At 40.1% G+C, this 288,358-nt stretch overlaps 4 protein-coding genes across 8 annotated transcripts; 2 read left to right on the top strand and 2 right to left on the bottom strand.

Annotated features, from left to right (window-relative positions):
- Window positions 1–26,280: 26,280 nt before the first annotated feature.
- SLC12A2 (solute carrier family 12 member 2) lies at window positions 26,281–79,763 on the top strand. Of its 2 annotated transcripts, XM_058864981.1 has the most exons (27): window positions 26,281–26,918; window positions 42,515–42,634; window positions 43,660–43,735; window positions 44,286–44,381; window positions 45,996–46,135; window positions 46,928–47,038; window positions 49,933–50,041; window positions 50,425–50,552; window positions 50,640–50,724; window positions 54,831–54,991; window positions 59,859–59,966; window positions 60,574–60,697; window positions 61,896–61,997; window positions 63,196–63,351; window positions 64,100–64,199; window positions 64,997–65,108; window positions 67,334–67,474; window positions 67,677–67,783; window positions 69,559–69,638; window positions 70,941–71,078; window positions 71,748–71,795; window positions 73,295–73,411; window positions 73,638–73,749; window positions 74,211–74,297; window positions 76,211–76,346; window positions 76,599–76,666; window positions 77,404–79,763. In XM_058864981.1, the coding sequence occupies exons 1-27, from the start codon at window positions 26,418–26,420 to the stop codon at window positions 77,537–77,539; spliced, it is 3,399 nt and encodes a 1,132-aa protein (XP_058720964.1). In that variant the 5' UTR covers window positions 26,281–26,417; the 3' UTR covers window positions 77,540–79,763. The 2 variants fall into 2 exon arrangements, with proteins under 2 accessions (XP_058720964.1, XP_058720965.1); XM_058864982.1 differs by lacking the exon at window positions 71,748–71,795.
- Window positions 79,764–92,093: 12,330 nt separating this feature from the next.
- FBN2 (fibrillin 2) lies at window positions 92,094–212,037 on the bottom strand. Its single transcript, XM_058825784.1, has 65 exons — window positions 211,787–212,037; window positions 210,909–210,991; window positions 207,454–207,552; window positions 206,794–206,889; window positions 204,358–204,453; window positions 189,193–189,390; window positions 184,318–184,443; window positions 177,967–178,092; window positions 175,470–175,622; window positions 174,444–174,677; window positions 173,485–173,622; window positions 167,959–168,078; window positions 167,275–167,400; window positions 166,512–166,634; window positions 165,385–165,507; window positions 159,951–160,103; window positions 159,152–159,205; window positions 155,548–155,673; window positions 153,074–153,199; window positions 147,959–148,078; window positions 144,410–144,547; window positions 143,046–143,096; window positions 142,752–142,877; window positions 140,265–140,492; window positions 137,862–137,987; window positions 135,926–136,054; window positions 134,652–134,777; window positions 133,888–134,013; window positions 132,962–133,084; window positions 132,717–132,842; window positions 132,026–132,151; window positions 130,935–131,057; window positions 129,673–129,795; window positions 127,970–128,095; window positions 125,718–125,840; window positions 125,368–125,490; window positions 124,927–125,088; window positions 123,962–124,030; window positions 123,216–123,341; window positions 122,372–122,497; window positions 121,649–121,801; window positions 117,376–117,444; window positions 116,706–116,831; window positions 115,800–115,925; window positions 115,289–115,414; window positions 113,860–113,976; window positions 112,224–112,352; window positions 111,809–111,928; window positions 108,615–108,740; window positions 108,268–108,420; window positions 107,896–107,961; window positions 107,510–107,635; window positions 107,300–107,419; window positions 106,586–106,708; window positions 106,045–106,176; window positions 104,481–104,606; window positions 102,053–102,259; window positions 101,227–101,352; window positions 100,499–100,621; window positions 100,247–100,363; window positions 99,467–99,595; window positions 97,503–97,622; window positions 95,820–96,051; window positions 95,009–95,165; window positions 92,094–92,952 (listed from the first exon to the last, which is right to left on the bottom strand). Exons 1-65 carry the CDS (start codon window positions 212,035–212,037, stop codon window positions 92,596–92,598), a joined length of 8,703 nt encoding a protein of 2,900 aa, XP_058681767.1. The 3' UTR covers window positions 92,094–92,595.
- A 22,632-nt stretch (window positions 212,038–234,669) lies between these two features.
- On the bottom strand, window positions 234,670–245,232 carry LOC131573387 (ketosamine-3-kinase-like). 2 transcript variants are annotated; one of them, XM_058827313.1, is made up of 7 exons: window positions 245,080–245,232; window positions 242,165–242,316; window positions 240,597–240,688; window positions 240,042–240,124; window positions 239,528–239,650; window positions 238,722–238,858; window positions 234,670–237,003 (listed from the first exon to the last, which is right to left on the bottom strand). In XM_058827313.1, exons 1-7 carry the CDS (start codon window positions 245,218–245,220, stop codon window positions 236,967–236,969), a joined length of 765 nt encoding a protein of 254 aa, XP_058683296.1. In that variant the 5' UTR covers window positions 245,221–245,232; the 3' UTR covers window positions 234,670–236,966. The 2 variants fall into 2 exon arrangements, with proteins under 2 accessions (XP_058683296.1, XP_058683295.1); XM_058827312.1 differs by lacking the exon at window positions 234,670–237,003 and having other exon boundaries at window positions 238,190–238,858.
- Window positions 245,233–251,405: 6,173 nt separating this feature from the next.
- LOC131572877 (uncharacterized) lies at window positions 251,406–260,248 on the top strand. Of its 3 annotated transcripts, none has more exons than XM_058826298.1 (7): window positions 251,406–251,579; window positions 251,714–251,882; window positions 252,953–253,079; window positions 253,745–253,865; window positions 254,953–255,255; window positions 255,644–255,685; window positions 259,707–260,248. In XM_058826298.1, the coding sequence occupies exons 3-7, from the start codon at window positions 253,062–253,064 to the stop codon at window positions 259,781–259,783; spliced, it is 561 nt and encodes a 186-aa protein (XP_058682281.1). In that variant the 5' UTR covers window positions 251,406–251,579; window positions 251,714–251,882; window positions 252,953–253,061; the 3' UTR covers window positions 259,784–260,248. The 3 variants fall into 3 exon arrangements, with proteins under 3 accessions (XP_058682281.1, XP_058682280.1, XP_058682279.1); XM_058826297.1 differs by lacking the exon at window positions 259,707–260,248 and adding an exon at window positions 259,289–259,675 and having other exon boundaries at window positions 251,753–251,882; XM_058826296.1 differs by lacking the exon at window positions 259,707–260,248 and adding an exon at window positions 259,289–259,675.
- Window positions 260,249–288,358: the final 28,110 nt, after the last annotated feature.

Below are 288,358 nucleotides of genomic sequence, written 5' to 3'. Positions count from 1 at the left end.
TCAGGTACTCACCACGCCTGCCACATCCTCACCTCACTCTCAGGATGTTTGGCTTTTGCCAGTGATGAGTCGGGTTGATCCCAGCCTTTTTTCAACACTAAAAACACCAAGACAGCCTTTTCTCCATTCACCACTGATTGTCAGAGTTGTTTTGCCCCCAGTTCCAAGCAGAGCATCCTGCTAAAATTACTCCTCACACTTTTTTTTTCCTCTGGAACATCTTAAGTGCTGGGTTTGGGTTGGAATACTTCTTCAGATTTTTTTTTCCCCTCTCATTCTGATTAATATTCTCTGAGAAGCATTTGCAGAAGACTTGTTTCTTTTGTTGTTTGGGATTTTTTTTTTCCAAAAAAATCTGTCCTCATGAGCTGAGAGCAACATTTCCACCTTCAGAAAGCTCAACCAACTGAAGTGGTTGTATTCTGGGACAAGAAATAGTGCTGATTTAATTACTTACAATGCTGTTGTCAATGTGCAAACAAGCTTTCTAACTGAAGACTGTCATACCAGGGAGCTGCCTGGCAGAATAAGAAATGGTATCTTAAGGACACTTGTGCTGCTTAAGGTAAAGCAAGAAAGGCACAATAGAGACTTTTGAAAAGCAGCATTGGCTTGTTGTGATTATAATTTGTATTTATGTCACTTCAGTTGTCACAGACTCAGAAAAGCCTTACAAACTTTAGTCATCCTGGATGACATCCAAGCCTCCTACAGACAACCTGTAAAAAACGGTCCTTTATAAATATATATCTTAAATATCCTGCCCACTTTCTGGTGTGACTGTTTGATATCCTGTTGTCTTTGTGTTGTAAGAGTCTTATGCATGGCAAATAATATATAATTTCTTGCTGTTTTCCTAGTAAAACGTTAAAATCTTTGAAACAGGTAGGAGTCAGCTTCCTAATAGCATACACACTACTGAGAAAACTAAGAAATTGTTAGGAAGTCACTGCTATTCTGGTACATGGTACATTACTCAGATGTTCCTGTAGACTGAAATTCAACTTTTTACATAAGCAGTGAGTGAATGTGAATGAAATATTCTCAAAGTACTTAAAACATCCCAGATCTGCCATCGAGCACTGGACCTCCTGGGCAATTTCCCATCAGTGACTCCACATGAAAAGTGGGAACCAGAAGCAAATCAAACTCTCAGACCCGTAACAGTGCGCAGTATTGACATTTTAACAGCTATAGCAGATGTTGAACAACACTAAAAAGGCAGAATTTAGTTTTTGGATCAAAGCTGGAGGAATCTATGTTTTGGTACATCTCTACAGTTCTTGGGAACATTGCTTTACTAGGTGTTTTTTAAAATCAGAAATAGATGCTTTTCCCTGGTGCATAAACTTGTCACTTGAAATCATTTGAGATCTGACCTGTACAGGACCTAACAGGGTGAGCTTTTTATCCTGTTCTGCTCACCGGGTACCACTCACTGCCAGCCCAGCTTGCCACTAAAGGAATTTGGGTTGTTTAAACATCCTGAAGTTTGTGTTTGTTTTGCTGACATTCAGAGGGTGTTGTGTCTTCAGATGAAATATGGGACCTTGGTAAAGCTCTAACATCCAGCCTTATCAGCAGCATACCAATTTTCTCACGTTGTTTCTGGGTCTTCAAACTCTGAATAAAATGTGCTTTCATAGTATCTAACACACAACTGATCCTCACAGCAGCTTATGAACTGTTGGATTCTTCAAAAAATTATGCTGGCAAATATTTAAGGGGGCAAAGTGTCCTTTTTAGAAACTTGCTTGCTCGCCTACTACATTGTCATAATCTCCTTCTTAATTGCTGTATATTTATTGGATTCTGACAAAGAGTTGCAAAACATGGCTCTGATGATTGCATACATTCAAACACATTTAGATAGCACTTGCCTTAAGCAATCCTTATGTAAAAGGGGTGAAAAATCCCTGTAAACTGAAGAGGAGACAATGTTCTGTCATCTTCAGAAACACACAGTCTGTCAAACAATAGCACCAACCATGCTAAAACAGTGGAAAAACCCCAAGCATTGTACGTCAGCATTCCAGTATCTTTCACAAATGGTTCTTGCAGCTTTGTGACAAGACACAAGACATCAATCTTCTCCCTATCTGCAGCAATAAAATCACATGTAATTTATTTTTTCTGTCTCACCTGCAGGAAATGTTTTCTCATGCACCAAAATGCTCTGAAATACACACCCTATGAGTGAAAAACCTCATTGGTATAGCATCATAATGGTAGTAAGTGAGGAGTAAGGTATGCCAGGGCAGATTTCTCTGCTGTATTTAGACATCTGGAAAAACGATTTGCACAGAGTCATCTAAACAGTTGACTTGGTTGCCTTAATGGGTCATCATTCTTTTCTTCCTACGAGGAGGTCCCCAGCATTCACAGATCACCCTGACAGTAACCATTACTATTGGCACCTGGCTGCCTCTGACAGCAGAAGGCATGAGGAGGTGCCAGCTCTGCCAGGAGAGAAAGAATGAGGAGAAAGTGCAACGCAAAATGCAACTCAGGGAAAAGTCACTAACGTGATTAAACCAAAGAATTCCTCAACAAAAGGACGTTCAGGGACCTGTTTCTATCACAAGCGTTTGTTAGGACACTGGTGTGTCTCAAAAACTGATCACTTCCAGTGCATGGTGGGTTCTGCCTGAAAACCCCATGAAATAACAATATTAGAGAGTGTGTGATTGGCTGCCCAGCAATTGAAATATGCGTCCTCCTCTCTGTGTGCCCGCACTGCCTCTTGCTTGAATTTAGAAATGAAGAAGATTAAAGCTGTCAGTTACATACAAGGGTTAAGAACTCCAAAAGGATTTATGATCTCTGTGCAGTCTCCAGGGAGAATAAGCAGACTGCTCCCTGCCAAAACACTCCTAAGCTGCCCTGCAGTGAGGAGCATTGCAGGAAAAATACCAGTTAGACAGGGGGAAGGGGGAAGAGCTAAGGAATAGGGAAATGCAGCTGTCAGCATCTTACCTGCTGTGTCTATTCCCCTTTCTTACTTCACTCTACTTCCTCTTTTCTTTCGAGAAATGTATTTAAATTGACTCAGTTTTAATGCAAAGTTTAATTAAATCAAGTTATGGAGTACTAGTACATCCCCTGCTGCAAAAAAGAAACTTCCTTAGAATAATGAACTTAAGGAAACTCAGAACTAATGAATTGCTAAGAATAGTGAACTGCTAATGAACATGGCTTCTTTCTCAATTTGCTTATTCATTGCTTGAGCCAATATTAATAGTTTACAACTGATGGATGAGACAATTATTATTGTTTTAGAACTCTCCTGGAGAATAGTGTTTATCAAACTGTAATGAAAGGTTATGGTATTTTAGTATCTAAAAATCTGGAAATATAATTTGCTTTCAGCTTCTCTCCTCTAGGTGCTAATAAAAGAAAACCTTCTGGAACTATCAGAGGCCAGTCTCTTGTCAAAACATACTCATATCATCTCCCCCTGTCTTTTGCACAAACCCACCAATCAGCAGAGGCCTTTCAATCACTGATTTCTCAAAGTCATCGTGGTGAAGGGGTTTTTGAGAGGACAGAAACCCCAGATGAGGAAAAAAAAAAAAAAAATCTGTGATTTGACTGCAGATCTGCAGCTGAGGCCAACTGCTTATGAGCCGCAGCTGTGTGAAGCCTCCAGCTGGAAGAACACGCATCTCTGTAAATATCAAAGCCATCCCTCAACCGGAGTTCACCTCGCTGAGCAGTCCACGTTTCCCCAGCTGCATCAGACTGTGGCAAAGGTGATGATAAAGGTTTACAAGAGCTTAAGCTCACCCACACGCTTTATCACGCGATCCGCGTAATTTGGGGTTGGCATTTTTAAAAACTGCCCTGTTGGCACTGGACCTGCTGCACGGGAGCACGGTCAGTAGGGGTCAAGCCAACCTTGAAGGTGGGGCTGGGGGGGCTTGTTTTTCACTGCACAGCTTTTTCCCCAATAGTGATGAAGCAGCAGGGTTTTGTCAGCCCCCAAAAAGAGAGGAAAACAAGCCAAAGGGAGAGTTTCACTCTCTGGCACAGGGAAGGGCCATGACGACTGCAGCTGAGTAGCCTTTTCAAGCATAATGTTGCATGTCCTCACTTGTGTAGCAATTTATATCTTGTTTGCATAAGGTGTGTGAATGAGATGCATCTTTCCTGTGAAATGGGAGCATTTCTGAACAGTTATGTAATAAAGGTATTAGCGTGTCTGTCTGCATGCATAATGCCAAAGGAAAGGGAAAATTGTGGCTGAAAGTGGAGGAGGAAAAATAAAAAGACTTGAAGCTTTTCTATAACTCCAAGTCAAATTTCTGTACATCTTTTGATCATCTTTTGGACCTTTCCACATCATAAAACACTGGCAATAGGGAATGCAGTGGGGTGTTTGTGAAATTGTGCACAAACAGCCTAACTGTGGCTCTGAGCCCCAAGTACTGGCAAAACTGGGTAAGGAGGGCAAGAATTTGATACCTGTGTATATTAGATTGACTCAAAACCATGTTTTCTTAGTGTAACCTCAGTGTGAAGCAATTTTCTTGCAATTTCATTAGAGGTTTTAATCAAATGAGCATCCATGTGTAACAAGTCATGTGAGAAAAAACCCCAGCAGATCACTTAAGGATGCAGTTCTACCCAAACTTTGCACTTCAGCACAGTTTGGGTTAAATTGGCTGCCAGAATGACTCATTGAACCTGGATCATTACATTGGAAAAGAGCTCTTTTGGAAGGAAATTAATGAGCTGAAGGTACAATCTAGCAAGACCCAGGATACCGGTACCAGTTCCAAGCAAATAGGCGGTTTCTTTATGGAACACGTGTATTTTTGGATAGCACTAAGACAGTGCCATAAGGAACTGTAGGAGGAGAGCAGATTACAAGCCAGGATCTCAGAAAAAGTCAGAGGCAGGAAACAAGCAGAAGAAGCTGTGGGGAGCCTGTCTAGATCCAAAAGTCTCTTTGGAAAGACTGAAGTTAAAAACTGAGAAGATACAGAAAGACAAGTTAATATATCTTCAAATTATATAATGCTTCTATTGTTATCCCCATCCCTGCCATGCCAGAGCTAACAACTTGATAGATCTTACAGCCCTTTTTTGGTCAGGAAATTAACTGAAGCAGTACTTCAGCACCCCCTTTTTTCCTATTAGCTCCAGTGCTGAGCTCCTTTGTCAATCTTGTCATTTCAACACCTGACTTGTTCCTTTTCCAGGCAACACAGGACATTTTGGCCTTGTGTGAATCCCTTTCCAGCATGGTTCCTCCCCCATGTGGCCCAGAAGTCTCAGGCAGATGGCTGACAGCAGTTCACTGCATTGTGTCTGTAGCCACTCTCTGAATATGTAAAAAATTCAAAGCAAGAAAGTAAAGTGACAACAAAATTATCAGGGATCCAGTTCCTTCCAGCACTCCACTGTTACTAAAATCAGTGTAAAACAAGGAAAAAAAAATCCTAATATTTCTTGTTTCCTCAAGGCTCAGGATTTGTTTTTTTGCTTAAGTTTAGCAGTAGTCTCACAGTCAGGTGACAATAATTCCTTGTAATCCCTGACAAATTCTTCTGAAGTTCTCCTCTTCTGGAGTATGTAGTTTTCTGGGATTCCTCTCAACTAATTTTACCTGTTTGAAAGTTAGATGTCTTCCATAAAATCTAGGTGGCTTCTCTAATGGAAAGACAAGCATTTCCCACCTATCTTACATTTTTATCTTCAGGTGTCTGAATCATCCACTGGAGATACTTATCTCTCTCCATTAGTGCACTGTGAGAATAGACAGATAATTTAAAATTGTTGTTTAAATTTAGATGGTTAAAATTCAAATAAATCAGCTTGTTAGTGAATAGATAAAAATAACCATTGTGGACAAACCCTCTTTATTGAAGGTATTTATCCTTAACTACATTAATGTCCAGAATACGTTTAGAGTGCTCTGACTAGACCATTTTCCTTTTTCTGGTCAATACTAAGAAAATTCTGCCTATGTTGGCAAGAGCTAGAAAGGGGAATATAATATTTTTTTTTTTAATCAAAGCCCTGTTTATTGGCAGTGCTCCATTTCAGATGAATGAGGTTAATTTTCCTATGTTGAGTTCTGATACTACATTCCCATGTCCCTATGTTTCTATCCTAGGATGCTGTGTTGAATTATGCTGAATTCTGAACACTGGTGAAATGTACAGGAGCCTTGACTTCCACAGGAATAACAGTTCCTAGATATCTTTATCTGGCTTTTCAGGATCAGGGGATGCTTTTGAAATCCCTGGTATGAATGATAATTCAAGGTGACCCCCAAAGTCAAACCAGCAAACCTAGGAACAAAGCCTACTTATTCTCATCTGCTGTTTAAAATATGGGGGGTTCTGTTTTCTAGGATTAGCTTCATACCACAAAATTCAAGAATTATAATAACAGAATACCAACATCTTGTACAGCATGTATTCAAGGGAGCCTTGCATGCATGGATGAAATTCCCAGAGGCATTCACACATCAGTGTAATACAGGGTTAACTCCCATACTTCACACATTTTCTCTTTTTTTTTCTCTCTCTCTTTTTTGGTTTTTTTTTCCCCCTTTGAATCATTAACTGAAAGCATCATTTTCTTACCAATAACAAAAAAAAAAAAAGCAAACATTATTTGATCATACCCTTGACTCGCCATCTTGTCCAGGCAGCAAAGCAAAATCTTGGGGCTGCATAACTAAAACTGTAGTCTCAAGGGACAGAAAACTTCCATGGCTTGATCCCTGCCCAGAGAGCAGCACTGCAGCTTTCAGGAAACTCCTGTCTTTCCCAGTTTTGCTTGTGTTATTCAGAGCTATCTGCCATCTTGGTACAAAGTGACTTCATCCCAGAAACTTGCCCCCTCACAGCCAAGAGTCAAAGAATGCAAACAGTAAGGCAGAGAGTGTGGAAGTTTAATGTTTACTTAGAGTTTTAAAACAGTACATCTATTCCAACATATGTAGGGGCTTAGATGCTGTGGCAAAAAGCAGAGCTCTCATCTGAGGAGCTGTGCACCAGCTATTCTTATCCTGTAGCTTTTCCCTCTTCTGCTTTTCAGTTTTAATGAGATTTCACAAGCAATTCTGCTTCCACGTCAATTTACACATTGCCATATCCTTGTCAGAGTAATTTTCTGTAATTTTTTTTTTTTTTTTTGTCTGGAACATTACTGAGAGAAGAGATAATTGGAGGATGTGTGTAACTTCAAACACTTGCAGATTTGTATAAAGTTTGATAGTTTCTTGTTTATGTTTCCCATGACTTACAGAATTGGGAAACAGGCCCAAATCAATAAGTAAAGTATATGCACTGTGTAAATACAGCCACATCCCAAAGAGAAGCATTAAGTGGGAGGGGACTGGACACTAGGTGGTTTTTTGTTGATATTTTGCACATCGATACATCCTGTAAGAAGGATGATTATGTATGTGTCACTCTCATGGCCTGTTTTTCAGAAACTAGAATGCTAATGTTTAGTAGGTTTTTAGTTGCAGTCAATCTGCTTAAGTACAGGTTTAGTCTTTGATTATTCAAGATCCTGGCAAACAGATATTCAGACACTACTTTCTAAATCCATCCCTTTATGTTCCAGGTTGTAGTTCAGAATAACCCAAGCCCAAAGCACCATCTCAGGCACTGGCATTTTGATATTTCTCTTGGAGCTGAGGCTCCTACACAGTGCTTGTAGGAATTTCTTTCCTACAAGTTTCTCAAAGGAATGGCCTTTCAGAAGATAAAGTGAGCACAAGCTTGAAAGAAAAGCTTAGAAGAGGAGCTTATGACTAATCTGATTCAGCCAGCTGATAGGCATGTCTCTTTCTCAAGATAATCAGCCTTCAATCCTTTCCTGGTGGTAATAATAATTCAAGAAGCTTAGCATGGACCTGCTAAACCCCTGTACTTGTCATTCACTAGCACTGGCTTCCTCTTGTGTATTCCTTGAATTCCAAGTGTTTTCTGCACCAGTCCTCTGCTGTCTCTCACTATTATGGATCTGCCCTGCCTGATGACTGTTAAGTAATAGTTATCAGGCATGTTGTAAGAGAGCCAGCGATAAGGAAAGGCTGCCTGGGGCTCGTGTTGTGAATATTTCAGCTGTGGCACCTACAAGAGTCTACCTCACGTGTGGCTAGACTGAAAACTCGAGAGCAGCCCTAATCCTAACCTCGGTAACAAGGTTATCCTGAGAGCCAGCTCCACAGTCAGCAACATCCAGTCCAGCCAAAATCCAGGCTAAATCCACTGGAAGCTGGTGTCATCTGCCTCTGACCCCACAGAACTCTTTTATTTTGGCCTCTCCATATGTCCTCTGGGGTCCAGCCTCTGTGAATTCTTTGAGAGATGATTCGTAACATCTGGAAGGTTAGTTTAATGAATTCTGCCTTTTCAGCCTAACTAAACAATCCACTTTTGAGGCCTTGGGACATTTGAAATTGGTTTTCCCATAATGCTTTAGTCCTGGGGAGGCACAATGTGGTTTGTAAATACAAAAATGTAGAAAGAAGAATGGTATAGGAAAGCCATCTAAGTAGTTCTGAGGTTTTGTGCTGGACCAAGATGGGAAAAAACCCCATGAAATTGCTATCATAACTTGCATGTCAGCCTCTCTTCATCTATTTATTAATTTTTTGCTCCAGTAATGACAATAAAGTCACCAGGAACAGGTCCTTGCTTATCGCTGTATAAAATCAAATATGTAGAAATATATATTGTTGCTTCTTTTAGTGCTTTATATCTCAATTATATTTGGAGCCTCTCTGAGGTACATGATGTCCTGCTTGCAGCCAGACAGCCAGGAAGATCAAGCATTCTGTGCTGTGCAAAACTGACATTCTGAGAACATTGCACCTCCTAAACATTAGCCTGAAAGCAATTTCCCAGAGCACAAACCTGCATGTCATCAAATAAGAAAGATCTTACTTGTTAATGGGGAAGTAAAGTGATAGGAAGATTAGGACAAACTCTGAATGACCAGAATAATTCTGTTTAACAGAGATCGGCTTAATCCAAATAAACTTCAAGCTTAAAAATGCTCTGCAGCACCTTGTGAGACATGATGCTTCAGATCCACCTCATTCAGATCACCACTTGAATGATCATCCTGAGAAGGGTCCCTGTAACATGATTAAAAAAACCTTCTCACTGCTGCTTAGGAAAATTTTCAGAATATTTGCTTCTGCCTCTGTTTCACCTATCATTTTGCAGGGCTGAGGGAGGCATTGGGGGTGAGAATGGGCATGTGGTGCTTGCAAAGCAAAGACAGTGGCACAGGCACAGAAAAGCTGATCCTGGCAAAAGTCTTCCAGGGAATCACCTGACCAAGGGGGCAAAGCTCTAAGAATATTTTATTGTCATTATTGCTGTGAAAATAGGAGTGTTGTTTCCAACTCCCTGACTACTGGGTATCTCCAGGATCGTTTAGTACCCTCAATATTGCTACACACACAACTCTGTGAGCTCTCAGCCTAAGGGACATTTTTTTGTCTCCCTCTGTAAATATTTAATTACTGGCTACAAGCATAACATCCAGTTGACATAAGCATGCATATATCCTGGTGTCTACATTTCCATTACCCTACAGTCACACAATATTTGTGTGTATCATGCTGTGTTAGAAGGAATATAAACATTATGCCTCATGTAAAAATCACCGTGCATCATATTAGGTACTTTCACAAATATATGCCAAAATCCACACAGTCATAAACTGATAATGTTTAGTAATTAAAATTCCATTTAATAATACTGTAAATGCATTGATAGGCATAAGAAAACTATTTCTTTAAAAACCCTCTTAAAATTCAGAGATCCATTTTATAGAAATTGGACTTAAAGATTTTCCTGCCTTTCGAAATATAACAATCCATGAAAATAATTACACTGCATTGTTACTCTAAGCCCTGCTGTAGTATGTAAGATTTTATGAAGACATGTCAGGTAAATTGTTCATATCTGGATCACAGCAATACAGCAAATCTAACCCAGGATTTAAAACACAACAGAATGTACATAAAATCTCAACAATTCTGCCTGAGAGATATTTGTAAAGAAGTGATTTGCTTGGATGTGGGATAATTTTTTCCATTTTCCGTAGAAAACAAGTAAACTCAGTGCTCAAAAATAAATGTGAAAGCACTTATCATTTCATGACAGCATGGAAAAGGTGGCACCATCTTTGGCTTTGTTGTTATTAAAATCACTGTTTTTGCAGGGAGCCACTTGGCCTCCTGTGCAACAAACTCCTTCAGTAAATGCCAGCATTTCAGCACCAACAAATTCTGTTGCTGATCAACAAAGCAGCTAATCAATTTTGACAGAGTTTAAATAAAAATTGCAGGTTTAAGTGTGTGGCTCAAACAAGGTGTTCTTCTGACAAAGAATTTTATATCACATGAATGTAAATAGCATAAATTAAACTGAAGTCTTTCACTTTTAATTTTAACCTTACTCATGCAGCACTTAGTTTGAGGTTATCCTCCTGAAATTAAGTTATGCTATCATGAGGGTTAGAATTAAATTTTAACTTTAAAAAAGCCCCAGCCAACAATGTATTTCAATCCACTTCATAGGGAATGGTAATTTTATCTAAAGCAGATTCCTAGCTTTTAACAATATAGAGGATACTGTTTAAATCTAAATTCCACCAAAATTTAGTAAGCAGCACACTGCAAACAAAGGAAAATGTTGTATTCCTCAAAGTACAAGTTGTCAAAGTACTTCATGGTTCTAATAATAGCTTTCTGGCATTAACAACCTAGAGCACAAATGACATCCGCTGAATATTTGTTAATTGTGTTTTTGAATTGCTTATGGCTACACCAGAGGATATATTCCAGGCTCTGATTTCTATTAATAGATGCCTGCTTTGGAAAGCATAAACCTCCCTCCGTCCTACCCAACCTCTCCATGGCTAAGACAGCAAACCCTCATCTTTTAGACCACCTACTCTCAATAAAATACAATAAGCTGCTGCTCTCCCATAATATACAGGGAATATCCATGTGGATGCACAATGTGCAGGTTCTGTGAAACCTTCAGTGAGCCCTTAAGAAATGCAGAAGTTTAATTAATCTGAGCCAGGAGTTGTATTTAATGCTTTCGCGGACTCCAGCACTCTGTAATCCTTCAGGAATAGGTGAGGTTCAGTTCAAAGGGATGTTTATCAGAGTTATCTAAATGTATTGAGATTAGACTCGACTGTAAAGAGAATAAAGTGAACTTTCTTACTAGGCATCTATTAATTTCTCTTTTGATCACTCGGAAACAATTCAAGTGCAATCCGAGCCCAAGCCAAAACCTGGAGCTGTGGAGCTGTGAAGTTTACACAATGTTTTGATAACAACTGTTGAATTTCAGAAGGTTCTGACAAAAACTCCTGTCTGCATTTTAGCTCTTCAGCTTTACTGGACTGACTGAACCTAAAGAAGGGCCATAGGTTTTCTCTCCAGTTTTGGGACCCTACAAATCTAACTGCTAGTCCTTATTACAGGAGCACAAATAATCTGTCCCACCGTCACTGTTAAGTCCCCCTCTGTTTCTACACCCATGAGGCAGAAAATACACAGTGAAGTACCTGCTTCCACATGAGTGCTTCCAACAGAAAACACAAGATTCTTTTTTAAAAGAAGTTGCAAAGAGGGAAACATGATTTAATCCTGAAAATGCTGCAGAACGACCTCCTCAGGAGATGTAATACTGCAGCAACAAAACCAGACACTCCAAAATTTTCGGTATTTGTTAATAAAATATTATAATTATTGTACCAGTAACACTATTAAATTAATTGCTCTTTTTGTGTAACAAAGGGATAGTCTTTTAAGAAGTACTACCCTGTTTTTCCAAAAATGTCCCTGAAAAGTACATACTGCAGACACAAACATTTACATGTTGCAGCTTGTGGTACAGATAAAAAAAAAAAAATTCCATGAAAACATATTACGTAGGTATTGACAAGCTGGATAAGAATGCAAAGACTGATCCAGGAACATGTATCTGCTACTTTTGGCATGGAATAAGCCTGATACACCTGCCCTGGCTAGGTGAAAGATTGCCTAGATATGAAAAGGCAGAACAAACACCAACAATGACGCTTTCATGTGAGAGGCTGGAGAACTTTGTGGTGTGAGGGTAGGGCAGATAGAAATGTCTGCTGAAAAGCTCTCCAAGGGCAGAGAATCCAAGCTGCTTAAACACCAGATGAGAAGATGAGAAAGAGGCAGTGGGAAATCTACTGATGTGGGTCTAATTGGACAAACATATATCCTGAATCTCTTTGGGGCTGTTGGTTTGTTTTATCCCAAAGCTATAGTTACACACCTTCTGAAAAATCTGTTTTCCTTCCTCCTCACCCTGCCCATTATTGTTCTCTCATGATCTGAGACCATTGCACATTTTTCTCGGTCAAACCTGCCTCTCTACATCACCATGGGCTGTAATAACCCTACTGCTTCTTTTCAAGAGGGGGGGAAAATAAATCAAGATAAACATGCACACACTGAATCCAGAAGCAAAGGTTTTACTGCCCAGTGGCAGAATCCTGTGTGAAACAGCTCTCTTCTCACAGAATGGATGACAAAAACCTGCCCTCTCTTCTCCTTGCCTGACAGCGTCGTCAGTCCTGAGTTTCAATGCAAGCACTGACGTAACCTCTTGGGTTGTGCACCAGCTGCCTAATTTTGCAAAGTTTAAGAACTTAGCTGGCCTCTCTGCTCCCCACAGCCAGCAGAAAGAGTTAGGACCCTCTGGAGGGAGGGTTGGAACAGCCAGTTTAGGCAGACTGCTTCTAGAAGTTCTGCCCCATACCAGTTCCAGGTTGACTCTGGGAAGATGAGGTACCTCAGCTGAACAGAAGAACTCATTTCATGTGAACTGAGGCTTCCGTGCGGTAAAATAAATTATTTTCCACAGAGAATAGGATTGCAAAACTGGAGGGCTCTGAGAGTTAACCTTTAACTGGAATGGCTAACCCACTGCTTTGTTCTACTGAGGGCAGGCAAGCTCCTAGTGTTCCCATCAGAAGGGAAGGACAAGGTGCTTTGACACAGCCAGATTTGTAGGATGCTGGCACTGGGGGACAGTTCTCAAGGGAGCTCTGGAAGATGGTGTTCTATTGCTGTCTTTGGGCCAGTCCTTCAGAAGAGAAATGAGTAGTAAAAGCAGCAAATTTATTCACAGAGAGTGGACTTTTGCTGTCTAAAAGTCATGTTTATGGTGGTGGCTTTGTAAGGTGGGGAGCAAAAGAAAGGCCTGGCTCTAAGTGACTGTGGGCAGGGAGAGAGTGAAAGCAGAAGAAGAAAAAGAACAGCCTTATCCTGGCAGGAAAAGAAGGGTGAGAAGGAAGGGAAAGAACTTTCCCTGCATACTTTCCCAAGTAGGAACACCACTGAGGAAACATCTGATCTAGTTGTCTGAAGGTTGTTTGCATCCTTGAATCTTTAGCAATAATTTGACATACAAAGCAGTTACTCCTGTATTTACCAGCCAAGAAAAAAAACGAAGTACAGGACGTCTTTTGCAAAATTAAGAAGATAAAAAATTATTAGACCAAATTATTAGCTTATAATATTTTTGGCAAATATATATGCATACTTATGTAATTTTTTTTTAATATTATACTACCTATATCAGACTGTCATCATTAATTTATATTTAACTAAAGAACCCCTGCTTTCCTGTGTAATATAATATAAATAAATAAATAAATAAATAAATAAATAGGGTTTTGAGTTTTAATTTCCAACAAAACAAAGTTTTAATGCAAGAGTGGTGATGTTTTATCTTCCTAATGTATTCATAGTTCCTGTGAATTACTGGGATACATTTCAGCTGTGACCATACTGGTGATGAACCTTAGAGCTTTTTCTGAAAGTTCGCTGTTTTGAAGAAAAGCCACTTCACATTTAGAAAATAAATGTTAGGAAAATACAACTGGCAGAAGGATATCAACTTACAGACCCACTGCCCAGACTCAGAACAAGGTAAAGGGCTATCAGGTATTACCAAACCCAAAAAGAATTTGAATAGAGGTTACAATATTTCACAGACAGGTCAGGACTAAAGCAAACAGCAAACAGATTGATAATGTATTTTTATCTGAGGGTTGGTTTGGGTTTTCTCTAATAATAAGAGTTCATTAGCAAAGCAGTTAATTTAATTTACTCAATTTTTATCAATTAGATTTTAAAAAGCAGCACAACATAAGTTAAAGACAATCTCACTGCAGAACAATGGAAAAATATCCAGCAGAACCTAAGTTTTTTCTTAGTACTGTGTTGATCCCTGATATCTGCAAAAAAATATCTGGAAATAAGTCTTGAATTTGACCCATGTCCAAGTCAGAATGGAGGTGAAGAACTCAAGAATTACTTCAGCTATGTGTGTGAAATGTTTAGTGTTCAATCTGACATTAACCAGATTAAAAACAAGAATTTTGCTACATCTGGATAGCACAGAAGGAGGGACAGCAACAGCTGCACAAATTTAAAACATACTATGTATTATAACTTTTTGTCCTGGATTTCTAAACTTTCTGCCTTTACCACTGACCTTTCCTTCCTGTACATACTAGATAAACAGAAAACAAAATTTTTACTGTGGACTCTCAGTGAATCATATTTATATTTATGAGTCAGTTATCTTAAAGGAATAGTCATTCATCCACTAAAATACTATTTATCACAAGAGTAATTCTCTTCCAGAACTGTGAGGACTACATAATGTAAACTATTCATAGCTAACAAAGTAGTTTAAATGTAAATTTATTTTCAAGTTTAATTTCCTACATGGTAAAATGATTACATTACATCATGCTTTAAAGTCACCCTGGTTTCTTTGAGAAAAGTAATTCCCTCTCTTTAAGAATAAATTGCTATATTGTAGTTTTTTAATGGAAAAATAAGTTAAAGAAATATCAGAAATCTGACTGAAGAGATGATGCAAACACATGAAAAATTATTAGATTATGAAGTCAAAGTTCCAGCTTTCACAGAGCACTGTTAAGTATAAGTTTTCAGGTCATCTTATTAGGGAAGGCCTTTCTGGTGTCTTAAATTATATCTCTATATCTACTAAACTATAATCTCTAGCATGAAGATAAGATAGTAATATTTTGCAAATTGACAAGGCAATTTATTTGTATCTACTTGCCAAATGCTTGAGATGTCAACATTTCATCAATCTGTTGACAGAGAATTAAGGAATGAGTGGAGCTGCAAGCCTTCCAAAATGCCAGTTTCAGCATTTACCTATTTCGCTCTTTAAAAGAGCACCTGTTCTGCTATTGGAACATGAAAACAAATATGTCAATATTCTACCTAAATAGACATAATTGTCAGCTTAGCAAAGTAAAGGTGCCATCCATATTGTAATAGAAGTTGGAACTTAGAAAAAATACCCACATTTTTCTGTCTAATATTACATTTCTGAAGTGTATACTTCACTTCCCATTAAATATGCTGTGTGTTACTTCCTGCAAGAGTTTCCCCCAAACAGTATGCAGAATTCTTCCTTTTATTTAATACAAGAACATGTTACAATGCTATGGATGGATGACAGTGTATGCTTACCCAAGGAGCAGGAGTTGTAGGTCAAATGGAAAAACACAATATGAACCATAAGAGAATCTTTTGTGGAGGTCACTGTCTGTGCCTCTCAACCAGGCTCAGCTGCTACAAAACTAAATCTAGAGAAATTCAATGTAAATGTCATTGCTCAGTTCTATTTCCAATTTTTATTAAATACACTTCCTTAAAAAAAAAAAAGAAAAAAAAAACAACCAAATTACAACTTCAGCGACAATATTTAAATATGTCTGATGAGAAGGGAAGTGTTTCAATCTGGAACTCCAATCTCCTTGTTAGTGTCTATATTTTTTACCTCTTGTTTTTTTCCCCCTGTGCTCCAGACTGCAAAATGAGGGATTTCTTTCAGCAATCCACCTCTGTTTGGCATGTCTCTCAAACAAACTGCTTGATCTTAGTGGGCCTCACCAAGTTCAATGCTAAATTCATTCTTCATTGCCTTCCTGAGTAGCACAGCAGACAAACACAGGCTGACATAATTTGCTAAGTTGGGTGTCTAGCTATGTATATTAAACAGCTATTCAACTGTATTTGTTTCAGTACAGTATAAGTAATTTAAAATTCAGTGGCCTGGAGTACTGAAAACTTTAATCTAGGATCAGATTCCTTTCAACCTGCTAAAGCTCAAGATCTGCTGCTGAAAAAGGCCAAGAGAAAAGACAGAACAGAACAAGACAAGGAATATAAAACAGAATACTAGCAATAGCTTTAGGAGAAGCAAGCATATAGGGATTCAAAATTTCACAAATAAATGAGACAAGACAGTGGCAGAACAGGGGCAAATCCTTGTCTAAGGTGTATCTTTGGTGTGGAAGGTAGCTGGTCACACAAGGAACAAGGTTTGTCTTTACAGGGCAAATAGAAGCACAATGGAATGGAACCATTTCCATTATGAAACAGAACAAAAATATTCTTTGAAGAGATCATACCATAAAGGCATAGGAGGAAAAACTGCTGCTTGCTGACAGAGTAAAGATATGAGAAGGAGCAATGCCAAAAGACAAAATAAGTTATTTTTGCATTTTGATGTTCTATTTGAGAAGGATAACCAGATTTCAAAATTAGAGGATTTTGAAAAGTAGAGGATGTGCAGAGACAGCTGCAGGACAGTATTTCTACTGCATTTTATTCCAGTCCATCCTGAAGATTAAGGAGTGCCTAGGATATTAATTCCCTTTGACATAAATGGGTGATGACAATAGAATGCAAAGTGTGGGGGTGATGTTTGCCATATGTTTTTTGATACAGTTGAAGGAGTTATTTTTGAAACTGGATAAAACAGATCTTGCAATATGACATGTGGGACGGGAGTGAGCTATAGTTACAGCACAAGTTCTCCCTCTTGGTCTGAATGAGCTGCCTACAGGATGTTTTGAAAATATGAACCAGTTAATCGATCAAAGCAGCCGCAAGTCAAGTGTCTCCTTCAATGGTGATTTGGGTACCTTTCATCAAGGGAAAAGCAAATGATAAAAGAAGATTCTCTTTTGAACATTTCTACCAGAATTTGCATCAGATTTTGTGCTGCCAACTCAGTTTTCCAGCAGTTATAAAGGTACCTGACGTCCACTTTCTCCACCAGATGCCTCTGAATAGGGGTGGTTTCCTAGGAGCAGAAGCACTACTTGAGGTAAGTTAATGCAAACATCATCTGGAAATCCAGTCCCTAAAGGGAACAGTGCCAGATGCAAGCGTGAGGAAATTCAGATAGCAATTTATACACTGATTTTGAGGAGGAATTCTGTCTAATCCTTGCTAAGAGTTCACATGTACTTCGACAGAAAAAGATTAAGAGCTTTAATATTTTCCTCTGCCTGAAAACTGATAATGTTTTATTGGTCATTTAAATGGCTAGTCCTTTCTTCCCACCTAACTAAGTCTATGGTATCTGCATCAGCAAGCTTTTTATGCTGCATGTCATAATTTTTTAACTTAATTGATAGTTCTATTATCAATTATAATCTATAATCTAATAGCTGTAGTTGAAAGATTGACTGTAGGTCCCTATTTTCCCTCTTCCAGTGCCTTGCAGCATTTTGCACAGATGTACTAAGCTCCTTCCTATTTGACCCCTCGTAAGAGCCACAGCCCTTTTCAGTCTCTCATTTTTCTACTTCTAAGCACTTTTATTTCTATTTTCTAGAAAACTGGAAATTTTTGTCTACTGTGCTTTTTTTTTTTTTTTTTTAGTGCAGACAAATCAAACTGTATGATTTCAAATGGAGATGAGTGGCTGACTGAATAATATTATAACAATTTCATAGAATCATAAAATAATAGAATCATAGAGTGGCATCAGTTGAAAGGAACCTTTAGGATCATCTCATTCCAACACCTGCCATGGACTGGGACACCTTCTGCTCTCCCAGGTTGCTCCAAGCTCTGTCCAGCCTGGCCTTCCATGGATGGGGCAGCCACAGCTTCTCTGGGAAACCTGTGCCAGGGCCTCACCACCCTCACAGGTCTCATCCCTTTTTCACCTTTTTGCACTGTGTTGGAGTTTTCTTTATATTTTTTTTTCCCCTTCAAAACAATCATGTTTACTTGGAAGTGCCATAGACATGTTAGCTACATCCTTTTTCAATGAATTTTCATAAACATTAAATTTCCTTAGCACTCCCAGGGACCATTCATTCAGGTCACCCTGAACTTATCCTAGGGAAAGAGTTCAAAAACATTTTTTCATGATAAGAAGAAAAAGTTTGGATTCTAGCCCTATACAAAGACATGAGGCTACATTGTGGGGTTTTTTTCTTAAATAAAACCTTGGTGTAATGATTTTCAGAGATTAGTGATAAACTTTTTGAAAGGATGCAGGTGAGTCACTATCTGAGCATTTAAAGACTTCAATAGCACATACAAAAATACCCCGAGAAAAAAGAACTCTTGACCAAAATACTTAGCATTGTTCAGGAATACAATATGCAGCAATTTATCCTGCCAACATATCTATAAAAGTTACACAAAGGACCTACAACTAGTATCTGTAATGCAATCTGTATTTCTTAGCCTGAAAGCAAGGGGAAAACAAGTGCATTGCTACAAAACTGCTTTTTCAGCTTCCACTACTTATAAGATTAGAATGGATTTGACTGCCTTCAGTATTAGCAATTTCCCCAATGAATCTGTGGGTGGAACAAAAATGTGGAAATGAAAACTGAGAGGGTATTGTGTGTTCAAAATAATCCACCTCCACTCTCACACAGTAGATTCGATTTGGGCTGTCATCTTTCTATGCCTCAGTTTTCCCATCTGTGAAATGGTTCAAGACAGAATATGTTCTTTTACCACTCTGTCTTCTCGCACCTTAGCTCCTTTGTGCTACCACACTAATTTCCTGTTCTGGAGACGAAAGGAGAAAATAGTTATTAAAACTGCTGATGAACGAGTTTCCTTGATTTGCTCCCAGTGCCTGCACTCCAAAGTCTGGGAGCATGCTGGGGCACAAGTGCCCTGTGCAGATATCCTCAGGGATGTGGTGAAGGTTCATCTTCCCTCCCTGGTCTCCAAGGATCCCATCCTCTGATGCCAAATATATTCCATATACCACATCATATACCAACCATATACCATACTTCCCCAAATATTAGAATATGAATTAAAATTAAGGAGTAAGAGACTACATTGATGACATATGATAGTAGTAAAATCCTCCTTTCCCTTAACTTCCTTAATGTGTAAACTCTACAAACTCATATATTAACGTGAAAAAAATCTATAACAACTGAATTAACAACACTTGGTGCTGATGGTATATGGGACACATCTTGTTCATCATATCAGAGGAGGGTATCAGGATTTTCATTCAAATAATTGGACTTTCCACCCTGAACTACTCAGTCTTAAGCTGTTATGAGGCAAGACAAAAACCAGGAGTTTTCTAAACACTGAGTTAAGTAGGCAAGGTGAAAAAAAACCCCAAAATAAAAGGATGACTGTAGCATAAATTATTGGTAATTTCTACTCAGTTTTGATAATGAGTGTTTATAGAACATAAAAAAAATAAAAATAAAAAATACTAATGGACTGACTGTCATAGTACAAGAAAAATTAAAAGGACTGAAAATTAATTGCATGAGTAGAATGTGGTTGGCTGGCTTGAGCTTCTGGAAATATAGATATCTGTGGACACTGGTGGGCTGCTGGCCAACCTGCCTTTTTTGGCTTCTTTACAAAATGGGTATTTGCTCCAAAGGACATGAATTTCAGAAGATACTGAATGGAATACAAAGATGTAGAAGTTCTTTTATCTTCCAGAAACATAATTAAGTAACCAACCAAAAAAAAAAAAAATCCCAAACCCAACCAAACCTCCAATCAAAAAAAAAAAAAAAACAAAAAACAAAAAAACCCACAAAAAACAACAAAAAACAAAAAACAAAAAAAACCCCAAAAAACCAAAAAAACCCCCAGCTACCACAATGAAAAACTTTAAAAAGGAAAAATAACAGAAATCTTTCAGCTATACCCCTGAAGGGAAACACAGTTTCTTATCCCTTGGCTACCTCATGACTATAGGCTACAATCTCCAGAAATTTTATGTCTGAGACAACTTCCTGTCTGTAGTTCTAGAGAGCAAAGAGATGAACTGATAAAGGAACTGAAATATGCAAAATGGACTGTTCACACAGAGGTGTCAGAAAGAAATTATTGGAAAAGGTTCCTAGCTCACAGAGAAATGAAACAGGAGGAGCTCTGCTGAAATAGACTTTATGAGCTCTGTCCTGAGCAGCTCAGCTGCTTGGTTTGGAATCAAAATCAGTCCTCTGTAGTCTGAAGTGAAGTTTCTGAGTGTTCAGGCTGCCCACTTTACATTTCAGCAGAACTTCAGTGATAGCCTACAGCTTCTTCTACGATAAAATTCCTTAGAGACTAAGACACAAAAATTACTAAAACTTAACAGCAAAAGAAACATAACAAAATATAAAATCACAAAGAGTATAATTTTGTTTGGAGATTATATTGCACAAAAGGTGTTTGTTGTCTTATTTCCAGAATTGTTGCAGTAAGTTCATCCATAGTATCAAAATTATTCTTGATGTATTTGCCTATAGCCACAGTACTTTAAAATAAGGAATTCCATCTCCCTTTGAATAATTTCTTCTTCCTAATGCATGTACGTACACACTGCAATTTTCAAATGCTGGGCAAAAAGAGGAGTGAGTCAGACAGTAAGTGCTCTGAAAGATATGTGATAATTGAAGTTCGTAATTATAAGGTCTGTCTTTGCATTTAATCTCACCATGTCACATGCACACCTTGGCAGTGGTTTCTAGAGCCTGTAGGGCTTTGCTGATCTCAACTGGACTGTTACGGGCACAGGATGAAAGGCAGTTTCGAGGGTACCAAGACAACCAGAACTTTAAAGATAGACCAGTATCCTAAAACTAGACAAGACAACACACACTCGGGGCATGGAGCAGGTGCTGAATATCTTTCCTCCAGCTACCAAAACCACACAGCACCTTGCAAAAACTTACATTTCTGGATGGACGTGAGATGTACCCTGCACCTCACTCCTAAGCAAATGCATTGGTGACAGACTATTAAAACTGGGGCCCTTTGAAGAAGCTATCTTGCATGTCAGTCTTCAGAGAATGCTAGAAACACTAAAATTTTAGGAGTATCATAACTGTGGAGGTGGTCTCACTATCCACCAGGTCCACAAAAACAAGGACAGTGAAATACTGAAGACACACAGGGACACATCTAAGGCACGATCAGAACAAGAAAGGCCCCCTGGAAGAGATTTTCCAGCACCACATCCGGCTGCCAGCAAACGGATTTCATTTCTAAGTGTCTTAATCATAGGATTTATCTGGCAGCCTTTCAAAAGTGTTGCTGCAATTACCCTTTTTTCTTGTAAGCTAGGATTAGTGTAATACAAATACAGGTAAGTTACCACATGACAATACCGTATTTGTTAAGACTTCATCCAGATTTCTTGGAGAAGAAGGTATTACTTAAACACTGATTTGGATGAACACCTGTAATAATTATAAAGGACACAATAAACAGCACAGTAGGAGAATACAAATGTTAACTCTGCCTCTATTTTCTAAGGAGCAGGAAGGAAAAATAGAAGGAAAGAAATAATATAAAGGAAGTGAAGAAAGAAAAAAGCAGAACAAAGAATCAGGCTGTGTGTGAGCTGGGAAAATGGGGGACAAGATTCACAAACATTTTTAAATCTTAATGATGATTGCAGAAAGGAGCAACTTGGTAGATGACAATCCAAGAGGGCAAATATCCCTCATTATGGTTCAAGTAGTACTTGAATAGAACTTGCTCTAAAATTTTAGCACTGAAGAACTGCATTGAAACAGTGACCACAGCCTAGTCCACAGGGACTGAAAAGCACACAAAATCCCCCAAATCCACCTATGCTCACCAAACAAACAAACAAACAAATCCCCCCAAAAAACCCCAAATCACCAACCATAAAAAACCAACAAAATGAGGAAACTGACCAAAGACAAAGCTTGTGAGGAGACTAAAAGGACTCAGATTCTTACAGGTGCCAATTGCTGAAAAAAATAATTATGGGGAGATGACAAGTTTGTATCACCAATCAAGAATGTCTTGAGAAAGTCTGAGAGGAAATTGGCACAAACAGCAGGAATAAGGCAAGTTACTAGAGAAAACCTTTCCCTTGTAAAACTGAGGTGTCAAAAATATATTAAAACCAAACCAAAACAGATCATGAGAATGAGATGAATCCCCCAATACAGAAAAATAAACAGGAAAAAAAAATAAAATTAGCACATAGATCTGGAACATCAAGCCCATCAAGAGCCTGAGGCCAGTGGATGATGATGATGATGATGATGATGATGATGATGATGATGATGATGATGATGATGATGATGATATAAAGAGCCCTCAGAGAAGAAAAGGCCCTGTCAGGTAGGCAAAATGAGTTGTTGTAATTTGCTTGCACTTTGTAAGAGAAAGACTTAAAATTACAGCTCTTCTGCTTGGCAAAGAGGCATAGAGGAGTGAGTTCTAGTCTAAATGACCAGAACATTCATAATGGCATAATGCATTTTCCAGTGTTTCACATTAATTATCACTATTATCATTATTATTATGAGCCCTATGAAGTATCTGGTGAAGCTAGCAAATGGCAAGTTCAAAGCAGAAAAAGGAGACAGTTTGTCAAAGGAAACTGAAATCTTCCACAGCTCCTCCCTCCTCCATTTCTAAAGAAAAAAACCCAGTTACTAATGTTCTGTGGTAAACAATCTTGGCCAGAATAGGAGTAATTTATTGCTTGTTTTTATTTAATGTGTTATGCTGTTTTCTTTACTAATTATACCCAAACTCTAGTGCAGTGCTGTGTTAAGCAGTGGTATGTCAGAAACCATTTAATTATGAGCTTAAAGTGAATAATCTTTTCTTTTTCCCCCTCAAAGTGTATTTCTTACTATAGATCAAATTTTAATCGGCAGTTAATAGGAATTTGTGTGCCCTTTATTCTCCCTTACAGTTACAGAATCTCTCACCCTTCTCATGGGTTACATGAAGTCTCAGAACCCTGATGAAGACTTGGTTCATTTTCCTCTTGCTGTTGTTGCCAGGTCCCCATACAGTGGTAATTCCTTATCTTTTTGATCCTTTTAAATCTGAGAGGTTTGCATTTTCTTCATCCATCTTTTCCTCATGTCCTCCATTCTCTTATCTTCCTTGAGGGCTGTAGTAGCATCCTCAACTTTTTGTTTTCTTCCAAAGCCAAGAGTTTAGTGTTATCTCACATTTATACAACCACAGAACCACAGAATGTTAAGAACTGACGCCAGGCAGTGCCATGGGCCTTGCAGACGTAGCCAACACACATCCACTCATCCATGAAGAGTGTCCTCTAAAATATCTAAATACTGCAATATGATCCCACCATTATCAAGTGTATGACATTCATGAGATTTCACAAGCTGCTTCCCTCCTCTGTTTTCACTAATTTATACAGGGAACTGACAGAAGTTGCCACTTCCAAGTCTAAACTGTTTCCAAACACTTTATCAAATGACATTCTATGCAGATGTTGATCAAGAACTGTTTATGTCTGCTTATGAAAAAGGTACAGTGGATTTTCTTTGCATATCATCTGTAGTTTAGGTGCTGTTTACTTTCAGTTCTGAACAAAAATCTTTTATTTTGACTCGATCCCTTTATCATCCACTGTTTTTCAAGTCCTTGCACCTAGACAAAAGTAAAAACTTCACCATGGCCTAATATTTTATTTTCCAGTTTCAACACAGATTTTATTTGCTTTACACTCTGAAAATTGGCCAAATGTTTCAAATATTTTATCTTTTTTTTCTTTTTTAATTTGTGCATCTACCAAAGAATGTCTCCAACTATTTTGAAGTATATGATTTCTACTGTTTTTGTAGAACACTGTTTAAACAAGGAAGGATCAGTGTACCCACCTTTTTAATCTACTGAGGAATCCTCAGTTTTTTTAGGCATGTACACATCCCTAGAATTGAAATACTTCTTCCTCTAATTGTTATGGAAAAGCAAGCTTTGTTTTATAGTTCCAGTCATTTTCTGTTGGATGACGTCACCAGGTTTGTTGTTAATTGAAATAAAACAGTAGAGATGTGGTGAGCAAGAAGATGGATGTTGGCACTCAGAGTTTGCTAGGCAGAGGGGGAAAATATACAAAACTGCACATCAGGGGAAAAAAAAAAAGATTTGGAACCCAGCAGTACCAACTAAAATGTCACTGAAATAAAGAGGTGGCATTGCTCAGGAGGCCTGACTGAAGTGAATGTTTGCTTGATGAATTTTAGCACCCTAAAATATGGAGACATAGCCCACCTCTCCTGATATTCCATGAGCTGCTACCTTAAAGTATAAAGACAACAAAAATACATAAGGAAAAATCACTGGTGAGTCCCTGTTTAAGTTTTGACTATGGAGGCTGAAGTATTTTCCTTCCATCTGAGGTTTCTTTTCACAACCTCAGAGACAAATTCATATGCTTTAATGGATTATCCAGGCACTTGTTCCAGTAAGAGTGAGGAGGCAGAACGGCTTCACTTTTCAAATTAAAGAACCATGTATGCTTCTGGAGAAAGAATAAACTTTAAGAGAACAGGGACAAAAAGCTGCAGCAGAGGAGACAGAGAGAGGCATTACTGACATTAGATCAATTATGCAAGTGGTTTTTACAGTGCACTTGGCAGAGATCCAGAGGCTGGAAGGTAAAAAAGGGGGATCTGGGGAGGGGAATGTGAAGGAGCCAGGGGTGTGAGGTGTGCAGGGAATGTGTGAGGAAGCGGGGAATGTGCGAGCAGATCCAAGGGCAGTGAGGATGATGGGGACACTGGAGCATCTCTCATGTGGACTGGTGAGGGAGCTGGGCCTGTTCAACCTCGAGAAGAGGCAGCTGAGAAGGAGCCCCATCCTTGTTTATAAATATGGAGACAGGAGTGCCAGGAAGGTGGACTTTGGCTCAGTTTGGTGATGGTCAATCACCAGGGCGAGAGAAATGGCAGGAACTGATGAAAAGGAACATTCCACCTGAGCATGAAGAACTTCTTCCCTGCATAGTGACCGAGCATGGGAACAGATTGTCCAGGGAGGGTGTGGAGTCTGTCTCTGGAGAAATTCCAGAGCCGTCTGGACACAATCCGGTGCCATGTGCTTTGGAATGACCCTGCCTGAGCAGGGAGATCGGACCAGATGACCCAGTGTGGTCCCTTCCAGCCTGATCCAGTTTTGTGGGGTGGCTGAGGAACTGGGGGGTGTGAGGGAGTTCGTGGGTTGTGTGAAGAACGGGGGGTTTGTTAGGGAATCTGGGCGGGGGTGTGTGAGAGCTCTGGGGCTGTGTGTGAAGAACAGGAAGAATGTGAGGGGACCTAGGGGAGTATGAGGGGTCCGAGTGGACGTGTGAGGTACCAAAGCATTCAAGAGCTCTGGGTGTGTGTACGAGGGAAACTGGGAGCGTTTATGAGGGTCCCAGGAGGCGTGTGAGAGGTCCGGGGATATGTGCGTGCGAAGAATCAGGAGGTGTCTGAAGAGATCTGGGGGTATGTATGAGGAGTCCGGCGGTGTATATGAGAGATTGGGGGTGAACTGAAAGGATCTGGGGGTGTGTATGGGAGGTCCGGGGTACATGAGGGTTCCGAGGCTGTCTGAGAGAATCACGGGGTGTCTATGGGAGGTCCGGGGGTCTGTGAAGGTTCCCGGGCTGTCTGAGAGGATCAGGGGGTGTCTATGGGAGGTCCGGGGGTCTGTGAAAGTTCCGGGGGTGTCTGAGAGGATCAGGGGGTGTCTATGGGAGGTCCGCGGGTCTGTGAGGGACCGGGAGGTGCCTGAAGGGTCTCGGGGGCTCCCGAGGGGTCCGGGCTCTGTGAGGCACCGCGCGGTTCCGAGCGCCCCCGCGCTCCTCTCGCGAGACGTGGCGGCGGCCGGCGGGGCTGTGCCGGGCGGGATCGCGGCGCGGCCCCCCCGCCCCTCCCAGCGCCGCCGCGGGGCGGATGCGGCGGGGCCGCCATAGTGCGGGCGGGAGGAGCCGCCGCCGCCCGGCCGGGACGCGCTCCCGCCGCCCCCCTCCGCCGCAACCGGGAGCGGGCGGAGCCTGCGCGGCGCCGCCGGTTTTTCCCCCCTCGCATCCCTCCTGCCGCGCCAGCCGGGGAAGCGACCGCGCTCCTGCCTGGGCAGAGCGGGATCGGGCGGAGGGACCGGAGGCACCGTCACCTGGCGCTGCGGCGGGGGCGGGGCGCGGCGCTGTGTCTGCGGCAGCCCCGGGGCGCTGCTCGGCCGCTTAAAGCAGCGGAGCCGCCGGCCGGGAGGGGTGTTCGGAGCAGTGGCGGCCGCAGAGCAAGGGGAAGGCATGGAGGGCAAGGAGCTGGCGGCGGGGTCCGCGGGGGATGAGGGCTCCAAGGATGCGCTGGGCAAGCCGCTCGGTCCCACGCCGAGCCAGAGCCGCTTCCAGGTGGACCTGGTGGCCGAGGGGCCCCGCAAGTCGAGCGGGGACGTCGGCGTGGCGGATAAGGGAGTCGAGGAAGCCAAGGGCAGGTTTCGGGTGAACTTCGTGGACCCGTCGGCCGGCGCCGAGAGCCCCGGCGAGCCCGGGGGAGGCGGCTCGGAGGGCGGCAATGTGAGCGGCGTCCAGAACGGCGGCGATACGGTGATGAGTGAGGGCAGCCTGCACTCGGGCGGGCACCACCACTACTACTATGATACCCATACCAACACCTACTACCTGCGCACCTTCGGCCACAACACCATGGACGCCGTGCCCCGCATCGACCACTACCGGCACACGGCCGCCGACCTGGGCGAGAAGCTGCTCCGGCCCAGCCTGGCCGAGCTGCACGATGAGCTGGACAAGGTGAGAGGCGGCCCCCGGGCTCCCCCGGCTCCGGGGGTGCAGCGGCTCCTCGGAGCGTGTCGGCAGAAAAGCTAAAAAAAAAAAAAATTAAAAAAAAAAATAGTCGAAAGCTCGCCGAGCCTCGAGGAGGCGCAAATAGCGCGGGTGCATAGCTTGCGTCTCAGTTATGTTATTTTTTTTTTTTTGTCTTTTCGTGACGCAGTGGTATACATCCTCCCCCCCCGACACACACACGTGCTTTTGGGAGATGGTCCCCCAGTGCGAGAGGTGGTTTAGATCTGTAGGTCTGTTCTCCCCGTCACCGAGCGGGATCTCTTACAGGTTTTCCACTTCCAAATCTCCGCCAGCAGATAGGGTATTAATTCGGGGGCTCGCCATGGGAACTAGTCTGGGAAGGGGAGTGAAAACATTTGGAAGAGACGCTGAAAAAAATAAATAAAAAAAGAGTAAATAAATAAGGATGGGCTAGCTTTGGTAGCAGCCGGAGGTTTTGTCTCTGCGGCGCCGAGGCAGAGCCCGCTGGATCCGATGGGATCAGGGTCGGATGCTGCTGGATCTGCACAGGCACCGATCCTGAACGAGCCTTCCCAGGGCTGCTCGGTGGCCCCTGCGCCGCGGTCAAGGCTTGAAAAATTTCGGAGCTGTGCGTCTCAAGCTTTTTTTTTTCTATTTTGGACTACGAGTCTGCGTGTTACTTGAGACGAGTTGACAGTGAGAGCCTTCTTTGCATTGCCCGCTGTCTTGGCTAGACGACGGGTTTTAGCTGAACGCAGAATTAATTTCCCAGACTGTTTTTTTTTTCTTTTTAAACTATCATCACTAAACTAACGCTAGATAAAGATGAAGCTCTTGCAGTGCTGTTTTCTCAAAGTTTGAAAATTGGTGTATGGCTGTTCCCAGAAGCCTGTGTTTTAAGTGGGGTCTTTCTGCTGAGTATAGGGAAATGAAATGCATGGGCCACATTCCGAGGAAGTGAAGAGTATTTTGTTTTCAGAACTTTTTTTTTTCATCCCACCTTGCACTCCTTGTAGGTGCAGTTCCATGAAGACGTGGGTTCTTAACAGATTTACCTGTTTCCCGCCATTATTAGGCTGCTTAGTGCATCAGCACTGATATGTGGCTTTTGGGGATTTTTGGGGTGGGGGGGGTCGTGGTGATTGTTCAGGTGTATTTTTTGACACTGACTGTGGAATTGTTCCAATATAACTGGTAGATGTATTATAAAGATACTTGTTTATGACATCTGAGGTGTCAAATTTTAATTACTAACACTAACTGCAAATTACTCCTGCCTTCCAGGTCCCCTTTTGATGGAGCTAAATGATGATCTGTGGTCTGATTCTCAGTTAGTATGAAATCGAAATTGGCAATTACTGCCATGTGTTTGGACTTGGGTAAACTATAAAACACACATATATGTGAAACCACATTGGTTTTCTGTCCTCCTGCTCCCCCAAATTTCTGACCCCTTGTCCATGATGGGATGACCAGGTGTTGGATACTCAGCTTTGTAAGCAGAACATTTCTTGAATTTATAAGGTTGGCAGATAGGTTTTTCAGTGTGCTCATGTTGCAGCACTCTGAAAAGCTCTTTGACAGCGTTAAGATATTTCACAATATAATATATTCTGGAACTGTAATTTCTAAAATTGTAATTTCTTTATTACAAAGAAGTTCATGGCGAGGAATTTTCTATGTAGTCTGTGGCATAGAGGAGTGGTAGACAATCTAATTACAGGGTCATTATTAAACTAGTTTCATAGTGAGCATCAGTTAAGTCAAATTACTAATTTCTTAAATGTCATTATTTGTTCTGCAGTGTGGATAGATGTACATGTGAAAGTTCTTCTTTTAAAGTCATGTCCTGTCTCCTTGGCCCCCTCCTCCCATAAAATAAATATTGGGGATGGAATATGGAATTTTGGTTGCATTTGATATTGCTAAGTATTAGCTTTTAAAAACGTCGTGTTATAAACTTCAGAATTTTAAGTTGAAGTTCAATGGTGGAGTATCTTATTTTGTCACAGGATGTTTAACATCCAAAGCAATTAAAGTGTTAGCAGCTACTTAAGTTTATATGAAGAAGGGAAGCCATTATTTTTGCTTCCAACTTAGCAAAACACTTTCCAAGATAAAGCTGTGAACACAAAAGCTTTTAATAAGGGTGTGTTGTGCATGCTAATAGCATTGGATACCTACATTCCTGACAATCTCAGGAGTATGAAATACATCTCATCTCCCACATTATGTACTTGGTCTGTGAACACAGAGCCCTGATGACTTTTGAATCAAGATGGTGCTGTACTTTTACGAGGAAGATGTTCCCAAAGCTATTATGCTTGTTTTTACTGTTTCCAGGGGGCTTATTGTCTCCATTCTCAAAGTGACTTCACTTCCTGCTGACTAGCCGGTCTCTACTGTTGAATAACACTTGGAAAAGTATCTTACCAACTTTCAGTAATGTGAAGAATTAACCTTACTCTTTAGCTGTGGATTTTGTACCAATTTATCAGGTACAGCATGTCCGTGTAAGGCAGTTGGTACAAGCATCCTAGTACCCTTACATAAAATTTGCACTTTGTGAATACCTATTGTTGTGCCTCTGCTCTTGACCCAGTGCATCAAGAGTGGCAGGAACTTTGTGTACAGAATGATCCAAAACTGTGTACCAGCAGTATGGTTCACTGCTTTGAATGCAGCTATTTTATCCAGCAGTTAGAGTCCGTGCTATTCTGTTTGCTTTTAATAGGTAGATAAATGTGAGGCAGTGTTGGAGCATTGTTGATGCCAGTGCCAATTATAGAACAGATTTTTCTTTTTTTCCCTTTAGCTTTGTTTAGAAGCTTCATCTGTCTAACACTTCTACTGATACTGTTCTCACAGAAAAGCAGTGTTGGAAGAAGAGTGTTTGAGGAAGACACACACACACATGTACTGGAGAGGTCCCATTTCACAAGGGTTTGTCCTGCAGTCCTGGTGGGATAGGTGTTTGTTGGTCATTCCAGCAGCAGCTTTTCTCACAAGAAAGGGATTGTTTTTGAAACTGCCTGTGGAAACACAGCTGAATGATGCTGCGGTACCCTGAGGTGGATGAATTGCATAACACTGGTCTTGGTTGATCATATTAAACTCCAGGTGAGGGGTCTTGTCTTAGTATATCATTGCCTACAGATAACTAAGGTGATCAGTTTGTTCCTTACCCACTTGGTATGTATTGATGTCTGCATTAGAGAGATGAGAGAGAGAATTTGGTGATGCTGTTGCAGTTGCTATCTTGTAGATAAAAAGAATGTGTTGCAGGAGCTCTGGTCTCCAGAGATGTTGAGGTGAGAGGATGTTTATTAGCGAAAAAGTCGGGGGGAGACGTCAGCATGTCATGCATGACATGCAGGTTTTTCTTGCAGTGGTGTCCCCTTCCTTCTTGAGGGGGATCTTCTTCAGACAATGGGAAGACTGAAAGCGTTCTTGCTTTTCTTAACTTTTTTTACTGTCTTCAGCTTTTTGTGGGTCAGTTACATCTGTACATAAAGGTACAGCCTGTAGAAATACCGCACATGCTTTTGTGTTCCTCAGTTTATCAATACCCTGTCAAAATATCACAGACCTTATTGTTCTGACAAGTGTATACCCTTAGAGTATTGAGACCTGTACACTGTGGTCCACTGAAATAATTTAGGATTTTTCTGTACAGCATTGAGTTAATTGGGGAGCTTATGTTTTTTCCTTAGGACTAGATCTCGCTGTATAGAGCGTTTCTGATTTGATCTTTGTGCAGTCCCTCGCAGCTGTGGTGAGTGGATGTGGTGTGAACCAAGCCCTCTGCTGGCAGCTCTGTTCTGCTGTCTGTTAAATACTCACCGGGAGCCCTGACAGGGTAAGGCACTGATCTCAGAGGAAGATCCTTACACCACCTCCACACCCCCCCTTCCCCCGATCAAATTATAAATCAAAACAAAAAGAAATCCCAAAGTATTTAAAAACACAAGTGTGCTTTGCTTCCTCCCACGCAAAAATCTGTGCACCTGTCATCTGCATTTAGAGACAGGTGTAAGGAAAAAAGGCAATTGCTGGTAGTCCTGATACAAATTGAGGTTTTTTTTGTTTGCTTTTACTCAAGTTGGATGACTGTAATTGTTTTCAGTTATCTTTCTGGCTTTGTAAAGTATTTTCTCAAGCACTGCAGTTTTTCCTCTGACCTGATGACTTCAAATGTTTAACATAAGCACAATGAAAAGGTCTGTGTATGGCACTGCTTTCTAATGAAAATGTATTCTGTCTTGAGAATGTTAAACAGCTGCTGCACCTCTAATATTTGTTTTTATTTTCTTTCAGTTTGTGGTTTATGTTTGCTTAGCCTGTAACGAAGGCAGAACTCAGCTAAAGATACACTTGAGGCTAAAAGATGATTGTAGGGTATCAAGTTAGCTGACCCTGTTACATAAGGTGTCTCTTTAAAAGCTCCTTCATTTCACTCTCATGGAAGATTGAGACCCTCTTGCTGATAGTTTTTATTGCACTACCTTGATGAATCTTGTTTATAGTTTGTTTCTTGAGTTCCTGTTACTTTAAATTACGTTTCCTTCTTGCTGTCCTTCATATATGCATGCAGAATTTGAATCTTCTTTCTGAAGTTCACTGTACCAAAATAAAACAAGAGAAGCTCTCTTAGTCTTGCTCTCAGTGCTGTTGTGTGTCCCAGAAGCCTATAATTGGTCCATGTTCTTTCATCACTTTTAAACAGCAGTGACCTTAATGCACCTGTACTCTGTGAGGCTTTACTTGCATCATGCAGGGGGATGTTTTTATGCTTTTTCGGCCTGTGTTGAGAATACTCACCTTGCTTATCCTGATACCCCACTTAAGCAGAACCATTTTTATCAGGGAAAAAAATGAGTGTACTGCTATGTTTGGGGTAGTAAATTATATTAGTGTTCAAGGGTTTGTATTTTGTAAAGACTTGGTATAATTTGTATTTTTATGTTGCTTGATGCTTGTATCTCTTGCGTCTTTGGTAACTCTTTAGCCAGAACACCTGTGGAATGTTAATAAACATCATTCTTACTACTTTTTTTTTTTTTTTTTTTTAAATGTCCCAGGGAAGCTGGAAATAACTGAACCTTTAACAGCTTATATAGCTCACAGCACAAGTGTGGACTGCTGCTGAAAGGGGTGAACTTTTTGCTGTCACAGATCTTAGTTGGATCTGATACAGATCTGATCTGGTTTACAGAAAGCAAACAGCCCCTCAACTGCAAACTTGAACTGCATGTGGTGATTCAGTTCCTTGTTCCAATACTTAAGAGATATCCACAGTCTTTTTACTGCACACCAGGCATTAATAAAAACGTTTGAGTGTGCGCTCCTAATACACATATATTCATTTACTTAAAAATTTTATATACGTGTGCTACTGTACAAATACTGTGTATAGTACAAAGTAGAACTTCAACAGTGATACCAAGATGAAATTAACACTTCCTTTTTTTCCCTTTATTAACAGTACCAAAAAAATTGTCACACTCCCAGTGGACTATTCCAGAGCTGGTTAAAGAGGAAGGTGCTGCAGAATTAATCTTCAGATTAACTTTTTTCCCTTTTGGTACTGCACTTGATTAGACCTCAGATGATTTTCATTCTTGAAGAACATTCTTGCAGGGGAGGAGCTTGGCAAGATCAGTATCTTGGAGTAATTTAAACCAGAGTACTACACCTTCTGTTGAATTCTTCAGATTTTTTTTCCTTAAGTCTCATGTAATACTCATTCATGAGCAACCACAAACCCATTTTCCCCACTTCTTGGTACAGGTAATAGCAGTCACACTATGGTCATTGGTTGCTACTAAGAATTTTTTTAAATAGTTGACTTCAAATTATTTGCCTTTCAGAGTTTTGAAAGCTATTCAGTTTTTGCAGTTTTAAGTGCACAAACGTTCTGCACTTCAGCATACTGATTATACCTGACAAACAAATTTATTTATGCATAAAAATAACTTTGGATGTATTATCTGTGCCTTGTAAACTTGATTGATTTAAGGATAAGGTGATAAAAAGAGTAAAGAAATTCTGAAAAATTAAAGTTCCATTTTAATAAGAAGGCTTATCTCCTGCATCTTCATTTTGTTAGTTAACTTCCCTTCTTTGAATCCACTTTGAATCCTACTTCAGATGATTCAGTTGTTTGGGTTTTTTTAAATTCAAAGAAAATAGCTGTTTCAGCTGTGAAGGAACTGTGATGCTAGATTAATGTTTCAACTTGGTCTGTCAGTCTACGTGGCAGAAAATCCTAAGACTATTCTGAGTAATACTGCTGTTGAACTGTAAGCAGTTTGGCAACTTTGGCTGAAATGTGGTGCTGTGCCAGTGCAAGTGAGTGCTTTTCTGTGTGAGCATACCAGCCCTGCTCAGTGCTGGCTCAGGGGCTGTGCTGTAGCTGCATTCACCACATCAGAGCATGACATTAAAAATTCAGGTGGCACTTAAATGATTTTTCAGGATTACTTCAATGGGCTTTTTAGTCTGTTGCAAGCCAGCAGGTAAAATGTAATTTTTCAGGAACTTACTATATTGGGGCTAGACTTCGCATCAAAATGGGATGTTTCATTAGGGTTTTACTATTGCTTCATAGATAGGGTCATTTGCTCCTGTCTCCTACTTCTTGAATAGAAACTGCACCATATTTTGCAGAAGTAGATGAAAACCAAAAGCTGTTAAGAGCAAGAATGCCTCAAATTAACCTTCATTTTGGGGTGGAGAATAGATGATTTGTGTGCTGGGTTTGGCTGTGGTAGAGTTAATTTCCTTCCCAGTAACTGGTGCTGGGTTCTGTTTTGTATCTGTGCTGGACACAGGGTTGGTAATTTAGAAACATTTTTGTTCTTGCTGAGCAGGACTTGTCAAGAGCCAAGACCTTTCCTGCTCCTCCTGTGAGGAGGCTGGGGGTGCATGGGAGTGTGGGAGGGGACACAACCAGGACAGGTGACCCAAATTGACCCAAGGGATATTCCAGGCCCTGTGCCATCAGTCTCAGTATAAAAAATGGGAGGAGAAAAGGAGTAAGGGGGCATTGGGAGTGATAGTATTTGTCTTCCCAAGTCATCATTATGTGATGGGACCCTGCTGTCCTGGAGGTGGCTGAACACCCCTGCCCAACCCCTGCCAATGGGAAACAGGGCATTAATTCTTTGTTTTGGTTGGCTTATGTGTGTGGATTTTGCTTTCCCTGTTGAACTGTCTTCACCTCAACCTGTGAGTTTTTACCCTTCAATTCTCTCCTCAGTCTCACTCATGGAGGAATGAGCAAGTAGCTGCTTGGGGATGGGCTGCTGGGCTTGAACTATGATGAGTTGGAAATCTGATGTGTCCAAAACAATATTGACAAGACTGAAATGGATTCTCTTTTGTACTTAATAGCAGAACATTGTATTTCTTGGACTGCACTTGAGTATGCCAAGCTTCTCTGCAGGAGGCTTGCTAATTGGATTTACTTCAGCTCTTATGCAATCAAGTGCTGCATCTGTTTTATTCTGGAGAGTTTCAGGCTTGTGTGTTTCATGAGAAAACTACCTGTGTTCAGAGCCTGGATCCACTTCCCTGTGAAGTGTGGTTTCTCCTTCCAGGACAGTGGATACCCAAAGGAATACTGCATTCAATGCACAGTAAGGAATAATTACTTCAGTAGATCGTTCCGGGTGCAGTGGTGGTTCTGGACAGGGTCATGATGCATCAATGCAGAAATGAAGGTGCATTCTTGAGGTGTGAAGCAGAACACATGCATTTCTTTCCCTTAGACCTAAGGGTTTGGTTGCCCCTACACTTGTGCAGGAAGTCATGCCTCCTGCAACTTTCTGTTAACCAGAACTGCAGAGACTGGAAGAGGAAGTCTGGGCTTTTTTGGGGGATGATTGGTTTTTTGGGGGTTTATTATGTTTTGTTTTTACAGTAGAAGACCATGATGACTTACTCCTTGAGAGGAAGGCCTTATTTTAGCTACAACATTTCTGGGAGTGCAGACCATAAGCACTGTGGGTCTTCCACACTGCAAAGCTACTGAACAGAGGCCTTTTCTCATTTGTTTCTAAATTTCATGGTCAGCTTGCCCATTTTTTTATACTATTTTGTGCTTATGGAGGGATGTATGAATCAAGATTTAAAGATGAGGGGATGTTTTCTTTATTTTGGAATGTGTTTTCGTTCTTTAATTAATGTTTTCACTTGGGGAAAAAAAAAGCAAATATTTTTGTTTCTGATAGGATACTGGTCTTGCATACCTGTAGATGTCAACAAAACTTTAATGCTTTATCACATGTCAGAACTGCTTCAGACAAATGTAGCCTTCAGGTAGTAAGCCTAGAGATTTGTCAAGAAAACTGTGTTCATGTAAGACATTAAAGTAGTGCTAATCTTCATAAACAAATCTCCTATTTATCCTTTTTAAGTATACCACCTTGGAAGAAAGGATTTACTCCTAAGCTGAAATCAATTGCCTGACTAAGTTTCTCGATTAAGTCGTGCTTAGTTAATACATTATACTGCATGTAAGAATTGGGAGGATGAATGGATGATTGTCCCTTTAAAAGAATTAAAGTAAAAATGGCTTTTTAAATCATTATGTATATGATACATATATGCACTCATATAAAAAACATAGTTTAATGTTTCTGTATTAAAAGCAGTGTGCAAGACAGAAATACAAGCTGATGGCGAAGACATATAGCTAATCCTTGAGTTGACATGTTAATTGCAACTATAAATTTCTTCTGTTTAAAATTGCTCTGCTGCAATCATGGTACAACACTCTTTAATTTCAGCTTAAGATAACATTAATGTTCAGTGTTTGATGCAATCTCATTTAAAATCTCTGGAAGTGGATGCCAAAGGCATTTGCTACTATATTTTAAATGTATAATTGTAGACAAGGTAATTCAGTCAAAGCATTTAAGTTTTGGTCTCTTGGCTACAAACCTGCAAAGGATTTCCTTTGATTGAGGTGAGTAACCAATAGTTGTAGCTGTTCATGTTTTATTCCAAGGAATCCCAAGTTTTAAGAACTGACTGTGTTTAATCTGGGCAATTTATCTTCTGCTGTTCTAGGTGCATTCTGGATGCCATTTAATGGCTTAGTAGGTTTTTTTTAAGTTATGACTGTAAAGACACTGGAGGAGTGGAGATGATGGCAAATTTGCTAATAGAATTTAGAATTCATTGCTGTTTTATAACCAACAAGTAAAATACCTAATATGACTGCCAAAATTTCTGAAGTGCTGTCAACAGCTATGACTGTCATTGTTGCCTGACAGTATTTGTTTTTTGAGTTAGTTCTTTAAAGAAGATGTATTCTTTAAAGAAAGTGTTAGGCAGACTGAGGTGTCTTGAACATGTCTTTGTGCCATGTTTTGTTTCCTGTGTGCTACCTGACTGGGTATTTTTTCCCCACTGGGAACAATGCTGATCAGCCAAGCTTCCCATCTAACTCCTGAATGAACACCTGAATCTGTTTTGTTAGCTTGGTAAAGTGTTTTCAACTGATAAATAATCAGGAATCTGTCAATTTCTCCAGGTGTTCTGTGGAAGACACTGGCTTTCTGAGTAGCAATTTCTGAGTGAGTGATAACTCTTGTCTGAAGTACCAAAGATTCAGACTGTTACATCTGTTCTAGGTTTTATGCTTTCATTGCTCTTTCATCACAGTGAGGCCAGTTACAAAGCGTAAGTTGAGAGTTGTGCATGCTTGTTCTTAGTTTCCATACCTGTCACCATCCTTATTCTGGCAGAGCATGACTAGTTAACAAAATACTGTCCACTCAGGCTGTTTTTTAAGAGCATGTTACCTAGAGTAAGATACTTTAAAAGTCATTACCTGTGATATTTCCTCCCTTTGGAGTTATTTCCCTTACAGGAAAAAAACCACTTGAAAACTGTCAGACTTGGCAGAGGTGTCTTCCAAGTTTAGTATTAAAAACTCACTTGTGATTTGTAGTTTATGAGCGAAGTTAGAAATAGTATCCCAGCCTCTCTTGAGTAGTGGGTTTCTGAAAATAAATGGTTACAGCAATCAATAGCCAGTGTCAGCTTGAGTCAAAGACTGGTGAAAACTTACATTTTCATCCTGTCTATATAAGTATTGAAACACTTCAGAATCTCAGGCAACCAAATCCAAGGCTTTTCTTGATAAAGGGTTTAACATAAGACTGTCTGGTGTCCCTGGACAACAATATGCTTAAAACCATTCAGTGGAGATTTAGGTGTTTTGGAAAGGAAGCTCAGTCTTCTTGATCTCTTTCACAACTGTGTAGATAAAAGCATTAAAAGATAAAAACAGCTTACCAAACTGACGATAGACAAAACCTGGGAATTTTATGATTGCAAACATCAGCATGCTCAAAAGCAATGTTTAAAGAACAGATAGATATGATACTGCTTGGTGTCCTTCAGACATTTAATACCTAGCTTATTATTTATTCTTTATCAGCATCACACTTGTACCAGTATAGACTGTTTTTAAAAGCTCTGTTGTATCAGAGGTAAACACCATAGCAGCAGGATTATTTTGTGCAGTTATTCTATGCATGAAATACATCCAGCATTTCTAAAATCTTTTATTCAGCTCCTTGGAAGTGTCACAGGTGGTGGGAGCTAGAGTCCAAAAGTTCATTTGCTCTTTCAAGGAAAAGATCTTCAGTAGTGTTTAAAAACCCTTTGAAGTGTTGCCATCATTTGAGGCAAAATGTCTAGTAATTCTTATGTAACTTGATAGCTTTATTCTGTCATTTTTATTATATCTATGCTTTGGCTGAAGTATCCTTTAATTAGAAAAGCAAAGAAGCAAAACAAATATTTATAAGCTCTTTTTTCATGTATGTTTTGAACTGTGTTAATTCTGAAAAGAGCAGGTTTTGTAACCCTGGTGTTAATAGTGTGCAGGTCTGGAGTTGGGATATTTGAGAGTATAATCTCTCCAAGTAGTGATTTTTCCTTTTTTGAGACAGATGGCATCCTGCATCTGCATCAATATATTTTACTGCTTGTTTCCCCTCCACAAAATAAGGAACATCTTAAAATGGCAATGACTACAAAGTTTACCTTTGAGAGATGGAAACAATAAATTGTGATTTTAAGGGCTAGTGAACAGGTTGGCAGTAGTGAAGGACTGCAGAAGATGTATGAAAACCTCTCACTCTTGTCAAGAAGGGTTCCTGCAAACATCCCCAACTGCAGAGCTCCTGAGATGTTGACTGGTCAGGGCACAGAATTGTTCTGTCAGTACTCCTTGGGTAAAGATGGTTCTCAAGTAGCTTCCTCTATTTTATTTTTTTTCATGTTCTCAGTAAGCATGAGAGAACTATGCTCATTATCAGAATATAGGCATGTAATCAGAATATGTATCACAATATAGGATTAGAATTCAGAATGTAAGTACAAAGCAGTTTTAAGTGTAAACAGCTTGATTAAATGTAGTGGAAGGCCATTTTTATATTTCTTTGCAGAAGCTGTAGCTTGAAAATATTAGAATCTTGATTTTTAGCATTATGATAAAATGAACTATTGAAACCAGCTTCAATACTGTATCCTGTCAAAATGAGAAGAAGCTGCTCTTGTGAAAACTTTCTAGGGAGTTTGTGTGAGAAGAACCTCATATTGCATAGCACATTTAGCATGTGCTAAACCTGTGACTGGCCAAACTTGAGGAATGGGAAAAGCAGCTAAATGCTGTAGTCTGAGGTGCTTCTCCGGCCTTCTGTTTTTGCACAGGACTAACAGCAGTGGGAGGGATTAGCTAAAGTCAACTGACTACCAGGAGCACACCAAATCAGGCAGTTCACAGTGGCAGCCTGGAGATTTAGCAAATTGTCTTACATACAAACTTGCTGGTGGTCCTGCCCTTTACTTGCGGTTTCCAAGTTGTGTTTCTTGAAAAGAAACAAGACTTCATGTGTGTTTATTCTGGTATTGCCTCATACAGTTCAACATAGCCCAAGTATATTGCCATTAAGATGGGATTTAGATAAGTTCACCACAAAAAAAAATTATGCTGCATGACATACACCGCTCTCAAGAATTGTTAAGTAAAGCAATTTTTGCTGAACTTCTTGGTGCACCAGTGTATTACAGGCTGTGTGAAAAATCTTAGATATCCTCTACCAAAATACCAAGTATTTTCTCATTACTAATCTACTTCAAATAGATGTGGAGGCTATTCACAGCTGTCACAAATAACTTATTGTTATGATCCAACACTGGAGATGCAATAGTAGATTATCTGTGTAGGAGTAGAAATTAACTGTTTCTTGTCTGAAGTTCTCTCACTGTACAATAGAATTGTCGACATATGTTATTTTTCCTTTAACAGTGCAAATGAACACCATGACTGAGTATTTTTTGATTGTTTTAAGAATTGTGTTAATAAGACTGTTTCTAATCTGAAATGCTAAACCCCCTTTTGTTTCCCCTTTTGTTACACCCCCTCCAAGTTTACAGTGTGTTAGTGTTTTTTACTGTTTATGAAGATCTTATCATACATGTATTGGCTGTTCTAAAATAGTGCTAGGGCAGTTTTTTCCATTCAGTGTCTGACTTGAGTAGAAGCATTGTTTCCTCATGAGCATGAGCATGAAAAATACTACGCCTGCTTGATTTACAGCTGAGACCACAGTGGTGCTTTCTTAATACTCCCTTAGAGGGCTGAGCTTGGAGCCTTCTGGAGTGAAATTCTTATGTGCCCACACTCTGTCATATCTGTTCTCAGTGCTGCTTTATTGGGCACCCACCAGCACCGATAACCAGGAATAACCTTTCAGTTATTACATTTTGCTTGTGCCTCAAAATATTTTCCTAAGAAATATTGCACAGTGTGGAGAGACGAGACCTACACAACAAAACTTCCCTGTGTTCACGGTGTGCAGTATCTCGGAGCTGATCTGGTAACTGATAACTCAGAATACCAGTTGTGAGCCACTGTCTCCACAACAGGCTGAGCTAGGGGCTTGTTTGAGCTCTGCAGTAAAATGTGTAGCTGCCACACGGTGGCTGAGGTTTCAAAGTGACCTTTGGGGGTCACCTTGGCGATGTGTGTGGGTTTTACTAGTACTTGGCCAGCCATGCTCACATGATGAAGTATGTGATCCTTTCTTAGACTGGATACAAGGGTATTTCTCCACCTTCTTACCAAACCTGAACTTGCAGCAAACAAACTCCAAGCTTGGTTAAAAAAAAAAATAAAATGGGGGCATTAATCACTTAGTCATATTTCACTATTTTAAGATATGAAAATACAGATTCTTCCTACCATTCCTTGATTCTCCCTGACCAGTCTTAGAGAACAGTTTTGTTATTTCTTATTACAGAATGATGCGTGTTGTTGTAATAGCAGAAGATGTTACCTAATGTTGGCAAGGTTTTTTTGGCCTAAGCTTAAAAATTGTTTAGATAATTTGAATGTGACTCCCTTTATGTAATAGTTTAAAATAGAGTTTGTTCTAAGTATAATGTGATGGCTTTCTGTGAGGAGTAAGAGTGGGTTTTAGATGAAAAAGCAGTAAGTGGTTATTCTGTCTCATGCTTGATTGGAGGTTTTGGCAGTTGTGAACATGTTTATAATCTGTGTCCTTTTTTAATGCATCTCTTTTCTCTTTGTTTCCTCCTGAAAGAAGTCATAAAGGGAGACATGCTTAGAAGGATTTTTGCATTTCATTCTGCTCTTCTAGCCTATGGTCAGCTTATCCTCTTCTGGCACAAGGCTCAGGCTTGAATAGGAGATGTTTTCTTAGTTCTGGTTCAGGCAGGTCAGCATTTCTGAAATGTAGCAGCACTGTAATTCTCTTTTTGGCCCTCACTGTTCTTCTTACCACTCTAAATGATTACAAGCCACTACTTGATTTGACTTGAGTGCCTAAATAAAAAAAATCAGCAATCAGTAGATTCATTGGCTGGTCAAAGGCTGTGCAAATCTCCCAAGAATTATAGCCATTAGTTCTTCAGGAAGGTTGCAATTCAGCAAACTGGGTAACTCCAGGTTATGTTTCTATTTTTCCTCTGTTTAGTGTATATAACGTAATATGTAATATATAATATATATAGACACATACATGAAAGAATATATGCCATTTTTTATATTTTTTTCCCCTCTTGTAATCTATTCTGGAAACAATATAATGTACTCCTTAAGAGAGTAAGCTGTTAAAGGTAATGATCTGGAAACTGATCATGATTCTGCCTAACAGTGGAAAGCTTGTGCCTTACAGTTCACCAGATGTGTTGCAGGTGTATCAGTTTCTATGAGAATTACATAATTCTGCATCAGTTGAGAGAAACACTGACATGAATCTGTGCTACTGACCTTTGGATAAGGTTGACATAATCTGTTTTTTTAAAAATCTGATTTGTATGTTTACTGCTGATTAAAAGAACATAGGGATGACAGTCTTCATGATCAACAGGTTTAGAAATATTTCCTCTGGACTCTGTGCTGAGACTGTATCTGGTACTAATGTATCAAGAGTAGAAAGAACGTGGTAAAATACCTCACCCTAACCTTTATTAGTCCTTCCCTGCATACACTTAAAGCCTTATTTTGTCTACTCTATTTTGTGTCTTAGCAAATGCAAGTTTTCCCTTTACCTTAGTGGGATGGAACCTCTAATTGTTTAAATGTTTTCTAAGACAGGGATGCAGGCTGCTTCACATTATGCTGCTTGAACTGCTTTGTTGGATGTTGTTCAGGGTCTTTCTAGTATGTCCATTCTAAATTTTTGCTGCTTTGGATAAATTAACAGCTAGGAGTGCTTCTTGCTTTCTTACAGCATGTGTAGGAAATGTTTGAGTTCAAATGTTCTGGTGTTTGCCTGGCTTGGCAAAACAAAACTGCCTTTGAAGCAAACATATATGTGTGTATACAAATATATTTTCAATTTATATTTGAAATTGAGATTTTGTGCTTTTTTTGAAGTTGAGAATTGAATTGTAAATAGAAGGCATAAGTTAGCCTTTGTCTATTGGGCTGATGTTTTCTCCCATCTGTCATCCTTCCCATTTAAATGGGGAGCAGTGTTTGGGAATAGACCTCTCTTCCCTCCTTTTCACTGAAATGCCAATCTCTCATCCTTCTTTCTGGCAGCATCACCTTACAAAGAATAGTAGAATAGTTTACAGGGAAATGAATAATTTATTTCCTGAAAAATTGATCAAATGACAGCTGCATCTGAACAACAGGAAATGCTACAGCAGAGACCTGTAACTTTTGGTAGAACAGTCTGTGCTTTCAGATTAAAAAGTAAGATTTCTTGTGCAGTTGAAATCTTCAGCTCTTTTTCTACAGATAAGGTGTTTCACTTTTTTAGGGATCTACATTTAATTCTTGAATATACTTACCACACTGGCTGTTAACAGTTTGCACTTGTAAGTTTGTTTTACATTCCCTGAAATCCAAGATGTGGGTCATGCAAGGGGCGTAAAGGAGCTGCTTAAAACTTCTGCCATGTCATTCTTCTAATTTTTCTATTTACCCAAGTAAGATTTTTTTTTTTTTTTGAAACATTAGTTTCACATGCCCACTCTGCTCTGTCAGTCACAAAAAAATACAAAATTTTTTTATGTTTTCCAAGGAGCCCTTTGAGGATGGCTACGCAAATGGTGAGGAAGGCGCACCGGCTGGAGATGCAGCTGCTGCTTACACACCTGACAGCAAAGGAGTAGTCAAGTTTGGCTGGATAAAAGGTGTGCTGGTAAGTTTGATATGTGGTTCTTCAGTTTCTTACAGGTGCTCATCCATTCTTATGGATCTTTCCAGCTACCCTCTTTTTTTGGCAGGCATTGTGATAGTGTAATATAAAGATTATATGTATGAGAAGTGTGATAAATGCCATCATTTTAGGAAGGGTTGCTCCTGTTTCAGCTGAATTTTAAGGCAGTAAATACTTCAGGGCTATAAGTTCTTAAGCGTGTATGGTTTCTTAGCACAGGTTTTAAGAGTTTTTACATTGCATAGTTTCCAAGAAGGAAAAAGATACTGTAGTAGAAAAATATATACTGGACTTCTGTGGTTTGGAGAGGTCCTTATCTCCTTTTTTTGTAGGCTTGATATCTTACTCTTTAGATAAGAGAGACCCCCAAGATCTGGTTTTAGTCTCCTGTCTAAATTCTGTACAATGTAAACTCCATTTTTATTGAGATCTAAGAGTTGTAAATACAAGGATTAAAAAAAAAAAATGCACACCTCTCCATCCTGTTATTTTGCAGCGGTAAGATACAAAAGTTATAGAAATGGAAAGTTGCAGCAGAGTTTTTGTTATTTTAAAAAGAGTAAGTTATTTAGTAGGGTATTACTTTACTGCATGTTTTTTTTGAGATAGAGATTTGTGAGTAATACAGACTGGAATTGTAGACCTCACAGTCATCATAGACTTCTGTTTTATTTTAAATCATGTATTTTGTAATGTGAATTTTGGATCTTAAAGGTTAGGGTCTAAATCTAAATTATTATTATTGTTTGCTTAAGAGATACTGCAAGTATCAGACATTGAAATACTCTTAACTCTGTATTTAAGGTAGTAACTTTTTAATCATATTTAAGTCTCCTTTTTAAAATTAAATTTAAACTTGTATAATAGCATCATATTCTTGTGAAATAATTTGAAAAGTGAGGAAATAGAACAAGATCATTTCAAGAACATTAAAAATTGTAATGAATAATTAGTGAAAATGACTGCTGATGCAAGAACTAATCTATGTTAAATTTGTTTTATCCTAGGTACGATGTATGTTAAATATTTGGGGTGTGATGCTCTTCATCAGACTGTCATGGATTGTAGGACAAGCTGGGATAGGTATGGGTACTAATGCTTTAATTTTATTTCAATGACTTTCAGATGTGATCCACAAGAGGTGTTGATCCTGAGCTTTTACTTCAAACTGGAATAGGAAATTAACCTTAATATTGCCAATTTTTATGATAATTTATCCTTACCCAGAACTTCAGTTACTTAGACTTTCATTTAGGTACAAGACAAGTATTTTATAATTGACATTTGTAAGTCTTCAGTGGAACTGTAAAGATAAACTTTTGATCTCTGGTTATTAAAACCTGCATATAGACTGTGTAGTGAAAAAAGGAATTATTTTCAGAGGCTTAACTTTGGGCTGATCTGCAAAAAGCCTGTGTTTCCTTTAATCTTTAGACTACAGCTCTTACCTTGCTGATTTAAGAGGCTTGGCCCAGTTTTATTTGTATCCTGAGAGGGGAAGAGGAAGCCTCTTGCTTGAAAGTAAATTTGTGTTGTATTTGCAAGACTGAGTATTTAACTGAAATTAAGTTGAAGGTTTGTACTCTTTAATACTGCTGGGCTTACAGTGTTTTTTCACTTCTTTTCCCAAAAGGTCTGTCTGTCTTGGTTATTGGAATGGCCACTGTTGTGACAACTATTACAGGACTGTCTACTTCAGCAATAGCCACAAATGGGTTTGTAAGAGGAGGTAATGATATTTTCATCAAGTTTTTAAAACTTTCCTCACTCTGGAGTGCACTCTTTAATGTTGCCGAGGAACAAAGTCTTCCTTGTGTTCTGTATAAGATGAAACAGTCATGTAACCAACAAAAAGTCAATAGGTAGCCTACTAATTAGGTTTGAACTAGTATGTTGCATTTCTGCTGTAAAAGAAAATTTATTGGTGTAAATTTTCATAATACAAACATTTTTAAGGATACATATTCAGGAATGAGTAGAGCCTTAATATTCTCCTGAGCTGCACTGGTTGGTTAAGAGTGTGCTTTTATGATGTGTTCATGTCCTGAAATAAACCTTCACACAGGTAATTCTCCAAACTCTCTGTTAGCTCCAGCTTTCCTGAGGGTGGTGATTTTCATTCTCTTCCATGGTTTATGTGGTGTTGTCAGCTATTTTTGGAAATGGTTGGTGTCTCTGACACAATCAAAGTGCTTCATGTCATTACAAGACTGCTGCTAGGAAAAAATATGGTGGAATTAATGTAGGAACTTAGAAAACTATCTTCATTAAGATTAAGAATGAAAAGCCTCACTATCACAAAGTAAACAGACCTAATGGGAAAGATCAGCTGTGAGAGTGTTAGCATTATGTCAAGCTTAGTTTCTAAATGCCCTTTCTGTTTTTTAATTCCATTATGTATACCAGGTATTCCCATTCATATAGGAACTTTATTTTTTGTTGTTGTTTTTAAGCCACTCTTGAAAAATAGTACTTCACTAGAAAATTTGAAGTGCTGAATTGAAAGAACTGTAGAATTAGATAGAAACAATTGTTCCTAGGAAAATATTATAGTACAGTAAGATCTTTTTTTTTACATAAGAAATATAGAGTATGGCCAAGCTGAGTCCATATGTAGGATTTGCACAAGAAGTCTAATGCAGTGAAATTAAGCATTTTCTGTTGCAGACTTTTAACATGGACTCAGTTACTTCAGACTGGAGCTGGAGGATTTTCTTGCTTCTAGAAAGCTTAGACTCAAGTTTGAGAAATATGCCTTTGCTACATTTTCTAAACTTTACTTTGCTGTAATACTACAGATACTCAGATTTTCATTTGTTATGTGGGATTTGAGATGTTGTTTTTGTCCAGCTCAGAAGTGCGAAGAGCAGGCTCTCGAGAGTCCCATTGGAGGACAGAAAATTCCTTCAACAGCAGAGCTTTTAGAAACATGTCTGGGAAGTTTGGAACTTCAGTGGGTTTATTACAGTCTGCTTTGCCAGTTTCTTGACCTTGACTCCACAAGTGCTTTGAGCAGTTTGAAGTTAAAATCCCAGTTATGCTGCAGTGTGTGTTTTACAGCTTTTTAACCATAGAAATGGTTGCATACCTGAATAATATGATGTGGTGCATGAGTCATGGTTATTTCCAACTGATCTCTTTTCCTAAGAACTTGAAATACATTCCTGAGTCCTCAGCACATCTGTCCCTAAAATACTGAGTTAAGGGTTATTTTCTAATATATCAGGGAATAAAGAGTGAGTAGATTCTGGCCCATGTAAATGTTAAATTGCTGATAACTGTCTGTTTTGGGCTCTGTCATATAGAGGACTTCTTTGTCAATTGTATTTTTTTTTTCTTTCAGGAGGAGCATATTACTTAATTTCCAGAAGTCTGGGGCCAGAGTTTGGTGGTGCCATAGGTCTGATTTTTGCATTTGCCAATGCTGTGGCAGTGGCAATGTATGTTGTTGGCTTTGCAGAGACAGTTGTTGAGCTACTCAAGGTACAGTGGATGACAATGCTTATATTGATTTTACTTCACATATAAAGTTCTATACTTCATATAGAACGTTTGAGTATATAAAGTACATACTTAATATGTCAAGTTAAAAGATTATCCTTGGTTTTTGATTCATCTAATCATAAAATGGTGTGGTTTGGAAGAGACATTTCAAGGTCACCTAGTCCATCTCTCATCCAGGTAGAATCACAAAATGGTTTGGGTTGGAAGGGACCCTAAAGACCACCCAGTGCCAGTCCCTGCCATGGGCAGGGACACCTTCCACTATCCCAGGCTGCTCCAAGCCCCATCCAACCTGGCCCAGGACACTTTCAGGGATCCAGGGCCAGCCCCAGCTTCTCTGGGCACCCTGTGCCACCACCCTCGCTGTAAAATGTTTCTTTCTTACATCTAGTCCAAATCTGCCATCTTTTAGTTTAAAATCATTATTCCTTGTTCTGTCACCACAAGCTCTATCCAGAAGTCTGTTCTCTTCTTTCTTGTAAGCTCCCTTTAAATATTAAGTGATTGCAGTAAGGTCTCCCTGGAGCTCTCTTTTCTGCAGGCTGAACAGCCCTTAGCGTTTCCATTTGGAAGATTCATAGATTTAAAAACAAGGCAAAACCCAAATTACTTGTGTCCTTAAAGGGAATTTACAATCAGTAAATTCATGGTTAACTACTTATTCGCAGCTTAACTACTGATAAGTTATAGTGAATAGAATGCTGTTCTTTAGTAGGGAAGGTGGTTATCTGATGATGTATATGACTCTGTGTTTTTTGTTTGTTTTGCTAGGAAAATGGAACATTGATGATCGATGAAATGAATGATATCAGAATCATAGGGGCTATCACAGTGGTTATACTGCTGGGCATTTCCATTGCAGGAATGGAGTGGGAAGCAAAAGTAAGGAACTCCCATCTTTTTTTTTTTTTTTATATTCTCCATAATTTTGACTCTGTTTTTGTACCTTAGCTGTCTGACTTATTTTTAGTATATTCAGTATTGCTTGATGGTATGTTAGAAGTCACTTTTATGCAGTAGCTCTTGGTCTGGCACTAGCATGTGCAGCTCTGAGCAGCATTTCAGATCTTAAACCACTTCACTGGAAGCTTAAGCATCTATGAGAACCTAAACTCCAGCATAATCCACTCTTAATGACATTGTCAAGTAGATTAATGGTATTTCCATCTTCTGGGCAATTACACCACAAGAGAAGGTAAGAAATTCAGCTCTGGAATTTTCCCTTACTGTGAACTTGAGGATGAAAAACACAGTGCTGGTACCAAAGCCAATCTAGAACTGTGCTCAAATGCAGTACCCTTCCTTTCTCTTCCATTCTCTTCTGGTTTGCTTTTCAGCTGGAAGCAGCCAAACAGTGGGATGCATTCACTAGACCCAGCATGGAGAAGGGGTTTGAATGTTGGTGGTGATGAATGGTGTAGGAGGGAAAACCTCCTTCCCTCATCTTGTGGCTGCACAGTCTCAAGTCAGCTCTGACTGAAGAGATCTTAAAGTACCTTTAAATGAGAAGTTGCTTTACCAGTTTTCTACTTGGCATTATGAGACAGTTTAGCTTGCTCTCTCTTTCCTGCACCTTGTAGTCTTTTTCTGAGTATCTGTCCATTAAAAAAAAAAATAAATTGAGAAGCAAGCCTATCACTGGGGCTTCCTTCCCAGCTTATATTTGTATCACAATAGCACCTGTTTTCTGCACTGAGAGGCAATGTTGTTGCAGCTGAAGGAACCTTTTCATGAAGTATTGTAAGTTTCTTATGCTCCTGCATCAAGATGATGGTATTGAAAATTGAGAGAGGGTTTTTGATCGTTGCTTCCAAGAAATAGGTATCCTAGAAGAAGTGAGTGAAGATCAAGTGCATTGCTTTGGTCTGCTGGGGAGAAAAGAAACTTACAGAAACTGATTTTGGCATGAACTTCTAAATGGAACTTCTGCAAAACTGTTTACCTTTCTCAAGTAGGCCTTGACTGTCTATAACTTGAATTTGTGCAGTCTTTATGCACCCAACTGCAAACAATGCTGATCTCTTTATTCTGAACTGTTTTGAAAGAATTATTTGTTACTAATCCTCTGGCCTCTGACACTTGAAATCACAAGGAGTATCATGGTTTTGCTGTGTAGCATGAGCAGTTATATAACAATAATTTGCATGAAAAATAATGCTTCTACATCAAACCTGAATTGTGGTATTACTGCAGTGGTATCCTTATTTTAGGGGTAGCTTTCAAAAGTCCTATCCTCAGTGTAAAAGTCAAGACCTGGGTTCTCTGTCATGGAAGGAGGCAAGTGGGAGCAATGAGAGGCAACTGAACCTGTCAAACAAGTATTTCATGTGTGCTAACATACAGCTCAGCAGAGCTAAACAGTAATGTCTCTTATTCTTGATCTGTGGTGTTCTCCTATGCCTTAGCCATGTCTTAGAGAATGGCTTGGAAAATGGAGCAGGGGAATCTATAATAATGCCTTAGAAATAGATCTAAAAGTGAGAGGAGACTGGGATTCTGGGGAAGTTTGCTTTAAAAAATGGCGTTTCAGAGTTTGTGGTGTCTACTGCTCAGCTTCTTGTGTTGAAGTTTTAGAAGCCCATTCTTTCAGACTTTGGAATTTAAGTAAGTTATGCAGCAAACATCTCTAGCTTCAGGAAGAAGCCTAGGTGAATTACTGGAGAAATCCACTTGTGGCAATTGCTGTGTGATAACTTCATCTTTATGTTTGTCTTACTGAAGACTTCTGTAAGCACCCAGCTGTATCCTTACACCTTTCACCTATCCTTGAGGCTTTACAAAGATTTAAATTCAGGGCACAAACTGTTTTCTTCAGGTGGACTTCTAAATCTGCTCCAGGCAGTTTTGCTCTGTTTATCACTGTTCACCCTGTTTTCTTGAGAGGCTGTGTGAACTGAAAACTTTGTTTTATAGGCATCAGCAATGCCACAATGAGCTGAATTTTAACTCATGATTCTAGGCCTAAAAGAGGTCTGTGAATAGCTTCCTCCAAGCTATTGGCATTCCTTTCTAAGGAATCAAATGTTAACCCAAAAGACAACAGCTGTGTCATTGCTTATTTAAATGGAACTATCCCTACAGTGCCTAGATTTATCTTTGTTCACCCTTTTCAGGTGTTGGATGGTTTAAAGTACTTCTTGTTCAACTTGTGGGTCTTATAATAATTCTGTGGAAAAGTGACTAAAAATCTACATCATAATAAAAGAAGTCTCCAAACTAGGAATTAACAAGTAGTTGTAGTTTGCAGTTTAATTTCCTAAGGGTTGAGAACACAAGAATGTAGCAAAATAACCTTGTTCCTTGCAAAAAAATAGGAAACAAAAGCTGTTTGATTCTGGATGCAATAAAATTTTTAGAAAGTATTACAATCTAAAGTATAAGACAAACTATGACCATGGCTAATAACACAATAATAGCATTTTTGTTGCATTTGGCTATTTTCATGTGACTTTCTTGAATCTCCTCAAATGCATTCCTTCTGGAATGCTCATATATAGAGAAAATAGTCCTTCTAAGTATTTTTTCTTTAGAAGTATAATTTTGAGGCATTTGGTAATAATAAACCTTTTTGATTAGGCATAAAACATGGAAATTATTCTTCTTAATTTTAAATCCTTGTACACGTTCTCTCCAGCTTTCCTCATTTTTTTGCAGAGTACATTCTGAGAAGGTGAAGCTGAATTTGGAATCAAGTAAACATTTACATTTTATAGCACAGCACCTGATAGTGTGAAAAGAACAAGTCCTCCTTTCTGACAGCAGTCATTGTGTTTCAGGCACAGATAGTCCTGCTGGTGATCCTCATAATTGCTATTGGAGACTTTGTCATTGGAACATTTATTCCTCTGGACAGCAAGAAGCCCAAAGGTTTCTTTGGTTATAATGGTATGTTGGAACAGTTTACAGTATGGTAAACAGTACCTTTTTTTTTGCAAAATAAGCTGTTACAAATTTAATTAAATATCTAATATACCTTATAGTCCTGCTTAGCTGTGAAGACTTTTTTGCTGATTTCTTCAGATTTCTGTAGTTGGGTCAAAACTTGACCCAACTTATTTGCTTAATTTTGAAAATATATTAAGTTTTAAAAAGCTGGATTTTACTTTTGGACTTTGAGTTGAAGTGATGAGTTAGGGCTCAAATGTTCTATACTTAGTTTTAAGAAGTTCCTGTGTCAGCTTTTTTATTGGTCTGGTAGTGGCTGGAATGGGTTAATAAATACTTCAGCTTCCATGTGGATATTGACCAACTTAAATCTTCTCCTGCAGCCGACATATTCATGGAGAACTTTGGACCGGATTTCCGACAAGAAGAAACTTTCTTTTCTGTATTTGCTATTTTCTTCCCTGCTGCAACTGGCATACTTGCTGGTGCAAATATCTCGGGGGACCTTGCGGTAAGTAGTGAATTAAAAACATTCTTCACAACCACTCGAGTGTGCATTGACCTCTGTCATCACTGTCCACTGACATTTTTCTTTCAGGATCCTCAGTCAGCCATACCTAAAGGAACGCTGTTGGCCATCTTAATCACTACATTGGTTTACGTAGGAATTGCAGTATCTGTAGGTAAATAGAGAATGTTTTTAACTTTATCGTTTCACGTTCGTTCCGAGGGTGTATTTTGATATGGTTTTATGTAATTTGTTATGTAAAGTTGTTGTGTAATTGACGTGGGAAAGTAATAGCCAAAGGTTTCTGCTTTTTACTGTTGGGAGATTGTTTTCAGGTGGTTTTATAATTTTGTGAAATGGCTGATGCTTTTATAAGAGAAGTGGCTGCTTCAGACTAAAGATGACAAAAGACTTCTATTAGTGTTTCCTCATTTGTTGTGGTTATTTACATTAAAGGATTTACAGTTTAGCAGTGGGATAATCCTTGGATTAGAAAACATGTTTTCAGGAAATACCCACTGAAAAAACACCTGTATTGTTTTGAGGATTATGCTAATCAGCCCTTTACCTGCAGTGAGCTGTGGGATGATCAGACAGGACTGTGGTGAGGATGCTTCAGCAGTAATTCCCCAGCTGAGGGAGGAGACCAAGAAAGGCCTTCAGTTCTCTCAGCCCACTTTTGAAATTGTCATGTTCTTGTGTAAAGAGGAGAAATAATCACAGACTGATCTGAGTCTTTTCTTTCTAGTCTTTCTCACCCCACAGTTGTTTGGAATCCTCTGTAGAAGTCACCTTGGGGTTGATAGCAATTTTGCTGTAGAGCACCAGTGGTTAACTACGTTTTTCCCACACATAAAGTAATTCTATTAACCTTAAGATTACAGGATTGTAATTGAATCATGCACATTTCTTGCCTGTGATTGGAAATCACATAGTCATACAAACCAGTTTCTGACAGCATAATAATTTTTCTTACATGAAAGACCTTGTTTTATAATAGCTGTGGTGCTTTTTGAATGAAATTCTCATTTACAAGAGTACCATTGATCTTACCACTAATGATACTTCCTTTCCAAAGATACCAATCTTGCTAGTCTGCCACTGTTGGCTAACGTGGGAGTGTAGCTCTGCCAAATAGTTGCTCTGTAGTGATTGTGCTTTATGCAGCATAATGGGCTACACTCATTTCCTAATTAAATTGACTGTGTAGACCTCTTGCTACCAAATTTGAGTCCTTTGGAACCTCAACCTACACAAGACTAAAATTGTTGTTAATACTCGCTTATTAATGGGACACTTTGATCAGCTTCCAAACATGAGAAATGGAATATAAAAGTTGACAAAAGAAGCAGTTTGCAAAACCAACTGGACGTGAAATTGTTTGATTCATCAGAAATGTTCTGCTCTGTTAAGCTTTGAATTCTGCTAGTTAGAAAAAAGGCATCAGGAGTTGGAGATGGGGTAAAATGTAGCTGCTTTTGAGGCACTGGATTAGGAATATTGGGCAACTACAAAACTTTTATTCCTTTCCCAGAAGAGTGGTAAGCAAGACACTAAAGATTTGAAGTGGCTAGCAATTGTGGTAGAGCAGTTGTATCTGGAAAGAGGAGGATGTTCTGAACTTACCTCTCTATTTGCATGCTCTGTACTAAGTAAGAGGGCTAAATTGAGTAGAAAAGGCTGAAAAAAGGAAAATTGCTGATCCTGCTGCTAGAGCTAGTCAGCTATTTCAAAAAGATAACTGTGAGACATAGGTATGCAGTTTCATAATTTAGCAAAGGACAAATGCAGACATGCAGGTGGCATGAGGAGGCAGATTTCACAGGCAAATTCGCATCAAAAATCTTGGAAGACATATTTCAAAGAACAACATTTATTGCTTTAAAAACAAAGGAAGTTCTAACAAAAAAAAAAAAAAGCCGAAGTCCTGAGTAGCATTAAGACCTGCTTCCTGTAGTTATGAAACTAAAACTAATCAACAGGAGCCAAACTGTATGTGTTTACAGAACTAGTAAAATTAAACACTCTGAACTGCAGTCTAAAGGGCTGTAATACCCCTGGTATCACATATTAAGGAGATAACTTGATAGACATGGCTGTAAACTTTCTCATCCTTAAAGCATGGCAAAGCTCTATTTGACTTTGGCAGAAACATGCTTATAAATGCCTGTCAGAAGGTGAAATGTTATTTTCATGGGAGGCAAGACCTACAGACTTTAAGGGAAAATGCTGCCAGAATAATATAAATAAATGAAGCCTTTTTTTTCTGAATGAGTGTTACAGAAAGTAACATTTATTATTGTTGCTTTTATCTAAGTGTCTTCTGCTGAGAACAGAGCCTGCCTGCTGGCTTCTGTTCTTCATTCTCTCAGAATAAGACCCACATTGAGTTTGTTCCTACTGCTATGTCTCTTTCTGCCATATTTTGATTCCATGTCTGAAAGTCCTGCCAAACCAGCTGATTTTGAACTTTGAGAAAATGAGGAAGAGGAGGGCTGTGATTGTGCACTGTAGGTATTTAATGAGTTGTTCAGTATAATGGGTCTGCCACTGCAATCTGTCACAAAATGTTATTTACAAATAATTCACCTGAGAAATGTGTTGTCAGATCCATTATATAGTGCTTGAGTGGCTGGGGTAAATACTTGTGTAATGAAGAAGGAGAAACATTTTCCTCTTACAGAGCTTTTTAATCCCAGATAAACAAGAAAACCATAAAAAAGCCTCAGCTCCTCCCCATACTCAAAAAGAAAAGCTCAAGAAAGTGTTTAACTTAGGAAACTTTTTGGTAGTTTAACCAATTAGGCATAATAAGTAACTAAAAAAGAAATGAGGAGTGGAAGGATTAATTAATGTCCACCTGCTGGGACCAGATGTTGCTGTGGGCTGTTAATCAAGTTCTGATGGCTCACAGCAATTTAAGTACAGTATAGATAATTAGGAATTCATTTTCCCCATGGAAGAGAGACAACATACGTAGATGCCTAGGATTATTACTGAATAAACTTGCAGCAGATCTATGCCTTCTTCTTTACTTTGCAAGTAGTGATTTTTCCTTAGCCATCATGGGGTTCTGTTGCAAGGCAGTTCTTGTCCTTCAGGTTCCTAAAAGATTAAAATAAGGGAGTTCTATTAACTCTGTAGGCTTTTCCCCACTTCTTGTTTAGTTCCTATTCCTTGAGATATTTTCCCAGTGTTCAAACAGTTTGCTTACCTTTACTATTAGACCACAGAATGTTAAATAGTACTTAGGCTGATCTACTTTTTGTCATATATGAGAAAAAAGAACCTTGAAAACTTAGTGGTATTTTAGTACTCTTTAGTTTTTATTAATACTTACAGGCTGAAATGCTGGTTTCTCCAAATTAAAAGGAATCATAGATGGAACTGAAGACAGTAGTTAAGGTGATGATTATAAAAGAATGTGGGAGAAATAGTACTCTGTTTTTCACCAAGAAACCAACTGAAGAATACCGTGGTCACATAGGGCATGGCTTATTTAAATATTGGGAAATGGCTTGCAACAGGCTTTCATGAAACTTAGGGGTTTTTTTAATGGCTGAGTCAGATTGACAGAAAAAAAACCAACTGCAACAGAAATGGTACCTGTCTGCAAGCATTTATACACACAAAACAAATCTGCACTCCTCTAGGGAAAATGACCAAATGAGAAAGTATAAAGTTATAAAATTATAACTTTAAAGTTCAAAAACTATGAATTGGCTTGGGTTGGAAGACACCTTAAAGATCATCCAGTGTCACCCCTGCCATGGGCAGGGGCACCTTCCACTATCCCAAGCTGCTCCCAGCCACATTGTCCAGCCTGGCCTTGGACACTTCCAGGGATGCAGGGGCAGCCCCAGCTGCTCTGCTCTGTGCCAGTCCTGTCAAATCAAGTGCTGTTGTATAATACTGACTTCAATTCAGAAGCTATTTGGAAGCTCACACTTCAGAGAAATAGTATTTTAAGCTAAAATTGTGCTCTTAAACTTTTGCAGGTCTACTGACATAATTTTCCTCTGTGCTAAAACTTTTTGTTTCTTCCTACAATCAGATATTTTAAAAAACTAAAAATTGTTTCAGCCAAGGGAGCATTTGTTTTGTTTGTATTTGTTCTTCATAGTGAAGCTAGGCTTAGTATTGTAGTGTGTTAAAAAACCAAATGCTGTGTTTTAATGTTGCTCTGTGAGATTATGCTTTTATAAAAAGGAATTAACACATATCCTTAAATTCGGGTTCAGTTTGTTAAAGCTTTGTTTTTTATTGTTGTGTCTGTTGTAGGTTCCTGTGTAGTTCGAGATGCCACAGGGAATGTTAATGACACCATTGTCACCGAGCTGACAAACTGCACTACTGCAGCCTGCAAACTAAACTATGACTTCTCATCCTGCCACTCTCAGGCAGGGCCAGGGTGTCACTATGGGCTGATGAACAATTTCCAGGTATAAAACTTCCTCCTTAATCTCTTTGTTTGGTTTTGTGTTTGGTTGGGGGTTTTTTTTTGGTTTTTTTTTTTTGTTGGTTTGGTGGTTTGTTTGTTTGTTTTTGTTTTTTGTAGGGGCTTTTTGTGGGTTTTTTTGTGGAGTTTTTTTGTGGGATTTTGTTGGGTTTTTTTGTTTGTTTGTTGATGGTTCTGATCGGATTTTTTTGGTTGGGTGGACAGGGTTTTTTTGTTGTTGTTGTTTTTTGTTTGTTTTGTTTGTTGTTCTGACAGCATTTGTTTGGTTTTTTCCTTGGATTTGTTGGCTTGGGGTTTTTTAAGTTGCTTATTAGGATAAGTCATAGGCTAAATATGCTCATCTCCATAAATACAAATTTTATCTGGAATATGTTAGGTGCATGGTACACTCTAGCTGGTATGCAAAAGAATGTGTACATGTTGAAAACTCTTAGGTGTTTATATGCAGGTGGTATAAATATTTACACTTTTTCTGAGTAAATTGCTTAGATTTAGGTGGTGGTGCTTTCTTTGACCTGAATGTCATCATTCACTGGTAGGGGTAAATATACTAATTTTTCAGTAATGATGCTGAGTAATCATAAGTAGTATCTGTCAGTAATTTTCTTGCTAAATTTTAAAGTTTTTTTAGACAATATGCTGGTTTATGTGTTTATCACAGCATCTTCTTTAATGGTAATAAGGTCATGAACTTTAATTAAAAATGATGTTACAGTATTTAAAAATCCTCCACAAGTTAAGGGGTAATTCATAGTCTTTCACCACAGCCAGCTGGGTTGTTCATGAACTACTGGTGAGGGTTTGAAAGAATCCAGGGAAAATGAACTTACTGCCCACTGACTCCAGACTGCTTTGTGGTAGTACCATCTTTGCCAAAAGTTTTTCTAACAGGTGGAGAAAAAGTTGGCCAGAGATTGAGCTGAAATACACTGATGAAATTGTTATAGTGGAATAATGTGACTATCTTGTGTGATGCTAACTTTGTTGTTGTTCAGGGAAAGTTGGAATTGCTCTTGTGGGATTGATAAATTTGCAAAAAATCTGATGACTTTGATTGTTTAAGCTCAAAAGAGCCAACATATTTTCAGATGTACAGCTGTGACTAGCCTCTAGCTGGTTTCCTCTGATTGTTTTTAAGTCATAACTTTTGTAAGGTTCTTAACATAAATGTTACTTGTACTCACAGAATATTTCTGCCTCACAAATTGTTCTTGCTTCTCTCTGTGGAAAAAAGAGTCAATTAGGAAGAGTCACTTTTTAAGGCCAAAGACAGCACAGAGAATGCAGTGCCCCTCACACCCCCGTGCTTTGTTGTAGTTTTGGAAACCAATGTGAAATTTCATTTTTCTAATACCCAGTGACGCTCTCCCTTGCTGTTTTTTCTCTCACCCTCGCAGCTTTTGCTGTGCATTTCTGAGAAGAGTCTGATTCTGTCTTCTCAGCAGGTGTCAGAAGGAAAATGTTTGTATGAGAGGCTGTTTATCTAACGAGAAACTTGTCCAGTTCATAATTGAACTGCTCACAAGTTGATATTTCTGATTGTTAGGTGAGATTATTTTTTTTCATATGCAGAGCATGGTGTGTGTGGGAAGGGGAGTGTCCAAGCTTGTGCACTTCTCAAGATCAGACTTAAATCTCTTCTCTGTAAATAACAGAACAAATACTGCACAAATTAAAATTAATCCCTAAGGTGAGGGAAGATGGTTGTATTTCTCTTCCAGCTGGTAAACAGGGAGGTTCTGGGGCAGAAAGTGCCAGTTTGTGTTCACAGTGTAATAGCTTTATCGCTTCAGGACACTTTGTGCTGCTCTCAGTTCTTCTGACAAAGAATTGATCTGAAGTTCTGCTGGGGCAGCTCAGGGTTTGGGTGTGTTCAGGCAGCAGATGGATGCCTTGTAGTATGATTTACCTGTGGAAATCTTAATGTGAGAAACTCTAAATGAGGACAATAGGTGAGACAGGCTCAGTCAAACCTGCCTAGGAAGACCATCTTTAGTTTTTTTTACAGTCAGTGAGTTACAGGTCCTCACAGGCTTCTGATACATCTGTTCAGTGTCAGTGGTTATTCTGTGCTCAGGCTGTCACCTGGAAGAAGAATATTTTCAAAAATTTGTTCTGGGCTCTATAATGTCAGCCTAGAGCTTCCCAGCAAAAAGTTACAGCTTTGGGTAATTAAAATGCAGATTTTTTTTGTTTCAACTTTGGATGAAGGTTGAAAGTAGCATGAAACTCATTTGTTTGCCCCTGAGTGCTGAACCAAGGAGCTAAATGTGCAAAATACAGTATTTCATGACCCCAAATGTTTGAAATTTGGCAAACTCCCTTAACTGTAAATGCCAGGCAAACACACCGAGTTCCTTATCAGCAGGAACTGTATGTCTGTGTCAACGCACCAGTGGTTACAGGGCCACTCTGCCCTTTTTTCCACAGTTTTGTAGGGATGAAGATGTCAGTGCTATGGGTTAGCACTTTCTGCCCCAGAACCTCCCGGTTTACCAGCTGGAAGAGAAATACAACCATCTTCCCTCACCTTAGGGATTAATTTTAATTTGTGCAGTATTTGTTCTGTTATTTACAGAGAAGAGATTTAAGTTTGAGCTTGAGAAGTGCACAAGCTTGGACACTCCCCTTCCCACACAGACCATGCTCTGCATATGAAAAAAAATAATCTCACCTAACAATCAGAACCCTTTGTGGGCTCCCAGGCTCATGGTCAGGAGGTCTGGATTGTGCTGGGGATGGAGGGAGGGGAGTTTAGCACCACGGCACACTGATTCTGCTGGATCTGGTTCCCCCTGTATTCTCCTATAGCTTAGAGAAGCTTCCTAAAGACTCTTAACCTGAGGCATAACTTGCAAGCTTTTAAAATGCCAGATATTAATTGCATAGGCTTTGCTGGGATATCTCTCAACTTTGGAAAATAAATAAATAAGTTTGTAAAATAAAATGTGTAGTAGGCAAAAATATAGGGTGTCAATAATTGGAGGCATTGAACAGAACCTAGAAAGAGAATGTAAAATGTTAATCTGTTTCCACAAGCAAATAGTAAGTTGAGGCAAGCGTAGTAAAGTGAAGGCATCAAAATAAAAATGTTTTACATATGGGAAGAAGAGTGATGTAGACCTGTACACAGATTTCCTCTGTAATGAGGGAAGCTTGATTATGCCATCCATGTCAGGGAAAAAAAAAATTACATACTGTTTCTGTAAAAATTATTCTGCACCTGTTTATTATGTTGCTGTAGCAAAAGTTTCTTCAATCGTAGTAAAGCATTTACACCCTTAAGTTTTATTCTGTAACATAATGTAGGCTTATTGGGAAGTTCCTTGTAAAGCTGTAACTTTTTCTGTTGCTCATAAACTTAAATTAAACTGGGGCGTAGGAGAGATAGCTTAATAGATGTGTTGTTAGTTTTACTCTCGGTGATTATAGGCCTGGCATGCCTTTTTTTCTTTCTATAAACTCTCAAATCGGCTTCAGGAAATTCTCTCCTTCATTTCTTACACTACTCTGACAGATACTTCACTCTTGTTTTTTGCAACTTCCATTTATTAAAATCTCTTTTCAAGCAAGGCATGCCTTGAACTGACCAGTGAAACCTGATGTACTGCACAGACTCAGCTGACTGAGAGACCCAGCAGTCTTTATCAGTCTGATCTGGAGAAATCCACTAAATTTTGCCATTTTTTCACTAGCCCTAATGAACAAAACTTCATCAGTAATCTATACATTATGTCTGAGAAGATCTGACCTAGTAAGATTTATTTAGACAAGATTTTACAATTTCAGGTGACAATAACTTTAAAACAATAGACTTCTGTATGTTTTATCTTGCCTTCCTTCAGTTGCTCTGCTGATAATTTAAATGAGTTTGCCAGGGTGAAAAAGGCAAGTAAGTAATGCAGATGATGCAGAGCCACATTGTACTTGAAAAACACCCTGCTAGGTTTTGTCTGTTGACTAAAATTCTTCAGCAATAGCTGTTTTAAAGCAACTTTAGCTTTTTTTTTCTGTAAAGAAAAATATTCCATTAAACTCTGAATGTTTTTTAATTACACAGTTATGTATCTTAATTCACATGACGGATGCAGCTGTGGTACCGAAATAATCAGTAGAACAGTGGAGTCATAGAGTGGTTTAGGTTGAAGGGGACCTTAAAGATGATCTTCTTCTAATTCACACGCCATGGACATGGATGGCATTCACTTTTTATAAGCTCATTCGTTTTTTTAAAGCCCTTTGAGGTACTGGAGGGCATCAGCTCATTACTCATCCAGCTTATCGAGGATTGCATGTTTGACTTCTGTCACTGACATTAGAGAGATGTGCTGGGGTTTGATCTTGGGGAGATAGGAAGCAAGTTTGTCCTGATCTTGTGGTTTTGACTGGGAAAAAAAAGCCTAACTTAAAATGATGGAGATTATGACAAAAGACAATGAACTTTCACTGATATTCCCCAGTTTCCCCACTTATTTTATCACTTGGGCTTTCTGAGACCATGTTAGTCAGCAATAGGTTAGTTGAAATATGTAACACATTCCAAAGTATTTTTCTTCCATTACTTCCTCCTAATCTTCTTATGAGTCCATGAAGACTTCGGTCCTTGATAATTTGAGCTTCAAATTATAGATACATTGTGTGAAAAGCCACCATCTCGTCCTGAGATCAGGATGCATTTATATTCCCTGATCTGTGTCTAGCTCATTCATTTATATGAATATATGATACTCAGCTTTTAAGTGAAGAGTGCATAGTATTCTTTTTTCTCTTTGTGTAGCTAATGGTGCCATCTGTTTGTGTAGTGTACTTTTTCACATATTTAAAAAAAAAAATAAAATACTGTTTTTCAGGTCATGAGCATGGTATCAGGATTTGCACCACTGATTTCTGCAGGTATTTTCTCAGCCACCCTGTCATCTGCATTAGCATCTCTTGTGAGTGCCCCTAAGATCTTCCAGGTAAGTAAGGGAAGAACACAGCGATACTTTGAAGAATGATTAATTTTGAGTCATTATTTTTGGAAGGGAACTCTGACATACTGCCATTGTGATCCATATCAGATGACATCAGTAATTTGTTCTAATATTTACCTGTTGTTTAGAGTGGGAGAACAGTTGTTACCATTTCTTGAGGTTCCTGAGTGTGTTTTCTTTTACCTTATTTTTAACTATTGAATCTCCTTCTCTGTCTTTAATTGGGTTAAAAAAAGTTTGGTGGGAATCAGTTGTATCGATGCAGAGAGCTAGTGTGTATATTGGGCAAACTTTTCACTTCCTTAGAAAATAAGGTCTGTAAAAAGAGACTTTTTGTGATTGTAAGACAGTAGTCAAGTAAAACAGACAGTTAATTACAGAAGAGCAAAGCTGCTTCTTGCAGGTGCACATTACTGAAGGACAGAATAGTGGAAATGCAAAATGTCAAGATGCAGACAGTTGAGAATGTAATTAGTTCCATGGTGGTTATAAACTATCAGGAAATGTTCAAAAAGATAGTATGCAATGGAAGATGGCATGAGCAAAATGCATGTTGACCCTTGATTTATTTTTTTATTATTTTTCCTCTTAGGCTTTGTGCAAGGACAGCATTTATCCAGGATTTCAGATGTTTGCTAAAGGCTATGGGAAGAACAATGAACCACTGAGAGGATATATTCTAACATTTTTAATTGCTCTTGGATTCATACTAATTGGTTGGTTTGAAATTTCAGTAAATCTCAATCTCCTTTTGTCCTTTAGAAAGCATTCCAATAAATGTTGTGAACTCGATGACAGGTACTAGAGATCTAATGCACAGATTAATTCTAAGCCAGCAAATCTGGTTATTTTGAGGCTTACTTTCTCCTGTCTTCTAGATAACAACTGTGTCAAGAACTGCAGTAAATTTTAACTGCACTTCTCTTTTTAACCATAGGTATTTGTCTCTAGGTGCTATCAGTCAATAGAAATACATCCTTTGCTTGAGGCAGTGTGAACTCCCTGTAAATATGAAAGTTCATTTCAGATTTTTAATAATGACAGAGCTTCAGTAAAATACAAACTTGCATGAGCAATATTGTTTAAAATGTGCTTTTCTGTTAAGTTACAAATGGTAAAGCTGAGTGCTGACACTGCTGTTGCTGAAGGTTGTCTAGGTATAATTAATTACATGTGTTCTCTGCAGGTGGCAAACTAATTGTGCTGTGTCCATCTATGAGTCCTGTGCCAGTGCTTTAAACTTCTTTTCCCAATTTGCTCTGTCCTCCTTCCTCCACATCTGCTTGAGGCAGAGATACACCCATGGGGTCCCTCCTGACCCATGCTGACTGGAAGCTTGATTCCAACTAGAAACTTGCAGACTAGGATGGCACCATCTGCATTTTGATCACTTTTTTTTTAAATTTTGGTAGTGGTGAGAGTACACATACAAATGTTTTGTATCATGCTGCCTCGAGGAGAGGAGAGAGTATCAGGTTTTTCCCTCTCACTGAAAAGGATGTGAGCATCACTGTTGTGATGGTGTTGGTCCTACAGCATTAAAATCTTCTGGCATTCTTCAGAACCCAATATGTTTGTTCACCGATCCAAGCCCTGCTGGGAATGAAATTTTCTCAATTAATGATCTTGAGAAAGTATGTAGTGCTTCTAGGGTGCTTCTAGAACTTGTTAATGCTTTTATTTTTGAAACTGAAAGCTGTGCTTCTTAACTGTTAAAATATAATTTAATAAATAGGAGATCATTGACATAAAGCTCTGTCAGCAAAAAGGGTACACTGCATTTCCTTAGAGTATATCAGAAAACAAGGTTCTTTGTAGCAGAATTTTTACTCTGTAATCTGCAAAGCCATTGGATGATACCTTTGATAACAGCTTGCCTTTTTTTTTTTTTTTTTTTTTTCCCCCATTTTACAGCTGAACTGAATGTCATTGCTCCAATTATTTCTAATTTCTTCTTGGCCTCATATGCCTTGATTAACTTCTCTGTATTCCATGCTTCTCTTGCAAAATCTCCAGGTAGGAACTACGTTTTTGGGGTGGGAGGTCAGCCTTGCAATTCCTTTATGCATAAATACAATTTAAAAGATTTGAAAATAAATAGAGGTTTAGTTAAACTATTAGATTCATATTTGATTCTCATGGCATTAAAAACTTTGTATGTTGTATTCATGGGTCTTCTGAAATTTTGAGGACTGGGTGATCCAGTGGGGCTTGGGGGCTACTAATTTTGTCATCTTTGCTGAGGGACCACAAGATAATTCAGAAACTCAGGAAGAAAGCTTTTTTGCTAATTCAATAGCTGGTGCTGTCAAACCACCCTTTTGTTGTCTTCAGTTTCTGTTAATGTGTTTCATCTTCCAGTTCAGAAGAAACAGGCATTGCTGGTGGCACTGCCACATTTTTATACTCTTTAGTGTGGGAGGTTGGTTAAACTACAAGAATAAGCCAAAACGTGGTACCTGCAGAACAGGTACATTATGTACATTATACCCAGTCCACATGCAGTTGCACTTGGAGTAACTCCCTTAAAAGCTTCTTAAGTTACTGGACTGGTAGATTTACTTTTTTTCTTCTCGGAGGGTGGGTATAACAGTTTGCACAGCAGTTGTAACTTTAATAATCGAATACACATGTTAATTTTGGATGTGTTCATAGAGGTGTGCTTGTGTATACCTGATTTTGGATAAATTTGTGGCAAAAAATGTAAAACACTGGCAGTCCAGTATTTTGATGTACCCAAGTTCTGTTTGGATTACACCTTTCCTTTTAATCTAGTGAAAATTTCTATGTGAAAGCAGTAAAAGTGCACAACTAAAAAGAGTAGTATGTAAGAAACTGAAGTATGAGACAATGATTTATGCTTTACTACCTTTGAAAGGAGAAATCAAATGCCAGGCAAGGCTATTGCTGAAAGTTCCTGGAGCCTGACTGAACAGACATACTGCCACAAACTTCCCTTCTGAGCTGTGCTCTTAGGGGGCAAAATTAGGAACATTTACATATCTGTAAGATGCAAATTCATTTGAAAGGTGTTGGAAAATGGAAAGCATAAATGTGCCAGTCTGCATTTTTTGCTTCACTCAGACTCAGGTGTTCACATGGAATGGATGCAGAATACAAGGGAAGGAAAAAAATTGCAGTGCCTTCCTTCTCTTGTAGTGTTGTTTAAATTAATTTTCCCCCTCTTTCTTCTACCCTGCAAAATTTTGGCTAGGCTGGCGCCCTGCTTTCAAATACTACAACATGTGGATTTCTCTGGTTGGAGCTATTCTGTGCTGCATTGTAATGTTTGTCATTAACTGGTGGGCAGCACTTCTAACCTATGTCATAGTCCTTGGGCTTTACATCTATGTCACTTACAAGAAACCAGGTATGTACAGGGGCTTCTTTTGGTTTTAAAGGGGGGAAGGAAGGGAAAAAGTGATGGTCTTGCCAGGGAAAAACCCCAGCAACTTCTTTCTGTTTGGACCACTAGATTAAATTTCTGCATCAGGCTTTTTCGTGGTAATTAAATGGAATTTTGCCTGCATAGTCACTGCTGTTCCCCCTCCTCCCAAATTATGAAAGTATCACTTAGGCATAAATGTCCAAATGAGAATTGGAGGAAAAGGTGCATATGGAAAATGGTAAATGCATTGCAGGTATCAAGAGATATGTGTGGGAGCAAAAAGATGATAGTGGGGTCTTCCTTTTCCTCATAAAAATAATAATCTGAAAGGATCTGCTTAATCTCGTAGATTGCCACTGAATGTAACTGGTTTTAAGGCAGTGTTTTGAGATAGAGTTTTTTCTTTGCTGTGGTATAAAATAACTCAGCATTTTTTCCTCAAGTGGTATTCTTTTGACTGTGAAGCTGTTATGGTCTTCAAAATGTGGGGATAAAAAAGTCAGATATTCCCTTCCTTAAGCCTCTTGCTAAAACTTCTACAGAAAAAGTTGTATTTAAATATAATTTCTTATTAAGCTGTAGGGTTTGTTGACTAGTATTGGATAAAATGTAGCTTGAGCTAAGGTGTAGCTTCACCCAGAGGGTTTGGTCAGTGCCTAGCATTCATTTTGTGATCATGCAGTTTTACAGTGGACAGCTGTAAATAATGCACACTCAAATCTTTGAACAGATGTGAACTGGGGATCCTCAACTCAAGCCTTGACTTACCTGAACGCACTGCAGCATTCCATTCGGCTCTCAGGAGTGGAAGATCATGTGAAAAACTTCAGGTGACACTTAAAGACAGGGAATTCTGTGTTCACTAGGCTGCTGTCACGAGTGTTGCTGTTAAGGTTTCCAAAAAGTCCGTGTTCATCTCCTGTGATTCATCCAAGTAAATGGAATTACAGATTTGAGTGGGATTCTTAGCACAGTTGCCATCCTCTGAGCTTATGAAGAACCTGGCAGCAACCTGGTTTTCAGCAGAGCATCCATGAAAATGAAATGGAGCAGCTAAAGAGATTATTGAGGGAGATTACTTTAGGGAATTCATATGATATTGTGTATTATGATGATTTTGAATAATGATTGCCTGTAATGAGTTTTGAAGTTTGGACACTTCCTCTTTTAGAATATATTTAAAAGTTGCCTTTGACTTCCTTGCACTAGGTTAGTTTTGCCTTCTGAAGGAAAGTAATGCAAAAATGAGCATATAATTCCAGTATTTCTGCTGGACACAGAAGAATCTAAGCTACAAAATGCAAGGGATGTGATTTACCAGTGGGGAAGAAAAACTTAATCCCTCTGACCTAGCCTTGTCTAAAATCTGTTCTTGAACTTCTTAAATGTGTAGATTTTCAAATTTAATGAGATTACTGAATTTTTATGCAATTAGTCATAGATCTGCTGACATTTGGGTAACAACTGATCTTTTCTTAATTTAAGTAGTCTCATAGAAGTGGATGAGGTTATTCCATTTGCAGTGATGAATATGTTGTTATGGCTAATATTAGGAAGAAACTTTTCTGTTAATAAAAAAGATTAATTCTAATTCCAATCTTCATTTTTTCTCCTCTCATAATTCTAGACCTCAGTGCTTAATTATGACAGGTGCTCCAAATGCACGTCCAGCTTTGCTTCACCTCGTCCATGCTTTCACCAAGAACGTGGGCTTGATGATCTGTGGCCATGTACATATGGTGAGTTTATTCTGTCTTTACTTTATAAGTTTACCTTGGTGGTGGTTTTCTTCTCGCTGCTTTGGGGTTTGGTTTGGCTGTTTTAACCTGTTTGAATTTGTTTCTGGTTTATGTTTAAGTTTTGGTTTGTTTATTTGGTTTGGATTTGTTTTTTGTGGCTTTTTTTTTTTAATTAAAGCATCATTAGACACAAAAAAGTGCACAAAGAGATGTACTGGTAAGTATTGCTTATGTATAGATAATCACTATTCCAGCTAGGTGTACTATGGGGGAAAATTTGTAAAAAACTCAGTTCCTTTATAATTTGATGCTTAAATGCTGAAGGACCTTTTACTTCTAATTGAAGTGAACACTGGGAGATCGATTCCCTTGTAGAGTTCCTAAGAACCCTGGGAGAAAAGAAATTTCTTGAGCAGGGAAGTCAGTATCAGTTTAGCCAATAGCTAAAAATTGCTTTTTAACCTTTCAATAGCTTTTTATTCTTTCAGTTATCAGACTAATTTAATTGTCAGGTGTTTCCTCTTCCCCTTCTGACCAGTCCCTGATACTTCACTAAGTATCCCTGGGTGTTTTTGTCAGAATATCAAGTGAGGATGTTTTTGCGGGGGGGGGGGTTTGTGGGGGTGGTTCTGCAAGGATATAATTCTAACAATTCTTACTACGTAGTGTCTTATGTGGCAAACTTGAGTGGTTTTGTGATGGTGGGAAGGAAGCAATTTTCAAGTAACTTCCCTTCAAAATCATCTTGACATGAGTTGTGCTGATTGAGATGTAGGGTGGCTGTCATAGAGTGATCTGTACCAAAAATTCCATTTAGCTACAGAGAGGCTGTGGCACCTCTGATAAACTTAGGTAGATGCATTTTGCCACATTGGAATTGTGTAGTTTTACTTCACATCTTAAGGCCAAACTTCTGTCACATCACTAAGAAGACTTAAGCAAGTGTGTGAGTAAGAGATGTAATCCTGGAGTGACACAGGTCACCTACCCAGACTTCTGCAAGGCCTTCAGCACAGTCCCACATGACATTGACATCTTCAGGTTGAGGAGACCTGTGTCTGAAGGGTGTAGGGTTCAGTGGACAGGGAGTTGGCTGGATGGATTGTTGTTGTGGTCAATGGTTCCATGTCCAGCTGGAGGCTGTGACGAGTGGTGTCCCTCAGGGCTTGTTCTGGGACTGAGGCTCTTCAGTGCCTTCATCAGTGACACGGACAGGGAGAGCAGGTTTGCAGCTGACACCAAGCTGCAGGTACAGTGACACACCTGAAAGGCTGAATAAAAGCAAGGATTGCTCCCAAATGTGTTTAAATTTATTACACTTACCAAGTGTGACTTGCTTCTAATCTAATGAATAGATTAGAGCAAATTAAGTTAATGCAGTCCAGATACAGATGCTATGTCTTAAGCTTTTTATTTCTGTCTATATAAACTTAATATTTCAGTGAATATGAAGGACAAACTGAGTAATGCTAGGGAGATAAGATATCACAGATGTAATCACTGCCTTTTAAAAGTAAGGCTATACAGAAAATAATAAGGTGCTGTCATCCTTCTTGTAGGAAAATAAACTCTGTAGATTTTTTTGGGAGCATATCACTTCCCTGTTTAAAATTACTTTCTTAGAGGAAGGGTGGCACTACCTCATTCTTCAGTAGCTTTGACCATTTGGTCAAGTCTATGTCCTTCTGCAAAAACTGGGCTGCTGTGTTCTAGATTATACCTCGTCCTGTGTTCTGCATTTTGATGTCTAGGAGGAGCACAAAAGATTCACCCCAACAGAAATAACATAAAGGAAGTATTTTAAAGAGGAGGTGACTTTGACTGCAAGATACAAATACTGCCATAAAGTATAATATGAAGTCATCCTGCATCTGTGTATATTTCTTTACAAAGCCCTTTTCTTTTTAAACTATGTTAATGCTTTGGAAGACAAGCTTATGCCACCCCCTGGGGAAGAGGGTTGTGCTCTGCAGGAACAAAATTGCTGAAGTTTGAGCAACCCTCTTCCTTAAAATGGTAAAAGTTTCTCAGTTTCTGCTGCTGACAGTGCCTGGTATTTTGTGGTTTGGAGTGTTTTTGATAGTGTTGCATGTTTTGAGGTTCTCTGAGTTTGAATTAGTTTCTAGCAGTGACATTAAAAAATTGGGAGGGGCTTTTTTGCTCCCATTACTCATATTCCTGATTCTTGTTCCCTCCCATCTTACTGTTCCCTTTTTTTTCCAAAGGGTCCTCGGAGGCAAGCCATGAAGGAGCTGTCAACTGATTTGGCTAAATATCAGCGATGGCTAATTAAAAACAAGATGAAAGCTTTCTATGCACCAGTGCATGCAGAGGACTTGAGGGATGGAGGACAGTACTTAATGCAGGTATTTAAAAAAAAATAAAGTTGAACTGCTCAAGATGCACTTCAAAATCAGAAGGGGCTTTATACTTTGAAATACATTCCTTTTGCAAAATTATCTTAAAGCTTTGATGAAAAGTTACATTATTGTTCTTTAAAGCAGAAAATAGAACCTTTAGTTGTGTCAGTAACATGTTACTTTATAAAATGCTTCTTGTTCTTCTTAGGCTGCTGGTTTGGGTAGAATGAGGCCTAACACCCTTGTTGTTGGATTTAAGAAAAACTGGAGACAAGGTGATATGAGAGATGTTGAAACTTATATCAATTTATTCCAGTAAGTAGAAAATAAAAAGTTTTAGCTGCTATGTTCCATTTCAGTATGTTTGGTAGTAAGAAAGATCTTGGTTACATGAAGTCTCTTTCAAGTGGACCTAGATTTTCATTCAGAAGTCCTTAATACCTTGGGTTTTTTCCTAAAATGGAAATTAATAAGCAAGTCTTTGTAGTTTAAGAAGATTAGAAATCTCCATAATAACTTTCTGTATCTAAAAGAGTTGTGGCAGAAGTCTGAGGTTTGGGGGCTGCTGTCTGAAAAGGAGGAGAAATACTTCACTCACAGGACACACAGCCCTGACACCCAGGCAAATACAGAAAGGAGAAGAGAAAGGAAATCCCAGAGTAACTTGACAATATTGAAAAGCACACCAGTTGTGGCTGAAAAATTTAATAGAGTGATTTGTGCTGCTACCCAAACACTTAAGGAAAAGAAAACAATCTTTATTTTACTTACACAGAGGTTTTTGTGTTCGGCTGAAGTGCTGGTTCACCCATTTCCTTTGTGCTTTATATTTCTAATTTTCTGTGCTTTTAAAAGAGAGAGAGGATGAGGCTTTAGGCTTTACAGGCAGATGTTAGAAAAGGACAAAAAAAGGTCATCTCACCCAGGTCTTGAGAAAAGCAGGGGCACCAAATACACTGGAAAAATAAGGAAACACGTTGGTTAGTTTTTCTTTTTTTTTCCTATTTTATTATGGGATGGCTTTTGCAGGAAGATCTGTCAAGGTCAGCAAGTCATGTGGTTCTCCACATCCCTAAAGAAACCTCAGGAGGTAATAACTGCAGGTCAAATGTAATTCTGGAAAACTAAAAGTTTCTGAAGCACACAATAGAAACACATCTAATCTCTACAAATCTAACACATTAAATAATGAAATTAAAATATTCACTAATAGACAAAACAAATCTTAAATCAACCTCAATTTTTCTTGCACTTATTATAGACTACATTGATACTTCAAACATTTCTAATCAAGTCTTACTGCTTCTAAAGGGAAGAGTTTAATTAGTGAAATCCTGAGAAATTTCTGTCTATGGAAATGATATGGGAGGGAGTTCTCTGATTTATGGTTGTAATGAACAAGCTATTTATATGTAAAGGGTGGTGATTCATGACTAATGCAAACTGTATGATATGGTTAAGTTTGTCTTTTTCTAGTCTTATACTTTGGGGGTGGGATTATTACTAATTTTACTCCACTTTTTCTCCAATTTATTCAGGGTTTTTGCTCTTTTCTACAGTAATGAAGTTCTGCCTCTTTATTTTTGACTGAAGTGAGTTTCAGCTTTATCAGATGTAATGGGACTAGGCACATTATAGCTAGCTTACAGTCAATTTTATATTAAATTACATCATCTTAGGTGTTTTTAATACCCAAGTGTTTTGAAAAGATGCCAGAAATCTTTAGTTCTCAGATCAAAGAGATCTACTCAAATCCCTTTTTTGATGGATGGAGATAAAAATCTGTATGTCTTGGTGTTTCTTACTATTTGTGCAGAACTTCAGCGACCTATTTGTATTGATTTTATTCAGTCACTGTTTACACAGTGGGGAGAGGGAGGAGAAGGAATAGGTATCCTTTCTAAATACCTTTTTTTCCTAAAATGATGTTCAGTTAATGTTTTGGAATTGAAACTGACATTCTAAGCAAATTTATAATTTAGGACTTCAAGTGGCAGTGCTTAATCACTGGAATTTGTTCAGGGAGGGTGCATTTTTCCTTTGGAGAAGAAAAATCTGTAAAATATTTTATTTTTGTCCCTTTTGTTTAGTGATGCCTTTGATGTTCAGTATGGTGTAGTTGTCATTCGCCTCAAGGAGGGCCTGGACATTTCTCACCTTCAGGGCCAAGGTATGACTTACTTTGTTACATCTGGTGAATTTTTCTGTTCTAATTCCCTTCTGAAACTTCATTCTGAAAAATATTGAAGCTCAGTAAAAAAAATCAACAAAACACCGCAGTTGTGGTTCAGTAAAATTCAGTGAAATTAGTGAGTCTGAACTGTGAGAGAGTGACCTATGGTCAGCAGCAGAACTTGGCTCTTCTTTGTTTCACCTCTGTGTATTTTAAATTGTATAGAGCTTCTTCCAGAAGATCTTGCTGCTTTCCTGAAACTGATCAGTCATGCTGGCAAGTTGGCATCAAGTATTTGGGGCTCAAGCCCAGAAATTGTGAAAATCGCAGCAAATACTGCACTGCACAGGAATGCCATTGATTTTGGTGTGGGTTGCCAACCCCTACACAGACTAGTTTAGGGACTCTGAGTAGTCTGCCTCAAATCTGGGGGAGGTTTTCTGTGTGGAAGACTTGGTTATGCTTTCTGAGTAGTGTTCTTAAGTGGAATGGTGTGATTTTAGTTAAATTCCAAGCCCGTGAGCTTCAGTGCAGCTGTCCTGATTTGATAATGTGGAATTTGTTTGTGGCTTGCTCCATACAATGCTGCTACCATGAACAGAAATGACACAAGGAGGGGCATCCCCCTGAAGGAGGAGGTTCCTTCACTGGAAAAGATGAATGTTCTAGTATCTGGAGAGAGTCAGAGAGCCTGCCACCATGTGCAGGAGGGCAGAGGAGGGTGAGAAATGGGAAGGAGTGAACCTGCAGCGTGGAAACAACACTGCTGAGAAAACTGGGAACGTAGCACCAAGGTGTCAGAAGGATCTTGGTACCCACTGAGGACTGTGTGAGTTTGCTTCAGCTCTGACAGCTCTTGCACAGAGGCAAACCTGGAAAAAAGACTTGGCAGCGAGACAGACACACTTGGTCTGTGCTGTGCTTAAGGCTCGTCTTCCTCTTGGAGTTAAAAGCAGAAAGCGTTTCACCAAGTGATTTTTTCTTTTTTTCCCCTCCTCTGGTTGTAGTTCCACAGTGTTACTGAGCTCTGTTTTTAGACTCTGGGCATGCAGTCAGCAGCCACAACCTGAGAAAGCAGCAGAAAATTACAGCTCTGCTCAGAGGGGGAGCCTCTTTTTGCTCTGAAGAAGTTGACAGAATACTTTTGTGTTGTTTTTTCCCCCTCCTGCCCTCTTTGCCGTGTAACTGTTGCAGCAGGATGTAGTTGATATTAAACCCAGTCAGTGTAGTCACATACCTCTGTTAGTAGTGTTTGTAACAATTCAGTGCGTCCTAATGGGTTTCTTTGCTTTTACAAAGATTTGCTGTCATCCCAAGAGAAGTCTCCCTGCACCAAGGATGTCATAGTAAAAGTGGATTACAGCAAGAAGTCTGAGACAGACACTTCCATAGCTTTTGCTCCATCATCCAGTGAAAGAACTCCCACTCCACGCAAAGGTAACTGCTGGTTGGCAGAGAAGCTTGAATTCTCACTCTTCCACCCTCTCATTCCTCCTCAGTTCCTCTCTCTCTTTGCCCAGGGATTATTTAGGGGATTTTTCTGTCTCCAGAATAGATGTTGATGTCTGATCTCTTCAGTACTTTGGTTCAGATCTTACCAGGATGTAAAGTAAATACTTGTTTCTAGACCCCTAAATAAACCAGGTGGTAGGCAATGACTTAAAATGGATTTTTTTTTGTTACTGAGCTTGAGAGACAGTAAAAAATGCTTGAGGATTGTGCTCCACATCTGTATGTTAGGAGTGCTTGGAATGCTGCTAAATTTATGGAGATTTGTTCATCTCAGACTTGAATACTATGTGCATAGTAACAAATACAAATCATTCAAGATACTTTGACATGACAGTAAACAACTTCACTCTTTTCTTATAAAGCATAAACCTGAATAGTTAGATGGGTAGTGGAGGTACATATAATTTTTTTTTAAGTACAAGTGAATCCTAGGATTTGGTAGACTGCATTTGTGTGCTTTTCTCCATGCAAAAAACTGCTTCATTTCACATCTTTATTTTCTAATTTTTTTTTTTTAATTTACATTTGTATTGTGTTCATCAATGTCACAAATGAAATTAACCTTTTCATTTTGTATCTTTAAACACCTTCCAGAGGAGGATGAGGATGGAAAGACTCCAACACAGCCACTGTTGAATAAAGGCAGGCATTTTCCATCTTTTTGTGTTAAATCATTCTTTTACATTGTTGATTTCAGTTTTCCTTTTGTAATTCTTTCTACACCTAAGTTCCAGAGGGGAAAATATCAACCATGCAATGTTTATTTGTTTCTTCATATCTGCTTTAGAATTGCTTCACCCTTAGGGACTAGGCTGTGAAAAAAAAAAAAAAAGGCAACATTGTGGAAATTCCCAGAAGAAGCTGCTGCTGAGAAAGGATTGTGCATAAGTGTTGGAATTTTTAAAAAATGAAAATTGAAAAGCTCTTCTCTTAAAGTAACATTTGAAATGTGTTCAGGACCTTTCTCCTTTCTCAGTTCTGTGTCAGGTGTCTGTCTGGGTCCTTGCTTGGTTCAGGAAATAGCATCTGATGGTGTAGTGGAAATGCTCTCAGTTTATTTCAGTGTATCTTCCAAAGTCATGGTTGTTGCTCTGTCATTTGGAAATAGTTCAATATCCTGAAAATTAAGGCTCAGTGCAGCTGCTCATGAGGTGAACATGTTGAAACAATGCAAAGTAGTCCTTCAAATCAGCATTTTGAGAAATTACCTGAGCAGTTTTCACTTCCTCATTTATTTCAGACTTGTTCCGAGTTAATCAGGTATTTTTTGCCTTAACTGCAATTCATCTGAACTGTTTTGACATTTTCTTTGTCATTTCAGCAGCTAGAAGCTTTTGTGTTTTAATAATCGAAAGTGAGATTATATCTTGAAGCACAAGATGGCAGTTTGGAAGAAGTCCCAGTATGCAATAAAGTAGTATATTAATGTAAATCAGTCACAGATGTGCTCTAAATTTAAAAAACTCCTGATAAAATAAGGACAGAGACAAATGTCAGACTCCTGTCTCTTGTTCAGACTGAGGTTTTAATTAAGAGAAAGAGGATAGGTTTTTTTCCCTGCAGTTCAAAGAGAAAAGATCTATATTATTCTAACTAAAATTGCTATTATTGTCTCAGTAAATCAAATAACTTTGTTATGCAAAACAGTGCTTTCTGCAAAAAGACCCAATATGCATAAATAGCTTTTAATTCCACCACATTCTTCAAAAAACTGGATTTAAGGAAAGAATTGCTTAGGACATGACTTTTAATTGTAAAATCAGCTACCTACATATTTTTAGGCAAATTTCTGTCATTTGCAAGAGGTAGAGTACAGATTACTCCAGCCTAAAGCTGTGGAGCAAAGTTAATTAAATAGTCCAGGCAAATGTCTGTGTAAAGATCTCACACATCCTTTTATTTCTCAGATGCCTGCTAAATGACTTCAGCTGCTGAAATTGAGTCTCTGGACACTCTAAATACAGGCAGTTCAGTTTATATCCAGTCAATCAAAATTTGGAGTTGGGTTGGGGGGAAGTACAGGAAAATTTTTAATCTAAAAGTAGATATATCACAAAATACTAAGAAGTTGCATTTGATGGTTTTCAAAGTGATGAAGTAAAACGCTTCAAAACCAAAATTTCACCATATCTTTTTTCCAGATTCAAAGAGCTCTCCTTTAAATTTGGCTGACCAAAGACTTCTTGATGCCAGTTCTCAGTTCCAGAAGAAACAAGGCAAGAGCAATATTGATGTCTGGTGGCTCTTTGATGATGGAGGTAATGTGCTCTATAATTTAAAAAGCTTCAAATGTTGATTAAAAAAAAAAAAAAAATCATTATTGGAGTAATTCTGGATTAGTTGTTTAATAAATGGAGATATCTGTCAGTCATTTCATATAAAGTCTATAATCTGGATTATAATGTAATCTAACTGTACTATTTAACAAAGTGCATTTCATTAAGTGTATTTCTTAATCTGTCTCAAATTCTACCCAAAACACAGGTTTGACACTGTTGATTCCTTACCTTATCACAACCAAGAAGAAGTGGAAGGACTGCAAGATCAGGGTGTTCATTGGTGGAAAGATAAACAGGATTGATCATGACAGAAGAGCGTAAGTTTGCCTTAAAAATGCCATTTCAAATGCTAATGCAGCATTGGATTATTTCCTCTTCCTACTTCCCTTATTTCAGTTGTTCTTTGCTGGAGGTGTGATCATATTCTGTTGCCTTTCTCAAAAAAGGTTTTGTTTACCCCAGATTGTTTTTGGATGAGTTGCCTCAAACCAATTTTTCTGCAATATTATCTGATGCTATTTTCAAATATTTTCTGAGATTACCTTCAAGTGAGAGCTCCTCTGTTATTTTAAAGCCATAAAACTGTTTGGGTTTATTTTCCATAGCATGTTGATTTATAGTCATATGCCAAGTCAGTTTGATTATTGTCCTTGTTACATTTGAGGTGCCTTTTTCCTGTTTCTCAAACCAATGTTTTTTTATGCCAAACATTTACCTGTTTAACCTGTGAAATAATTAAAACTATGATCATGTATAAAGTCTTGTTTTTCTGATGCAGGATGGCTACTTTGCTCAGCAAATTTCGGATAGACTTCTCAGATATTATGGTCCTTGGGGATATTAATACTAAGCCAAAGAAAGAAAAGTAAGTCTCAGAACATACCTTGTTTGTTCATTGAATTTGTCTTTAATTTAGAACATTTCATTCTTTCCTACATATGTTAAGCTACAGAAGTTCCTGTGTTGTTCAATGTTTCACAAAAATATGGGAAATTAATTAACAATAATTCCCATGTCCAAGAATATAGAGATCTGCATTTTTTTTAATCTCTGGTCCTTAGATTGTAATACTGAATTCAGAAAAATAAAATTTTTTAAAAAACCTGGGTTGCCTGGAGCAGTCCTCTTAAAGAAGAGAGACATTCACCAAAACTTTAATGATCTGAATCTCATAAAGTCTTAGTTTAGTGTAACAAAGCTTGGTCTTGAAATAGCCTTATTTGGGTTTTCTTTCTTCTTTTTTCTTTTTTTTTCCTTTTTCTTTTTTAACTTGCTTGGACTTTTAATGGACACAGGAGTGATCACACATACAATATTTCTTACTTTCAAGTTCGAAAAAGCATTAATCATAGATAGCTTTTGGCACAAATTTAGAACAGGATGTGTATGATCTAAAAATATCTTCCATTGCCATTATCCTCCTTTCCCTTCAGGCCTTCTTGAGTATGCTGAAGTTGTAAAAATATCTTTTATATGGCCATGCATTTATCTGAAGGTCTTGATACACCAGGGAAAGTAGAAAAGTGTTATTTCAGAACTTGGTTAAATGCTAAAGTTAATACGAGTTCTTTTATTCCCTTTTTAATAGTCTTTTCTTAAATGTATACAATACACTGAGCAACTAAAACAAAGTGAAACAAATTATTCCTGGCACTCTGGTGCTCTTGGATATTCAGCTTCCAGGAGCCTGCTGCTGTGAAAGGTGTAAGTGCTGATGGAGTAGCACCCATTTGTGCATCACAGTTGAGATCCTAGAATCACGCGGAATTATTTTTGTTTAATAGAAGTGATCCATGAATTATTTCTTCTGAGAGGGTTTTTCTTTCTGTCTCTGTGGATACCTCCCCACAATACATCCAAAATATTTCTAAATACCATTTAGGTATTAACAACAGCTGGAAACCAAGTGGAGGAAGATTTATTTTTAATAGTTGCTGTGCTGTATGATAGTGTTATTATTAGATCTCTTTTTGCTCAGCCAAAGAAGAGCAGATCACATTTGTTTTCTTTCTTATGGTTAAGGTGAAGTCATTGTACAGTAAAGACCACCAAAGGTAGCTATAAAGATGTTTTGTTTGTCATGTGAGTGTTTCCTGGAGGAAATGTAGGTAAAAAAGCAGGATAACAAGAGTTCTTTCTAGCAGAAATTAATTCCTCCTTCATCTTCAGAAGGTTTTATTCTGAAGTTACTGCTCTAAAGTCCTGGTAAATTCAAAGCATTCATATTTTTACCAGTGCAACAGGAAGACTAAGTTGGATATCTGTGCTTTTTTCATATGAATGTGGCTCCTGGACTGTACCAGAAAGAGAGAAAAGAAGCAAAGTAAAAAGATCAAAGTCAGAATCCTAACAGCAATGGCATGAGACTTGATAGCTGGTTTTATACTGTGGCATGTAAACTCCTCCTCCTTCAACATTAGTTCTGAAGAACCTGCTTCTAGTTATTGTCATTGTCCCTTTTTTAAGGATAATACTGTTCAGCTTTTAAAATTAGAGGTGAATTTCTGAACTGAGTATAACTTTAATTGTATGACGGATTGTTTGCTGAATCATTATGTCTGCATGTGCAAAAAGCTGATTTGATGTTCTAACTCTGCAACAGGGTGGGGGGGAAGGAAAAGCTTCAGTTCATTTTTGCACAGCAATGAAACCTAATTTCTGAAAAATTATTGAAATAATAATAAAAATATTATTGAAAAAATTATTTTCAATATTCAAATAATTTTTGACATAAAAAATTCTTATCTGCTCTAATGCTTGTTCATTTAATCCTTCCAGTATTGCCGCTTTTGAGGAAATGATAGAGCCCTTCCGACTTCATGAGGATGATAAAGAACAAGAAGTTGCAGATAAAATGAAGGAGGATGAACCATGGAGGATAACAGATAATGAGCTTGAGCTTTACAAAACAAAGGTTCTGGGCTTTTTTAGAATGTTACATCAGTTAAAACTTCCTTCTCCTGCTGCATTCGTGGTTGTGATAACAATTGGTTAATTCCTGTTATTCTCTCTCATCCACAGCACTTTTTATAAAGTACCTGCTTTTTATTAATTACTCATTCCAGTTGGCCATTCTTTCTTTTATATTCTTTTTCCTTTTTTTTAAAGTAATTTTTGGTAGTTTTTAAATAAAAGCTGTTCCTAACAAGTTTCCTTTTATTTGCAGACTTACCGACAGATTAGGTTAAATGAGTTGCTGAAAGAACATTCAAGTACAGCTAACATAATTGTCATGTAAGTAAATGATCTGGATTTTTTGGTAGTGCCTGAATTGATATGGAGCTGTAATTTGGAATATAAATGTAAATATAGATCAGGAACAAGATTCTGCCTTGTCTTAGAAGTGTAGAAATATTCAAGATTTCAGGGCTGGCTGTATTTATTTATTAGAAGCATGGAGCCACTATTCTGCTGAAGAATAAAATGTCCTTTTTAATGCTGTGCTTTTGATGATGCTGCTTTAGTTGATCACCCCTATGTTTGTGGTGCAGCTCAGGATTGTCACATTCTTTCTCCTCTGGTGTGCAGTTACTCCCCTCTTTCTCAAGCCCTTCCTTTGATTTCCTTTTCTAGAAGATCTCTCTAGATAAAATTAAGTCAATATCTTGCTCAGAGATTTTTGGAGGATTGCTTTTGGTGTGAACAAGCGAGAGGCAGATTGCAGGTCTCTTACCATATTTTAAAATGCTGAAGATGAGGAAAATGTACTACTCAGCTGAGGAGAGTTCTGCATGAAGCTGCCTGGGTATTAAATGGTGTTAACAGGCCAAAAGTGAGGGGGAAATAGATGTAAATGCCTGTGATGTTTAAGATACAAATTCTGAGTGGGGGGGGAAAAAAATTAAAAATATTAGTGAATTTGGCTTAATATTTAGATCTTTCTGCAAGCATCTGTTGTATTTATTACAATCTGACTTGTACCTGGCCAGGTTTTTCTGCTCAGTGAAAGTTGTTTCCCTTGTGGCTTGCAGGAGCTTGCCAGTGGCACGGAAAGGGGCAGTTTCCAGTGCACTGTACATGGCCTGGCTGGAAGTTCTCTCTAAAGACCTGCCACCAATCCTCCTTGTCCGTGGGAATCATCAGAGTGTCCTCACCTTCTATTCCTAAGAGTGCTGCCCGTGGCACAGCTGTGATGAAATGGTACTGCAGTGCCCAGGGGAGAGGCACTGCTGTGGTCTATAGCTCATTAACATCACAAAGGCAAAAAGTGACTCTTCTTTCACTATTTCACTGACTTGAAAGCACACAAGGAAAGTCACTGTATTTCTAAAGTTGTGACATCTTCAGTTTTATTCTATATTTTCTGTAATTTAATCTTGCTTAATGGGGGAGGATTCCTTGTTAGACTGAAGAACAAGACGAGCTTTTTGTTTGCTATTTGAATAGCAGCAATAAAATGTTGTATTTTTGATCAATGAAAGGATTATAGATTTATAAAAGCCTTTTAGCCTTGAGGTGCCTTCTGAAATTAACCAAATCTCACCCATACATCCTATTTTGTAAATTTATATAGAATGTCAAAATCTGCCTTCAACTAAGAGTTTCGATCAGACTTCCTTTAGTTTTTGGTCTATTCCATATTACAATAAAAATGAATGCTGCTTTTCAGTCTTCCATTGAGCTATTAGTTCTTAGTACTGTATGTTTTTTGTCATCAGAAAGTTTTTCAATTTGTTGGGGGTTTTTTTTTGTTTGTTTGTTTTTGTTTTTTCTATTATTACATCTGTTAGATTTAAAGGTGAGAATTGGGGCAGGTCAGCTGAACTAAAGCAAATCCCTGACATTTACTGTCATTAAGTTTTGTAACAGTTAAAATAAAACTAATTCTGCTTGAAGAGGGGGTTCTTTTTCTCAAATTTGACGATGTGTACTACTTTGGCAGTAGTCAGAGACAGCTAATTTTATCTGCCTTGGCAGAGTGTAATATCCTCTAAGTCTTAGCTCTGCTGTGAAATCAAGCTCATCTTGCTGGCTTGAGGCTTTTTATCTTAATGCAAATTAGAAGAAAATAAAAGACCAGACCTGTCCTAGTTCTTGGCCTCTTACGTTTTAGTGTCACTTTCAACTTATTTTTTGAAACAAAACTCAACTTAAGGCTTGAATGGGGATAATAAAAGCAATGTGATGCTATCTAACAGAAAACAGTAAACACTATGTGGAATTGTGCTATCCAGTATGAAATGTAAAAGCTGCAGTTCTCTCGCATTTTTCAACAAATGGTTAAACGGACCACTCAGTTCTTAGGGGAGATGTTTTTAGGTCAATTCATTCAGTTGTCAGAAAATGAGTTTAGTCGTATTGAATAATACTCAGGTTTGATCGTCTAGCAGTTTTGATCTATTCCATACATCCTACTTTATACATTTTCTATGTTCAATAAAGAAACTGCCAGTCTTGTGTGCCCTTTCATTGTATATTTTGGAAACTTCATTATTTAGTCTGCTACAAACACCTGCAAAAGAAATTTCACTCGAGCCTTTGTATAAAGGTTAGTAATGTGAACTATTTTTTAAATTCCTGATATTTTTTGGATAGAAAGGATTGCCTAAAAACATTTCACAAGCTTTTGATATTAGCATTGGACATGCTACTGGATCAGTTTACCAATGGGTGAGTAACTTTCATTTAAGGATGCACAGAAAAAGGATTTTTGGTTTTGTTTTTTTTTTGTTTGGTTGGTTTGTTTGAGGTTTGTTTTTTGGGTTTTTTTTCCTTTTCTTTTTTTCTGCTAAATACAGGATCAAATTGAAATGTAACTGTTCCTTTTGAAGGACAAAGTATAATCATTGTGTGGCAAGATAGAGCTTCAGCTTCTTGTGATTAAAGATAAAAACACACTGTGCAGTGTACACCGTTGTCAAGTTCTTGGTAAACTGCAAAAAAATCCTTTTTTTTTTTCTTTTTTTCTTTTTTGGTTTTTTTTTTTTTCCCTCTTTCTGTCAATTGGATTTTTGAGACTATGGAATCATTTCACTTTTGAAAAACTTCTAAGAAAAACAAATATGCATGTCTTGCTGCTAAGTGTGAGATAACTGATGCCAGCATGAACCCAGCTTGTTACGATAAAACATTGTAAGACAAGACAGACAGTGTGGGGTCAAGAAAAAAAAAACATTTCCTTCCAGGTGGGGGGATGTGGATCAAACTTACCAACATAAATATCACAGGTTTTACAGTGTTTTTGTAGGGGATAAGATTGTCACATTGTGCATAGGGAATCATTGCCACATTTCTCCTTGTTTTGTGGGTAACATTCTTTTGAGCAGATGGACAGTATGGCATGGACTTAGTGCTGCTATCTTAAAAAAAAAAAAAAAATACAAAAACAAAATGTGCACAGGTACACTTATTTAAAAAAGGTTTATTTGCCCATTCAGGAAACCATTGCTTGTGATCTGTAACACAACACAGAAACCAAATGAAGTGTGTGTATACATGCATATATGTGTATAAAATTATATAAAGTATATCTAAATATGCATAATGGGGATAGTTAAGGTCATGTCTGTGAAATACCATAGGATGCTTTTCACATGCACTCTCAGGAGTCCACTAATGCTAGGCATGAGGGCAAGTTCCAAGATTATTTGCTCACTTAAATTTGAACAGTTAATGGTAATTGTCTGCAAAAGATGTCAGTCAGTGGCAGTCACTCCAACTCCTGCTTTGATTTTGATGCCAAATTTACTTATGTTCCAATCATCATTAATTACGTGGAAAATTAAATCACTTACACATGGCAATTCATACCTTCTTATAGATTAGGTTCCTTTGTATGGGTTTAGGAAGACAATAATAGCTGGTGAAAATCAATTATTTATTTGTTCACTTGTGTTTAGGTTTCCTTTTACATACATTCTTTTTATATGCTTTTTTCTGACATTACATATTTAAAAAAATAACTAAAAATAATTTAAAAGATTTGAGCGTTAGTGGGTTGTGGCCCACTTGGTTTGAGGATGTAAGATGTGACACTGTACTGTAACTGTCCCACACAAATGCTTTTCTAATGTTTTAACGTAATTATTGCAGTTAATACTTTGTACCAGGGGGATGTCACTGCAATAAAAGAAGTGAATTCAATACAAGTCTCTTGTCTAACAAAGACTTTTCTTCTTTTCTTTCTTTATTTTTTTGGGGGGAGGTGGTAAGGGAATGATGTTCATAATCCCAACAGGTTTCTGCTGCATTTGGTTCCTGAAATGAATGTGCTTATTGCATCCATCCAATAATTGTCTTTGTAGTGGAATTTGCACAGGACCAGAGGGACTTGAAAGCAATTCATGGATCTGGTACAAGACCAAAACTGTCTTGTTTTCTGGGGAGGAATCTTTTCCTGTAGTAGGCCTAGAAACAGCAGTTGTTGTTAATTAAGAAATTAACCTTGTAAAGTTTGCCTTGACTTGCACATGACCCATCCTCAGCCCCTGGTGCCTCTCAGCTGCAGTGGTGCTACCTGAAAATCTGTTCCAATTCATTTTGTCCCTGAATGCAGGGAAGGACCCTCTTAACTCCTCTTTCTCACATTGAAATAGAAGTCCACTGGGACATGAAATGTGTTGGGAAAATAGCTTCTCACACTGTTGCAAGGTTGCTTTGTAAGCAAGATATGTTTGTCCCTAACTTCAGTACACTCCCCTAAAAAGCACTGAAAATCTGGAGTTTAAAAGCATAAAGGGTGAGTTCTGTCATTAAAATCTTACAGGACACTGAAAATCTTAAAACAGGACACCTTTCACCTTGGTGCTTGTTCTTCACCAGTCTTACTACACTTCTCACATAACCCAAAACCTGGTTTTTCGGCTGGGGTGGGAGCCAGGCTTCGGGTCAGGCAGCAATGGTCAAATCCTTCCTGCTATTTATTCTGCCTTTGTGTGGTGCTGAACAGGTTTCCAGAGCTAACTCTGGGTTAGGCTGAAGGAAACCACTGCCTGTGTTTAGGACAGAGAGGGATGGAAGCTGATCTGAAACTTTGAGTGGAAAGAGAAAACAGTGAAGCAGTAGCAGGCACATTCTCCAAAGGGCAGCAGGGAAGATGTTTTTCCTGAAGTACAGGAATGCCCAGAGGTGCATCTGGTGCTGACAGGCTGTGCTCCATCCTTCAGGCTCCTCTGGACTTGCTGACAGCTGCAGGAACAGAAGTTACTGAGGCTGACTCCTTACACCCTGTCCTTGCTGACCTGAGAGCAGCAAAAGGAGCCTGAGCACAGTTTCTTTGTCCCTCCTGTGATCTGCCTGTTCTCTCTCCCAGAAAACATTGGCTTTCTGTCCAGGAACCCTCTCTGTGCCCTGCCTGCACAGCCAGCTTTAATTGCACCTCACAACAGGCAGCAGAGAAAGGGAACCCCTTAGGATTTAAACTGTCAGGCCATGTTAAATTAAACTTTTTATCACATCCTCCTCTAAAGATCTCTCAGCAGTGAGCCAGTCTACAGAGAGCAACAGCAGAGGCCTGCAGGGAGATGTCAGCCCGCTCTGCCTTGCTAATAGTGATGTGAAAATGAAAGTAAAGCAGCCTGTCTTGTGGCCCTCACAGCCCTCTCACCCCTGTTGACAGCACTTTAATGGCAGTAGCCCCTGGCTCTGAGAGATTTCCCTCACAATTCTGCTCCTGGAATCTGGGGAAACTGACCCTGCCAAGCTGCAGCCAAAACAAAACCCAGCATGAGGTTCCATGTCCAGGTACATTCCCTGGTAGTCCCCCAGATCCATCCACAGCCATAACAAATCTCCTCCTGCTAACAGAATATCATTTTTAGTGAGGGAAATCCTATTCCTGTAGTTTCTAGGAGTTCCAGCTAAAATAGTATCACCAGGTGGCACCACTGCCTTTCAGCATTTCATGTAATGCCTGAAGCTGCACTGTCAAATGCACTTTTCCTGCTCTGTTCCACTGGTCTCATTCATTAAATTACTTAGTACTGTGAGAAAACAACAAATACCAGCATAGTAACATTGTTTTCCATAATTTTTCTTAAAAATACTTTCGACTTTTGGAATACTTTTGGAATGGTGAAGAGTTTAATACTAATTCTGTCGGCCCCTGTGGAGAAAAATACTGTGGTTTTTCTCCAGAGAGATGCAGGAACCTTCAAGCAGAAGTTGGCTGATGAATTCAAACAGCCTTTTCACCATCAAGTCCCCACTTCCTTCACAACACACCGGGTGATGCTTGTTTTTTCTCAGCAGCTCTCTCCAGCTGTGTTAACCTGAGAGAGCAGAAGGAGAAATGCTGCAGGCAGAGAGAGAAAAGATGTTAGAACATGCCAGCATGTTCCATCCAGCTTCAGGGTGATCTGTGACATTCCAATCAGGCGTTTTACTTCATCAGTATTTCATAAGGAGCAAACAAGACAACTGTCTGCCACTTCCCACAAAGGTGGGAGCGGGACGAAAGAAAATGCTTTTGTGTCATTCTGAAATATTCAGGCATTGTCTGTTTAAAGTACTGAAGGAAACTGAATCGTGTAGCACCAGACACATTTTCAAGTTAATTTAGCTTGAAAATAACTTTATCACTCTGTTGAACAGTTTTACAGCCACTAAATCTTGGAACATCTCTGCAATTAAATTTGTCTATGCAAAACAGATGGTAACATGGAGTCAGTCACCAGCAAAGTATTTCCACAGCTCTGGCTGAAAATTAAAGAGCTGGGATTAGCCTTGAAATATCCTCACTCCTGGCCCTGTGAAGCCGCTCATGTTTTCAGTCCAGGCTGTCTGTCTGGATGGTTTAACCACAGCCCTGCAAATTACAGGGACTCCTGAACAATTCCATTGTACTGCTGCTACCAATTGCATGCAACAACACTTAGAATAGTGTTAAATGAAATTACACATCAAGTAAGGGGCAGGACACCTGTGCAAAAGAATGTGCCAGATAAATCCAGTGTTAGCCTGTGTGTTTTGTAAGCCCTGGGGGCAATTTAATGCAACTCCTCTCTCATGGGCAGCAGTGCTGAAGAAAAAAATTGAATCAAAACTGTTTGATAAGGTGCAAAAATGTCAGCAGAAAAGTCAGACTTGTAGTTTTAAGCACCTGGCAGGTCAAAGCACAGTGCCTGCCAAGAGGAGCAAACAGCACTCTGCAGAGTCAACCAAGGACACTATTTGCAGAATTAACAGGTGAAATCGAGGCTAACCACACACTAGTGTGGGCTGTCACGTGGGATTTTGGCTAACCTCATACAGATTTCATTTTATGGAGCGTTGTTAAGAGTCTTTGTTCTCATTAAAATCTTTCTGTACCCTTCAAGCAGTAATAACAGTAACTCAGGCATGGCAGGATTTAAGAGAAAAGTTCAGCCTTTGGCAAATACCTTACAAACCTTACTGAACACTCTTTATTCATGATATTTTTATTTTCATTGTATTGCAGGGCTTGGGGGTAGCTTTCATGCTCTTGCCATGTTTGTAAGGATCTAGAAAAGTGAGGCTTGATTCTCAGCTGAGACTTGGAAGTGCAAGGTTATGATTTCCTCTCTAGCCAGAACCCAGATCTCACTTTTTCCATGCTGTTGGCCAACCCTCAAACCCATCAGCCATTCTAGAAAACCCATTCTGCCCCACACACAAAACATTCCAGCATTAATTTGTGGTTTGGAGTCTGTCTTTGCAAATGTATCCCTGTGCCATCACTCCAAATGCATCACAGTCGAGAAATTTTCACTTTCCCGGGATTCAACAAGGTTAGGAGCAAAACCCATCTTCTCCTGCTGTAGTTTTGGGCATTTGTAATCAGTCTCTAAATAAAGGGCAGTAAGCTCTGAGCTGGTAGTTTTGTCCTTTACCATATTCTGTGGCAGCTTTTATTCCAGGAAACAACTTACTGGTAGATTTGGAATTCAGATCAAATTCTGGTTTGTTGTTTTTCATTTGGTTTTATTTTGCATTTTGCTGTGAATAATAGTAAAACTTTCTCTTCCTTTAATGGGAAACACCTAAAATTATTATTATTATTAAAAAAAAAATTCTTTAAAGTAACACTTCAAAATTATTCTTCGTAATCTATTTTAAAACATTCCTGTGTGATAAGTCATCATTTCTGATAAAGAAAAATCAAATACATAAACCATCTTGTTCCTTCAGTCTCTGAGCATAAGGGAAGATACTTCCCAAACCTAAACAACAGGAGGAAGAGATGTGTAGTTTCACTGGCTTCACTGCAATATTTGTACAGACCTTTTAACCTGGCCCGTGGTACGTGGAATAACAGTGTTCCTCCTTAGATTTCAGATTTTCATGGTGGTTTTAGTTTTTAGTAAAAGTGAGGCTGGCCAGGTCACGTTGTCTGACAGGTTTTGGAAATTGGTGCTGTTTGTCCTCCGGGTGAGCCACTTTTGAGCAGTTATTGGGGGACAGGCTGCGGTTTTCTAGGAGGTTGCTTGCCTGTTTAGGAAACAAAAATATTCCTCTTTCTTAAGAGATGTAGGAGAAATTTGTTCACTCTCCCACCTGGTCTTCTGCCCTGTGGGAGCACATTATCTCAGGTGTGTTCTGGGGCTCTTAAATGCTCTTGTCAGAACAGAAAGGAATAGAAGGTCACCTGCAAAAATGCTGGAGGCATCTCACATCTCAGGAGCTGAGAGTCGTGAAAATTTATGTGTCTGCCACGAGAGTAGCTGTGAAATGATCTGGTGGAGTGAACTGGCAGAAGATGAATCCCCGTGAATGAGATCCTGTGGTTCTGCGCTCTGCTTTGGAGAGGACATCAAAAGTGTTGTAAGGAAATACACAGCAGGACAAGGAGGGTGTATGAATGCCTTCTGTGCATACTAAACTTATTTTTTTTAAAAAAAGCACTTTGTACTATGGAAGGGCTTAAAGTGGTTTGTCTTTTTTTTCTCACTTTTTTTTTTTCTTTTTGTTTTTTTGGGGTTTTTTTTGCTACTGCATGGCTGAAAGTGAAAAATTAGAAAAGAATAAGTTTTTTTTTCTTTTTTCTTTTCAATTAAGTAGCAACATTAAACAAAAGCAAATCTAAGGAGCTTTCTTAGGAAGATGGTGGTTATTTCACAAAAAAAAGTATTTATATGTTGTATAAATACTTTTAATATTTAGTCTGGAGACAACTTGACAATTAAGAGTGGTTACTTTTCATGTATAGAAGAAATTTCTGTTTTATTCATTTTGGAAAGTATTGTCTGGAAAATGGAGAAGGAAGATCTGGCAGTGTGATTGTAATTTTGTATGTTCTGTGGATAAATAGATATGACCCCATTATCTGTCTGTTCATCTTGGAGCTTCAGAAACATTAAAAAAACACTGCTTTCCACAGAGGACAGGTTTATTGTTTGTGTTTGTTTGTTTTTATTGGCCATGCCAAGGTATATCCATATTTTATATACCCTTTTCATGCTGTCTTCTGCTGGGTTTTTGTTTTGTTTTGGTTTTTTAATCTTGTCAGCAGCAATGTTTCCACGAGTGTTGGATATAACCTTAAGGAAACGAGCTTTTTCAATCATTTTCTTTCGCTGGTGCTCCATTCAAGGTTTGGATGCTGTGGTTTGTTTTCCTTGGGCCCTTCCCCTGGACTCTGCTTTCCTCAGGAGCACGTGTCCTGAGGAAGGGCAGCTCAGTTTTCCTCCCACTGGAGGAGGCTGGGGAACACGGAGGAGCAGCCAGGGTGCCAAACACAAACACAGGAGCCAGCTCGGGCCGTTTAATCACGTTCTGCTCAGTGCTGCCTACAGCAAGTGTGGCTTCTTTCTCATGGGAAAAGAGGTTTAAGCTAAGGAAGTGCTGGGTGTAACTCAGTTCATCCAGCAGGAAAAAAGACCCATCTGTGATTAGCTCCATATTCCACAAACCCTCATATTTTGAAGTGTGTGTGTGTTTATAAAATTTGTATCTGTGTTCTCAGCAGCTGAGAAGTTGCTCATAATAATAAAATTTATTTTCAAACAGTCATCTTCTGCTTCCATCTTGGCTTCAAAACTGGGTTCCCTGACAGCTGCTGTTTAGCCAAAAAAAAAAAAAAAAAAAAAAAAAAAAAAAAAAAATCCAGCTATTTTGGGACTGGATGGATCTCATTAGTCTGTGGAACACTTAGAAACAGCATTTCTTTGCATCATGTGATAAGAAAGAAGAGGAATTTCAATCCATTTAATTAATGGCATGTCTGGTATATTTGGTATTTTCATTGGAGTGACATTAATAGATGAGCTACAGCAGGAGCCATCCCAGTGAACCTCAGCTCTAATTCAAGAGCAGCTACTTGAGACCATCACCCTGTGCTTGGTTTGTGTAAAAATAGTACACAATGTAAGGACTTCACTGAGCTTTAGGCACGCTGAAATAAAAAAAAAATAAATCCTAAAATGAGGTGCATGTCCAAGGATTCAATGAATGGTTCAGAAAAGGGTTTTTCTACCAAGTCCGGAGGCCTGTGGAGACACACACTGCACTTTCCAGAGGTGTGGCTGCTGCTGGCAGAACTGTCCGGTGATCAGTCTTACTGATCAAGATTGAGGGACAGAGAGCTGATCTCAGCAGTGAACTTGGCCTTAAAATTACTGTAGTTGGGTTCTGGTTTTTTTTAAATTTATCTTATCTAAGCTCTGTGAGACACCTGATGGATTTAATAACAGGCATTTCAAGCTGAATCTTGATTGGGTTTTCAGTCTCCCAGCTGTGTGTTTGAACCAGTGCCATGAAAAGAAGGCATCCAGCCAAACACTACCTGTCATTTTACAGTATGGAAAAAAATTAAATAAATAAAATAGGTAAAATTGTGACACATAAATTGTTAAGCTACTGTTTGGATAATTTATGAGTAATTTAGATGAGGGGAGAAGGATTCAGTAGCAGGAGGCTGAGGTTGGCATTCTAATCTTGGTTTTAAGAAATTAAGCATAAAATATGAAGGCTATACAAGATTAAAAGCCCATTTGGAAGAGGACAAGAATTGTTGGGTTTCGCCAGAATCTGGCTCAGATTTACCAGATCTGAATTCAAGTTTCTTGACATTGATTCTCTACGGCTGTGCATACACCCCGGCCAAAATATGTGAACAAAATTATGATCGAAGCTTCCTACCCAATTATAGCACACCAGATGTGTTGTATTTGTACCACACAACTTTTCCTTGTTGATGTTAAATGTTTTCACCTGACTCGGGCCACTTGTGCCTGTCTGTGTTGTGTGGGAGCAGTTCTTCTCAAATGTCTGCCTCACATGCTCAAAACTGCTTAATTTCCCTGGTCTTTAGGACTTCATGGCTTTCAGAAATGTAATTTGATTTGGGGAGAACAGTTCAATTACCTTCTAGCCCTGGGGGTGAACTACTTGGCAGGGTTTCTATTGGATTGGTAAGTTTTTACTCAGCTCCTTTCAGCCTTCTGCTGGATGATTTTTCTGGAGCAGACAGAACAGCAGAGAAATTTGTGCCTTGGGGTGTTATGGTTGTTCTGTGTATTGAATTTTACCCTAAAGCTCTTTTTTTAAAGAAAACTGGATGTTCATCTTTATGTTATTTGATATTCCCCCTCCCCATCCTGTGTGGGGCTCTCTCCACATGAGGAACAGCAAGGCCTGGAGATATGAAAATTATTTCACAGAACTCAGAGAGGTCTTTGTATTTCCCTCACTTAGGTACATATAATGAATTCTTTTTGCTAAATAGGTAAACTGAGGGTCAGATCCCGTTTTCTTGAATGCATATTTATTCTTTGGATTCAAAACCACGAGCTAGGCCTTGGGAATAGAGCTCATTTTCATCTGTGAGTTTGCTGGCCCAAAATTCCAAGTATTTCCAGAATTCAGGTGTATTGATGACAATAATTCCTCAGTTCTCATCATTACAGAGAAGAGGGAGTGTCTGTCTAGCCATGTGCATGTTTTTGTTGTTTTGGTTTTGACTGGGTTTGCTCTTGGCAGCTTCTTTGTAATCTTGCCCATGGGGCAAACCTTAGTCTCAACTGACAGGGGTTTTTGAGTCTACATTGTTCAGGAAATGCTAGAGATTGAAGCATAGAAATACCAAATATTTCTACGAGCATATGAGCAATATAGAAATACCAGAATTGGACAAATCTGCACATTTGCTTTATGTAACATCTTTAGTCACAGGATTTTAATATGTAGCAAGAAAACCCTGCTTGTGTAACACGTGCTTTTTGAGGTGTCAAAGGGAGGGCACACCAAGAGCTGCTCCTCCTGGCATTCTTTGTGTCTGCAGGACTGGTCTTGGTCATGAGTGGAAATGGAAATGCTATCACCTTCCTAAGTAATTTTTAATTAGTTGCTTTAATTAATTGTAAGCAGAGACCACTTTTAGCCAGCCCTAGTTAGGTTTCTTCACAGACTCCCAGATCTTTATGTTCTCCTTCGGTAATTAAATCACTGAAAACTTAATTTTCCTAAAACTAACCCTGACAAGCTTCAATAAAGAAAGCCAAATGGAGCTGAAGATTGGACAGCCAGGATCCTAAATTCATGGCACTTCAAGGATGCTGGAGTAACCAGGAGATACAGAGGACATGAAGGCCGGGAAAGCTGGTGACTCCCTGTCTGAGAAACAGATGATAAAAGGACTAAAAATGCAGGGTGAGTGAACATGAAGAGTGAAAAATCAATAACCAGCAGAGGAGAGAGCAGTAATTAATGGAGGGAATTATGTGGTTTGAAACCAACAATAATTTCACTGTTTGCAAAAAAAACATAGAGATGAGTGAAAAAGCTTTGCACTGGCTTCAGTGTGGAGGCTGAAAATCTGACAACCACACTCACAAACCCTGGCCAGGAATGCCTGACTAGCCAACACAAAAAGGACAGTGTTAAAGAGGGTCGTATTTTTCCTGACATTTTCACAGGATTTGGGTAACAACCTTATTTTTGACAAGGCCAGGCAGGGAGGAGGCCCTGGGAGGTTTTAGCTGGTGCTAAATCCATGCCCAAATACACAGGTCAGACCTCTCTGTGACCACCCATGCTGACGTGTGTCTGGCTTCTTGGAAGGTGTGAGAAACCACCTCCTCCACCAGTAAATCCTCTAATTCTGTGGGAGCCAAGAACTTATTTCTATCACTGCTATAGCAATTTGGTGTCAAACATAGGAACCATAGGGATGAAGGGTTTTACTTGAGGTAGGAAACGTAGCTCTTCCCCCTCACATTTTCATTCCCTCCTGCTTTAAAAAGTGTGAATATCCACCTCCTCAGAGTGAAGTTCATAAACCCAGCCCTTTCCTTGGACTTAGGCGTGCCTGTTCTGCAGGCTCAGCTTAGTTTAGATGTGTAAGCTTAATTTGCTGAACATGGGAAGAATTAAGAAACACGCTCAGGGCAGTGAGATTTTTCCTGTGTTTAGTTTTGCAGTGCATTGCAACTCCTGGGTTCTTCCGTGGGTTTAGCACAAAGAGTTTTCAGCTGTCATCTGCAGACCCCAATCCGAGGTGTGGCTGCTGATTCCAAGTCAGTACAATAAAATCCCGTGCAAGGATCCCACAGCCCTTTCCAGAATGCTGCCTGTGCCTAGCTGGGCCAACAGTTCACGTATGAAGGATTGTTTGAGCCTTTTATACAGCTTTGTCCCCTGGGAATAAAGATGCCAAACCAGACATATTTATGCGAGTAATATAAATTACTTTTTAAAATTTATGATGATGATTAGACTAGAAGACTTTAATCCAACCTGTGTCTGTGAAATCCCTGCTGCCTAGGCCTACCTTAGGTCTTATGACTGGTCACTAAAATCTTGGTTTGAGCTGCCAGGAGAAACTTCAGGCTCTCTTAAATAGCAAGATTTGCATTTTACTTTTAGCAACAGACCTGGGGGCTCTGTAGCTTCCTGGGACACCGGTCTGTCTGTGCATGTGTAGTCAGCTTCCTCATGAAGTGTTTCTTATTAAAAGACCAGAAGCTGTGAAAAGGTAGAATTTGGAGAAATGAGCATAGAAATGTATGTTTGCTGGATTGCATAGAGGTTTTGGATTTCTTCCTCGAGATTTTTTTCTTCCTCTTAATTCTAGTTGTTTTTCATCTAGATTTGAAGCCTTTCTAGAAAGGAGATAAGACTTTTTTGGTTACCTGGTATTTACTGTGTAATTAAGTAATGCAGGTGTTACCTCATGCTAGTTTCCTTAAAAAAACCCAAAAAACAACAACAACAAAAAAACAAACAAAAAAACCTACAAATATCTAACAAGTGTGCACAGCACATGTAAATAATCCCTGCCAATAAAACCCTCCAGAATTTGCAGCCTCAGAGAAGTCATGGGTGAGTGTTGCTACTGCTTTCTCTCCTGAGAGTCTGACACCAAAGGACAAAATGCTCTGCTGTTTGTGCAGTCTGACGGCTTTTCTTTCAGTGCTTCCTGGAAAGCCCCTATTTTGGAGCCTTCTTATAAACCACCTATTACAATTTCAAACCTTAAAATCGGTGCTGTCCTGTATATATTTATCAGACCCCTAGAGGTCTCTTTATTGCTGCAGGTGTCAGTTGTTTTACCCAGAAGCAGCTTTGAAAGTTGCAGAACCATACCTGAAAATAATGTAAAATAACTGTGTATTGGCTATTGCTTTAACTCAATAACCAGTTTAACTCTGAATGGAAAAAAAAAAAGGACAAAAATAATCCAAAATAAGCTTTATTGCAAGAAAAGTGTTGTCTTACTGATACAAATGTTCAAGAGAAAGCTTTTTTTTGTTAAAACATCTCTTTTCAAAATCCCCAAACTCAACAAAAGAAAAGAAAAATCACTGAGTTTAACTTGGTATAGTCTTTGGTCAGCACCTACATGCAACTGGAACAATCCTGGATGTGCTTTGGCTATTTTCACATGTGAGATTCTGTTGCATGGCCGGTTACAGGCACCAGCTGTCACAGAAAGCACCACTGAGACACACAGTTATCACATGACAGTACAAAATGTAACAAGTGAAAAAAAACAAACAAACCACTAAAGTAAACTAAAACTCAAGTCATTGTACAATCATCTTTCTTACAGAACAAGCTATGATAAAATGAGGCGTGTATAACTACAGCATTAATGAGATTTCTAACAAATGAACTTCAAATACGTAACTTTCCTCGCCTGCGCTGCAATAATTAAGTCTGCAGGTGTGGCAGTCCTGAGACAGCACTCGGGGCTCAGGAAATGCACCCTGGTTTCAAGCCAGCACCAAACAGGGTGAAACATTCTCCTCTGAGAGACATTTCCTTCAGCTGCCTGCAGGAATTAATGCCATTTAATTACTTAAACCCTTTCTGAGCATGAGGTGCGGTTGTCTGTGTTGGCTCATGAGGTCACTGAGGGAAGGGCAGCACAGTTTGGTTCTGCAGTTCTAAGGGGATTAAAAACAGTCCAGGTATTTTGCTACAGGGCTTGTGCCTCCTCCGCTATTTGCTGTGGGTGATTCAGAACACAATCCCACTGAGCTGCTGTGAAATATGATCTCTGCAGAGACTGATATTGTGATACTTGTCCTCTATGATTCCTTTTTTTTTTCCTTTAGTTCTCATGTGCAAGAGCACTTCAGATTATCCTACTATCTGAACAGTTTACAACATCACAGTTCAGAATATCCTACTAGAGTGATCTTTCAGCTCTGATATATTTTAGAATTACTTATATACTGTTTCTATGCTGGTACAAGTAGAAAAGAAAGCATCTTTCAAATCTACTTATTTTTTTTTCTTGATTAGGAAAGTACCTCTAAAATGTTATAGCTCAAATTTATAAAACTAAAGAAAAACAAGTACGTTTCCCTTTTTGTTTACATAATTTGTTATTTTCTCCATATATTACTGCATTAAAAATAAATAAACTTTTATAATTTTTTTTCATTAGGAACTATAGCAAAATACCCAAAGTGTTACAGACTGCTAACAGGAAAAAAAAAAAACAGCTCACATTTTTGTGCCATTTAGTGCCATATGATGAGTTCTTTAGCTTTAGGTTTTTTAATACACTTTAAGTCGAGGTTATATAAAAGATACAGTAACCATGATTTGCCCTTGTAATAGAAGTTTTGTCAGTGGCAGAATTTCAAATCACCCTCCTGAAAGGGCGGTTCTGCAGTCTTGGCAGGATGGAAAGGAAGGGCTCTTCCCCTCTGCCTTCCTCCCCCAAAACCCACTTTCCCAAAGCAGCTTCGCTTTGAAATGCAGCTGTTCTCGGCTGCGCAGACAGAACACGAGTGGCTGAAGAGCGGCACTCGGGGCTAATAGAGGCGTACCCGCAGCCTCACCCTGAGGGCTGCCCCCGGCTCCCCGCGGAGGTAGCCGTCCTCCGGGCTGTCCTCCAGCTGCTCCTCCTGGGGCAGGGGCAGGCTGGTGATCTCCAGGGCGTGCAGCCCGGGCGCCGCCCTGCCCCTCACGGCGTGCAGGCGGCTGGCACCGTCCCTCAGGAGCATCTGGAAGGTTCCGCGGGCGTTGCCGCGCGAGATGGCGTAGCGCGCGCGGCGCCTGAGGGCGGGCAGCAGCTCCAGGATGGGCTCCCGCCGGCCCAGCCGGGACATGGCCACTCTCACCTTCAGGGGACTCTCCGTGTCCAGGCTTCCCCAGCTCGTCTGCTCCGGCTGCGGGAGGGAAGAGTGTTCAGAGAGGGAGAGGGAAATAATCGGAGTAGTTTAACAATTTCTGCCTCGCTTCCGTATGTAATAAATTATGTGTAAATAAAAATTCGTAAAGATATAAATAAGATGTATATATATTGAAATAATAAAAAACCAAAGATGTGTATGTAAAAAAGAAAAAAACCCTCCTCCCAAGCCTGGCCGGGAGTTCTTCTCCGAAAGCAAAGGATTGCAGCCAACACCCAGATAACAGACATTAACTCGGAAAATAGACAGGATGGGAGCCATCAAAGACAACAAAAGGACTAGCTCGGAGGAGGAACCCAACTCTGGACCTGACCAACGTCTCTGCAGACCTCGGTTGTGAAACAATCAAAGTCGACAAAGACGAGCCTCAGAGAAGTATCCGCCGCTAGTCCTGAATCGCCCACCTGTCAGACCAGTGTTGGAGATACAATCACTGGAAACAAAGGGAGAGACTCCGCCGAGATTTCCATCGGCACCAACTCCGGATCACACCACTTCAGCCTTGATAACCCAAAATTAAAATACATACAGAGTCTCTTTGCATATGAGGAGACTCTGTCCGGACACTGGTTAGGTCTATTTTTCCAAGCCAGGAAATCCATTCACCGGACAATCAAGAACACTTGGTGAATGGAGCCTGCTTGGAATTTTAGCCTGAGGACTTAAAAATCCTATAAAACCCCAATCCTGAGAGCGCTCAGACGTGGATTTGGGAACCCTACACCTCGGGTGTAGACCCTGTCCACCCAGCGCTGCGCTGACCATTTTTATTGTGGTTTTTTTCTCTCATTGTTATTCTTTGTTGTTTATTAATAAATTTCTCTTTTTGATTTTATCCCAAATTTGCCTTTGCATTTATAACACGTACAACACACCCTGTTAAATCCTCAAGGCCTCCAACAGGCTTTACATGGACGATGAAAAGGAGGCTCGGACTTAAGACTGAGAACCTGTTTAACTTCATGCTTACAAAGAGACCATGTAGAAGACTGTTATGAGCAAGTGTTTGAGATCGCTTAAAAAATCATCAGGGTATGGGCAAAAGCCAGATTTAATTTTCAAGGCCAAGGCCTAATGAAGATTTCACATATTGCACTGCAGAAAGGAGGAGGCCGGAGTGCACCACCACAAGGAGAAGCCTGTATTTACACACAAGAACCACTAGTCTTATGTTCTTATGACCAACAGAAACAATAGAGAAACACATTTCACAACCCTGCATAGAAATTCCCTGAAACCTCTAAATAAATTCCATACTGTATCAGTATGTAATGCAACTAAAAAAGCACCGTGAAAATAAAGAAGTTTTTTGGAAAGCAGAAAGTGTTTTAAATACTTGAATCCTATAGATAACGCTAGTGATTAAAAGGTGTTTCTTTTTTCACGTAGTTTATGGATGTCACTTTTACTACCTAGAAAGTTCTAGAAACTGACAAGGTTAATGGTATTTAAAAAGTGTAATAACAAGATGTAACCATTACAAACTAGATGATGAGTTCCTGTAACTTTGCCTTTTAAGCCCATAAAATGCAGCAAGAAAAAAAATTAAATCTGAAGTGTAACTCTCTCTAAAAACTTCAGCAATTCTGTAAATAATGGACTTCCATCAGCCAGGACAAATTCCCCACCTCTATGAGCAACTGTGGAACAGACACCAAGACTAAAATGATGCTCTGCAAGGAGATCTGTTTAGCTGTCCCAGACAATAAATGCTGTCCAACCTCCTCTTAGCAGCAGAACATGATGAAGACATGGCCAGTTTCACAGGTCTGTGTAATTAAAGGAGAATTATTCCCCTGAATGTACTCTGAGGAACTGGACCACATCTCACGCTACAAAGGAATGTTTGCAAGCTTTAAAAGCTTCACCCTTTCACAGCTATTGATGTGCTTCTCACTGTCAAATTATTACTGCCAGCAAGACCTAGGTGAGGAAGTAGCCTAGTTAAAAGATTCCCTCAATTTAGTACTGGTGTCGTATCTCTGAAAATACCTCGAAAAACATTACAGTGTGTTTTCATCCTGGTACATACAGTGTTAGCACTTCTCTTCTTCCTGCTGTCTTTTTTGGAGTAGCCGTTGATTTTGCACTCATAACACACTTCAGGGGACAAGGCATTCTCTTTATCAGCATCTCCATCCAGTGGCAGGTACTGGCCTTTGTTAAATCCCATCCCTGAGACACAGTGTCTGTGGAATGAAAACATGTGTTTTAGTCACTCCTTGCAGTTTTATGAACTGTCCCTGCTAAATGGAGTGTGTGTAATCTGTGCCACAGTGTCTGTATCCCTTTCCTTGCCCTCTCCTCAGCAGGAGGGCTGTGCATTAATTTCCTTCACACAGGAGTGGCTTAGTGAGGGAAATGCAAACACTGGCTGAACACTTTTATCCTGATCTATTTTCATTTACAAGTTCCACAGAGAAACAGAACAAAGCCAGCCTGCTCTGAAGTTTGGGGATTACTGAATTTACCCACTGTTCTGTACCAGAACAATGCTAATTTGTGTTTAATGTTCTGGAATGATCAGTGATACTTAAACCTTAAACAACTCAATTTAACTGTTTTCTCAGTACACATGGTACCTATCCTTATGCATTGTCAATTCCCACTGAGCAGGTCTGTGAAGGAATTCATGTGCTGATACTGGGGTAGAAAGCAGAACTCATTGTTTAACGTTATTTATATGCTACATTTAAAACTAATGTTATGTTGCATATACAGATATTTTACTTTTTTTCTAGTTTCTGGATATATTGCACAAAACTAGAAAGGACTTAGCAGCTTGTCTTTCATCTGCACCTCATGAATGTGTCTTTGGTGAATGGCTGCATGGAGAAACTCACCCTTGTCCAACTCTGTAATAGCCAGGTGGGCAGCCACAGAGATAACCACCCTCAGTGTTGGAGCAACCGTAATTGCAGGGGTTCTTGGCAGAAGAGCACTCATTCACATCGTGGCAGGCATGGGAGAACTGGTCGTAGGAGAACCCGGATGGGCAGACACACCTGTAACTTCCCAGGGTGTTGAAGCAAGAAGCAGAGCCACACATGTGAGGATTGGAGCATTCGTTTTCATCTGGCAAGCAAACACAAAAACATTGGTGTTTTCTAGTCTGACAGACAACAGGTCAGCATGATGCAGCTAACAGATCAGAACATCTGTAAGTCCCAGAGCTCTGCTACATCCTTGACTTAATCACCCCACAGAGACCCTTGATTTCTGGAAGAGAAAATGAGTATTATCTTCACTTGTGTGTGTTAAAATATAGAGATTATGTGTGGCTTGATATGGTCTCAGGCAAAAAAAAAAAAAGAAAAAAGGGGAAGGTTGTGGTATGGAAAGTCATGTTTTGGTAGCTGGTATCACAGTTATTTTATTTCTCTGACAAAGGTATTTCTCTAAAACCTTTAGGTTTTCCTCACCCAGTTTTCCTCACCAAGACCACTAGTGAATGCTTTGCCACTCTTGCCTGCAGTCACTTGGAGGGAGATTCTTTTGAGGACGATAATTTACAGAAACTTAAGCTGGTTTGGGGTTTTGTGGGAGCTGTTCATTGTGTGTTCTGTCACTCTTGCCCCAGTCCTTTGCTTTCTTGGCTGAAGAGCAGTTTTAAACCAGGAGTGACCATGGTTTCTGAAAAACTTGCCGGTGTGCTGCTTAATGTTAAAATGGATAAACGAATTTTTATGTACAGAATCAGGACAGTAAAATCAGCCTAAATGAAATGTATGGCAGTGCTCACAGTCATGCTCTGATTATTATACCATTGACTTAAAACCATGAAAGTGAACCTGAAAAGGTAAATATTTTCTGTTGGTCTTTGTGCACAGCACTGGATGACATTGTTTCTGTGTCTAGTGGTTTTTATTAAAAAAGAAATTCCCACACTTGGTTTTGTATATGATATATCTTAGTTCATGAACCACAGAAAATAAATTGATAAATTGAATGAGCTAAATCTAAACAGAACTCCCAAACTTCCTAATTTGTCCCATTCCCTGCACAAACAACTGGCCTTAAGACTGTATTTTGGAAGTAGGAAACCCTTAATGGTTTTGTCGATTTTTTTTTATCACCATTTGCTTTAGATACTATTCTGTAGAATTCTTAAATTCCTAATGGTTTTTAATGTTTTTTTATGCTTTCTTTTAGTTTTTTTATGACAGGTGTGGGTTTTTTTAATGCTTTTTTTCCTCAGCAGAATTATTTACTTGATACTTTCAGGAATTCAATGAACATTCAATGATGGGGATTTTTCACAGAAGAAACAGGTCAGAATTTAGGTCTTTCTAGGAAAGCTAATTGTCACAGCAAGTTTCAAAAGGCTGAGTGCATTTTTTTGCTACTTCCTGTCATGGAATTACGTTGGGAGTATTAAGTGTACGGAAGGAGTGGGAGACAGATGAAAAAGATTTTTGTTTGCACACACTTTGTTCTGCTCATTCTTGCCCTTGCCTGGTGGTGTCCCCGTAAACACTCTGACACGTCTACTGTTTAAATACATTCTGTGCTGTTTGTTTCCTTACCAACACACTGATTCCACTGGTAGTGCTGGACAAATCCTTGTGGGCACCCACATCTGTATCCACCCAGGATGTTCTGGCAGCCATGCTGGCACCTGTGGTTTCCATCACATTCATCCACATCTGTGCGTTCAGGAGGGAAGCAGAGCATGACACAGGGTTACACCTACTGCCAAACACTGGTGGATCAAAAGTTTGTTATGACCCAGCTGTGTGCTCTGGCAGCCCAAGAAGCCAAATCTGTGAAAAGTTGGAGTTGTTCACTTTGGAGAAAAGAAGGTTTCAAGGAGACCTTAGAGCCCTAAAGGGGCTACAGGAGAGCTGGAAAGGGAATGTAGTGACGGGACAAGGAAGAATGGCTTTAAGCTGAGGAAGGGTAAATTTAACCTGGATATATATAAAAAATGCTTTCCCGTGAGGGTGGTGAGGCACAGGTTCCCAGAGAAGCTGTGGTTGCCTGGATCCTGGGAAGTGTCCAAGGCCAGGCTGGACAAGGCTGGGACAATGGAAGGTGTCCCTGCCCATGGCAGGGGTTGGAACGAGATGGCCTTTAATGTCCCTTTCAATTCAAAACACTTTGTGATTCTGTGACTTAAAACAGAGGAGCACTGTTGCAAGATAGAAGGAACATGCATGTTCTTTTGGAAAGCCTGGAAGTCAACTAATGTTCAGTTCTTTCCATCAATAATCTGATTTGAGCTCAAGTCTTTTCAGTACTCAAATCTGCAAAATAATCACTCTTCCCAGTAATCCCGTAAATTGTTGCTTTACTGTAATGCTTAGAATTTAAGGGGTTTTGTAATTTCAGATTTAAACCAACCCACTTAGGGATAAGCTTTCAGTTTCCCAAAATACACTGTGTAGTGTTTGAATGTCAAATCTGGATGTCTTTGCAATTGAAAATAAAAAGCTACATAAAAAGTCTCTGAGACAAGTGTTAATAAAAGGAGACAGCCACAATCATCCCACCCACCAAATTCTAAAAACTCGAACATCTGAAATTGTATCTGCTACAGGAAAAAAGTAGATTGTAAGCAACCTAATTTTTAAGGTACAATATGCAAAGTCTAATATAAAATAAAAAAATTATTCTTTGTATTATAGGCACACCAGGACATGCATACTTTATAAGAACAAAGTCAACTGACAGGAACTAAGTCTTAGTAAAGCTTCTAGCTGCATATATTCTGGACCGCTGATGTAGACTCTAAATATCAATTTCTGTTTTAAATGCTCTGTCATTGGTAGTTTGAGAGGTCATAAATGTCTTAATGTACACTCTTGCATTTTTAATTCTCAGCATCCAGGTAGCCTTGTACTGCCTTTTATTTTGTTCTTTGCTTGATACCTAAGGGCCACTGAGAAGTCTGGAGCTCTCAAATAGAGATTTCCTGACTGAGGCTTCCTCTTGGGACAACAGAGAGAGAAAAAGCTCACTGATATAACCCGCATTTTAACTGTAATAATTATCTTCCTGAATGCAGTGAATTTGCCTTCTCAGTGTGTAACTCTGTGGTAGGAGAATTAAATACAGAGTTTAGAATCCAATCTTAGTCCACTCTCAGGTGGAAAATTAGAATTAGCCAAAATGAAAATTGTAGAGAGATTCTGTTCAGACACATGAAGACATAAATGTGAAAAACAACTACTACTTCTACCCACAACGACTAGACTTTCATATGCATAAACCTGTGTGAAGTTGAAATGCCAGCCTGAAAACAACAGTTGAAGAGTTCAACTAGTCACCTTTTCATCCTAATTTCTGTAAAATTACTTGAGGCAATGGGTTCTTGCATATGCTTTTTTTATACTTAATGTAAGTGTAATACTTTCCATTTTCTTTTTGTAAATACTTTTACCACGCTGGTGCTCTGTTTTCTGTCTTTAACTGTCTTTCTGTCTTTAATTGTTCACTGGAACTGAAGTAAGGATTCACACCATAAAAAAATCTGACTGTTCCTAGTTACCTTCACAGTTTAATCCAGTAGAATCCAGAGAAAATCCCCTTTGACATTCACAGGTAAAACTTCCAGGAGTGTTTTGGCAAATTCCTTTTGATCCACACAATGATGGATGAGAACCACATTCATTGTTATCTTCAAAATACAGAGGAGAAAGAAGGTTGGTTTACCTTGTGGCATGATTCTAGACATGTTCATGTAACATAAAAATAAAATCCACAGAGCTGCAACATTTTATTTTGTAGCTTTTCATTTTTAAGTGCCAGATGAACTTGAGACTCGTGCAGAGCTGTGAGTAATTAAAAAATTGGAAGTACTTGTGGTAGCTCAGTTGTGATATGTGTGTGGAAGAGCAGGCATGTAATAGCTGATATTGGAAAAATGCTGCCCTTCTGTGTTAGCTGAACTACAGCAGTTTCAGTTGGCAAGATTTATACATATGCTTAAGATCTAAAGACATCTGTATCTACTAAAAAAAGAAAATGCAATCTGGTTTTGGTTAACTACATTTTTAATGAGATTTTAATAATTCACCTTTTTGTCTCCATGAGGTTATACTTAGAACATAATAACATGTATTAAATATGTACAACTCTTTACTAACCAAGAAAACAGAAATAGTGGACAGACTGGATAGACTCATTTTTTCTTTAGCTGTAATTGCTGCTTTTCAAAATCTGTTTTCTGCCCTCTTGACACTATTGCTCTGCATAAAGAGCACAAGAGATAGTTGAGAATGTTGTTCTTAGAGAAAAGCTTATGAAAGAAAACCAGTGTTTTCCTTACCAATACAAGCTGTGTGATGCTGTGTAAAACCAGGTGGACATTTGCATGTGAAGCCTCCAAGGGTGTTGGCACAGAGAAACTGACAATTGTGTTGTTTGGTTTGACATTCATCAAGATCTGAAAGTAAGAGATGTTGTCTTAAAAAAGTCAACAAAGAGGCACATTTAATCAAACTTGATAAAAATACTACACTCCTAGACCAATTCCTTTTAAGTTAAGTTGTAACCAAACTAACACTTTGTGTAACCTTACCTTTACATGTCTTTCCATCTTCCTGAAGGACATAGCCCCGGGGACATGAGCACTGATAGCTCCCTTCTATGTTCTTGCAGATAAAATTGCATGGTCTGGGAGACTGGGAGCACTCATCAAGATCTGACAAGAGAAAAATATTAGGTTGTCTTTTGTCCTCATCTCTCTGACAGAAAGACGTTTGTTCTACAACAACACATTTTAGAGAAAAATGCTCATAGAAGAAAGCCCCCCATGCACATTTGTTCAGGGCTCCTGTTCCTTTCTCTACAAATGTGTTGCTGTGGAGTTTTTAAGGGGTTGCCACTGCCATGACAAACTCGAGAGTGACAGTGGCACTGGTATTTTTTTCATCTAAGCAACAAATACTTACTTTTTGGTATACTATGGTATACTTGGTACCTGCAAATCAACAGAAAACTGGGGAAAATGTAGACCATGAAGTAATGAGCTGGTTTGCCACTTGAAGTGCTTACACATCTTTAACAAATTTCATGATCATTCTAATGCAGGAATACTGCCAGCAGAGCCTGTTCCTCAATTTCCCCAAATGAAATACAAAACCAGAAATGCGTATTAGGAAAATAAATAAAGGTCGTGAGATAAAAAAGATCAAGAGAAAAGGAACAGTTTGCTACAAGGGTTTACAAAGGTTGGTACCTCACTGGGTAACAACTGAAAAAATAACTGATGATTACTTCAACTGATGAATAATTAATGAATCTTACCACTACAAGATGTGCCAGTTATGTCAGTGGTATATCCAGCTTTGCAAAAGCACCGGAAGGAGCCCATGGTGTTAATGCACTGCCCGTTCCTGCACAGGTTTGGCAGGACCTTACATTCATCAATATCTGTATAGAAATTATTAAATATCTCAGGTCTCAGTTTTAAATTCAACTTTTTTCTCCTCTTCCATTTTTGCAGAATTCCTCATCATCATGCTTCTGACAGGAACTTTCTCCCTTCTCCCTCTTTAAAAATAGATCTGAATCTAAAGCCAAACATCTTTCAAATTTCATTACTGTTCTTTGCACCAACACCTTCCTGCTATTTCACTGGGTACTCAGATTCCAGTTTTGCTAACTCCAATACAAACCCCATACGAGAGAATTTTCTTAAAACCACTCCTATGTCAAAAATTATCACCAACATTAAAAAAGACACATTACCTTTTGCTTCCTGTGTGGAAAATAGTACCACCAAATAGTATCACCAAATGTGAAGCATTGTGAGATTGTTTTTTAATGAGATAGTTGTTGCCTTTGCCATGTGTCCAACTTTCAGCAATACAAGAGCTTTGGGATAATTTCTAGATTTTAGTTTCTGGTTGGTACCAACTAGATCCTAATCCTGAAAACTCTGCAGAGTTGAACTGCTTGCAGCTACTGTCAAATGTGTTTTTAATTTCTGGTCTCTCGGCATTATTTGAAAAATCAAACTGTTGTTTAGCAGGAAATTCTCCAAAGGAACTTCAAAGAGAATTCTGCATTTTCTTAAGCATGCAAACATACTCTTTTCCCTTCTTCTGCCTCTTTTCATCCTTGCAAATACCTCTTCCATCTGTGGTGTAGCCTGATCCATGTGGACAGAGTTTCTTGTAGTGGGTGGTTCCGGGGAGGGGGCAGAGCCTGCACTGGTTCCCCCAGCCCCGGCCCCCGTCACAGCAGCACTCGGATCTGGTGACAAGGTTCTGGCTGCTCGAAGCCATGTGGCACATGGTCTGCAGAACTTCAGCAAAGCAAAACCCCCGGCGATTATCTGTGAGGAAGAAGGAGAAAGGCTGGAATAGAGGAGGAGATGAAGACCTGCTCCATTGAGGATCTGGTGTATTATTCTGGCTCTCTGTCAACACATGCAAGCAGCAGAAGGTGATTAGCTACCATGAAGTCCATCTTGATTTAGCCTTTCAGAGTTGTTGTGTGTTCTGGTAATATGCTTCAATTCCAAATATATCCAAGACATCCCTAATGTTCAGTACCTGCATGAGCTGGGTAAGAGTTTTGCCTGTAGAAAAGCTGTGCCCTTGGTAAGTAAAACAAGCTGTGGGCAAAACTGAGCTTCCACTTCAGCTGCCTATGCTGTGTTTGCATTTGAATGATTTATTTAGAGTGTGGTTAGAAGTTTGTTTTATTTGTTTGTTTTACTGACCAAAATAACACATTTGATCATCTGTAATTATCCTGGTGTGGTTTAAATAAAAAAATCCTTACAACTTACAAGTGTATATGCAACTCAGTACTTCTTCAGTGGTACTCAGATTTTGCAGGGGAAAAACATAGAATTGTATGGCCTTATAGTATAAAAATATAAAAAAATAGAATTGTATGCCCCTCTCTAATTCTATTTTAATTTTTAAACCTTTTGGTTAATGCCTGTCAATAATGAAAGGACAGCAAAGCTTTCACATCATGGGGCCTCCTACAGGTTTCCTTCAAACAGCAGCTGAGGAGAAAAGAAATCCCAGTTTCCAGTGCTGATAGAAACTCCAAATCTTGCAAAGATTGTTGCAGGCTATGTCACCTGTCTTGTTTCTTGACTAAAATGAAGACACTGTCAATTACTGATCTGAGAATGCTTGTATTTTTAAATGAAAGATTTTCTTTTTTTTTCTCTCAAAGCTAGTAATGATCCCTCAGAATGTGCAAATGTATCAATACTCAGCTGACCTTCTCTTTTACAAATTAGAAGAATCTGTGCATTTCTTACAAGAATGAGGCGAAAGGCAAACCCTGGCTTTAGGAAAGACACCATTTGTCCAGCTGTTAACTCAAGCGTTTACACCAAATAAAGCTGTCCTCACGGAAAGTGTCAATTCTGTGAAACAACGTATTTTCTGCAGTAATTTGCAAGACTCTGCAGATTTCTGTTCTCCCAGACAGGGATATTGTGCAGGTCTTTAGGGACATTATGACCTGAAGAACACACAAATGCTTTGTCCCCAGTTTGAGATGTGGAATGAATTTCAATGTGAGCGGAGTATAAAGGTTTGCACAATGCATTTAAAACCATGTAATCTGTTACTTAATGCTCATGCTATAATTCAGAAGAGATTCTGCGCTTCTGCCAGATCAATTTTTCATTGTCATTTCTAACCCAGGAAACCTGAAAGGAAAAGCAGCAAAAAGCAAAACCTTCCCAAGCCAGAAAATAATAAGAAAATTACATATTAAATATAGGAAAGCAAGAGTGACCTCCAAACAGGGTTAACAGAATGCAGTTTTCTCTTCCCATCTGGTTCTAATCCTTAGGAAATACTCTGCACTTCAATGTTATTGCTTAGCCATGAAGTCAGCACACTCCTCATGACAGTTTACAGGGACCTGGTTTTATAGTAATGGCATAAGATAATTATGCTTTTTTCATGCAAGGATACTAATAAATATACCCTTAAGTGTATGTACACTTGAATAGTCAAGAAAAAGTAAATTTTTGCAGTTCTGTTTGACTCCAAAAAAGGGATTGATGAATTAATAATAATAACAAATATGAATATATTAAAAAGAAAATACAGGTTGAGGAATAAAAACTCTTCATCAGCATTTGTCTTGTAGGCCCCCCAAAAAAGTAAAAATGCAATTTTATGGTAAAACCATAGTATTTTACATCTGATTTAAAGGTACAGAAAATGCAGATGCCTAGTTGCCATATGGTGGTCAAGATCACATTCTGTATAAGCAAACAAGCAGTTTTACTCTGCATCCATTTTTGAATTATCTCAAGGTGACTAAATTATCCTTCTTTAAAAATCCCAGTATTTTGTCCACATTTATGTGTTATAGAATTAAGAAGCTTCTATGTGAGGCCTGTTTGCTACAAACTGTTCGTTCCTATAATTAGTTAATAATATTTAATAATATTATTTAATTAGGAAGTGTAATTATTTAATTTCAGTAGAAATGGCAGCTGTTAGGTATTCAGAAACCCAATTTTCTCTCTGCATTTATGCTCTATGAAATGAAATGCGTACAGAGCTATTTACCAAGACATTCAATGCCTGATGTACTTGACAGGAATCCTTCATTACATTCACATCTGTAGCTCCCAACAACATTGACACAACGACCATTTTCACAGACACCTGGCTTGGAGCGGCACTCATTTTCATCTTTACAAAAAATACAATAACATTTATGAAAGTTATAATAATTACAGCAACAGTAAGAAAAAAATTTATATATATATATATATAAAATACTATATATATATATATATATATGTAATGTAACATGTAATAACATTGACAACAACCACAAAAACTCTTTACAAGAAAATGTATCAGATTCTCTAGAATACATTAAATATTCCATGTAATATTGGAAAAATATTTTCAAGATGTGGAAAAATCAACTGATTAAGCCTGGAAAGGGCTTTCCAAGGAAAGTTATCTTACTCCATTCGTTCTGTACTTCATCCCAGGACAAAAGCTTTAATGATTCACAGTTTGTAACAAGAAGCAGAAAATACAGCAGAGCAAGTTCCAGTCATGTTTACCTGGTAAGTAATACTTAAATAAAATTGGAATACATTCATGATTTAAGTAAAAAATCTTCACTCTAATAAAGAGTCTCTGAATACATTTGATCTGCCCCACAGTAAGTTGTATTTCAGTTCACATACTGTTTTCCTGAAAGTTTAAAGTCTTCCTGTATTTTCTTCCATAGCTAATGGCACACATAACTGTAAGCAATTATACACTTTTTTTAGGTGCTTAAAATAAAGCTCAGAAAAATCTCAGGTTCTTTAAGGGCAGAATTATGTGTCAAAAAAAGGACAGAATTCTTGTTAATACAGATTATTTTCCTTAAATAAAAAAAAATAAATCATAAAGATCTCTAAAGGAGAGTAGTCCTCTTGCTGAAGGAACATTGCTATAAAATACTTCCATTTAAAACATTCACTAAGATGGGTGCCTAATTTATTTTCTCCCCCAGAGAATTTTGGAATAGTCCTGGGTTTTTTTCTATATACAGAAGAAATTACAATTTGCTAAAATGTAACTATTGTCTTCCCCTCAATTAACTGAGAAAAATGATGGAGGAAAGGTGTTTAATTCCAATGTAATGGAATGGGGAATTATTTTGAGCTATGGGAGTTTCCATATCTTTTGTTCTTTATGGCATTTATAGGTAGTTTCAGAATATTAAGACTCTTAATTCTTTAAGAAGTGACACATAGTTTATACCAATGCTAAAGGAAATATAACTTTTTATTTATGTAAATCTTGCTTCCTACCCATAAATTGAGGTCTCATTTGTTTGGCAAATTAATTTTTTGGATGTAACAACTGTCTGAAAAACTTCTGGATTTAGTTGTAGAGCAATGGAATTTGTATTCTGAAATCCTTATTAGTCAGAAGACAGACTGAAACAAAACAGAAAGTTTAAGATGTTTGGTATCATTAGATATCTTATGTGTCCTTCATGAATTGCTATTTTCTGATTTTATATATATATATATACATATATATATACACACACAAGAATTTTCAGTATGTTTGCTTGTGTGTATTCCATTAGATGCCTTCTTCCCTGTCCAAGCTTTACCTGTGCATCCTTCTCCATCAGGTCTCTGTGTCATCCCAGGAGGACAAATGCACACAAAGGTACCAATCAGATTTTTGCAAATCATGCCTCTGGATTCACAGTCATGGAGACCTTCAGCACACTCATCCAGATCTGAGAAAAGAAAAAATATACATATTTTGTGTTTGAACTTTCTTCCAGTAGCTTCAGTTCCAGAAGGCAACGTCAAGAGAAAGGACCTACAGGCTCCCCTAAGTAAAAGCACTGAAGGAAAAGTCCAAAGTCTGTGATTATTTGCAGTTATCTTGATCTTTGTGAGCTGTATCATTTTGTCATGTTAAAGAGGAATTTCACCATTGTGACATTCTTGGCTTTGTAGTCCCCATCATGGATTACACTTGATGACAAAAACACAAAATATTTTTTATGAGTTCTTAAAGATCAAATCACCACCTGCTGTTTGCTACATTTCACAGAGAGGATGAATGCAAGATGCACGGAAATAATTTGGATTATGTGTTGATGATGGAAGGCGGGGAGAAGTTTATAAATCAGTCATTACCTTTGCACATTTTCTGGTCTTCCCTCAGTTCATATCCCACTGGGCAGGTGCACTCGTAGAAACCGTAAGTGTTGATACAACGAAAAGCACACAGCAGGGGGTTCTGAGCACACTCATTGATATCTGAACAGAAGGAAACAAAACAGACATTCTCTACTAGGTCTCAAAACAATCACCCAGAAGGTTTTATCACACCCATGCTTCTCTTTTCAGCTAAAATTATCAGAAAGGTGGCAATTCAAACCATTAGCTTTTGAGTAGAAAAAACTAGAACAATGAACAATGAACTAGAACTGAACAATGCTCTGCTTAAGAATAATGGCATAGTAGATATACAGAACTACTTGAGCTTGGTATGGCAAGTTAGGGCAGGCCTGTTTCAGATTTTTATTATATGCTCATATTTAATGTACTTTTGTGTGATGAGAAATGTCAGCTTCAGAAAGCAAACTAATTATGATTGCTAAAATATAACATTTGTGAGAATGCCCCACATGGGGCATTCCCATTGAGTGTGGGAAGTCCTATGATAAACTAAAAGCTCTGCTTAAATCAATTCATATTTACCAATGACACATTTCAAAGCACAGAAACTTTCTTTTCCTCTGAGTTATAACAGCATGAAAGACATGGCTAATAAAGAAATTTGAATGCCTAGGACTGGACAGAAGCCAAAGAGGGGGTGAAAAAAACCCAATAAAGAAGACAGGTTACCTTCACAATTCATCATTGGGCCTGGCTCAAATCCTTCATGACAGCTGCACTCAAAGCTGCCAACCACGTTAGAGCACGTCCCGTTTCCACAGGGGTTGCCAATGGAACATTCATCTGTATCTGTACATAATGAAATAAATGCAGAGTGAAGAGAACTGGGACGAGTTGTGTTTCAGATTCAGGGGTTCCAATTTCTGTAACTGCACACACCTATGCAATGCACTCCTGTGAAATCCAAGTTGTACCCCATGGGGCACTCGCAGCGGAATGATCCATCAGTATTGATGCAGTGACCATTGGAGCAAATTCCTGGGCTTTCAAGACATTCATTGACATCTAAAAAGAAGGAAGATATTAACAGCCACTCAGCTGATGCATTTCAAGTCTCAAAAAAAGCATTTAAAAAACCTAAGCACCCTATTACGTTTGTCTCGAGCCATGCACTTCAAAAAGTGTTCTTTTAACACATTTTACAGGTCAGCCTCTTGACACCAGCAGCTGTGAGGAGTAAGCTGTCACATGCTGCAATATCCAAGTATAGTTTTAAATATTAATTAATATTAATATTTAGTTTTCATATTGAGAAGAATACCTACCTTCACGTGTATCATCAATTCCAGGAATAGTTCCATGACCATATGGGCACAGGTCCTGAAAAGCAACTGTAGAGATAAATTTTCTTTAAAAAATAGAGCAAGTGAGATACAGAATCATGACAGACGGTTAAAGCCATCCAAACAGGATACTAGTTCAGGTTTCTACAGAGCAAAACCAAGAAATCAGTGCTTCTCTTTGTCTGTGGTTTCTTCCATTTAATTTTATTCCTTTTGCTGACTTGAAAAATCATTCTAGAAAAAGCCACTGAGAGCGAATGCCAGAAAGATCTCTCTTTCTAATGACCAAAAAGTACACCACCAATGCGCTCCTCCTTTTCCCCCAGCAACAAATTTTAAATTTTAAATATGTACCTTCTTCTTCCTTTGGACAGAGCTCACAAGGATCACCCCATCCTTCTCCTGGCATTTTACTGCAGCAACACTTGGCTTTTGAGGTGTTGAAAGCCTTTGGCACTGAGCACTTCCCATTCTCAAAGTTGGTGAAACAGAAGCTCTGACGGGTATCTAGGAGAAGCAAATACAGTCATGCAGAGCTGACTTCTCCCAGGTTAGATAATGACTGTCTGCCCTGAGAGAAGTAACACAAGACCTGTATTTTTCATACTTTTTTAAGAGCACTCTAAATTGGAAGGGGTTTCTAGAGAGTATCTGTTACCTTTTAGTTATTGAGTTATTACATTCCTTACCCATGAACTTACCAAAGCACCTCCGCCCGTTATCAGACAGCACAAAACCTGTGGGACAGATGCACTGGAAACCTCCTGGGGTGTTGGTACAGGACCCAAAGAGGCAGATGTTGGGATCCTCATTACACTCGTTAATATCTGTAAAGCAATGGAGAAACCTTCATCATAGCCTCACTTGCCGTGAACTCCTTGGTTAAGAAAGACTTTTTATTGATTGATTGATTGATTTATTGATTTAACTGGAGCAGCTTCCAATAAAGTGTCCAAGAGATAAAGCAGCCTGTATTTTTCACTGACTCCTTCAAAACAGACTCCTTTCTCACTGGCATGCACCTTCTTTGCTAAATACCATTCTCTGTTCTTCCTTATACTCAAAATAAACAAATGCTTTCAGAATATATTTCCCACACAAACAATATTTTTCTGTAAGCATAAAACATCCAAAGATTATTTTTTAAAAATCTGTATGTTCGGAGTTCTTTTTAAAGGTGTGCTGTTTTTTATGCTTCCTGTCAGATTCTGGGACTGAAACTATAGCAAGTTATTAGCAGAGTGAGACTTTTGATTGTATTTACATGTCCAGATTTATAATTAACAGTCTTTTACTACCACTCTCATTGTGATATTTAAAATGTATTCCTGTTCTATTGAATAATCTATATTATTATTACTATTTGAAGACAGTTAAGATTTATTTTTTAATAGTGGTATATCATTAAATATTATATTAAATAATTATCAAAAGCATAAGCCAAAGTATTAGTATTTAGTGTAAATATCAAGTGCCTGTAAAACTGTGCAGCTCAAACAGCATAAGGTGTACTTCCCCCATCTATACAGACAACAGACCAAGCAGGAAAATAATACATTAAGAGACCCCTAATTTTTCATATCTGTTATTCAAAACTGTACTTTAACTTATCCTATTCTGCAAATACTAGAAGAATATATAAGCTGCCTTGCTAAGGTAATTTTTAAAGGCAAGCATAATCTGATAAATGATGAGATGTATTTTAATAACCTTCAAAGTACAATGCTTTTTGAGTCTTTCATTAAGGACTATTGGAAGAAACATCACAGAAGCCTGTGACATGTAATATAAGCATTAGAATATAAGCATTCTACAATAAAAGCCAACAGTGAGCTTAACCAAAGTACAGGCAGGAACAAGGCTCTCTCCATGAAAATTAGCTTTGTGGATGTTGAATACTCAAATTTGTAGTGCTATTTTTGCCCATATTTACTGAATTCTCTGCTGTACTGAGTTTTATAAAAATGCCCTTTTTTCAGCAGGTAAGAAAACAATGGAAATACAATCTTTATTATTTGGAAAATGTAATTGGAGTGATGGAAGAAATCTGGTGGGAGTATATTCTGTGATGTAACTTCTGAAAAATACTGCCTTGAGTCTTATTTTCAGAAATTGCTGTTAGGTACAGCACATGGACAAACCACTGCAGCACAATCTGGCATTTGACTGAATTCTGCAGTAGCCTCCCATGGACAGGCTCTTTCTGGGTGAAGCATTCTAAGCCAGCTTATTTCAGAGAAAATGTTAAGTAATTTCCCCGTTGCTGTGATAGCTGTTAATAAACAAAGGTCAGCAAATTCAGCTGCATAGGAGAGGAAAATTGCTCTTTAGAAGTGCTCATTATTACTGCAATGAGTGGTTTGGTGCTAAGACTCTTTCTGTGGCCATGATGGAGAGGTGACTATCCAGTTTTACGTAAGTAAAATGTAAGGTAAAAGTAAGAGTAAAGTTTTCCCCTTTATTCCTATAAAATGGAAGGGAATATATCACATGGGTAGGTGAAAGCTAAGAATTTTTCTGTGGCCCCAGCTGTTCTGGTTTCTCCTGCATGTAATCACCCTGAGCTCACAAAGCAATCAGCCACTGCCAACCTTCACATCACAGACAGAAGGAATGGATTCTCATAAAGCTGTTTGCACACAACATCAATAGAAAGTAATGGGCAACATCTGCTGCAACGGCTGTGAAAATATTAATCTAAGTTTTAGTGCAATCACATGTGATAATCTGGGCATTTCCTAGGAGCTCTAGCTTCAGATTTCCTGGACACGTGGCAGAATGACAGAAGAATGCAAACAAGCTCCTTTCATTCAGTTTGGGCAAAAATCTGTCTGGCAGTCACTGATGCTCTCAAAAACAGATTCTGAGAAGGTACTAAAGTGGCCATAAACAGCAACATTCCTTGAAAACCAAAAGCTTTCATTATTTTATATTCATGACATTAGAACTGTAGGTGATTTGAATTGAGCTCAAACATAACTGCTAATATGGAGTCAGAAGCTGCCAAAAGAAATCATGTAGTTGGCAGGCAAACTGAATATTGGTGGCATGATACAAGTGGCTGAGAGAACTCTGGGGCTTCGAAAAAGAAATCCTGTTGTTCGAGACAAAAAGTCCAAAATGGTTCCTGCAGCCACACAGATTAGGTGGCAGTAATGCAAATCTTAAATGCCCAATAAATTCACAGTATCCCATGCTTTGCTCTGCTGGAAAAGAGAGCTGTAGCTTGGATTTATTTATTGTTCTCTGCCACAGCAAATCTTAGTTCAGTGTGTGACTTTCAGTTCTTGAACGGCATCCAAGGCTTTAAGTGAGACCTTAATGAAGGAACTAGAACATAAAAATTGGTGACAGGTCTGCTGTATCCTCCTTCTCCTCCTGTGAATCTCAGCACTTGAGAAGCATTATACAAAATGTAAAATCAGAAAACAGTTATTAGAAGAAACTGATTTAACTGATTATTCTTGTAAGTGCCATAATTTTATCAAGATCTTTAAACTTCATTTCCCTCTGAAACCAAATGCTTAGTTCATGCATTGATTGCCAATAATTACCTTGTGTAAAAATTATATAAATACAGTTTAAAGGCATCTGTTTTATGAATTATACTCTTTCAAAAGTAACTGAAAAATAAAATACTTCTTTTTTAAAAGTACTTTTGTTTGCATTAGTGAAGAGATCAATGTTCAAAATAGAGTACTATACAGCACAAAATATTTGTCTGCCTTCCTTTTTAAAACCTCTTCCTAAGGACTTTTCATACCTATTCCCTGTCACCTTGATTTTAAGTTAGGAAACATTCACAACCATTAGGGTGTGCAGCTGCATTCCACCCAATTAGAGCCACATACAAATTCTTAAATTGTTCAGGAACAACAGTTACAACTTGCCTTACCAATACAACTTTCGCTTTTTACTTCATATCCTGGTGGACAGATGCACCTGAATGATCCTTCCAAATTTTGGCAGGTACCAGGAGAGCACGAACCAGGCAGTGCCACACACTCGTTGGTATCTTTGGGGAGTGGAGGAAATCAAGAGAGATTTAGAATCTTGTAATTCTTATGGTAACAGAACATAAAAAAGATTGAGGGGGGTCTGTACTAATTTTCTTTTTCTAAGGTAATTAATTGCTTGAAGACCAACAACTATTCCAAAAAAAGACTGTTACTTCTACTGTGTTTTCATTTAAGTCACTATCATTCTTTTTTGATATTTAGATATTCAGGCTGTGCTCCTTCCCTCTACATGGGAGCTGTTAGTTTATTTCAGCTCATCAATACTTGAACATCATGTGGTTTCATACATACCAACACAATTCTTGCCATCCAGAGTAAGCTCGTATCCTTCATTACACAAACATTTGAAAGAACCAATTTCATTGAAACACCGTCCATTTCTGCACACTTGACCGAAGAAGGAACTGCACTCATCAATATCTGATAAAAAAAAAATTAAAAGTGTCAAAATTGAACACAAGAAGTGAGAGCTGAGTCCCAGCATACTACATACAGTATGTTATAAACACACTCAAGTTTCAATACTTAGTATTTCTGTGGGAAAGGTACATTTTTGTAGCAACAAGAAATCAGCTGACAGCTGGTAGAAAGCAGCACTTGCTCGAGCATTAAGATGCACACTTTAAATAAAAAAAATTAAAATCCACACTTCTTAACAGGGTATTACAATTTCCAGGCTTACAGCATTACCCCAGTTACTGCATCTGGAGATAATTACTGCTAAGGGACTGCATGACACCAAATCTACCAATGGAGGAGCAAATGTTACATGGGGTGTTCTGGATTTTATCTGGATCCATATGCACTCAAGCTTCCTCCTAAAAGCCTGTCCCTGCCAATCTCAAAGTTTGGACTATGTAATCTGCTTTCCACAGGATGATTTTCTCCTTTGTAACACTTCTGAAAACGATGTTTCAAAATGCTATTTTATTTTAAAATGTTATTTTGTAGGGTTTCTTCAGTAATGCAGACTTAAAGGAGCACTGCATAAGGAAAAATATGGATGAAGGTATGGTGAAAGAATAAATGAAAAGGATATTGGATAAGCATCATGCAGTAAGAAAAGCTTGTACTTTGCAGTGCAATGTTGTTACTTCAATTTTTTCTTTCCTGGACAAGAAGATGATTTAAAACACTTTTTAAAAGATATATTAGTTCTCTCCTGTAGCTGAAGGACCAATAAGACTTTGCTGAGTCTTCCTTCTGTAGCAGGAAGGAGTGTAAAGTGGCTCCCTCTCTTCTTTGGTTATATTCTGCACAAGGGGGCAGATCTTGAGGTTTATGAGCCTGTTTCTCAGCCCAGGAAGGTGTTGGTTGCTTTATCAAAAGAACCCAGTAATTAAAGTAGTCCAAACTCATCAAATATTCTGGTGCCCTGTGTTTTAGGGAATGTGAAATAGCAATGCCTGTGTGTGTCAGCTCTGCATAACTTTGCTCCTTTTAGGAGAGCAGACCTGGGAGGTTACAGATCAGCTCCCCTGGCTTTCTTACTGCTGGTCTGCTTCTTCTTTCTTGCCCTGTGCAAGAGTCAAGTAAAATGGTGAAATAAAGGAATTACTCTAAATTCATGAGGCAGCACTGGTGGTGGGATAGAGCAAGTGGTGCCAAAGATGTGCTGTAAATACCAATACTCTCACTAAAGGAGTTCAGAGATGCATTAAAACATCAGTGAACTGAAAGCTGTCCCAGTGGTCCAGGTATTTAGGATAACATTATATTATCTCAATTTGCTGTAATTATAAAATACTTCTAATTACTTTAAAACATGACAGTAAGGATTAACCTCTAGGGCTGGTAACAGCAGAAGCTACTGCACTCAGTTAATTTTCTTCACACCCTGACATCTCTTCTGTTTAACTACACACTATCCTCCTTGGCATGCCAAACCAGCAGCAATGAAAATAAAAGCTTAGATTAGGTCTCTTACCCACACAATCATTATTACGAGTTAACTCAAATCCTGGGTAACACAGGCAGTTGTATGATCCAACTGTGTTCTTGCAGGTTCCATTTCCACATGGATACTGTTCACACTCATCAACATCTGCAAGAAGAGACAAACTGCATGTGGGAACTGGTTTTCCCAGGGCTAGTGTGTTGTCTGTGCACAATTGCAACACCCTAAACTTCAGTCCCTCCTTTCATCTGCCACATTATGTGTTTATGCTACAGATTTAGAGCTTCTCAGTGCACAGAGGAAAACATTACATGATGTGATTCTGTGTGTCTTTTAAAATAAAATATACTGTTACATGTAAAAATAAAGGTGTATGTGCAGTTATCTGAAGGCATTCTTTCTTTCTGCTTTCCATATTAACATTTCTTAATTTCTTTAACATATACAAGTGATCAGGACTGAGTACATAGGATTAAGCATCACAGCCCTGAAATGATCAATTGTTACGTACATATTTTACCTCAGAGCCCATGAAAAGCTGTTGAAAATGCATTTCAATTTACATAAGTAAATGAATAATGTCAATATCACATCTAGAATTACAAAGACTGCTAACAAACTTCAACAAACATAAGTAGGCACTGAAGTTCAATGTCTCCTGCTGTGTGTTATGTTAGTTTCTGGAGTTTCATGGGAATCTGGAAGCTATTGAGATTTTGTCCTCCTAGTTCTTCAAAATTTGGCTTTGTCAGAACAGGTCACTTCCCCAAATATCCTCTTCAGATAGTCTGACTAATGTGATTTAGTTTAAATATGAGCAGACTCTAGGCATATATGAATATGTACTACAACATGAATAGGTTTTAAGTATCTATTTAAAATTGAAACACATCACCTTTTCATTTTAAAACCCTGTAGAACTGATTACAAACTAAAAGAACAAGAAAAACATTCTTATTGTTCAATATTATTATCTCATATGATCTCTATCATGCTATCATTTTCACATGAAATTAGTATAAAGCTACATTATAAAGGGGATTCTGTTTATTAAATGATACATTAACTCAGTAGATTCAAATAATTGAAAAATGATTTTTCAATCATTGAAAATCATTGAAAATGATTGTGGTTTTAGATCCAAGCTCCATCACTCTCTGACACATCCTATAAAACTCTCTGTTGAATAAGCCACTATGATATGTTTCTGTGGAAATGTTTCTTCAGTAATGTGGAGCTATCTCAGAACACATTGTTTTGTTCTGAGCTTTTTTTTTCTCAAACTAATTTATTCACTCCAAGGACAACTTCACAGACTTTATTCACAAAAAAAAAAAAAAGCCCAGAAATGCATGAAACAGTTTTATAATGTCAGTATAACCTACATATACATCTTCTCCCCCTGCAAAGAGCTCACAGGCAAACAAACCTCACACAGAAAAGTATTTTCTCTCCATACCCATGCACATAGTCTGATCCTGGGATGCCTTGAAGCCATTGTGACACACACACTGGTAACTTCCCTGCATGTCCACACACAGACCATGACTGCAAACGTTAGGAATTTCCAGACATTCATTGCGATCTGTAAGAAAAACACAAAACAGATGGTGCACCTTACTGACCTCCATTATATCCTCATTTCACACAATAATGTTTTTTACAATCCGTTGTTATGATTAAAACCAGATTCAAAATTATCTATAAGTAAATCCGAATCTTAACAGACCTTCATTTTACAGGAAATACTTGCCTACACACCTTGAGGATAAAACTACTGTCAGGATTTGGCTGGTACCTAGAAAATGTCCTTTAAAAATGTCACCCTGTCTTTCCTTATACTTTGAAACGCAGCAATAAAGCAAAGCAGCAGAATGCACCAGGTAACAGAAAATAAAGGCTGCTGAGAGAAACACATGCACACTACTGGTAAGGTAAAAACAGGAGAGAAAAGTCATCTGATTTCTTACCCACGCAGGCACCGTTGGGTGACAGTTTAAAGCCAGCAGCACATTCACAGCGGTAGCTCCCAGGGCTGTTGATGCAGTCAGCATTTCTCTGGCAGAGGTTGTCCCCATTGCTGCACTCATCAATATCTGAAACACCAAGAGTACAGACATCAGAAGCCACTCCTGTCTCAGATTTACACTGTATTGTCAGCCTGTGCAAGAGGAAACTTCAGTCCTCCACAAAGCTGGAGCAGCCTGACCTCCAGCCAGCCCTGTCTGCTGGGAATGCACACAAAAAAGTAAAATCAACACCATTTCATCCATGTCACCTTTTGGATGAAAGAGGATCCCAGCCTACAAATCCAACTTGCCACACATCAAAGTCACTTTGCAAATTTGCAACATCTGCCTAAAGAAATCTTTGCATTAAAAAAAACTTCCTCTTTGCATTTGAACTGGAAAAAAAAAAAATAAGTGGCACAGTTTGCAATTTTTTAGGTTGCACATTAGCACAAAATTCTCAGTCACATGACAAAACTCCTACTGACTTTCCAACACACAAAACTTTATTAGCTTCTATGAGTATCTCTGCCTCTAAAACTGCAGCAGAAGAGATACAGTTGGAAAAAGAAATCTAGAATACTTCTCTTTGAGAAGTTCTAAGAACAAGAATTAGATTTTCTCCCTAAAATAAAACAAAAGCATGGACTACCTATTTAGGAGCTTGGCAGAAATCAATTACAAATTTTATTAAGTGCATGTGCATCTACATTAAAGACGAGCACTTAACCTGATTTATAACCTCAGGCCCTACAAAAGCTCACAGTTTTTATCTCAGACTTTGAAAGCCACATGAATTAAATGTTCCCCTTCCCTTTAGGATAAGCTTAAGGGGACTAAGGAGAAAATAATCAAATTTCAAATCACCTTCACAGACCAGGAGCAGGTCATTGTAGCTGAATCCAGTGGGGCACTCACAGCGGAAGCTGCCAATCTGATTTATGCAAACTCCATTGGCACAGATTCCTGGGATTTCCTTACATTCATCAATGTCTGAAAGGCAGTGGAGCTACTTTAAGTACAGTTCATCATTTCCTTACACACTGCAAGGATTCTCATTTTAACTGTGTTTAGAACTGAGTTGATATGTTCCTTTCAATCTACAGAAATTACACTCAGGTTACAAAACTACACATAAGCCCATTATGACAGAAAATGGCATATGAAGTTTAGGAAGTGATCAAAAACAGAACTACACTAAGTATTGGCAAAGATGTAGAACTTACAAATGTGCAGAGAAATCCCATAGTATTTTTTGAAGGCAAAATGTTTTATCTTACTGATTAAAACTCAAAATCATGAACTAGGATGCCACATGAGCAAAATACCACAACAAAATGTAGAAATTAAAAAAAAAAAAAATCCACAAACAGAAAAATTTCACATAAAAATTGGCCTCAATTTATGTCAGCACTGTAACTCCAAAATGAAATTTAACAACTTTAGTATATGAAATGTTTCTTTTGCTTAACATTTTGCAGGCACGAAAACATTATGCAAAACAATTTTTGGTTAAAATAAGACTGGTAAAACTTACCAACAGCTTTTCCAGTGTGGATGTCAAAAGTGAAGCCAGGAATATTTCCACACAGGCTCTTGAATTCAACTAGAGTAAAATAGACAGTAATGCATTTTCAGGGAATGCATGAATCTCCCAAGAATAACCTGCAGCTTTCTCAGTTACTCAAGAGTAGTTTCTACCCAAATATATTCAGGAGAACAATTTCCCCCTCTATAGCTTGTATTGAAAATTCAGATTGCCAATAAATTAATGCAAATTGAAATAGTAATTCATACTATCCTCAAATCTTTCCAGACTTTGGCACGTGAGTAAATGTCTGATTTGAGAATGCAGCCATTCAATTAGGTTTGGGTTTTGTTTTATTTTTTTTCTAAATAGTTCTCCTTCAGGTTTATAATTAAGGTTTTCTAAGCATCTACAGTGTGAATCTACAGCAGCACTTTCAAATATGAGAAATAAGTATAATTTACCTGTACTTAAGCTTCTTCCACAATACTATCTGTTTTATTTCCTGTGGAATTACTGCAGATTAATTCTACTGAACTGTTCATCAGAATGGAGACTGTGCTTTAAAAAGAGATGCTCCAAAATCCCCACTTTTTTGATATGCTCATTCTATATCCTCTTTTTGCACTTGGATAATGGGAAATGCTTGGTGTGAAGTGTAAAATAAATTAACCCAGACTTTTCTAGGAAAGGTGTTTGAAATTGAGTGGGTTTGCAACATAAAGAAAAAAATTCTAGCACAGATTCTATTCATTATTGCAGATGATGTTTTAGTGGCAGAAGAGTGCTTTCCAGACAAAAAGTTATTACACACTTAGAGTAAAAATTTTTTATCTAGATAGAAATACAAAAAAAAATGACAGTCCTACAACTATGTCAAAATGGCATAATTCTACCAGAGGAATTTGTACCTGTTTGAGGGAAATGAAGCAATTCCATTGTGAAGACACAACCAGTTTGAATGAACAGTTTGCAAACAATAACCATGCACCCACTTTTCAGCACCTTTTTAGGTGCTTTTTAGGTCGTATCAGCATTCAAATTATTCACAAAAAGTATGTTTCAATATTCCATTTCCTAACTACTGCCAAGGAAGCATTTCAAATAACCTGTGTGGCAGATTATTTGTACATTCAGGGCATTAGGTTAAAGTGAAATATACTTCAAAAAAGTGACTAAAATTTATAGAAACATTAGATTAACATAAAATTCAAAGTGTTACTGGAAGTTTAATATCTGGAGACTTCCATGACTGCCTGGCCCACTGTTGGTGCTGCTGAGGAACTACAGGAAACCTCTTTAGCCAACAGAAGGAAGAGTATGAAGCCTGACTTTGATGTGTTTCTAAACCTGAAATGCTGAAATTATTCTAGCACCAGAAAATGAAAACCAAAGAAGTCCTTCTGTATTCCTGCAAGTAATGCTCTTTAATCTGGAGCAATTATAGTCTTTACTGGCTGTAATTTGAGTTTCTTATCATCCACATTTAATTGGCAGCTCCTCAGCAGCTCATGATTCTGAAAAGTTTAGCATTACAAATGGAGTAATTCTTGCCTCCTTTACACCAAACATCCCCATTTTTAGCAAATTTAGTTAATCACTGCTCAGAATGGTATTTGGCAAAATCTCTTTCCCACATTCATACATATTTAGTCAATTCTCTAAGCCAAGCAGGATCCAGTATATCTGAACATCAGCATTTTCTCCTTTCTTCTGTCCTACTGTTTAATGGCTGCTTAATGCTCAACCAGGTTATTCTTGCAGTACAGAGCTGTCTACCACAGTGCTTTACAATTTACTGCTTTACAATTTACCAATTTACTGCTCTTTCAAAGATAATCTTTAATGCATGTTATTACAATAATTTAATACACATTAATAGTAATTTAATATGTTTTACATACTACTTATCTGTAAGATTTGGGGCTTAGCAACTTAGTTCTTTTAGAACTTAGTTCTATTCTGCAAGGAAATTTATGCCATTTACTGCTGTCAGTAAACAGATCAGACAAAAACAGAGCCCTGTGACCACTACCCTGTCCTAGTGGGCAGTGATCTCCTATTCCTGTGATGAAACACATCAGGTCTGGGAGGATGAGAAAGAGGGTCCAAGGGTTGCAGGACCTCTTTCCTTCTCTTATGCTACCTCCATGTTTCAGGAATACCACTAAATTCAGTTTTACACACTTTCCCCCCCCCCCCCCCCCAGTTTTTACTGTGTAGAAAAGAGTATATAATTAAGTAATTGTAATTATACAATTTGTATAATGTCTTTATACAAAGTGTCAAAATAGCCACACTAAAACATGCCAGAGATTTACCTTCTGCAAACTTGGCTTTGCATTTTGAAAAAGATTTCAAAACCCCATATACTTAAAATTACAGTGTTTTTTAAACAAAAAGATCTGTCACATACCAGGAAAAAAAAAACTGAGATCAGGCACTCCTGAAATTACCAAGCCATAAAGGAGTCCTGTACATTATTCGTTACCTCTAAACAATGAAACAGCTTTCTACACTTCTCTGGGTAAAAAAAAAACAAAAACGGACTATTATTTCTGATTGAAGTCTGTATGTTAATAGTTATGATCTACATAATGTGTAAAATCAAACAAAACAGTTTTTACTACTTAAAGTCATCAAACAGATTGCTAAGCATAAACAGAGAAAAAGGAAGAAAGCTCTGTTCACTAAGGGGGGAAAAAAAAAGGCAAATGTGTGGGCATGTGAAGCTCACTTAAAATCCTCATCAGGGCAGAATAATGTTCTTAATGAGCCACTGGGCTCAGTCTGGTGACGTGGTTAGGGTCAGTGTACCCCAACCCCTGTCTGTCATATGCAGCCCCCAAACAGATTGCAAAACAACTGATTACAGAACATAAATGCAGCTATTCAACCATTTCCACTTGGAAGTTGAGTTTGATCCCTCACACAATCCCTTTTCATGGTAAAAGGTTTCAACTATGCCTGCAAAAACAGTAAAGTCATTTAAAAAAGCTAACAAGGCAATATTGAAGTATTTCAGGAAATATTTAAACCCCATAACTGCTTGCACAATATCAAGCAATTTTGGTTTTAACAAGTCATTAAAAGCTGCAGAAGTTTTTGAGAATTTGTGTGTCACCAATCTAGAAGGAGAATTCTTTCTTCTACCCAAGAACATTAATTGCATGAATCCCTGCTAGCAGTTTGCTGTACTTTTCTCATCCTGCTGTCACCATTATGACAATTTTATGACATTTAAATAAATGACTATGGGAAAGAATTTCATGAGCTCTCTGTGGTAGCAAATATGTATTTCCTCTCTCAAGCTTATTTCCATTTCCCATTCCTGACTGCTAGGAGCATTCCTTCATTCTCCCTCCTCCTATATCAGAAAAAGAGAAAAAGGCTGTTTTCTCTTATTCTCAGTCCTATTTTCCTCCTCTTTACTGTGAGGGAAGATCTTTCTTACATTATCTGTTGTCTACCTCATGTGACCAGGATAAACCACTTGAAATGGAAGTAATACATTCTTTATACTAAAAGCACAATCACAGCAACAGAGGCACAGATTTAGTGATATAAACTTGGGGCAAGTACAATAAAAAATAAACTGTGTTTGTACAAAACAGGCACATGAGTTTTTTAGTTTTATCTTAGCATCTTTGCTCTTTTTCTCAAATATAAAGATTATTCAATTAATGTCAGGTTTCCTTCCAAGTTGGTGGTTCTCCCACCAATGACTTTTCCGAGTTGAGCTTTCCAGGGCTGTTTTATTTCAGGAAGTCAATTCCATAAACTCTGACTGAAAATGAACTGTCCTTTATTATTTTCACCTACATTTACAAAAGAGAATTTTTTATTTCCCATTGCAATGCCCTACTTACTGGGCAATTTTTGCAAGTTCCGTCACCTTCACTGAGAGGAAATGTGAAAGTAACCAAGCAGATCATTAATCAAATGTGAGACACAGCTAAAAAATCTAGAAAGGCTTCCTATACTAAGTTTGAAACCCAATCTTGATGTTCGGACAGACTAGGACTACCAGGATAAATGTGTCTCCAACTATCAAGAACTAAATTACCAAAATGTATTAATTTTAGTAATTAATTATCCTAAACAAATTATTCTGGAAGACACACTAGACAGGAGCTATCTCTGGTCAGAGCCAGTATCTTCAACACCAGTCTTACTGCTCAGTAAAAGTTCTTTCAGGCTGAAATGTTAACTTTAATTGATAGGTCAAAGCAGCAGATAAGGAAAGAAAGTAACAAAACGGGGTGACCACAGAAGGCTTTACCTGTTCCTGGAGTTGGACATGGCTCACAAGGTTTGTTCCAAGCTTTCCCAATATTGTATGTGCAGCAGCACATCCTTTTGGTCACATTGAAGGGCAGTTCATTCTCACAGGAGGTTCCATTATAGCTCCTGTAGCAAAAGCTTTTCCTCATGTCTGGATATGAGTAAAGAAGCACTTATGAAGTAATCAACATTATGATAACTGCCATACTATGGAAATATCAACACCCTAACAATCCAGACAATGATTCATTAACTCTGTTTCCTGAATGCAACATAAACACAGGCATTTCATAATAATTTAATGATTGATGTATTCTACAGTCTTTGTTTTAGACTTATGTGACATATTTTCTATATTCATTAAAAGACACAAGGTGGGAAAAGGCGAACTCCTAAGAAATCATAAACACAGAGCAGATACAAGAGGATCATGAGATCCATTTGTATGGCAAACCCCACCATTTGGAAATGATCAGCTAAAAGAAACCAGTGAACAGCGAGCCCTGTTAGGAAGTAAGAGCCCTTGAATGCCGCATGCCAATCACAGGAATGTCTTTCCTGACAACATGACACCAACTGGGAGCTAAAAATAGACAAAGTAATAATAAAATAATAATAGACAAAGCATAATAAACATATAATAATGATTTATTATAATTTAAATAGACAAAGCACAGGGTTTGTCCCTCTCTTGCAATACTAGAGATGACATTTCACATACCCATGCAGTTGTGTCCTCCATTCACCTGCATATATTCAAGTGGGCAAATGCAGGTGTAGTTCCCCAGGGTGTTGTAGCAGGTGCCAGGACCACAGACACCAGGGTGTGCAACACACTCATCAATATCTAGAGAGCAAGAAAAAACATTGCAGTTAATGAGAGAGAAGAGGTCCAAGTCCAAGAAAATGTATCTGAGAAATATGACCATAATAAACCACGCTAAGATAACAAAAATGCTTCATTTAAAGAACAGCTTGGAAAACACAGTTCTGATTTTAACCTCTAAATTTAGCTTTAGCTCTTTTAAGTGCAAGACAGCACACTAAATAAACTAAAAGTTCTTGAACTTGCCACTGAAAATAGGAGCAAATCAGCTTAATGAAAGACATTCACACCTCACAGCAGGCTTAATCACTTTGTAGTTTTTGGGTCAATTTACAATTTTGGTCGTAACAGTTATGAAAAATCTCAAACACAGAAGGAAAACCAGTATGAACTTTACTTCATATTGAGTAACTTAAACTGTTACTCTCACACCCAAAATGCAGGGAGCATCATAAAACTTGCAGGGGATACAAGTGAGAAGCCAGAAATCATTAATAACCCCTTAGTTCACTGAATACACGTGGCTGAGGTCTAACATCTAAAATAAACATTATTATATCCAAGAGTTCCATTTCTAGCTTTGTGCTAATTGTATCATTGGTACCAAATATAATGATTTTCGGTAAAACTCTAAATAAGGGTAGGGTGTACCATGCCCACTTATGGATTTAAGGCTAAAAATTGGTGGTTTTCATAGTAACTGCACTGTGACAGAAGAAAAGGCTTCAAGGGACTCAACCTTCACAGATTCTTGTCTCTTCACTGAGGTAGTAACCTTTTGGGCATTCACACTGGAAGCTGCCAAAAGTGTTGATGCAATTTCCACCTTGGCAGAGACCTGGCAGCTCCTGACATTCATCAATGTCTGAAAACAGAGGGGAAAAAAAACCAACTCACAATATTTTCATTCCAGAATGAAAAGAAAGAAGAGAATTTAAGTACTACCCTGAAATTTTGCCAACTAGTAGCTTTGAACTGTCATGTGTGGTTTTTTGACTTCTAAATTGCTCTCCAGGAATGCATGGATAAGATGCTCATTCTCTTCCATTCAAACAGCCCTTAAGGAATAGTTTCAGCTTGTTAAACCAAATGTTCCATTGCTGTTTACAGGAATTTGGCATTTAATTCTTCACTTCTGCCTGTTTATTGGAACCAGACCTGCTTTGTCTGATGAATATTTCCTGACATTTGCACCTTCTGCTGATGAGCTGTAATTTTCATAAATGACTTATCCTTCAAGGCCCAATTTTGAAATCCAGTTAAAGCAAGGAAGCGCACAAAAGGTATGCACCAGATTGTTTTCCTACTGAAATGGTGTTGGACTTCCTCAGTATTCTTTTGCTGTGTGCCTTTTCATTTTGTTTTTCAGTTCACATTAACAGTGGTTTTTGCTTTGCACTGAATATAATGAATTCTGAAAAATGCAGTTCTTCTTCAAAGATAACCCCTTTTTAAAAATTATTATCAGTCATCACAGAAACTCACCTTCTAAAATAATAGTGATGGGATTTGGTCTGAATCCTTCTCCCCCTGGACAGAGAGTATTGTATTCAGCTGAAGTATAATAAAAGACAACATGTCAGCCTCACAAAAAATAAAATTAAGACAACAGAATCATAAAATGTCACTTATGTTTTTAATGGCTGTTCTTCCATACAGTCATTTGGTTTCTAGCTTTTTGACCTATTCACAGTAAATAAAAATGTGCACTAGATTAACAGAAAACCAATGTAAGATAAGGAGGAATGCTTTCTTTTATAGCCATAACCTCAGAACCTTATACCCTTAAGGCAGGCACAATATTGATTTTTCCATACTGTGTCCTTACAGAGGCATGTACTTTCTGTTTTGATTAGCTCTTTAGTATGAAATGCCAGTATGCCACTGATAAAGATAAGTGTTAAATTTGGAATTACTACTGTTAAGAGGCTGTAAAGAACTTGACATTTGTGTATCATTATTCATTAAAGACCTCTAAACCTCTACAAAGCTGATAACTATCATTAGGTAACGGTTTTGAAAGTACTCAAGAGTGACTTAGACATAAATACACAACAGTTATCCACACTCTTCTCTGAAGCCCTCCAAATTAAAGCCATTATTTGAGTTCTAAGCATCATTAATTTTTTTATTTATTTTAAATGGGAAAAAAAGTAAGATCAAAATAAAGTGCCCCAAACTACCTAAAGTATCACCTGGTCTGGTGGGAAGTGCCTTCTAAAGATAGCACTGATTATTAGTGTGAGAACAAGCACCAAGTTAGTCACAGAAGACTAAAGGTCAGGTCTGTGATGCTCAGGTCCACACCTCTGCTCCCCTGTCTCTCTGACAGTGGCAAGGAAATTGTCTCCAATCAGAAATGTACAGCAACACAGTAAGGACTGTAAATTCTTTTTTCCATCCCTTCTAAAACAAGGCAGCATCAGGAGAACACAAGAACATTTCCTTACTGCTGTTGACGGAGGGACAGGTCTCACAGGGGTTCCCCCAAGCCTTTCCCAGAGAGCAGCAGCAGGAGGAACGAGAGACTCCAACCCCAATCTCAGTGTTACAGGACAGGCCCCCATCCCCTCTTGGTCCAAACTTCAGGTAGCAGCTGCCCACACGGTTATCTAGGAGAAAAGCACACGTGGTTAGAGCTGCACACCATAATCCAGGCAAAGAACAGCAGGCATTCATCTGTAACTTCATACCTAGAAGGAGGAATTCGGGGAACATTGTGCTCTTGAAGTCATTGGCACTTCAAGAACATTGATAGCTACTGATGTTGAGACAGACAACACCAAAAAACTACATAATTGGATATGCAGAATTGTGGAATCATTGTTTTTCTATATTATTTGCAAAAAAGAAGTAATTTCAAAAGTGATACTCAGGAAAGTTTTTCTTACCCACACAACCCACTCCAGTAGGATTCAGCTGGAAGTCCGGAGGACAATTACATTCATATCTTCCAGGAGTGTTTACACAAAGACCATTAACACAATTAATGGGATCAGCACACTCATCAATATCTAAAATAGGAAATCCACATTCATAAATCTGCTCACTGGAAAGAAAAGAATAATTTTACTTTCTAAGACAACAAAGCAAGGGAGTTTCAAATGCAAGTGAATTTTAGCTGAAATGGAAGGGAAGTGTTACAAATAATTCACCAAACTACTACAAATAAACTTTGTTCATCTGCATACTTCAGAAGCCACGTTTTTTGCTGATGTGTTTCTTAAAAGCAGTGATTTACCTGTACAATTTCCCCCAGTTCTATCCAGTTCATAGCCGTCATCACAAATACAACGAAACATTCCTGGGAGATTATTGCAGGTGCCAAACACACAAATATTCTGGAAGGAGCATTCATCGGTGTCTAAAGGAATATATCGAAACCAGAAAGTTACACAGCATTGCCACATTATTGCTATTATTATTGCTCATGTTGCTATTATGTGTCATACCACTATAAAAGCAGAAGGAGACACATGCAAAATATTTTAAAAGCTAACCTTTTTGAGTTTGTGCAGAATACTGCACAAAATTTACATTTGAGAATTTGTATTTGTAAAGAAAGTGTAGTAACAACAAAGAGAGTGTGTAAGCATCAACAGCCGTATCTCCTTGGAGGAAGAATAGAGGGAAAATAGGAATATTAGAAGAAGGAATTATCTGTGATTTCCTCAAGTCCGCATTGAAACAGTTATTTAGTAACTGAACACAGATGAGCTAAAATATATCTAAAGGACTGCCTGCACGCTCATCTAAATTGAAGATGAAATCAAGTTGAAAGACACTGACATAAAATTGGATGACTTTGGTCAGCTGCAGTGTAAAAAGCAGTTGAACACTGACTCCACAGACTGCAAAGCTATGTTTTTAGGCACAAACTGTCAAAGACTTCTGAGTTGAAAGTAAGTAGGATAAGAGTGGAAAAAAAACCCTCTATGTACTGTCAGACAGCAGGGCTTTTTAAGTTGCCAGAATAAAGCAGCTGTGGAGAAGGCAAATGCAATTCTGGCATGTATTAGTGAATTATTTTTAGCAGATAGGGAAGTGGAAAGCATTAATATCATTTTACAAAGCACAGCCAAATCTTTGCAATTCTGAGTACAGTGCTCTGTTGATGAACTAATTTTGCACAAGATGTGCAAAAGGGGTAATAAAATTATTACAGTAATAAAATACCTACTTTTAACCTGGCTGGATTACCTCAGCCACAGGTTGAGAAGTGATAAAATGGCTCTCTATAGTAATGTATGAGAAAGGTTAACTTCTGAGGGCATTTGAAAAATGAATACTTAACATCCAAAAGTCCTGAGCCAATTTCATCTAGAAAATAAAATTTCTAAATACCCTTGAGTACAGCCATGGAATGACCTCCAAATCAGGTCACTGAGAAGCTAATGCACTGACATCTCAAGGGACTTCTGAAGAAAGAGGATTAATAATTTGTATTACCATTATTAAATTCATTAAATCAAGACTGGATTTTGCCTCTTGATTGCAGAAATCAGCCAAGGACTCTCCTTACAATAAGGCAAATTAATATATCAACTTCAAAGTGATAGAAATAAAAGCTGACTTCTTTTAAGAATTCAGCACCCAGGTATTTTAGCTCTCCAAGAGCATAATTTAATCAATGGAATGCTTTCAGATCTCTGCTGTAATGACAGTAATGTATCAAGCATTTCTCCAAAATCCTTCAATTGTTGGACCCAAATCCTTCAACACACTGACCCAAAATTAAGGATTACATTGTTTTTCAAAACATTGTTTGGCTGAAATAGATTAGGGGATTTTTATTAGATTACTGGCACCACTGTAATATGACTAAGCTGCACCAAGAAATTCAGGAAAGATGATTGGCAATGCTTGATTAACAAATCTTACTACAGAGTGGCGCAGGTAATTCCTCAGAAGCACCTAAATTGTCCTGGAATCTGATCCATACATGTACACCTGAATGTTAGAAAATGCCATGCTCTGGACTGAATTGTGGAGATTAGATTTTGAAAACTGTTTTTTGTATAAAGATTTTTAATTTTCAAAGATGTTATGTGGTTTCCACCAGTAAGCATGAAGTAACTTAAAAGCTTTGGGGCACCAGCTAAAATGTTTTCATCTTATTATACAGTTATATTAAACAACAACAACAAAAGGTTTAAGAACACAATAGGGAATAAAAGCTGAACTGGACTAGAAGGAAAACCCAGGATTTTCCACACACTATCCAATAGTGATAAACAGAAATTAAAAAAATATTTACAAAATTGCTGAGGCAAACCTCTACTCTGGGATTTATGGATGAAGCCCAGGAAAACATCATAAAAAAGATGAAAGCAACCTTCCAACATAATTCACATAGAAGAAATTTCTTGTATGTGAAACATGTGGTGCTTTCTCTGCTTCCAGGTGGAGGTCCTGTCGCTTGTTCTTTGCTTTAGAGCAGCCAACACAAAGCCAGAGAACAAAGCTGGGGCAGCAGCAGCAGCAGCAGCTCACCTTGGCAGGACTTGCTGTCAGAGGCAGGAGTGAACCCCATCTCACACTCACAGCGAAAGGCACCGGGGGCGTTCAGGCACTGCCCATTTTCACACAGGTCGACATTCTCTGCACACTCATCAACATCTGTGGGAGACAGGAAAACCTCTCTGAAACTACAGGCTTCATCAGCAAAAATACACATAAATACATCCTGATGTTCAAAATAATAGCGCTGTTGAGCACTGAAGTTATAAAACAGAGTATTTATACCCTGAAGTGAACTGAAAGGATGCAGAAAAGCAAACACAGTTTCCAAAATTATTCCTTTGACCTTGACACAATTCCTTACTCCTTGTTTTTCATTAACAGATGATCTTTTTTTTTTTTAATAATGCAAGCTTTTAAGATTCAGTACCAATAATCTTGACAAATAAGTTAAATACCTTGCTTAAAAAGTCAAAATTTTGCCTCCATGTATATACTGCTATGATATTTTGACAGAAAAAAATTAAAAAGGCGAATTTTCCTAAATCATACATAGAAAATTATTATCATATTAATTTTAGAAAATTTTCTTCGAGGGTGAGGAACATTACAAGTACTGCTTGCACACCAGGAATTATTTTAGTATGCCCCAAAAGAACTATAAAGAAAGAGAATGGCAAGGGAGGGCATTCACTACTGCAGTCATCATAAAAAGTGATAATTTTGTCAGCTATGCTTATGATTGTCCAAAAATAATTTTATATGCTTTCTTCATTTTATTAGTCCATAATTACTATTACATCTGATTTTTAGAGAAACACAGAAGCTCAATATAGGGATAAAACTTTGTACTCATGAACCAAAAACTTGAAATACAAAAACCACATCATATTTGAAGGTCTTTATTCTCTACTAAAAAACGTTACACTACTAATCAGAAAATCTTGTTTCTAAGCTGTAAAGTAATTTTTATTTGTAATTAGCCAGTTAGCCAATAATGAATTCATTCACAGTAATTCTCTAGATATTTTACTATCATTAGGATGCATTTCTTCAGACCTTTAAATATGCTGACCAAATACAGGATGTGTTAGAACTCGAGAGCCGAGATAATGTTGCGTCTCCACTCTGCAAGTGGATAAAGACCAGAGTAGCCCAAGACATAGTAATTAATATTCAATAGAAAATCTTTATATTTTCTTTAATACAAAGAAAGTCTTTTTCTTTGAGTCACTTGCTGTGTGAATAACAACGTTCATTCTCATCTACAAATTTAAATGCAGGCATCACAGGCAGTGTTTTTTAACTGCAGTTTGTTTTTCTTTTAAAAAGTCCTCTGTTAATGATCACATCCTGTTCTACTAATAGAGTGATGGGAAAATAGATGATTCCTGAGAGAAGAATTTTAACAGAGCTGATGTTTGGTGCTCTTGACTAGAGGCACTGCTGCAAGTAGGACATGCATGTTCAAAATAATTGGCATGAAGATGAGGAGGAAGAAGCATCAGACAGGAACTTCCCATAAAAAATGGACCCAAGTGGGTCCAACTGGCACACAAATCAAAAGAACAATCAGGTTCCTCTGACACCATTTCTTATACAGACAGGAAGCGTCTTGATCTTCAATTACATTTTCACATTTATTGTCTTGCACTGTGGGCTTAGGTCTAACTCACAAAGGTTCCATACAAAAGAACAACAACCAGGGACAAGTCAGGTGTCACAAAACTCCTTACCAGAGCAGGTAAAGCCATCTCCAGTGAATCCTTCTGCACAGGCACAGTGGTAGGAGCCCGGGCTGTTCACACACTGGGCATTGGCACTGCACCGCTGGGTCCCATTGGAGCATTCATCAAGATCTGCACATTAGGGTCAAAAAGTGCAGGCAGCAGCACAGCAATTAGTAAACTGGCTGGCAATTAACTGCCAAGATAACCAGCACCACTGCAAACATGATTTGTGACTCCATAAATACACATATCTACTAGTGGATGACACAGGGTTAATCTAAATAGTGACTCCATTTTAAAGCACCTTCCTTTAAATTACAACGTGTGGGACTGGGCAAAACATTTCTGAGCAACAGATGGAATTCAGCTGACTCATTACTTGGATGTTAATGTCATGTTAAAGAGCTCAAATTCAAAATTAGTTTAGAAAGAAAAAGAAACTGAACCAAAGAAATGTAGCGAGGTAAAAATCCACCACTTATTAAGCAAGTCTCCTCAAGTAATAGAAGAAAGTGAAAATAATGCAACCCCATGAGAGATGATATTATCTATTCACCTGGATGTTAATATGTATGGGAAAGAAAAGAAAAAAGAAAAAAAGGAAGAAAAAGTAAAAAAAGGTGAGAGATCCCATAATATGGTAATTTTTTTTAGCACATTACATCAATAAAGCCTAATGGTTAAATGAAGCTACTCTTCCACAGATCCCAAAATGTTCTGAAAACAAAAAGCAAGTACTACAATCTTTCACCCACCAAACTGAAACATGAAGGCAAGGGGACAGACACAACTACAGCAGCCCAGCAACTGCAGATGCAGTTTTCCCACCCCTCCAGTCCCAATCTGGTTTATATCAGGGTCTACAAATCAGATATATTACAAGACATTTTCAAAAAAATGTTTGAAGGACTGGAAATATCCTACTGACAGGAAACAGTAAAACAAAATCTATTTAATTTCTGTGTTTTTCTTCATTTTGCACATTCTAGTAGCAGTTGTATATAAACTTAGTAAAATATGTAGTTAATTCAGCAAGATGTTACAGCATTAAATTTCTGAGACAGTAAAATGTTTTACTTCTTAGAAAACCACATCTGTGAAAGACAAGAATCTTTCATACCCATCGATCCACAGGCTACAGCAGACAGAAAAGTAATTCTTTGTTTCTAATGGACTCATCACACTGTCATATTACATGCTTTCAGAAAAAAAAAAAAAAGTGTAGGGAGAGAGAAAATTTAAAAAATCTTTATTTTCCATATACTGACCAATACACTTAATGCCATTTCCAACCCAACCTTCTTTGCAGCTGCATTTAAAACTTCCTGGCACATTGACACAGGAGGCATGCATGTCACAGTTGTGAGCTCCAATTTCACATTCATTCACATCTACAAGCACAAAACAATCAGTGTTTACATCTGAATATTAAAAATTCTGTTCCTTCTACATATTTCCAATGTGAGGGTTTGCAGTTCTTTAAAAAACAAATATTTAAGAACACAAATATAATTCAAGCAAGCTATTTTGTATTCTGTATTAGTAAAAAGGAGTGAAAATTACAGTTTATTTTTGTTCTTTTTTTGTAATTATGACAATCAGCCCACCTTCCTACAACTGCTTTTTAGCTTGAAAGTAATGTTCTTTTCCACAAATATGAAATATGCTGATCTTATATCTAAAATTGGGATGAGGCCTTTGGGTGCACAGCCACCATTAAGTTATAAAAATAATTATACCTCCAGGGCTGTGGTGGTTACAGAACAGATTCCTAAAGACTAAATTATAGGAGAAATTCTGTCAGCTGCTTTTGGATGAGTCTGGATTCTTGAGAGCATGCAGGAAAAAAGGTACTGCTTAAACATCACAGGAACTTGTAGAGTGATTATGAGTGACTACAGAACTTTAAAAATTGTTGGCAAAGGTTGAAGGATTTATTGTTTACTTTTGTTTTCCCTCTTGTTCTTTTCTTAGACCACATAGCCATTTCCTGCAGCTTGACTTGAGAAGAGTACATGTGACAAATGAGCATTGATAAAATACTTCCAACACAACTGCAGCCTTGCCACCCCAAGCCATGTTCTGTGACATGGATGTTGACACAGCCTGTGCTGATAAAATCTTTTAAATTAGTTTTTAAACTAATTTTAAACTAATTTTTAAACTAACTCCAGCATTGATACTGGTGAAGGAACATTCTCTTTAAAACTCTAGTACATGCTAGCAGATGTGAAACACGCATATTTATATAAAAATATACATAGATATCTATATCTCTCTTGTGTGTGAACACTGGTGCATTTATTTTACCTAGAAGCCAACCAAAATATGTGACACATTCATTGGAAATCTGCTTTACCTGTGCACCCTGTGGTTCCTTTCTTGACTGAATACCCAACTTGACAGTGACAAATGAAGGAGCCTTTGGTGTTTTCACACTCCCCAAACATGCAGATGTTGGAATTCAAATCACATTCATTCACATCTGTAGGTGATTATAAATTAATTATTAGTTGGATGTTATTGTCATTTTGGAACACTTTATTTCAGGTGAAAATACCTACTATATGAGGTCATAATATATTTCAGCTGTTCTACTCTGTAAATTCCCTAAAACAAGTAAGGATAAATGTGAAGCCCAAATACCACTGTTTTGTGGTAAAACAAATACCATTTGTTTTCACCTTTGTTGGAATGCTAATTAAAGGAATATGAAGCAAAATTTTTCTTAGACTAATCACTTAAAATAATTTTCTTAGAACATATTCGTGATCATAATAATGTTTTTTCAATGAATAATTTTTCTGGACCCCTCAACTAATCCCTTCTCAGTATACATGTTCCATTACAGTAAAATCACCCCTATGTTTTTTAACTATGGGATCTGGTTCATTGTTAAAGACTTACCAAAAAGGTATATAAATTATTTTTTTTAATAATATATATAACTTCAATACCTACTTTCAAGGACACTGTAGAAAGAATACTTCAAAACAAAACCTGCAGTATTTTCAAGACTTGTGCTAAATTTGGAGCATACAGCTACTTACCAACACAAGTTTTCATGTCTATAGAAACCATAAATCCATCATAACAGAGACAGCGATATTCCCCTGGGATATTGGTACACTGCCCACCATCACAGATATCTGGGTTGTTTTCACATTCATCAATATCTGAGGGGCCAAAAAAAAGCAGATATTAATTCTGTCACTCTGGCATGGATGGGCTGGAACACCACATTGATTTTGGCTGAAAGGTATGATGCTGGAACTTTTCAGGTGCAAAAACCTACCTGCACACGTCCTGACATCTGGCATCAGAGCATAGCCATCACTGCAGCTGCACTCATAGCTGCCTTCTGAGTTAGTGCAGTGGGTGTCACAGCCTCCATTCATTATCATACACTCATCAATATCTGGGGAAGAAACACTGGTAGCAGTAAGTCTACTCCTTTAAGAAAAAAATTCTATTCATATTGTACATAAAAAGGTTTATCAGTAGCATGGTTCTGAATTTCTATTCTCATTCTACTCTGATTTATACTTTGTTCATTTTTCACTCTTTCAACTGCTTTTTCCTCTGTGAGAGCAAGTGGCTAAGCTAAATGTTGCTTTTGTTCCTGTGTATTGCTAGAGGTCTGAACAAGAGCACAAGAAACAAAGTTTGGAAACTAAGAAAAGGGAAACCTTGAGAAACTTAAAAACAGAAATGTAGCACAAATTTGTATTTTTGTAAAAAAAAAATAAAGAACTGTAGCAAGCAAATAAAAAAGCCCTCTCAGTACTGCTGTACTCCTTTGCAAGGAGTTGACGTGCTGGCAACTACGTAATTCAGTATTATTACAGTGAAGGATTAAAGAGACACATAAGATAAGGAAAAAAAAAGTGAAAGGTAAACCATCAATGCATGGGGCTTTTCTTGCTTGATCAAAAAATCAAGGTTGGAAGCTCAACCCTGTGATTTTAATGGAGTCATACACTAAGTATAATTTCCAAGTATTCTGCAGAGTTCACCACAGCCAACCATCTTTATATACCTAGTTTATATTCCTTTATATTTCTGTATTTCCTCAACAACAGCTCACGATAAGCCTCAGAGCACAAGAGAAAACAGTCCTGCTAATTTTCAAAAGGAAGGTGTGAAATTAAATAAAAGCAAGAACAGATGGAACAATTCAGCTGAAGCACAAAATCCCATGTGCAGGTGCACAACACTTGCCTGTGCATCCCTGTCTGTCAGGAGTGGGCTGGTACCCAGAGTCACAGAAGCACTGATACGTCCCAACCATGTTCACACACTTGCCATTTCTGCAGAGACTGTCACTCAGTGAACACTCATTTACATCTGGGGAAGAATCATCCATATCAGTTGCAATTCAGAATATTTAACAGCTTTAACAGCTCAGGTTCCAGAGAGAATGAGAGGTAATATAACTGATGGCATTCGGGTTTATTCAATTTTTCTTGTTCTTGGTGTGTTCCTGTTGGAGTTCTGCAGAGTATGTTTAAGCTAGTGTCCAAAGATTTTTCTTCTCTGACTCAGGCCTGAGAGCATTAATTACAGAGTCTGCTGGGCATTAATCACTAAGTATGCTATTTTCCATCAAGAAAATAAGCCAAAGAGATAATACACTTCTTCTTTGACTTTTTTCTTTTTTTTTCTTTTTTTTGGTGGACTATGTGCTAAAAGGAAAGATACATTTCAACACAGGACACCGCCTTTTTGTGACTGATTAAAGTTACTCCCATGAGTGGTGCAGTCTTTCAGTTGCTAAATAACCCTTAAGAGGCCATGTAAAACACTCCTCTTTGGAGTCAACAGCATTACTGCCACTGAGGATTTTACAGACTTTTAGTTTTTTATTTGAAGATACTAATATAAAGGAGGAGCGTTAATTAATTTAAGAGATTCCTGGGACCCTACCTTTGTCAGAGACTGACCATTCCTCAAACTGCAGATTATTTTCCTGAGTTGAGACTCACCTAAGCATTCCTCCTGTGATGGTGACAGCTCATGGCCCAGGGGACAGTCACACTGAAAGCTCCCCTCAGTGTTCACACAGGTGCCACCTCTGCACAGCAGAGGGTTGCGTTCACACTCATCTATATCTGCAAAGAAACCATCACGTGCAGATATAAAATGGACATACGTAAGGGGCAACAGAGAAAAGCAATTCCCAGTGTCTGCAAGTGACAAAATAAAAGGACTGTTTCATGGTGTTACTCCTTTACTCATGCTGCACACCATGGCAAACAAAAACTATGTATCATTATTAACTCTAAAGATGGGTATTATTTTTCTCTCAAGAAAACCAGAAATTCATTGTTTAACATTAGATATTCAATAAAACATGGGACACAAGCAAAGGCAGCAAATTTTTGGACACTGCCCTTTAGAACAATATATTAATGTAATGTTCTGGGGTTTTTTTTAATTGCTTAAGGTAACCAGACACCTGTTCATGTATGCACTGAAATTCCTGTCTCTGGATGCAGTTATGGTGGATGTTTGTGTATTGAGTTCTTACCTAAATGGTTCCTCAGTTTGGTGACTCCTGTGTATGCCATGGTGTGGCTGGGAAATATTCTGGCTACAGCTCATAAAGGCAAACTGAATATTTGACTCACAAACCTGATAAAACCAGCTAATACTACAGTATGGACAGAGGGAAATATAAACAAAAGATGTTCAAGGTGGAGGATGCACTCACACTCTGGACTCCCAGGAAAGTCTGAAAGCATCACAATTTGCAGGAAAACAAGCAAAGGTGACAGGAGCGTAAGTCAAGATTTTTTAAGGTGGCTGGACACTTCTTGGTGTCTCCAGACCCATTCTTACAACTTTAAACAGATTAAAGAGATGCAATTTTTTTTTTCCCAGGAAATGCTGTGAGAATTTCTTGAGTCCTAGAAGAAGCAATGAAAAGGGACTGACACCGGTTTTGAAACTCCAGCTTTCTATTCCTAGCTTTACCAAATATTTGGGTGCCACATTAGCAGTTTCTAAATGAACTGTGTGAAGAGTTACTGCCATTCTAAAATATCTGTACAGAGTAAGTGTCTCTTAAGGGTAGAATTAGCATAAAGAACAAGCAAGGCTATATACTTACTTCAGTTATCTGTCTCTATAAACAGCATATCTGACTCTTTGGTCATGAAGTCACAATAATGACACATCTGAAGTGTTCAGTGTGGCAGTTCAGATAACAGGCTTTGCACAGCAAACAGAGACTCCAGGACATCCTGGCAACACTTACCCATGCAGTTCTTCATCATCATAAATCCACTTTCGTAGCCATCAAAGCACTCACACTCAAAGCTGCCAGGAGTGTTGACACAAGCACCACTTCCACACAAGTCTGGGGAGATCCTGCATTCATCAATGTCTGTTTCACAGCAGTTGAGGGGCAGAAAAATCAAATTGGGTTTAAGGTTATCCTGCTTTTCACAGAAAAAAAAAATTCACCTTAAATTAAGTCTACAGAAACCATTTACAGTATGCAAGTCAATAGAGAAAAAATAATTACTTATAGATACATCAGATTATGTGAAACAGTTAATGGGAGATTTGCAAGGCTGTGTCTTCAGAGCTCTCAGGTCATAGTAAACTACGTTAACAAGTTTGCTTCTATTAAGTGTAATTTAAGGTTAGATTCTTAAGGAAATAACTAAGTGTAGGACATTCCAAGCTATCATTCTTACAGACGTATCAACTGACTCCATGACTACAGTGCCATTGATTATAATTCGATTACTATGAAGATATTTATCCAGTAGTAGCACTATGAGCTTACATACACCCTTTCCATTAGGCATTAACTCCTATCAAAGCTAGATTTACAGTTCACTGGTTGTCTTGCTAGTTAAGTTTGAATGAAACCTACCGCAGAAAACTATAGCAGAAAAGACAGAAGAGCTCTTTTCAAATCCCACTGGTAGTGAGTGAGAAATCTCAAGAGGAATTTTGATGTGGACATGATCCAGTGAAACAGGTCAGTGTTGCAGGGGAGAACTGCCCATGGACAGGTTTCTGCTGGGTGATGACACCCATTCCTCACAGATGTCTGGAGGTGTCAGACCCACGTCGCAGATCTGGGACATTACTGAGTATCTGGGTTCCTATACAAGCTTTATAAAACAATTTCCTGCTGATTTAAAACAGCCCAAAAAGTCATCTATTTAGGAAAACCTGCTTCTCTACAGCTGCTTAGTGGAATAATTTCATCACCGTGGAACAGAAGTGCAAAAAGCTTTTGCAGAAGGTTTTCTGACCTATTCTGGTTAGTTTAGGAATAAAGTTTGTTAACTGCATTCTTCATCAATGCAATCATTATAAAAACAAGGAAATCACCAGTTAGGGCAACATCAGCATCCAGACCAACCTCAGTGAACATGCCTTACCACCCACACTTCATAGTTATTACTCAGACACACTCATGGATGCCTGTATGTCGTAACAAAACCTCCTTCATTTTCAGCACAGAGCCACCCACAACGCAGGCATCCAAGTTCTCACAGCCACAGAACTGTAAAGCTTATCTTCAGATTTTCCAGACAGTAAAGAACAAAATCCTAAGCTTGGAAATTGAATGCACGTGTCTGTATCTTCCTGAGTTCACGCTGCACTGGTGTCAGAATAGCTGAGGCACCCTTGTGTGCCCTCAGCCATCAAATCTAAATGAAAATTAACTTGCAGCCTCTAAATTCATTTGGTAACACAATGCCCAGAGACTAAGAAACATAAATTAAGATAATATCCGTATTAGAACACTAAACTTGGCTTCACTGGTGATCCTTATTGATTTTTCAGGTAGTACTCATACAGCATGACCTGAGCATCGTAAATACCAATTACAAAAAGAGAAAAGTGTTGTATTCATTAAACAATCAAGGGAAACTTGAGATTTTTGGCCATTCTGTCTAAAGATTAAGCTCTTAGAAACTGAAGGAAATGAATGGCATTAGGTTTCCACATCAGCAAGCTATGTCATGAGCAAGTCCCTTTGAAAAGCACCAGGGATATGGTGGAGTCCCCATCACTGGATGTTTCCAATACGGACAGGGTGCTAGATAATCTCATCTGGGTTCCCCTTCCCCACAACAGGTTGAAGGAACTGGTCTTTTCAGGTCTTTTTCAACCAGATTTTTTCCATGATTCTACTGAAAACTGTGGAAAATGCAAGGCTTACTTACCTGTACAGTTTCTTTCCTCCATATCTAAAGTGAATCCACTGTTACATCTGCATTTGAAACTTCCAATTGTGTTTCTACATTTACCGTTCATGCACATGCCAGGGAACACTTTACATTCATTGATATCTAGGAATAAAACCAAAGAAAGTAATTAAGAATAAAGAATTAAGCAATTCTTAAGCAAAAAGGTATATGGAGCCAACAGGAACTTCCTAATCCTTCTTACCAATTCCTCTTATGCATTGAGCATAAAAGGCTGGGTTTGGGATAGAGGGGACATCCCTGGAGACTTGACTGGAGATGAGACATTTGTGCTATTTGTGTTTTCTTTGCCTCACAATACCCAAACCAAGAATTAAAAGTTTATGTTCATCAGCAGTCAAAGAAATTCAGAGATATTCTCTGAGATGAAATTCTGGTACGTGTATTGTGCTCAAGTTTGCCTTGTGCCACAATCAATATTCTTGGCATTCCTGAGCCAGCTTGTGAAACACCCAACTATTACCAGGCTGACTGGGTTTGGTTTTTAAATTAATACTGCCAGAGTTTTATCTGGAGCTCAGATTTGAAAATGGCATTTGTTATTTTTCAGAATATCAACTGAAATGTTTCACCTCTCCTCAATGCTGGGTAACATAAACTGTTAAAGGATCTTGCACAGGACAAGGCTGAATGACCTTTCCTACACTCTGTGATATAATTTGCTGAGGCAATGTTCTTAACTGAGAATCGCCTTCAATGAAATAAACATCTACCTCCCATGCATTTCTGTGAGTGGAACACAATTGTGTTCCAAATGTAAAAACAGAAAACCTCAAAAACCTTCTTTTAAAAACACCAAACCTCAAAATATCTCAGCCTAGATAAAATTTATAAAATAATTAATTTTTAAAATAAACAAATGTTGATAATACAATAAAATTATTGTTGCTATTGTTGTTGTTCTTTTCCTTATTTCTTTAGTAAATGACCAACAGAAATCAAGAGCTTTGCCTGAGAGTAATGGCTCCTGAAAATCAGGGAAAATGGCGAAACAGAGGTCCAATCTGTTACAGCTTTCTCAAGCAACTCAAAATATTCCAAGACAAATGCTTCAGAATATATCCTTAAAAAAAAAAAAAAAGAAGAAAAAAAAAGAAATACTAACAAAGTACTGGAGCTTCTGGACACAGAAAGCTAGTTTTTCTTCTCAGATTTTAGACACCTGAAGTAACTTGGATCTGGTTTCTTAACATTTTTCAGCTTATTTGTTGATGCTCTGCAGAGGTGAAGCTAGCAAAAACTGGACTAAATAAATACTTTTATTTACTCCTTTATCACTGCAGATCCTTGTTATCACTGCCCTCATGGACATAGCCCAACAGACACTCTCTCCTTTTAATCACTTACTGATTTTGCAAACCAGAGAAAGAACCCATCCCTCTTCAATCTCCCAGAGAACCCTGGTCAAATTTTAGTAATATTTTATGTTTATATCTCAAATAACTGGTTTCACAGACCATCTGACACTCAGTTCACTCTTTGCAAAGCATGACCTTAAAAAGTGTGTACATTTTGTGTTATTCCCATAACTCAGAGCTCCTCTCCTTTCAGGAATTGCCTTATTCTCCTTACCCAATTCAAACTTTGCACCTTTTGCTCTCAAGCTCCCATGACAGCAGAGAATCCCTCCACCTGTACCATCAGCTCTTTAAGGCAAATACCTTTATGCCATTTCTCAAGCACACTTAACAAGCAGCCTCAAACCCTGGAATTTCCTCAGGATATCCTCTCAGATGTACCCACAACTAATCCTCAGACACCAGAATCTATACCTTAGGATTTAAATTTTATATTTTTCAGATCCTATACTGCTTTACTGTATAACTCTAAAACTCCATAGCCCGTCATCTACTGTTCTCCCATTTTATTCAGGCAAAACAATTCCTCTCTAGACCTTGGAATCAAGGACACCTTACTGTCTCAGGCCCCAAGAGACATAAACAACAGTGAATTGAGGGGGGCAAACTTCAAGTAAATTACTTCATTACCTGAAGCTGAAATTGGAGGATTAACCCCTGATATGCAAATGGACCAAACTTTTAACTGTGTGAAAAACTTGTGACCTTCGTCCACCTTGGGTGTAGCCCCTTGGAGGTTTCTGACTGCTCAAGGTGCACCCATTGAAGGCCTTCAATATTTATTTCTCTTTATTTATCTAAATATCAATTTATTCTCTTCATCCTGTCTAGCCTCCGTTCTAAGCAGCCACTCCAAGGCATCAGCACCATCAGCTATTTCAGGCAAATACCTTCATCCCATCTCTCCAGCACTCAACAAGCAGCCTCAAACCCTGGAATTCCCTTAGGATACCCTCTCGCATACACCCACAATGAACCCTCAGGCACAAGAATGAAGGCTCACCTTTGTAGAACGGCCTGCCAGTGAGAACATCCCCTCTGTTGGAGAAGCCGGGTCCCCTGGGGCACAGGGCCCGGTGTTCCTCGGTGCCGGGCGTGGGGCAGCGCTCGCAGCCGGAGCCCCAGGCGGCCCCCACAGCACAGCAGCAGGAATCCATCCGGAGCCTGCCGGGCACGGGCTGCGCACATTCCTCCTCCTCCCACCACAGGTAGCACTGCTCCGTGCGAATATCTGCGTTCCACAACAACAAACAGGCATTCATCCCTCTTCTCAGCTCTCTTCTCAGGCTCAGTGTGCTGAGGCCTGAGCAGCAGGCCTCAGCCAGAGCTGACTTACAAGATGAATCCTGGGCACTGTGTGGTTAACACGACCAGTATTATTTACATAAAAACAGAAGACAAAGATGCTTATGCTAGCTCTGTATAACCTTGCATAGTTATCTACAAGAAATGTATCATTTTAAGAAACTTTCCTAAGTGCCATAGATGGCTCAGGATTTACCTTGTATATTCTTCATATATTTATATTTTATATAATCCTGCAATTCTTTAGTGTATAATTCTAAACTCTAAACTCTACGTACAGTGTTAGCTACTGTCTTCACATTTTGGTCAGACACAGCAATTCCTCTTCCAGGCCTGGGAATCGAGGACACCTCAGTGCCTCAGGCCCCAGAAATGCAAACAAAAGGGAGTTGGGGGCAGCAAACTGGGGATGAATGATTTTATTACCCGACATTGGAACTGGGAGCTCAACCCCCAATGTGCAAATGGACCAGACTTACCAAAGTCTGAAAAGCCATGGACCGCTGTCCATTTTGGGTGTAGCCCCTGGGGGGATTTGTCTGCCCTAGATGTACCTGAAGGCCCTTCAATAAATATAACCACTTTTTATTCCCTTAATTTTGTCTGGCCAATGTTTTTAGGGAGCCCTGGGAAAGGCATCAGTTTCTTCATGAATAGAGGTCTGTTTGTAGGGTATTTTAGGGGAAACCCTCCAAGCTGAGGCCTGGGCCCTGGACCAAGCCCTCATCTCTGCTGGTTGGGACGAGCACAATTAGATCCAGAAGTTTCTGTGCTAAAAATATCATCAAGTCACCTCAGCTTGGTGATCTGGGCCTATAAAAGCTGGACCCCTTTTGGGACAAATTTGGAGACCTCAGCTACAGGTAGATACAAAGCATAAGGATTTTCCCAATTGCTGGGAAGGGTTCTCCAGATCCTCACTGTGGATGAGGCTTCCCAGCCACTGAGGATCTGGATGATGATAAAGTATTTAACCATACGGAGATGAATCTTTCTCAATCACTGTCCTTTTTCTCATACAGTAACAATTAGGTGCACTACCTTTGCTTGTTGCTGAAGATGAGTGTGTATTTTTACTGAATGTATTATTTTACTTTTGTGTTGACTTTATATTCTTAGTAAAATAACACCATTCTTTCCATTGATGTCTGTGTTTTTGAAATCGCCCCCATCAATTGGCAGAACACAAGCACACATCGATGCTCAGCTCCTCCTCAAGACTCTGCATTTCTGCACAGCGTTCAGCCATTTGAAGCTGCTAATGTTGCACTGTAGTTAAATTTCTAGACCTTTCTTGTGCCATGTAAAAGTACAAGAATTTCTTCTGTTGTCTCCCAATATCAAGATACACCCTTAACCCTCCCCCGTATGACTCTGGTTTTAAGGATTTTGTATGTGTTTGGCAGGACAGACACATGTGTTTCTCTACTGCACCAAGTATTCTCACTTATAAAATGACTCTTTCATTTGATAGGACAGAAACACGTTTTTCTTTATTGTACTAGGTACTCTGACTTATGAAATGATCCTTTTGTGGCTCTCATGGCTAAAAAAGGAATAAAATTAAACGGTAGGGGAAAAAATTACAAATTTTTCCCTATATTTATGTTACTGAATTAATTTAATACTGCAGTGAATACAGATTAAAAATAAAAAGAGCTGACTGGTTTTAGGTTTACTGTAACAGCAGTTAGCAGGAGAATACAATAGGATTTCCAGAAAAGGCAATCATGGTTATTATACTCAAGGGTCTATCCCATTAGCAGCAAAGCAGGTCAACCAGAAGACAAATCAACCAAGTGTGCAGGCAAAATCTTGTACTTGTGTACCCAAATATCAAAAGAACCAGACACTGGCCTGTGCACTGAAAAAAAAAAAGACTATTTTGCACCAGCATATTTGTGCTCAGCATCCATCAGACACTGCTGCTCCTGAAAAGGAGTCCGAGCAGAGACAGCACTTTAGCACAGCCTACTGACGGCACTGAGAGCAAAACAAGCCTCAAGACAAACTCATTCCTCGAAGGAATTAACAGCTCTTCTCTGAACTGGCACAGATACTTGATATCTAAGCAGGCACATTATCTGGGATAAATCAGGAATAAACCACGCTTTGGTTCAAGCCCCTTGAAGAACGATTTTGGACGGCTGTGGGACACAGCTGTGAGAGTGGGATGAGCTCTTACCTAAACACACTCGCCCTGTGCCGTCCAGGGTCAGCCCCTCGGGGCACTCGCAGTGAAAGGAGCCTCTGCTGTTGACGCACCGCCCATTGGGACAAACCCCCGGGAAAACCTCACACTCATTTACATCTGTCGGGGACACAAAGAGTTCGGTTACCTGCTGACTCCAAGGGGACAGCTACAGCTTTATGGAGAATTTTAAGTGACAGGAAAGAAACAACACAATAAATCCACTTCTACCACATTTTCAAAGGGGGAGAAAAAAATGACAACTTGAGTAAGGAACAAAAACTTCACCTTCACAGGTAACACCCTTCACTCTGGCAAATCCTCTTGAGCAAGCTGTGTCTGGAATCAAGCCAGAAGGATATTGTTACTGCTTTAGAGTGACAGGAATGCAGGAGCACAAAATTTAAAAATACAGGTATCTTCAGAATTCACTAATCATTTTAATGTGTAAGGTGGGGTTGGGGGGAGTGCTTGAGCCTCAATTAAGAAAAGTATCGACCCATACATGCTGTTTAAGTGAATAGCTGAAATTACATCTTAGAACATTATTTTCTCATGTGCTTTCCTTAGTGAAATGATCAGCATCTAATCAGATCAGTCTCTGCACTCACATGTAGCTAAAAGGTAAAATTCCTTTGAGAGGCCTGAAGATTTAAACTGTAGTGAAGTCAATTATCAGCTTTTTTTCTTCACCAAAGTTTAATAATGGATCTGAGCAATGGGATTACTTTAGGAGATGTATGTAAAATGTAGCAGCATATAATGATTTGAGAGCTTGCTGTAATTTAACTAGTTACAGAATAAGAAACTCAGGACCCAAACACACCCAACCTGAGCTAATTACCTGTCTAGAATAATTAGACTTGAACAGTTTTACCAGTCTAACCTGACAATGCTGCTTCCTGAAGTCCAAAGGAATATCTTTGCTGTACTGCACAGTTAAGAGCTCCGCTGGGTGCTGCCTGCACTCTGCTTGTTAGGGGGGGATACATGAGCCCACAGTTACTGTTCCAATTAAAAATGAGAGGCTAAAACATCTTGACACCCGTTCAGCTGCCAGTGGCCATTTTCAAACCTTAAGGGGATCAGTATTTTTGCCATAACTAGAGTACAGTTAGCACTGCTGCTTCCAGCTTCCATAACTAGCCCTGCAATCCATCAGCAGTACGATTTCTGCAATCAATAATGGTACACAGGCTACGTGTTTGAAAAGAGCTGGGAAAAAAGTGTTAACAGCCCACAACATAAAAAGTCCAGAATTTTATCAGATATTTCACTTTACTGTTTTAGCCCTTTACCTCCCTATCCCAGTCAATACACAGTCCTTGTGGAGATGAAACATACTGTAGCCATTATGAGGTTTATTCACATGTTATTTCCTGGTATGCTTCAAAGTTATTGGAATTGTATCTAATGCTGGAGATTACAAGTCTAAAATAGGTAACTTCTAAACAAGACAACTTCTTTCCGTATTTTTTAGGCAGGGGTTGTTTTAGTGGTTTTTCATTTGGTTTGGTTGGTCAGGGTTTTCTTATTATTTTGTTTTTGGGGGGTGGCTTTTGGTTGGGTTCTTCTTAATACAGAGAGATGATAACAATCTACTGGTGATACTTACTCCCTTCTCCCAAAAGGTGGAGGATATTGGAGCTTACCCAATTCACACCGTTCACATGGGCTGCCCCAAGCTGCTCCTAAGGTAGCACAGCACTCAGACTTCAGAGTGGCACCATTAATGTTGACTTCACAGTGGCTGTCTCGGATATTAAGCCAACAAGTCCCCTTCAGGCTGTCTGCAGCAGGACAGAAAGCAAAAATCAAGCAAAGAATTGTCACACCCAGAATAGCTGGCATGGCACGTCCACGACACCAGCAGGCAGAGCACCAAGGGAACACAGGCTCTTTTTAAAAAGAAAAAAACTTCCATAAGACAAATTTTCTACACATTTTAGTTTAGAACTGGTGTAAAGGGATAGCACTATCACTGTAAAGATGAACACAAAGAAAGTGACCAACAAAGAACCTCCCTGAGGCATTTTACAGTCCAGGTCCCACAGTTGGCAGAGGTCTTCCAGACGCTGCAGAGAATTTCTTAATTTAATTCAGCTAGGGGCTGATCTATCTAAAATATACAAAAGCAGAGATCCCAGCCTCACTCCCTTTCCTAGGCAATTGCCTGAACCCTTTCTGAAATGCAGGTGTTCCTGTCTCTCTTGAAGGGAAGCTTTCAAAATCTTAAGGAAGTTTAAAAAAAACCAAAACGTGGTGGGTAGGAGTGTTCTATATTATTTTAGGGGTCTGGTTCTGCTGCTGCATTAGCTACACTTTGAAAAGTCAGTCAGATCTCAAATCAGGTACATACTTTGTAAGTTTTACCTTCAACACCTTTACACTTCCCTACCTTTACAGGGTTACTCTCAAATGGTACAACATTTCTTGAGACCTGCAACAACCTTGGTGATCAGACAGCAAAAGCAGCCTGTAAGGTCAGACTCAAACTGGGAGATCAGCCTGGGCAGGGTTTAAATGTAGGTGCATACTCAGAGTTCAAAGCCAAGCAAGTCATCCAGACAAATTTAGTTTGATGAATAATGGAGAACAGGATTTGGGTTTAAGATTTACATGCATTGTATGTGCAAAAAGCCAGATATATTGCCAATACCTCATGCTCAGGAACAGTGTGCTTAAGACAGAATCATTCCAGCTTATTTTCTTCCAAACAGCTTCATCTTTTCTACCAAGTTGTTATGTTAAAAAATGATGCACTGAAAGGACAACCTTTCTTTGGTTAAAGCAACAGGAAAAAAATCTCGCCCAATAATGTGAGTGAAATCAGCCCCAGAAACTGGGCAGGGTATTTCATTAACAGTTAAGTGCAAAACAGTTGTATTATTTAGGTTAATATTGCTAGCAAACATGTGGGACAGAGCTCCACATTTGAACAAGTGCATAAATATAGAGCTCAACAGTATTTCCTTTTACTAGCCAACTTTATAGGAGTGAAAAATCCAAACCAGTATCTCAAAAACTATTTAAATTCTATGAATTAGCAGGTGCTTCTGCTCACACCAGCTGCATCCACACTACCCTGCCAAAGTCAGCTAGCCTTATCTTTTTCAGGCTATTCCTTTTATTTTGGATTGTCCGTTTTGTCCAGACAAAAATCTTTGGTGAAAGAGTTATTATCCAACATCAAAGCATTCCTTCTGTTGCTCTTATCTCTTTGATTCTGACTTGAAGAAGAATATATGCATACTACAGGCAGATGGCATCCTATTTACTGTGCACTGTATGAACTCCACAAACCTTGACTAAAATAAAATGTGTTAAAGTAAAACCATGTATTTCAGAAAGCACAACTGGCAGTATCCCTAAGGCATAGCAATTCCCAAAATAGCAATGAAACACTTGTATACTTCAAATATGCTTCAAAAACAATTCCCCTTTTTTTTCCCCTCCACGAGCATGGTCTTAATATTGCAAAAGTTGCCCATGAGCAAGCAAAGTATGTCAATATCATTGCTGAAAGTTTTTATTGTAACTGCTGAACTTACAACCCTCATTTGCTGAAGGTTTGAGCTTAAATCGGAGTGCAAATGCTGTGAATTGCATTCTGACTGTAATCTGGGCAAGGCATTTTTCTCTCTGCCCAGAAAAGAGCCAAATGGCTCACATCTATGCTGAATAATGTGGTACTGATTCTGGTTCTAACATGAGAGCAAATTGGAAAGAAAAAAAAAAAAAACCCAAAACTTGTCAGAATCAGACATTACCTTACTTTGATCATTCCTATGTAGAACACAGAAAATCCTAAGCCTCAATATTATTTTAGCCCTTCATTTAAGTTTAGGAATAAAGTATCTCTTGTTACAACAGTGCTTTACAATAGCAATCTGATTAAAAAAAAATAGGACAAACATTTTCAATATAAAAGTGTTCCTCTACAGGGGTAGTCAAGGAAAATCAACTTGAGATTTAAAATGGCAGACATTTGCTAGGAACATTTTGAAGTTTTTCCACACAGCAAATCACCTGTAATCTCCAGCCCCTCAGTCACTTTTCAATAACCCAGCCTGCCTTCCTCTCATTGCTTCCAATGCCAATGAAATTTTGACCAAGGTGGAAAAATTGGGCTCTAGCAGTAAAAATCTGTATGTCTCACATTAGCTCTACTTCTGACCCTTCTGTCTTAACATATTCACACTTGTAGTGGAAAAACACGGTTCTTGAGACAACTTTTGTCAACATGAAAAGCTAATGATTATGCTCACAGTATGTAGCTGGATCCTGTTCCTCAGTTTTTATCTGACCGTTCAGCTGATTTTTTGTTTATATTTTATGTTATTTATCACTGCTATTAAGGCCAAATGGGACCTTATACTATAAACAATCCAACAAAAACTATTTGCAAAGTAAATCCAGAGCACTGTTATAATTAGGCTCTTGGTGAACTTGCGGTCCCTTTGGATGTAAGAACACAAGATTAAAAATGAGGTAAAAAAAGCACAGGTTAGCGTGGTTATATCAAGAAATTAGCACAACATGAAAATAACAAAAACAATAATAAACTTTACCAGCCAGTGGTGCTACAAGGAAATAGAAGAGAAGGCTTAGGCACAAGTGTAACATTCATTTAAAAAACATCTTAAGGCGTGGCAAAATTCCATAATTAAATAGAAACTCGAGTCTTTGCATTCATTTTTCCACCTTAAGAAAATCCTGACAAGAAAATTCAAATGAAAAATTCCAAAGAAAAACGCCAAGCAAATCCATCTGAAAACAAAATTAACATTTAAGATTAGCATCACCCACTTAATAATGACACACACTTATTAATGACACTGCAATACAGCTGGAGCACCACACATAACCTACAATAATTTCAATCATACTACACAAAAAATATTAAATAATGGCAGTTTATGAACACCTGTGAAGTACAGATAACTGAAACCCTTCTGAATTTTCTTAGGAAGGCAAGAAAAAAAACCACATTAATGAATGGCTTTCAAAGACAATGCCAATGATGCCCTGCAAGCAACTGCTGCTGCTGCTTACTCTTAAGATCCAGTAAGATCTCTGCAGCACTCTGCTTTTTTTCCAAAAGAATCCTCAAATGATGCCAACATTTTTATATATATGTAGAATATGCGTGTGCATTTATTTATTTATAAAAAAGGAAAATAAAGGGAGGAAATACCCACCAATACATATCAGTCCTGTAGGGTCCAACTTGCTGCCAGATGAGCATTCACAGTGGAACGACCCAAGGTTGTTCCTGCAGGCACCATTGACACATGGGCTGCTTTCACATTCATTTACATCTGTAATCCAGAAACAAAAGGCATAACTAGAACCACAGAGTGCTTCTGGGAAGAATTACACAGTAAATTTATACTCTCTAAATGCTCTTGTGTGTGGACTGTGAGGGGCTAGGACTGCCTGAAACATTTTGCGCTCCACTCCCCCCAGCAAGGCATTCAAAAAAATACAGGGACAGACAGGTAGCCTGTGTTTTGAATTGCACTTATTTTGGAAGTGTCAATTAAATGGCCCTTTTCTACAAGGACAGTTAATTTCCAACACCATGGGCCATAAAGTTCTCCAGCATCAGTTACAACTGTCCCATGAGAAAATAAAACTCTTTTCACAGAATGCAAATGCATTCCCAGCCACACCATGCAGAGCACAAACAAAGCCCTCATTGTTTCTGCCATTTATGGCTCCATGAGAAGAATTAAGAAAACCCTGTCAGAAGCAAAATATCACAATGCTGGCTGCAATTCTCTAGTTATGGAAACATTGAAGAAATAGCAGTTGTAATTGGAATACTGTAAATGGTACTTCTCTTTAGCCACAAAATCCTGTTTATTACCCCTGTGAGGTTTTTAAGCCTGCTTACATGCAAGAATAGGACCCCTGCAGACAGCATTATTTGCTGATTTTTTCTTTCAAGTGGAATCAGTTTTAAGATTAAAACAATACAAACAAATTCTCTCCAAGAAGAACTGCTGATGCATATCCACCATTTCTTTCTGAACCCAATTAATTTAATTTTTTTATATGCATCCTGAATCAAGCCATACATTCTAATCCAACCAGCTCCCTCTGGCAGGCCAGAAATAAAAATGTTTAATGCTTGCTTATGTTTGCTAGCAGTGTTGAGGAATAGCTATAAATTAAACCAGCTTAATTTAAATTAATTATAACCTAATGCAGTATCTAGCTAAGCACTAGAGTCATTAAAAGCACCAAGAGATAATTTTCAAGACAAATTGAAATGTCCTCTGTATTTTTTTAAAAAATTTTCTAAGAGATACAATTTGCTACTTTGATATGATGCATCAAGCCTTCATTTCACTAGAGATGTGCATCAGAGGAGGCAGTAGGTATTTAAGCATATATAATTTAATATATGTATTATTTAAAAAAAAAAAAAAGAAAAAAAAAAAAGCAAGAGAGAGAGAGAAAAATGCCCAGAATCAGTAAACTTTGGAAACTGTGATGTCTCTCTTCATGCCAAAAGCAAGCACTTAATTTAAAAGCCAGCTTTCACAGATCCTTTACTTAATGGACTTATCTACAAAGAGCAAACAGGATTTTTCTTTGACTGTCAGCAACTTTCTGAACAACGACAGAGCTTTATGTTTCTGAAGCCCATTCTTAAACTGTGGACTGCCTGTTTCACAGATTAATCATACACAGATACAGGGATGTATACAAGGTATCTTTATCTTTTGATGAAGAGGTTTTATCAGGTCAGGACAATGTGCCTCATTGTTAGTTCTGACAGAATAAGCTCCAAGTCCCTCTGCATCCAAGCTGGCAATCTGGGTATCTGCTCTGCACCAAAGCCTTCTCCTCCCTGTGAATATATTTCATACTCAATTACCTCAGTTTTTACCCAGGGAATGCTCCCTGCCTCTGCTGCTTCCCACTCCCTCCCCAGCCAGCAACACCTGGCAGTGGAGAGTGATCTCTGCTGCTTGTGCAGAGAAACCAAGTGGTTCTTAAAATCCTAAATCACACTAACACAAAAAAGTAATCTTAAGTATGTACTTTATGTCAAATAATCCTCTGAATAGAAATGCTCTGGGAGAAACACACACTTTTGCTTCCTCTCCATCTGCCATCCCTCTTGCAGAACTTTGTCTAGCTTTAAAAAAATGTGAGAAGAAATTGGAAAGACAGGACAAACAAAACTGAAGTGATATATTCTGGGTCCACACAATCACAAGCGCTCCTCCCTTCTTTTACCAAGTTGCAACTTCAGAGAAATTTCAATGAGGCATCATCTGTGAAGGTACTTAAAGCTGAAAATGAGTGATTTTCAGGTAAAGTGTCACACTATTTTAACAGTTGGCAGCTGACCTCACACAGGTTTGCACAAACACAACCAATGTGCAAGACAAAGTGAAAAACAGACAATAGGTGCCACTATCCAAAACAACACTTCAAGAAGATGCATGAAACTTAAATTGCTTCACATTTATGGGGCTTCTATGAGGTTATCATACCTATCTTTAATTTTCCCTGGCATTTAGCTAGGTAGGATTACAACCAATTTTTTGCTAAGAAAAGACATCTTTTGTTTCAAATTTTCAGAGTTTAAACCAAAACCTGACAAAAAATAAATGAGGGCCACACCTGGAAGCCAATGTCCCTGAAACTACAACCAAAGAAGGGAAAAAGTGGAGATAGAGGGGCCGAAGTTCAACACCTTTTGAAAAGTAGAGGCAGCTCTCTTGGCTTCATAGACCATGCTCCAGACCCTTCTGCATTTGATATCCTTTAGCACTATGCTAAGAAGGAAAAAAAAAAGAAACAAAAACCCAAACCCAAATAATGTGGATAGTAATAGGCTGATAATAATGCATTGACTACACAGGAAAATCACCATCCAGGAAAAGAAAAAAAAAAAAAATTAAAAGATGATATCAAGTGCATTTCAGCATCAGTGCACTGCTGAATCAAGTAAAAAGTATCCTATGTACAAGCTAAACACACTCCAAAAACTGTTTCCCTACACCTTCTCATAATAATACTAAATGGTAATTTTTAAAAGAGTAATCAAGAAACCAAATGGATTTTAACACTATTTTATGTGGTAAAATAAAACCCACTGTGTATGAAGATATTTGTTGAGGTGTGTTTTAACTTTCTTTTTTCCTCTTAAGTGAAGTGAGTGTACATTGTAAACGTCAGAGAAACAAAAATTGAAACAGTCCGCTGTACATTCCTGGAAATGAACTTCAAAGCACATCTGGTTTACATTTAACTAGTTATGTCACTGGAAACACAAACTAAACCATGGAGCTTGTCATAAAAATCTCAACTTTCACGGACTCAGGAGCCTCAAACAAGTCTCCTACTCCTCGTTACAAACTGATAAAAAATTTTAATTGAACTACAAACAAAACCAAGGAAGGGTTTTGTTGTTTCTTCAGAGTTGCTGATGAGAGTCATATTAAAAATTTCTTGGTGACTAATATGCATCAGAGCATTTTCAGTGCTCAATACAGAGCTCCTGACTAGAGCAGGTTTTTACAACCAGTGAATTTGTAACTCAAAAACGAATTACAAGAAACAGGGCAGAAAGAGAATAGTTTCTTTCTCTGCTGCCAACCCAGCATTACTACTGCCTCCCCAACATGAATAAAAACACAACTCATTTAATAGGTTTTACAGACACTTTTACACAAAGCAGCTCTGACCAACTTTTTTTTACCTCACTGGCTAAATTTAGCCATCAATCTCACTACAAGATTCAAAATGTATTAATAATAATAGTTTCTTACCTTAGTAATAATTTCTTGCCATTAAGAAATAAATCCAAGTTTACTGTTTGAGAATTTAGATAGATTTTAGATTTTATTTCAACAAGATTGGCTGCATTCTGGCTTCTCATCCACCCAGTGCTTTATGCCCTGATGTTCTTGCTAGTGATCACCTCCCCTTACCATACACCACATCAGTTTTTCTGTCTAGAAGATTCCTCAAGAAACATGTACACTAAGGGCACACAGTACATTGTTTTTTACAGACAGAAATCTTCCAGTGCACAGACACTGATCACTGAGACAGACCCTGGAGAATAAATTCCTGAGCACTGCAGGCAGATAGGCACTGAGACAACTTGGCACAGAAATCTCTTTAAATCTATGAGGGTTGGCACAAAAAAAGCCCCACTCTGATCAAGTGGTAACAATTTGTAACATGCAGAAAGAGCAAGAAGTAACTCTTAAAGGTGACCTCTGAAACCCACACGTATTAAAATATAAAGGAATATAATTTCTTTTGCATAGAAGGGTGAAGATGTTTTGTACAGAACATGTGAATGATTTTATACTGCCAGAATTTAAAACATTTCCATTTTCCTTTCCATGTGTTTGCTTAGCTGTATGGCAGTAACTTCTACCTGACCAATAATGATAAGGAGCTGAGGATACTAATATCTTCCACCACTTCAGAAAAAGCTGGATGCTGACACTGGCTTACATAACAAGTGTTTTGCAACAAAGAATTACAGCTTCTTCATCACTTAAAGAAATGCAAAACCACTTAACTATAAAAACTTTCTAATGATTACAAATACTGAGATTTACAGACTGTGGAACCAAACAAAACAATGGAGAAGACCTGTAAAATTCTACTACTCCAAATACTAATTAGGAGTTGGCACATAAGCTAATGCTTCCAGTTTTACTTTTTTCGGAACAGTTTTTCATGTATTGTTAAAAATAATTAATATTTCTTATTAGTTTCTGCTATATTAGTTTCTGCTATATTTTTTCTGCTTTAACATCTGTGTTAAATAGTAATATAAGAAAGCAATTTTGATTATACTGTAAAAATAAAGGACAATTTTAGTATTACTAGACAGTAATACCCAGCTCCTGGAACGCACCACAGATAACAGGATTTGATACAGAATTAACTATTACCACAGACTGAAGGAAGAGAAGAAGGGAGAAAAGAAAAAGGGAACTCTGTGACCAAGAATGATGCATTTCTCTAAACGACAGACACGGTATTCCTGCTACGTGATCAAAGGCATGTATTCCCCTCTATTTTAGTTTTAAAATGTTGTAGCTATGGAAAGGAAAACATTATCATATAAAATTAAATTATTACCTTGAAAGAAATTCAACAGCAATACCCAACACACTGAAAAGCAGAAAAATTAAAAGAGAAATGTGGAGATTTAGGTATCATCACAGCTCTCTCTTTTCCTCTGGTATCTGCTGTCACTCCCGTGCTGTTTTGCTTGGATATGACACTATAAACGACAAACCTGAGGCGATGTGCAGGTTCCTCACCTTCACAGGTGTCTGTCTCCGAGCTGAACAGGTAACCCTTGGGGCAGGAGCAGCTGTAGCTGCCTGGGGTGTTCCGGCAGAGCCCATTGTCACACAGCAGCCCGTTTACAGAGCACTCGTCAACGTCTGCAGGGACAGGAGACAGACCACGACCAAAAATGACACTTCTTACTTTCAAAGCACTAATTCTCTTTCAGGTTTTCACTGCAAGAATTTCTGTCCTGCTTTAAAGTTGTTTTTTTTCCACTAGCCAAATCAAAAATTAGTCCATGGTTAGTCTTTAAGGAATAATTATGTTTTCTTGCAATGACCCTGACCATCTGAGTTTGGTCAATAACCTTGGTCAGATAACAGTGATCTTTGTCATTGGTATGACTACACCATATAAATTCATGAAGCTCTATTTGCTTTGAAAACGGTATTTTAACTATTTAACTGTTTTGTTTTTTTAAGCACACAAACAGCAGTGTGTTAATTACTGTTCTGTGTTTTATAGGCTAAAATTGTTTTAGTTATCCATGAAGTGGATTAATATCTGTCCTGTACAGTTCATGTACAGCAGCCATCTCAAGAGAACACATGTATCTCCGCTCCAGAGGAACACTGCATTTAAAAAAACCCTATGATTAAGACCAGGATATCAAGCACACTGACTAGGAAAATCCCATATATTAATACAATTCCCTGAACTCATCTTAAACTAACTAAAAATAATTCTAATAAAAAGTAATGTGTCTTCCTCATTGCCCTACTATTTATTCTATGAAAGAAGAAAAAATGTAATTTTAAGCCTTTTCCTTTAATGCCCATCACATGTCAAAACAACCTATGCTTACAGAAGAATTTGGATACAGTAAGTCAGGATAAAGATGACATTTTATCCCGCTTCAGGTTGTTTCCTCTTTATTGACTGCTTGATTTTCCAAACCTAACACTGCAACTGAAATCTTAAATAGATTCTTAGAGTTTTTAAGTTCAAAAATATAGAAGAAAAGTGAGAATGCAATATAACTACAATCTGGAGAATTTTGGTTTCCCCAACTACTTTAGCTTTTCCAAGCCGTGCTTGTTCCTGAAGGATTCAGACAACAAAGCCTAAATTTCCCCAGATGATGAATCCCAGATTTAAATCTGGCAGCCATGAATTAAAAAAAGAAAGCTCTTCTTTACTAACCTGTCCTTAATCTAACTTAATTTTATTTTAACCAAGGAAAAGGGGAATAAATTTGTAAACTGACACTTTCAAGAGCAGTTCTGAGTTTGTGGTCATACAATCCCTTAGCCCAAACTGTGCAGCGTGATGAATGCATTATTTCATTAGAATCTCACAGAATATCTTCAGATTTGGACTATAATCTGTTGTGACATGCTCTGTAAAAACAATGTAGTTCATACTTCAACCCCACTCAGACCTGACAAAAATACTGTATGCATTCTAACAAATGACCATTTTATTTCCTGGTATCTCATAATTAATTAAAACCTTTCAACCTCTTATCTGAGTGTTCATACTTAAATTTTTTACAGGAAAATTCTACCCAAGGATAAACACATCCTCACATTCAGTCAGCTTTATCTTTATTTAAGTAAATACATAGATAATACTAGCACTTACCTAATCCCAAGAGTAAATTTTAGATAAATAAAACCCCTTCCCAAAAAATCCACTTGGAGAACAAATTTTACATGAAGCATTTTAAAAGTAAAAACACCAACACTTTTCTGCAGCAGCTTTTCCTGCCAAAAGGGTCATATTTGGGGCTTTAGGAAGTAACTAGATGTAAAGTTCCTTTATTCAAGCAGATGAAAGGAGACACTTTCTTTACTTTGTGTTTGTTTTGCATGACCAGGAAGGAATGTTTGATATGAAAACTACACCAGAGCTATACAGACCAGGTTTTCTCCAGCAAAACTGGTGGAGTTGTGTTGAGCACAAACAGCAGTGACAGGTAAGTAAACCTTTAAGTGCAGAGAGAAGTAATTCACCAAAATAAATACAGTACTTAAGGACAATACTTTGGACATCCTAATGGTTTCAGAGAGATTTCCATTAGCTTTTATTTTAAACAAACTTCGCCTTTCTGCTTAAAATTACAAGGCTATAAGCAACATCATTGTACAACACACTTGTGGTATAATGAACTTTTTTTTGGATGTAAGAATTCCCAAAAGAAAACACAAAAAAACATTGGATTTCCTGTATGGCCATGAATAATAAAACTAATTAGATGGAGAGTGAAACCTGCAATGCTACCTCCTGCTTAGACTTCCCAAACAGCAACGCTCACCCACCAAATGACAGGAAAATACACAGTAAGAATAACAATTATGCAGTGATTGAGAAAAGCATTATTCCAGGTTTTCTGCATTTTGATTGTAGCTTGAAGCTGAAATTCTGTCAGGTCACATCAGCATCAACACAATGATAAATATTTCAGCCACAACAAAAAAAAAAAAAGCAAGAAACAACTCACCCACACAGTTGGTTCCAGCAGGATCAGGCTCATAGCCACTGTTGCAGTTACAGCGATAGCTGCCACGCAGGTTTTCACAAATCCCATTGGAGCAAATATCAGGATCCAAAGCACACTCATTAATATCTGTATTTGCACAACAACAGAAGATAATCAGACCCAGACTGTGACAAACCTGTTCCCATGAGAGGCATGGGCAACACCTGAGTCACTGGATGCTCTAAGTCAGAGCCAAGGCACAGCACAGGGGCAGCCCCAAGGCTGGAAGAGGAGATTATTCTCTTTTGTTTGACACTGGAAGGCCAAACCTGGAACACTGTGTCCAGTTTAGGGCCACTTTACAAGGGCTCACTCCTCAAGCCTCCTAATGCACCTACAGAAGCCTGTCACATTCTTGGACTTCTTGCCAAACTCAGCCCCAGAGTGCCCTAGCTTTTCCAATCCCATGCCTACACATCTGGGCATTCTTCCCTGGTTCCACTGACTGTGAATTTCCTTCTTACACTTCAGTTTGATCCTTACTCAGCCATGCTGGCCTTTGCCTTTCTTGCCTGATTTCTTAACACAGAAACAGAATAGAATAGAACAGAACAGAATGCTCTTGTGATCTCAGGAGAACATCCTCAAAGCTCTGTTCTGCTCCTTTAAACCTGAGGTCAGTTTCCCAGGGAATCCCATTCACTGATGCCTTAAGCAACTGGAAGTTGATGCTGATGAAACTCAGTGTGCTGTCTGTACTCTCCACCTGGCCCACACCCCTCAGCTCAGCCTGAGTTCCAACAGGGCACAACCAATGCAGTCCAGGCTGCCATCAGTCTGGACATCACTAATTAGCTCATCTGTGTTGGTAATCAACAGGTCCAGAAATGCCTCTGCTCTGTTTAAACTATCACCTGGATTAAGAAATTTTCCCCTCAGAGTGCTCCAAGTGTCTCCTGGACTACACACAACTCATGTCAGTGTGGCTAAATTCCCCCAGCAGCATCAGTGCCTGAGGTGTAAGAAGTGGCTGAAGGGACTGGATTCCTTCAGCTGCAAAGAGGGAACATCACAGGGACCTCCAACAGCACTTCCCTGATTTTAACAGATGATTACAGACAAGATGGAGCCACTCTCCTCTTTGGGGTGCACAATGACACAGCAAGAGACAACACTTGCAGGATATAACAGTGGAAATTTAAATTAAGCACCAGGAAAACAATTCTTCACCATGAGAGTCGCTGAGCACTGGAGGAAACTGCCCAAAGAGGCTATGGGAACTCCATCCTTGGAAATTATCCAAATTCCACCAGGCAAGGCCTTGAGAAATGGTTCAACTTTGATGATACCCCTGCTCTGCCCAGAAGGCTAGGTTGGATAACCTCCAGATATCCTTTCCAACCTAAACTGACAGGGAACTACGTGTTTGTAAGAAAAAGCTTGATGCAAATTACGTAGCCCGTGCACCCAGAGCCTGTGGTTTAGAGATCTAGGTAAGAAGTTATAAATTATGAGGTGGCACAAGAATTTTCCTAATACAGAAGTAATGCATAGGTCAAAACTAAAACATATTCAGTCCTGTAAGAACTCGTTGGAAATTTAAAATTTTCCTCAGACAGAGAGAAAAGGATGATGGATGAGTTATATTCCCTGAATTTACAGTCCCATATAAAATTTCTGCTGTAGTTGGAAAGGTCCAAAATATTCATATGAACTATAAGAAGAGGAACAGACTAATTTTAATACTTCTTGCCCCCGAGGAAAAGAGGGTTTTTCAGTATTTTCCTTCATATGGTAAGTCCATTACCTTAAATAGTTCCTTTCCCAAGCCCTGGAAAGAAAAGCTACTGGCCTGGCTGTGACTTCACGAAAAGCTTGTTTTATACTTGTAGGACTCAACTTTTTGTAAAGAACATTTCCTCTTTAATCACATTGCAGTTTAGATACTGGTTTACATTTAATCATATATGCACTTGGAAAAAAACCCATGGTATCCCTGGATAAAACACAATTCCACGAGACATCTGAAAAGCTTTTAAAGAAAATACAATTGGGTGTCCGACTTCAGATTTGTATTTTCTTTAGACCAAAATACATCCTGTAGCTTACTAAACACGTTTGAATCATGGGGACAAGCCACACAAGGAGTGTACAAGCAGTGACAGGAGCAGCAGCATGAAAACTGGCTGCAATTCTGCTGTACAAGACGTACAGAGAACCCAGTGTTTGCTCTAGAAACCTGAACAAAGGAGTTTTTTAGCTGAGACATGAACCCATGATCCTTGTCATGCATTTGGTATTGTTTCAATGTATTAATGAGAAATTCTATTTTCTATGTGTCCAAAAGGACACAAATCTCTCTACCAGGCTGCATGCAAATTCTTATGGTAGGATGCTGCTTGTACAACAAGTTCCAACATTACTGAATGCTGACATTCTTTCTCTGAGACTTAGAGATTCTTCAATGGACCTTGTTTAATTCACTGAAAAGACAACTGAGAGAATTTATAAATTCCACAGGTTTCAAATTACTCATACAAGCTTACAACATGGTAAGCAATGAAGAAAAAAATATGCAGATACTTACAGTACTGAACAAAACCAGAATTTCTTTTACTTAAGTGGAATTTTAAAAGTTATTTAGGCTATTACTAAAGGTAATGATGGGCATTCTTATTCTTTTCCTGCTGCATAGATTAGGAGCTTTGATGCTGACAAGGATAATTATTAACACACCAGAAAAATACCTAGCAGTAAATTTTATGGTCCTATATTCTCCTATTCCTTTTTCAATCCATTTTACTTATCTGGCAGCTGCAGCATGCTTTGCCCTAACTTCAGACCTGGCTCAGCCACTATTTTTTAAAATCCCTGGGTACTAGAAAAAGGATCTGAAGCTTTACAGTTCCCAGTACTAAATGTAATTGGTCACTTTCAGGACTTTTTTTCATAAGGATGTGGTTTTTTTCAGTTAAGATCCCTTCCAGTTTTTAACTCCACACAGAAACAATCTGTCTATGGAAATGATCCATGAGTGAACACTGGATCTGAAGTGAAAAACTGCTCTGCTACTATCCCAGCTGACTGAAAATCAACTGCAAATGTGACTCCTGCCAAATCACAGAGAACTGTTTTATGCCTAATCTGAAAAAATCTCTAATCTCAAAAAAAAAAAAAAAAATCATAGGTCAGAACTCTGAAACAGGTTACTTTTTTTTTTTTTCATATGGTCAGGCAAAATCCACTGTTCTAGAGAATTAATTCCAGCCTTGTCTCAAAACAACACTCAAATACTGTACTTTGAGAAATAAAATACTAAAATCAACATATTAATCTTGAGGTTAAAAACTGCACTCTAGTATGTTATCTAAAAATATAATTCTGAGGATTTTGTAAAAAAATTTAATCATTGTCCTGGAGTGACTTTATGATGCGGCATTGTTAAATTGTTAATTGCTTGTTAAATAAACAGTTTTTTCCACTTTTCTCAATACAAATTTACCTCCCAAACCGGTTGGGGGAGAGGCCAGTTTAAATGTAGAAAAACCCACTTTAGAGATTTCCTCCCAAAATTTGCCCTAAACCATGGCAGTCACATATATATTAAAGAAAATATGCAACATACCTCTTCCATCAACAGTAATACCTATTCCACTGCTACACAGGCCATGGAACTCAGCTGCTTGGTTGAGGTGGAGATGTTGGGGGAAAAAAAAAAAAAAGTTATTTCCAGTATTTCACCTTCTTTCATCCTAAACTAAATCCACATGATTTTTCTTCCAAAGAAATTTTTCTACAGTGTAACTAAGGGAATGCCAATGTTCACATGAAACAACCATTAACAGATAATTTAAGCTAAAGCTGTCAGGTAACACTCCATCCTGAACTTTCATATATATATATGTATATATATACACACAAAATCAAAATTAGATAACGAGAGGCAAACACTCAGGTGACTTCTTTATAATTTTGACACGACTATCCTCTCAACTTACTGTTGTTATTCAGTTAATCAGCCACTTTTACTTGTTTCTTTCTGAATAGTTTTCTACTGCTTCAGAAAATAATGGAAATTCTGTACAAGGTTCATCACTGAAGCTCTACAGTCATGAGATTTTTCTTTCTAAAACCAATCCCCAGCTTTACTCAAAGAATTTATTCTCATAAAATGAAATATAAATTTCTAGAAAGAATATGGGCTGCTCTTTTAAGCTGGATTGATAGGACCAGGAAATTTAAAGATTCATCAGAGAATTCTGCTTATTCTCTTGCAAGAATTATTACTTATGGCAAACACTTAATTCAGGAACCCAAATTCACCCTGTTCACTTTTCTTTAGGGCACAAAATAGACCAACAATGTGATCTCAACAAGATTATTTTTGTTTAAAGCCTGTATGTTCACTGTACACAAAATTTTACCTGAGTTTTTAGCAGGGCAGGGATGACATGGCTCTCCAAAACCATAGTCAGGGTTGGCACAGCAGCATTCAGACTTTGTCACAGCACCAGGGAAGGGACGGACACACAGCCCTTTTCTGATGCCTCCATAGCACGTGCTGCGCACATGAGTATCTAAAGAAAAACAGAAAGAAGTAATTATTTCCTTAGGCTGAGAGTGAAATGTATGCATATTATCCCAAAAGCCGAAACCCCTTATTTTTGGTCAACAAAAAGGTCACACTGGCTACATCTGCACTGCCTTAATAACCCTGATGGCACCAAGGCAAATTCTCAGCATGGTTACCTCCTGGGGCTTTCTCCAGAGCACTTTCAAACCACCTAAAGCAGGATTTTGTGAGTAAATTCAAAGGCATTCCAAAGGACTCAAAAAAGGCAACCCACACCCCGAAGCAGCTCTGTAAATCCATCAACAAATATCCCAGTAAGGAACACAGAATGGCCTGGATCAGCATGTGGTGGCTGATTCTTCCCTTTGAGAAGGCTCCACAGACATCTCTGACTTCCTAAATGGTTCCTCAGGTAGGATAACACACCAGCAGCCCAGGGCTGTAATATGGGAGAATACCTGCTTCTGAAAGGAGGAGCATGGCCTCAAAATCATCAACAGAAATGCAATTTTAGCAGATTGTTCAGACCAGCATTTATGTGACATGATCATCTTAATAGGTTTATACATAAACAGGCACCAGTGCTGGATTAGCACATCACAATCTGGCTGGGAACAGCAATCCAGCAAATCCTACACACAACTAGGCAGCGAGGAAAGCAGTGCTACTGACCAGACTGTAAGAAACTTCAGGGGGTTTGTGATTAAAAACCCCCTCTGGAAGTTAAAGTGCCATCCTAGGGAAGAGGGCTGGAAATGATAGCCTGGATAAACCACCACTTATCACACAAACAAAACACAACAACACGGAAGGTTCTTCAATCCCAAAAATCATGCCAAAAAAAAGACAACAGAAAAATTATACAGGCCACCCATGCACCTGTAAGACTCACCATGTACATGCTGCCAATCTTACAGTTGATTTAATCACATAAATCAATTTGACAGCCTTAACCAGTAAGATGCAGGAAGAAGCATCTTCCAAGAGAGACCCTCCATTCCTACCTTTACAGGAATAATCATCTCCTATACTTATCTAAGAACAATGAATAATGCATAAAAAGCAGTCTCAGCGGTATTCTCATTGCTCTTATGCACTTGTTTGGGGTTTTGCTGTACTTTTCTGGTTTTGGTCTTTCTAAGGTTCAATGCTTTTTCCCATTTTTGCTTATAGGATAGTATTAGAGGTCTTAACAATCATGTGTTTGGACAGTCCTTCTAAAAATGTGTAGCTGAGAGCTGCAGGATACAGACAGAGTAAACAGCCTTTACTTTTGACTCCTATAATTCTACAGACACTGCTGGAGCTGCAGAAACACTCTTTGTTTCAGGTATTTTTATGGGCCAGAACAAAATACAGCTTTAATTTATGCTCCTTGTCAGCCCCCAGTTAAACCACTGTGGCCTGGACATGAGCCTGAGTGGAGTCAGAAACTGAGGGAATCCAGACAGACAGTTGCTTGAAGTATGACCCCAAAACAACAAAGAAAAGTTGCATGAGAAGTTTTACAGTGAATGTTGAATATCCAGAGCCAATTCAAATAAGAACTGGCAATTCCTTATGTGTTCTGTCGGCTCTTTGAGTGTTGTAAGCTGGCTCCTGTAAAACAGTACTGCCTGCACATAAATGTTTTCCCTTGCTTTTGGTATCCCATGGAACAGATAGTTCTGGAGCACAGCTAAATATGTCCTTGATTTTAGAGGTTTTTCCTTGCCAAGAATCTAGGTGAAGCCAGTACAACTTGCTTGCACTTGACATCAGGAAAAGATTATGATGCTTGAAAACAGTCGAGGAACTTTCACACAAGAAATGTCTCTTCATTTACTCTGCAAAATACTTGGTGGCATCACATCCTTTCCCTGCACCTCAGAGAAGTCCAGCTGCCACTCTGACAAGTTCTGCCATGAATAAAGGGATTTCAATCACTGCCCTGTCACAGAAGAGGAAGATTCCCCCTAGTTATGTGTCTATGAGGGAATGGAGAAGCAAATCAAGGGAGGGAAATGGCACTAAGGGAAACTGCAGAGGGACAGAAGACTGGAAAGTTGAAAGAAATACCCTGGAGGAAGGTTTTCAAAGATGTGGAGTGTGGGAAGTAGCTGAAGGCACCTACAGACGTAGTGAGGAAGTTCTCTGCACAAGAGAGCAAGTGCATCTGCGTACATCAGTGCTTTCAGAAGTGACAGAGAGAACCTGGGGACAAATGCATGACTAGTTACAGGAAAACAGTCTGATCTACAGAGTCAGTGATTCACTAGGGCAGTGAAGAATGAACAACCAAGCTGGTTCTCCCACCAGCGAAACAGCAATTGTGTGACAGGAAGAAAGTCTCCCTTGGGCTGTGCCACGAGCAAGAATGAGAAGGACAGGCACGTTGTGGATGGTTCAATCGCTGCAGGCACCTGACAAAGCTCAGGTTCTCCATTTCACAAGAGTTCTGAGTCTGCACATGATGAACTTGTGCTGCTTCCCATGTTTAGTCTGATTAGCCTCTGGCTACTCATTTCAGAGCACCAAGAATTTATTTTTTGCCCTGGATCAGAGAGTAGCATTGCTGCTGCTCTACCTGTGTACCTGCTTATGGGACTCTCCACTCCTTCCCAAGGCATAGCACTTTTTAAATTTGGCAGTGTAGCACTTCAATACCTACAAAAATGATCATCACCACATCTGTGGTCATTATCAGGTGGACCAGTGCTTGACTCACACTCAGGAAAAGTCAGTGCACCCATCCAGAAACCTTAGAAGGACAAATCAGGCTTAGGACAAACACTTTTCCATCTGGCTCTGCAAAACTGCCACAGTAAAATGAAGCTTAGTTTCTGTGTCCTGGATGACTCTGGGTCTGGGCAGAGGTAATTAGGAGTGTCTCAGCAGAGAACAAACAACACTGTGTGAAGCTGGAGCCACAGGTCAGTACAAGTTCTGAGGTGATACATGCTCACACACAGAGCCAGCTGAGGTGTCCAAGCATGGAGCTGCAGCTGGAAGTACAGCCAAACCTAAAAAGCCTGAAAATATTCAAATACTGGAAGTTTGGCTCCTACTTATCTAGCTGTTCCATGACTCTGTAACTGTTCCTGTTCCAAGCATTTGTTCCCCTTTGCTGTACCTTTTTCAAGCTTGTGTACCATTTTGTGACTTACTCAGCCATGCTTAAAAATACTAAGTAAAACAGCATTATTTTACTGTGTATGTTCCCACCAGGACCAAGGTCATTATTCAGAAGTAAAACAGAGCTCAGAGAAAAGAGGGGGACAGCTGGACTGTGAGCTCTCAGATTTTATACTCCTTGCTAGTTACCTAGCAGACTTGTGAGAATGCTCTTACAAGATGTCCAATTTAAGTTATTAATTTTCAAGTACCAATGATCTTCTAGCAGTCAGAATGACTGAAAAGTATTATTTAGGTCATGCAATATATGGAATAGAACAGCCAGACAGAGAATTCCTATAGTTAGCACAGCATATGGATTATATATAAACATGCATACACAGTTCTGAACAGTGGATTGGCTTGGAAAGTCTATTCTCAAGTAATATGTGAGGATATTTTGTTATGCAGTATTTGAAATTTCCTATGTTACTTTATGGCTGGAATAATTACATCATCTTTTTTAAAATTAATTTTCCAACTAGATCATGATTTTGCTTTATGATTTTCTGTCCTACAAAGGGTACTTCCTGTTGAAAATGTAAGCATTTATGGTAAATCTTAAAGCTGTGTAACACGTAACCTAAATAAATGGTGTTCACAGATGATGGCCAACCTGTCAAGTCTTTTGCTGCTAGTACTGTGGCAACATTAGGTAATTGAAAGCACAGAAAATTGAGTACTGTATTGATTCTTTGCAGCTGTAACACTGACACGGGTAAAGATGAGGCCAACTTGGAACACAAAAAAGGTACTGAACAGCCTGTACTCAAATCTGGTTTTGTTGGTGTGCCACTGAGCAGTGAAAATCCAGTATTTAAAGCAGTACACCAGGCCTTTTCTCATTGTTTAACTTCTCACTGCTTTTCTCCAAACTTTATATAAACCAGAAGAAAACAACTCGGCCACCACACAGGAGGGAACACAACTTGCTTTTGTTGGTTCAATCTTTAGTACAGTTTTGCTTACTAGAACATTTAATTTATTTAAAACAACGAAATTTGGGTTCCAACTGAGAGACTGAGCATGTGTTTTAGCTTTTTTTGAGCCCATGTTTTTAAGACAGTCTCAGTTTCTATCATGCGTTTTTAAAGCTGAAGTGGTAACAGAAGGGGCTAGCTTATGCTGGCACTTGGTAGAAAGAATTCTCCTAGATTCTGTTTTGAAGAATTTTGAACTTTTGCAACACCTGAAATGTTACTTGAAATAAGCTGGTAAGAGCAACACAAGGATTTGGTATGTCCCATCCCTTTGGTGTGAGAACATCCAAGCACTGTGATGCAGTCTGTTTTTCCTTTAGCTGGAGATACGCTGATAAAACAAGGGCAGATGCAATATCCATGAGTCCATCAACAAGAACAGTCATAGCACTAATTAATAAATATGATTATTGTAGAGTCTCTGGTCACTAATATGCCTGATGACAGACCCATGCAGGAGGTCGGGAAGGAGAAATTTAGGGGACATAGAATTGATGTTCTGATACACAGAGGGAAAAGATGGTACCTCCTGTGGATTAAATTAAAGAACTATGCAGTATTGCACAGCACACAGAGTATCACAACTCTCAGAAATCCCTACCAAATATTTATTCCTCTCCTCTCTCCTCATCAGCAATCAGCAGAGAACAAGGGACTGAATACTTCTTGCCCTCCACACTCCTTTTAATTCTTGAATTTAATTCTTGAATTTATCAGCTTGAAAATGATCCATTTTTTTTGTCCCACAAACTCCCTGAAGATATGATAGAGCTCCTAGCAGAGCTTAGTGAATTATCTCTTAAATGCCAACCAGTACCATTTGAGAGGATAAAATGCTGATTACATGGCAAAATACGATTTTTCATCAGACTGCAAAAAGGTATGTCTTAAAACCAAAAGGAGATGCCAGGAAGAGTAAGCACTTTAAGCTTGCTTTTATATGGTAATAAGTAAACAAGAGGCAGTGCCTCTCCAATTCCACAGAGGAAATTATGTTTCTTGTCCTTTAACAATAGAATTATGGGATTGCATCTTGTTTGTGGTTTAATGTCAATATTACTTAGAAGGAAATAATTTGATGCATTTAATAATTAATTAACCTGGTATTTCCACTTGTTTTCCTATGGTGAAAAAAGAATAAATCTGACTTACCCACACACACACGACCATCAACTCCAACAACCAAGCCAGGTGGACAATCACACCGAAATGAGCCTTCAGTATTTATGCAATGACCATTCATGCAAATTCCTGATGTCTGGCATTCATCAATATCTAAAAGGAGGCAAGACACTTCAGCAATCAGTCTGGGTTTTTTTTAAGCAAGATTACAGCTAATAGTTTCAGAACATTATCAAATTACTTTATGACGGCAGATAATAATATCTTTATTTCTAACAAAAAATTTATCTTGAAATAATCAAAATTCCAGCTGCACAGACAAACAAAAAAATCCCCAAAACACGCAGAACTCATGTATTCTCATATTCTAACATCAAGCAAAGCAACAATAAATTTTCCCCTTTGTCCCCATGGTATTTTATTTTTGCTTTCACATGTGGCTAAAGACCACTACACACAAAATACCCTCATGATGGTTAATTTTAATTCCAACTTTTAAGTGGTCATCAATTTCTAAGCACAACTGCATGTAATTAAGAAAAGCACAAGTAGTAGAAACAGTTCAACTTCAAATCAGAAGACTAACAATTTAGATGACTTACTAGAAGTGGCTCAAGCCCAAACCTACCTCAATGGACAGCAACAGGTATCTTCAATTAGTTTGCTGAAACTGAAGCTAGATCAGACTGTATTACTGAAATGTTCAATTGCTGTTTTTAGTGATTGCACTTTAAAAAGTTTATAATGCTGTGTGACCCATAAAATGACTCAAGTGCTATGCACTCTGAATTATCAGAATAATGATGTGGAAAATGGTGGGGCTCATCAATGTGAAATCTTTCAAACCTCTTAAATTTACCACACTGCTGCTCACTTTACCATTCCACAAAGGACCTGAATGTTTTGATCCATTTACAACACTCGAAGACTTTTCAGGAGCTAATTTATTGATCGTTGTGTCTTCCACAATACCATTAAATACTTCTTTCAGTAAATTAAGGCTCTATTTCTAATCCAGGCAGCTAAAGAAATCTATTTAGTGAGGAGCAAGGTGTTACATGGCATTGAATCAATCCATGTGACCAGACTGGCATTCCTGCAGGGATGAAAGGACAGGAAAAGCCGTTTTCAATCAATACCCCCCGAATTTCACATACCAGTGCAGTAACGTCCATCTGGAGCCAGGACAAATCCTGGTTTACAGATGCATTTAAAACTCCCATCTTCATTTATGCACATCCCATTCAAGCACATGTTTGTCGTGGCACATTCATCATGGTCTACAAAACATTGCAAAGAAAATTGCTTTTAGCTTCTGACCCTCCAGAAGACAACACAATGAAAATAATCAGTCAGGACTGGCGTGGCATATTTCTTCACTTGAAGATTGGTTTCTAATCATAACTCTGATAAAGTACCTCAAGAGTTTTCACACCACAGAAAAAGCAGCAATTTTTATTTTTTCATGTTGTGATCAGCTGCTTTGCATATTTCAGCAGGCTGTGTATGAAAGAACAGGGTGTGTTTTTCCTTCATACATGAGAGGATAAAAAGCTTCAATTGCCTGAGAGAATTAAGCTTGCTGTTTACCTAGCAAGGTTTTTTCTTGACACTGTGCAGCCAAAATTAAAAACAGGTATTTTCTTCCCCAGTGCTGATTTATGGATCATTTGCTGTGAAACTTTATGGAAAAACATTATTCTTAGGACTCTTGAGGAGAGGTGCAGCTTCAAAAACAAAAATTACCTCAAATTTTCTTTGAAATCATATGTTTTTGTATGGTAACTATTTTAATGAAGGACATCTGAGTTCACAGTATTTCAGAAAAGGTAATCTTCAATAATCCTTACCTGTAGTGTGAAGTACAATTTCTAGAACCACCAAGCTAATGCCTGCCCCATTCTTTAGAAGAGTCCTTACCCACACAATTTTTTCTGTTTGCAGTCAGTTCAAACCCAGCATTGCAAATGCACTGGAAGCTTCCCTCAGTGTTCACACACCGGCCGTTTTTACAAAGAACACCATTCTGAACACACTCATCGATATCTGAGGGGAACAAAAAACAAACCAAGCCAAACAAACAAAATCCTACACAAACAGACAACTACAGTAAGATAAAAATGCATTTAGAGACAACTATTGCTTTGAAAAATACTGGCACATCACTCAAGTATTACTTAGAAAAAAGTTCAAAAGTAAGTTAAGAATTTGGTCTCCATGCATGAGGGAAAAATATTATTTTTACAGACATGTACAGCAAATGGTACACTTCTTGATGCTTTGCAATTCCCTCATGAATACTTTTGAAAAGCTACTCACACTTTTATCTGCATGCATACACAAAGAAGCACCTGTCATTCAAATTTTCTATTTTTTTTTTTTAACTTCTGTCTGGGAAATTCCCTGGATGGGTATTCCAGAATAATGGATAAATATTAAAAGACAACAACAGAACAAATGAGGCAGCAGCCTAGATCCAGAATGCCAACTGATTTAACACTGGGATTTTCTGAAATTTCACTTGTATTTTTAAAAGTCAAACAGAGTCTGATGCAAGGGGTCAGAACATCTGCAATGCCAGCAGACATGGAGCAGTTTTCTTACCAATGCAGGCTTGCTTGGTAGGAGTTCTCTGGAAACCTGCGTGGCACTTGCAGTAATAGGAACCAGGTGTGTTGACACAGTCCCCATTGGAGCAGGGGTTTGATGTGCACTCATCAACATCTACTGGCAGCACAGAGCAGCATTAGTGACTTCACAACATCTACAACGTTTTTGGGTTTTCCCACCCCCCCCAAATCTGGAAGCTTCTGAGTGAAAAGGATGGCAGCTATCAGCCAAATGCTAAATACTAAAGCCTGCTCCTGGTGCAAAATCACTGCTTTGCTGGGAACACAGGGCTGTTCTGGGTTCAGCTAGGCAGGCATTTGTAAGAAGTGAAGAGGCTCTGCATCATTTGTAAGCATCTTGAGGGACAACAGAAAAAGAACCTTCCTGAGCATTTTGAGACCTGATGGTTGCCTTAATGGTTGACTTAATACAGTACAGTTTCATTTAATTCAATGACCATTTATGCTCCTTTGGAATAAAACCAATATTAAGCAAAGTAGGCACTTAAAAATGAGAGCAAACCATGGCATCCAAAACCTACCCCTATTATATTACAGGTTTGTTGTGAAAAAGTGAGGAGGGGTCACACACCAGCAGGAGGGATTCTTAATGAGACCACAGTCTGTGCACCACATCTCAATTATTTATGCCCCACTGCATCCTCAGCCCCAGTCTTTGCACTGAGTAATGCCAGATTTAGTCTAACCCTATTCTAAAATAGGTAACCTTACTCTCCTTTCCAAAAATTTTGGGTATTTGGGTGCAACCAAACACATTTTAACCAATTCAAATGTCAGCTAGCTGCTTAGAAACAACTTTTATTTGACATGCAGCTCTGAAAACTTCAACAGTTCTTTTCAAGAAACCAAATCTGACGCCCAGTAGTTACCAGTGCGTCAGACGTGTCTTTGGCTCACAACAGCTATTCCCAGATCTGAAATAACATTGACTCTTCTCCCCACTACAGTTCTGTAAACCCTCCAGGATCCTTGCCCACTGTAATCCAGGGAGCAGAGTGGGTATCTCCCACTGGTCTGGCAGGGCAGGACTGCTGGCTCAGTCCCCACTGCAGCTCCTGAAGGATGACCTAAGCAGCTACTCTTTGTTAGAGCTCAATTTACAGGTGACAAATGGATCCCTTGATGAAATCCCCCATTTATTTATCAGCAACTTTTGCTAATTTGACTTCTTCTCCCAGCTAAGCCCTTCATTTCATTAAAAATGTGTTTGTAATTACTCAGCTCTTCATTTAGGTAGGCTTTTAACACCACAAAGCCAGTGGTGATTCACAGGAGTTTCTGCATCTGGCTAAAAGCTGCTATTAAGCATCTCTGAAGCCACTGCTGATCAGCTCCTAACAATGATGATTTTCCAGTGCATTTCTCAGCATGTGCTTCCAGAAATACCAGGAAAATCCCAGGGCAATTTTCATGACCATTTCCACTCACTCCTTATCAAATCTGGTTGTAGAACTTAGCTCATTAAATCTTGAGAATACTGGGATGCAAGAAGAAATTGAAATTATAAGAATATTTATCTGTATTTTCCAGAAAGTGCTGTTCCATGTGAAAGATGGCAAAAGGTTAGTTTTGTTCTACTATGATCATAAATAAGACCCCATATTTAATAGGAATTACTGTGTTAATGAACACAAAAGTTTAAACCAAGAGCATTTGTCATGAATGGGGTAATTCCTCATAAGAGGTGATTTTTCCTCATTTCTCAGCTGATATGGGAAGGGGTCAAGGACTGAACACTTCCCCTTCAGAACAAAGTCCTCAGCTACCAAAAGAGCATCAAACTCTGAATCACATCTTGACAATAATTTTTTGTCAAGTGCCCTAATTCAAATTACTTTACTGAATTATATCTTGCTTTATTATCATAAAGGGAGCACAGTGGGAATGTATAAATACTTGTTACAGCAGTTATCTGTTTTGTTTTGTTTTCTTGCAGAGAATGACATTTTGGACCTTCTCTACTACAGGCTTCAACTTGCTTCAAAAAAAGCCCATGTTCATGCTAAAAAGGATCTGTCTGTAAGTTTAGAAACTCTACAGCAGAAATGCAGAGCTTCTCCATGAAACAGCTGACTTAAGCTTCGAAAATCCTTCCAAAGCCATGTGCATCACATGACTTCCACATGAAATATTCATCTTGGGATGCTCTTATTTTCATAAGCTCCTGATAACTGAGGGAAATGGCAAATGTATGTTAATATAAAGGAGTTGTTGGCTTTGAGTTTGCATTGAAAGCATGCATATTCCTGCAGTATAAACAGGAAACATCTGAGACAGACATTTAACCCATTTATTTTGTCTCCCAGCAAACCCCTTCAATGACAAACACTTCTTGTTCAGCACCTGCCTCACACACATCTCCACTTTTCAGTTTTTCTGAAAATTCTAACAAATGTCAGAACTCTCTCAGGTACAGTAGGAAACTTCCAAACCACCGCCCCCCCCTTAAAAGACTTACTGCAATGAGTCTGTAGACAAGTCACAAAATTTTAAATGGGGATATTTGCATTGACAAGACAACTAAAATTCAACACGACACAGCTACAGATTTTCTCCCACTTTTTTTAAAGTCCCTACAGTTTTATCCGGAGTTTTTATAAACAGAAAAGAATAAGGAAAGGTAATAATATTAAAACTGTCTATTCTGGGGGAAAGGACTGACCATTCAGAGTCAGACCACTTTGGACACTCATGGTCCTTGGCCCATCAGGCATGCTCTGTTGTAGGAACAGCATAATGCAAGGTTAGGTCAGAGAACAGTAAGTAACCCCATAGTTTTTTTAGTTTGGCAGGATTAATCTTGAAACAGGACTTTTCTTTAACTCTATAGAAAAATATGTAACTATTTCTGGATCCTTAATTTATTGCTGTGGGAGCAGGTAGGCAGAGAAGTACAGAAATAATGTTCATTTTTGTGCCATAACCCTACTTCCAAATTCCCCAAGACTGTTCTTTCAGTAATAAGATAAATATTCAAATTAGATTCAAGCAAGCCTTTTAATTAATTTAACATGTATCAGCACACAAATGAAATTCTTGCAGTTAAGTTCCTGCCCACATTTCCAAGAAACTTTCTATGTAATTTGCAGCAATTACTGTCCACAAATCCCAGATTCAGTGGGGAACTTAAGATACTTTGGCTAGTTCCTTATAATACAGTTAGAAAACAACAGTGAAACAAAGCTGTGCTATATAGAGAGTTCACAGAGTAATTTATAATTCATAGAGTTCACTCTCTTATAAACCATTTGAATTCAAGCACCTACTGAAAAGGCAAACCACTGCAGAGCTGAAATTGGTAATAATTAAGTCATTTCATGCAGGAAAAAATGGGAAAAATGACACTTAAAAGTTTTTTGAAGCCATTTTGGGGGTCTTTTTCCATGCTTTCAATGTGGGATAGCACTGTAGCTAGCACTGCATCTTCAGCTTTTGTTAAACCAATTTAAATTTTTGTTTTGATCCCAGTGCATCCTAAATTGTCTCCGTTTTCAGTCTGCTCTTTCACGCTGAGTTAAGCATTGCAAAATCAAGACTAAGTTCCTTAAGTGAGCAGACATTTTTACTGGGCACACACCTGTACACTAGAGAATTAACCAGGTCAGCTTTTCTTTCCTCCCCCCAATACACCTATCAACCTAACCTCACAGTTTTCAGGAACTTGGACCCCAAACTGAAAAATAGATACAATTTCACTATTATTACAAGCCTGGAGTAGAAGGGGAACTGCCATCAAGTGTTCTGCAGGGTGACCCCACAGAAGGGACAGGGAGAGAATGACAGCCACATTATCAAGAACATTCTTCTGTGCCAGCACCCAGACATGTAAAGCTGATGGGCCTTTCAAACCACAGATTATTGCCATACTCCAATGACAACTGAAAAGTAAAAACTTTAAGTTCATAGCTCTACCTGCTACATCCTATGTGCTTCAGATGTTGTTTTCAACTTGTCCCCCAAGAAACAAAAAAATGAATACAAGGTGTAAACTAGATTTCAAAAAAAGATAGTCCAAGACACTAGATAGTCCTCAAGTGTCAAGGTCTACCATAGTTAAAAATCTTATTGATTACAGTGATGCAAAATCTAGTGCTGTAATAAATGAGCTGGGGTTCTCCATACTCTATAGAGAACAGCCATGCAAGGCAGAAGCATCACAAAACTCACTACTCCCCACTCACAATGGGATTAAGGCTCCTGAGACCCAAGGATGCAGCAAGAGATTTAAGCTCTTTGAACTTCCCAGTCAGAAATCAGAGGTACAGAAAACTCTCACCCAAATAAAAAAGCTAAAAAAAAATCAGGCTCACTGTATCATAAAGGACAGCTTTGGAGAACTAAATCAACCTTCAAGTACAAAAAAGTGAAATGAAGAAGGTACTGGACTGCTTTCCTTGTGTAGTGAGGGTAAGACAAGAAATAACAATAAGCTTATTTTTTTTGCAAATGTAGTGTTTAAATTAGATTAGATGTTCTGGAAACTTCCTGTATATCTGACTATGGGAGCAGTGCAACTGCTTGGGAAAGTGGTGGAATCCCTGTTAACTAAGTTTTCTTAAAATGAGTTTTCTTAAAATGTCCAATGGCCAGGAATAGTGCAGGTATAACCAACCTTTCTGATGCAAGAGCACAGCTGAATTAAGAGGAGACTTGCAATCCACAGACACATTAGAAATTGATTCTAAACCCACACTTACTGTGAGCCAAGCCAAGCTCTTGTGTGATATTTTTCATTCACAGATCTCCATCTCTTCATAAAGAATCAGTAATTAAAGGTTCAACTCAAAATATAATCAATACTTTTCATTTAGGATCCTAAACATTAATCAATGTATCCTGCACAGGGGGTTTCCCTCCACACAACCAACATACAAGAACCCCCAAATCTTCTATTTTCTCTGAAATAACTCTCTGAGTTTTGGACACTTCAAGAGTGATGTCCACTGTAATTGAATATAAGTGTAGGATCCCAAATTCTGTTCTTGTTATATAAAGCGAGCATTTTCATATGACAACATTTTCAATATTCCGTATTTTCATATGAAATGTAAATTTAACCAGAAGTTAATTAATGCCATTTTTAAATTATTTGATATCTTTCAACCTGCCATTAATCCTTATGAGGAGGAAAAACATAAATTCTACCCTTCATCATCTTGATCAATACTACATCCCAAAAAAGGAACCTTGTGAGCCTAACAGAAGAGAAAATGAAGCAGACCTTACTTTACCAAATATGACAAAAATGCACAATTACCTCTAAGTACAGGCATAAGAATACTCAATACCAGTATTTGCAATTAAAGGGGTTTTTTCCCTTGGTAAGAAAACAGATAGCTCTCACAGCAAATTGAAATTATTCTTTTATAACTAACACCACGGTCTTTTCACTCTCTCTGAGGAGCGCTATCATTAAAATTAATAAGATTTCTTTTTGTAAAAAAGCCCATATTTTAAGCTGAAGAACATTAGAATAACAGACTGTGAAATGTGCACTCACCAATGCAATCCCCATTTGCATCCTGCTTATATCCCATGTTGCATTCACATCTGTAGCTAGAGGGGGTTGGTATACAACGTCCATTCAAACAAAGGTTGGGATGGTGCTTGCAGTTGTCTATTGTCTGATTGAGTATTGCTAATATAAAAAAATCAGAATGAGAGGCAAATGTTCAGATTTTCAAATGGAAATAAATATGAGTATTACACTTGGTTTCAGAAAGGATGTTATCAGGTGCACAAACACTTATAAAAAGCCTTTCTCAAAGCACTATCTGTTGACCTGACAGTAAACTAACAACTTTTCTTGGAAAGAAAAAATGTATTAGACAAACATTCTTAAATATGATTTACCATTTCTGTCTATAGCCTGATAGGCCTATCAGTGAACTCATGGATAAACCATGATTTGTGTAGAAGTCAAAGCAATTCTTGGTGTACCTTAGTAATACTTCTAACACTTTATGATCTCAATGGTTGTGATCCCAGAGATGTGTTTACACATGTCATAAGCAATGTTTACATCCAGGAGACTTCTGCCAGAAAATTATTCACCTTGGGCTTCCAGCCAAGGCAGTGTTTCTGCAGAGTAAGTAGGTTTTACAGTTGGAAGAGAAAATACAGAAGACAGTTTATTTTAAACCCCAGTGTTTTTTTGAAAACACTTAGAAATCAGGAGTTTTATTAGTGCTGACAAAGACACCTCAACAGGGACAACACAGGCTCAGGGACTCTGTAACTGAAGTCAAGCAAAAACCTCTTCCTTTGATCTTTTGTTGAAAAAGGGGCTCCCAAACTTCCTGATGTATCAGCTGAGGTGCTTAAAATGTGCTTGAATGGCAGAGTCATTTTTTAGTGGTAAGAACACCAAATCATACCCAGAGTGGGCAGTAAAAATAAAGGAAAACCAGAAAGAACAGTGAAAAAAAGAGTGAAGCAAGTCAGAACACAAGCACTTACTCAGCCCTGTAATGATCGGGCCACTTCCAGCGGGACTGTGACCACCTGCTCCTACCCCTGTTCCTCCCACAGCTGGGGAGAATCCGTTGCTTCCTGGCATGGGGATGAACCCTGCTCCTCTTGGTCCGAAGCCATTTCCATTGCTCCCAGGAAGGAACCCATTCCCTCCTGCTCCGCCGCGCCGGGAGCCGCCTCGGGCAGGGGCACCGTCCACACACAGCCTGCGGTGGTCATCTGCCAGACAGGGGGACAGAGAAGGACACACCAGGTCAGCCTCTCACAGGCAGCTCAAAAAGAAAGGTTCAGCTTCTCCTGTTTTTGTGCTACAAAATCCAGGATGGCAACTCCTTATCTCCCCGACATCGCCTGCTCCCCCTGCCACTCTGAACCTCCCCTGGTTGTGGAAGGTGCTGCTTGAGGAAGGGCACTAGGAATAATAAAAAGGAATGCTGTAATTTAGGAGTGTTTGTTCAGCTATTTGTTGAAACCCTTTTGATGTGCTGACAGCAGCACTGTCACACCCTGGTCTCTCGGAGGTGTTGATGAAGAAAATAACTTTCATTCATTTACCTAGAAAATACTAGGGATGTGCACTATTCCTCTCTGAGCAGAAATGAAAGAACAACCTAAAATTGGTGCTTTCTAGTTCAAAGTAACCCAAAATGCAATAGAACAAGAGAGCAGCTGTTCCTTTAGACCAAAATTAAATATGGACCCTAAGAGTCATTTCCTCTTTGAGCCTGACCACAAAATCTTTCCCATTTCCCAAAAACTATTTCCAAAATCAATAAAAGCACATTAAAGAAACAAGTGCCAAACAACTATGGACCAAACAGAAAAATGGTTAACAGATGGTAATATTAGTATTAAAAACACAGAAATGAATAATAATGCAATCCATGACCTTATTTTTTTCTGTTCAGCCTACATTTTAAAGCAGTTGAAAACACCCCAATGACCTCCACCCAAAGCAGAATGAACAGCAAGAAGGCGAAAATAAACCAGCCAAGCCAACAGGGCACTCACCAGATCCTCTGACAGGACACACCTCAGGGACAGAGCCACTGGCCCAGCAGTGGCCAGACTCACAGCAGCACTGCCTTCTGGTGAACCTCCCGGGCAGCTCCTGTGCACAGCGGCCACTGGCAGTGCTGGAGAAACAGCTGCTTGCTCTCTGATCTGGAGGTCAAGTTTAAAACAAAAACCACAAACAGTGACCTTGATGCCGTTTAAGTTTTACCCTTCTTTCTTTTATGTATTCTCTGTATCCTTTACACAAATACTTGCAGCATTGTAGCCTTCTTTCGTAGCTTAGTTTCAACATTTTCCTGGGCAGAAAGATAAAACAAATTCCAGGACCCCTCTGCCGTCTTGTTTCTCCATAGACAAGGAAAAGCTCCAAGCAGCTTTCACAGATCAGACTTTTGTAAACAGGGCCTGGATCTCATCCTAAGAGGGGAGAATCCAGAACAGGCTAGAACTGAGGGAATTACTTCACCAGGAGGGTTCCTAATTGGGGGGTTCTTGTCAGATATGCTAATTTGCAGAATCTGTAAAAATTGTACATGCATTACACGGCAGGCTCATCTTTGGCTTTTCTACCTGATGAATTTTTGTGTACTTGACGATCCTCATAAAAAAAGTACCCTTTTTATCACCCTGGTTGTGTCTGACTCATATTTTTTGGGCCAGAGAAAAAGGCATCAACATGAGCTGTCAAAGCTACCACCTCTTGTTCACCTGAGGTAAGGGTGGAAATGCTTTACAAGCTGTATTAAAAAAAACAAAACCAAAACAAACCAACCAAACAGAAACTCCTCCATGACCCAAACTGCACCCAATAATTATCTGACCCACATGTTCCACATTTAATGCAGGATCACACAGGTGAAGTGGCTTTAGCCTTGCATTAATCCACCATACAATCCTAAAGTCTGCTCAATGCAATAGGACATATGGATGATATGAAAGACACAAAGCAACACAAACAAAAACTAGATAGATAGATAGATAGATAGGTAGATAGATAGATAGATAGACAGACAGAAATCCTATTATGGCAAAAATCTCAGCTACTTCATGTAGCAACAGCAAACAAAATGAATTAATTTAATTAATTTTTTCCTTGTTACAGATGGATAGATGTTATGGATTAGATACATCCTAGATGTATCTAAACAAAAAAATGCTATTCAGTCTGCTCTGTTCAGTTGACTGAAAGTACAGCATTTTGTAATGCCATGTGAAAACTACTCCCCTTCAAGGGCACATGATATTTTATTGTCACAGTCCTGAATGTCATCTACAAGTGAAGCACAAGTAACTTGAGAAGACACGGTGCTAATTACAGAAACTGAGCAGATCCTGGTAGTTTGTTTGAAAGCAAATATTCATCTTAAACCAGGAAGAATAAAATATTTTGGTATAAGGTTTACATCCTTCACTTTTCTCCTAAGTAAGTGAGAAATTACACTTCTAGAATATTCGAACCATTATAGGATAGAGCACAAAAACTTTCAGACACATTGGAACATAAGAACCTCCTCTCAGCAGACTAGGGCATGTGATTTTTCTGCAGCTGGTTTTGTGAGCTAACTTTAAAAATCAAATTGCAAAACATGCCAAAATCCACAGAGATTTTGATCCTATTGGATCACAGGTTTTCAGTATTCCTGAGCCTAGCCACAATATGTTTGAAGTTGGTACTCCTCAGATGAACCTCAATAACAGGAGGTGGCTAGATTGTTTAAAAAATTATTACTTTTAAATTACTTGTAGGTCTTGTGCTGCTACTCGCTAACATAATTTATCTGCAAGTCAGAAACTCCTTCAAAATTCCTATCCCTTCCCCAATAGGAGAAAAAAGAGCTTTGAGATATCTCAAAGATAGATCTTTGAGATCTAGAAAACACATTACTGTTAGCAACTGTTAAGGTTTTTTAGACGTGGTATGCAGTATTTGTATTTAATTGATCAGAATGGTTTAAATCACATACTTGACACATTCATCTATATATAAGAAATCAACTCACATGGAAATAACAAAATGGGGTTTTATGGGGAAGCTATTAAAGAAAGTGTCCTGTAAAAGGTGCAATCTACTGAAATCCAGCTCTTGATTTGCTTCATTATCTCTTTCTGACAAATTAGTGATACACCAGCATATGCTACTTAAGCAGGATATTGAATGCATATTTTAAAAATATACATATTTAAATATGCGACACATATGCATGTTTAAATATGCGATAAATGAATAACATTAATGCAAATTTTAAAAATAAACTTTTGCATTTATTTTTGTGCCTTATGTTGACCACTAAATGTTAAATTAAGCTGTGTGAGATGGGATTTAAAGCAGCAAGGATAAATGTTTGTTCTTTTAAAACCAAAGTGAGCTTAACTTTTGGGGTCATCAGATGCAGACTCGAGAAACAAAATATAATTAACAATTCCTGTGTTTGCCTGGACAACTGAGTGAGCCCTGGTGAGGGAGGAAGTGCCAGATGGCTGGAGCACCTACCAGGAGTGCAGGATCCATCCACAGATGTGATAAAACCCCGTGGGCAGATGCAGAAATAACTCCCCACAGTGTTGGAGCAAACACCACCCTCACAAATCCCTGGGATGACACTGCATTCATCAATATCTATCCAAAAAGGAAAGGACATGGGATAATTAGCAGAGCACTTGTACATGCTGCATTAAAAAGAGGGAAAGAGAGCTTTCCTGAAATGAATATTTAACTCAGTAAGATCTTGCTGGTGCTTGCATACTGAACACAGCTTTGTTTGCCACCTGTTGGAGGTTTTCCTCATACATGCACTGGGTGTTTAACACTTCAAGCCACAGAGTACACAAGAGCAGGCTGAGATTTCCCTTTCCTGAATGACTGAGTGCCACCTCTGAGAAGCACAGAACAGCTGAATGCCAAAACACACATCCTGCTTTCTGGCTGGAGGAAGAAGGATGGCACAGCAGCCAGCCAGGACATCTCTGGGCTTCCTGTGACCACACAAATACTGCTCCTGAGGTCTGACTGCTTTCTGGCCCCCTAACATTCCAGCTGTAAGAAAGAATTTTGGCCAAGCCCTTCAAACACAAATGAAGCCTCTGATCCTTTCAAATATTCCTGACTGAAAGTCACCACCTGAACACCGAGGCAGTTTTGTGTGCAAATGCGTATAAATTTAGTGAGATGTCACCATGCTGATAAATGAGCTGCTGTGTGTGACAGGGGGCTGCCAAATTCCAAACCAGTGGTCCAACAGTGCAAAGCCCATCAGAGCAGTTTGAGTGGGGGAGTTTGTAGCTGGCAAGTGAAAGATAAAGGAAGTTTTTCACCATCTCTGCAAAGCTGCAGGGCACAGACCATCCTTCCCAACTGGCTGCATGCACGGGAGTTTAACACTGTCTAGGGCTCTTGTCCAAGAAGGACAGGAAGCTGGGAAGGGGAAAAAGCACCTTTCTGAAATCTAGGCAGTGATCAGTGGAAGGAAGACTCCACAGTCTTCTGCATGTGGACAGAAAAACCAATTAACATGGAGAAACCCTGGTGGAAGAGTAATTTATTCAACTTACTGGAGCAGTAACAAGTAATTGGATTTTTTGTTTCACTGGTTTTCAGGCCAAATCTCCCTCCCTCCTTCCCCTTCCCTGGTTCTTGCGTGTGCAATTATTTCAAAATATCGCTATTACCTCTGACTGGAAATTCTGAGACTTCATCTCAGGAAGGGCTATTTTTAGTGAGGCTGATTGAAAAAGTTACTCATTTTCTTCCCTTCCCCCCTCCAAAATACATAAATTAATGGCCTCAGGGAAAATTCTCCAGAGATAAGTAAGAGGAGATGCTGTGTTACGGGTAAAGAAGACTGGTGGCCTGAATGGTTCCTGTGATGCACACAGGATGGGACAGCCAGTCAGAAACAATTTAAATGTGACAAAAATTTTGCAGATTTATTACCCAGCGGGTTTCTGCCAAAAAGGCCTAGCCTGACTACCTGCAATTCAGAATTCATGGCTTTTACTGCCTGGGAAACCAGGGTTTTATAAATAACTGAGTTACAAGTATCAGAAATGGGGCTCTTAACTGCCAAATTCTGAGAAAGGGTTCCTTGAAAATAGTTTTAGTCTAGAAAACAGTATTAGAAAGTAGCAACACTTGGTAGGACCAAGTCTGAATAGCATACAGTCTAATGCAATTATACACTGAAGCAGAAAAATATGAAATAGAAGTATTTATTTTAAGGGATTCTTTCTATTTTGGTGCCACTTTCTTTTTTTTTTTTTTTTTTTAAAAAGGCCTTAATCTGTCATAGAGTCTTAACCTTTTGATATCAACAGTACATAGAAGAAATACATCTTTTTGGAAAAGCAACAGAGGCATCCTACCTCTTAGAATACCTTTAATTGTAAATGGTGTCATAACTAACTACATCTGTTCAATGAATATAATGTATTTGCTATTTGAGAAGAGTAAGAAGAACACATTTATTAGATCCCTGTAACACAATAAGTAATACTCCACCCCTTTCATAAAGCAGCAAGCATAAGTGAAAGTTTCTCTCTCTTCTCAGTTTCTCTACATCTTATTAATCTTTTACAAAGATGTAAGTTAACTTTGGGAGATAATAACATCCTAATAACAAACAGAATTTCATTCCTAAAAAGACAGTGAAAACTCAGTAGTGTCTGTAGACCAAAACTTTTAAGGCACCAAAAAAAAAAAAAAAAAAAAAAGTGAAGTGTTTGGGATTTTCTTTAGCTGAGAGACCACATTGGTGGACTGGATAGCTGGAATTTGGTACAATCTCTGTAATGGCCTTTCCCAATTTTTTTCAACTGTTATGGTAAAAAAAGTTCAACATGGACATTCCTACTTACTCTAATAAGTGCTGTTGTTTCCAGAACGAGCAACAGGAGAAAAAATCCTAACCCACAAAATATGTCTGGATGCTCAGAGGTAAAGAGTATACAGGGGATCTCAAATCTCTCCTTCTTAAGCAGGAGAATTACTGTTACAGTAAAGAAAGTCTGAGTACTTATAGGAAGATTCCAGCCTCTGAACACTGGAGCCTTGACTATTACAACTTGGATTTTGTCCTTTGCCGCCAGTAAGTAACATTTGAACTGCTCTTCCATACCCAAAACAGGGAGAGTGAGCAGAAGACTCCATACCACCATCATTTCAACACAACGTTTGTGACAAAAACCCCCACATTAAAATAATGCAGTTTCTATTAAATAATTTCTCTACATTATTTAATAGAAACACATATTTATGTGATTAAGTATCACGTAAACCCTAACACACAGGTTCTGTTAACTCACAGGACACCAGTTCCTTACATCCTTCCCAATGGCTCAACCCATATCCACAGCCATATGAAGTTGTTATGTTATGTTGTTTTGTTATGTTGTTATGTTATGTTGTTATGTTATGTTATGTGGTTATGTTGTTATGTTGTTATGTTATGTTGTTATGTTATGTTGCCATGTTATATTGTTGTTATGTTGTTATGTTATGTTGTTATGTTGTTATGTTATGTTGTTATGTTGTTATGTTATGTTGTTATGTTGTTATGTTATGTTGTTATGTTACGTTGTTATGTTGTTATGCTACGTTTTTATGTTATGTTGTTGTTATGTTGTTATGTTGTTATTATGTTGTTATGTTATTACGTTGTTATGTTACGTTATGTTACGTTGTTATGTTACGTTGTTATGTTGTTATGTTATTATGTTATGTTATGTTGTTATGTTGTTATGTTGTTATGTTATGTTATGTTGTCATGTTATGTTGTCATGTTGTTATGTTATGTTGTTATGTTATGTTACGTTGTCATGTTACGTTGTCATGTTACGTTGTCATGTTATGTTGTTATGTTGTTATGTTATGTTGTTATGTTATGTTGTCATGTTATGTTGTCATGTTATGTTGTCATGTTATGTTGTCATGTTGTCATGTTATGTTGTCATGTTATGTTGTCATGTTATGTTGTCATGTTATGTTGTCATGTTATGTTGTCATGTTGTCATGTTATGTTGTCATGTTATGTTGTCATGTTATGTTGTCATGTTATGTTGTCATGTTGTTATGTTATGTTGTTATGTTATGTTGTTATGTTACGTTGTCATGTTACGTTGTCATGTTACGTTGTCATGTTACGTTGTTATGTTGTTATGTTGTTATGTTATGTTGTCATGTTATGTTGTCATGTTATGTTGTCATGTTATGTTGTTATGTTGTCATGTTATGTTGTCATGTTATGTTGTCATGTTATGTTGTCATGTTATGTTGTCATGTTATGTTGTTATGTTGTCATGTTATGTTGTCATGTTATGTTGTCATGTTATGTTGTCATGTTATGTTGTCATGTTATGTTGTCATGTTATGTTGTCATGTTATGTTGTTATGTTGTTATGTTATGTTGTTATTTTATGTTGTTATGTTATGTTGTTATGTTGTTGTTATGTTATGTTATTATGTTGTTATGTTATGATGTTACGTTATGATGTTACGTTATGATGTTATGTTATGATGTATGTTATGTTATGTTATGTTATATTACTTCACTTAAATTACCAGTCCTACTTAGTGAAAGTGCAATTGTTTGACAGGCTGGCTACATTTTTTTCCTATAAATTTAACCCTGAGAGATTATGAACACACTTAATAAAGCACACAAGTGAAAAATGCCAGAATAGAACCATGGCTTATCTTTTATTCCCTGCTCCACTGTTAGAGTAGTGTAAGCACAGCATTATCCTGGTATAATTTTGGCATTACCACCTTGGCTGTGAAGTTTCACAATGTGTTTTTTTTCCTCAGAAAAGATGGTACAGACTGTAAGGAGAAGGTTGTTATTTGCCTAATTCTCTGTGGGGAATTATTTGACTAAGGAAGCTGTGACCAGACACTAATTAGTATTTAACTTTTACCACACAGGGCAAAAGTTAAAGAAGTGGCAGGGGCTTGAAAACGAAGTCAGAACATAAGACCTGCTCTGCAGCAGGCTGCCAACAACAGGACATGAAGAACTGTTGAATACTGAACCATGAAATTACAGCAAAATCTGACAGCAGATGATGTTTCACTTCTATTATGCATGCTCCCATAAGCATCACAGCTTTTTAAGGAGATCTGTGTTAAAAACACATTCACCTTTTCCTGTGGATACTATCAAGGAGAACTCCAGAATAACAATTTCAACAATTAAAGCTTTAGGCAGTTCAAACAGAATGCAAAGAATGCTCTAAGCACCATTTTCAGAAGAAAGGAAACATGACTGAGTGAATCTTTTTGGCATCAAAAGGACCACAGTTAAGAGAATCAAAAAACAAAGTGCACTTCTAACAATAAAGAATGAATTGTGGGCATAGATAGATAGACAAAGCTGCCTCTGAGAAACAGCTACAAACAGGTTAAGTCTGTGGGTAAAAATCAAGGACTAGACCAATAAAGGACATCCTGTACTTAATTTGTGTTGAAAGCCAATGAAAGGAACTCTTTCTCCTTCTCTTTCTCCCCTCTCTCTTTCTTTCCTTTTTTCCTTCTTTTTCTCCCTTCCTTTCCACCTCACTATCTTCCCTCTCTTCTCTTTCACCCTGTCCTTTATTTCAAATCCAACCCCCATGTACTGATATCAGGAGGTCAGGGACAAACATTCCAATTTCCTTGACAAATGTGAAACTTCCTAACACCACTTTCAACTTTCCCTGGACCTTCTGACTTTTGTTGATCCATTTCAACCATGAGCATCTCTACACCTGCCTGCTCCCTGCCCTTTCAGGTGCAGAGTAGAAATTAAAACTAGTCAACACAAAAAAACCAAACCACAAGAAAACAGAAGATTGTGAAGGGCAGGACCAGAAAAAAAAAAAAAACAAAAACCTTTGGAATTTTAATTTTTTTTTACTTTGGTGTTACTTGCAACAACACCAGAAGCAACATTTTCACTGAGAACGCATCATATTTAAACTGACTATATTACTTAATTTTTCAATTTTCTGTGAATATTGTACCGTAGACAAAACTCAGGAAAACTCTGAGAAGATTTCCAAACTTGGATACAAACCATTCGTTTGTAACTGAATACTGGATACAAAGTAATTTGGTACCATAATTAAATTTCCAGCAAAAAGTAAATCAAAGACCTTAATACCAAACTCCTCTTACTGGCACAACTTAAATGTGAAAGCACCCACTGGTTGAGATGAAGTCTGAGAGTTCTGATTTCTTTCAAAGGCATGAAAGATCACTGAAATCAGTGAAGTCTTCAGCAAACTCACAAAAACTTAACAATTTTCCTTCACATTATTGTGAATTATAAGCCCTCTTAATTGCATCAAAATGTTTACTGAGTAAATATGGTCTATGTTTATTAAACTATATTTTATTAAAGATGGTATACATAACTTTTCATCAAAAAGAGAAGGGCATTTCCTTGGTATTATTCACTTACCCAGCCTCATTAAAACTGCCACATTTGCTTTCACTCTGTAGTCTGTAGGCCAAAAATATTGACCTGAACTAGAATATATCTTTTAGAAAAAAAGAAAATCCTAGTAACTCAGCAGTAGTTATATGTTATTCACACTGTTTTTATCAATAGTTCTGAATTTCAAAGAGAAAAAACACTTTTTTTTTTACCCACAAGGGTCAGACAGAAAAAAGCATCTAATGCAAAACAGAAGAGCCAAGTAGAAAAGATGGGATGCTGAAAAGCAGAAACAAAAAACACAGTTCGGTGATGTTATGCCTGTCCAGATCAGACACTACAACTATTCAACTATTTAATAATGTTCATTACTAAAGCCCTCTAATGCTCTCAAAAACGCCTTTTTAGGTATGTTCTCCTACAGCATAACTTACCATCACATTTTTGAGTTGCCTCATTCTGTTTGTGGCCCACAGGACACTTGCACTCGTACGAACCTACAGAATTCAAGCAGTTTCCTCCTTGGCAGAGTCCAGGGATGGCCTGGCACTCATCAACATCTGCAAACACAAAAAAAGGACCCGGATCTGAATACCTGACATAAGATACATGTTACTTTCAGTAACTTCCTGTTGTATTTCACTGAAATCCTGTTTCCACTTCAAATTGCATTGGGTAATTTGGTATTTTTGTTAGGTTTTTTGGGATTTTTTTTTTTTTTGATTGGTTGGTTTCCTTTGGGTTTTTTATTTGGTTTGGTTTTCTGGGGATTGGTTTTTTTTTGTTGTTGTTCCCGGCTCTAATTTGGTTACACATAAACCACACCATATTTCTGTACTTCTTTATACAAAACTGTCCAATAGAACAGTTCTCCTGGTTGGCTCACTAAGTACCTGTCCCATGAAGTTACCATCCAGGTGTTTCAGGAATACTCTGGACCTGTTCCAGCTGTGTGATGCCCCCAGGGTAACATCTGGCAAGAATATGAAGCTACTTTTCAGGTGGATGATCAAAGCCCTTATAAGGCACTGAAATTCCACCTGAGTTTCTAGATTACAGGGCTTCTTCAGTTTTCATTCCTCCTGGTGCTTGTGCCAGAGATAAATCTATGGTATTTGCCTTGTCCAGCCACCTGCTTTTCCATTTAAACCAGTTCAATTTCTCATAGCTCAGGGAAGAAGGCAAGCACTTTTTGCAGGTTTGGGGTTTTTTTGGTAACCACTGGACTTGGGTTTAAGTACATTTGCTGAGAAGTTTGCATGTATCTCCTGAGTCCATACTGATTTGGCCAGCATACTACCATGTCCAAACTGCAACAGACTGCAGATGGATTAAGGACTTTATCAAAGGCATAGACTTCCTTAATTTTTTTAAAATTTTTTCCCCCCCAAATAGTAGCACTTGCTGCTTGCTTACTCGGAAATCAAACATTTCATGATTGAAGTATTTTAAGGAGTGGGGGGGCTGGACTTGGTGCTCTCTAGAGCTTCCTTCCAACCCAAATTACTCTGTGATTCTGTGAACCTTGACATGACTTAGCAACATCTAGAGAGAAGATGGTTCCAGCATTCATTGATACACAGCCCACCCAGTAGCTCCCTAATGGGCAAAACATGTGGTGTTTTGTCTTCTGACCCCAGGGCCTCAAAATGCATTTATCACACACAGCGTGCCTGTGCCTTTTGTCACTTATTAACACTTAAATTAAGTTTCCGGGGTCAGCAGATCAGTTGTTAAAAATCCACTGCATGTCTGACACAGTTTTAGATGTCAAAGAACACTGACCTAATGGCAGCAGCAGCAGCAGCAGCAGGCAATGAACACCTCCCAGAAACAGAAAAGATATCACTGGAGGTGAACTAAATATTAAGCTCTATCACTGCCAGTAATTTCTTTCAGTTGTTTTAAGGCAGCAAATAGATGCTGAGCTTTGCTGAAGCCTGAAGAGCCAATCACAATGATGCAATGCATCACATTTACATCATATTTAAGTGTACCTGCATCTGTAAATACAATTACTGTATTTAAGTGTAAAGAAAGCAAGCATACTCAACTTTAATCCTAGCTCAAAGATATATACATGCTAGAAGGCTGATGCTTTTTTTTTTTTTTTGTAAGTATCACCTTTTGCTGAAGTTTGTTTTAACATATTGTTGGTGTTTTGGGACTGAGAAAAGAAGAACAGAAGTATTTTATTAAAAGGGTGTATTTTTTCAATTGCTTCCTAAATGCTATTTTAGGACATAAGAATATTTTTTTTCTTAAAATACAAGCAAATTGAAATGAAGCTTTTTTCTTTTTAGTATCTTTTGACAGTTAGGCTAAACCACACAGGAGTTTAAGCATTATTAACTATCCACTTACACTTTTAAACCTCAACCACATTAACAAGAAACTTTACCATAAACAGCAAATTTGATTAATAACTCTCAGCTCTATATACAAAAGTGCAGTATGTTACAGATGAAATAGAATGTTTCCATGTGTTCATAGTCTAATATCTAGTAAGGGAAAAAAGATTTTGTGCTTTTGCAGAGTTTTCTCTGCAAAATGTCTGTGGGATTTGCACAGCTGACTTTAAACACGCACCTTCCCTTTCTGATCTGTGGGCTGTTTCTCAAAAAAACTGTGAAAAACCAAAAAGCTCAGGAAAAATAAATCCATTCAGATGTTAGACACAAATTTTGAAGAGTTTTTTTTTATTTACTATGGTAGTGACAACAATCATCCAAATTAAAAAAATCTCTCTTTAATTCTGCCTGGAATATGTATGGGGAATTTCTCTGTAACTGATCTGGCATGTGGGAACTAAAAGGTGAACTGGTAAAGAACACAATGGAAAACTCTTGGTTCTTCCTCTGCATCCCAGAAAGCAGAAATACTGCACACAACAGAAATAACACCACACTATTTTCCCCTGTTTTAATAATTATTTTCACAATAGGAGGATGTGATCTGAGACAACACTGTCAATATTTTCAGTAATTCAGACAACATTAATACCAAGCACTAGATTGCAAAAATAAATCAACACACTTCGTTGTTGAAGATGAAGTTGAACCTTCATCTGTATTCTCTCTCTTGTCCAGTTCACATCAGTGCTATAACATTCAGACAGTGCATTCCTATGTAGAACACATTTTTTTGGACATAACCATGTCAGCAACAGAGGCAGGAAGAAGAACCTTCCTATTTTCAAAATCTACTCAGCCATGACCACTCTTCTCTCCCTAGGGCAAAAAATTATCTGTCTGCAGGGAAAGGGTGTAGGTGGGAAATGGGAATGCTGAGGAATGCAGGGAGGAACTGAGAGAACATCCAACACAGGATTTCTGCCATTATGCTGCTCATAAGGCCATGCAGCAGTGGCAATAAAGTTCATTCAAGCAGAACACTGAAGTTCCTCCTGCCTGAATTATTGGAATAAAGGATGACTGAACAGCTACTATTCCTGTTCAAGACATGACTGAATAGAAATTTCGGTGGGGGGGAAGAAGAAAAAAGAAACAAAACCAAACAATTTGAATTCTGATTGGTTTTGCTTCTCTTGTATTTTTTTAAACCTGTTCATGGTAATAATGAAGTTAACAATACTACTACAATGTTCTATACAAGAACATTACCCAGAAAACATCATTAAACCTCAAAAGGTGCTAAAGACCCATTTAAGACTGAATCATGCAAATCCTTTCCCGAGTAGGAGCAACTTCCTACTTAGGAGTTATATCTTGTCAAATTTGGGTCTAATACATACTGGAATTATGACACATTTTCCAGCAGCAAGGCTTGCAAGTTCCACTGATGCTGAGTTGTTCATACCAACTTCCAAACCTGGCCAGGGACTGATGTAAGCATTCACTTCAAAAATGCCAAACACCTGAAGTATGGACTGAGTGAGCCTGGTCTACCTGATACATGACAAAGATCGTTTTATTGAATACCAAAGGCATTTGTATTCCTTTCATTAAAGTCTCTGTAAATCTGACCTCCTCAAAAGAAAAGAAAAAAAACAACACTGAAAAGCAGGACAGATCCCTCTGCTTGCTTCTAACAACCTCAGAGAAACTATCTGGTTTCTTCTGGTTTCTTTCTTTCTATTGAGGATGGCAGAGCACCAGAACAGGCTGCCCAGGGAGGTCTGGAGGCATTTCAATCCCACATGGACACATTCCTGTGTCACCTGCTCTGGGTGACTCTGCCCTGGCAGGGGGTTGGACTGGATGACGTCCAGAGGTCCTTTCCAACCCCCACCATTCTGAGGTTCTCTGATCTTATTTCAACAGACTCTGCACCGTAATGTGGAGTTTGGAAAGGTAAAAAGTGCCACATCCAGCCCCTTCCTGCATCAAAGTGGGCTGGTAATTCATAACAGAGCAGACATGGTGCTACCTGCTCACACCAGAGCTCAGGTCAGGAGGAGTTACCAGGACTCAGAGCTTAAAAGGAAATGACTCAACTTCTGGAAGGCAAAGATTCTGTGAAATAAAGAAATTCTGTCTCTCCCTTCTCCTTGAAGAAAGGCCAAGAATTCTTCACCTATGCCTTGCCGTCACCTTGGAACAAGCCCAGCTGACATAAATACAATCTGAGCTGCCTATTTAGCAACTAAAAGTCAAAAATGTAGCAAAAATTACAGCTGTTCAAACTTCCTTTGTTTACCCATCACACAAAGTAGACTATCACATTGTTTCTACACTCCCCAGCAGAATTTAGCAACATGGTTAAAGGGGTAACTTAAAACTACTTGCCAGAGGGAGTATACTGCCAGAAAAAGAAAACACAATTATTGTGGGCATGGGTGCTAAAGAGCACCACTGATCTCCCACATAATTCAAATGCAGCCCCAGAAGCTATGTCAGGGTCAGGCTGGCAGAGCAGTTTCAAGGACCCATTGTATGTGGCCAAGTCATACAATGGAGCTTGACTTGGAGATTGCAACATGCACCCCTTCTGTAGTGCACTGTTTCTGCTCCTGACAGTGTTATGAAAAGAGTGTCTAAAACATATTAATCACCTCAAGACAAATGGCAAAACATAAACTGCTGCATGCAGGCAGAGGCCTAGCTCTGACACACAAGGAAAAACAACATCAAGTATTTTTCCTTAGTATTGATTAATAATCACTTTTTCCAGGCACTTAAGCTTTGTTCTCTAGGTCCAGCAGCAAAAATCTGGAGGCAGCAAAGCACACCCGGATTTTATCATAGGCCACAGACCACACGCAAGGAAAACAACATTCCAAGGGCACTGCAAGGCTTCCAGGGTGACTGTCAGAGGGGAGAGTTGTCACACGGAGAGCTCCAGCTCACCTTGGCAGGCCCCAGTGCGGATATTTGGGATGAAGCCACGGCGGCAGGGCTGGGGCTGGGCAGGGCACATCTCGCAGGGGTGGCCCCAGGCTCGCCCCACGGTGGCACAGCAGAGGGACTTGGTGCACACGATCCCCGTCAGCTGGCCCTGGCACATCTGCTTGTTCACCTGCGTGAAACACGGGCCTGTCCTGTAATCTGGGGGGGGAAAAAGGAAAGGTCACTGTATTACACAAGGCACTGTGCTAGTAGCTACGGAAAGAATTGGTTTTTAATCCAGTAGATACCTCTATTAAGAAAAGCCCATGGAAATTTAAGCTTAGAGAAGTTGCATGACACCTTCCACTGAAGGTAATGGTTTTCATGAGGTTGTCTTCAATTTATTTCTTTCAAAAAGATACAACTAAATGAAAGGCAGCTGGACACAAAACTGCTCTTGAGCACTGACAATATATCCAGTAAAATCCAAATAAAATCCAAATAAGCAAAATAATTTTACGAACAAACAAATAAAAGAGATCAGATTAAGCAAAGAAAGACTGGAAACTGGTTTTCTTGCTCCTAAGCTACTTCATGGTGATTTATGGGAGGGAGCTAGAGACCACAGCAACCACACGTTTTTTCACTTCACATTCATCAAGATCCATGCCAGAGAGTATCACAGAATCATCATTCCTGCTGGAATGCTTGCTGCAAAATAGTGCTACCTACAGAAGACCAATTGGCAAACCACCACTTATTCTCAGAAGAAAACCATGAGACAATACAACCAATCAAAGCTGTATGCAGTACACTGAATAAAGCTTAGAAATTATGTGACAATATACTTTTGGTAGAATATCTGTGAATAGTCAGTTCATTAACACTGAACCTGTATAAAGAGAATTTTATTTATGTTTTAAGTCAACACAAACTGGAACCAAGAACTAACTGAAATTTTCAAGGAATAAATAAGAAAAAGTTTGTTGCTCTAAGCCAGATTTCACATCCTTATGGAAATTCTTAAAAAAGAGTGAGGAGTGAAATAAACAAGAAAATGCAAAGCTTTTACTCAGACTCAGTCACATGAAAGAAGGCACAACAGTGGGGTTATGGCTGCTCCAGTAGCTGTTCCAGCCTCTTCTTTTTTCCTACCAAAAGCAGGCTGCTCCATTTATGAGTAACACACTTTTCTTCCACACACTTTCATTAGGGGGCAGCTGGTCTCACAACCAAGATGCAAATGGGACAACCCATTGCTTTCTATAACTTGATACTTTCACCATGAAAAAATGACAGCTTTGACATCTTTGGAGAGCAAAAAAAAAAAAGGTCTTCCCTGTGAGATGTTATACTAAGCTTCCTGGGCTCTTAAAATGAAAGCTCCAACAGAAGCAAATGTTCCTTTCCTTCTTCTTGGTAAAGGTCACTGAGGTATCAGCCTAGGAAAGACTTCTGCAGTAATTCATACACATTGGTAGTCAATTTCAGCTGGTCTTTTCACTTTAAATCAAATCAACCAAGTACACAAGTACAGAAATGCCTGATGATAAAAAAAAGATTAAAAGATCTTAAATACTCAGTAAGGCCTGTGAGCTTTACTATTTCTTGATTATCAATACAAGATAGTCTTCAACGTTACACTCTGAGCTTCCCCTGTGACCATCAAGCCACAAAAATGGCACTTTTGGTAAAAGAAATACATTATAAACAGAAAATCCTGTCCTGGCTCCACACACTCAGGGTTCAGTTCTCCACAGGTGAATACCCTCTATAGTGAAATCAAATTATGACTTATTACACATCCTCAAATTTCCAAAACCTGTGTTTAGTAGGTCTGACAATCATGATATCCCAGCTCATTTAGCAATTCCTATTCAGGAAATAAGTAGTTGTGCTGGACAGTGCTGTATTTTTACAGCAGCAATTCTCCAAGATACAATTTTTTGTAGGACAAATCTTTGTATGTCATGAAGGAATCACAGTAGGAGTAGAAATTCAAACCATGTATTTCTCTGTTTAATGGCTGATGACCCACAAGAATATCCTGGCCAAAGATATTCTGCATGAAGAAGCTTGGAATTTGATCCGAGCAAATTAAACTTGAAACTCAAACTAGACTTGTGAATTGTACCTGAGTTCCACTACCTTCCCATGAGACACAAAATGATTGTGTGTAAACTCTGTCAAAACTAGCAATGAAAAGTTCAATTTAGAGATTGCGCTCAATAGAAAGGTCAGAAATTTAACCAAACACCAATGTTTGTTCAAAGGATGATGAATGAAGGTACAAAAAGGGGTGATACCAATACACCTACTGTTTATTATATCCTATTAAACAGAAATACAGGCTCTGGGAACCACCTATGCATAGGTGCTTTCCCATGCCTCAATAAAGAAAATGCATTAATCTAATCTTCAGGTTCTGTAACCAAGCAACATTTGTCAGCATAAGCCTGCAGCATGGTATCTATTCAGAGATATGCTTTAAAATAATATTAACATTTTAAAATATTACTGTAATTTAACAAATTATGCATTAGTGCACCCATTTTAAAAACCTTTACTTGCTCACTTTATCCATCATGAAGCCCAAAGGTAAAGAGACTGATTAGTGGCTGCTCTTCTATCCTACGAGGAAAATTTAAGATTTTAAAATACAAAGTGAAGGTAAGCATGTTCTGGTTAATGGTATAGTTCAGCTTACAAAAAGATCTGTAGTCACACAGTAAAATTTACACGTTGGAAGCAAATATAACAAGAAGAGGCTATTTTGAAGATACTATGTAGCTTCTAATGAAGTTGTGGATTTGTTTCACACAGCCAGTCAGATTATATTATCATAATGGTTGACCAGACCTTAAAAACTCCCACTTATGAATCAATGACCTTTTCCATATGGGTTTGCTTGTCTCATTCTTAGGTGTTTCTTCATTTGTTCCTTTGCCAGCACTGCTGATGGATTAATTTTGCCAGAAAGAATATACGTTGAACATAAGTTACAAATTATTTGTTACTCTAGAAAGGGTAACTGCTTCGGTGAAAGAAAGTTATCTTCAGCACGTGTTACACAGTTTTGTTTTTTAACTTCAGAGAATTATATTCAACATGCACAGTGACCTGAAAAATGACAACCTTTATCAACAATTCAAATTGTTAATATAATTAAATTTAATGAGGAGTACTGTTTTCCTGTCATCAAGGAAAAAAAAAATCAGACCATTGACTTAAATATTTAACTATGCTGCAGCATTTCTATTCTGTCATAAAAGTGTTTATTTTGTATTCTCAAATGGGATTATTCAACTATTACGGTTCTTGGGTTTTGTTTCTTTTTTCCAACAATTCTTTTTCAAAATTCTAATTCTACCTGTAATTAAAAAAGTCTAGTTCACAGGAGCCTGAGACAAGGAGTTGCAATGTTGAGATTTGCAGTATTGGTTCAGTATCCATCTATTTTAGCTTTCTTCCTGCTCTTCTGCCCAAACAGATTATTCAGATGAAGGTGTAAAAAACCTGCTCTAAACAGATATGGAATAGTCTGTGTGCCACATGTCCTGTGTCTAACACCCACTAGCTAAAAACATGAAACATAATGTTTAACCTCCCAAATATCACCTACTGTCACTCAGGACAAAACATTAAGATATTTTGGTACACGTGTAAGGATCCAATTTCTAACTGAACTTTGTCACTACTCCTGCTCTTAAAAATTTCACCTCTTCCCAGGTAACATGAAAGAGAAAAAGCGAGGCACAAAGAAAAGTAAAAAGGTAACTACACATTTTGGAATGACCACTGCAAGCTATCTGGAAGAATATTAAAATTTGAGTTCCCTTTCACAGGGGAGGACAGACTGAAATTTTAAGGCTCTGAATACCAAAATACTGTTCCTGTGAGAAATCCAACAGGGGTGCAATGCCAATCGCCTGCACCCAGCCTGCAGAAGGGAAAAACACAATTTCACAAATACTCTCTTTCATGCTTGTGAGCACCAGAAAGATTTAACAGGAAGGAACAGTGAAGTATCTTCTAGCATTTTTGTTTAAAAAGAACTAATCCACAGAACCATAACTAAATAAGGAAGCGATGCATCTGAAAACCAGCTTTTTAAACTAGAAGCTACTCAGGAGACTGATATTTCTATTAATAAACACAGAATACTGAAAACATGTTTATCAGTGTGAATTGCATCAGGAGTGAGTTAAGGAAGTTGTCTGAAATATGCCTTCACTGCCCCTGTCAATGAAAGAACAAGACCTAATACTTTATTAATGTGCTTTATTTCCTCACAAAGCAAATCTGCCTTTCATTGGACTTTTTACAGAACCTCCGTCCCCTAAGGATGATTTATGGAATATTAAGGAAAAGATGAGAAAATAAGGAAGCTCAGCTTCCATCACCTCACTCACAGGCTCAAGTAGAGCAAACAGGTGGTTGTTGTAGTTATTATCTCAAAAATCCACTTAATACAGCAGTATTATTAAATGAACAACCTAATGCACAGGACTTGAATGCTGGAAAGACATAAATGCTGTCAGCATTACCAGGAACTCCACTCTCTTCTAAAAGAAAAGCCAGCAGAGTGGGTGAAAGCCCAAGGGACTGAATTTTGTGTCAGGGAACCCTCAGAGTGGAGACATTAAGTCTGTACTGGAAAAGACCTGAGGTTAAATTCATTTTGCTAAAAGTTCCTCCAACAGGAAACAAGACTGAGAAACAATTGTCTCTATTACAACTCTGATATGTGGTAAATTTCCCCACAATTTCTGCTAACACTCAGAGGCCTCCAGACATCTGAAATTCTTTTTGGCTGCTTGTTGCAGACCTGCTTGTTTATTACTGAAGAGACTTTTCAATGGAACTCTCTGAATTTTCCACTTTGGGACGTGAAATCTTAATGGTTTGATAAATAGAAGTGTAGCCAAGCTCCATCTTCTTGCATGGGGAAATTCCATGGTATTCCATGGATTCCTACCATGGGACCATCAGGATGGGGCAAGGCATGCCCAGTTCTCCCACTGGCTCTGGAAAAATGACAGCAGTGCCCAGACCTTCCAAAGAAAGGGAGATCAGGGCTTTCCTTGACAAGCTTTTCATGTAAGCATGAAAGGGCTGGCAATACTCGTAACTATCCCTGGGTTCAGAGCACAAATGTGAAATTTATGCATATGTAAATATTATTCTTCTTATTCAACTCCAACATCTGCATATCGTAAGTCGCAGTAATGCAAAAAGCTATTTAAACATTTTAAAAGTGCGTATGTTTATTAAATATTATCTAAAATGTATCTTCATTCAATATTTTTATCAGCTTTACATGGAAATTTGGGGTTTTTTTTGCAGTAAATGCTTAGCTGCCAACAGAGAGTACACAACAAGGGACATTTCAAAATTAACAAGAATGTAGATGAATTGCACTTGATATAAATAACAAGAATTTTTTTCAAAGCTGACATCCAAAAAGTTATGGTAAAAAAGACTGCTGGCTGGAAATGAACAATGAGTCTTTTGGAATATGAAAGGGAGTTGGCAATGCTATTAATTTCTATTGGAAGAAACAATCTGTGGGCAGCACTGCTTTTTAGACTGAGGAGTCCTTACAAACCTGAATAGTAAAATCAAAGCCTCCTTTCCTTGACTTTTTCTAAGAAATTTGTGTGTAAAATCCTTTATTAACTATTTAATAGCATCACATTTTTCATTAACATAAACAATGATCACAAAAGTATTTCAAACAGTTAAAATTGCTAACTCCAAGTTGGGACACATCCCCAGCAGGTTCTTCAGTCATTACCTGAAGTGATGGCTTTACACTATAAAGTTTATTTTCATATGTAATAAAGAAAAGCAGCTTAGTGGAAAATGGTTTTGAACATTGATGTTAAATACATCATGCAGGTTTGGATGTTTTTGTACAGCTGACAGCTTTCATTTTCAGGCCGAAATTTTATTACTGTTCTAGTGGTCCCACATAACTTTTCCTGACCAGCTCCCGTGGTGCAAAACTTCCCATCACACAAACTCCTGTGGCTGCCTGGGTAACTTAACAACACACACTTGACAGCTGGAAAGGAAGTGGAGGGCAGCTGTAAATGAAAGTAGTAAAAGCCACAGGTTCAATTCAGGAATCTGTGTGGGCTTAGTAGCTTTTAGCAAAATTCCAGGTTCCACGAGTATTTCTGTCATGTCCATTCTAAGCATATTGTCATTTTCCTCTGGCTGGAATACGAGCAGCTCTTTTTCCAAAAGCAACAACTCCATGGTTCATACAGACATTTTTATATAATAGGTATTACAACATCTTTAAGCAGATAAAGTTTAAGTGTAGTAATAACTGCAGATCTTGAAACTCTTATTAATTAAAAAGCAATTCATTCTTACACACCTAAGCGCATGGGGGGGAAAATGGAAAAGTAGCAGATAAACAATATTTCTGAAATAAAATGCAATTTTGTCTAATTTATCTGAACACTGAAGGACATGCTTCTAATACTTCAAGACACAAAATATTTTGAAACGTACACACAGAAAAACCCACAGAAATAGAGAAGCATGGAAATGCTTCACTTTTTGTCACTTATGGAACTTGGCACCTTCCAGAATTCAAGCATTTCCTTAAAAACTTCTTGGAACAAAAGGTTTCCATGTGTAACTGAAGTATCATACACTGACTGACAGAAAATTTCAAGTACAGAATAAAAGCTGGAAGAGAAGTATTCCTGAATTTTGGTTCCAGCATGATGTCCAGTATTGGTCTGGTTGGAGGTCCTTGTAAATGTCTTTATTTCCTTATGCTTCCTCAGGGCTTGCTATTATATAAAGATGGCACCTGAGTTGGGACTAATGAAATCCTAACTTAGCAAACAATCTGATACACAATGAAATACTAATCATCAGTCACTGCAGGAAGTTACAGCCTGAATCACCCCAGGGCAAAGTGTACATGGAGACAAAAAAGAAAAATAATATTTCTTAGTTTTTTGCAAGATTCAGCAGTTTATACCAACTACCCTAATACAATGCTTGTACATCTTTGCTTTACAGTATCTAAAGCAGTGGAGGAACTCCTTCATGCTGCCTGCTGCTCATTCTTCTCATGTTTTTCTTTCAAAAATACCTTACTTATCAAAACTTGGGTATTGGGCAGCCAGACAGACGCACATTAAGCTCTTACTTCTTTCACATCCCAGGAATTAAGAAGCCAGCACCTTACTCTTAAGCAAAAATACACTATTTTCTTGACCAGAAGATGAAAACTTGACTTACACTGCCCACAAGCTTCTGGTTCCCTGCTCCATGAAGTCAGTGCTACTCAGTTCAACCTCAAAGGAACAGAAGGATCCCAGAATCAGTGAAGAAGACTTTAATTTTAAGATGGAACACCCTTTTAAGAATATTGCTGAGCAGTTTAAACAGTGTAGACTCCCACACTCCACCCTCACCCACTCTGGAGTTCAGTGTCATTCCCCACAGCAAAAGCCAAGGCTTTCAGCTCACAAAATGAGGAGGGAAAATATTTCATAACCAACCCCTGTGTAAATTACAAAGGCATGGAAAAAGGCAAAAGGCATTCTCAGTAGACCAGAAACCCTAATAAAACCACAGACATTGGAGCTGGATGCAATCTCCTTAATTATTAAGCTAAGGAGGAAAAACAACTATTTCACACATCACCCTTAGAAAAATAATTAAATATATGTATCTATTTAAACTTCAAGAAACATTTCCTCAGATGACTGTCTAGACTGCTGTGATAATTTGAGTTCACAATAAGCTAAACACCCAGCCTGCTTCTATTTACTTCTATTATTCTGTCAGTGTAGAGGCAGAAACAGAGTTTCTGTTCTTGGGATCTTTTGGGTGTGCTCAGCAGAACCAAAAGGCTTTAGAAATTCACCTCTTGGGCTTATACAAGATTTTCAGGGAGACATTATAAAGCTTGGTATCTTTTAACAACCAAAATATAGGAAAGAGGATAATTTATATATCCTTTCAATGTAGAAATAATTTAATCCTGTTTCTCATACAGCAAGATATTAGTCTGAAGTGGAATAAACCAGTTTACTTTTGGCACTCCATGATTTTGGAAGCCTGGATGCAATGAGCTCTTGACTGGCTTCAGTAAACTACCCCTGATAATACCTGGATTATTCTTTTCCATATACATTTTGTTATAGAAACTATAGCTTTTAAGATACTGCATAATTAATGCTTGCGAAGAGAGATATGGTTAAAAATTTAAAGCAGATCCAATTTATAGAATTTTAAGCCTTAACATTTAATTCACTTCAAGGGAGCTCAAAGCATAACAGACATAATGAAAAATATCAGGGTGTGCAAAGAACACAGAAGGAGAAAATACAAAAAAAAAAAAAAATTACTTCTGAATATCTGGCATCTATTTAACCTTCAACCACACAGCCATACAGAGTTTTGGGTTCTACACACTCATTCTTCCTGACTCAACACTTGTAAACTTAACAGAAAATTAGTCTAATTTGTTCTAATACATTTTAGAAAAAAGCAAAGAATTTCATTCCTTCTTTTTCCAGTACTTCAAAACTGGGTTCTTTGGTTTACTTCTGCTTTTTCCAATTTTGCCTAGAACGCCAATATATGCAATACATAACATTAGCACTTGCCCAGTTTGACAGAAAGGTTTCCAATTCACATGAGTATTTCAAAGATTCTTTCATTTTCTTTGTTGAAGACACTCCCTGTGGGCAAGTGTTTCAATTTTTTCTGATCTCTAACTTTCCTAGATATCCTGAAAATATATCAAGTTTTTTTTTTTCCTGGATATCTTACAAATTAATTATCTTAAAAAAACTAATGTTTTTACTTTTCAGAAGACATTGTTTTTTCTTCTGAAACCCTAACAAAGCCATCATGGCCTTGCTAAGATCCTGCTTGCTCTCTCCACAGGTAATTAAAAAAAAAAGAAAGTAAGATTTTAATGCATCTGACAAAGTGCAAAATTTTCACTGAAGAAGGGAAAAGATAAGATTAGACAGAATTTTTCAAAGATATCATCTTCCCTCTCCTCTGCAACATGTTTCTCATTCACCTGTGATTTTGTTCTGTATTATCAGACCCTTGTTTCAGTAAACAGTCTTTTGATGCAGAGCATAAGCCAGTCTAAGTCCTACCTAACACATAAAAACACAGCATTTTATGCTCTCCTAGACTTGCTCCTCCTGTAGGAAAGAGGGAAAAAAAACCTACTTCTCGAGTGCAGATTTTAAAAAACAGATATATGAAAAAAAAAAAAAAAATATATATAATATATATATATATATTGGCTGTAAGTATAAGGTGTAACAGCTCTGGTAGTTCTTTCTTTCTTTTCACAGTTTAGGGAAGCACAGCTACAGAGCTTCCCTTTTAAATGATTTAAACCAATGGAACATTCCCTGTGCCTGAGCTGCACTCTGGTGAAAACTCTCAAGCCCTTGGAAGAGGTCATTCAAATCCATATTTTCATTTTAGTTTTGTAGACCTACTCTAAAGGCATACAGCTTTTGCTTTTAATTCTAATACAAAGTGCAACAGCCTCACTTCTATGACACTTTGGCACTTGCCTGTCCTATGCTTGAAAAAACTGAGAAATTTTGAAGATTTCAAGTACTTCAAAAGCAGCAAAGCTGCTGCATTTAAGGGTTTTTATCTTTCTCTTTTGCTGGTGCCAAAGAGTCATTCAAATATTGGGATTTGATTAAAAACTAAAATAAGGGAGTAAGAGAAAGACATGGACTGGGATCACAATACTTGCTCCATCACAACTGCAATCAGCATGATCAGCATTACCCCTGCCATTTTTCAAACTGATAAATGATAAATCTTTTGCAGACCTAGAAGGGAGAAATTTTCCAGTGCCAGCGAAAAACAAGCAAACACATACTCTGTAGGCACCTCGCAGGTTTGTAGTGCTTTGGGCCGATATCTGCCTTTGAAAACCTTGGTTTTGGAGATAATGATGCATAACAAAGGCAGGAAATGCAGTGCCAGAGCTCTGTAACACCACTAGGTACTGACATCTGAGAGCAGGAAAGCAGCTTTTTCCATCTATCCTACTGTAATCCATCAGGGGATGATTTGGGCCAGTATCTACAGGTCAGAACCTGCAGCAGAAAAAGGAGCTTGGTGAGCAGGGACTGCACTTAAATGTGTGTTACCAACACTTGACAACACCTCTAGCTCCCAAAAAATTCCCCAAAATAGCCAACAGGTTCTTCCAACACAGATAATCTGATCTACTGCCCCGAATCAGATACTTACCTGTCAGATAAAGCTTTGCCTCTTGCTTCTGCAGGTATTTGCAATTGTTATCTCCCACTGTCTCCAAGAGGAATAGAAGCATGCTCTTTTAGTCTAAATTGAAGCTTCTTTTATTGAAAGAACATAACCATTGCAGCATTTTTCTTGCAATCAGCTTTCAACTTAAGCATTGAAAAAGCCAACAGAAATGCTTTCTAACAAAAAATCGAAGAGATAAAAGTAGAGAAGAATGGTGAAAGTTGCAAATCTTAGGAAGATTGACATTATATAGTTTTAAAGTACTGATAATTTATTTTTAGCTAATTTTATTAAACAGAACTTTATTTATTTTAGTTATGATTTAACACTTGTATTTCCCTCAGTGACCATGAACATCCCCTGTGAACTGGGCCATGTAGTTTTGAGCATGCTACAGTGAACTAATTACTTTTTTCTTCACCCAACAGAACTTGTACAACTCCTTTATGAACCCGCAGAAAATAACCCAAGACTACATGCTCCACTTCCCAGCGGCTAAAGTTGGACTGAAGATGAATTAAACTGATGTTTAACAGGTCAGTCTTTCATTTGCTGTATACTGAAAGAAAAGATATAGGAAGACCATAAAAAAAACAACTCTATTCTGGCTCAGAATGATAGCAGCCATTAATAAAGGGGGAGGAAAAAAACCAACCTGACAGCAGAATTAAAAATCTACCTTCCCAAGACTCCCACAAAAAGAGAAGAGCTTGCTGATCAAAGCAACATTTTTGCTGTTAAGCACCTCATGGTATTGCTAGCATCAACAGATAGGAAAAGCTGTAAAAAGTTAAGAGATCTTCTAAATACCTGTCAGAAGAAGAAGCTTCTTAAGGCATTACATGTTCTGTTGTTTCATTTATACCTGACTGCTGTCACTAAAGCACACACAAGAATCCTCAGCAACACTACAGACCAAATATGTATTGTATTTATTCTTTATAATAAAATTGTATTTGGGAAGTACTGATTCCTATACAAATCTGTGTCAGTTTGCTAAGCAAGCTTAATTTTAACCACATGTATTCTCCCCAAAAATCTTTATATCCTCTGTGCCTATCAGCTGTTTCAGTACATGTCCACTTCAGTTCTGTATTATTCTTTACTCTTTTGCCTCAGTTACTACAGACAACACTTCAGCTGAGGATGCTTTTTACTTTATCCTACTTGTTTCTCCATGCTGTTGATAAGCTTTTCCATCCACTGCCCAGCTTGAAGAAAAACTTTTTATCTCACGTTATATTCATAGAATTTTAGTCTGCCAGAATGGTTTGGGATGAAAGGGACCCCAAAGCCCACCCATTCCCACCCCAGCCACGGCAGGGCCAGCTCCCAGTGTCCCAGGAGCTCCCAGCCCCAATGTCCAGCCTGGCCTTGGGCACTGCCAGGGATCCAGGGGCAGCCCCAGCTGCTCTGGGCACCCTGTGCCAGGGCCTGCCCACCCTGCCAGGGAACAATTCTTGCCCAAGATCCCATCCAGCTCTGCTCTCTGGCAGTTTAAAGTCATCACCCCTGTCCTAACCCTACCTGCCCTTGTGAAAAATCCCTCTTTGGATCTGTTTCAGGCCTCCCTTTATCTATTGGAAATCTGCTTTTCAAATACTGTATTTCCTTATTTTTCCCCACTTCTTACCTGTCAGAGATTGATAGCTTTATCTGAAATTTTCTTCTCTCTTCAAAAGGATGCTCTTCCCAAGCTACACATTTCTACTCATTCCAAACCCTTTTACTTCCCATTATGAGCCATTTAATACAGAGTGAACAGAAACTGTTCTTCCTCCCTCCATATGGGATGAAGGCAAACTTACATCAGTGTCTAGATGTGCCTTTCTCACTTCTTCTTCCCTTTATCCCATGATAAAGAAGGAGGAAAACATTGCTTTTCAACAGCCTCATATCTCTGAAGATTACCAACTTGCAAAAAATGCACAGACCCTGAGAAGTGATACAAGTATCACTCACTACGCTGAGAAACCAAAAGAATTGGTCATGCTAGAAAAAAAAATTGTCCTTATATGTACAACTGAAAATGAGGCCTCTTATTCTGTTGTTCTTTCTCTTTTCTACTCTTTTCATTGGGAAAACTCAACTGCAGAAATTTCAGACTTTTTTTTTTCTTCATTTAAAAGCACCACACAAAAAACTTGGATCTTGTGTACCTACAAATCAAAGACAAGCAGCTGACCAAAAACCAGATTTGACAGGAAATGTAAGAGGTCAGTGTACATATCAGAAGAAGCAGGAGCTCCCAAACAGGTTTTTCTCTTTTTAACCCAGCAGAAAGCCTCAAGTTAAATACCCTAATCATGCCAGTCATCAGTTACTGCTCAGCCTCCTGTCTCCAGCCCGGAAATTAGTCTGCTCAGAGCCCAGATAGCTGAAAAACCAGCCACATTTTATCATACAGCTTAGGCTGGGAGGCCAAGCTGAAGGAAACCTACATATGTTCTGTGTTAGAAAGAAAATACCTAATTTTAAAGAGCTTAATTTACAGAACCATAAAAAGCATGCATCTAAAACACAATGATGTAAATAAAAATTACAAAACAACGTCTCTTGTAACTGTGATGTGATTTGCAAGGGAAGTTCACATATCCTTAAACTATAAAATTTTACTTCAAGAGTTATGAACTGCTGCTAAATTCCCTTCAAAATTAAACAACAGAGGCACTTCTGCCTGTAAAATATTACAGGCAACTATGGCAACCCACAGATGAAGAAATCACTGCATTCTGCTATTTATTGGAAAGCATAAGTTATTACATTAAAAGCATAAATTACAAATTACTGTTGAACTGAACAGGCACTTAAGGCATATTTTACAGTACTTTCATGTACTCCACCTCATGTAAAGCATAAACAAAATGAGCACTTAGATACTTTCAATAGTTATTATCAAGATATACTATAGGAGCCACCTTTCTTTAACTGAATAATAGTAAAATAAATTAGGAAGTGAGTAACTTCTTTATTTGAATATAAGAAGGTCTCTGCGACACCAAGATTAGGTGTTGCCAAATTTTACCAAAATTTTACTTAGCCCTGTCAAAGCTGTAAGAGTATACTATATTAGATTACATATATTAGATAGTTACTATATATGCAATTATATATTCTAGATATATGCTACTTTTTATTGACAGTGACAGAAGGAAATTTGGCTTAGTACCTCAAATTTCAAGCAATAAAATGCGAACTCTTAATTGAAATAACTCAATTTTCAAATACCCACATAAGGGAGATAAACTCTTGCAGAACAAGAGCACTCTACACAAAATTGAAAACCTGGGACTCTCAAGGACAGCGGGGAAATATGGATGCCAAAACAGTAATGTTTAAATTCCTGTACAGGGCTTGCATTCTGCAGCTAAAGATTTCACAATGAATGGTAAGAAACCTTAAACTCTTCCCTCATCACAAAAGTTAAGTTGCAACACCCAGGTGTAGTGGCATCTTTTAAGCTTTGAAGGTCAAACTATTTAAAGTATAAATATAATTACTAAAAACTCTAAGCCATCATCACAGCTGGAATCTGTCATATGCATTAACATGACCCCACAGCCCTGAATGTAGTCAGAAAACAGAAGTAAATCTTAAGCAGAAATGATTTCTTTTATCTGGGACAAAAAGCAAGCTTACTAAGTGGTCTGGCAATAAAGAAAAGGCATGTCTGAATCCAATCAACTAAATTAAAAAAAAAAAGAAATCATTTTGAATATTGCAATTCTATCATGCCACAGTTCAGCTAGAACTATAATCCACCTTAGACACACAGCCCAGAATGCAGAATTTGCATCAGAAGTAAGGCTCAAACTATAAATTACCCTAACCTTGTCCAATCCCTTGAAAATCCATTCTAAGCAGAGAGACTTGGTAGTCTTTTATTTTAGACAGGTATACATTCTGCACAGACACACCTCTGGACAGCTATAAAACAGCTGTAATATTAACAAAAATTTAACAAAATACTATTTCTTATTTCTCCACTAAACAAATTATTTGAGTCCTTGTGCTTGCTTCAGAAGAAGGAACTACAGGAAATGGGGTAAATAGAAAACTGTAAATCAGGTTTTAAGAATGAAAACAACAACAATCTAGAGACAAACAAACTGAAGCCTTACATTCCTCTCATGCTTGTGATACCTAGTGGATATATAAAACAGCCTGGAATAGCAAATAGAAACTCCTGCTTTTTCAGTGTTTGGGTTTTTAGTTCCTCTACCTTCATGGAAATTACTTCCATTAATGGAAGTTAACAGATGCTAAAAAAAAATAAATTAAAAAACATAAAAAAGGTGCAAGATATTTCCTCCAATTTATGCACAGATGTGAGCATTTCACAACTGAATCTGAAATGGGGAAATCCACAGGAGTCCTTTCAGAAGCCATCTCTGAGATGCATTCTGATAGAAGAATGGGTTTAGGAACCAACCCCTGTACTATGGTAACTGGTTATTTTCTCACTCCTTCTCTGACTTCCTCCTAACTAACCAGAGTAAATTACTTCTCAAGTTCCTCTTATGAAAGAGGTGTTATACAGAAAAAAATCCTTCAATTTATCTAGACTTACACAATCCTAACACCACCAGCAATTTTGCTGGATTGTTACTTCATGTAGCAGAGAGCAAAAGACAGCTAATCTTTTAACTATTGTATGAACAAAATATGTAGCTTAAATGACCTGAAATCCCTACCATTAGGCTTTGTACTTGTCGATTTTTAATGTGTCTGCCAAACTATAAAAACAAGGAAGACACTTTCTAAAATTACAAACAATGAGGGTTTCACTGGAAGTTTACTGGCTGAAAACACACAGCATAAAACATTCCCACACAGAATTCTTTTGTATACAACCACTCACGGTTTCCTTCCTTAAATTTCTTTTACCTCTTTGGCACTGAGGGCCAGTGAAGCCGTAGACACAAGCACAGCGGTTGGGTCCAACACACCGTCCTCCATTCTGGCAGCCACTCTCACAGACAGCTTCAATTAACAAAACAAAGAGACAAAAAGTTTGATAGTGCCATAGCAATGATATTTCCAAGATTAGCACGTGGCTCATTCTAAAGAAACTCATTTTTCTCACACTCTAAGTCTTTCTAGGCCTGAAGATGGAACTGATCTCCTTCCTACCACCTCCACCAGCAATGGCTTTGCAAACCAAATTCCATTAGTACCTGCTGATGCTAACTGCAAACAGCTGCTCAGCACAGATTAATAGCAGATGTTCAACTTCAGTGCATCTTAATCAGCTGGGCAGCTCTAGTCACTCATAACCACAAGAATTATTTAAGAACTTACTATATAGAACTTATTATCCCTCACTGAAGTTAGTTATCTGAAGTTACCTATCGAGCCTCAACTATTTTGAGGGCGTTTCTGGGCACATTGTGTTGTTCACTCACAAGAGCAACAAACCTTTCAAGAAGAGAAAGAAGTCCAAGAGACAGATAACCATCTCTCAGAGTTGATACTGCTGGAAGAAGGAGTGATGTTTAGAGGCAAGGGAGAAGAATTACCCAACTCAACTCATCTTTTTAACTACCTGAAAAATCTGTGTTTCTTAAAAGATCCTGACAAAAAAATAACATTTTTGTGGTGAGGGAGGAAGCTGGGTGGGGTGAAAGGGTTATAAACCCACAGTACATTTAAATGAAAAAGATATTTCACTGCCATGGGACTTCAGAGCACCCACTCATATTCTTTACCAATGGTCTGAATCAAGAACAAAGCTTCCTGCCAGACCACTGAATTTTCTCAGTTCAAAAGGAAGACAGCCCTTCAGAGAGGCTGAAAAAACACCATCAGAAGAGTGCCTTGACTAACTCATTTTAGCTATTTTCTGACTCATTGCTTCAGGTCACTGCTTCAAAACTGTCCAAAATTAGCACATGCTCCAAATCAAAACATTTAAGCTTACAAACAGTCACAAAATTTTAAAAACTTTAAATTTTTTGTCTCAATATCATTAGACTGACTTCCTAAATGTGTCTCCTCGGTTTGGATGTGGCATTTGAAACACATTTGAGTATCCAGGGCAAAAGAACCTCAGGAACCTAGAAAAAGCAATATTTTCAAACTGAAAAAAGGTACACATGACTCCTGTATCATAGTGGAGAGCATAAAATATACTGTTGTGCAGAAATGTGATAAAATCTTACTTCTTACCAAGAACCACCAAACAGAATTTTCCTGAGAACAGGAACCTTTTCCTGAGAATGCACACATAAAATGAAGATATTTTGCTGCATCTGTTACATTACTAAATTAATGGACAACGACACTTCAGCAAGACAATTAACTTCATTATATATAACTAATTTTTTCTAAATAGATATAAAAACATATTTACATTTTTAAGACTGTCTAGAAGATACACACCCATAATCCTGTTTGAAATTTTAACTACCTGATATACTGAAACCAATCTCTAGAGTTTGTTCAGATTTTCTGGATTGCTTCAGGGTCACCACTTGAAAATTCAATCATCTTTTCATTTATTGACTGGAAATTTGCCTCACCTGAGAGCATTCAGGTGCTGACACAATATTTTAACAAAAGCAGGAAGGGACCAGCATTGCTTAATACAAAATTTCACTGTGACTATGGTCATGGTTTAGGATTACAACTACTTGCTAAAATTTTAAAGAGTTTTATCCAGTTAAAGAACAAAACTGTTTTCCACCATTTATAAAAACAACCAGGGCAAAAAAAAATTATCTTCCACAATATTCAGTCCATCTGGTTTTTGCATAGCTTCCCTCTGTCTCTAGTTCTTTCAGACTACTTTATGCAGTTAATTTCTCTCCTAAATAGTAGTCAGCTGGCCTCAGAATACACTTTGAGTCTTTCTTCATCTCTGCAGCCTTGAGGGACTTTTATTGTTTGCTAAATTGCTACAGCTTGTAAACACTGTGCTGTTACAGCTAAAGCTGGGCAAATAATTCACTTTCTAGCTTGTCTGCCCACCCAAAAAGGCATCCAATAGCTTGAACCATATTTAATCCTTTTTTCCTTAGACTAAGTAGAAAACAGAAAAATGTGATTCAACTCAGCAGTGAGGCTGTTTTTCTGACACAGAGAAAACTTGATTATGGAGAATGAAAAAGTAGTGAACATCTGGTATGAAGAGTGGGATGCACAGTGACATTGCTCCCCAAGGTTTTTCTCAAAACTGCTTGGTGAATCCAATCTGTAATTTGAATTTCAGAGAAAATGAAAGCACTTCATGCACAAAATGACTGCCAGCTGAACACCATACCCCAAAACAAGCATTTCTTTGAGGTGTTCCACTGCACTTCAAGCAAACTGGCTGTGACTTACGCTGCTCACAGTGGGCACCAGAGAAGCCCTTCTGGCACTGGCACCGCTCGTCCACGCACGTCCCACCATTCCTGCAGCTGATGCTGCACTGCTGTGCTGCAGAGAGACACCAAAAATCAGCCAAAAACACCACAAAGGAATGACCTTTCACAGTCTTTAAAATGGGATCTGAATGATGAACTTTGTACCATCTACATTACATGTTTAATTTTAAAGACTGTGAATGACCTTTCACAGTCTTTAAAATGGGATCTGAATTATGAGCTTTGTACCATCTACACTACATGTTCTAACTGTACACTCATGGAGAGGTTTTCTTGAGTTCTCCACTACTATTATGCAGCAACTCAGAACTTTTAATTGCACTGGAGACTGCACAATCTTAATTTCTTACCAAAATGGACTCAATGAAAATGTAAGTATCACCCATTTGTAAACTTGCTTCTCTCTTTAAGCACACTTTATTTAAATTTATCACTCAGAATAAACGTGTGGTATAACAAACTTGATCAAGAACTTGAGGTATTCTGCCTAAGCGTAATTTACACTTGCATATACAGTATGAGAAGTTAATTTTTAAGGAAGCTGGATTTTTGTCATTGAAACTTAAAGAGAATGACTTTCAAAGAAATCTCCAATGCAAACACAGTGAGTCCTTACCAGGTCTTGATCCACATGTGGGTGATATCTGCCCACTGGCACAAGTGCACATGTTGGGACGAGAACAAAATCCATCACCACAGCTATTTCTGCAAATTGCTGAGGAAGAACACAGAAAGAAAGTGACAGGGATTAACAGCAACCTGAGGCTTAAACTTGAAGGAAAAAAAAGAAAACAACACTCTAAAACTCACTTCATTGGGACAGCTATTACACAGGCAAAGGTAATTTTAAGTTAAATAAAGCAAACTGATTTTTGGCATCATCAGTATCTCTTGACAAATTTGAAGACTATCAGAATAAAATCAGGCATATTTGATGATACTGACCCCACCACTGAAACCAGGCAATCAACTCTTTCCTCAATTAGAAATGCCAGACAATTATGCAAGCAATGTGAAAATCATTAAAAATATGTCTTTTAGACCACAAGACAAAAACACAAGAAAAAACATTAACAAGACTCCAAGATTTGAAGAAATATAAACAATACCGGTTTATGCTATGGAGTTCACTCTTACAATCACCATTTTAAAGGCATTTTAGGGTATTTTTTTTCTCTTTTCCTAAAATTATCTGCCCTTTACCCAAAGCAGCTTTGTGGGAAGTCAATGTCCAAAAGCTGGACCTTGAGATTCCGTGGTGTTTCCCTAAATGTAGTTTTCTGTACATAGGTAGTTCCCCCACTTCTATTTAAAAACCCCATATGTGTGTGTCACATGCCTGACCTTGTGCCATCCCCCTCAATGACCCAAATTCCTGCTTTCCCTTCTCATCCAACATCCAGCACAGCTCCAACGAAGAAAGGAGTGAGAGAATCACAAAAAAAAAAAGCTAAAATTCTACAGTATTCTAAAGCAGATCCAAATACATAAAAATAATCTGCTAAAGTAGCAAATTAATCAAAAGAGAGCCTGAAGCAGTAAGAGCCACTGTAGCACAGTGCAGGAGGACTTCAAAAAGACAAACATTGTGCAACAGACAACTTTTATAGCAAAAAAACCCTCAAAAATAAAAAAAAACCCAAAGCAACAAAAAACACCAGCAGCAAAAAAAAACGAGAATCACAATTTCTTTGTAAATAGGCCTGGAGTTTTGTGAGAACCAAATAACCTGGCAGCACATCTCTGCTGAAGGACTACAATGGAACAAGTATCTTGAGGAGATGACGTGCCACACAACTCTTTGGGCATCAAAAAGATGAAAAATGCATTGTCTGCATTTATCATTAAATTCTGTTCAATTATGTCCCAAACGTGAAGGCATGAGAGGGAAAAGATTTTGTGGGATTTTTCAATTCAGCTGGAAGCAGAGACACACCATGGAGTGACTTAAAATACTTTTCCATGAGCAGAAGTGAGAAACAGGACTTGGATTTAGAGCACTTGACAAGCACAGGAAATGGGGTTGTTTTCCTATATTCCTGTTCAATCCAGCTTTATACAACACAGGTGAATCTCCTCATAAAACAAGGTTTACATTTAGTCCATTTTGTTAGTTTATTATCCATTAAGGATATCCATTATCCATTACCAAGTGAAAGCTCTAGATCTTAAGGCATATCCTAAATACGCCCTCATCAGAACAGTTTACTCTGTATAACAAAAGAGTAAAAGTAAGCAGAGCTTTGGTTTTTAGATAAAAGATCACTTTTAATCATAAATGTGCCACAGACCACCAACAACCACCACCACATCATTAGCTTGAAACACTGTCAGGTCAGAATGGTTTCTTTTTGACCTACCACTGGCTCATAGATTCCCCCTCATGAAATACTACCTTAAGATCACCAGTTACAATATGCATCAATTATAATAAAAAAAAAAAAAAAGAAGAAGAACTTTGACAGCTTATCCATCATCCTGTACAGGAGGTTTCTTCTAGATGAAGAACTCTAGCTAAAGGGAATGTCATCTCCACAGACACTAAGTGTAAGAAGAGAAATCTGTACACTTAACCCTTCACTAAAAGCAGCAACAGAAAGGTGTCACAGACAATATTGGTCTCCCAAAATCATTCACCCTCCAAACATGTTAGAGAGTTGCAATAAGAGTGCAGGAAGTAGGCAGAAGCTAAAAGATGTCCTTTGTGCACATTAATTAAAAATAAATCAAAGATTATTCCGGATCTGGGCAGACCTGAGACCAAGGCCTTTAAGAGGCACTGAGAGCAACAATTCCAAGGGTATCTTGAAAGGATTGCTGAAAGGCCCTAACCACATTTGAGCCAGACACACAGCTGAAACCTGAATCTGAAAAGCCCATCAACAGCGTAATTGGCAACCTAAATCCTTCTTCAAAACTCTACATTAAAGTAAACCAGTATTGAAAGAGTTGATAAATGTGAACAGAACATTTTGAGGAACTCCTTTTAGTCCACAGGGACCTGAGTAAAAGCACTTCCTTCTGACAGGCAACCTTTATCCTTTGGTGGGAAATTCTGCATCAGCTTTAGGTGAAAGTAAGTAATACACAGCAGTTATCCCCAATATTAGGCAGTCAGGTTTAATCATGTAAAACCAATAGATGTGAACAGGTGAGAGAGGCCTGGAATAATATCAGAAAAAAGCCACCAAAGATCAAAAGTTTGGCTTATCATCCTTCCCTTCCCCAGTTTCATCCTGCATACCCGAAGTTTATCAGATGGAGTATTATGAAGACTTCCACTACTTACATAAAGAGCAGTATTCTCTTGAACTTGAATTCTGAAGTTGAGCATACTTATTAACAAAACAGTGACAGGCTAGAATAAATGGCCACAGACTAAAAATTCAAGGTGTGAAGGAAGCACATGTCTACTATCAGCTGTTTACCTAACAGAAAGCTAAACTTCATTTTCTATTTCATGGTAAACGTCCTTTAAGACATCATCCCTCCAGAGTACTGAGCACATCTCCTACACACTCAACTTTATTCCTTTTTTTTTTCCCATGCCATTTATGTCAAAAGTCACATCTGTCAGCACAGAACCTACCATGACCAGCCAGTGGCCAGTCCACATGCCTGACATCTATCAAAACACAACTAAAAATAACAGACAAGACAGCGGGCATCCCAGATGTAAAGGAGCTTTCTATTCAACTGTAATTCCAAGTTTCAGAGAATTTCAAGATCTGATTTGCTTACATCAAGACCTTTTGGCTTCTTTTTTTCTTGTTACTACAGTTTAGTATTTGGTTTGACAAAGCTGTTTTCCTTTTTTCCTTTGCTGTCATGAGTGTTCTTTCAAAATTAGGTGGAGACTCTTAGGAACACACCAAGGTCATTGGGCAGCCCTTCAGTTACAAGGAACGTGGACCTGTAAGTCCATCTTGGCTTTTTTTCCCTTTTTTAAAAAAAATAAGGTGAAACACAGAACTGAACTGGCTTTTCTCATACTGAATGGAACAGTGACTCATAGAAGAATATTTAATTTTATTGTTACCCCTTGATCAGTAGAAGCAGTCAGACACTTACGAACAATGCACTGATTTCCTCCAGGAAGTGTCTTCCATCCAGGGCAACAGTAGGAGCGAAATCTAGAACCACACACATTTGGCCTGCGACACAGACAAATCAATAAATGTGTATGGGGAAAAAAAGAACCACTCTAAAGAGAATTTAATGTTTTACACACACACGGGAAGAATCCAGCTGCATAAAACCAACAAAAATTGCACAGAAAAGTTGTCAACAAAAAAGTCCTCCTCAAATAAACAGAATCTTCCTCCGAGGCGTTTTATTTAGGGCTAGTTCAACTGATTAGTATAAAGAGGAGAGGTATATGAAGCAAGAGCAGGCTACATTCATCCTTGTTGCAATGAAAGAGGATATGGAAGGGATGAGTTTGATTCTGTTTTCATTCAAAGTCTGAGAAGCACAAAAACAGGCTTCTTGCTGTCATCTGCCACAAGACTGAAGTGCTGCCTGCTCATAAGGATACATAAACTAACTCAAAATACCAAGAAGTCCCCAAACCACCAGTATTAGAAAACCAAACCGACTTTGCATCACTTCTTTGTAGAAGCGATGTAGAAAACCTCCAAAAAAGTGAGCGTCAAAGTATCTCAGCATCGGAACAAGCTGGACCAAGGAGCCAAATGGGGTCAATTCATCAGCCGTAACGCAGGCCCCCGAACAACGCGTGCTTTTAATTAAACCGCACGAATTAGGAGACCAGATTCCACAGGCAAGGACCAAACTCCCAGCTCAGCGAGCCGAGGCCATACAAAGAGGCGGGAAGGGAAGCGGCACCGGGGACATGCACGGAGACCACCGGCCAGGGGCTGTGGCTGGGGAGAAGCCCTGGGGAGCGAACAGACGGCGGGGAAGGGAGGTTTCAGCCTTGTCCCTACCCTCGGAGCGCTTCCTGCTGTCCTCGCCTGCGGACCCGACCGGCGGCACTGCCGACCCCGTCCTCCCGGTGCGCGGCGGCGGCGGCGGCCAAGGAGCCGCCCTCTCCTGAGGGAGCGCGGAGCGCCGGCCGAAGCTGCTGCTGCTGTCGCTGCTGTCTCCCGGCCGCTCCCTGCGCACACAGCGCCAGGCAGCCCAGCCACAGGGAGAAGAGGCAGCAGCGCTGCGCCCAGAGCCGCCGCCGCCTGCCCATGCTGCGGCTATCCCGGCGGGAAGCGGGCGGGCAGCCGCGGGCGGGAGCGCCGGTCCTGCACCGCCCTCAGCGGGCACGGCTCGGCTCCCGGGCGGGGAGAGGCTTCAGCCGCGGGAAATCCGCCGTCTCTCCTCCCCAACCTGCCCGGCCGGTGCCAGCGGGGCCCGGGCTCCACGTTGCTCGCACCCACCCCTCTGCGGAGAAGGGGGGGGAAAAAAGAGGGGAATAAAAGCAGAGTGGGTTGGGATTTTCTCCCCAGCTCTGCCACAATAGGAAATCCAAGAGAAGCGCGCTGAACTTCCCCTAAAAAAAAAACAACAAAAAAAAAACAAAAAAAAAACACCAACAAAACCCAGACGATAATTAACCGCTTCTAAATAAACGCGGTGGGAAGAGCGAGAGGGGAGTGAAAAGCCCCTGCCCCGAGCCAGGGGCGGATTTACAGCGAAGAGAGGCGGAGGAGGGGCCGGTGCCTCCGGGCCGGTGAGGGGATGGTGAGGGGGAGAGGAAGGGAGGGAGGGGGCCGGGAAGAGGGGATGGCAGGAGAGGAAAAGAGGGAATGGCGGCCCGCGGCTGCTGGAGGGAAGGGGTGTCTCTGAGAGCGGGCGGTGACGGTGGAGCTGTCCCAAAGTATTCCTTCGGTTCGCCCGCGCCTCCCCAGCCTGCGGGAATTGAGCGGTGGGATGGACGCTCGCCAGCAAAAGCCCTCGCTGGGGCAGCACACGGGGCTCACAAAGGTTCTGGTCCCAAGGATGAGCCCTGAGGGGAAGGGGCCAGACCCGCACACCTGCCCCGAAAGCTCTTTCCCGGCTCCTATCAGCTCAGCCTCGAGGGCTGGTGAGTTTGCCGTCGAGAGCAGGGATGTGTGGTGCTGGAATAGCTGGCACCTTCTCTCAGGAGTAGTTTTTGTGAGTTCACATGTGAAAATTTTACTTGTTCTCCGCTTGCTGTTTCTCCCTGCATAACCATCCCAGCCCCCCCCCAAAAAAAAACCCAACAAAAACCAAACCAAACCCTGGCTTAGGAAATATCCTGCTTGCTTTTTAAGGCCAAGAGCATGCATTTACCTAATGTGGCGAATAGTTAGCCACCAGTGAGAAACAAACAAAAGCAGCGAAAACAAGAACGTGGTCGTGCTGACAGTCCCTGAGTGCTGGCGATAGCAACAGGAATACACAGTCTGGTTTTGTCATCTGAGATTTATCCCTTTGAACTGCAGCTCTAGGGGTGAGCACCTCACCGTACAGCCCAATGGCACACGGTGGCAACCTGGAATCTTTCGGGTTTTTTGTCTTTCGAAACAAACACGTCACAGCGTCATTTGGCTCCATATTAGCTGTGACTGCTAATTCTGGGGTGAGAAGCAGCAGCCACATTTTGTTATCTCGGGAATAAAACCCATGCAGCCAAGAGGTCACGCAGCCGCTCTCTTTTTCCACTTATTGCCCTGCTTTGATGGTCCAGTGGCTCTAACAGAAGCTCCATTTACAGACCTGTGTTCTGACAGATCAGAAGCTGATTTTGTTTAAATCGGTAAATTTAGCAGAAGTAATTTTGCGGCAGAGAATCTCAGTCTTTAAAGACCTTGAGAAGCGACAAGGAGTCAAAAGGGAAGAACTGATTTTGAGATAAGCTCAGGGTTCTGGGTGTCAGGAAGCACAGCGCTAAAGAAGAAATTCCCAGAAGTTACACACGGCACATCTGGAAAAAAGACAACACTAGAAAATCTTGAAGGAGAAAAAAAACCCAAACAATTAAACAAATAACCAACCTCTCCCCCAAAAAAGTTAGGCAACTAGACAGCAAGGGTGGGCTAGAAATTAGAGAGTGGGAAAGTTACGATTTAAAGCCAAGAGAGACATAATTTGAAACTGGAAACACTGAGTAGAGTAACAAAAGCAAAGTCAGCAGCTACCAGTGATTTGTAAAGTGATTTGTAAGACTCAAGAGACCTTCTTGCACTCAAATCTGAAGAGGACTATGGAGCCTCTTGCTAGATTTTTGAAAGGAACTAATACACAAAACTATAAAACATTCACTGGGAAGATTGGGCAAGATGTCTTATTTTTGATAAGTTTGGTCTTTGTAAATATGAATAGAAATTAATGCTTGCCAAGAAAGCTGTCTTTGTTAAGAATGGGCATCAAAAATATTTTTTAGAGGCAGAAGACCAGACATAAATTAAAATAATGATTATTTTCTGATCATTCATGTTAGAACTACGTGTGTTAAATTTACAATAGCTGCCCATAAAAGCCACTGGTATGGTAAAGGAGGGAAACCCCAAGTTAGCTTGGGTTCTTTAGCTAACAGCAGTTCTCTTAAAATTATGGAAGGAAATTAATAGAAAAGAAGTGCAACATGATAAATGAAAGTATTACTACAATTAAGAGTTGCTTGGATAAGACAGGAGCACAGCTCAGCATTCAACAAAGTAGAACCTAAGACTGCAAATACCTGAGGGATGAAATTAGATTTCTTTAGGAAAGATATTGTGAGTTATGTCTCCCAGCTCTTGAAAAGGATTTGGATCTGCTGATCCCAGAGATTCTCTCCCATCCTATTTCCTGACTGTTATAAAATAGAAAAGCTTCTTTCACAGAGGATGCTGTGAGAGGATTGGCATCACGTAGCTGATGCAGAAGGGTGAGTGATGCCTCTCTTGCTGTACTTGAACTTCTCTTCAAGTCTGGCCAATTCCAATAACAGTTGTTCAAAATGCTACATATAATGAATATTCAGTAAACATGTAAGTGTACATCTGCGTAAAGAAAATTTTTCCAGAGAAGAGCTCATAATGCAGATTATTTTTTAACCCACACTTTCCCCAAGTGATTATTTTTTTTTTTTCCCAAGCAAGGGTGGGAGATAATTTTAAGTAAAGCCAGTCATATAATTTTCACATTTTTAAACAGAGTCAAAATGTAGACCATCATTTTGCTAATGCAGGATCTAATTAAACCAGACTCAGTGTGTGTAAATAATTTCTTACAGTGCTGAAAATGTCTCTCAATGGCCACATTGATTTGACAAGTAAACGCATTCTCAGCTATTCATTACTTGAATCACTAAAAGCACCCAGTGGTGGATGTCTAGACCAGTACAGCTATTGACAAGAAGTGACAAGAAAATGTCAGGATTCAAAATTTCTTTTCAGCTGTTCCCTCTTCCCCACTGGACTGAATCCACACCTCTTTATGCTCAGTGAGTGGCCAGCCTTAATTTGTTAAATACCTCTGGTATCTTCATTGTAGATTTTAAAAGTATTTTTGGAAAAGACCTTGGAAACTCATTTGATTAAATCTCTTTGCTATAAAGCAAAAAGAAAATGGACCATTTAACCTGTACTTCGAGCACAGGAATTGTGCACAACTGCAGGTGATCTGACAGTGGTTTTACCATGAGGAAGTATTGAGCTGCATCCTCTTTTTGATTGTTTGGTTGATTTTTACCTGTGTTTTCTTTTCTTTTTACCATTTGTCTAGTATATCTGACCATTTTCATTTCTAATCAAAATGTAATTGTGCTACCTCCAGATCATCATTAATCTGAAAATGGAATAAATAATAGAAAATTAAATATTTTATATCTAGAAATATCTAGACTGTGATTTTTTTTTCCTTAGGAAAATGTCATTTTAGACTGTTTCAAAAGCATTACTCAGATGAGGTAATCAACTTTTTTTTTTTTTTTTTTTTTTTTTTTTATTCAAATGTCATTCTCTGCCTCTTCTTTGCTCTGGGTGAGTCTATTTTGGTTAGTTTTGATGTTCTTGTTTTTACATAGAAACTTGAATTGTTTCATTTTTCAGCATTATTTCCAGTCAGGAAATTAGGTTAGTTGGCCTAACTTCATTTTCTCCCACCCTTTAAATATAGGCACTGACTTGGTATATGCCCATAATTTGGGAAACAAAAAATAAGAACTAGTAAGCAAAAACAGGTAAAACTAATTTATTCCCACTCTAAGTTTATTCTCAATAAAAAAGAATAAGTAAAGAGTTGTGATCTTCTCTCTCACTGTGCTCATTTGCAAAACTTCAATGCATATGAAGGATATTACAGCCATTTAAGAAGCAATTTTGATTCACATTTATTTATTAATTGACTTATATATATATATATATATGTATGTGAATATATTATTCAACATAGTTTTATTCAACCTTGCATATGCAAAAAATAGGTAAATTATTCCACAGTTTCAGTTCTATCATTTATAAAATTCAAAAGTATTTTAATAGTGGTTTCAAAGCAATGCTTTCACTGCAGAAGGAAAAAAGGTATATTTTGCTTGAGGCATATTGAAAAGGAACAAAACCCTTACATTGTTGTAAAATTAAAGAGGAAGATAAGACACAAGACAATTCGAAAAAAGCCAAAAAAGTGTTGAAAGATGTCATGAGGGGGCTCTTCCATGCAATTAAACAGAAGATCTCCCAATGCTGCAAAGCTTCAGCTATAAAAGGATTGCCCAGCTTGGAATGTCTGATTCTTTACCTTTGTGACACAAATGAAAACGTAAACAAGGCAAGATATTTTAGCACATCACTCCAGAAGTTATTTGTGTGCTCTGTCTGTAAGACTTAATTATTATTTGGGATATCTTTTTTTTTTTTTTTTTTTTAAGCATAGGAGAAGTAAGGTGGACCACTCTACTGCTTTTGGTTTTTTTCTTAAGTGATAGTAAACAGAAGTGAAATATTCCTAATTTAGACATCTCAACTACCAGTAATTAAATCCTACTTTGAGGTCTGAAATCTGTCATCAAAAAGAAGGAATTGAGAGTGTTAAAAAATAAAAATTAAGCATTGTCACTTTTGTTTTCCTAGATGCAGAAAAAGTTAACCAAATTTTATGTGCAAAAATTGGTAACAGAAATAAGAAATAAAATTAAACAGGAGGTTGAAGTTATCCCTATGTAAACCTCAAACACTTCAGTGTCTATTCTAAAATTATTCAAGTTAAACAAAATAAGAACCACAGTAGATATTGGATATTCTCTTTCTATTTTGGGGAAAAAACCCAGCATAGCTGCTAGAGTAATTCCCAGGTTAAGAAGATGTATATAATTAATAATCAATTTAATTTCTCTTGTTCTAGAAGCTCTACCTGGGGAGTCTGTAAGAAAAGCAAGTAAAAGGGCTCAGTTACTCAGGAGAAACTTCATCTGGCATTAAACTCAGACAGCATGTTTTAAGTTGTTTAAACACATTAATAATTTTATAGATGGATTATTTAAAGTAGTTGCCATTTTATAGGTTACTCTCACCATTATTTTCTGACTCAGCTTCTCTTGAACAACATATTTAGAAAGACAGGATTCAGCTGTCCTAAAGCTTGCTGAGATGACATGTTCTCTGATAACCCCTGAATTAAGCAATATAATTATCCTGGTATATATATATATATATGTATATTATCCTGATATGTATATAATTATTTATATATTACATAAATAATCCTGAACAAAAGAAATAGTAACAGTTTTGTGTGGTGATCATTTTGTGTTTTTCCTGTCCGATGAACCAAATGGTCTTAGAGGTCTTTTCCAACCTCCACAGCTCTGTGATTCCATGATTGGTTTTGTGTCCTGGAGCAAAACTTCATTTTTGCCAAATTAAAATAGGTTCATGGAATATAAGTAAAGGTAGGCTTTGATTCTTTACATGATGTGAGACCGGTGCAAATGCTGAGTTCATGGAACCCCAGAATCCCAGGGTGCTTCAGGTGTCAAGGGACCACAGCTGGTCCCACCTCACTGTTCAGGCAGAGAAATTAAATCTATATTTTATATAAAATTCTAGTATACAATATTTTATAACACCATTGAGAAATGTTTAAAACATCTGTGGTGGCACTACGTATACTAACAAGAGAGTTTGCATTAATGTATTTCAGCAGCTCTAGGCCAGCATTGTAATTATAAGTAATTATTGTTAACTATAAAATGTTATATGCACCATACCCTTCCTGTAGACTATAGGAGGGAAAAAGAATAGGTCATGCACCAGTGCAAATTCCAGAAGAAAACTGGCAGAAATATTTGTCACGTGGCTTTCCAGAAGGAAGGATTTTTGGAGTACATTTGGAGCTCCCAAATTCAGCTCCCAAATATTGCCTGCAGATACAGGTATAAGGTTTGCTGCATAGGCTGCCACACATAACCCCTGACACAAATCTAAAGATATCTGAAGTTTCAAAGACTTCAAAACAATGTGAAACAGCCTGCTTTTATTTTTACTTCCTTAAAAGCTTAATTTCAGTCTTTTTAAATATTGCACCCCAAGGTACAATCAGTCCTGATGTTTTTATTAGGTAAAAAAAATCTGGACTTGAGATGACAGAATCTCAGTTTGCAGACACATGAATCTCAATGTATGAGGGGGAGAAGCCATGCTAATTCCATACAGATGTCCTGCTGCATTCCTGTAAATTTTCAGACTGAAAAGGAAATGCTGGTTACACCCCTTTCCCCTTCAGCCTACAGTAGAACATTTCACAGATTGCATATGTGTTTTGCATGCAGAGAAATACAGTCACAGATCTCTGCTAATCCAAGCATATTGTTTCATACATAGATATTTACATTATGTAAATATATCTATGCATTTCATACAGAGATACTTATTTATCTATAATATATATTGAAATTCTTTTCCCCACAAGTTTGTAAAACTAACCCTTGGGATTCACTTTTTTTCCCCCCAACATGCAAGCATAAATAATAGGAACAGCTTTATTCTCTTAGATTTCCTCCTTTGCATAGTAAAAGACCATGTATTTGTGTTTTTATGGGTGTGCAATTGTACCAATATGGTTTTATATATGTAGCACATGAATATTTTTCAGAAGGACTTGGTCCAGGAGAACTAAAATACCCAACTCTGTCATAAAATGTGACTATTACATAGCCCAGAAGGTTCTTTGCACAAAATAAGACTTCCATGCTAGAGCTTTTCAGAGCAGCAGCTGAAACCAAGCCGTGTTCTCCACTGACTTCCACTGGCACAGAACCTAGAGGAAAATACATGTGAATGTGAGGAAAACATCTTTTCTTTTTCTCCCTAAACCACAGATTGAATTCTGTTCATCAAATTTCCTGGAGTGTCATTCAAGATTTTTTTTTGGTGTTATTATAGTGACATCTAGGGGCTTTGTTCATGCACTGGGGCTGAGTTCTGCAAGCATGGGATGGGTGATGAATTTCTTGATGACAAAATATTGTGACCAATATAAAAGAGGAATTGTCTAGCAGAGACCACACAGAAGAAATGCTGGTGAGCTTGGCAGGTGGATTCATTATGCTCATTATGCACAGCTACTTAAAATTCTAGAACCATGTGAATGAGGGGTGAGAGGGGGGAAGATGCTTTGCAGGTACTTTCCAAAAGAGGAAAATTGAAAAAGGCAGAAATATATCAAGTTTGTAGAACAAACAAAACATGAGGGTTTGTTCCACAGGCCAGCAAAAGGCAGTCTCCTCATCCCAAAGAGGGGTAACTGCAAGATTCTTAAAAAGCAGGGTCGCATAACCTACATTTGATACAATATAGGACGTGGAATCAGCAAAATAATTTTGTCAGCAAATAAGCAAATAATTCATGGCATTTAGCCTGTCTTTGTGAGCAGGTTGATTCTGGCATTCACATTACTCAGACAGTTCAGTGATAAGGATTGGTAGAGTTCTCAATTTGCAGCTGAAAGGAGATTACCGTAAACCTGCAATTTATTTCATTCTTTGTTTGTTTGTTTACTTTCCTGTATTCTGCTGAAGTTAAAATAGAACTTGAGAATTATAATGCAATGCCGTGTCTTTAAAAATTTAAAGCACTGTGATAAAAATCAGCCCCCCCCCCAAAACAATATAATCTAGAGTTAAATTACTGAGTTGGGAAATGCAAACAAAGTGCATAGCACATGTCTTGGTTCCAGAAGACAGGTGTCTGCTAGGGAGAGCAGGAGCCTCCCTTGGGATGAAAGAATGTAGACCCCCTCCCTCCGAATTATTATAATTTTGAAATCAAGGGGCTTTCAGGCAGAGATCTGGGGATAGGAATAACAGTTCTTTACTAGTATAACCAGGTAAACAAACAAACAATAACTACAGCAATAACAAGAAAACAGAACCAGGGACCCCGGGACAGCTTTCTCGGCTGAGACGGGATGGAGGAGAGGCTTTGTTTTCACAAACCCCTCGGGCAGTCAGTCCCGGTGCTCCTGCAGGGCTCCGAGGAAACAGTCAGCTGGAACAGCAGGGATGAGCTGAGATCCTGGGCTGGTGGATGAGGTGTATCAGCAGCTCCACGGCGATGCCTGGCAGGACAGGGAGTGCGAGGCCACCAACCAAGAGGGGAGAAGGAGAGGCAGCAGCTCCGCGACCCAGCGCACGAACGTCCTTCTTCCCCGAAGCCGAGGAAAAAGCCAGCTAAAAACTGTCCCCACCCTCCTTTTTCTGCCCCCTTCCCCGCCACCCTGGGCCCGGCTACTCTTTGTCCTTTGTGAGCACCCTTAAGTACCGGTAGTTAGATTGTCCCAGCACATAATGGGTAAAAATTCCCACCTAACCCTCAACAGCACAGCACTACCCATACTTCTGTTACCTCACAAGCAACAAAATCCATCACTAACAGTTCTGTAAATTCATATTCCTTTAGATAAAATATTCCAGGATTGAATAAATAAACCTGGAATTAATAAACTAAGCAAGCCCAGGATTGAAACATGTTATATATTGTAATAAATTATTGTTGTATTAAAAATTCGGAGTGTATATAAGAAAGATATGTTTTGTAGGAACAAAACAAAATATAAAGCATGGAAAAGCCTCTCCTCAAAGTAGGATGAGGCTTTTCTCCAAGGAGTTGCTGATTGCCAGCAACGCCCAAGATAACTAACCAAAACCGGCCCATCAACCCAAACAAACACACAGGACACGGACCATCAGGAAAACAATGAAACTAGCTCGGGAAATTATCTACCTCCGGACCCAAGCAACGCCCTGCGGATTCCAGTGGGTAGAGAAACCGATCAGTGGGAAAAAGACAAGTTCCAAAAGAAAGACTTCGCCAGACTTAAACATTTCTGTGTTGAAAAAGCAATCAGGGGAGACAAAGGAGGAAACCCGGCCGAGATACTCATCGGCACCAGCCCGGATTCCACCACCCTGTCATGAAAAACCTAACATTGCAACACACAGAGTCTCCTTTGCATATGAGGAGATTCTGGCCGGACACGAAATAATGTCATCATTCTATGTCAGGAAATCCATTCACTGGACAATCAAGGACACTTGGTGAATGGAACCTGCCTGGAATTTTGGCCTGAGGACTTAAAAATCCTATAAAACCCCAATCCTGAGGATGCTCAGACGTGGATTTGGGAAACCTATACCTCCGGTGTAGACCCCTGTCCACCCAGCGCTGCGCTGATATTTTTATTGTGGGTTTTTATCGCTGTTTCTACTTATTATTGTTTATTAATAAATTTCTCTTTGATTTTATCCCAAAATTGCCTTTGCATTTATAACATATATGTATATATATTTATATATAAATGCAGCTGAAAATATTCTGTTTCATTTGTTTAAAAAAAAATAAATAAATAAATAAATAAATAAAATAAAATAAAATAAAATTCGTTCATTGTCATTTGCTTTCTTTCTACCAAGAAAATGATGGAGTAACTTTTCAAAACATGAAAGCAACAAAAGGAGTGAAGCCTAGGCTGTAATTCTCCTATAAACCACAGGCTGAGTCTCACTTTCTTCATGGGAACTGATCTTGCTGCAGAAATCTGAAGAAATAATGACAAAAAATTGTTTATGACCACCATAAAGAAAAAAATGAGCATGACAAAACAGGTGGACAGTGATGGTGTTTGGGTAAACAACTTTATCCCCTTTGCACATAATTTGGTGTTCAGTGTGTAAGTTATGTGCACTAATGCTGTAAGTGGACTGAAGCAGAGAAATGTGAATTGAAATAAACTTCAGGAAATTCTGTGAGGCTGGATTAAGGCAAGGAAATGCTAACTTATCCTGTTGGGAGCTTTAGAAAGGAGGATTTTTCTGTATATTGTTAGTGACTCTAAGGCTGGGATGGCAGGTAATGTGGGTATCACCTTCACCACAATTGGTACTTCTAGAAACTTGGTGATTAGAAACTTTAAGTGCCAGCACTTCAAACTGGCTGCCAAATCCAGCTGTTAGCATAAAAACCTCTGTAAAAGCTATCAGAATGTGATTTTGTACACAACAGTTTTCACTCACATTCACTTTACACTGGCTTTGCTGACATGATCTGTTTACATGTGTATTGCTTTTATAGACACATGTAAAATTAATTTATAGCCCTTAGATATATGCAGAGGCTTTTCCTACCCAGGCTGACTTTTGGGAAGTCATGAAAAAGGTGCCAGACGTCTGCCAGAGCTGGTTCACAGTTTATTTGACAGGAGATCCTGAACTGATGATTTCTTGAGGACAGACAGTGTTTTACACTTGCTATTGGTTATAGCGGTCAAAATACTAAAAATATTTCAATTCAAATAGGCAAAATCATTTTGGGGGTGATCACTCATTCCAGTGAGTGTTATGAGTCAAAAGTAATTTAAATTTTACAGGTTGTCAGTATTAGTGATGCAAGGCTGAGTGGGGGGCAATTTTCAGGACTCATGTGACCACCTCCCACCAAATATTTATCACCTATGAAACCACAAAATTGTCATCAATGTTGTCATCAATATTCATAAGTTTAGGACTGTTAGCATTATTCTACACATGCAGCCATTTCTAGTTCAGAGTTAGCCTTGTAAAAAATTTAGTGCACTAAAATTGAAGTTATAGATCTCATCCTCACATTTTTCTGATTGAAGTTTACCAGTATTTGCTTGAAATAAAAATGGCAACATAACTCTTACCTCTCTGCCAGCAGGAAAGGTGAACTTTCTTTAGCATAATAGGTCCTGAGAGCCTCTACTTAGCACTCTCCAGTAATGAATTGTAAAACTGAAACTTTTCAATATTTTGGAGACTTAAACAAAGGTTTCAAAATCTCCAGCTACTTCTACATGATTAAAAATGCATTGTTTTTTTCAGGTGGGAGACCCACTTTATTTTTTATATATATTTATTTTTAATATATTTAATATTTTAATATATTTATATATATTTATATTTTATCTTATTTGGTCCCAGGACAAATCTAATGTTGAAAGACTGAAGTTCAGCTAGAGGAAGGGCATTAAAAAAAAAAAATCACTATTCCTACATTTGCAGGAAACAAATTCAGAGCCACTTAAAGTGCCATTGTAAGAAAAAGGCCCTCTGGAAATTGAGCAGGTTGAGAATTTTTCTTGGAATTGTGTGAAGATCTGTCTTCTGTGCTGTTTGTTCTTTTTTTTTTCATTTCTGAAAGTTCCTTTTCAAGACTAGAGCTCCATTTTTTTGTGGCGTAAAGGGTTCAATGGAACACATAAAATTTGGGATTAATTACATCCTGGTTCTGTGATGGGAATTTCATGTCATATCTCTGGTGTTTGGGGATCTCAGGCAATGAGATACACACAGAGAAAGAATTCATAGTCCATAAATTCAATGAAACAGCCTTGATAACAACGAAATCGAATATTAATAATACATTATTAATAATAATCCTGAAAATCTGGTGGGTAGCCCAGAGTGGAATAACTGATGAAGACATGCAGCTGGCTGGACCACACGTGGCGGTGGCATGCTGTAATTAGTAACTAACTCTATGAAAATGAAGAAACAGGTCTAAAATCAGCAGGTAGAGGTTTCCCAGTACTTTACTGGTTCCCTGGAGAGCGCCATGAAAACAAAGTAGTGATTGAATGTTATTGAGCCAATGCAAAAGCTAGAAATAATCTTCAATTCAAACACAGGAACCCTCCTGAGTCTGAATAAGCACAACAATTCCTGTCTTTCTAAGAGCTCATCATGAAATGGAATAATCTTTAGCCCATATACAGGCAAAAAAAAATAAAATCAGTGGAAGTCAAAATCCTTTTAATGGCAATGGAATGGGGATTTGGAATGCTGTCTGCATGCTGTGGGTTGTCAGGTGTGGACTTTCATCCTAATTTCCTTGTGAATGACTTGGGACTAATGAGAAGCTACATGAGATCATGCCTTATAGATAACAGTGGGTGGAAACAGTTTGAGCAGAAAGAGAAAATAAAATTTCTGAATGGAAATAAGAATTAACACTCCTTCTGTAGCTTATACAAAATATGTGCAGCCTCACTTTTGACCTCTCAGAGAATGTTCTCTAGAAGAAAGAAAGGGGCTATGGCGTGTTCCCTGCTTTCCTTTTGTTTCTGTGCTGCAGAGGCCAGCACACGTGTGGCCACTGCTGGGGAGTGCTTGGCAAGCACCAGAGCACAGATGCCAGGCTCTGGAATGCTTTTTCCAGGACTGATGTACTGGACTGTAGCTGTCTGCCTGGCTGGATTTCCTCATGCTCCAGGCTGGCCCCATATTTGGCTGCCAAAACTGCTGAGAGAGTTGCCAACGGGACTGGTGTCAGGATTAGTCTGGTTTGCTGTGCTAGCCTTCAGGATGCTGTGATCTTTCAATTTTCTGTCCACAAAAGGGGAAAAAAAACCCAAATTTTTTTTTTTTTTGTGTGTGTGTTTCGGAACAAAATTCTAGAAGTATTGTTTGGAATTTTGTGGGTTTTATTTTATTGTATTTTTTTTAGAGCTCATTTTTCAAGTGACTTTTGTGGTGGCAGAAAATGCCCCATTTATTTCAACGGTTAGAACACATACAAAAAACTACAAATGTACAAATTCTGCCTGTATTTTCTTAAGCAGGCCACAGATCCATCAAGCTTTTTCCCTGGTTTGCTCACAGCTAAATGGGAGAACCCTACTGCTTTCTGCATTTCTTCAGGATTGGTATCTTGGATATTTTTAAGTTGTCAACAGGGCAAACAGCTTTTTATGCATTTAAAAACAGCATGTAAGGATGAGTTAAGAACATTGTTCAGTTTGTGACTAAACCAGGAACAGAAAAGAATACTGAGACAGAACCTCTGTTTGCATCTGGAGAAAATGTACTGATCCAGACTTCTTCCTGAATGTTTTATGGGCCTCAGATGATGGTGTCACTGAGCGGGAAGCAGATTAATTCACACAGAAGGACCAAAGTTGGGAAATGCTTCCATCAGTAAAGTTCCCGGAAGAAGAAGGGGAAAAAGATTAAGGAGCAAAAATGCTCAAAAAATAGAGGTCAGGGATGGAGGAAATAGTAAAAAGGAAGAGGCAGAAGCTGGATCAGGGGGGACTGCATGTGGAGACAGCAGAGCCTGAACCTCATGGTCTGGAGTCCAAATCACATCACAGGAACATTTCAGAATTTGGGGCTGCACTTTGCCTCAAAACAGCTCTGGAATGAAGCAGTACTTGACATGCATTAAAGAAAAATGTTAATTTTTTTTTTCAGAGGCAATGGCGAAGAAAGAACAGTGAAAAGTACAAAACCCCCATCCTGTGATTAATTTGAAGACTAAGTAAATCTTCCATCCATTTGTTACATTTGTTCTTCCAAGGAAAAAGAAATAATCAGATGGGGTAGACATTCCAGAATTATCTTTTCTTCTACTTTCTTTTTCTTGTTTGGAGAGGACAGGAAAAATAACTGAACCTTTTACTGATCAAAAAGACTTAAAGTAAGGAAGTGACATTGAAAAAAAATGGCAGGGGAGAGGGTGGTGTCTTTAGGATGGAATAATGGACTAAAAGACACTTTAAGGAGTCGTGAGGAGTATTTATTGCCATGTCTGGGACTGGGGCCATGGTGAAAAGTGCATGTGTTTTATTGGGTAAACATCAATAAACTTCTCAAATAAACTCTTCAATAAACTTCTGAGAAGTTCTACTGGATGGTTCCAAAAGATCCTTACCCAAACCAGCCTGGCTTGCAGGGACAGCTCTTCCTGAATTTCATGTCTACCTCTTGCTGCAGTCAAAAGCAGGAACCAGAGAGGCAAAGAGAATAAAAAAATTGCAAGCAAAGGGCCACTGTAGCCATTCTGCTAAAGAGATATATTTAACATATCTCTCCAAGAATTATAGAAAACTGTGAGGAAACTTCTGTAGGACAGATGTCAATAAAATGCCATCCATCTCCAAGCTGTGAATTCTTTACAAAACTGTCAAAAATCTTCACAGAGAGATCAACTCTTTTGTCTCCTTGATCTGATGTGGGCTCCACAACAACAACACCAACAAAAAAAACCCAAAAAAGTCCAAAATACAATGTACTAAACATGTTTTTTTTAAGGCTACACTTGAATTTAACAAGTTATGAGTTCAGAAACAGTATCTTTACAGATTTACAGTTTCAATATTTAAAATAAGAATGTGGACCACAAAATTAGTTCTGTCCTTTAGTGGTGCAGGACACAGGGTGCTGCATTTGGTCTGAAAATAATAAACAGGCATATGATTTTCAAAATTTCAAATGCAGCTATCTGCTGTTACAGAAGTGGGAGAAGTTTTATGCTACAACTCTAGAGGTTTTGATGTGATTTTGCTTTGCTTTATTTATCTACAAGATGGGAATTAAGGGCACATTCTGTATTTGCAAAACAATCACACTTGAATTTTTGAAAAGTATTTATAGAGAAGTGGGGGAAGCCTGACTTTGCTTTCTTCCAGAAGACAAAAACAAGCAGAGCTCAAGGTTTGAAGCAGGTCCTTGAGCTTCTAAGTATCCAGTGTGCTAAGACCTTAATAAAATCCTGCAAACAAAAAATACTTTGCAAACATTAGCAATGGAATAAGAAAATAACTATAGTTGTATCAAATACAAGTTTAAAAAAGCTCTCAAAATTTCCTGTCCATCTGATAGTTATGGGAAGCAAAGGGTCTGTGAAAAAGGGGAGGAAATAAAATGGAAAAAAAAAAAAGAAAAAAGAAAAAAGAAGTTGCAGATGAATTCCAATTTGTTTGTGAAATCTTAATGAATCCAGTGAGCGTTTTGGAGATGGTGACTTGACTTGCATGTTGCACTGTGCCCAGTTATTGCTGTGCTTTCTGCACTCTGGGTTTTCTCCAGGACTTGTGACTAAATTTAATAGCTCTCAAGACTTCTTTTCTGATAATTCACATTCCAGCCTTTTTTAAATGAGCCTGTGACCTTCTCAGGTGCCGTGGTTGTAGCTGTGCTGAGTCCTCAATTAACAAAAATTCATAAATACTTTTACTTAAATTTATTTCCACTTGTAAACACCTAACCCCTGCATAATTGCAATTGTGGGCCAAGAAATCTGCGAATTTGTGACTGTGGAAGATGCCAGCAGACATCACAACCTTGCATCCCTGAGCTGTGGATCAGATGGGACATGCTCTCCTTAAGCATCCAGTTTGTATTTAAAGGAAAAAGTAACCATTTAATCATTTTCACTGGAGATCAGCTGTCTGCTTTTATCACTCATCATTGACACAATGTGTTCTAGGCCATGTCAGAAAATGTAAATCAAAATGCTGTCTTTGGTATGAAGTGGTGTGGTTTAGTTTCAATGATATTCCCTTTTTGGGGTTTTTTTTTGTTTTGTTTTTTTGGTGTTTTTTTTTTTTTTTTTGAGTGGTTTGGTGTTTGGTTTTTGGTTTTTTGGTTTTTGTTAGTTCAAACAGTAATTCCTGTATATAAGAGAGTAGCTTTTATTGTAATTTTTTGAAAAGAACAGTCACACAAAACAAGTGTTAATGAAGTTTTGAAGGAGAAAAATGTAAGTATTTCCCACAGCATTTTCTATTTCTAGAATGCTATAAATAAGTCTGTCACAGTTGGATCTCATTTTATTCCTGGAGATTCCATCAGTTGGAAAAAATACAGAAGCCAATAATTCAGAAATAATTCATATCTATACAATTGTGGATTCTTTGGGATGTTTTCTACTTATGAGGAATGAAATATCAGGAACACAGATATTATTAAGTGGTTCTTCAGGCAGTCAAATTTTGAGGGGCAATATAGACAAAGCTAATAAATTCATAATGAAAAGCTGGACAAGGACACCAAGCCTTGTACGGCTCCTGAAGCTGAAATTTTATTTTTTTCCCCTCCTGACCAGGAGGAAGAATCAGTGACAAAATCTTTCCAGTTCACAGGTGCAGAATCAGAGCGAGAGAGAAAAGATGTGTGTGGAGAAAAGGGTCTTAATTTGCTACTGGATGTGTCTGGAAAAGGGGAATGGTTGTTTTTTGTGAGCTGGATGAGGAATTGGGCCAAAATCAAAGTGTTTCCCTGAGAGCTTTGGAGGGTGCAGTCCAGCCATGAAATAAACTCACCTGGCAGATAAAAACAGAGACAGATAAAATAAATTTTGCCTGTAATCTATAACAATTACAGGTTCTCTTAAGAGTTACAAACCCTAATAAAGAATGAAAGTTAGAATAAGTAAATGTATATTCTAAAAGGGATGTAAGGATTATAGGTGACAGATAATAAATATGGATCTCTGTGCATCTGAGATGGCTTTTTGGGTTGTTTTGTTTGGGATTTTTCTTTTTTCAAAACAGCTGAGTGCAGATGGCTGGCTGGGAGAAATTGCAATTATCTTGCCTTCCCATTTTCCTATGTACAGCAGAAAGTGGGGGAGAAAAAAAGGGGGGAAAAGAGAAAGAAATATGCCAGATGTGTTTCTAGCATGTAAATGTGAAGGAAACTGCAACAAATGTTGACATTTTGGCATTGAGAACATTGCTTTGCCTAGGGTCTAAGTGGTGGAATGTCAACATTCTTCACTTTCTCTCAGTAAAATATTTGCTTTAAAATGTAAATGAAGACCAGAGAGCTTTTTCTTCATTTTAGCTTGTCCAAACATCTGGATTTGTGTTTACACTGGTTGGCATCACAGGGTTATCCTTCAAAAAAATCTGATTTTATTTTATGATTTCTAATGGGACCTCTCAAACATAAGGTGCTTTTCTGAGTAATGCAATATTGTCTGACTATGGGACTAATCTTAAATATAAAGTAAAAAAGGAGCAGCTGAATCTACAGGAGGCTAATGTGAGAGCAGGTGAAATATGGAATGATACAGAGCAAATGCTACCCCCCTGTGAGGCTCAAAAAACCACTCAAAACCGGGTAATGCTCGTACAGGACTCACTTCATCAACTGATGATTAATTTTAATGTTAAAAGGAATCAATTTTTAAATCAAATTTAAAATTAAAAATTAAAAAAATTTAAATTTTAAATATTTTTTTTGCTATGGCAGGAGACAAATCTAGCACTTTTTAATCTTTTGTTTTCAAAGTCTGTATTTTCAAGAAAGCATGAAGCAGAAAAAGACTAAATTTGTGTATTGATAATTCTATGTCAGTGATTACAAGAGCTGTCAGTTGGGGTCCCATACACCTGATGTGTGTTTACACAGCAGGGAGCAAGACTGAAAATTACTACCAGACAGCAATAGTAAGAAAAGCAGACAAAAATAATTTAGAAAAGCCAAAATTTTCTCTGTGGTTTTCAGCTTCACTCCAAGCTTTATCTGTCTCCAAAATTAACTAAGTGTTAAGCTACCAGTGTATTTGTACTTATTCTTTCTCCATCTCTGCATTCATTACAGCTCAACTGAGCCAAATATTTCTCTTTCATGGCTAGACTTTGTTGGAAAATTAGGTTAAACAGCCTTGTAATGGTGACAGTATAAAGTAGTTACTGATTTTTTTGTTAAAACTTAGACCTTTTAAACTAATCATTAGTCAAACAAAAACAATAAACCCAATGCTGCAATCCCTCTTTGAAATAAAGTTTATTATCAAGAAAGATTGGGGTTTTTTCCCATCCCCAAGATATTCCTTACAGCACTCTAATGTGCTTAATGCACATGTGTATACATTCTTGTATAAAAATTAGGAATATGCTGCTGGGGGGTCTGTTAGTCCATCTGTTTACTTTACACGTGTGTATTTATATCAGGAATATTTCAGTTCGTTTTCACATCAGTGAAAAATTAATGCCCCACTGCTTTTTTATACAGTTGATCTTCTATTATTGTTACAGTCAGAGAAGGGGCTGTAAAAATGGCTTTGTTTATGAGCATGCCAGTTCCTGTGTGGCTCTGAGTCAGTGGGAAGTTACAGTAATGGCTCTGCAGTTAGGGATTATATTTTACAGTCTTTGCCCTAGGGACACCAGCACCTATTTTTTCCAGTTTCTAAAATGCTGTATCTTGAAAGAATCCCATAAACCCATGTCCGAGTTTATTAGGAGGACTCTAATCATCAATTAAAGACACTTTAGACTTTGGGCATCTTGATTCAAGGACAGTGAGATTCACTGCATCTGCCTAAGGCTGTGACGTCTGGGAGATTATTTTTCTTGCTGTGGAGTGGTTAACAAGACATGTGTGAGAGACACTTGTCCCATTTGCAGGCCTTGATTTGAGGCAAAGAAATTGGTAAAGGATACAAATTAATCAAAGCTCATCTGGAACATCTGCTGTAGATGGGGGTCACATTTCTGCAATTCTTTTGTTGTGGGTTTTGTGCTGTCTTTGTTACTGCTCACTTTGGACTCCCTGGAAACAAGAGAAATTGGAAGGGTTTTTTTCCTTGCTTAATTTATTTTTTTTGTGTCATGTTGGTTTCCTTCTTCTAGAAACTACCCTTAGGTAACTGTTGGACACAGTAAGCAAAAACTTTAAACACACCTTGAACATGTGCATGCAACAGGAGCTGCAGAGTTCTGAAAGTGATCACAAAGCAAAAGTGACATTTTTTCAATGCACAGATATAGAATATATCGATACAAAGATCTGTGTGCATCTCTTTACTTCAAAATACCACCTCAGAAATTACAGGTGGGCATCTTTTAGGAGCTGTTAAGCACCCTCATTTTTTTGGGCTCACTTACTGAAGTATATATAGGGTCAGCAATCTGAATATGAGGTGAATATCTCCTCTGGAGATCACAGTGAAGTAATTAATTGTCTCTGCACCTCGATGTGCCTTTTGTAGCTCTTCCTCACTATTTGTTTCTTGACACGATACTTGAGGTGAAAGAGTTTCCCCTGATTTCTCTGAATATCCTTTCTGTAGAGCACAGATAAAAATAGGTTGAAATACATCCTGAGAAAAATCAACAATGGCAAAATGAAAAGTGGGTGATGTTAGAGCACTTATAAGCACAGAGACTGCAGAATCAAAGAGGGGGGGAAAAAAAGCAATGAGGAGAACTTCTCTTTTGATAAAGGAAAATCTAATGACAAAATTTAACCCCTCATCCCCAGCCATCACACCAGACATTATCAGAGCTCAGTCTCTCCCCCCCTCTGCATCACCACGTCCTTTTCTCCTTGGGGCAGAATTATGTACTTCAGTATTTTGATTTCCCTTAAAAATGTCATCAGAAGCCAGAATAATAAATATGAAATCTCTCTAGATTTTATTATTCAGTACTTCAATGAAAATCCTTGTAGAGATGGATGCTCCCAAATGCTTTGGAAAGTGACAGAAAGATTTCTTGAGTAATCTTAGTGTAAGATGCTTATTAATCTCTCAGCAGTTGTGATACCTCTTCCCAAAGCTTGGCCACTTTGTCCCATTCATGAAGCAAATCATCTGTTTCTCCCAGCTCAGAGAGTTTCACTATATTCAAAAAATTAGCATCTTTTTATACCCCAAGTGCCCCGTGTTGATTTAGTTCATTAACAACACTTCCATCTTAGCAAGTCAAATTCCCTCCTTTTGGTAACTCCCCCAACATGTTCCCCTATGAAATGTCTGTTTCACGAAGCCCTTTACAAACCAGAACAGCAGATTTGGGGTAAACCTCCCCTACACCTTCCACTTAAACTTGCTCTGTGAAATAGTTACTCCAAGGCTCTTCTACCTGCTTTATTTTCCTTTCCCAAGGGCTCCTTCCTTCAGAAAAGGTGATAAATTATCACTAATGACAGACTTTAAGGGAAGCTTTTCCCTTTAGATGAAGGGAAGAAAGGGAGAAGCAACAGTGAGGGGAAAAAAAAGAAGCACAGCACTACAGCTTTTCCAAATTAAACTCTTATCTCTCTTATCTCTACAGATTTTACAGCCCTAAAGATGGAAGGTTTGTAAATGAGTTGAATTTCTATGCAATTACAGAAAATTATGCCACTTCAGGCATAAGTGCACATAGAAAGTGGACTTGTAAAGTTCCCCCAGAACCCAGTAAAAATCCTCCAGGATATTATCTTTTTCCAAGGTGATGTGGTTGAAGTTATTATTTTTAGTAAGCTCAAGGGAAAATGTGTTCATGACATGTAAAACTGATTATAGCATGCTCTGGAAGCTAAAGAGAGAACGTTCTGAGGGCCCCACAAAAAAAAAATAAATTGTCAGAATAAATGAAATACTGCCCTCTTCTGATTAAATTTGATCTGAGAAGTAGCTGCACTTGCAATGGAAGAAGAGGTCTGAGGAAAAGACTAAAATGAGTTTAAAATAGGGGGTGGCAGGTGGATGAACCCCCTCTGCAGGGAATGCAGTGGGGAACCTCCACAATTTCTGTGTGGAAAATAAAGTCCCACATCAAAGCAGAGATATGGAGAGCCTGAATAAATGCAACTTGCACTGTACCTGTGTGTTTTGGGGTACTTCTGTGGTGTGGCGTGCAATGCAAGCAGCAGGTGGATTAGTTAAAGCACACCTGGCATGGTTTCTCCCTAATTTAGGCATGGAACTTGTTGCTTGCCCAGTTTTGTGCACATGAAGCCTTTTAAGTGTCCAAAACCAATCCAAGCCCCAGAAAATCAAGTGCACTGGAGACCTGTCAAACACAAATATCCATCTGATATTCAAACTGCTGTGTGAGTGCACTGCAAATATCAAATGCCTTTGCTTGATGATGCCCTCTCCTAAATGTTTTTTCACTGGTAGCTATCACTGATAATTTGTGGCATTTTCAACTATTTTTATTAATTTAATACTTCTCTAACTGCAAAATATGAGTGGGACACCAGTCTTAGAGCATTTTGCAGACATAGGAGCATAAAAGAATTCAAAAATCAGATCAGAGAGATATGTGCATGTTGAGCCACTTCTCTGATAATTTTGACTATTTTGGTGGTAACTTCCTCACAGATTATTTCACACCAGACTGACACGCAGTGTTGTTCCAGCTGTAAATTACCACATGCTCTGAAAATCCATGGAATGTGGATGTGCTTGAGCCCAGGTTTCATTTGGCCTTTCCCTCCTGGAAAAGGCGAGAAATCTCTCTTAGAGATTTCTATGAACTCACCTTCAGCAGTGCTCCCTGTGGCAGTCTGAATTTGTCTTTCTGCACCATGTGAATCAGGACATTTCCAGCAGAACTTTTAATGCATTTTTGTTCATCCCCAGGCTGTGCAGGACGTGGTGCAGCCACCTCTGACACATTCACAGTTGTTACTCTGTGAATCAGACTTGTCTTACTCAAGGTGTGGCTCCGATACTCAAGGAATAGTTGGCTGCTTTACTCTCTCATGTCTGGATTCTTTTTTTTAATTTTTTTTTAAGGTATTTTAAATACACAACAATATGTAAATGGCATGTCCGTACCTAATTTTCTGTTCTAAAAGAAATACAAAAGCACTTAGAAGAAAAGCTTTCAAGCAATCCATCTGCATAAAAAACTTTGCTCTTCACTAATTTACCTTGCACAGTGCTTCCACTTACATGATTTTAGGCTGAGTAAAATGATCTTTCTGCCCATTGCTGAGCCTTTACTTTTTGAGTGTTAAGAGCTCAAGTAAAAATATGTATAACAGGCTATTTGTAACATGGGAAAATAATTACAGAACTAAAAATGGAAAATAGTGACATTTCTGTAAGAACCACTGGGCTGATTAGAGCTGATACTGCTGCAAGAATTTATCTTCTTGCAACTCTCTGTCAGTGGAGAAAACATATCAAAACATAAAAAGATTATTAAGTTAATCACAAAAACAAAGGCTTGCAGGCTTTGTTGCTATAAACAATGGCAGGACTGGCAATAGGTGCAGCCACAACTTGCAGACTATGCCAGATAAAGAAAGCATCATGAATTGTGAAGAATCAGCTATTTCAAATGAAGCAAGGCATCATTCTGTACTTGTACAAATCTTTACATACTTTCGTGTAACTCAAAGGAAACGAGGGGAATGGTCAACCATGTAAATAACAAACTGTCCATTTGCTCAGTCTGAAGCATTTTCAGTATTTGCTCACATTTAAGTTGTGATGGTGGAGAGACCAGTGAGTCTTTCCAGCAAGTATTCTGGCTGAGCGATAGATTTTGATGAATTTACATTCGATTACATGTCAAAGATTTCTTCTAGCACATTTCCAACAAGGTATGACTCCACCATGATGAAACAGATGACTGCCCATCTATCTCAGCCACACTCGTATTAAGGAGTTCTTGTTTTCTGATAGAACCACTCATATTTTTGCAATTTTAACTGTAGAAAAACCAGTTTTTCTACAATAGGCACAAACCAAAGAATTACTGCTGGACCTGAAATGTTTTACCATATTACGAGCTTTTACATTTTTGTGGAAGGCATGTGTTTTACACCAAGAGCTGCTGGTCCTTTGTCACCCCTGTAAGAAACACATTTGAACTAGAAAGTAGGATTTTAAATGCTGTTTATTAGAGTTTAGACTATCAGAAGACAATAGCAGAGATAACCCCACACCTCTCTAGGTGCTCTGAGTCCTGAGGGTGTAACATTAAACACAAACACAGCACTCCATGCAGACCTGGTCCAAAGCATAGAATCTTCCTTTTCTATTATTTTCTTACAAGGAAACAACCCTTTTCATCATTTCTACAGTCAAGATGAACATCCTGAATGTTCATGTTGGTCCTGAAAAAGTACTGGCTGTGTGTCCTTAGTGCTAAATCATCTCAAAAAGTTCTGATTTGTTTGTTTGTAGGAGCTGGTGGAACAGAAGATAAAGCAACAACTGACCAAGCAGAAAAGGTCTGCTCTGAGGCACTGACTGCAAAAGGGGGAGGGAAATATTTACACCAAACAACTTGGAGAAAATATGCACATTATTTCAAGCTTGGATACAGACAGTTTCTGGGAATAATTTATTAACGCTCCAGTGGAACAAGAGACATGTAAAGAACTGAAAGGATTGTGCTAATTCATCTTTTATATAAAAGATCCTTCTATGCAAACCAAGTGTTTTTCTGGAAACCAATAAACCTCATTCTCGTTCCTGTGAGTTTGGCTGGGAGATTGTATTTTGTGTTTCTATTCAGAACCACTGCCTCTAAATTACATTGTATCAGTGGTACCGGTGAAGATTAGGACAGCAACTTTCCACAGAATTGAGCTGTAAATGAATCCCTGCGTGTTTGTTGTGCAGGGGATTTCTCTGAAGAGGCAAAGGAGGAAGAAAATTCAAAACCCATTTTTGCAATGATGCTGAATTTAAAAACAAGATCAACCAATATGATGTACTTGCAGAATGCACTGGCACTCTCAGGTATAAAGTTTTGAGCCTTTAATACACACTATTATAACCCAGATCCTGTAATACTTGTTTTACCAATGCCTCTATAAAGATAACATTCTTGGTTAGGTGGCTCTCCTGCTGCTGGAAGAATCATACCCTGGGTTGCAGTGGAGCACGTGGGGAAAGGAATAAAGTGTTTTGTTTTGGCAAAAAAATAATGACAAGAAATAGAAAACCTTGTATCTGCATAATGAAAGCAATACTAATTAATTTTTCTGTTTAATTGTTAAGGGAAAACCAAAACAAATGCTCAAACAAATAAAACTTCAAATAAAAACAAATTAGAAGTAACTGAATATTTACCAAGAAAAAACAATAAAGCCTTTGTCACTGTGGTGTGGCGCAGTTACCAGAAATACCTTTTCCCCCCCTAAAGATTTTTGTCACATTCTAATTCTGTAGCACTTCCCACCTGCTCTGACTTCTGCCAGAAGAGCCCAGCAGCAGTTTTAATCACCAGATCTATTTTGGAACAGCGCTGAGGAGGAGAAGCAGGAGGAAAACCAGCACTGGAGTGTAACACTTGTATCTGCAGGCAGTTTTTGCAGGCGGCTGCAGCCCGAGAGGGGCTCAGAGCCAAGGGATCCATGATAAAGGAGAGATTCCCATTACATTCCATTTGTCTGCCTCTCTACACCCCTTCTGATCCTACTGACAGCAAAAAAACAGGTTTGAAAAATTGACCATAATACCCTTACATTAAAACTCTCAATACAATTGTTACTATCTGCATAACTTGATTAAATACAACTTTTCTTCAATCACAAAAATATTTTGATTCAGTTCTACTAGGAAAAGGTCATCTCTGAACACTTGCTGTTTATCAGTAACTTGATCTCACAACTACAACTGACAGAAAATCCACTTTCATATTCATCTTCCCCTGCTAATAATGAAGACTATTTATGCATTTTTAGGAAAATTAACATCTTGACTTGCACTGTAAGGAACATGTAGATTTTTTTCAGTGACACACTTCTCCAAACCAACCCATGACCATACACAGAAACACCTCCAATGAGCATAATTTATCTAATAAACTAAGGATCTTTAACAGGTCAAAGAAAGTAATTCCCCAGGAATAAACCAAGATGTAATATTTTAATTTAGAAAACAGTGACAACAATAGTAAACTGGGAAACCTTTTATTCAGGCAACACGGTAAAAGAAAAATCTATTAACCAAGCAGATTTTTTGCAGCAAAAGTCCAACAGCCAGTGAGAAAAGTAGTAGAATTAAGTAAAGTTGTAGCAAATACCAGTCTTCTCCAAACTTGTTTCCAATTTGTGTCAATAACTGGCAAACTAGCAACTACAAAACCCTCAGTAATCTGCCAATACCCATTGCAAAGCAGTTCTAGTTAATAAAAGTAATTCCTCAACACTCAAAGTGCACGTTAGGTATCATGCATCTCTCTCACCTACCTGGCAGGCTTGCACAGAAGCACCAGTACCAGCCTACATCAAAAACAGAACAATTTCAGTATTAACTCCTTGCAGGCAAAAGCCACAGTCTGTGGAACAATCACAATGAATTCTGACAGGGCTGACATGCTGCACCGTGAGTTACATGTTAACTTCCTTCCCTTTCACCTCTCTTAGCACAACAGCTGCTGCAGGCATTTAGTGGGGACTGTCATGTGAGAGTTTAGGAAAGGAAGACCTCCTTGTTTTCCAGGTTGTCCAGAGATGTCTACATCTTCCCCTTTCCAGTGTGTCTGAGGCCCTGGAAGACCTTCACACTGAATATTTTAGAATGAACAGTGCAGCACTGTTAAATCTGCATTAGACCTCTCATGAGCACAGATACAGAAATGGTGCAGCCTTGACACTGGGCACATTTGTGGTTTACTGATCCTTGTGCCAGAATAAGGTTGATAAACTATTGTTGATAAACACACTGGTATCAGAAACCACAAGCAGTAGTATCCCCTTGGAATAAAATTACCTAACAGGCATTCCTGTGGAGAAGCAGATGGTTACAGCCTGTAAACCATCCCAGGAGGAGTCTTCCCTGACCTCCTTCCCATTTTACGCTGTATTTTTATTGTTTTCTTTGAGGGTGTGGAAATCACAAAGTTCCAGCTGATGTAGTTTCATGATTAGGTGGATTTTGAGTGACTTCAGTCATGCATGTGAAGCATGTACAGGTTTTATTAGAGAATACACCTCCACAAGGTGTGTACATGAAAAGTGTCTTAACCAGAAAGTTCTCCAATGGCATGCTGGACAAAAGCATAATCCAAAAAAGGAAGAGAACTAGTTCTGCTGGAAGCAAAATTGCTGTGGATAAGTGCCCACTGACCAGAAAGCACCAAACAGCCTACAAGCATTCCAGGAGGCACCAACAGTCTGCATCCAATGGAATCAATCAGCAAAATCCTGGAGGTCTTTAAAAGCCTCTGGACCCAATCCTGAGTAATCTGCTTAGGCAGGGAGGTTGGACTAGATGACATTCTGTGATTCCCACCCCCCCACAATCTCACCCACTCTGATTCTGTGAAAATTAATAGCAAGTCCAAATCCCTTCTCAAAGTTCCTGTTACATAATTTTCCTGTTGACTTTCAAGCTCTGCTGTTGACATTGCTCTCATGCACACAACTGGACATGAAGAGCTGAAAGAGGGAGGAAGACACAGCAAAATGCAGCGAGCAGCTTCTTTTAGGCATCTCCTCGATGCTTTATTTGTACTACCCTGCACAGTCTCACGTGCTTCCTGGACACTGAGACCTTTATTCACGGTGCAAATTAATAAACTCCTTCCTTAGTTTTCTCCCCTCACGGAGTTATCCCCAGCTATCCTAAAAAGGGATGACTATTTTACACTTGGCATTCAGCAGGTGTCACTGGTTCTAGGTCTTTCACACGGTCAGGGGTCTCGCAGATTGTTTTTAACATTACTACTCCTGCAGCTGCACCACCAAGTATGGGGCTCTCCACACAACACGGGAAGTATTTGGCTTAAGCAGCAACTTATTTTACAAGGTTTCTCATAATGTTTAAAGAAGACCCTCTGTACCCTGAACCAAAATGGTTCCAGTGGTTCATGTAGTGGAACAGCTGATAAAGCTTCAGGCGTTTCTCAAACCCTGTGGCTTTGGGGATTTTACTGTGGTAAGCAGAATAAAAAGAACTGCTGAAGCCACCAAACATCCCAGCTATTGCAAGCTCGTACTCTGAATGGCCGTAGAAAGAAGCCGGATCGAAGATAATCGGACCAGAGTCATCCTCAGCTACATTTCCTCCCCAGAGATCCCCATGCAGGAGAGCAGGAACAATTTCCACACCACAGAACAAACTGGGTATCTTCAGCTGCAGGGGGAGAAAAGTAAGACATGTAAATTAATGTAGAGGTTTATCTGCATACTTGCAGTGTCTTGAAACCCATCATTTGAAACACCCTAAGACCTGGTCAACAGAGATGCTGAGTACATCCAGAGGACACTTGTTTTTCATAAAAGGCAGCAGCAGAACAGTAATCTAAATCTTTCCTAGCAGGAAAATACAATGCCTGAAACTCAGATATTGACCAGGGTTAGTAATAGAGACCACCAACCCTTCATCATTAGAAAGCTCATCAAATTTCCAAAAAGCAGGACCCAAGGAGCCAACCAAGAGTGCAGTCACTTAATCAGGTGCAAACAGTGAACAAACAGACAACGTGCAGGACAGAACTACTTGTGTACACTTCTCCTCATGAACGTGTTACAGGGAATGAGAATATGAGCTCCATCCAGTATTTCCCAAACGGTAAGGCAAGGCAGTATCTGGCAGTTTGGAATTCACTCTGGAATGTTAGCATAGGGTGATGTGGCAAATGACACTTTACCTTAGAATAAAGGGCATTTTAATCCTTAAAAACTGGAGTCTCTTATCAACTGTACCTGGTGCAAACCAACAAACTTGAACTTTGGTTTAAGAAAAAAAAATTGAAGTATACCCAGCTCTGCCAATAATGAGAACTGAGGGAATTGCTCCTACCTGAAGCTGTGCCCAAAGTTCTCTTGCTTCTCTGTCACCTGATTTCTTTTCGACCATGTCCATCTGGGGCTGGATCCTCTGTCTGGCAAAGAAGGTCACCCAGTCACTCTGCCAGTCGTTCACCTGAAGGAACAGCACTGCAGATGTCAGCTCTACAGCACACAGAAGGCAGATTTTCTTCTTCTTCAAATAAGCCTTTTAAGGATCACACAGCTTTTGTGCTGCTACTATCCAGGACAGTAAATGCTATAATTTAATCGAATGTTATCTTAAAACATTAAAGTAGGGCAATAATTTTCTCTCAGTGATTAAAGTCCAAGAAACTGAAGAGTTATCAGTGTCCAAAGCAGTTATGAGTGCTGTTCAAAGCACCACCTTCCTTAGCAGGCTGAACCATGTTTTGTTTATTTTCATGGCTCCACAAAAATTCATTTATTTCCATGATGCTAATTTTTGATCCTCTGGGTCACTGAAGGGAAAACAAGATAAATTTGTCTGATGAAGTACAACCTACCTGTGGAAGATAACCGCAGCAGGTAACTGTATGAAAGCCAAACTGATCCACAAACTGGACTTCTGTTTGCCCTGGACCTTTACCTTCCAAACCAAAGACAAAAATTCGACAACAGTGACAAAATACTGAGCATCCCTGACACAAATGAACCTTTAAAACTAAAAAAGAGTACAATGCTGCTTCTACTGAGAATAAAAAAAAATTAATGTTCTTTTTATGGTTACAATGTGGTTGTTTTTTAAATTTAAATTTCAACGTAAAGGAGACTTATTCTACTCTTCAAAATTGTATTTTAAGGTTCTTTATCCCTTCTGATACCATGTCCTTGTAGAAACTGTGGTTTGGGCTCCAAAAAATATAAGTGTTTTGCTTACACAGACCCAAACAATGCAAACAAAATCAAAAATAAACCCTCCCCAGGTTTGTTTCATCCAAACCTATTCTCATTCTGTTTTCAGGGGAAGATGAACTCGTCCTGAAGTAGCAAAAGTCATTTTAACTGCTTTGTAGATTATCATCAACTGGGTTAAATTTGCAAACAGCTGTGTACTCTACCAACTGTGTTCCCTTCTTTCTTCAGCTTCTCTCCAAGTTTCTGGTTATGAAGGTGAAGATCAGCCAGCTGAGTTCCAAGCAGTGCTGAATGTCTAAGAAATAAAAAAGCAATCTGAGTACCACTGACACATGAACAGAATCAGGTCTTGATATTCCAGGAGTTACTTGAACAGATTTATCAAGTAAGTAAAAGCAGTTCTACACCTCTAACAAAATAATTTTTCAGTGTATCCCAGTTAAAAACACTTTGTCTTCCTATCAAGACTGCATATTAACAGAAAATGTACTTACTTGGCTGTTTCTGACACCGCTACTGAATGTGAAAGTGAGCAGCAAGCATGAATTTACTAATAATTTATGAAATAATATATATATTATATATATATATAATATATATAATATAATTGAGAAACTATCAATCCTAATTTCTGTGTGATATCACTTCTGTAAGGACTCTCAGTAAGATGTGTAAGAAAGCATGCATAGTATATTATGCCTTTTTTGTTTTTTTAACTCTGGTAAACTGTATTTGGCAAATAGAACCAAATAAGGCTGATCCTTTTCTTTCTACTGCTGCTTCCAGCTGCTGTTCTCTAATATGCCTAGATGATGAGAGTCACAGGGAACTAGTTTATTATCTAATAAAGCCTCATCCTCTACACGGTTCAGAAGAGCACTGTAGTAATTACAAACAGATTTTACAACCAGTCACCTCCCATGTTAACAAAATTATGTTCCTTTTACTGCCTTTGACCTTTCTCAACTTTCCCTGTTCTCAAGGCACTGTCATTCAAGGCAAATTTTTTCTTCAATCTGTTCCAGTTAGCACAGGAAATCTGCATGCCAAAGGTACCATTTTTGAGCCCAGAACAGCAACATCTCTGCCCTTTCTCTTGGGACTCATTGAGGGCTCCTCATGAGTTAGAATTTCTGCCAACAAGCAGGATGAGGGACAAGACTTTAAACTGGATGCAGAAGTCCCAAGGGAGAGAGATGAGAAATTGGTCACAATCACCTCCCTAATGGAAGCAGACAGATGAATTCATCAGATTAAGTGCTCATCACAGAGAAGGGTCAAAAGTTTGAAACTATCAAAATGAAGGTAAGAGCTTGTCCTAGTTTAGGGCAAATTAGGAAGGAAAACTCCAAATGCTGAAAATGCTGAAAATACTGAAATCAAGATTTATTGATCTGGGGAAGTGCCTCTGCAGAATCATGCCCAGCAAGAAAGTAGTGGTTCTTATATAGAGGGCAAGTACACAAAACATGGGATCAGGCTGGTCATTTTCCTTTCTGTGAAAAGAAACCTTGCTGTAACAACCACTAATTACCTAAGCTAAAAAAACCCAAACTAACCAAATCCCAGGCTCACTTTGGGATGTATGATCAATTTGCTAGGTGAGGCATTATGAAGTATTTGATACAGCTGTACACAGTGTGATTTCCCATATTTGTCTTGGCTTGCGTTAGAAAGAAATGAAACAATGTTCCCCTGTGAAAACAAGTGATTGGACTATCGTAACAGCCAAAATTTCTTGTTAAAGGAGGCAAAGATAACCCTGTTTTACCTGTTTAAGCCTCCCATTTCCAAATGTTCCATCACAAATGCAGAACTGCCCCCGGGCAGGTCTACAACTTTGATGGGTTTAGGCACTTTTATCGTCTGTGTTTTCAGGATGGCTTCCAGGCTTGCCATTTCTCCCTCAAACATTCTTCTGGCCTGCCAGATATTAAGGGAAAGCGTTAGTGTCTACAAGCCATCAGTCAGAGGTAAACAAAGCACTTCCACAAAGTCAATTGATTTCATAAAACTTACACAGAAAGGTTGGAGGAAATGTTTATTCACACACAAGGTACAGGCAGAACCACCCTGTCAGACTTGACAGTAGTTTTACAATTACAGAAATTTCACTTCATAAAAACAAGTGAGTGAAAATTACTTAGGTTCTAGGATTCTCCATAATTTAGAAAGTCTGTTTGCAACTGAAGGAGTGCAAACTGCTTACAGATAGAGTATGAGCTCCTTCAGCTGTGCCCCATCAGACTGGTTTTCCAGAATGGTTTTCCATGTTGTTTTCTTTTACCTCATGGGGGAAGGGCGTGGGTGGAATCAGCTGTTGGAGCCAAATGCCCCTTATCACACTTGCACAACCCAAGCCACTACAAACCGCATTTGCTTGGAAGACATTCTGAATTTGGGGCCTATTTCTGCACCTGTTACCCACACCAAGGAAAATCTAGTCTCCTGAGCTCCTCCTCTGACATCAGTCACACTCATCACATGGATGAATGGAGAAATGCTTCTTTACAAGAATCAGGCAGGGGTTGTAGAAAGAGCATGTGGGAAATTTAACATATCTGGTAAAAGCAGAGAAGCAGAATGAATAAAATAGAAAGAGAATGCTAGCCCTTCAGTAATAATCCACACAACGGAGTCACAGGACAATTTGAGCAGACTTCAATTAAAAATTCCAAAGCCTAGAGGCAAACACAGAATGTTTGTGCTGGAAGGGACCTTAAGACATCCATAAACACTGCCTTGTCCCTCCCCCTGCCATGGGCAGAGACACTATCCCAGGGTGCTCCAAGCCCTATCCAGCCTGGCCTTGGACACTTTCAGGGATCCAGAGGCAGCCACAGCTCCTCTGGGCACCCTGTGCCACGGCCTCACCACTCTCAGAGTCAGGAATTTCCTCCTAATATTTAACCTAAACCTACCCTCTGTCAGTTTGAAGCCATCCCTCCTTTCCCTGTCACTCCAGGTCCTTATAAAAAGTGTTTCCCCATCTTTCCTGTGGGCTCCCTTCAGACGCTGCAAGGTGAAACTGTGTCTCTACAGAGCCTTCTCTTCTACAGGCTGAGCAAGCCCAGCTCTCCCAACCTCTCCTTATGGTGCTCCATCCCTCCATCATCTCTGGCTCTCCTTCTGCCTCATGAGTGAAGAACTGCTGCGCTACTGAGGCATGAGTTAGCCGTGTCCACAGGAAACCAGGAAATTCTGGGTCTCTGTCTAAAGCATCACATTTGGCTAAAGCCAGCTGCTCAAACAGAATAAGAACTGCTGATGCACAGCAGCTGCTGCTCACACAGCACAGCATTTACTTCAACAAAGTTTGCTTTGATCAGTGCTCCGGATCCACACACAAGCAAAAGCATACAAAATGAAACTGCTGAATAGAAAATCTATCCAGATCTTTTTTGCCCCCCCCCCAAGCCTGATTTTGCAGCTAGTTAGATTGTATAGCTAAATACAGAATTAGTGAAGGGCTACACCATTTCAAATTCTCCTCTGTAAAGAAGGACAACCGTCCTGTGTCCTTCCATGTTACCACCGCCAATCAGCTCCCCAGCTCGATCAGAAATTGTTGAGAAATCTGGAATAAATATAGCGGCATGCATACTTTCAAACACATTTGCTTGCTATGAAGGGCAAACACAAGTTTGACTCCTGTTTGCCACTGAAGCTCTTTATGTGATAAACACAAGAACAAAGTATCTTTAAAGTAAATTCCACCTGATCTCTGTTTTTGCAAAGGATGCTGAAGAAATAAGTTGAATTGTACTTATCTCTACCAAATCTAGGTATCTACCTTCCACAGTGTGTTCCAGATATTGAAAGGATAAAGCAGAAAAGCTTGAACAATTGTGAAAAAATATCACTTACTGATAAAAGCTCTTTCTTGTGTGCAGAGAATTAATTAGCTAAAACCATGGAAGGCACACATCCCCTCAGCAGACAATTTTATACCTACTGGGTTGCCTTAGCCACTGTCACAGCACTTGCAGACACTGTTACAGCACTGCTACCCTCTGTAAATGACAACAGCACATCATGGCACTGCATATCCTGGACCAACAACACTGATACCACATCATGCCACCACAGAATCAGTCAGGCTGGAAAGAGTCCAACCTTTGACCCACCTGCATCTTGTCACGCACACCACAGCCCTGAGTGCCACGTCCAGGTGTTCCTTGGGCACCTCCAGGAATGGGGGCCCCACCATCTACCTGGGGAGCCCCTTCCAATGCTTAACAACCTTCTCCAGGAAGAAATTCCTGCTGCTGTCCCCCCTGAGCCTCCCCTGGCCCAGCCTGAGGCCGTTCCCTCTCCTCCTGTCCCTGTTCCTGGCAGCAGAGCCCGAACCCCCCCAGCTGTCCCCTCCTGCCAGGGACTTGTGCAGAGCCAGAAGGGCCCCCTGAGCCTCCTTTTCTCCAGGCTCAGCCCCTTTCCCAGCTCCCTCAGCCCCTCCTGGGGCTCTAGCCCCTGCCCAGCTCCGTTCCCTTCTCTGGGCACGCTGCAGCCCCTCCATTCCCTGTGCTGAGGGGCCCAGAGCTGGACACGGCACTCGAGGTGTGGCCTCAGCAGTGGCAGCACAGGGACGGGCACTGCCCTGCTCCTGCTGCCACACCAGGCCCGGAATGCTGCTTTCCATCGCGGCACCTGTGCCCCCCAGCACCCCCGATCCCCACCCCGCCACACCTCCGACCGAGAGTTGCTCTTCACGAACACCCGGCCCTGGTCCGTGTCGTAGCTCCGGCCCTGGCTGATGCAGCCGCCCCCCGTGTGCCCGGTGGGCCGCAGCACCGCCGTGCCGAGCGCTCCCTTCAGCGCCTCCTCCATGGCGGCGACTGCCGGGGCGGGGACGGGGCGGGACGGGGCGGGCAAGAGAGGGAAGGGACGGACCGAGAAGGGGCGGAACGGAGCGGGCTGAGGCGGCTGAGGCGGCTGAGGCGGCTGAGGCGGCTGAGGCGGCTGAGGCGGCTGAGGCGGCTGAGGCGGCTGAGGCGGCTGAGGCGGCTGAGGCGGCTGAGGCGGCTGAGGCGGCTGAGGCGGCTGAGGCGGCTGAGGCGGCTGAGGCACCCGGCCGGTGCTGTCAAAAGATTCTCTCGTTCCTCTTATGCCAATTCTCCCGTACGTTCAGTTTTATTCGTCTCTTAATCACTGAACCAGTTACAAAATCACATAATATGTTGAGTTGGAAGGGATCCACGAGGACCATCAACTCGTGGCCCTGCACAGGACGTCCCCACTATCCCATGTGCCTGAGACCACTGTCCTACGGTATTTTTCTTAAAATCTGCACAGCTGCATAGTAAGGGTACCGGCTCTCCAGGATCTACTGACAAATTTCTTATAAAGCCCTGAAGAAAGGAAAAGACCAGAAAAAACTCAGCTTCAAATATGATAATAGGCCACAACAGAGTATTTAAAATGCTGAAATTTCTGTAATACTAAAGTTTGATGCTAACTTACATCATCTTAAATAAATAAGCCATAGTACAGTAATGACATACGTAATCTTACAGGCATTAACCTAAAGTTTTAAATAAATAAGGTACACTTGAAAAACGTGTCCTGGCTGAAGCAGACAATGGGTTCCAGGACTCTGCTCGCTGTTGCCAAATTTCTGTATTAGTCTCTTAATGCAAGACAGATTGTTGTGCAGATACTGGTGTTAGAGATGACAATATAATATTTGCTTTCGCATTTATACATAATTTTTATTTATATATAACCTTTTCTATCACAAGTATTTTGATACAGTACAATTTATACTTAATTTTACCTGCTTTTGTATAGTATAATCTGTCAGTATACACTTATATAAATGGTAATGTAATAAATACATTGTGTCGTAGCCACTAGTGAACTGTTAAAGATAGAGACTAAAAATATCTCTATATAAACAACTTAAAGAACGGTGCAAAACCACTAATTTTCCTTACGTTTGTGAACTAAAGTATAAGCATCCAGAGCATGAAATAACAGGATAGGAAGACGGGAAGATGTTACCTATAAAATATCCTGCAGGCAGGTCAGAGGTTAAAAATCAAACAAGAAGAGAACCTGGAATATCAAGAATTGCCAAAGAAGTTTGAATAATAAAACATAAATATGCATCAGCCTGATGAATGGTACACTATAAAGGCAAATTGTTTCAAATCTACAGCGTCTTCTTTGGCTGCTTGCAAGGAGCACCCCAGCGCTGGACTTTCGTCTCTTATTTTATTCCATATTAAACTTCTTTAAAATCCTGAAGAGTTACTCCGTTTTTCACACTGGCATCCATTCTTCATTCACAGAAGCCAGGGCTACACTAGAAAGAAAAGCAAAAATAAAATTAAGGCGGGTAAACATTTCTGAGGAGTTTAGTGTTTCTTCTTCGCTTTAATGCAGCACCAAAGACAGCTCAAATAGGTGGAGTCTGAAGGCTGAAAAACTTCTTTGGCTTCTTTTTGTAAAAATCCGTCAGCACACGCCGAGTCTAAGCATCTGTGGGAATTTCTCATGGTTTTCCTTTGTCCCCTGCCACAGCACCAGCGAACTTGGAATAATAATTCAGCCCGCAAATACATTAGCAATCTAGCAAAAAAAAACTAAATAAACGCCAGCCGACACCTCTCTAAGTTCATAAGAATCTAAAGAATTCTGATACTGAAGATTTGAAATGTGTGTGTCTAAATCGGAAAAGTTTGCAGAGGAAGAAGTTTGCATACTCTCACGGCATATCCAGGTGGCGACCGTGAGCTCGCTGGCGACACGGGCTCCGCGGAGCTCCGCTGTAACCGGGGGCTCCCCCGGGGCCATTGTGACCTCACGGCCGATGCGGTCGCTCGCTGCCCCGCTGCGCTATAAAAGCGGGCACTCCGGCGCCGCGCCCGCCTGCGGCGGCATGGCCCGCTACCGACACCGCTCCCGCAGGAGCCGCAGCCGCAGCCGCAGCCGGAGCCGGAGCCGGCGCCGCCGCTTCCGCCGCCGGGGCGTGCGCAGGAGGCGCCGGACCTCCCGCCGCTCCCGGTACCGCCGCCGCCGCCGCAGCAGCCGCAGACGCCGCCGCTGGCGCTGAGCCGAGCGCGGGGCTCGGCCTCGCACGGCCCGAGGAGCGCGCAGAGCGCGGCCGCGGCGCGAGGCTGGCGATGCCAATAAAGGCCAGCAATTCCTACTGGCGTCTGAGTGTCCCTGCGTGTCTCTGGCTGTCCCTGAGTGTCCGTGGGTGCCCGTGCGTGTCCCCAAGTGGGCGCTTGCCCCGAGTCCCTGTCAGTGTCAGATCGCTCTAAACGTTAATCCAAAACGACCAATGGCACCACTGAGCCATGTCCCAAGTGCCACATTTACCTGCCGGGACAATTCCAGTCCACAACGAGCCACTCGCAAACGAGCCACCAAAAAGTCACCGGGAAATAAAAAGACACTTCAGGGCCCTGCGATGACTGCAGGGGGATCAGGAGCCCAGGTGCTGATCTCCTCAGCTCTTCCCAGAAAGCCAAATTGTATCGATAGAAATAGGCAGATTCGGTTGGTGTCAATGGGAAAATGTGGGCTTTGTTCACCACAGAAAGATCTACTCAACACCTGCCTGAGCCACTGGCACCTGACAGGAGGCACCTTGCACTGAGGAAAAAGAGTTCCAGCTCGGGAGTCAACAGTGGGGCTCTTTGACACAGCTTTAAACTGCCTTGGATGGGGGAAAGGGTCAAACTTGGCTCGCCAATACTAAGAAATGGCATGGTGTGCCAAAAATGGAACAAAGCAGCACAAATGGGATCCCTCCATCTGCTTCAGGAGCTGTTGGCTGTTGCCGCTGGTGCTAAATAGATCACACGGACACAAGTCGAGGTGTGGTGAAAGGAAGAAGAAAGTTTATTTTTCCTCCCAGAATTTATAGGTTTCTGACCACGGGCAGGGATTGGATGGTCAGGATAACACTTGCCCACTGCACTGGCCATGAGAGATCACCATCACAAGATGTGTAACAGAAAGAATGTACACGTATCTATGTTTACAGTTACTGTCCTGGGAAAGTCTTTAGAAAACTATGTCAGCAAGCTCAGAAGCTGAGTTTTCAGGGCGACAGTTGGCTACCATGTTCCACACCGGAAATGTTTCTACACCCATGCGCTCAGTGTGAGGAACAAATGAGAGGAGCTCGAGGCTTTGGTGCAGTCCCAGAGATTTGGCACCTCGGCAGGAGTGAGAGCTGGTGGGATGAGTGCTGTGGATGCAGTGCCCTGTTGGACTGTACAGAGCAGCAGGGTTACGGTGTCTGCAGCTCACAGCTGCCAGGGGCACAGCTCAAGGCCTCTGGACAAGAACCAAGGAGCAAAGAAATGATGTGGATGTGACCGTGGGAGTCCCCTCCCCAAAGGACAGAGAGCTCCGCTTGCCACGTGGGTCCAGGGACCGGCCCTGAGGGTGGCTGAGGGCTTGAGCCACCTCTGAGATGAGCTGGACCATCCCAAGAGGTGCCTGAGCATTCCCTGGCACTCTTTGGATCTGCACCTCAACTGCATCTTGCACACACTGGCAAGGCAGAATGATGCTTCTGGGCAAAACCAAGAACTGGCCAGGCAAATATTTCTGTATTTGCCTTACGCCATTATTTAGGTGTGTTGCTTTGTCTTCAATTCTGTTCTGATTAATTCTTAACATCAAAAAAGGCTATATTATAAATTGAAATAGGAGGAAAAAAGAAAAAACAAAACACTGAAAGCCCAAAAATACCTTAAACATTAAGGAAATATACACTGCTAATGCAGAGAGCCACAGGATCACTGCAGTTTGAAAGGTGTTTATCTGAAAGCTCCACTAGAGATCAGATTTACCACAATGAGAATGCTGTAGCTGCAGGAAATTCCCATTTTTCCGTGTGCCTTCAGCTTTCTCCCCACAGTCTAATCAGTGTCAGGCACCGACAGACAGTCATTCCTCCCCTACCCAAAGCTCCCGTGTTTAGTCCAGCACAGGTACAACCCCTGGCCCAGAACTCTGGTCATGCACTGACCCAGAACTTCCCTGAACACGAACTTGTGCCACAGGAGGTGATTTTGGAGGTGGATTTGGCTTTGAAGTCAGCCCTGGCTTGTGTGGTGGTGCTGGACAAGAACCTTTAGGGATCAGAGCCAGCAGGGCTTGTCCCTCATCTCTGTGGCTGGAGAGCTGCATTTGCCAGGGACTTCCACTCCCCTGGCACCAAGGCCAGCTGAGCACTTGCAGGTTTTGCCATCAGACCCTTCTTTAGTATCCACTCTCAAAATGCTCAGTCATGGTCTGGTCCTTCTGTAGCTGAAGCAGAAATGAAAGGTCTCGGCTGGCTTCGTTCCTGCTCTTGCCAAAATGCACGGGTGGTGTGTGGTCACTTCATAAAAGCTGATGGGAAATACCAAAGGGTGATCCCTGGCAGAGAACCCTGGTGGTCCTCATCACCAGCAGGAGACATAGTGCAAACTATGGAAGAAAAATGAAAACTTGAAGTTTATGGATATTGATAATTCTTCAACACAGACATTTTTAAAAAGTTTAATTTCAAATTGTATTTTTCTCTTTTTAAAGTAGTCTGTAAAGAAAATAATTGCATTGGCCATTTCTTTCCATGCACAGCAAGGACATCAGTAATAATTTGTCCTGGGATGACGTTATAATGCTTGTATTCCCAATCATCTGTTCTGTTTATGCTACATATTAAGTTCCGCATCTTTAAGACTGGTTCCAATAGCGAAGCTATATGTTTTCAGAAATTTTCAGAAATATTTCTTTGTTTTCAGAAACAGCACTCACTCCCACTGCATGTTTATCCAGACTGTGTTGTATGCAGCAGGGACAGACTGCAGGACAGAGCTCTCCTTTGCTTTTAGTTAGTTTTTAAGCTAGCTGAGGCAGAGGAGTTCCCCGGACAGTGGGGTGGGCTTTTTTTATTATTTATTTATTAATTTACTTATTTTCTTGGATCTGTTTAAACCTGCTCTGGACAGACAACTCAGAAAACCCCAGGAGCTCACGCATGTGACGCAACGGGGCCTGGGTCTCGCCACTTTCCAGCGCCACAGGGACTGAAAAGACATTGCACGAGCCGAGGGAATCGGTCTCCCTCGGGAGCGAGGTTGCGTCGGAGCCCTTTGTGATGCCACAAGTTCGCAGAGGTGACGTCCCCGCTGAGGTCACGGCGGGGCTGCCCCGCTGCGCTATAAAAGCGGGCACTCCGGCGCCGCGCCCGCCTGCGGCGGCATGGCCCGCTACCGCCGGCGCTCCCGTAGGAGCCGCAGCCGCAGCCGCAGTCGCAGCCGGAGCCGGCGCCGCCGCTTCCGCCGCCGGGGCGTGCGCAGGAGGCGCCGGGCCTCCCGCCGCTCCCGGTACCGCCGCCGCCGCCGCAGCAGCCGCAGACGCCGCCGCTGGCGCTGAGCCGAGCGCGGGGCTCGGCCTCGCACGGCCCGAGGAGCGCGCAGAGCGCGGCCGCGGCGCGGGGCTGGCGATGCCAATAAAGGCCAGCAATTCCTACTGGCGTCTGAGTGTCCCTGGCTGTCCCTGAGTGCCCGTGCGTGTCCCTGAGTGTCCGTGGGTGTTCGTGCGTGTCCCCAAGCAGGAGCTCACCCAAGTGATGTGATACACAGAATGAGGTTTGCAGAGAGTTTTCAGGTCACCAAATCCACACGTTAACCCAAAACTACATCTCCCACCACTAAGCCGTGTCTAAAGTGCCACATTTACCTCTTCTTTAAATCCCCCCAGGATTGGTGACACCACCACAGCCCTGGGAAGTCTGTTCCAAGGTTTGATAACACTTCTGGTGAAGAAACCTTTCCAAACAGCCAACTAAACCTTTCCAGGTGCAATTCTAAGCATTTTCCTCTCATGCTTTTTCTTGTTCCCTGGGACAAGAGCCTGGAGCCAGCTCGGCTTCAGCCTTCTGTCTGCTGCATCCTTGGCAGGGGGTGTCTCCAGCGCTTTGGGTCTCTGTTCTGGGCAGTCCGTGAGAGTTTGGACCTTTGATAAGGACGATAGCACAGAATATCACAACCTTGCACAAATAGATAAAGGATGGAACTTAGGCAAACAGAAGCCATGCCAAATGCAAGCTGGAGATTTTCTCTTCTTTTAGAAGTCCCTCCAGGAACGGTGACAGCACCCTGGGCATCCTGTTCCGATGTTTGACAACACTTCTGGCTGAAGAAACCAATCGAAATAGCCGACTTAAGCCTTTTCAGGTGCGACTTTATGCACTTTTCTCTAGTACTGCTGCTTTCACCCTGCCAGAACAGCCTGGAGCCAGAGTGAGCAGCACGAGATCGCCGTGGCACCCGGTCCTTCCCGTTCAAATGAGGAACCCTTCTCCCCCCAGATACAGCCCAAAGACCGCCCCAGCCGGGTTCCCCCGCAGGAGCCGCTACGGCCGCTCCCGGGCCGGGCCGAGCAGCAGCTGCAGCCCCGGGGCCCGGCCGGAGCTGCCGCTGGCACCGAGGCTGAGCGGGACGTCGGGGCCCAAGGCAGCGGGAGCCCGTGAAGAGCCGGTGAGGCTGAGGAGCACCTGCGGGGGCTGTGGCGGCTGGGAGGAAGCGCCTGCCCTGAGGGGACCGGCGGGGAGCTGAGGAACACGGCGGGACTGAGGGGACTGAGCGATGGCGGAGGTGGCGGGGGCTGGGAGGAGCGGGGCGCTGAGGGCAATGGCGGGGCTGGGGACGCTGAGGGCAGTGATGGGACCGAGGGGTGTGGGGTACGAGCGGTGGCGGCTGGGAGGAAGCGCCTGCCCTGAGGGGACCGGCGGGGAGCTGAGGAACACGGCGGGACTGAGGGGACTGAGCGATGGCGGAGGTGGCGGGGGCTGGGAGGAGCGGGGCGCTGAGGGCAATGGCGGGGCTGGGGACGCTGAGGGCAGTGATGGGACCGAGGGGTGTGGGGTACGAGCGATGGCGGCACTGAGAGGTGAGGGTGATGACGGCACTGGGGGCGCCGAGGGCAGCATTGAGAGCTGAGGGCGATGGCGGCACTGAGGGGCAGCATTGGGCACTGAGGGCAGTATTAGGAGCTGAGGGCGATGGCGGCGCTGCTGGTAGGGCTGACGGTAGGCAGGGCAGCGACGGCTCTGGGGACACGAAGGACAATGGTGGCTCTGGAGACCTGAGGGCAGTTGTGGCACTGAGGGGCTGACGGTGATGGTGGCACTGAGGGCACCGAGGGCAGCATTGAGAGCTGAGGGGGATGGCGGCGCCGCCGGTCTGAGGGCAGTGACGACACTGGAAAGACGAAGGACAATGCTGGGGACGCTGAGGGCAGTGATGGGACCGAGGGGTGTGGGGTACGAGCGATGGCGGCACTGAGGGGCTGAGGGTGATGGTGGCACTGGCGGCGCTGAGGGCAGCATTGAGAGTTGCAGGTGATGGTGGCACCGAGAGCAGCATTGAAAGGTAAGGGTAATGGCGGCGCTGAGGGCAGTACTGGGAGGCGATGGCGGCACCACCGGTCTGAGGGCAGTGACGGCTCTGGGAACACGAAGGACAATGCTGGGGACCTGAGGGCAGTGGTGGCACTCAGGCCCATGGCCGCTCGGGAGGGCACTCAGGGCACTGGGGGCTCTTTGCAGCCGCCGCACCGAGGGAGCCCTCCCTGCCCGGAGCCACCAGCCCGAGCTCAGCAGATGTTGAAATTGTGGCAGATTCTTGGAGGAGAAGCTTCCATTGCCCCACCCTGAAATGGCTTCTTTCTTGGAGGTAAGTCTGCTCGATGACAATGCTGGCTCTGGACTGAGAGCTTTCTTGCAAGCTAGAGAAGTAAAGGCTTCTTTCATTCAGATTTTGATGGATAGTGATGCTTTTTACCCTACAGATTTTTGTCACGTGCTCCTGGAAATACCCAATTTCAGTGCACATTTTCCTCTGGAGCAGCAGCAGAGGGCTCCAAAAAGCAGCTAATTGGAATTTCATGTCTGAGCAGCTGGGTGGGTTGAGGTTCCCAGCCAGAAATGTGTGCTTTGCGTGTAGGTTTGTAGCACACGGTCCTGGGCAGTGCCTGGAGTGAGATCTGTACTTGCTCACCCGTGCTGGGGACAAGGAGAGCCCCTGGATTTCTGCTGGCTGATTTCTTACAGCTCATGGCATAGGCCAGGGTCAGAGTGGGAGGGCATGAATGCTCATTTGGTGTATTCTGGTTTTCTGAGTTCATGTTTTGCCTGGGAGATCATTTTGTGACAGCTTGAGCTTCTCTGCGGCATCTTCAATTTGGAGTTTAAAACACTTGTCATGTGAACCACCAGGGCAGTGCTCCCCTCGTGTTCCACATCCCTTGGGAGTGAAGAAAAACAGTTACTGTGTGCCTGAAGTGATTCCTAGAAAATACCAAGTGATCTTTGGTTTACTTGTTTTTGTTTTTCTTCAAGGAGGATGTCAGCGTTGTCCCTGAGTGTTCAGGGGAGCAGCCTGTCAACAGGGCTGCAGCTGAGACAGCCTTGCCTGGCAACACAAGCAGTGGGAACAGTTCCCTGGAGCCCGAGGAGCCTGGTAAGAGGAGAGCCCCCATTCCTTGTGAGAGGTCTAAAAGGGCTGCTAAGAGCTGGACAGACACAAAGGGAGATCAGGAGTTCAGTCCTGTCTGCAGTGTGGGCACCTCCTGAGCCTTTAGGTCAAATGCTGCAGTGGCAGCACCTCCCCGAGCCCTGCCCCGCGCGCTCCTGAGGAGGCACCGACACCGAGGCCTCTGCTGTGGCAGCAGAGCCGTGCCTGAGCCTGACCTGTGGGAGCTGTGTCACCAACCCCAGTGTCCCCATTCCCAGCTGAGGTCCACGGATCAATTTGCTGCAGGGTGACAGCGCTGCCGAGGCTGAGCGGGGTGCTGAGCGGGGTGACTGTTGCAGCAACAGCAAAACCCCACCAAAATGATGAAGCCAGTGCCAAAATACAAACTTTTTTGCCTCAAATCATAACCTAAATTTGGTAGCACTCTGCTGATACCTGTCCTGAGACACAGGAGAAAAACAAGCAGCACAACATCTGAGGGCAAACAATTCTCAAAGCCAGTAACCAAAAGGAAAGCCTAAATGTCCCCAGCCTAGCAAGGCCTCAGAGGAGAGAGGGAGCCCTTTGGATCTGCATTCCAGATGAAAGCTGGTGCAGCCTGCAGGCCTCGCACGGAGCTCTTTTCCTCCCAGCTATTCCTTCCAGAGCTGCAGGCTGAGCTGGAGGAGCTGTGGCTCACTGCAGAGGGAGTTCCTCAGTCCCAGGTAATGGAGCTGGTTCATGACTCAGCTCATGGCACTTTTCAGCCTCAGCCGTTCCAGTGAGGACTGAGGGCTCTGTCAGCACAGGGAAAGAGCAGGGCCAGGCTTCTTTGTGTGAGCTGGGGCTGTGTTCACAGCTCTCCCGGGTGCCACTTGCACTGCAAGTGCTGCAGCTTTATGGGGATACTTCAGGCCTTTGCAGTCTGGAAAGCTCCGGCAGCATTGCTGTTCTCTGCAGAGCAGCTTCCAATTCCCACGTCAGAGTCTGCATTTCTGGCCATTCCTCACAGTCCCTGGTAGGAGTACAGTTGCTGTCCTGGGGAAACGTGCCCGATGGCCGCTGCTGACTCCGTGTTCCTGGTGTTTCTCAGAGCTCCACCTGCTGTATCTCGCCAGGAGGGCTGCCCTGCGCAGGCGGAAGTGCCCGAGCTCCCAGCCAGGGCCGGCCCTGGTGGGTGCCGATGGTGGCCGCGCTGCGGGGCCGCAGCTCCTCGTGAAGAGCCCCAACTGCTGCCCCGAGGTCCCTGCAGACACCAAGAGACTGAAGAGATACCAGAAGGAGAACCTGCCGGGCGGCCTGGAGGTGTTCAGCTCCTCTTCAAGCCACTCCCAGCAGCACCTGGACTCAGCCCTGAGCAGGGACCTGCAGCTGCCACCCTCGAGCCACCTGTGCGGTGAGACTGGGGTGACATGGGGGATTTGGGGGTTTGAAAATCTTGGGGTCCATGTAGATGTGGGGTCAGTTGTGTGCAGGGACAGCTGGAACTTCTGTCTCTTGTGTGCCAAGGGGAAAGGACCTGCCAGTGAGGCTTGTGGCAGTGCTTTCCTGACAAAGGATTGCAAGCTAACCTGGTTCGCAGGAGGAATGAATGGGGATGTGAAAGCTAAATAGAAAAGTTCTTCATTCTTGGAAAGCCCCAGAACCTGTTGGGGTATTTTCTTTCTTAGCCTGCTCAGGAAGATCTGGGATTTTATAATCCCTGAGAGAAGTACAATTGCTGCCAAGGGAAAAATGCATGCAGCTGATGCTGACTCAAGGTCCCTTTTTCTGGCTTTCTCCAGGCCCCTCCAGGACAAGTGAAGCTACTTCTGGATTGCTCCCAGGTAAGGAGGCTTCCCCAGTTCTTCCAGAGAAAGTTTTCTACACTCCAAGAATTTAGAGATTTTTTTAATGAGGCCACAGCCTTGTCCACTTGTGCAGTCCTGGCTTATATTTGTTTTTTGTCAGTCCTGTTGTAATCTGAAGAATTTTTTACACTGGAATTGATAATTCAATATATTATCAGTGTAATTGTAGCAGTTTCCAGTAAATTAAAGTTTTAATTGAGATGGGTGTTGATCTGTGTTACTGTAGTGGTTTAAATTTGCCAATTTAGTTTCCCGGCCAACGCACCAAATAAATGTTGTGGTTTTAAAGCAGCAATTAAAAAATCACTAGAAAACTTATTTCTTGCTGTGAGATATGGATTAGAATAAGAGCAAAACAGGCTTAAAACTTAAAAGGAATAAAGAAAGTTTATTAACAAAACTACAAGAATAAGAAAATCAGAATAAACCCTCCAGAAAACCCTTTTACCCCACACTACTCAACCATTCCCTTGTTCACATGACCACATAGAGACAAAAAATCTTTGGTGTTTACAACACTCCCAATTCTTGCTAGAGTCTTTTCATCAGTCTTTGTAGAGAAACAGAAGTCCTTTTCTGCTAATCTATGGAGTTTCTCACAAGAAAACTATTTCTGTTATAGCTTTCTATTTCTCTAATGTCAGCTGCCCGGAAATCTGTCATCGGTTGTCTCCTCCCATTTCACATCACTCTGAGGTGTGTTATGGGTCAAATGAGTCTAGGGATGTCATTTTTAAGGATGAGTTATTTAAAGGCAAAAGTTCTTTTAATCTGTCTCTGTGAGCCTCCCTGGAAACAGAAGTTTTCTCTTTGCCTCTCAATGGTCCCAAATCTTCAACCATTACTTCTCCCCCTCTATTCCAGCACCTCACTGTATCACAATTACTCCACCTTTTGCTTAAAATCTATACTTTGAAATACTTTATTCCTCCCAATATACTCTGTCATGAATTAAAGGAGTTTTTTTCAGAACACTGTTGTCCATCTCCATAGCTTTAACAGAAACATATTTCAGCTTATTAAAGCATCTCCTTATTCTCTCTTCCCCATCTAAAACTTAATTCTTTTCTTCACTGTCTTTGATGGTTTTATGATGTCTTCTTCATGTCGATTATCCCTCTCTCTCTCTCTTCCCCTCTTTCTGGGATAAAGGAGTAATCTGTACATCTCATCCAAGTAGTAAAAGAGTTAAAGTCTTGGAAAGCTGCAGATGTTCATGGTGTCAGGTTTCAGTTCAGCAGCAGAAACTGCAAACCAAGCCAGGCTGGCCGGCTCCGTTTCTCCCCTACCCCGCCCTCTGCAGCCTTGTCCGGCCTGGAGGGGGGAGGAGGCTGAGACAGAGCCTGTTACCTTGTCAGAAGCCAGAAACCAAAGAGAACAGGAGAACTCCGGCCTTACATCTTAAAGTGGTGTTCACAAGTTGATCTCACTTCTCAATGGTTAAAACTGCTGCCAGTGCTCAGGAATGACCAATAATTGGTCAGGAGAAAAAACTTCCCATCAGCCTCCAGCAGCTTCAAACTTCCCTAGCTCCCAAAGCTATCTTAAAAGTAAAGTCACCCCAAGACAGTTACTCAAAGCACTTTGCAGGTGTAGACATTCTGATGCTGAGGATTTTGGCAGTGAGTGAAGGCAGCTGGGGGAAAATATCCAAGCAAGCCCAGCAGATCTCTTAGTTCCAGTGCAGCTGGGCAATGAAACCACAGATTTTTGGTGGCCCAACCCACTGTGTGAATCCTAAAATCCAGAGCAATTCCCTGTGGGAGAGGTCAAAAGGGAACAGCTCCAGGGCAATGCTGACCATGGCTGGCTCTGAGACACCCAGCTGTGGATGTGCCAGGCACAGGCTGCTTTCAGCAGATGCGTTTGCAGAGCCTTGGCTGGGCAGGCCCTTGGGTCCCCACTGAGCTCTCCGTGCCTCTCTAACACCGACAGAGGTGCAGAGCTGCTGGGAAACCCTGCAGACCTCTCGCTGATTTGGCCTGGCAGAACTTTACACTGTCCTAGCACAGAAGGTGCTTCACCTGCTCCTGCAAGTCCCTCTGCCTTGCTGAGGCCCCAGGGAAAGCAAAGGCCATGCCCTGCTACCTGGATGTGATAGGAACGTGCATCTGTGCTGAGAGAGAGCAGGGAAGCAAATTCAATCCTATTAACAATTACAGTTTGCAAACCACAGCTGTCAGCATTTCTGTGTTTGTATTAATGAGAAGGGTAGGGAGTAGCTTTGCATTTCGATGGAGGGTGAAGCAGTGTCAGAATTCAGCTTATTTCTGTTTCTTTTCTGGCATTTTTCCTGTCATAAGTCTGACAACCAAGGGCATCTTGCTCAGAATCCCAGATCTGTGACTTTAGCAGTAGCCAAGTGTCCCCTGTCAACCTGTTTGCCTCAAAGTAAGCAAAGTTCAAAGCAAAGGTGTGTTCACAGTAAAGGTGTGAGCTCTTGGCTTCTTTTAGAGACAGAAAACATACCAAACTCAAGCCTGCTTGCTGAATTCTCTGGAAAATCTGACTCACTCAAGGAAGTAGCATTTTGGGGTATTTGTGATGTGACAAATTTTCTGTTGATCATTCATTCAGATAATCAGTAAGCCAGACTAATAATTCTCTTATTAATGCTTTAACACATCTGACTGAAATAATACAACTTGAAATTTTGGCTTCAATCCGCAGCGGTGTTTTGAATATGAGAATATTCATTTGAGGGAGGAACAGATTGCATTTGCAGAGTTGTGGTTTTTTGTTCAGCACACAGATTCTCTCATTTCCCCTTCTATAGTTGTAAGCATTAAAGTAAACCATCAGCTTTGGAAATGCTGCTCAAATGTACCTGTTTATATTTTGCTTAATGTATTTTTCACATGAGCTGAAAGTACTCAATGGTCATTTGCTTCATAGCATTCTTTGTAATTGTGAGACGGAAAAAAGACCACAGGAATTTCTCCCATCAACACAAAGTACATAGGAGAGCATACAAAGACTCTTTAGCAATATTCATGTTTTGCTTTACATAGACCTTTATTAAATGTATAGTTTTAAATATATTTTACCAAGCAGACTTTCAGTTCAGTTACAGCAATTTCTTTTCGGTCAGCTAGACAAGGGAAGTATTCCCACACACATCTGCAATACCCTCCTCATCTGTTATTACATCTGGGTGAACTCCTTGCAGTTTCAGAGTTGCAATGTGTAATATAAGAAAATAATCAGGCACCGCATCAGAGTTTAAAAGCGGGAGTGGTCCCTGCCCTGGCCAGGAGCAGAGGAGCTGTGGTTGCTGCCCCGGGCACCTGCACCACGCCGCCTCCTTAGGAACCGCTCCTGCTCTGTGGGGCTGGGCACAGGCTGGGGACACCTGTGACTCCCCTGGAGACCTGTCCGTGGTGTTCCAGCTTCCTCCTGCACATTGGAGCTTGAGGATCTACTGGACGGAGTCCTCACCCGGGAGCTGGAGCTGCTGGGGCTGGCGCTGTTGTCCTCTCTGGTATCGTGGGAGAGCAGCTGCCTCTTGGCCTCCTTGCTGCACCGGCCCACAATGACACTGATGAGGTCACGAACCAGGGGTGCTGTGTGTTCCTCCAGGCGGTTCTGCAGCCTCAGGACCAGGATCCCCTCATTCAGACCATGGAGGCAGAGCTCACACAGGATGGAGCTCTCTGCACCATCTACCAGCCACCACTGGTCCTGGAAAATTCCCTGCAGCCTCTGGCGCAGCCAGGGCCGCACGGGCTCCAGGAGGAGCTCTCCTTGACGGAAAAGTCCTGCCCATATCTCAGGCGGGAGGCCACCCACAGACTCCAGCTCTGAAGGCTCAACTGGGGACAGCATCCCCTGTGGAGAAGGTGCAGGGCCCTGGGGGCTGTTCTCGTCCAGCTGATGGGCAGCTCTCCCTAGCTGGCTGCTGGTCTGTGCTGCCTCCCCAGGGCAGGTGATGACAAACTGCACATAGTCCTGTTCGCGCCTCTCGGAAAACCTGACAGTCTCTATTGTTGTCCTGCAGAGCGGGCAGGAGGGACTTGTTGTGGCCCACCGCAGGATGCAGCCCAGGCAGAACTGGTGGCAACAGGGCAGAACTGAAGCCGCATCATCCCAAGTCTCCTGGCAGATGGGGCAGTTGCTGTCTGTCCCTGTGGCCATCCGTGTGCTCTGCAGCACGTTGGGGACAGATGAAGACCAGGAGCTGCTCCCCTCGCTGCTGTCACATGCTGCAGGAGGGAGAGGCCATAGTCACTGGCTGTGCCAAGGAGAGGAATAAAAGGCAGGAAATGCCCAGGTGCTGGAGAAGGACACCCTCCTGTCTCCCTGAGCCATGTCACCTGCCCCACGGCCACCGCAGGGACACGAGGGTGTCACCCTCAGTCTGCACCTGCTATGCCAGCTTGCCCCAAGCGGGCAGGGTGGGGAAACAGGAGTCATGGCTCTGGGATGGGCACTGGGAGCTGCTGAATTTTCTGACATCAGCTCCAACACACCACCCAGTACTAGAAAGGCCTGACTTCACCCTCCAGACCTTGCAGTCTTGGTTGGCGGAAGTCAAGGTTTGCCCCAGATTGTCCCAGGCTCTGCTGGTGCCTGAGTGAAATCAGCAATGGAGGTGATGTCACAATCTGACACTTGTGATGTCACCCTCCACCACCCTGTGATGTCACAATAGGATGTTCCCCTCCTGCAGGTGCACATTGTCAGGTGCAAAAATAAAATACTCTTTCTTATTTTTAACTTCTACATCTCCGTGTTCCTCTCCTTTGGTTACTTGTGTCAGGTGGCCAGGACTGTGTGTCCCTGCTCCTGACACGTTGCTGAGCTGTCCCACGAGCAGGACTGTGGTGGGAGCAGGCGCCGTGGGCTGCCTGCAGCTGGATCCAGATCCCTCTGCTCCTCCCTGCCCTGGCCTGGGCACAGCAGCCATTTGGAGAACCTGGGGCATGGGAGTCTCCCACCCTTTGGATGCCCCCGCCACAGGGAAAAGCAGAAAGGAAGCCTTTGCTCCAAGCCCATCCATTTCTTCTGGCATTTGCCCACAGTGCCCGAACTATCTCTGCTTCCCAAGTCTCCATGTTCCTGAAAACCAGTGTCTTGGTGCTCTTCAAAAGTACCAGTGATGGAGACTGGCTCGACACTGCAGGAAGGAGCTGGAGTTGCTGACTCTCAGGAGTGGGGTACAACAATCCTTTTCTCTGAAGAACCCAGGATCCATCGCCACAGTCGGCAGCCCTAATGTCGCAAATCCCTTCTTGTCTCAGATTGCTGTCATCATTCAGAGTTATTAGCTCTACAGTATTTTTTTTTTCCATGAAAAGGGCATTCTCTGGTATCCTGAGAGCTGGCTTCTGTGAGCCCAGGGTGCTCAGTGCATCCCCCACAGGCTCTGCCCAGGAACATCTCCTCAGGTGACAGTCCCTGGTCTCTATTCATGGAGCTTCTGCTCTGCCTCGCTGCCAGAGGCCATCACCTCCAGGCATTTCAGGTCAGTCTCTGCACAGGATTCTTCTCTTTTAAGGTTTAAAGTCAGACTTTGTCCTCTCTGCAGCCCCGCTCGATCGAGGGCACGAGGGCTCCTTGCACCAGGTTTTGGGGCCGTGTGACTGTTGTGCCTTGCTTACCCGCTTAAATGAGTCCCCTTGGTGGTGTCAAGCAGAAGTGCGGTTCCAAAGCCAGCAAGGAATTCCCTTTGCTACTTCTTTTGGCAGCAGTTTGTTGGTTTTTTTTTTTCACCGGCACAGTGACAAGGCCGGGTATCCACGCCGGCCACGCCAAGGCCGCTTTTCACATTCCAAAATCCTGCTCCCCGCCGGGCATCGCCCGGCCGTGGGAGAGGCGGGCGGTGTGCCTGGGGGTGTCCGTGTGGCCCCTGAGAGCTCAGCGCTGACGTGGCTCTGCGGAGCTCGGCCGACACAAGGGGCTCCACCCTGCCGGCCGCGATGTCATCGCTGATGTTTTCCATTCCACGCTCCGGCGTCACAAAGGCTTTACCCGGACCCGCCGTGAGCCCGCTGGCGACACGGGCTCCGCGGAGCTCCGCTGTAACCGGGGGCTCCCCCGGGGCCATTGTGACCTCACGGCCGATGCGGTCGCTCGCTGCCCCGCTGCGCTATAAAAGCGGGCACTCCGGCGCCGCGCCCGCCTGCGGCGGCATGGCCCGCTACCGACACCGCTCCCGCAGGAGCCGCAGCCGCAGCCGCAGCCGGAGCCGGAGCCGGCGCCGCCGCTTCCGCCGCCGGGGCGTGCGCAGGAGGCGCCGGACCTCCCGCCGCTCCCGGTACCGCCGCCGCCGCCGCAGCAGCCGCAGACGCCGCCGCTGGCGCTGAGCCGAGCGCGGGGCTCGGCCTCGCACGGCCCGAGGAGCGCGCAGAGCGCGGCCGCGGCGCGAGGCTGGCGATGCCAATAAAGGCCAGCAATTCCTACTGGCGTCTGAGTGTCCCTGCGTGTCTCTGGCTGTCCCTGAGTGTCCGTGGGTGCCCGTGCGTGTCCCCAAGTGGGCGCTTGCCCCGAGTCCCTGTCAGTGTCAGATCGCTCTAAACGTTAATCCAAAACGACCAATGGCACCACTGAGCCATGTCCCAAGTGCCACATTTACCTGCCGGGACAATTCCAGTCCACAACGAGCCACTCGCAAACGAGCCACCAAAAAGTCACCGGGAAATAAAAAGACACTTCAGGGTCCTGCGATGACTGCAAGGGGATCAGGAGCCCAGGTGCTGATCTCCTCAGCTCTTCCCAGAAAGCCAAATTGTTTTGAAAGGAATAGGCAGATCCGGCCGGCCAATGCTCGGCTCCGAGGTTGGTGTCAATGGGAAAATGTGGGCTTTGTTCACCACAGAAAGATCTACTCAACACCTGCCTGAGCCACTGGCACCTGACAGGAGGCACCTTGCACTGAGGAAAAAGAGTTCCAGCTCGGGAGTCAACAGTGAGGCTCATTGACACAGCTTTAAACTGCCTTGGATGGGGGAAAGGGTCAAACTTGGCTCGCCAGTTCTAATAAATGGCATGGTGTGCCAAAAATGGAACAAAGCAGCACAAATGGGATCCCTCCATCTGCTTCATGTGGGAAATGAAATTCTAAAGTTATGAGTTGTTGAATTGAGAGTTAAATCACTGTTAATATTTGATTGATCGATTGTTGGAGTTTTTCGTGCCTTTATCCCTGATTGTTTTCTCCCTGCTTCACCCGTGGTTACTTTTCCCCTACACTGTATCCCCTTCCCCTGGGGTAGTGCCTCCACCACTCCCCAAAATGGTGCCTGAGGCTGCACCGCAAACGAGGTTGGACTGAATACTGCTGGGAAACAAAAAACCCTAACAGCAACGAGCCAACAGGAAAATAAAGGACCAGAAGAACATATCCCGGTGAAGTAAGAAGGAAGACCATCTTCCTACACCACCTGAACCTGCTTAGAAGTGATCACCATGACCTGGAAGGACCGGGAAAGGACTGACCCCCTGGACTACAAGCCGGTAAAGCCGTCTTCCTGGGGACTCCCGTGAGGAAGGAAGGCCCAGCTCTGCCCTAGTGACAAAGCTGCACGGATCCTCCTCTTCTGTGGCGTCCAGTGGGAGCAGTGGCGGTGTGCGCGACCCCTCGGGCCCCCACCCCAGAGCTGTCCTGTTCAATAGAGGCCTTTTTAAAAGGAGCAGGTCTCCTGGCCCATCCATAACAGCCTGGGGGCTCGTCCGGGATAGCCACGCCCTGAAGAGGAGCAGGGATGGGACGGCCGCCCGCCCTATTGGGCCTCCGGGGGACAGCTGGCTATACTGAACCCAGAAGAACAGCCTGGGATCGACAATGCACTGGAGCGTCGGACTGCGTAAGCCACCGGTGGCGGGAGCTTGAGGTGAACGAGTGTGGTGTGAGTGAGATGGGGGCTGGCAGCTCGGACCCCCGGGGTGAGCGAGGACTGCCCAGTACCGCAGTTCCGGACTCCCACAAGGGGGCCGGCCGGGAATGGCAGGGAGTGAAAGAGGCCCCACTGGCCCCAAAGAAGCGGGTGAGGCGTCTCCTGGGGATAGCAGGGCCTCCCCTCCGAGCGTGCGGAGGGAACCAAGGAGTGTGAGTGGCACACAGGGGTACGTTCCCTAGGGATTAAACGGTCGAGGTGACCCCGGGGCGTGTGGGAGCCTAGATATTGTGAGAGTCACACACCTTTACAGGGTGTCCCCAGACACTGCCGGTACCAGGGGTGGTCAGTGAGAGCTCCCACTTCCCAGAGCCAGATCACGACGTACCGAGAGGCGCTGTGCTGTCGCAGTCTAAGGGAGAGGCTGTAAACCCACTGCCTAGGGCATGGGTGTGGGGAGTCCAATGTGGGTGAGGCACGCAGCATACACACAGACACACAGACACACAGACACACAGACACACACACACACACACACACACACACATCCCTTCTGGCCTGGGCCATTCTGCTGGGGAGGAGTGGCCAACCTAAGAGGCAAAGGGGGTTAGGGGTAACAAAAGGTCTAGGGGGTTCTGGGGCGTGTAGACACCCAGGTCTAGTGTGGGTCACACGCTAACAGTACGAGGGCCAGGACGTTCTAGCCTGAGAGGAGGCTAGACAGGGAAGGTCTTGAGGTTACCCTAGCACTAGGGACCCTGGCTGTGTCGATCAAGGGTGCTCAGTAGTCCCAGAGGGGGCGAGGCCCAGGAGTACGGTGAGAGGTGCAGCGTAGGCAAAGTAAGCCCTACAGAGGCTGACCTCCAAGACCTGATAGGGAGATCAGGTGTAGTGTGCATGGTGTGAGAGGAATCTGGCCAGAGAGAGAGTGTGTGCAGCTCCATCCTTTCCCCAATATCCTGTTCCTGGTGAGAAAGTGAAGTAAGCAAGTGTTAAACTGGTTGAATGAAAATAAGTTTTTTTGAGAGAGAGAGTAAGCCTTAGCTTTTCTTTGGTTGATCAGTTGTATATAATTTATTTGTTTTAAAGAGAAGGGCCGAGTAAGTTTTAAGAGGTGGTCTTGTGTTGCCTGTCAGTAATTTTCTGTTTGGGTAGGGGCACCTTAAGATTTTTGTAAGAGGTCCAAGTTATTGTGTTAACTGTTTGTGATTTTCTGTTTGGACACCCAGAAAGAAGGAAATGGGAAAGTGTGTTAGCAAAAGGTCATGCTCCCAAAAGAAGGATGAAGATAAAAAAAAAGACATTCCCCCTAATAGTCCCCTAGGAAAAATGCTAGATCAGTGGGACACCTGGGAGGCCACGAGAGGCCTAGACAAAATTAAAATGATCCATTATTGTGTAGAAGTCTGGCCTAAATTGGAACTCCAGGGGGAATGGCCATGGTACAGGACACCTGGATGTGTTCTCAGTTAAAACAATATTTAAAGTCACAGGGGAGCCCAGATGTGGATCAGCTAATGTATGCTGCCTGCTGGGGAAGGAGTACCACAGACCAGGAAACAGCAGAAATATATAAGGTGCAGAAACAAAAAGAGAAAAAATAGGAAGGAGAGGAAATCAAAAGATGGGACCCCCTTGATTACCTACCTCCCCCTCCTCCAGTCTACCCCACAGTCCCTCAAGCCAGATCCTCCAGTTCCTCCTTTAGTAACTTCAGTTTCTCCCTCAGCCTCTTCTGTTGAGACTTTGGTTTCTCCCTGTGGGTTTTCCAAGCAAGGCAAACACCCTTGTCCAGGAGCCAGCCCTGTGGCCTCTCTCCCGGGCCACCCTGGCCAATCTACCCACAAGACATCAATATGATGGATGGCGAAGCAATGGCGTTTATTGCAGGGGAATTTGACAATTTATAACCTAGGGTCACTGTGTTGCTCCCACCTACATACGTCACACCTGGGTGCTATTGGCTAATTGCAGGAGGTTTTACTATCCTAACAGAGAGGGGGTCTAGTAGCTTCCCGTTACAATCCCGAATTCTTCCGCAGCACTATGCCCTAAACTACAACATATTCCCCTCTCTCTATGAATAATTAATTTGCTAAAATATAAGGTATATTAGTCTTAAAAATTCTAATGTTATTTTTTTATACGTATTTCTAAACACTTTGTCTAACTTATCTATATTATAAAGTTTTAAAAATGGATAATATAAAATTGAATAAAATATAAAATACTTAACTAAAAGGCTAAAAGCTTATAAAATGGATACTACAGTTTTCATTAGTAAATATGAGGCACAAGCGGTGACTAAGTATATTTTTAAAGCATCTGTTGCCTTTCTATAACCAAAATGTTAACTTTTTCTAGTCGGCTTTTAACAAAGGATACAAGCTTATTTAAAACACACGGTCCAAAGATTAGCACGAATAAAATCATCACAGCTGGTCCAATCAGGGTAGACGCCAGGGTGGTTAGCCACAGAGATTGGTTGAACCAGGACTGGAACCAGTTTTGCTGGGCTTCTCTCTCTCTGCCTTCCGTTGAGACAGCCTGTCTCGTAGCTCTGCCATGGTGTCTCTCACGACTCCGGTGTGGTCTGCGTAGAAGCAGCATTCTTCGTTCAGGGCGATACAGAGGCCTCCTTGCTGCATGAATAGAAGGTCGAGACCTCGCCTGTTCTGCAAAACAACTTCAGAGCTTCAGAGAGTGAGGAGACTGACTTTTCTAAAAAGGATATGGATTTCTCAATTCTCTGTAGATCTTCATCTACAGTCATCTGTAGCTGAGAGAGACTCTGACTCTGGGTTATCAGAGCGGAGACTCCCGTGGCTGCTCCAGTTGCTCCCAAGCCAAGCAGCATTGCTATTGACAGTCCTGTCAACAGCTCTCTTTTCTGAAGGCAGCCTGCTCGCTCAAGGTACTGGTTCACTTCTTCTTTGGAGAGGTATAGGACCCTGGGGATGATAACAGCTAATACACAAAAGTCAACAGAGGAGTTAAAGCTTTGGGTATAAATGCAAGGGCTTGACTATTAGATCATGGGTTTCCAGCTTGTACCACAAAATTGGGGCTCACTGCTTCAGGTGTTATAACTATAAACAACACAATTACTATAAGCAGTTTATCATGTAAATGACACCATGCTTGCAAACTCACAGTTAAAACTTTAACGTTAAATGAACCTTTAAAGATGCTTACACTACCTCTTAAAGGAAAATACTTATATTTTATACTAACATAACAATTATTACACAGGCTAAACACTTTATCTTAAACTATTATCTAACTACTTTTAACACACGTGCTCTATATATATGTAGTCTAAGCGTGAAAGCAATTTGCTAAAAGGATAAACACACAATTACAATTTGCTTTATATATAGTTAGATGGAGTCTCTACACTTCTTAGATCTTCTATAGAATTTCTCTAACACGATTCAGTCCTGGAATGTTCACTGCTCCCGTGATGTCAGCTGGCAGCTGATCGGTGACTGAGGGCTTTGATGTTCAAGTTGTTCTTCAAACCCTTCTAAATCTTAAAACAAAGGATAACTGAAAAATTAATAGAAACGCCACATCATAATAACAGTATAAAATTTCTGTTGGCAGCTGTCTGTATAGTGTTCAGACACAACTGTGTCCTGACAGGTCCACTTCTGATCCAAGTCTGGAGTACCAAGACTGTGTGATGACTTCTCTGTTCACTGGATCTTGTGTGTTCAGAGGCAGACAGTCTGGTCAGATGGACAGGTGACTTTTCTGAACCTGCCAACAAAACACAGGCACTTCTCTCCTTAAAGTTAATGAATTACACTAATCAAATTGCTTTTAGGGTATCATTTTCCCCCTTTTTCTTAAAAAAATAAAAATGAAATGTATTTCTGTTCAACATTAACACAAAACCTTATACACAATCAGTAAAAACCTGTAACAGTTAAAAATCAATTAATATAAAAATACTGTTAATTATTAAAACACTGCACCAGCATCTCATATTTAACAAACAAACAGAAACAAAAAATCAGTGAAGGATTGGATCCTCACCTCCGGAAAATGATTCTCCAAGCCCACTTCAAAACTGATCCAGCTGTCATATTAATAGGGTCAAATTGCAAAGTCAAAAAGTGACTCAAATACTGATTTGGGACAGAAAACATCTGGATCTGTTAGCAAACATTCTGTCCAGGTAAAGTTAAGACTTGGTGTCGTGGTTTTAAACCAGTAATTAACAAAAAGGGGAAAAAAGGAATTATTTATTTCTTGCTGTGAGATATGGATTAAAATAAGAGCAAACCAGGCATAAAACTTAAAAGGAATAAAGAAGAGTTTATTGACAAACTACAAGAATAAGAACACTAGAATAAACTTTTAGAAAAACCTTTTCATTTCTCACTGCTCACTATTCTTTTGTTTACATGACAACAGAGACAAAAACTGTATAATTTTGATGGTTTAAACAGTTCTAATTCTTTCCATAGTCTTTTCCTCAGTTTCTGTAGAGAAACAGAAGTTCCTTTCTGTTAATTTATGGAGTTTGTCACAAGAAAACTATTTTTGTTATAGTTTCTCGTTTCTCTGATATCAGCTGCTCAGAGCTACTGTTATTAAAGCCCACCCCTCCCATTCTACATCACTGAAAATGTGTTATGGGTCATGAGTTTGAAGATAGCATTTTTAAGGATAAGTTAGTCAAAGGCAAAAAAAGTATTCTTCATCTGCTTCTGTGAGCTTCACTAAGAAACAGTTTTTCTCATTGCCTCTCAAGGCTTCAAATTTCTCAGCACTTCACTATACCACAATTACTTCACTTATTACTTAAATTTACACTTTGAACACCTTATTCCTCTCCATACTCTATTATGAATTAAAGGGGTTTTTCTCAAGACTTCATTGTCCATTTCCATAGTTTTAACAGAAAGATATTTCAGCTTAATTAAAGCATCTCCTTAATTCTCTACCTTTCTTGAAGTCTCTTTTCTTTCTTGCCACTAGTAGTTTATAAAGTCTCTTTTCATGTTGATCACTCTCCTTTTCTCTCTCTGGATGAAAAGATTAATCCGCAAGTCTCATCTGGATAAGAAAGAGTTAAAATCTTGCCCAAGCTTTTGTAGATGGTTCGGTGATCTCTGCTGAACAGGAGCTAGAGCCGTCTGCGCTGGAAAGTTCTTCATAGCTGCTTTTAGAGAGCGTGGTCTCTGTCTTTGCTTGCTGCAGGCTCAGAGTTCCTTTCCTCTTTCACTCAGCAGTTTTCTAGTGAATGTAGTTACAGCAAAACCTCCAGCTGAACCAGAGATCGGGCCGAGCCCGGCCCAGCCCGACCTAGCTCGGGGCAAGCCTCATCTCCCGGCCGGGAGACGAGAGACGCGGCGGGCCCGGCTCGGCCCCGGCCCGGCCCCTGCCCGGCCACATGGCTTGGGCAGGGAACCGGAGGCCAGCCGGAGCTCCGCCACGCTTCACAGTCAGGAAAACAAAAAGAGCACCACAGACTTCTGGGTGTACACTTTAAGGTGGGGTTCACGAGTTGATTCTACTTTTCAATGGCTAAAACTGCTGTCAATTCTCAGCAATGACCGATAATTGGTCAAGAGAAAAGACTCCCAGGAGACCCCAGCAATTTTAACTTTCTTAAAGGTAAAGGAACTTTATGACACTTGGCCAGGGCCTTAGACTTTAAACTGGAACGATGCCTCTTAACTCATTTTTAAAACAAGGTTTTCAATAGCAACAGCTATGAGATGCTTACAGCACAGCAAACTGTTAAAATGCATTTGTACAAAGCAAATGATCAGAAGTCTTAGGTACCAGACTAATTAAATCATTCAGCAGTTGGTTTAATTTGAAGCTTCTTTTATGGCAGCTAATCCTTAGCAATGGTACATCTTAAAATTCTGAAAACACTGAAAAATAAAAAAGTTATAGCAAACGAAACTGCAAAAATTGCAACAACTGAATAGAACTCTCAATGAAGTCTAGGGTGTCACAGACCGTATTCATTTCTGTCCACAAGCAGGTGTTCATCTGTGGTTTATCACAGTTGCTTCAGTTGTAGCTGTCTTCATATTTCTAGAAAAATAGCTATACTTTGCAATTTAGACAAGTGTTTCCAATAAAACATAAAACAATTTAAATTAAACAACATTTAAACTTAACAATAATTATTTATAACAAAAGGAAATAACAAACTTAACCTTAAAAGAATATCCAAGTTAGAAAACTCAACCCAAAAACATTCAAGCCCAAACATTACAAAACTTGACTATCCTCAATTCTACCAACACCCAATCTATACCAAATAAAAACACAACTCAATCTTATTCTGTTACTACAAAAAAGCAACTAAAAGCCTGATATATACTCCTTAAACACAATATAACAATAACATGGATTCACTATAAAAATTATAAAAATATAACAAATACATCACAATTCTATGTTATCTAGCTTTGAAAATAACCCACAATAACTACAAATGTTACTAAAAACACTCATTCACAACAAGAATTTGCCTAGTATATGCTCAAATTAGCTAAGATTACAAAGTGCAGCCTCTCTAAAAAAAAGCCACAACACAGGATTGGGCAGTTGTCATTTAGCTTTTGTAGCACTTTTCAGGAACATCAAGTCTAATTTTTAAATTAAAATCTAAAATCCGAATTGATATATATGCTGTTATATGTGTTTTATATAACAAAAAGATTCACATTAAAATTTCCTTATTAAAATTGTCAAAAACTCAGCAAATGGGTAACATATAATTAACATAACTTTGAAATTATTAAAACAAAACAAAAATCTTTCAAGTTTCTTGGGATACAGAAATACAACATTTAAACTTTTTAATTTATTTTCAAAGGCGCTTCATTTAATAAAAACTTATTTTTAAACCCAATTTTAATTATAACAATTTGCTAATTTATAAACAATACAATTTACAAAACTTCTAATTTTTTAAATTGTCTAATTAAAACTCTCTCTTTTTTTATCCCTCTCAAAAATGTCCAGGTTTCTGTTATTTTTTGTTGTTTTATTGCTTTACTTTCTGCGGTTCCATTGAAGTCGCTGTTACTTGTTTCACCGGCGGTTGCCATGGCAACAGCGTTCTGCCGTGTGTTTTCCTGAACTCGGCCGTGCCGGGCTACTTTTCAAATCTGAGAAAAACTCTGAAAACTCCAACTGCATAAACTCATAATTACTTAAAACACAAAATTAACTCCAAAAGGGTACATAAACACCTTTTAAAAACTCAGTAAATTATGACTTTGTAACAAACTCGGTATTGTCCCAGCGCTTCTTCCCGGGAGGGAGGGGGGGTGTGCTGAACCGCTCGTGTCTCGGTTACAGTTAGAACTCAACTGGTCAGCTACTTCCTGCTTGCCGTGCCTTTTCCTTGGGCTGTTCCCTCCCCCCTAGCTCCACTCCGCCTCCATCCCACCTTTCCCTCCGCTCCTCACTCCAGGCTCTAACCCGCCCTTTGCCACCCCTCCTTTCCATTGCCTCTGCATTCCAAGAATTCTGCACACATCCTCTGCTTTCTTCTCTACATTTCTTATCTCTCTCAACTCCCCAACTGTGCCCATCTTCCAAGGCCAGCTTTTGTTCTTTGTTAAAGACATACTTTTCCTGCTCTGTAACATTTTTCTCAGTGCCATCTTTAAGTCCAAGGAGGGATGTATCTCCCCTTACTTTCTTTGCTACATTTCTGGCTTCTTCTGTTAAATTTTCCCAAAAATCTCTTGTTTTCTGTTGCCCTTCTGAGAGCAGCTCAGGGTTTGGGGTTTTAGGGAGCATATCGTCCTCCTGTGTCCCCTTCTGCTCAGCTGAGCTACTCTGAGAGAGAGTTTAGGGATTCTAAAGTTTGTGTTGTAGCATTCACCCCTAGTTTTGGGGTGACCAACAGACAGCTTTTTGCTGCTGTCCAGGCTTCCTGCTTTTGTCTAGCTTTTTTCAAGGCCTTAACGACCTTCCCCCACAACTTAAAATGTTTCATATTACCAGAATCTACAGTTTCATTAGCCAGAGCTCTGGTACATTTCTCCCACACCTCAGGGTGAAGAATGTCCACTGGCTGTTCTATAATACCGATTCGTAAAAGCTGTGTAACAGCAAGCATAAAATCCTTAGATTTACAGTCTACACCCCACTGTTTATATAGTTCAGATATGACCTTTATCCTTGAGTCCATCGTCGTTCAAGATGCAGGGACGTCTCCCTCGTCCAGGAAAGGTCCAGCCTGTCCTGACTGCTGCTCCTGTTTTTTCAGGGATTCCTCGCTTTCTGGATTTTTTCCCACTTTTCTTCCCGGGTTTCTGGCACCAATTGTGGGTTTTCCAAGCAAGGCAAACACCCTAGTCCAGGAGCCAGCCCCGTGGCCTCTCTCCCGGGCCACCCTGGGCAATCTACCCACAAGACATCAATATGATGGATGGCGAAGCAATGGCGTTTATTGCAGGGGAATTTGACAATTTATAACCTAGGGTCATTGTGTTACTCCCACCTACATACGTCACACCTGGGTGCTATTGGCTAATTGCAGGAGGTTTTACTATCTTAACAGAGAGGGGGTCTAGTAGCTTCTCGTTACATCCCGAATTCTTCCGCAGCGCTATGCCCTAAACTACAACATCTCCCCCTCCAGAACCCTCAATCTCCTTAATCTCCTCACCACCTTCTCCTAACATCCCTGTCCCAAATCCCTTACCCACTCCCACTGTTCTCCTGCCCTGGTCCCCTGACACAGTTACACCTTCAGTCTCCCCCTCAGTCCTTCCACCCAATCCTACAATTCCATCTCCAGTGCCCCCACTGTGAGTTCAGTTCATTCTCCCTCAGCCACTGTTATCCCCTTACCTCCTCCTAATTGGGAAATGAATCCCAATCCCCTGCCCACAGGTCAACAAGACTTTACACCTCCTGCTTCCTCCCATGAATGGAACACCATGGAAGGGCCATATTGTAACACCAGGTCTAGAGTGCAAAGAGTAGAAAAACTTTTCCCATTAAGGGAAGTCCCCATGGGTGGAGTTGCTGGAAGGGTCAGATTTGTTAATGCCCCATTAACGGCCTCAGAAGTCTGAGGGTTTAAGAAGGAACTTCTTAAACAGCCCAGAGGAAACCCAGAAATTGACTCTACATGGAAAAATGAGAATCCATACGCCACATGACCTGAAGACATTACTAAGTCAAAGGGCCCAACAGTGGCTAACTGATTCAAGAGTTTTAAAATATTAAATTCTCCTAATGGACAGTGACAACTCGGAGTTAACCATCTCGAAAAGTCTAAATCCAGCCCAATTCCTCTCTGGAGAACCTCTACCAGAACTAGAACATGACTGCATAGAACTCGTGAACCTGCAGACTAAAATTAGAGAAGATCTGGATGACATCCCCTTACCTTATGGGGAAAGGTTATTTACAGATGGATCCCCTAGGGTGATAGGGGGAAAAAGAGTATCAGGGTATGCTGTAACAGAAGCCATAGAAGGAGGGAGTCTACAGATTGCAGAAAAGGGAAAGTTGCCCTCTAGTTGGTCAGCTCAGTGTTGTGAGGTGTATGCTTTGAAGAGAGGGTTAGATCTGTGAGAACGAGGACGGGGCACAATATACACCGATTCACGGTACGCTTTTGGGATAGTGCATACATTCGGAAAAATCTGGGAAGAGCATGGTTATTTGAACTCAAAAGGAAAAGATCTGGTACATAAGGAGTTGATAAAGCTGGTGTTGGAGTCCTTATCTAAACCAATGAAGACTGCAGTAGTGCATGTTAAGGGACATCAGAGAGGGAATACACTTGAAGCAAAGGGGAATCAACTAGCAGATGAAACAGCAAAAGAGGCAGCATTAAGTCCAGGGGAACCAATGAAAATTTTTAACTTAAATGAAGCATCAGATAAAGATGAAGAAGAAGAAAAGCCAATATTCAATGAAAAAGAACTAAAGCTGATAAAGGAGCTACATATGCATCAGGGGCACCAAGGGGAGTGGTTGACGCCTGATGGGCGCAGGCTTTTAAACAAATCATTAGCCAGGAGAGCATTAGCAGAAATACATGAGCTAACCCACTGGGGAGTCCAGGGACTTTGTGATCGCTTTCTAAGGGAAAATCTGTGTATTGGGGTATACGAGTTAGCAAAATCAATAACCCGGGGGTGTTCAATCTGCCAAAAAGTGAACCAAAAAGTAATGAGGAAAACCACACCCGGGGGAAGGGAATTGGCATTAAGGCCGTTTCAGAATATTCAAGTTGACTTCAATGAAATGCCACCCATCCAAAACTACAGGCACATAGTAGTAATAATAGACCTTCTTACCAATTGGGTGGAGGCCTTTCCCACGAGAAAGGAAACTGTGGAAGTCATTGTAAAAATGTTATTAGAGCAAATCATTCCCCGATACAGGTTGGTTAACAACATTGATTCTGATAGAGGCCCCCACTTTGTTGCCCAAATTCTACACAAAGTAATCGAAGCTTTAGGAATAAAGTGGAGATTACATACCCCATGGCACCCATAAAGCTCGGGGAAAGTAGAAAGAATGAACAAAACTCTTAAAAAAGTGCTTACCAAGCTTATTGCTGAAACTCAAATGAACTGGCTTAAATGCTTGCCCCTTGCCCTCCTGCAAATCCGAACCCGACCCAGGTCAGATATAGGAGCCTCCCCTTATGAAATGATGTTTGGGTTACCATTTCTGATAACTCCCTATAGCACAGGGAATTATTTGGAAGGGGAAGATGTAACCCAGAGGTACCTGAAAACTATTGGGAAAACACTGGAAGATTTAAGAAAGAGAGGGTACCTGCCTCAGACTTCCCCCTCAGACTCCAATACACATCAGATTAAGCCTAGTGATTGGGTTTTAATAAAGTCGTGGAACAACATCTCACTAACCCCTAAATTTGAAGGTCCCTTTCAGGTGCTACTTACGTCACACACTTGAGTTGGGACTCAAGAAAAAGGCTGGATGCACATTTCCAGAGTAAAAGGACCGGTACCCCCTCCAAGTAATGAACCAGATCTCGTAAGAACACCAACAAACTCACCCAAGTGGATTGTTATACCAAATTCAAACAACCTTAAAGTAACTTTTAAAAAGGAATGGAAGAAAGATAAAGACTGGTGGTAGAACCTAACAAAGACTGAAATCCTGAATTTTTACGATTTATAACAGTTATAATCACTGTTATTCAAGTTTAAAGTTTGTTTAGTTTCCTTTATTAATCCCAGAACTTGCAGAAGTGTGATCTGAGCAAATATCTCCCACAGAGCATTTCCCAAGAAAGCATCAAATTAGTAGGGAAAGGGGAGGAAGCAAACCCAGTCATCTTTCCAAGGAAATAAAAACTCCCCAACTCAAGAGACAAGACTGGGTGAGATCGAGAAATGGTTCACACCAGACTCTTGAGGGGACTAATAATAGTCCTGGTGATGAGGAACACCATAGAGAGTGGAAAGAATGCATGCTCTAAGTGTTACCATCCTCTCTATGACAGGGAGAACCTTGGCTCACTAATCCAGGTGCACACTAACATAAATCCCAAATGCTTCAACCACTCCCAATTAACGACCTGCCAAGAGGGCAGGAAAGGATATTGGCTTGCAAAGAATACTGCCTCGTTTAGGCAACTCCTACTGGGTGAATGCCCTATGGGAGAAGCATGGTTCTGTTTTGAGCAAGAAAGAATGAAGGACTTGATAAAAGAAAAACAACTAACAGAAGTACCCAAAAAGGACCAATTAGAGATACCTGATGGGAAGAACATTGTCATAGATTTGGTAGAAAGGATCAGTAAAGAACTAAATATAACTAATTGTTGGGTTTGTGGGAGTACAAAGACGTCTGAACTGTGGCCATGGGAAGGAATTAGTTTGGGACCATTGGAAATCCTCAAATGCAAACAAACAGAACCAAAATCCCAGCTCTTAATGAAGAGAGCTAAAGAGAGATGGGATTTAAAGTCAAAGGTAACTGGTGAAGAAAGTATACTGAGAACAGGAAAAAGGTATACTGCTCTGGTCGGAAGGATGGCTTGTAACAGGTATTTGATCACAAAGGATCTAGGTACTAGGTGGATCCCACGAGAACCAAACAGATATTGGGCAATTCAAAAGAAAGAGAAGGGATGCATTTATCATGAGGGGTATAACCACCATGAATGTGCAGACAAGGGAGTAAACCCCTTTTGGGAAGTAAAGTAGATATCTAAATTTTGGAAACACCCCCCACAGATAGCAGATACTTTTTGGGAAGCCCCCGACCACTTGTTTTGGATCTGTGGAGATGTTGCTTACACTATCCTCCCAAAGGATTGGAGAGGGAGCTGTACAATAGGCATTATCAAGCCTGCCTTCTTCCTTCTGCCTAAAGAGTCAGGAACAAGCCTGGGAGTTCCAGTATATGATGACCTGAAGAAATTAAATCAAAGAAGAAGGAATGTAATTAACATGGCAAGCACTCAGAAATGGAAAGGGAGAATTTGGACACCAGGGGAGATCATTAAAACTTATGAGCCAGCAACATGGGCCCAGGATGGATCCTGGGGATACCGTACTCCAATTTACACGTTAAATCGGATTATGCGATTATCCAAGCGGTACATGAAGTAATCCCCAATTGAACAGCCTCAGCTCTCGATCATATAAATACTCAATTGGCACAAACCAGAACACTTATCTATCAAATTCGGTTAGCAATGAATTCCATTTCCACAAGCACCACCTCAGCTTCTCCCTTTAACCAGCCCTAGGTAGGACGTACGACAAAACTAAATTACGCACTTCCTTTATTCTTTTCGTTCTCTTTTAAAGGTTTCTGCTGTTAGAAGAGAGTCAAGTAGCACAGAACGTCTGTGTAATTTCGGGTTACATTTCGAGGGAATCGGTCTCCCTCGGGAGCGAGGTTGCGTCGGAGCCCTTTGTGATGCCACAAGTTCGCAGAGGTGACGTCCCCGCTGAGGTCACGGCGGGGCTGCCCCGCTGCGCTATAAAAGCGGGCACTCCGGCGCCGCGCCCGCCTGCGGCGGCATGGCCCGCTACCGCCGGCGCTCCCGTAGGAGCCGCAGCCGGAGCCGGAGCCGGAGCCGGAGCCGGCGCCGCCGCTCCCGCCGCCGGGGCGTGCGCAGGAGGCGCCGGACCTCCCGCCGCTCCCGGTACCGCCGCCGCCGCCGCAGCAGCCGCAGACGCCGCCGCCGGCGCTGAGCCGAGCGCGGGGCTCGGCCTCGCACGGCCCGAGGAGCGCGCAGAGCGCGGCCGCGGCGCGGGGCTGGCGATGCCAATAAAGGCCAGCAATTCCTACTGGCGTCTGAGTGTCCCTGCGTGTCCCTGGGTGTCCCTGAGTGTCCCTGGCTGTCCCTGAGTGTCCCTGAGTGTCCGTGCATGTCACCAAGCAGGAGCTCGCCCAAGTGATGTGATACACAGAATGAGGTTTGCAGAGAGTTTTCAGGTCACCAAATCCACACGTTAACCCAAAACTACCTACCCCACCACTAAGCCGTGTCTAAAGTGCCTCATTTACCTCTTCTTTAAATCCGCCCAGGATTGGTGACACCTCCACAGCCCTGGGCAGGCTGTTTCAAGGTTTGATAACGCTTTTGGTGAAGAAACCTTTCCAAACAGCCAACTAAACCTTTCCAGGTGCAACTCTCAGAATATTCCTCTCATGCTTTTTCTTGCTCCCTGGGACAAGAGCCTGGAGCCAGCTCGGCTTCAGCCTTCTGTCTGCTGCATCCTTGGCAGGGGGTGTCTCCAGCGCTTTGGGTCTCTGTTCTGGGCAGTCCATGAGAGTTTGGACCTTTGATAAGGACGATAGCACAGAATATCACAGCCTTGCACCAATAGATAAAGGATGGAACTTAGGCAAACAGAAGCCTTGCTAAATGCAAGCTGGACACAATCTCAGCTCTGCTAGGCTGACAAGGCAGAATTTCGGCAAAACAATAATATTGTGCATACTCAGAAGTGGGGGTCAAGGAACAGGTCAAGGAACAGCACCTAAAAAGAACACCAGATGTAGAAGTCAGACCCCTAAAAACCATACAAAGACTTCCAGGTTTGGCTGTGACCATGTCAAAGAAAGTTAAGGAAGTGGGGATAGCTGATGAATATGTAATCAGTGTGTGTGATAAAATCTCTGTTCCCCCAACACTCGTGGCACTCGATTGGAGGAAGGATCCTCCGAGTGCCCAGTGCTGCAATAAAGAATGGCTGCTTTCTAGTCCCCAAATTGTGTTAGAAATTTTCTGTCTGGCCAATTTCAGTGTCATTTTCGGCAGATCCAGATGGGATGCTCTGCCTGATCTCCCGTGGATCTGACGGGTCTCTGGATCTTCATGTCAGCACTGGGACTTTCCTGGAGAGGACCACAGACCCTCAGATCAGTCTGGGACACAGGTAAGACCCCATTCAATAATAAAGCATTCTTTTGGGAATCCTGCCCTCATAAGATATGTGGATCTTCCAGCACAGTGGGTGGGTTATTTGGTATTCGAGAATTTAGTATTTGACTTGGTCTTATTGACTGATAATTGTTTTGTATTTGTATTTGTATTTGTATTTGTATTTATATTTGTATTTGTATTGTAACATTCTGGGTCTTTCATTTGGAGATGGGCAGTGGACAGTCTAAAGAGGGTACTCTGAAAAAATCCCCTCTTGGTTGCATTTTGCAACTTTGGAGCAAGATTGAGGGACCCTCTGGGGGAACAGTGACCACAGAGAATTTGATTAAGTACTGTAATCAGTGTTGGCCGTTGTACAAACTGGACTCTGGAGAAAAGTGGCCACAAAATGGAACCTTGAATTATAATACATTGCTACAGTTACTGTTGTTTTTAAGGCGGGAGCAGAAATGGGATGAGGTGATGTATGCTGATATGTTTGTCACTTTGCGGAATCATCCCGAATGGCAGAAAGATTGTGGCTTGAATCCAGCTCCCTCAGACCCTTTGGTGCTGCCTCCTGAAGAGGAGAACCAAGGAGAACACTTAAAACACTATTCTACAAGCAGAGTAAGTCAAATTTGTTGTAAACACCTCCCCGATAAGGAGGATGATTTTGATCTTAGTGTCAGCAGCTGCAGGCTGGACGGGGGAACAGATAATCAGGCTGCCGAGGCTGATACTGTGAGGGAATTGGCACAAAACCAGGCAGATTTAGCACATCTAGAAGAGAAGATAGAGAGGATAGGGAGGATGCATCAAAGAGCACAGGAGAAGGTAAAGGAGATACAGAGGATGTATCGAGAAGGAGAGGAGAAGATAAAGGAGATAGAGAGGAAGTGTCGAAGGGCAGAGGAGAAGATAGAGAGGATAGAGGGGATGTGTCAAGGAGCAGAGGCTTTTAGGGAGAACTAGAGCTAAGCAGAAATGTGACAGGATATGCAAGGTGGATGCACCACTTGATTTCCCAGTAAAAGGAAATTTGAGTAACGGTTGTATAGTAATTGTTTGTGCAACAGAGAATTGCATAACTCAACCATTTTTAAAACCAATTTATTTCAAATTAGGAAAACCATGGATTAATGATTCACCAGTTTTTGTATCTAGCCAATTTACCAAAGCTTCTCATTAGGAGAGATTTACTGGAAAAACTAAATGCTGGAATTAAATTTAAAACTGTCAAAACACAGGTGGTTATTTGAGAATCTAATTATGTGGAAGTCTCTATTTTTGCAGTGCAGTCACTGGAATGAGATGTGATCCATGTGCCAGTATCATTTGGGGATAAAGTGATTCCAATAGTCTGTGCTGGAGAGGTGCCTGGGAGGTCCCAAAGAACAGAGCCTGTAACAATTAAACTGAAACCTGGAGCTGGTAAAGCAAAAACTTTATCCTTTGAAAAATGGCCTATTGTAGAAATGTGAATCCAAAATAAATATCCCTAATTGGCCACTGAATAAGGAAAATAGAAAGGTTTACCAGCTGGTACAGGACCTCAAAGCCATAAATGAGATAGTAGAAGATATACACCCGGTATAGTAAATACTTATACCTTGCTAATAACCTTGACTGAAAAATGAAAATGCTTCACAGTATTAGGGCTGAAAGATGCCTCTTTCTGTATCCCTTTGAGTACTCAAAGTGAAGAGCTTTTTGCTCTTCAAATCTGAAAAAAATCCAAACACAGGGAAGAATAACCCAACAGGCTTGGACAGCTGTACCACTGGGATTTGAAAACAGCCCCACCATGTTTGGAATCAATTGTCAAAAGAACTGGTGAAATGGAAAAATCAGAACCCTCTTGGGAGTCTTGTTCCAGTATGGAGATGCCATTCAGAGAGTCACTGAAACTCAACAGCAATGCTGGGATCAGACTGTGCCATTCCTGGGACTGAGTGGGTACAGAGTATCCAAAGACAAATCACAGATATTCCAGACCCTGCTCTGGGGTTCCACAGAAGAGGCTGGGACAGGAATGAAATGAAGCAATTTGCCAACTCCCACAGCCATGAAAGGCAGGAGAGTTGTGTGCATTTCTGGGGATGGTGGCATGGTGTCACCTGTGGATCAGCAATTATGGGCTGTGTGAGCTCTTGAAGACACCTCAGGAGGACTTTTTATCCTGGACTGATGATTCATGGGCTGCCTTTTTACAGCTCCAGTGAGCCCTTTTGGGGCTCTGCTTTGGGGCTGCCATACCCCATGAACTATTTCCCTCTGAAAGATGAAACCCAGCACTGGGAGTGCTGTCACAACTCCAGGGCACCACAGCTGTGGCCTTTTTTTCAAAACCACTAAATAATGTCAGCCAAGGCTGGCTTAGACTCAGGGCAGTGGCAGCTGCTCTTCTCTTGATCCAGGAAGCTTGAGAACTGATGCTGGGACAAAATATTGTCATTTATGTACCACCCATGGTGCAGTTGGTACACCAGGTGGTCTTGCTGGAGCAAGACTTTGTGACACTCAAAACAACTTCCATGGTTAACCCTGCTATGTTCTAATCTGCCCAACAAGTGGAAGAAACCCCAGGGCATGACTGCTTACAGACTACAAAGTAGTGTGTTCCAGCAGACCTGACCTAGGAGACAGCTGCTTGGAAAGACCTGTTTGGGAATTGTTTAGTGATGGAAGCAGCTTTATCTGAAATGGAGAATGACTCTCTGGATACTCAGTGACTCCACACCATGAAGAAATCAAATCAGGAGTGCTTCTCTCTGATGTTTCAGCCCAGAAAGCAGAACTAAGTGCACTCACTTGAGCTTTGGAATTGAGTGAAGCAAAATGAGTTAGTATTTGGACTGGTTATAAATACACTTTTGGAGTGATACATGCACATGGGTCTATCTAGAAAGAAAGAGGCTTTTTGACATCTCAAGACATGCTGATGAAAAATGGAAAACAAATCTTGGATTTACTCAAAAGTGTCCAGAAACCAGCAGAAGTTGCCATCATGTATTGGAGAGCACATCAAGTGGGTAAGACCAACCCAGAACTGGGGAATCATTTATGCTGATAAGGCTGCCAAAGAGGTTACAGAAAAAGGCACAAAGAAAACAAAGTTTTATCTTTAATACCACTGCCAGAGATAGAAATTTCCTAGTAGATTTCCTAGTAGATTTCCTAGTAGAAAAAAAAACTCCCAGAGTACAGTGCTTAGGAACTGTCAATTAATTGAAACCTCAGAAGCAGGATTTGATCCACGAGGCTGGGCTGTTACTCCAACTGGGCAAAGAGTAGTCCCAGAATCCATCTTTTGTGAAATAGTGGAACACAAACACAAAGCCTCTCAATGGGCTACTGAAAAACTCTAGAAACATTTGCAAAAATCTGTAATTGGGTCTAAAATGGCTCAGATTGTACAATGAAGAATCCAGCAATGTATAGTTTGAAAAAAAAAACCACAATCCTAACATGGCTAACAAAGTAGTGCTATGAGCTGTCAAATCTGGAAAAGTTTTGGGTGAATACTGGCAGATTGATTTTACTTAATTGCCCAGAAAAGGGGAGTATAAATCCCTCCAAGTTCAGGTGGATAGGTTTTCTGGGTGGCCAGAAGCCTTCCCTTGTTGCATTAACCAGGCTGGAGAAGTGATTAAAATACTGTTGAATCAAGTAATACCTGGATTCGAGGTACCTTTGGGAATATCATCAGACAGAGGTTCCCACTTTATTGCAGAAGTGGTACAACAGGTTAGGAAAGCTGTGGGAACAGCTTGGGATCATTATACTCCTTAGAGGCCCCAAGCTATTGGCAAATTAGAATGCATGAATGATACAATCAAATTGAAATTGGGTACAATATGTCAGGAAGCCTTGACACAGGTCCAAGCCTTACCTGGTCCAAGGTCTAGTTCAAATTAGAATTCAGCTGTGAGGCACTAGCAAAATCAGCCCATATGAGCTACTCTATGGTCAACCCTACTAATTTCCACACATTCCAAGAAACACACACATAAAAGGAGAGGTTGATTTGAATAATAGTCTCATTTCTCTTAGTAAGACTTTACAGGATTTCCAGTGAGCAGTGGACATCTCCAGACCAATGGGATTGGACACACCAGGGCACGAGTTTCAGCCAGGAGACTGGGTCTGCTTGAAAGAGACTGGGAAACTGCTCTGCTCCAGCCAAAGTGGAAGGGATCTCTCCAAGTGCCACTGACAACTTTTTGCAATGCACAGCTCTAGAAGAAATCTGGACCAAAATTAACTCCTGGTTACCCAGTTGGACTTGGTGAAAACACGCGTTTGCAATGGTTACCACAATAATTGCTGTATGGTTTTAGTTTGCATCATGATTCAATTTTGCAGCTGTTTTAGTGCCTTATGCTATAAATGAAACAGAGATATTGACAGACCAGTGCCCAAAGGAACTGTGTCTTAAACAATGGGGGAGCATGATAAGGACAGTAGAAGGGAACAGCGAAGATTTAAAAGGGGCTAGAGAAACAGCTACCTAAAAAAGTTACTGGACATTGAAGGGAGACCCCAAAGAACCATATAGGACTTCAAATAAGGGGTGTGACTGCGTCAGAAGACATCAAAGAAGTGGGGATAGCTGATGAATATGTAATCCGGGTGTCTGACAAAATCTCTGTTCACCCAGCACTGTAGCACTCGAGTGGAGGAAGGATCCCCTGAGTGCCCAGTGCTGCAATAAAGAATGGCTGCTTTCTAGTACTCAAATTGTGTTAGAAAGTTTCCATCTGGCCAATTTCAGTGTCACTACCCACTCTCAAAATGCTCAGTCATGGTCTGGTTCTTCTGTAGCTGAAGCAGAAATAAAAGGTTCTTCTGCTGGTCTCTGGTGACTTCATTCCTGCTCTTGCCAAAATGCATGGGTGGTCTGTGGTCACTTCATAAAAGCTGATGGGAAATACCAAAGGCTGATCCCTGGTGTCCTCATCACCAGTTGGAGACATGGTTCAGACAATGGGAAAAAAATTAAGACATAAAGTTTATGGATATTGATAGTTGTGCAACAAAAACGTTTTAAAAAGTTTAATTACAACTTATATTCTTTTCCTTTTCAAGTAGTCTGCAAGGAAAATATAATATAATTGGCCATTTCTTTCCATGCACAGCAAGGACATCGGGAATAATTCAATAATTGGCAGCCAGCAGTGTCAGCTCCCTGTTGAGCACTGTGTAGGTGATGGTACCACACAGGTAATCAAAGTGGCAGCCAAGAGAAGGGATGTGGGGGCCTGGAGCCCAGGAGCATCTGAGCATCCACAGGATGCCCAGGGCTCTGTTTTTATCACAGGAACCAAAGGCACTTCCTCCAGAGCAGAGAAGTGAAATCTGCACCAAGCCTGCTGCTCTCGGTGTCTCTGAGCTCCCGGCACTGGTGGCTGTTCCTGAGTTCCAGTTCCACTTGGCACTTGCCATTCCACCGTCCTTCCAGCTCCAGCACCGCATCTCCACTCACTGCTCTTTTAGTTTCCTGTTTCTCCAGTGGTCCAACACACGATTGCTCCTGAGGGCACCTGACACATGAACTTCAGCAACAAATGACTCAATTCCATTTCCACAAGCACCACCTCAGCTTCTCCCTTTAACCGGCCCTATATGAGACAGATGACAAAACCAATTACATGTATTCTTTTCTTTCTTCCTCTTTTTGTTTTTTGAAAGGTTGCTGCTATTAGAGAACATCCAAGTAGCACAGAAATCCTGTGTAAGTACTGATTTAGTTCCAGGGGAATCCATGCCAGCCTCACACAGCGCCTAATAACAAGGTAGATTGAATAAATAAAAGGGAATATGAAGTGCAAGTTTTCCTCCTCCTGATTTAGCATATGCTACAATGAAGACTGAATCAGCTGAGCTTGATTCCATCCTGGAATGCCCTGAATGCATCCTTGGCCATGTCCACCTCAGTCTGGCCATGGTGCTGCAGCCTGGGCTGGATGTCCAGCAGAGCCAGGAAGGACACGAGTGTCAGGGCCATGGCCTGGTGGGAGAAAGGGGGCTCAGCAGGCTGGGGTGGGAAGAAGCAGGGAGCTGGGGACACTCAGCATATCCCCAAAGCCTCCCTGGGCACTAGCACCACAGAAAGTCCTAAGCTCACCTGCCCCAACCCTGAAGGCTGGACTGTGCTGTGTCCTGGATCCCTGCTCCTTCTCAGGGTTAGAAACTCCCTGGGCATCTCCTCTGGCAGGGACTTCAGGAAGCCTCTTCGTTGCTGTATAGTCCTTCTGTTCCTGCTGATTATACTTGAGATTTCAGTACTGGAGACAAAGATGCAGTACCCAAAATCTCATGCTGGGCAACAGTAGTTTGTCCTGACAAATAACACACAGAATAGAAATTTTAAGGTACCCTGAAGGTGCTGGATAGATCTTAAAGACTGATTGTCAAAACAGATAAAAGAATGTAAAAGCATGCACACAGGATGGTAAGTGTAGCTGGAACCAGTGTAGAAATAGATGAAGAGGACTACAATGTGTTTTTTTGGCAAGTTGCAATAAATATGTGTGATTGTGATGGAATAAATACCCTGCTGTAAAATTTCACCACATGCATCAGATTAAAGGAAATATCCTTCTGTGTATCTGGCACTGCTGAAGAATGCCTGTTTTCTAATGCTTCAAACTGTGTTGGAAAGTTTATTTTCCAGCTGATTTCAGTATCTGTCCAAATCATGTTTAGATCTCTGGAGCTCTGAGTGACCAAATATTAATTGCTGCTTGCACTACCCCAGAGGCTCACCATCATTCAGAAACCCTTGAGAAAGGCATGGCCCTCCCTGTCTCCAAAGAGAGAAGAATATTTCATAATAAAGTGGTGACTGCTGTTTTGAACTAATCAGTGGAATATGAGTGAAGAGGATAAAGCTGTGGCAAGCATTAGTACAATGTACCACAGTCGCAATGTTTACTGACGTTTGGTATAGCTTTTTATTTGGGAGTCTGTTGTGGAAAGTGTGTCCTAAGGCTCCTGAAATCATGGAGTCAGTTTTGGACCCCTCACTAAAATACATGGAGGAGCTGCAGCACAGAAAGGCGATGAAATTGGAAAAGTCTATAAAGCCCAGGTCCTGTGAGAGGCTGAGGGAGCTGGAAAGGGGCTCAGCCTGGAGAAAACGAGGCTCAGGTGGGACCTTCTGGCTCCGCACAACTCCCTGACAGGGGATTGTAGGCAGCTGCCTCCAGGCTCTTCAGACAGGGAACTAAAAAAGGGATGAGGGAAGTGCTGAGAGATGCACCTGTGATAGTTTAAGTTGCCTGTTTGGAAAGGTTTCTTCACCAAAAAGTGTTGTCAAACATTGGAACAGACTGCTCAGGGCTGTGGTGGTGTCACCATTCCTGGAGGGATTTCAAAAAGAAGTAAAAATGGTACTCGGGGACACGGCTTAGTGGTGGGATTGGTAGTTTTGGGTTAACATTTGGATTTCAGAGCTCTGTGCAGACCTCATTCTGTGTTCCCATCACTTGGGGATTCAGGGCCCTGCCACCTGCACAAGAGAGATTTGACACTGACAAGAACCTCAGGGCAAGCTCCCACTTAGTGACATTGCCCTCAACCCAACCTCCAGCCCATTCTTTACCCTCAGCAGGCTTGGAACAGGAGCAGCACGGGATGTGCAGTTCTGCACAAACGGAGCCCATGTGTGACACTGAGTGCCTGTGCCTCCAGGCCAAGGACAGCTCTGGAGGGCTCTGGGTGTCACTGGGACATGAGCCTCATTTCTGAGAACTGCATTTGGAGCAGAGCCCCCTGTAAGGGACACTGGGACTGCGGTGTACAGACATCCACGGACTTGTAGGGACAGCCAAGGACACGCAGGGACAGACAGAGACATGCAGACCGTGGTGATTGAACCAAAGATCACTTGGTATTTTCTAGGAATCACTTCAGGCACACAGTAACTGTTTTTCTTCACTCCCAAGGGATGTGGAACACGAGGGGAGCACTGCCCTGGTGGTTCACATGACAAGTGTTTTAAACTCCAAATTGAAGATGCCGCAGAGAAGCTCAAGCTGTCACAAAATGATCTCCCAGGCAAAACATGAACTCAGAAAACCAGAATACACCAAATGAGCGTTCATGCCCTCCCACTCTGACCCTGGCCTATGCCATAGAGCTGTAAGAAATCAGCCAGCAGAAATCCAGGGGCTCTCCTTGTCCCCAGCACGGGTGAGCAAGTACAGATCTCACTCCAGGCACTGCCCAGGACCGTGTGCTACAAACCTACACGCAAAGCACACATTTCTGGCTGGGAACCTCAACCCACCCAGCTGCTCAGACATGAAATTCCAATTAGCTGCTTTTTGGAGCCCTCTGCTGCTGCTCCAGAGGAAAATGTGCACTGAAATTGGGTATTTCCAGGAGCGTGTAACAAAAATCTGTAGGGTAAAAAGCATCACTATCCATCAAAATCTGAATGAAAGAAGCCTTTACTTCTCTAGCTTGCAAGAAAGCTCTCAGTCCAGAGCCAGCATTGTCATCGAGCAGACTTACCTCCAAGAAAGAAGCCATTTCAGGGTGGGGCAATGGAAGCTTCTCCTCCAAGAATCTGCCACAATTTCAACATCTGCTGAGCTCGGGCTGGTGGCTCCGGGCAGGGAGGGCTCCCTCGGTGCGGCGGCTGCAAAGAGCCCCCAGTGCCCTGAGTGCCCTCCCGAGCGGCCATGGGCCTGAGTGCCACCACTGCCCTCAGGTCCCCAGCATTGTCCTTCGTGTTCCCAGAGCCGTCACTGCCCTCAGACCGGCGGCACCGCCATCGCCCTCAGCTCCCATTACTGCCCTCGGTGCCCCCAGTGCCACCATCGTCCTCAGCCCCTTATTGCTGCCATCGCTCGTACCTCACACACCTCGGTCCCATCACTGCCCTCAGCGTCCCCAGCCCCGCCATTGCCCTCAGCGCCCCGCTCCTCCCAGCCCCCGCCACCTCCGCCATCGCTCAGTCCCCTCAGTCCCGCCGTGTTCCTCAGCTCCCCGCCGGTCCCCTCAGGGCAGGCGCTTCCTCCCAGCCGCCACAGCCCCCGCAGGTGCTCCTCAGCTCTTCACGGGCTCCCGCTGCCTTGGGCCCCGACGTCCCGCTCAGCCTCGGTGCCAGCGGCAGCTCCGGCCGGGCCCCGGGGCTGCAGCTGCTGCTCGGCCCGGCCCGGCCCGGGAGCGGCCGCAGCGGCTCCTGCGGGGGAACCCGGCTGGGGCGGTCTTTGGGCTGTATCTGAGGGTGTTACTCTGGGGTTAAATGTTTCTGAAAATGTTTCTTAAAATCTTGTAGAGATAGGCCTCAAGAATGCTTGGTATTAGGGATGGTCTAGCAAGCTGAAATGTTTACGGTAAAGGGAGCTGGTACTTGGGGTCTCCAAGATACCCACCCAGAGATACGATTTGTACATGTTGGTACAAGGATGAGCTAACTCTCATGAAGCAGTATCGATAAAGTTAATGACTTATTAATGAAGCTATATTGATAATGTTGTTATAGAGATTACTGCTACAGCTGAAATTGTAGAAATATGTGCACTTTGGGCAACGACGATGGAGCTAGATTTGGGTTGCTGATACCCCTAGTTCCCACACGCTTCAATAAAGCACCTGCATATAATCAGTCTGTGATTATGTGTGTTCCTGAATGCTGACATTTTGGTGACCCAGATGGGACCCTGTGAGTGCTGCTGAGCGAGTTCATGACCCGATCATGCTCCAGCCGGCACCGAGGGATTCTCGGGGAGCCCATCAGACTGTGACCGTCTCCGCCGCTCACAACGTCCCTCTGAGAGAGGTAAGGTGCTTTTCGCTCTGCTCTGGTGCCTGCTGATAAGATGCAGCAAAAGCTTTGCACGGTTGGGCTGGAGAAATTCCTGGTATTGCCCAGGCGCCGTCTGTCAGAAAACTGCAAAAGCGTTGCAGGTTTGGCATCAGTGGTGTGTGGTGTATTGTGACTGTAACATGGAGAAGCTTAAAGGGATTTGAGGTGGCAATGCCCCCATACCACGTACTTCTCCTTTGGGGTGCTTATTGGCACATTGGAAACAGGGTAACTTTGGGCAAAATTTACGTAAATTTGATTGATTATTGTAATACCTGGTGGCCAGGATATGACCTGGACAGTGGGGAAAAGTGGCCGAGAAATGGATCTTTGCAGTATAACACCATTTTACAGTTGATGTTGTTCTGTAAGCCAGAGGGAAAATGGGATGAAGTTCCATATGTAGATTTGTTTTTCTATTTGTGAGACAAGCCAGAATGGCAGGCTGAGTGTGGATTGATGGCAGTTAAGGCATGTGTGAGTGATAAATGTGAGGTTTGTGTAAAAGGAAAAAGCTGTTTAGAGCACTTGGCATTGAAAGAAAGTTTGCATCGGGGGAAAGAGATGGATGTTGATTTACAAGTGGTTTCAGCAGAACCAAAAGAACCTGATTCTGTTTT

This window comes from Poecile atricapillus, chromosome Z (assembly GCF_030490865.1).
Source record: "Poecile atricapillus isolate bPoeAtr1 chromosome Z, bPoeAtr1.hap1, whole genome shotgun sequence".
Taxonomy (NCBI): domain Eukaryota; kingdom Metazoa; phylum Chordata; class Aves; order Passeriformes; family Paridae; genus Poecile; species Poecile atricapillus.
Note: the sequence above shows the minus strand (reverse complement) of the source record. Positions and strands in the feature narration are given on the sequence as shown.

What these genes read in the sequence shown, in the direction of transcription:
- SLC12A2 (XM_058864981.1), top strand. Translation starts at nt 26,418, where the DNA reads ATGGAGGGCAAGGAGCTGGCGGCGGGGTCCGCGGGGGATGAGGGCTCC. An exon ending in GCTGGATAAAAGGTGTGCTG is followed by an intron (nt 42,635 to 43,659) that starts GTAAGTTTGATA and finishes GTTTTATCCTAG; the next exon opens with GTACGATGTATGTTAAATAT. An exon ending in TCTTGGATTCATACTAATTG is followed by an intron (nt 60,698 to 61,895) that starts GTTGGTTTGAAA and finishes CCCATTTTACAG; the next exon opens with CTGAACTGAATGTCATTGCT.
- FBN2 (XM_058825784.1), bottom strand. Translation starts at nt 212,037, where the DNA reads ATGGGCAGGCGGCGGCGGCTCTGGGCGCAGCGCTGCTGCCTCTTCTCC. An exon ending in TACAGGACTGATATGTATTG is followed by an intron (nt 144,548 to 147,958) that starts GTGGGTATTTCC and finishes GTCCTGCTGCAG; the next exon opens with ACAGCCTGAAGGGGACTTGT. An exon ending in GAAGGGTGTTACCTGTGAAG is followed by an intron (nt 142,878 to 143,045) that starts GTGAAGTTTTTG and finishes TGTCCCCGACAG; the next exon opens with ATGTAAATGAGTGTGAGGTT.
- LOC131573387 (XM_058827312.1), bottom strand. Translation starts at nt 245,220, where the DNA reads ATGGAGGAGGCGCTGAAGGGAGCGCTCGGCACGGCGGTGCTGCGGCCC. An exon ending in AGAGCAACTCTCGGTCGGAG is followed by an intron (nt 242,317 to 245,079) that starts GTGTGGCGGGGT and finishes AATATCTGGCAG; the next exon opens with GCCAGAAGAATGTTTGAGGG. An exon ending in GAAATGGGAGGCTTAAACAG is followed by an intron (nt 240,689 to 242,164) that starts GTAAAACAGGGT and finishes TTTATTTCTTAG; the next exon opens with ACATTCAGCACTGCTTGGAA.
- LOC131572877 (XM_058826297.1), top strand. An exon ending in CCTGGAGCCCGAGGAGCCTG is followed by an intron (nt 253,866 to 254,952) that starts GTAAGAGGAGAG and finishes GGTGTTTCTCAG; the next exon opens with AGCTCCACCTGCTGTATCTC. An exon ending in ACCCTCGAGCCACCTGTGCG is followed by an intron (nt 255,256 to 255,643) that starts GTGAGACTGGGG and finishes GGCTTTCTCCAG; the next exon opens with GCCCCTCCAGGACAAGTGAA.